General features: G+C 50.3%; 3 protein-coding genes and 1 pseudogene across 10 annotated transcripts; 3 read left to right on the top strand and 1 right to left on the bottom strand.

Moving 5' to 3' along the window:
* Window positions 1–70,228: 70,228 nt before the first annotated feature.
* LOC123929077 (myosin phosphatase Rho interacting protein) lies at window positions 70,229–224,445 on the top strand. 7 transcript variants are annotated; one of them, XM_045984311.1, is made up of 25 exons: window positions 70,229–70,871; window positions 100,741–100,818; window positions 102,810–102,875; window positions 152,124–152,275; window positions 157,212–157,296; window positions 163,379–163,598; window positions 164,727–165,240; window positions 175,698–175,839; window positions 176,710–176,823; window positions 178,368–178,424; window positions 179,677–179,745; window positions 182,480–182,569; window positions 185,346–185,455; window positions 188,465–189,029; window positions 190,787–190,903; window positions 193,518–197,387; window positions 200,523–200,670; window positions 201,422–201,539; window positions 208,895–209,054; window positions 210,084–210,203; window positions 210,965–211,051; window positions 211,925–212,087; window positions 213,058–213,143; window positions 213,694–213,755; window positions 217,656–224,445. In XM_045984311.1, exons 1-24 carry the CDS (start codon window positions 70,749–70,751, stop codon window positions 213,724–213,726), a joined length of 7,287 nt encoding a protein of 2,428 aa, XP_045840267.1. In that variant the 5' UTR covers window positions 70,229–70,748; the 3' UTR covers window positions 213,727–213,755; window positions 217,656–224,445. The 7 variants fall into 7 exon arrangements, with proteins under 7 accessions (XP_045840267.1, XP_045840266.1, XP_045840268.1 ...); XM_045984310.1 differs by having other exon boundaries at window positions 213,694–213,759; XM_045984313.1 differs by lacking the exon at window positions 213,694–213,755 and having other exon boundaries at window positions 70,230–70,871; window positions 164,727–164,886.
* A 2,891-nt stretch (window positions 224,446–227,336) lies between these two features.
* On the top strand, window positions 227,337–228,461 carry LOC123928855 (annotated as a pseudogene).
* Window positions 228,462–230,420: 1,959 nt separating this feature from the next.
* PLD6 (phospholipase D family member 6) lies at window positions 230,421–243,704 on the bottom strand. 2 transcript variants are annotated; one of them, XM_045983889.1, is made up of 2 exons: window positions 235,351–235,829; window positions 230,421–232,711 (listed from the first exon to the last, which is right to left on the bottom strand). In XM_045983889.1, the coding sequence occupies exons 1-2, from the start codon at window positions 235,790–235,792 to the stop codon at window positions 232,464–232,466; spliced, it is 690 nt and encodes a 229-aa protein (XP_045839845.1). In that variant the 5' UTR covers window positions 235,793–235,829; the 3' UTR covers window positions 230,421–232,463. The 2 variants fall into 2 exon arrangements, 1 of the variants encoding a protein (XP_045839845.1); XR_006815831.1 differs by lacking the exon at window positions 235,351–235,829 and adding an exon at window positions 243,136–243,704 and having other exon boundaries at window positions 232,596–232,711.
* Window positions 243,705–258,766: 15,062 nt separating this feature from the next.
* Window positions 258,767–263,694, top strand: LOC123929998 (cilia- and flagella-associated protein 251-like). The gene is made up of 4 exons (XM_045986228.1): window positions 258,767–258,812; window positions 261,571–261,682; window positions 261,919–261,999; window positions 263,590–263,694. The coding sequence occupies exons 1-4, from the start codon at window positions 258,781–258,783 to the stop codon at window positions 263,692–263,694; spliced, it is 330 nt and encodes a 109-aa protein (XP_045842184.1). The 5' UTR covers window positions 258,767–258,780.
* Window positions 263,695–284,061: the final 20,367 nt, after the last annotated feature.

The following is a 284,061-nucleotide window of genomic DNA, read 5'->3' as shown; positions in this document are numbered from 1 at the left end:
TCTCTGACTTCTTCCCATTCTGTTTTCCCTCCCTTCCCCTATGATCCTCTGTGCAATTTCCTATATTTCACATATGAGTGAAGCCATACGATAATTGTCTTCCTCTGATTGACTTATTTCACTTAGCATAATCCCCTTGAAGTCCACCCACGTCAATGCAAATGGTAGGTATTCATTTTTCTCTTTTCTTTTCTCTTCTTTTCCTTTCTTTGGTTTGTTGGACATGGACTCAGCCTCAGTCTTACAGAATGTCCCACGTCGGCATCTCTGATGGTTTCCTCCCCTGTGCTTAATGTTCTTCTATCCCTCTGTGAGGCCCTGGGAGCGGGATGGAGGGTCTGCACACTCGCTTGGCTTTGGGTTCCCCATCTTGGGGGTGAAGACATCCCAGGTGATGGGCTATATTCCCTATTGATTCTGCTCAAGTGTGCCTGGCACCCCCTGTCCTCCACATGGTGATGCCCAGCTGGGTCGCCTGTTCAGGAGGTGACACCAGATGTCTCCATGTAAAGGCGCCCTGACCCCTCACGAGTGTCAGCCACAGGTGCCACTTGGCACCTTGGATACCCTGCTCCCCGACCACCGTTCACTGATGGTCCTTGGCTGAAACAACTATAACACGAGGAAAACGGTGATTCTCCAACCCTATTGTTCCTTCTGATTTCTTAGCCAGTGTTTTCTCTAATGGTTTGTCTTTTTATTTCCCTTGTCAAAAAAAAGATACAGACCATAGCCATGCACAAGATAACAAAACCCGCATGTTCACCACCTAGAGTTACGTGTTAACTGGATGGCATATTCACCTCCAAATTTTTCTTTTAAGAGAGAAAACATTACAGCTCTGAAATGCCCCATCCCCTCGCCCTACTTCTCCCCTCGCCGGATGGACGGCGATCATGAGTATCACCGTCATGAGTGTGGCTCTATCTTCCAGGCTTATCTTTTTTTTTTTTTTTTAAGACTTTATTTATTTATTTGACAGACAGAGATTGCAAGTAGGCAGAGAGGCAGGCAGAGAAAGAGAGAGGAGGAAGAAGGCTCCCTGCTAAGCAGAGAGCCCAATGTAGGGCTCGATCCCAGGACCCTGGGATCATGACCTGAGCCGAAGGCAGAGGCTTAACCCACTGAGCCACCCAGGCGCCCCCAAGCTTATCTTTATACCTTTGGACAGATGCGTTCATCTCTGAACAATGCAGTGTATACCACTATTTGGCATGAGGGGTTTAAAACTGTTTCATATACGTGGTGTTCTGTCTCTATCGTGATATATTTTCCTATTTCACCCAACATGGTTGAGATCGACTCCTGTTATCGTACGAAGCTAGCTCATCCCTTTCGACGGCTCTCTGGTTTTGCACATTCCACTTCCGTCCCTCCTGTGTTGAGGGACAGTTACTAACCCCTGGGAGAAGGAGCTGCAACCTACCTGAAGGCTTGTGGTCCCTCACCAGGAAGGAGGGAATGCAGCGTGCACTGCTCTGAGCATCTGAGCGACTAGCGAACACCAGCCTCTGAGAGACGTCTCGTGCCCCTGAAGCCCACCCTAAGCCAGGGAGGTGCTGTATTAGCTAATACTCAGGGGGATATCATGGAAGGAATGTAATTATTATCAATTCATAATGTCCCTATATTTGTATTAATTATCTTTGTCACATTACTGGCACGTGCGAGTCACGCTAGAGATGTTATTTAATCCTCTCAGAAATATATATTTATTATTATTATTATTATTATTCCTATTTTACTGAAGAGGAGCCTGAGGGTCAGAGAGGTAAGTGATTTGTCTAAGGTCATGGAGCTGGTGAGTGATTTGCTTGAAGTGCCCAAACCCTTCCTGCCCCACCCTGCACTCTTCCCACACGTCCAGATTGCTCCCAGAGAAAATAAAAGATAACTTGTTACTGAAAGAAGAAAGGTTCTGGTTGTCCTGCCCTTCCCCTTGGCTACGAGCAGAGAAATTTTTTTGTTAACCAAAAGGGCAGCCTTGCAAATAGCTCCCGGCTCACCAACCCAGGTTCTGGATCAGCGGACAGAGAAGGCGGCTTAAAGCACTTCTTTGTCACTGCAGCTCAGGAAGGAGAGGTGAGTCCATGATCTCTTAATCTTTCATCGTTTTTGGATCAGTTGGAATTGGGGGGCTGGGGGCTAGGGTGGGGAATGGAGCTCCGTGACTCAACAATGGGGGAACTTTAATATCTTAAGTTTGGGAGCAAAAAGAATCTCTCTGTCTCTCTCTCCAAGCCCTCTGTTGTGCATGTGATGTTGGGCAGAGATGTTTACGGTCTTCTCTGTTGTCATCTGGACTCTAGAAGAGAAGAATCTTACGGGCATCGGTTCCAGCCTGCCCACTTTATAGATGGGAAAGCTGAGGCATCGAAATCTCTAGGCTCTGGGCTGCTTGAGGGCACCAAGGTATGTGACTTGTCCTCAGAGCCCGGCAAAGTACTCAGCATACAATACACCTTTCACAAATATTTGTTGCATGAATACGTGAATGAACGAGAAGGTTGGAAATTCAAAGCAAACAAGATTTGGGTTCCTTTGGGTTCTGCTGGGTGGTGACCAATTTAAGGAAGGAAAATCGGTGAACCAGGTCCTTCGTGAGAAGGCCGTGGTGACTCAGCTTAGCAGTCATGTTCACAGCCCACTGATTCACAGACCTGGGCTGAGGCTCCGAGTTCAAGGCCAGGAAGAGAATCTGCACGTGGCCCCACACTACCTTGCTCCGCTGCCTCCCTGCTCTCCTTGCCCACCCCTCTCCCCCGCTCCCCCTAAGGGCCCCGCCAGACCCATTCCCATCTCTGGGTCCTTTGCCCCTGCCCTGAAATGCTCAGCCACAGCTCCTCGTGGGGACTGTCTCAGTTCTCAGGGAGGCCCTCCTGAGCACCCTAGCCAGTGCTCTCACCTCTTGGATCTGACTGACTTCCTTCTGGCGTTGACATCCACTCAGAATGGGCTAGCTTGTTCGTGGCCTTGCTGGCAGCTCGTCTGCTCCCCCTCCAGAAAGTAAGCACCAGCAGGCAGAGCTTTGTCCTGACATGAGCCGGTCCCTAGAGCTGTGCCCGGCATGGGAAAGGCACCCAACAGGCAGTTGCTACATGAATGAGAAAGAGAAGGGGGCGAGCTGCTGACTTCTGGGAGGAGGTCTCCGGCATCCCTTATCTGTAAACAGTAGGAAACAAGCTGGAAAAGGGGCTTGGGTCCCACAGTGAAGGTGAAGGTGATGGTGTGTGTGGCAGGGGGTAGGGGTGGGGTGGGGGAGTAGGAGAATGATAAGTGACCGCAGTTAGTTGAACTACTACTACTAATGTCAGGCACAAGATTTATTTTAAATTGCTTCATCCTCGGAATAAGGCAGATGCCACCAAGCCCCCCCATTTTACAGGTAAGGGAGTTGAGGCCAAGCATTTTACCACAGACAAGGATGTGGTAGAGCGGATTTTCTCCCACTGGTATCTGGCCCCGGGGCCCACGATCTTTCCAGCAGGTGCTGGGATGGCTGGGGTCCTCAAGCTCCAGATAGGGGCCTGAGCTCCTGCCTTACCCTGATGTTCTTCTGCCCTGGGGCCCCTGACCCTCTCAGAGAGGACAGGTGGGAGCAGAAGCAGAGTGGTTCATGGCACTCAGTCCCCAAGCATTAATTGAACACCTACTGTGTGTAGGTGTGTACGTCAAAACTCCCATGGTCATGGAGCTCAGGTGACGGAGGCAGATGGATGCCCACATAAGGAGACGACAGGAAGTCAGACTCTAATCTGTGCTAGAGTCAAGTGGGGTGGCAGGTTGTGGAGCACAAAGGGTGTGTGTGTGTTGGCGTTGGGGAGTTGGTGACAGGACAGTGCTACCCAGAACAGTGGCTAGGCAGCTTGTAAAGGTCTAGGTGAGGGGCAGTTCAGACAATTGGTACAGTTACAAGTGAGTGAACTTGGCATATGAAAGTAATAGAGACAAAGGCCCATGGGGTCGGGTGTCAGAAGGAAGAGAAATGTTTACCAAATGACGGAAAGATTGAAATAATGTGTTGAGCTCCCACAGCACCTAGCACAGAGAAGTTCCTCCAGAAATATCTGACTTGAGTTGAATTGAATTGAACTGAATCGAATCAATGCTTGGAAAAAGAACAAGAAACCACAACTTCTGGTGCAGCTTGCCTCCCAGGAAAATTCCCTCCAGAAAGAATGAGGGTGAGTGTTAATCTCCCAGTCACTAGCAAACCAAAACAATATACCCCAAATGTAGAAGGCAGATTAGCAAGCATCAGGTTGCAGAAGCAGAATTGAAAAGTTTTGGGTAAAGGAGGAAGAAAACACCTTAACGTCTTTTGTCTTGCAGGATTCAAGTTTAATCTCCCGCTACAGCTGAAGACTAATGGATTTTCTCCTTTTTTCCTGAGCAGCTGGCTCTGGTACTCTGCTACACCAGCTCCGGAGCCTCTAAGCCACACGGCTGGACTGGCTGGTTGTTGCAGCTCTGGGGCTAAAGTGGCTAAGGACACAGGGAGCCCAGGGTAAAAATGGTGAGACCTGGCTTCCAGCTGCGTGACTTGAACTGTCACCCTGACATTTCAACTTGGACGTCTGTCATAATAGGAGCTAATAATGCTTTGAATGCTTCTCCACATTGGAGAAAAGGATAATTAAGTTCGAAGACAGCAAATCGCCCACTAAACATAACATATCCAAAGCACTGTCTCCAGCACTCTTGCCCATTTCAGTAAATGATACCACTGTGTACTGAAGACGCAAGCCAGAGATCTGGGGATGACCCTTAATCCGTTCCTTTCCTCACTCCCACGTGTTACCCCATCACCAAGTGGTCTATTCCATCTCCACAACACAGAGCACCCTCAACGCGGTCATCACACTCTTATCCCCACCACCACCACTTTCGTTGTACCCACATGGCCTTTCTGCTGAGCCACTAACTGATCTTCTACCACCCATTCACCTCCAGCAACTGCAGATGAACTTCTCAAAACAGAAATCAGGGACTCCTGGCTGAGTCAGTAGAGCACACAATTCTTGCTTACAGGATTGTGAGTTCAAGCTCCACCTGGGGCATAGAGCTTACTAGATGAACAAACAAAATAAACCCAATAGCATATCAGTCCCTCACTGAAAACTCTCTAATTTTTTTCTTCTGTCTTCTTGTAAGATTTTTCTTCTTGTCTTAGATTCCTGGTAACTTTATGTGCTATACTTAAGTGTGGTTTTCTTTGTATTTATCCTCCTGAGTGTTCATAGTCCTTCTCAAATCCATGGCTCAATGTCTTTTCATTCATCTAAAAATATTCTTGTCATTATCTCTTAAACTACTACCACTGTCCTGTACTTTCTCTCTCCTCTTTTTATTATTTTCTTACTTACTTATTTATTATTGATTGATTGGTTTAGAGCACGAGCAGGGTGGAGGGGTAGAGGGAGAGGGGGAGAGAGAATCCCAGGCAGACTCCATGCTGAGTGCAGAGCCCAAAACAGGACTGAATCTCACGACCTTGAGACCATAACCTGAGCAGAAATCAAGAGTTGGACACTTAACCAACTGAGCCACCCAGGCACCCCTCTCTCCTCTCATTCTAGAACACCAGTCACACGTATGTTAGGTCTTTTTTACCATTTCCCGTATTTCTCTTAGGCTCTTTTGTCTCTTCAATCTGGATATTTTCCTGTGACTTATGTTCCAGTTCATTACATTTCTCTTCAGCTGTATCTAATCAACTATTAGAGTTATCTTTTGAGTTCTTAATTTCAGTGACATTTTTTCAGGTCCACAATTTCCTTTTGATTCTCCTTCCTTCTTTCTTTCCTTCCTTCCTTTCCTCCTTCCCCTTTGGTTGATTTTCTTCCAGTCTTTTGAAAATAATACATTTTTATGTTTTAGAGCCACGTTTAGGTTCACAACAAAATTGAACAGAAAGCACAGAAAGTTCACATAAGCCTTATTCCACCTCATATGCACACATAGTCTCCCCCACCATCAACTTCCCACATCGAAGTGGGGAATTTGTTATAATCATGAACTTACATTGAACCATCATCATCACCCAAAGTCCATAGTTTACATTAGGCTTCATTCTTGATGAGTATATTCTATAAGATTTGAAAAATGTATAATGGCATGTATCTACTATAGTATCCTACAGAATAATTTCACTGCCCTGAAAATCTTCTGTGCTCTGCCTGTTCATGTCTCCCCTCACCCAAGCTCCTGGCAGCCACTGATCTTTTTACTATCTCCATAGGTTTGCCTTTCCCGGAATGCTGGAATGTCATACAGTTGTATTATACAATACATAGCCTTTTCAGATTGGCTTCCTCCAGTTATAAACATGCATTTAACATTCCTCCATATCTTTTTATGCCAAAATAATTCATTTCTTTTTAGTGCAGAGTAGTATTCCATCATCTGGATGTACTACAGTTTGTTTATCCATTCCCCTCTGAGGGTTGCTTCCAAGTTTTTGGCAATTATGAATAAGGTTGCCGTAAATATCCACATGGAGGTTTTTAATGTTTATACAAGTTTTCAGTTCATTTGAGTAAGTACCAAGGATTACAATGGCTGGATCATATGATAAGAGTTTTATTTTATCATATCATATGATATGTTTTATTTTATCATCCCTTTTTATAGAGTCCCCTTCATTGCCTAATTCTCATCTTGTCTTGTAATTCACTGAGCACCGAATCATAGTTATTTTTTTTTAAAGATTTTATTTATTTATTTGACAGAGAGAGATCACAAGTAGGCAGAGAGGCAAGCAGAGAGAGTGAGAGGGAAGCAGGCTCCCTGCCGAGCAGAGAGCCCGATGCGGGACTCGATCCCAGGACCCTGAGATCATGACCTGAGCCGAAGGCAGTGGCCTAAACCACTGAGCCACCCAGGCGCCCCGAATCATAGTTATTTCAAAGTCTATGTTGTAACTCCAGTATCTGTCTCATCTTGGGTCTCTTTTTAGTGTGTGGTGTGTGTGTGTGTGTTTTCCTCTATCTGGGGGCAAACTTGTATTCTTATCAGCCTGGACATCGAGTATTAAAAAATATAGAAATCATTTGATGTGGGGCACCTGGGTGGCTCAGTGGGTTAAGGCCTCTGCCTTCAGCTCGGGTCCTGATCCCAGGGTCCTGAGATCGAGCCCCATATCGGGCTCTCTGCTTGGCAGGGAGCCTGCTTCCTCCTCTCTCTCTCTGCCTGCCTCTATGCCTACTTGTGATCTCTATCTGTCAAATAAATAAATAAAATATTAAAAAAAAGAAAAGAAATCATTTGATGTAATCTTCCTCCTTACTTGAACTTTGGGCAGGAAGCTAAGCTGGGATCACCTTAGCTGGGGAGTCCCAGATTACCTTAGTTGAAGAGGATTAAAGCTGGGATTCAATTCCTGTGAGGGCTTGTCTATTTTTTTTTTACCTTTATTCTTTTTTTTTTTTTTAAGATTTCATTTATTTATTTGACAGACAGAGATCACAGGTAGGCAGAGAGGCAGCCAGAGAGAGAGGAAGGGAAGCAGGCTCCCTGCTGAGCAGAGACCCTGATGTGGGGCTCGATCCCAGGACTCTGGGACCATGATCTGAGCCTAAGGCAGAGGCTTTAACTTACTCAGCCACCCAGGCACCCCCTACCTTTATTCTTAACATGAAGCCCTTAAGGATCCCAACCCAAAGCTTTGGATGTTTAAGAAATGCTGCCACCTCAACAAGTTCTAAACTCCAAACCCTATGGGTCTGAAACAAAGTCTTCTCAGCTTCTCAGCCTCTCAGATGTTGCTTTCAAGTCAATAATCCCCTTGAGGGAAAAGTGATATCTACTTCCAGCCTCAATTTCTGGGCATCCATCTTGTTCCAGATCTTGGCTCTGCAATTCCCATGATTTCTCACCACCTTGATAGTTATCGGGTACCTTCAAGTAGATGTGTTTTCCTTTTTAATTGTGTCCAGCTTTTCTACTATTCTCAGCAGGGGGAATCGTCTGAAATAATTTAGTTTACCATTGACGGAAGCTCCTCCATTATCTTGAGAGAAAAGTAAAAACTTCTTGCTCTATCTATGAGGCAATCCATGATTTAGATGGCCTAGCCCTCCAGTTTCCTCTCTACCACTCTCTCCCTTGCTCACTATACTTAGTGAGATTTGGATTTTTTTCCTGTAAGCCAACTATGCCAACCTCCTTTGTGCCCCAGGAGCTTTGCACATGCTCTCTTCTGTCTAGAATGCTATTTCCTTGACCTCATCTTCCAGGTCTCTATTTAAACATCACTTCTTCTGAGAGGGCTTTCCTGACCTTTCATTCTAACACACCCAAGGTGTACCTTCACACTCCTCAAAACCTAGCCTATCATTCATATCCTGTTTTTCCCTTCACACCCCTTATCATAATTTTTGATCATATATTGATTTGTTATTACTTGTTTATTATCCATCTTCCCACCAGCTGGAAGTCCTGTGAGGGTTGGAGCTGTCTTAGTTTACATTCCTCATGAGCAGACCCTGAGAAGAAAATTAAGTACAAGTTGTTCAAGAAGCTGTACAAGGAAGGAAAAGCAGCCAAAAAAGGGTGTTATGATGCCAGCTACCATGGCAGGCATCTACCTGGAGCTCAATACCACAAGGCGACTCTGGGAAATGGTGTAAGACTTATGTCTGGGGTATAGGGGTGGGGAAGGGTATCGATACACCAGTTCCTACCAGTCGTATTGGTTGAGGGCTGCCCCTGGGGTCTATTAATAGCTCCTCCACCCTGCTTGGCAACAAGCATAGCGGCCTCCTGGAATTAGAGCTGTGGACCCTGGCTGTTGGAAGGCAGGCACAGTGAAGCATCCTGAGGGGGATTCACCAGGGCCCGGTTAAGATCCTGTTTGTTTGGGGCACCATTTTATTCCCAGCCCCTATCATGGGGCAAGATACATAGTAGGAAATAATAAACAATTATTTAAGAAGTGTTTTTCAGAACTCCCTGCCAGGATTAGAACATTGCTCTTTGAATGGGTTCACTATGTTATTAAAGACAATTTTTGAGAGTCTGCTGTTGGCCAGGCCTCAAGGAGGGTGGGAAGGATCTTTCCAGAACAGGAATATAATCAGAGGAGGGCACCCAGCAGCCTGGAACCTGTCGCCTATGGGGAGCAAGATTGAGCACCCCGTGAAGGCAAGGCTCGCTGACAGTCCTTACACAGCCTGGGGGTCATCCTGTGTAGACTCCATGGGCAGAGATGGACCTGGGAAGACAGTGCTCAGTGCAACTTTGAAGGGAACTTCTTCCATCAGCACTATTCAAAGGCTGCTTCCGCTGAGTGGTGAGCTCCCTGTCCTTGATACTTCAGAGGAAATCATAGTCTCTGTCCTCAAAGTGTCCACTGTCTGGTGGAGAGGACAAGACATCACTCTGCAGAGAGTTGTATAAAGGCTTAAATATAACAACTCAAGGGCAAAGGACTAAACTCAGCTGCCAGTTGGAGGAACTCACACTGGGGCAGGAGGGCATAATCCCGTTTGATTTTTATGTGTAAATCTTACAGTGCTGTGTTTTCAAGGGTCCTGCTTGATTCTCTGTTTGGTACCTTGTTTTATGAGAGGCCCTTGTTCACTTTCTGTGCACCTGAACCACCTATCAAGATCCTGACAAGCCCAGGAAGAAACCAAAAGGAAGATGGGGCTGTTCCTAAGAACCGTACCTGCATCTCTGACATCCTGGGCCCGCCATCTCCCCATTGTGATAGTCAATTTTGTGTCAGTGCAGCTGAGCCACAGTACCTGGATATTTGGTTAAGTACTAGATATCGCTGTGAAGGTATTTCCTGATGAGACTGCAATGAAATCTGTAGACTTTGAGTAAAGCCAATGACCTACCACAACATGGGTGGGCCTTATCCAATCAGTTGAAGGCCTTAATAGCAAAAGACCAAGTTTCTGTGAAGAAAGAATTCTGCCTCAGGGCTGCCTTCACACTTGAAACTGCAACACCTAGCTTCACTACATCTCCAGCCTGCCAGCCTGTCCTGCAGATCTGAGACTTGCCAGCCCCCACAACTGCATGAGCTAATTCCTTAAAATCAATCTATGCATCGGGCTCTTGCTGGTTCCCCTTTCCTGGGGAACCCTGACTAATACACTGGGCCTGTGCTAGGTGTGATAGTAGTGACAGCGCACAAATCCATGTCTGCAGCCAGGCTTCTCTTCCTGACTCCAGACTCAGGTCCCGCTGGCCTCCTCCTGGCTTCTGAATAGGCATCTCAGACTTATGGCAGCCCCAGTGGGCTCTGACCCCACCTCCACGGCCTGTCCCACCTTGTCATCCCCATCCTGGTAGCTGGTAGTTCCAACCTTCTTTCTTTCTCTTCCTCTGTGTCTCACTCCCTGCGACCAACCCAGTGACAGACCCTATTGGCTATGCCTTCAAAATGTGACCAGAATCATCTGACCTCATCTCGCCAGCTCATGCCTTCCTCAAGCCATGCATCTCTCCCCTAGATCGTGCCAATTGAATTCTTACCTGTGTCCTGGTTTTCCCCACTCGCTGCTCCCTACCCACACCACATAGCTGTTCCCAGCCTGGAAGCTGGGAGGGAGGCGTCCTGTGAACACTGTCAGATTATATCCCTCCACTGCTGGGACTCCCAGGAGAGGCACAGGCAGCTCCAGGCCCAGGATCACAGCCGGACCAAGGTCTGAGTCCCCAGAGCCCAACCAAACTCCTGCTGCCCTAGAGTTGCTATTATTTAAAATTTTGGAAACCCAATGTGGTGTGATACAGACATTGCAAATGGGCAGCCTGAAAGACTTCCATAGACCCCAGCCCCAGATCAAGTAACAGACAGTGCCCAGCCCCTCCCAGGCTCCCCTAGCATAACCAAACCTTAGGTCTGCCTGGTGCTGGACTGGACATCAATGGAAAAGGCAGTGCCTCCGTTTTGGAATGATTTTAGAGTTACAGAAAAATTGAAAACACACTACAGTGTTCCCGAATACTCTCCATCCAGCCTTCCCTAATAATAACCCTTCACAGAGCCTTGCCCACTGATCAGGACTAAGACATCAGTACTGGGGTAGTGCTTTTAGCTGAATAATCCAGTTGGCTGTGAACTAGAGTTATTCACAGAACACTAACAGTCACACACTCTGCTGCCGTGATTGGATTTCTCCCGTTGATCTCTCCCATCCCGTATGTGCTCCAGGGGGCCCGTCGGGCTCCCCATACCCAGCTCACTGCCTCCTCCATCTCCTCCAGCCTGTGACACCTTGTCTTCCCTTGTTTTTCACGGCCCGTACAGCTTTGAGGAGACCACGGGTGGTACCGACAGGAAGGGTCTCAGAGCCTGGCTGGGCACACACCGACAAAGGGTATGGCTACACGGCCCCACGCCTGGTCCCTGGAGCTGGGTGCCCCCCCAGCCAGCTTCCCAGCACCTGCAGCATTCCTGGGGACCCCCACCTGGTCCCGATCACAGCAGAGGAGCCCAGAGAGCTGCTGTTTGTGGGCACACCTCTCAGTAGTGACTGCTCTGAAAATCAAAACTGGGAAGTTAAGGTCTTATCTACTGATTAGTTTTTTTTAAATTTTTTTAAATTTAAGTTTTAAATTCCAATACAGTGTTATATTAGTTTCAGGTGTCCAATAGAGTGACTCGACACCTCCATACATGACCCGGGGCTCCTCACAAGTACACGCCTTAGCCCCATCCCCCACATCCCCCAGCCCTCCCAGCCCCCATCCTCCCCCCTCCCGACTCTGGTCACCATCAGATTGTTCTCTGTAATGAACAGTCTGTTTCTTGGGTTTCCCTCTCTCTGTATTTTTCCCCCTTTGCTTGTTTGTTGTTTTTCTTAGATTGTACCTACGAGTGAAATCGTATGGTATTTGTCTCTGTCTGACTTATTTCACTTAGGATGACACCCTCTAGCTCCGTCCGTGACCTGTTAAGATAGATGGCATAGGGTTACAAGAAAGTTAGCGGCAGAAAGCCGGAAGAAAATTAGCGACAAGAGCAGCACGGTTGTACGTTTTCTCGAATCTCTTTAAAGTCCGGCTGAGACGAGCAGCCGGGCTCTGACACCTGCCGGCAGCCGGTCTGTGGCCAGGAGCAGCGGAGGACATCCGCCCCGTGTGGGTCTGCGACCTGGCGGGTCTCCCGGAAAGGCCCTGGGGTACCTCTGGGGTCTCCAAAGCACAAGTCCTGGTTTTCCCCTCTGTAAAATGGGATCCCGAGAGCCCCGACAGGCACGCACGTGCTGTGCGCCCCCAATGGTGCAGGTCTTCCCGCCACGCACCCCCCCCCCCGTGTGCAGGCTCTGTGAGGACACCCGTGTCACCGGCACCCAGAGGCCAGTGCGCAGCTCCTGCCCCACGGAAGGCCGCCGCCCTGCTCTCCCACAGGGTAACCTGTCACGAGAGATTAGCTCAGCCTGAGCTTCAGCTTCACGTACACGGAGTCACATCGGGCCCATTCTTGGGGGGCAGGGAGGCGGCCCTTTCTCTCCACGGGGCCTGAGACTCGTTCGTGTCCTGTGAGGCCGTGGTTCACCCGCTCCATTGCCATGTGGCATTCCTCCATCCAGTCTGAGTCTTTCCCCACGGTTCCTCCCCACTGTCCCGCTGACGGCGCTTGGGAAGCTTCTAGTTTGTGGTGATCACCCGCAGCGCGGCTGTGACGCTCTCTCAGGCATCTCTCGGCAGAAGGACTGACACGCCCGCTTTGGGCGCGTCCCCTGGGAGAGCTGGCTGGCTCATGGAGGCGGCCCTGTTGCTCCAGCGAATTCTGCCAGGTCGTGTGGCCACTTTCCGAAGTGCTGCTGCCCTTGGCCTCCCAGCAGCTGTGTGTGAGGGCTCCAGCAGCCGCTCAGGCTGCGTCACAGACCCGGGTCAAGTCCCCCTCTGCCAGCCAGTAGCTGTGACCCTCTGGGCAAACCACAGACCTTCTCCAAGCCTCAGGGGTCTCATCTGTGCGAGGGAGCGATGGCGGTCGAGGGAGCGATGGCGGACCTTGCGGAGCGGGCCTGTGGTGAGGGCTGTGTGGGATGAAGCGTGTTAGGCTCTTCACCCAGTGCGCGTGACCGTGAGGGGCCCAACTGTCCCATCCTCAGAAGGAAGACGCCTTCATGGTCCAATGGAAAGGCCTTGAGGGAGACACGAGGTGCCAGTTCTTATCGTCCCTGCAGGATAAGCCTGCCTCTTTGCTTCCAGAAACAGCCCACCTCCGGGATCAGGATGGCTCTGAATTCCCCAGAGCTCAAGCTCCTCCCCCAACACTAGAGCTTCCCCAGAAGCAGGGACAACTGTGTCACCTGTGTCCCCACCACCTCCCACAACTGTGTCCCCACCACACCTGTGTCACACTACCATACTACTGTCCCCACCACCACCACACCTCCCACATCTGTGTCACCATCTCCCACACCGGTATCACAATCACCCCCACACCTGTGTCCCCACCACCTCCCACACCTGGGTCACAACTACCTCCCCCACCTGTGTTACCACCACCACTTACAACTGTGTCCTACCACCACTCACACCTCCCCCACCTGTATCACAATCACCCCCACACCTGTGTCCCCACCACCACTCACACCTGTGTCCCCACCACCACTTACAACTGTGTCCCTACTACAACTCACACCTCTACCACACCTGTTTCACCACCATCTCCCCCACCTGTGTCACCATCAGCACACCCGTGTCCCACTCCCACATCCGTGTCACAGCCACCACACCTGTGCCACACCTGCCGGGCCCACCCAGGCAGCACCCCTCTGCCTACACCTTCGGGTGCCTTCATCCAACAGCAACCAACACCCTTCTTACAGTTCCTCGCACATGCCATACCTTATGCCGCCTCAGAGTCCTTGCACATGCTGTTCTTTCTGCTGGAAAGACTCTTCCCTCCCATCCTCCACCTGCCTGACACTCACCCGGCCTTTGTGCCTCGTTCTAACATCCCCGTGGGCGGAGGTCTCTCTGCACCCCCACCAGTGAAGTGGGGCTCACTCAGCCCCCAGGCCCAGACCTTGCTCGTCTCCTCGCAGCTTATGATGACTTCACGCGTCAGCCACTGAGGAGCATCTGTCCGCCTGGTCAGGCGAATGCAGCCCGAGGGCTGGGACATGTTCAGTTCAGTGACGCGTCCCAGGTAGAGAGGGGAAGGAGCACCATCGGTATTCGTCCTGTGGCCTCATGCCCTTCACAAAGACGACAGGTGGGAGAGGAGGGGAGATGTGGGTGAGGTCGCCATGCGTGGCTCCTCCTGGGACCGTCATCATCAGAGCGGCCACTTCCTGACAACCTCAGCATGCCGGCAGCTGAGTGGACGCTGACACGGGTGGTCTGGAGCCCAGGGGATGCAGACGGCGGGGGCGGAAATCAAGGTGGGAGGCCCGACCAGGGCAGTCCCACAGCCAGCTGCTAGCAGAGGCCGCACCGAAGCCTGCTCAGTCTGGCCCCCTGCACTGCACAGGGTCACTGCCCCGAGCCCTCCACACCCCATTCCCACCCAGTGCAGCAGCACGTCATGCAGGCGCCGCCTTCAGAGTGATCCTCAGAACACCCCTTCTCACCACCTCCCTGCTCCCTACCTAGTTTGAGCCACCGTAGTCACTCACCTGGACTTGCCAGGTGGCCTCTTCACTGGCCTCTGTCCTTCTGCCCATGTCCCTCCTCAACTCAATCCCCATCCAGGACCCATGGGACCTGTTAAGCCCAAGAGGAGCTTAGCACTGCTGTCTCAGAGCCCTCTGCTGGCTGCTGGCTTACTCTGAGTGACAGTCGGAATCTTTACAACAGACTCAGACCACTAAACCTGGGCCTTTCTTTCTCTCTGAGCTATCTGCTGCTCTCTCCATACTATACCACCTCATACAGGGAACCTCTCCTCTGGGCTTCAAGCATGTCAATCACTTCCCTGCCTCAGGGCCTTGGCACTTGCTGTTCCCTCTGCCTGGAACACTCTTTGCCCAGACCGCTGCTTAGCCCATCACTTCCTACTAATCTATGCTCCAATCTTGCCTTATCAATGAGGAGAGCCCTGAGCATGCCAGGAAGTGTATCCAGGGCATAGTATATGCTCAACAAGTATAAGAAAGAAGAGAAGGGAGCGGGGAGCAGGAAAGAAAGGGAGGGAGGAAGGATGAGGGAAGGAATACCATGTAGCCATGTCATCCCAGTGAAACTGAGTTATAGTGAACGCCAAAGAGCAACCTAATGGTGCAGAAATAAAGATTCTCAAAGGCTGATGACGTGAATCACGAACGGGGACAGGAGAGGGAGGAATGCAGGTTTGGAGACTCGAGGTGCGTAGAGGATTCTCTCTGCCATCCGTCCCTCACCTCTCAGCCTCACCCAGCCACCCTGGACTCTGGACAATACCAGGAGGCCCAGGACCCGGGGAGGGGTGGGGGTGGGGGGAAGACGCTCCATGACCCTCAAATCTGATCTCTTTTTTGCTCTAAGTAGGGAACCCAGCTGCTGCCTGAGGAGGGAGTCCAGACGCAGGACTCTTGTCCTGCTGATGTCTCAAGCCCAGTGGGTGACCTCAGACTTGGCACTCGATGTGCTGGGCCTCAGTTTCCCCTCTGTCAAAAGCAGGGAGAGTGGATGCCACCCTCCGGCAAGCCGCCCACTCTACTCTGTTTCTATAAATACAGTGGGCCTCGTGCTTATCTGCTAGGACAACTGCCACGCCAGACCCAGCCTGACCTCCTGGGGTAGGTTTCACTCGAGACTCTAACCACCACACCTGGGCCCACTGCACCGCAGACCAAGGGCAAGGTCACCTGGCACCCCCCTCCTTCCTCCACTCTTTCCTCTCGGGAGGGCCTGGGGTTTCACACAGAGCAGCCAAAGGCCATAAATAGCAGCCGTCCGCTCACAAGCCGACCCTCCCAGACCCCAAAAAGGAAGTGAGAGAAAGGCGGGCACTTTGGTTCTTTGTGCAGAAAAGAACTGCCAGCCACTCCCCAGGGCCCGGGGCCGACGCGGCCCCCACCACCCACCATTTCTCTCCATGGGCTCGGCAAAGTGGGGCTCCAAAATAGCGGGGCTTCGTCCGCCAGCTGTTGCTGACCCTGACGGACGAAGAGACAAGGGCAAAGTCATAGCAGACCAGCAAGGGGGCTGAGCCGGACCCGGGATTCCTTGCCCTACATCATGCTGTGGATGGCAGTTTGTTCAACAGGGACACACAGACAAAACCCTAGGGAACATCGCTGTGTAAAGAAAGCCCACAGGAAGTCCTCTGGGGCAACTCTAGGAGTGGGCGGCTCAGGGGGCAAATTCCTCTGCGAGGTGTACACACTCACAGATCAAAAAGGCCATCCCTTGCCTTCTTCCGTGACACTAGCTTCCAGGGGGCTGAGTGTCTGAGAACAGCCCGGCCTTGCCAGGCCCTGCCCAGGGGACTTGGAAGGAACTCTGGCAGGTGGGCACGAGGGCAAAGCCTTCCGCGGTGGCACCACTGGAAACAGCAGACAGAGGCAAAGATGGCCAAGTGAGCTGCCTTCCAGCGCTGCTGGAAGACCTTTCTAAAGAGCCTCTTCACTGAGTTCCTTCTTGTTTTGAGCGGTTCATCTGTTTCCTGCCCAGACTCTGCCTGAAACGTCAGCAGGGAAATGGATTAATAAAAGGCCATGTGTTCCTACCGTGGCACCTGCTACAGCAGGAAAACAGAGGAAGCCAGTCGCCAGGCCCTCCAGCAGAAGACTTCCTTCTAGGAAGCCAGTGGGTCTCCACTAGCTCACGGGAATGCTTCCTTCCGGGGGAGGGGACCCCCCTGGTGGCCCAGGTCAAAGGGCCTGTGACCATACACGCGGGGCTTCAGTATCTTAAGAAAGAGAAACATGGCGCAGACCTGACCGGTTGTCAACAAGACCCACGTGGCGCCACTGAGTCATTCCTTGTGATGTTCCAAATTGTGAAATCTCGGGTGTACCTGTTCACCTGCTGGATTTCCACACAGAGTTTGCTGAGCCCTCCTCCATGCCAGTGCAGACAGGTGAAATATCCGTGCCTTCTTGGCGTTGATGCCCACTTGGGAGACACACACAATGCACACACACAATGCACAAGGTAGATGAGCAAAGCATACAGCCTGTCAGGTGCTGGTAAGGGCCACCGCGGGGAGGAAGCAGGGTGGGCGTTGTGGGCACAGGGGCTGCTGTGGTCAGCAAGCCACCATGAACTTGGTGACTTAACCAATTCACATTTATTCCCTCATTTATCCATAACCCCTTCCTCCATTTGGAATTCGGAATTTCAGAAGTGCCACGTCAGTCTCACTGGGCTGACGTCAAGGCGTGGGCAGGCTGGCTCCTTCTGAAACCTCCAGGGGAGAATCCATGGCGGCCTCTCTCAGCTTCCAGAGCCGATCCCCTGGCATCCCGTGGCTCGTGGCACCTTCCTCCCTCTTCGAAGCCAGGAGTCTACTCCTTTGGGGATATCCTCCTTTGGATATATCTGCTCACCAGGGATGGACACCTCCGTTGTTTTTGGCGATTTGCTGACAAAGCTGGCAGAAAGCGTAAACATTCTGCGGGCACGTTTGTATGGACATGTGTCATTCCCTTTGGGTCCACATCTAGGAGTCGAATGGCTGAATCGTACTGTAGGTATATGTTTAAATTTTCTAAAACCTACCAAATTAATATCAAAAATAGTCCTACAGACTACATTCTGACCAGCAGGGATGAGAGTTTCTGTAGCTCCGTATCCTCATCAACACTTGGGATGGGTCAATCTTTCTAATTTTAACTGTTCTGGAGGCGCCTGGGTGGCTATCAGTTAAGCATCTGTTTTCAGCTCAGGTCATGATCCCAGGGTCCTGGGATCGAGCCCTGCATCGGGTTCACTGCTCAGTGGGGAGTCTGCCTCTCCTTCTCCCTCTCCCCCTGCTTGTGTTCCCTCTCTTGCTGTGTCTCTCTGTATCAAATAAATAAAAAATATTTTAAAAAATTTTTAACCATTCTAACAGTTGTGCAGCAGTATCTCGTTATGTTTTTAATTTTTATTTCTCTAACGACTAATGAATGATGTTCAGCATCTTCCTGTAGGCTTACTTCCATCCATATACCTTCCTTGATGAAGTATCTGTTCACATCTTTTGCCCATTTTTATTTCTTGTCTTTATTATTTATTTATTTATTTTGGAGAGAGAGTATGTGCAAGCAGGTAGGGGGCAGAGGGAGAGAGAGAGAGAGAGAATCCCACTGCCGAGCCTGATGCAGGGCTCGATCCCAGGACCCTGAGATCATGACCCGAGCTGAAATCAAGAGCCAGACCATCAACTGAGCCACCCAGCTGCCCTTGCCTGTTTTTAAAAATTGAGTTGTTTGTTTTCTCACTGTCGGGTTTTTGAGAGTTCTTCATATGTTCTGATACTAGTCGTTTGTCACTAAATGACTTACAAAGATTTTCTCCCAGTCTGTGGCTTGTATTTTCATTCTCTTAACTACCATCTGTGGAAGAGCAGAAGAGTTTAATTTGAATGAAGCCAACTGATCTGCTTTGTCTTTTGTGGACTGTGCTTTTCCTACTGCATCTAATAAATCTTTGCCTAGGCAAGGTTTTCTGGTACATTTTCTTCTAGAACTGTTATACTTTCAGATTTTACACTTTGGTCTATGATCCATTCGGGATTAATTTTATACATGGTGAATGAACTCTCTATCCTGTTCCTCTAATCTCTATTCTGTGGTCAGCCTCTGCAATAATCCCATGTAGCTATGGATGGTTTTAGTGTCCTACGCTCCCTAGCCTTACCACACTTGGGTCAGCTCCCCAAGTTCGTTCTTTTTCAAAGTTGCTTTGGATATTCTAGGTTCCTTGTATTTCTCTACATATCATATAAGTCTACAGACTTCTCTGGAGAAAGAGAAGCAGAACTATATAACCATATACATATCTATGTGTATATCTCTTTAACTATATATCGATATACAGAAATACAAATATATCTATATACTAAAGTTATATATATACAAAATTGTTTCAGGCCAGAGCCAGCAAAGGCTAAGTGCTAAGATCAGCTGAAGGACTCGAGTGGAGAGACTCAAAACGAAAGGCAGAAGGAATTGCAAATATTGTATGATCAACAGAATTTGGAAACATAGTATGGTATTCCATACGGTCTATATAAAAATATATGTATTTTTCCTTTTATACAAGTCTGTATAAATCTGTTTCTCTGGAGTAACTCGTCTAATACACCAAGTGCCTAGAACAATGCCTGGCCCATTGCAGGCATAAATATTTGTTGACTGAATTAATAAGTCTGTCTGTTAATTCATTACCACATCTCCAGCACATGACACTCAGAAGCAACGAATGAAGAAGCTGGCATGAGTATCTCACAGAACGTACCCTTCCTGTTCATGGCTTAGAAACCCACAGGTAATGCTGTCTGATGAAATGCTCACATGCTGGGAGGCCAGAGTCTTCACGCTTTCCTCCCCAAGGAGGAGGGGGTGACTCTGGAGTCTTAAACATCCCTCTTCTCATTCAGGTATTATCTGCCCCCATGGTTCTCAACCCAGGCAGCTCTGCCTCCCAGAGGACATGGGGCAATGTTGGGAGACCTTTCGTCATCCCAATGGTGGCATGGGGGGCACGGCGGCTATGCACCGGCGTCCAGTGGGTAGAGGCCCAGGATGTTGCAAGACATCCTACAGTGCACATAACAGCCCCACAACAGAGAGTTACCTGGCCCAAAATGTTGGTAGTGCTGATAGGGGGAAGCCCTGCTTTGTACGGGTCATTGATCAAAAATGCTCCACATTGGGGCACCTGGGTGGCTCAGTGGGTTAAAGCCTCTGCCTTCGGCTCAGGTCATGATCTCAGGGTCCTAGGATTGAGGCCCGTGTCGGGCTCTCTGCTCAGCAGGAGCCTGCTTCCCTTCCTCTCTCTGCCTGCCTCTCTGCCTACTTGTGATCTGTCTGTCAAATAAATAAATAAAATCTTTTAAAAAAAATGCTCCATATCTGATCCCCTTCCCGTTCAGCTTCGCTCCACCCTTCCTTCCAAACAGCATGTCTCCTACAAGGGATGATTAGGAAACTCTAAAACCACAAGCAAGATGCTTTTTTTTTTTTTTTTTTTAAACAAGGAACATACTAGAGACCACAACCGTTCTAAGAATTTTGCATATGGAAGGGTTTTGTTTTTGAAAACTGAAATTACAGAATAAGAACCCAGAAAGGAGAGAGGGAGAGAACTTCACTGTTTGGGTCCAAATTAGCAACCTGCATATTCTTGGCTCCCAGTAGAAAAGGTGCGCGCCAGACGTGGCCACCTGCTGCGGCCCCGCGGTTTTGTTCTGACCGGCTCCTTCCCGCGCCTGTTACAAGACGCGCAGATGTTTGGGAGACTAGATGATGAACTGTGCAGCCAGAGAAAGAGGTTTACATGCAAACAGAAAACAGTGTTCTGAGTCGAATGGAAAGATCTGCCGCTCCTAACTCAGAATGAGATGCGGTGATGAGTTGATCTTAACCAGTGTGGTCCAGACCAAACAGCTGGCCAGGACAGGGGGAGGAGGGCAGCAAGGCAGGACCTGGCCGCAGTAGCACCCACGTGAGTTCTATTCCATTAAGGCAGGGGAGCGGGCGGGTGGGGGACAGGCATCAGCTGGAATCCGTTTCTGCAGTGCATGTAGACGCACCCGGAGTCTGGACTTGACCCCAGTTTCAAGTGCTCAATAGCTACAGTGGCTAGTGCTTAGCATGCTGGGCAGTGAGGACATAGACCAACCGTAGACGTCCCAGGAAGGTCTATCGGAAGGCACGGATCTGTGTCTCATCTCCCTGATGCAGGGCTGCCAAGGACAGGGCAGGTCTTCAGGGAACGCCTGTGCTAACAGGGAGCCCCTTCTCGGGGGCTGGGGGGAGGCCGTGCCTGTGCCCCTCCAAACGCTGTCTTCCCTCCTCCTGGCTCATCCACACTCTTTCTAGAATCTCCTGCTCCTCTCAGCCCCACCCAAACCAAAGGCGATCTTTCCTTCCCCCAAACTCCCATAATCCCTCATGGGTACTTATGAATTTATTACTTTGAATTGCATACACATTACTCAGAACAAAAGCTAACGTTCCCACGTTGGCCTCAACGCCTGCGTCATCTCTGCACACATCTCCTACCTCCCTGTTTGCCCTCTCCGCAGCTCCAGGCAACAACTTAACTTCCCCAGGCACCTTCTGGCTTAGCCTTTCCCCAAATTCTGATGCATGGCGCCCCCCTGTGGGCGGCTTCCCCTAGCACTCTGGAGGGTGGATTTTCAGCAAGCCCTGCAGACACCCCATTTCTCCTGCCATGCAGGGGACCACATCCGTACCCCATCCAATGATGACGGGGCTCAGCCCTGGCTCTGGGAGGGACCGCGGGGGGCTCTCCCTCGGGTGCTCCATCTCTGCTCCGGGTGTAGGGGCTGCTCCGTATTCTGCTCTCTATGTGGTTCGGAATTACCTTTACTTTTGAGACTGAATCCTTTTTTACACCAAGCCTTTGCTAGTAGTCCTTTGTATTAAACATTCTCTATTCCAGTGATGGTGTGTCTTCTTTAAGATTTAATGTATTTATTTGACATATGGAGAAGGAGACAGAGAGGGTACACAAGCAGGGGGAGTGGGAGAGGGAGAAGCAGACTCTCCGCTGAGTGGGGAGCCCGGTGCAGGGCCTGATCCCAGGACACTGGGACCATGACCTGAGCCAAAGGCAGACGTTCAGCAACCGAGCCACCCAGGAGCCCCTGACTTCTGTCTCTTCACTGGACTCTCATAAATGCACAGCGACATTCTTCCAGCCCTTACCCGCCCACAGAGCCTAGTACGTACCGCATATTTGATGAATGTTGGGTGAACACATGAACAAATGACAGTTCTCTTTTGGGTTCGCCCCACATGCTGGCTACTGGTTGTTATCCCTCCATGGGGGCGGGGGGAGACAATGAGAAGATCTAAATCATGGAAATGAACACAACCATATTGGGCGGCTATAGTGCAAGGCATTTCCTAGAGGCTGTGGAAGATACAAAGATATTTATTTGCAAAGAGAAGAGATAAGCCGTTTGCACTTACTCAGACTGAGGAAAATGCTATTGGCAAAACCCATTGTAATTTTTCTATGCACAAGCCCCATGGTGGGTCCTACTGCATGGAGTGTTGGAGGAAGGTGGCCCCACGGTGAAACTGACACTAGCTTACAGAGGCCTGAGCAGTGCGGTCTCTCCCCTGGCTGAGAGTTCACAGGGAGCTACCCTCAGCACTGGCCAGGTCCAGAATATTTCCATCACCTCAAAAGAAAACCCTATGCCCGTTAGCAGTCACTCCCCATTCCATCCTCCCTTCTGGTCCCGGCAACCCCTAATCGGCTTTCTGTCTCTATCATGTATTCTGGAAACTTCATTCAAATGGACTCATACAACATGTGATCTTTTGTGTCTGGCTTTTTTCCCTAAGAGAACGTTTGTTAAGACTTATACTTGGGGTAGCCTGTATCAGCAGCTCATTCCCTTTTAGGACAACATTTTGTATATTCCTTTGTCAATTGATGGACATACACGTTTCCTCCTTTCGGCCGTTGCGAATAATGCTGAAAATTTGCGTATAATTGTTTGTTTTGGGTTCTTCTGGGGTTATACCTAAGAATGGGAACATAGGGTCATAGGGTAAATTTATGTTTACATTTTTAGGAAACAGTTCAGCTGTTTTCCATGGCAGCTGTACCATCTACATTCCCACCAGCAATATAGGAGTGTTCAAAGTTCTTCATATCCATGCCAAGCTTTGTTTTTTGTTTTTTTGTTTTTGTTTGTTTGTTTTTTTCATTGTTCCCCTAGTGGGTTTGAAGTGGTAGCTCACTGTGGTTTTAATTTACATTAAAAAAAAATATTTTAGGGGCGCCTGGGTGGCTCAGTGGGTTAAGCCGCTGCCTTCGGCTCAGGTCATGATCTCAGGGTCCTGGGATCGAGTCCCGCATCGGGCTCTCTGCTCGGCAGGGGGCCTGCTTCCCTCTCTCTCTCTCTGCCTGCCTCTCTATCTACTTGTGATCTCTCTGTCAAATAAATAAATAAAATATTAAAAAAATATTTTATTTATTAATTATTTGACAGACAGAGATCACAAGTAGGCAGAGAGGCAGGCAGAGAGAGAAGAAGGGAAGCAGGTTCCCTGCTGAGCAGAAAGCCCGACATGGGGCTCGATCCCAGGATCCTGGGATCATGACCTCAGCCAAAGGCAGAGGCTTTAACCCACCAAGCCACCCAGGCACCCCAATTTACATTTTCTTAATGACATTACCCATCTTCTTCTGGGCTTGTTAGCCAAGTGCATGTCTTCTTTGAGACTGGTCTATTCAAGTCCTTTGCCCATTAAAAATTGGATTATTTGCCTTTTTTGTTGTTGAGTGGTAAGAGTTCTTTGTTTATTCTAGACCTGTGTTAGCTAGATTCTTTTAAATATTTTCTCCCATTCCACGGGCAGCCTGTCTCTTGACAGTGTCTTTGGTTGCCCATTTTTAATTCTAATGAAGTCCAAGTTATCTACATATTCTTTTGTTGCCTGCGCTTTTGGTGTCACATCCAAAAAATCTTTACTTTCTCGGAAGACACTATTCCCCCTCTGGTCTTCTTCAAAGAGCTTTATAATTTTTACTCTTACATTTAGGTCCTTGATCCATTTTAAACTGGTTTTCACACATGGTGTGAGGTAGGGGCCCAACTTCATTCTTCTGTGTGAAAATCCCGTTGTCTCAGCGCCATCTGTTGAAGAGATTTTTTTTTCCACATTAAATGGTCAGGCCACCCCTGCCAAAAAATCAGCTGACCATGTATATACGGATTTACTAGTGGACGCTCAAGCTATTTCACTTATTTTTATGTCAAACCATATGACAGTACCTTACTGTTTGGATTACTGTAGCTCTGAAGTAAGTTTTTTTTTTAATTTTTATTTATTTATTTATTAAAGATTTTATTTATTTATTTGACAGACAGAGATCACAAGTAGGCAGAGAGGTAGGCAGAGAGAGAGGAAGGGAAACAGGCTCCCTGCTGAGCAGAAAGCCCGACTCGGGGCTCGATCCCAAGACCCTGAGATCATGACCTGAGCCGAGGGCAGAGGCTTTAACCCACTGAGCCACCCAGGCGCCCCAACTTTTTTTTTTTTTTAAGATTTTTATTTATTTATTTGAGAGAGAGCATGAGTGGGAGGGGCAGAGGTAGACAGAGAATTCCCAAGCAGACTGCGCTGAGTGTGGAGCCCAAAGCAAGGCTTGATCCCATGACCCTGAGATCACCTGAGCTGAAATCAAGAGTCAGACGCTTAGCCAGTGGAGACACACAGGAATTCCTGTAGTAAGTTTTAAAACCAAGAAGTGTGATTCTTCTATGTTTTTCTTTCTTAAGATTTTTTAGTCTATGGAGGGTCCCTTGCAGTTCCATATAAATTTTAGGATGAGCTTTTCCATTTCTAAAAAAAAAAACAAAAAAAAAACCATCGGGATTTTGGTGGGGATTGCCTTGAATCTGTAGATTGCTTTGGGGGTAGGATTGCATCTTACCAATACTAAGCCTTCCAGTCCATACACGTGGGCTGTCTTTCCACACATTTAGACCTTCTTTAATTTCTCATAGCAATATTTTGTAATTCTCCGTATACAAACCTTTAACCTCTCTGCTTAAATTTATTCCTAAGTATTGTATTCTTTCAGATGCCATTATGAGTGGAATTGTTTTCTTAGTTTCCTTTTGGGGTTGTTCATTGCTAGTCTAGGAAAACAACGAACTTTTGTGTGTAGTTCCTCCACCTGGCAACCTTGCTGGATTCACTTATTAGCACTATTCAGTGGATTCTCTGAATTTTCTACATATAAGATCATGTCATCTGTGCATGCAGATAGTTATTTCTTCCTTTCCAATCTGGATGTCTTTTGTTTCTTTTTCTTGCCTAATTGCTCTGGCTAGAATTCCAGCATTCTGTTGAGTAGCAGTGGTGAAAGCAGGCATCCTTGTCCTGGTTCTGTCTTAGGGGGAAAGCTCTCATCTTTCACCACAGAGTATGATGTCAGCCGTGGGCTTTTCACAATGTCCTTTATCACTCTGAAGTTTCCTCTGTTCCCAGTTTGGTGTTTTATCATACGAGATGTTGGCTTTTGTCAAATCCCTGTTCTGTATTAATTGGGATGATCATGTGGCTTTTTCCCTTTATTCTATTGCTGTGGAGCCTTACATTGATTGATTAGGCAGCTCTGATTTTCCAAGATTAGTGGAAATCTGAATTCTCATGGGAAATAGTCTTACTTTGAAACGTTGACATACATTAAAAAAAATTTGCATGGGCCAAGTCCAACTCAGGTCTTGGCCAAGAGTTTGAAATCTCTGATAAAGAAACTTAAGAATCATTCTTCTCTTTGTTGACTTAGGAATTCCACTTCCAGGGATCCATCCAAAAGAAATAATATACTTAAGTTTTTAAAGCCCGAAGCTGGGAAGCTCCTGAGTATCCAACAATAGAGGCAGATTAAGGGCCAAAAAAAGAAACGTAGCGCGGCCACTTACAATGGATTTATTGAAAACCGTAGGATGCATCAACAGATACAGGGGATAGAATACTACTTCTTGTCACTCAATATAATCATAATTGTTATTTACTATGAAAATATGCTTTTTTTCCTTATGAAAAGAAGCAGACAGGATCCCCAAGGCCTCCCCACCAGCTGGGTTAGGTCGTCTCAACAACAGATCATCTACCCATCTCGCCCCAACACGCATCCCCCCTCTTTCGTCTGGTTTCCAAATTTGGCATAATGTGCTTATGTGACTTCCTTTTTCCTTTTTGGCATTCTTCACATTTGATTCACATTTTCAAACATTTCAATCTCAAAGGCGCCTTTCCATATACCAATTTCCCTTTTGCTGCATCCATGGGCCATGCTGGTTTGTCCCATCTGTCATGGTAGGAACTGCTTTGGGCAGAAAGCCACTCACCTACCCGAAGCATCCCTATTCTTCATAAGCACTTGAGTCAAAACTATCTTGAACATGGTTTTTGGCACTGCTGGCTGGCAGGGCCCCACACCCCTTCCAGAATTAATCACCATGGACAACAGTATTCACTGTGCTGCTGCTTTAAGCCATGCCAACCGTGGCCCTTTCACTAAACAACTTTGACAGAAGCAGGCTTTCTGGAGACTCATTTTATGAAGCAGATGCTCCTCCATGGAAATCTAAGAGCTCTTTCCAGGGTTCGTCTTATAAAAGCTGACTTCCATTCTGAGGACTCCGAGGCTAGATGTCAACGACGGTGACTTAAGGAGAGGAAAACAAGAATCCTGCTGCAGTGTGAGCACCGACCTGACGACTGTCCACTCATACCACCTAAGCCCAGGACAGGAGAGGGGCTGGGGGCACAAACCAGGCTTCCCAGAGAAGACGATGCCTCAGCTGGGTACTGAGAGACAGATGTAGGGGAGAAACAGCTACACAACTCACATGTCCAGTGCAATGTGGTGTAGACCCTATCCAGAGGTCCCACATGCCTTGCTGAGGCTCAGGACAGGAGGTGGTCCCGGTGGATTGGGAAGGGCTGCCTGGAGGAGGCAGCATTTAAGTCAGGTCTCTCTGGTAAGCTCGATAGTGTGCCCCTGAGATTCATACCCACCTGGATCTGGGAATGTAGCAATATTTGGAAAGAGGGTCTTTGCAGATGTGATCAAGTAAAGATAAGGTCATACTGATCCAGTCCTTATAGGAAGAGGAAAATCTGGATGAGGATACCCAGGAAGGGAGGGCACCTGAACATGAAGGCAGAGATTGGAGGGCAGTGTTTGCAACGGAGGAATGGCAAGATACACTGCCCACCACCAAAAGTTGGAGAAGAGGCAAGGAAGGACCCTTCCGTAGAGCTATAGGGTAGTGTGCCCCTAGTGGCCTGGCAAGTGGCCTGGTTGACACCATGATTTCGGAGGCTGGCCTCCAGAATCAATAGCATCAAATTCTGTTGCTTTAAGCCCCCATTTGGGGTACTTGCTTACAGCAGTCCCAACAAGTTACTGAAGCCTTGAAGGACACCTTTTCCCTGCCTTGCTGATGGGCCCCTCCCGGAAGGGGCGCATGTTCTCCCACTTGTCACCAGTAGGGGGCACACCTGGCTTACACTCCAGCGCTTCTCCCTGGTCCTGAGTCAGGCTGAGAGGGGGTCTGGTGGCCTGCCCTGGGCTTGCTGCCGCCAGGTGAGAGGCAGGGACAGCAGGTGGCCGAATGGCACTGCGCCCAACTCCTTTGCCTCCCTCGCAAGGCCTCACGCCGGGCCTGGGCTGCCCTCCCACTGCAGGGCACTGGTCCCCACAGCCAGAGAGGGATGAGCTTTTTCCCTTCCAAGGGTGTGTGTGGGCTCCAAAGAGTTCATGCTGTTCCTGTAATGATGTAATGAATGTAACGAGTGGCAGCGAAGGACACTTCCCAGGAACGCAGGCCTCTTAGCCAAGGCACAGGAGGGCAACGGGTTCCCCCATGGTCCCCATCAGTGTCCTTGCTTAGAAATGCCCGGTGTGCATCGGGATGTGTGACCTCATGGGAAATGTCCACAGGGACGTCGGGGATCCTAAATAATTGGGATGGCCTGGATGCAGCAGTTTGGAGGCTCAGCTCGGTCCACGGAGCCAATCCCCCATTTCTGAAGCCTGCTTTGGGGGTACACCCCACCCCCAACTCCACCTGATCCACAAACACTGAGAATGAGGAAGGGGGTCTGCCCCCAGGGAGGTCAGGAGGGCAGAGGCTGGGCAGACAAAGCAGCCCCCTCCTCCCACTGAATCACCGGGCAGTGGTCTTCCTCTTCCTCTTCCTTCTGGGCAGGCCCCAGAGACATGGGAAATGCTGGTTCCCCGAAGGCCTCATCCTGTTCTTTATGGGGGCGGTGGGTGGCCTGAGGGGCTGGGAAAGGCAAACGTTTTGCAGTAGAAAGAGCCCAGAATCTGGAGTCAGATCCGAAACCCGTCCCAGCTGCACCGCTCACCAGCGACGGCGATCAAACTTCTCACCTGATCTTCGGTTTCTTGCTTGCAAAATGGGCCCCAAATCATGCACCTGTCTTTCACGGAGACTGTGTAAACCTTTCAGGACATCACACAGAAAGGCTCTGACCGCAGGGTGAAACTCGGAGCCCAGAAACTTCTCCAGGTGTCTCGGAGGTTTTCTGGTGGTGGCAGTGGCCGCTTGTGGTGAAACAGACACAAAACAAAATGCACCACTGTAATGAAAAGAACTCCTTTCAACATGTAAAACGAAACTGTCCCCATTCAACACGAATTCCCCACTCCCTTTCCCCCGGCCACTGGCAACCACCATCCTACTTTCCTTCTCCGTGGACCTGACGACTCTAGGAGCTGCATTTAACAGAATCGGACAAGATGTGCCTTTGCGGACTGGCTTCTTTCACTTGGTGTCGTGTCCTCAGGCTGGTCTGTGTTGGAGCCCGTGATGGGACTTCCTTGTTTAGTAAGGATGAATAGTATTTCATTCTGTGCACAGATCATGCTTCGTTTCTCCAGTCGCCTGTGGACAGATGCTTGGGCGGCGTCCGCCTCTTGGCTACCGTGAATTACGCCGCGATGCGCCGGGTGGTGTGAGTACCTCCTCGAGAACGTGCTCTCGATTCTGTAGATAGATCCCCAGAAGTGGGATTGCTGGATCCTACGGTGATTCTATTTTTAATTTTTGAGGAGCTGCCAACTGCTTTCCACAGCAGCTGCTCCATTTTCCGTTCCCACCAGCCCTGAACAAGGCTTCCAATGCCTCCAAGTCCTTGCCGACATTTCTTACCTTCTGGCTTTGTGACCGTGGCCAAGCCGGTGGGGGTGAGTTGATAGCTCCAGCTGTTTGGAGCACACCGGACTTGACATAGGGATGGGTACTTCCGAAATCACTGAGCAGGCTGGGCCTCTGGGGGCGCCTCCCAAATCCCTACAGAACCTGCCTACAGGGTGGAGGGTGGGGGGGCGCTGCCCCTCCCCCAAGGCCAGGGGGACAGTCAGGGTCCTCACTCAGGCACATCTCCCCTGGGTGCAGGGAGCTGTCCCATAGCTCAGCAGCCCAGGATCAGAGGCTGGGATGCTGCTGCAGAAAATCCCATGACCCAGTGACCCTGTGGGCCAGCACAGAACCGCCAAAACAGCAAGCAGAGGGCCCCTCCTCCCTCTGCCTCCTTCACCACACTCTGCACATTTGATGGGCCCTTGCTCACAGCTGGAGCCGAGCTGTAAGGGAACCTGGCAAATGCAGTCTTTCTGCGTCCCAGCCTCTGCAGGCCGGGAAGGTACCCGAAGAGCGGGAACAGACGCCGAGGGCCCCACACCATGCAGGCTCAGCAGTTGCTCCGGGCCCGTCGCTATCGTTAGTATCTCCCTCAAATGTGAATCCGGGGAGTGGCTCCCCATCATCCACACCTACCTGCAGGGTCCCTCTTGCTGACAGACTTCGCAGGGGCCATTCCCTCCTTCTCAAATATTCCTCCCTACCCCCTCTACTTCCACATATCTCGTTAACTTCTACTTAGTAGGTAAAAACTGGAACAACCCGAATATCCATCAACAGGAGAACGTATCAACGGTGTCCTCATGCGATGGGGTGTTCTACCACCACAAAAAAGCATGGCTCACTACCATGTGTCGCGACAAGCCTGCATCTCGCAGACATCATGGTCGAGGGAAGAAGCCAGACATGGGAGAGCTCATTCCACGTGCTTCCATTCATACAGAGCTCAGAAAGAAGCAGGCGTCTTCTTGGCAAAACAACTAGAGGAATGGTTCCTCTTGTGTGTGTGTTGGGGGGGGAAGTAGGGGGCAGGAGGGGGGCACAGGGAGCCTTTGAGGGGCTGGAAATGTTCTATCTTGGTCACTATGCTGGTTGCATGGCGATACACACTGGTAACAGGTTCCCCAAGCTGTCTGACTAAAGGTGCATCGTCTGTGGAATAGCAAAAAATAAAATTAAAACCAGTTCTTTCCTCAGAACCCTCTGCCCCGACTAGAACAAACGTCCCCGTTATGAGCCGTCAGAGTCCCGTGCAGCTCTCCCTCGGGGCTCTGGCCACTGCTGTGGCAGGTGATGCCAGCAGCCGGCTTCCCTGCTGGACCAGAAGCGTCAGAAGCGTCGCGTGGGAGGTCTCTCTGTCTTGCCTGCGCCTGTTTCTTAACGACCCTCTCTGAGCGTGGGTACTCATCATCGTAGCATAAGCCCACTCTCTGACATCAGGAATGTGGGCTTGTGCCTGCAACGTGAGCTCTACACCCAGAGCAGGGAGAGAATAATCAGATTTGCAACCAAGTAATCCTACAGCCGTCCAGCTGAGCCGAGAAGCCAGGGAAGGCAGGATTCCGAAACAGAACCACCTACGCCTGTCACTCTTCTGAAAATGTCCCACGTTCAAATCTCTTTTCCAAAAAAAAAAAAGAGAGATAGAGAGAGACAAAGAATCTTTTCACCTTGAACGCTCCGTACTTACGATTCTTAAGATCATGCACACGTAATATTTATATAACTGTGTTCATGTGACAGGTGAATACTTGAATGCTGCCTAGTGCATTTAGGGGCAAAGAATGTGCTCGTGTTGAGGAGGAAGAGGAATATGTGAAGACTCGCCGGGCTTGGTCTGTCTGCAGCTCAACAGTCTGAGAAGAGCTGAGGGAAGGATGGTGACAGCTCACACTGCCCGGACCCCGGTCCTCCATGCCAACAGGGTTTTCATTGCCATCCAGGTGGCAAAGCCAGGCCAGTGGAGAGGCAGGCTCGGGAGAGAGACAAGTTTTCAAATGATTAAAGAAGTGACATTGCTAGGTGGTGAGCCCCCTGTCCCCAAGGTATGCAAGTAGAGACTAAAAGTGTCTCATCAGGGAAGGAGACTATGAGACAGGCAGAGGGTGAGGAGCTAGAAGGAAGGCCTTTCTGGGGATCTTGGGGGCTCAGGAATCTTTTTTTTTTTAAGATTTTATTTATTTATTTGACAGACAGAGATCACAAGTAGGCGGAGAGGCAGGCAGAGAGAGAGGAGGAAGCAGGCTCCCCGCTGAGAAGAGAGCCCCATGTAGGTCTCTATCCCAGGACCCTGGGATCATGACCTGAGCTGAAGGCAGAGGCTTTAACCCACTGAGCCACCCAGGCACCCGAGACTCAGGAATCTTGTACCTATAACCTCTTGAAACATTTCGTTCTCATTGAGGGAATGCCACTCTCCAGGCTGCCCACAGCTATGAGTCTTGGAAGGCAGGAGCCAGGAGGGACCTCCCAAAGTATTGTTTCTGAGCCCCAGACGACAACACACAGGGAATCTGAGATTCTGCCCGGTGTTAGGCTGTTTCCGGGGGCTCGGCTCATGGGTAGGCCAGATAGGTCACACCCTCTCAACGGGAAATATCACAGTTGTGCTGAAGAACGTGGGTTGTGCAGCCTGACCATGGGGCCCCACCTCCTGACCTGGGGGGCGAGAATCTCAGAGTCACATCCTGGAACAAGGAGTCAAGGGCAAGGACTTGACTTAGGAGGCGCTGTCGGGGGAGTGGACGCACGGGGCAGGGCAGGGAGGAACCAGTGAAGGGTGTGTTATCAAGGCTTTCACCACCCAGTCCCTGGTGCTCGGTCCTGCTGTGGAGCCCTGGGAGAGAGCGTGGAGGATGTCTCCAAAGGGAAGGCCAGAGCCAGGGGAGCTCTCCACCGACCCCACACCCGTGTGGGCTAAGAACTGTTTCCCGAGCAGTGAATCTGTAACCACCGCCCCCCCGCCCCCGCCCAGCTGTTTTAACCCACCTGCTCAGGGCAGCAGCTGGAGAAAGCCCTGAGGAGCAGTCCCAGGTGTCCCCAGCCTGTGGCATGAAGAGATGGGTCCTACGGGAGGGCTGGGGCAGGGCACCAACAGTGTGCCCCGCTGCCACCTAGTAACTGTGTGACCTCAGGCTGTTACTCTCTCTCGGTGCGCCTGCCGCCATGCCCGTCAGGAAACCTCCCTGAGCTCAGTGAATCGGGAGGGCTGAGAAGTGGCCGGCACAGATCAGGCTTGCAGGAATCTGAGGGGTCCACGAAGGAGTCCAGCTACCTCTCATCTCACAGAGGAGGAAACCAAGGTCGGAGCGGCCAGGCCTCCGGGGCACCACCACACTGCAGGGGAAGAAGCGGGCCCGTCTGACCGGGAGTCCGTGCTCACAGGACTCCCATCCGGGGCTGACCCGGTGGTGGGATCAAGGCAGCAGCTGGCTTCCGAGAGCACCTCCCTCCTGCTCTCCACTGCCTGCCCCCCACCCCATATCCAGCAGGGTCCCTCATCCCTGACTGCAGCACCAACCTGCATCCTTGACCCTCCCCGGGCCTTCCAGAAGCCCTTCAAGCTTCCTACTGTGGCATCAGTGCTGGGCTGGGCTCCCCTCAACAACCCACGGGGTGCTGCCAGCTGTGGGCAGGAAGAGGAAGAGACCTGCACTGAGAGCCTGAGGAGCGCCCCTCCCACCTATTCCATCCCCCCATCCCAGAGTCCGGGCTACAGACCCCTCATGCCCCTGTCCCCTCCCATGCCAGCTGGGCTACCATGAGTCTCCTCCCCGGCTGGACATCGCTCAGAACACTTGGAAGCGAACCTCCAAGAACAGAGTGTCTCTGGTCACGGAGTGGGCCGAGCACTCGCGCAGAAGGAGTATTACCTCGCGCGTCTGTTCTTTCCTGCTTTCCCTTGATCAACCATCGTGCTCTGCCCGTACTGTGTGCTGGGCCCGCGGCTTGGCACCACGCCTCTCCCATGCCCCCCACCAGCACACAGCCCAGGGCACGCGGGCAGGACAGACAGCAGGGCCCGAGAGCCCTCTAGACCACTGGCCCAGGGCGGGGTGGATGAGCCACGTGGCTGGGGTGGGAGATGAGTTGAGAAAATCTGTAGAAGACGCTTGTCCGGCGTGGCAGAGAACCGCGAACTACCCGTGTTACTATCCTTAGTAATGTGCAAGGAGGCCCAAGCTGTCTGCCACGGAGGCAGCCGCGTGGGTGCTTGTGGCCACTGGCGAGGCAGGAGAGCGGGGCGTGGTGGGAGCAGGACCCACAGGGGGAAGTCTCCAGGGAGGCGTCTGTGAACTCTCTCCCAGGCCAGGAAGGAAGGGCCGTCCACCTCCAGACCGCCCCGTCAATGCTGGCACAGTAACCACCCCCCATCCACCCTGTGGAGCATTTCCTATGTGCCAGGACCTGCTTGAACAACTCAAGGTGCCCCCCACCCCTTCCATGACGCCTTCTTGCATTTTACAGAAAGGAAGCAGAGGCCGGAGAGGATCGTTACCTTGGCAAAGGTTGCACAGGCAGCAAGCGGCACAACCCCAGTTAAGCTGGACTGCGTGAGGGCTCAGAGCCCCTGGGACCTGTGCACCAGCCAGCCACCCCCCGAGCTCCCACCTTGCTGTGACGGAGCCCCCCCCCCCCAGAGGCCTGTGCCAGAGCCCCCTTCTTGAGCTGCAGGCTGTGTCAGTCGATGAGTCACCTACTTCCCTCCAAGGAGAAGCAGCTCCCGCCTGGCGAATGCCGGGGTCAAACCACAGACCTCCTCCGCACATCTTTGCCTGGACCTCCCTGGGCGGGACCTCCCTGGGCGGGACTTCAACCATCAGCCTTTCCAGGAGCCCACTCCTCAGGAGGCCCCAAGTTTACACACCCAGCCACCTTGATTACCTTGTAGATGGCCTGCTTCCTGGTGACATCACAGAGGAAAATGACCAGAGGAGTCCAAGGCTCAGCCTGGGAAGAAGGTGATATGCAGGAGCCCTGAGAGTAGGCAGCCTCCCATCCAGAGGCCCAGGCCGCAGGCCTTGCCCGAACAAGCCACTCACCCAATGCCTGCCGACTGAGTAAAGAACCAAGGGAGGAATGTAAGTTTTAGCAGCAACCTGAGTCTTTGGTGGCACTCAGGTCTGGGTAAGAGCCCCACCTCTGGCTCTTGAGCAGGTCACTTTCCTTCCCTGAGCCTCGGGCTCCCCACCTGACCTCTCAGGGGTTGTGCATGTAAATAAGGGCAGCTGTTTCCCCCACCCCCGCCCAGCTTCCCCGAGGCCACCGACTTCTACACCCTTCCCCAGAGGACACCCTGGGGCTCCAGGAGCCATTTCTCCATACAGGCACAGCCAGGCGTGCCTGGGAGCTACCTTGCCTACATCCTTTGCCCCAGTGTCCTCAACTAATGACCGATTAGTGCAGAAGTCTGAAAGCCCAGCTCCCCTGCTCTGAGGGGACTTTCTCTCAGGCTGGAGCTTCTGAACAAACCACTTACACACAAATATTTGTCTCTGGGCTTCACTTCCAGAATCAGCCTAAGATCCTAAGATTCATGCACCTCCTCTCCCCTCCACCCCGCTCCACCCCACAGAGTGTGGGACCACCTGACCTTACCATGAAATAGAACCTTTCCTTATCTTGGCAAGCACCTGCAGTTAATAGGCTCTCATGTTCCTAAGGAAAGGTCTGTGCCCGCTTCCCAATACTACACTGCACGTCTGTGAGGAAGGAGAACCAGAAACATTAGCAAAGCCCTGTTTTTAAAGCATTTTGTTTCAGAAATCAAGCTGACTTGCTTTTACCGATTGCAAGCATCAGAGAGGTCCTTATCCCTCAGTATCCCAAATAAGGAAAAAGAAAACTGGGATTGGATGTTGAGCAAGAGCCTGCTTGAAGTGACCAGGTGAGCAGCAAGAGACTTCATTTCCCATTTCCAAGCAAATAAAGGCGGCTGATGAGATATAAGCAGAAGTTCCTGGGCAGGTCTTCTAGGAAAACACCCGAAAAGCCAGTGTGTGCTCTTTTTGTTTTCTTCCTTCTTCTTCCTTCTTCTGCCTGGAATATACACGTGATGGCTGGCACTCCTGTGCCCATTTTTTGACCTTGAGGATGGAGTCAAGCTCTAAATATAATAGAGCAGGAAGACAGAAGGGCTGTGGGTTCCTTGATACTCTAGAACTACGCTACCTGTGAGGGAGTTCCTGACTTCTGTGACCTGTGAAAATAAACCTCTATTTCAGCTAAGCTGCTATTTTCCAGGTCTCTGTCAGTTGCAGTCGGTACCATTTTTAACTAACATAGGTGTAACCCAGGTCTACAAGTTTTTGGTTGTAAGTGTAACAACAGGATTCTCTCTTCCCAGCCTCTCCCTCAATGGGACCATCTGGTCCTGCTCACAGATACTTGACTGCAAGGAGCAAGTAACCCTCTCACATTACCGAGAAAACCACACTAGCTCTGGGGCCCAGATCTACTTAGGACAATTGGAGAGTTTCCAGATTCTGGCATAGGACCAGAGTGGGGACAGGTAACACCTGGGTACTTCCTGGTATTGCAGAGAATAAGGACTCTTGGATCAAAGGGAAAGTCACGTATGACAATTCCATAACCTGATAGATATTGCCAAACTGCCCACCGAAAACACTGCACCAATTTATACTCTCGCCCATAGGGCTCTTTCCGCACATCCGTGGTGATACGGGATATTCACTTTTAAAAGGGCCAAGTGGTACCTCTCCATTTTGCTTCCCACCTCTTTGATGGAGGATTGCATGTTTGACATTATGTGGATGGCTGCTGGCGCTTCTGCACGTGGCCTTTTTGTCCTTTTCCAAATTGCTGTGTGTTTGCTTTCTTCTTGCTGATTTGGAAGGTCTTTTTACATAATGGATTTTAACCCTTCATCATGGGTGATAGGTTGTAAATACTTTCTCAGCTGATCATTTTACTTTCAGGCCTGTGGAGGGGTATTTGGGTGTTTATTTTGCTTGGTGTTGGTATTTGGAAGGTTTTCGTGTTCATGTAATCAGATCTGTCATTCTTTTCCTTTGTTGTTTCTGGTTTCTATGTCAGGAATTCCCCCTCTTAGGCTCCACAGCTTGGCCTCCCTCTTCAGACTGACCTGCCATTCTCTCTAGATTTGACTCTCTTTCTGTCCTGCTCTTTCTGGTCCTTCATGTAAACCCAAGTGGCCACCCACCTACCACTGACTCCTTAAGAGCAAACTCCAAGTACCCCTTTGCCTTGTTCATGACCCCATCCAGAACCCCCACCTCCACTGTCCCCATCCACTTCCCCGACCCGCCTTGAGGTCCCCCTCTCACTTTCCTCCTTTCTGAAACCTCAGGAATGTGGCCCGGTGGTACCTCTTTGATCTGACAGCAATACCTTTCTTAAGTCCAATCAACACAGCTGCTTTTCACCATCCCTTGCCAAGTGGGGCACACTCCCAGCTCAGCCCCCGCCCCCATCCCGGGTCAGCATACAAGGTCATCATTTCTACCAGGAGGGAATCAGCCAGTCATCCTGATGATTCTGGAATCACCCAGGTGATTCTGGAATGATCTAGAATAATCTGTGGCTTCCCCCAGCTCTGCTTCTGCTTGGGCCTCTTTCTTGTCCTCTCACACCAAACTCCCTCATGTCTATCCCTGTGGCCTAAACCACTCGCAGCTCCTCACTGGCCTGTCCACTGCCCACCAGTGGGCATAACACCTACAGACTGGGCTAGCACAGCCCTCAGAGACCAGGAGTCCAGAGAAGGACACAACACAACCTTGTACAGCAGACTCTGTCATTCTGGTATAAACAAACACGCCATTAAGAGGCCACTGTCCTTGCCTCCTGGCCAGCAGCAGGAAGAGTAGGGCACATGAATGGCTTTGAAAATATCTCCACAGAGGGAGCTGCTGTAGGAGAAAAAAGTCACTGTCAACAAACCCCATCCTGCCCAGCGGGCTTCGAGCGGGCCACACTCTGCCCCGGGCCCACATCCTGGGTCTCCAGCCCTCGCAGCCTCCTTGTTATTCCTGGCTCCCCCGCCTGGGACTGGCAGGATGTCCGTGCCAGGGAGGCTGGGAGCAGATGTTTCCCTCTGTGCCCTCCATGGGCTCAGGAAGACCCCACCCTGCAGGTGGCAGGAAGGAGGCCCCCCGTGGCTGGGGCAGGTCTGGTTCTAACTTTCCATTCCTGTTTTCATTGGCAAAGGTCTCCAGCTCCGGGGGAACTCCGCTCTCAGGTGACCTGGCCAGCAGCTGGTTCCTAGCCTCTTTGCAGTCTGCTCAGGTCAGCACACACGTACTGAATGCCTACTGTATGGTCGTGTCCGCCTGCGACAGTTCGCTGGGTGCCTCCCATGTGTGAGGCTCTCTTCTGTGTGCTGGGGACGCAGCCTGGAGCAAAGGTGTCATTTTGGGTCCTCTGAGAAGCCAGCAGCAAGAGTTAGAAATGCAAGAAACGTGTCGGGGTGGGGGGTGGGGGGGTTGGGGGATGCCTGTAATGAGTGGAGAGGGAGCATGCGCAAGAAGGAGAGGCTCCAGTGCGCAAAGGAGGCAGGGGAGGAAATCAGCAGGGAACCTTGGTCAGGGTGCCAGGTGTTCCAGATCAAGGCCTGCAGGGGTGGAGGTTCCTAAAAATGCCCGGGCTGGAGGCTGTCAGCTTCTGTCCGGAGGGGCGATTGCAGCGGTGTGCCCCGACGGTGGCCACAGCAAGGTGGGATGCTGCTGACACCCTGTTGAGCGATGCAGGGGACCGCCGATCGGCCGAGCAGCAATCGCACACCATTTCCCGGAGACAGGCCGAGAGACAGTGTCTTAAAGGAAGGAAATGTGCCTCTTCTTCTCTGCTCTCTTCCCCCTATGGCCAAGGACATGGACATGGTGGTAAGCCATCCTGAGCCAAGGGCAGGAGGAGCACCCCAGGGATGGCCGAAGAGGAGCCTGGGATCCTGAAGGACGGCCCAGAGCAGAGTCACCACGCCAGCCCCGCACAGTCTGCCTCCAGACTGGATGTGGGAGACGCGGGGTCCCGTCTGTCCAAGTCCCTGCTGTCACATGCAGCTCAGAGTACACCCTCAATGCCAGGTTCCATTCTTTCTGTTCACAGTAAGGCTGACTAATAGTGCAGGGGAAAAAGATTTCATCAGCTCGCGAGCCCCAGCCCTCAGCACAGTGCTTAGCTGGGGCCACGTGGGGTAGGAAACGGGGGAGGACCTCCTTGAGGGCACACAGCAACTTTTCCCCTGGTAAAATACACACAGCACAAAATTTACCATATAAACCATTTTAAGTGTATAGCTCAAGTGGCATTCAGGATCGTCTCCACCATCCATCCCAGAACGTTTTCATCTTCCAAAACGGAAACTTTGTATCTATTCAACATTAACTGCCCCTCCCCCTCAGTTCTAGTCCAACTTTCTGTCTCTAGGAGTCTGATGACTCCGGGTACCTCATGTCAATGGAATCATACAGTATTTCTTCTTCTGCGCCTGGCTTATTTCACTTGGCAGAAAGTCCTCAAGGTTCGCCCATGTTGTAACATGCATCACAATTTCCTTCCTTAAAAAAAAAACAAAAAACTTTTTAAAGATTTTATTTTTAAGTAACCTCCGCACCCAACATGGGGCTTGAACCTATAATCCCGAGATCAAGAGTCACAGGCTCCACAGACCGGGCTGGCCAGGCATCCCAGAATTTCCGTCCTTTTTAAGGCTAAATATATTTCATTGCATGGACAGACCACATTTTGTCTACCCATTCATCTGTCCAGGACACATGGTGGTGTCTATCTTTGGCTAGGGTGGATAATGCTGCTATGAACTTGGGAATACGGATACCCATTCGAGTCCCTGCTTTTAATTCTTTTTCAGTATTTATGTACCTGGAAGTGGAATTACTGGAGAGCAGGTTAGTTGCACACGTGACTTCTTCACAATTTTTTGACATAACATCCCAGCATGATAGCTCTAAGACTAAACTGAAAAGATGGGGCGCCTGGGTGGCCCGGTCAATTGAACATCTGACCCTTGATCTCACCTCAGGTCATGATGTCCTGGTTGTGAGTTTGAGCCCTGCCTTAGGCTGTGCACTGGGTGTGGATCCTACTTAATAATAATAATAATAGGGGCACCTGGGTGGCTCAGTGGGTTAAAGCTTCTGCCCTCGGCTCAGGTCATGATCCCAGGGTCCTGGGATCAAGCCCCACATCTGACTCCCTGCTCAGCAGGAAGCCTGCTTCTCCCTCTCCTGCTCGCCCTGCTTGTGTTCTTTCTCTCTCTGTGTCTCTCTCTGTCAAATAAATAAATAAAATCTTTTAAAAAAATAATAAAAATAATAAAAAATTGGAAAAATAACAGTACTAGGGAAATGCTGGGAGCAAGGCCGTTAGACCTGTACAGAAGATAGTCAAGGGCAGCTCCTTTACAATGCGCTCACTTTCATCTACCAATAGGGACAGACCCTTCCCCCAGCCCCGCATGTCCCCCACCCGCCCACACCCCCCTCCCCCAACCCCCACAGGTTATAGGACAGCACTGGGTCCTCTCCGCCCAGTTTGTCAGGCAGTGTGCCCACCCCGCACAGCGGCTGATGTCATCTGGGGCCCAACAGTGAAACGACACCTGTTATTACAGAGCCGGGCTCCACTCTGCCCCCCCCCCCACGGGGCACTTACAGGGTTGTCACAGGTGAATGACCACAGGTGACTTGCTTCACCCTCTGACTTTGGAACATAAACCCACAGTGGGAGTCCCTGTGTGGGGGGTGTTTTCCAGAAGAGTAGTGCCCTTCCTCCTAATTTCAACCCTTATCACTCAGAAACAAAACAAAACAAAACGAAACATAAACAGAAGCTAAATGTCCCTGCCACCCAGCCTGCACCCCCGGGGAAGGGAATGCTGCCTTCCTCCTTGCTGTGCTCCCACTGAGTTCCGCAGCTCCTGCTTGGTCAGCTTTTGCAGATCTTCTGTATCCTCCAAGGGGACCTCCTCCTGAATGTGCCTGGAAACTTCTCAGCTTGGGGGGGCTCCTGCAGCAGTCGCCAAAGCATCTTGTGTTCTCACACAATGACCCACTGTTGTTCAGGAGCCTGTGGATGGACAGACGAAAGTGTCTGAAATGCAAATTCCCGGGCCTCACCCCGGACCTGCTGACACAGAAACCCTGGGATGGAGCCAGCAATCTGTTGCACTGGCCTCGATAGTTCCAGCTCTGACCTCACCGGGCTACTGGAAGGTTGCAGGGGACTGGCGCTCAAGGCTGGGCAGCCCCGGGCTCTGATGGGTCCCACGTTCTAACTCTCTCTTCTTGTTGAAATTGAGGGGCAACTTAGAGCAAAGTGCACCAATGTAGCTGGACCACTCCTCAGCCACACCCTCGGTGGAGATACAGACAGTTTCCAGCCGGGTTAGGAAGGCTCCCTTGTGCCTCCTCCGGGCAATAATGCCCCCTCCTCCAGGGAGACCACCGCCCTGAGCCCCTCACCACTGATGAGTTTTGCCTGCCTGGGGGAACTTCATGTAAGGGGAACCATGCGGTTTGCGCTCCTTCTGGGTCTGGATTCTCTAGTCCTACTTAGAGTGATTTGTCTAAAGAGTGGCGTGCAAGAAGAGTTTGCTCATTTTCTTCCCTTCACACATCTGCCATGGTATGAACCCACCACACTTTATCAAGTTAGCTGTTGGAGAACATTCCTTTCCAGTGTTTAGAGAATGCAGTAGCTCCTGGGGTGGACTTAAGCACTTGCTTCTCCTGAGTGCCGGACCCCTTCCAGAGCTTTCTGACTCCTGCTAAGCTAAGGGTGAGGCATTTTCCTCTGTCCATCTCTGGGCCCTGCTGTGTAGCCCTTACTTGGAGCCCAAGTCCCAGCAGGGCTGGGGTCCGCCCAGCGGAGGGAGCTGTTCTACCAGCTCAGCTGGGAGTTGGTTAGTCCTGTCCGCTGGGGCCAAGCCAGGCCAGAGCTCTGGGTGCTGTGACCCAGAAGGCCTCAGGCATGTGGCTTTAGTGGGCTGGGTACTGAGGCTGATGGCATTCTGTTGTCATCATCTCCTGGGGGCTGGGGGCCCTGGCGTGGGGACCCCCTGTTCTGCTCACAGTGGAGTAAAGAATGCTTTCTCCCATGACAGTGTAGGACCCCCCCCCGCCAGATGGTTTTCAAACGTGGGGAAAGTTTCTAAAACATTGCATAGCCGGCTGATTTTCAAGCAGGGGTAAGCAGAGGTTTGTGTGAAACAGTGAGTGGGGTTGTCTTTGTGCCAACAGGAGGGTCATCCTGGAGCTCAGGTGATGGAGGACAGAGGTAGGGCCAAGATACAACTTCAAGTTCCAGGCCACGTTCCAGAGGCCGGGAGGTGAACAGCTCCAACCAGGCCGTCAGAGTGGGTGTGGCTTCTTCAAGCCACCCCAACTTGGAATTCTGTTTCTGGCTCAAGCTTCCCCGGCTCCTCCACAGCAACCAGAGAGGTCCCCAGGAATCCAGGAAGGAGAGGCAGGTTGAGAAGAGGGGATGAGTGGCACCAGGGCCCCACCCCCACTGACTCACCGGAAGGGAATGGAAACAGGGCGTGGGCTGAAGCTGACAGGGCCCAGTCTCACCCTCTTAGCGCCTCACCTGGCTCAGAGGTGAGTCCCACCTGCCAAACCCTGGGACGGCTCTCTCTTTGGGGGTAAAAGTCCCTGCTGCCTCCACCCAGGGAGGGTGGAGGGGAGCTGGGAGAGCGGGAAGAAATAGGGTTAGCTATCAAGCAGGGCTCTCTGGCCCAAGCCTGGGGTGCTGGGAGGCATCTCTCAAAGGAAGTTGCGAAATCTTCCTTGGGACTAATTTGGGTTTTGGTTTGGGGCCAACCAGCCTATCTTTATGGCTCTGAGAATGTTTTCAAGTAGTAGACATTCCTTCCAAGACATTGCTCAGCAAACACGAAACTCCTCAGCCCCTCACCGCTCCCCCCCCCCTTCCCTGGGGCAGCCGGCTCAGCCACACAGACAAGGTTTCGAATTTGAAGAGGAAGTGATTGGCAGCAAAGAGGACAAAGGGCTGATTTCCTTCATATACAAATAATGGGGGCATCTGTTGAGTGCTCCATAGAGGAGGGAAGCGGTTCCAAACACTTTGTGTGCAAATAACCCCTTTCGCAGAGTATGACGCTGAGGCACACCGAGGGTTAAGTGGCCCAGCTATCCAGCAGCAGAACCAGAACTTGACCCAGGCAGGACAAGGACAGAGAAAGAGCAAAGGATACAAACAGAGGATGCACAGAAGGGAAAAAAACAAAAACAAAAACAAACTATATTCACAATCAAAGAAATCAACGCTATCCACTGGGGATGTCTTCAATTGGTAAACGTTGTAATGATTTATAATACTTCCGAGCTTGCCAGAATGGTGTTGAGCAGGTGCCCCGCTGCTGGTGGGTGTGTCCTTTTGTACAACCTTTCTGGAATGCTGGAAGGCTGCTTGGCAGGACCTACCAAATGCCTTTAAAAGCCAGCAGTTCCCCTCCCCCCAACCCTTTACCCCTCTGCCCGGCCATTCTTCCTCCCACGAATCTTCCTGAAGAGACTGATCAGAGGCACAGCAGAGAGGAACATATAAAGCTGTCCAGGGGCGCCTGGCCGGCTCAGTTACAAGAGCATGTAACTCTTGATTTCAGGGTCCTGAGTTCGAGCCCCATGTGGGGTGTAGAGATTACTTAAATAAATTAAAACTTAAAGCGGTTCAGGGTACTATTATCCACACTGGTGAAAAGAAAAAAAATATGTGGGAATTCCAGAAAAAAATATGCGAACTCCAACAAAGGAGAATAACTAAAGAGATTATGGACAGATTTACTAGGGAGTGATATTTTTAAATGTGTTGTAATAATACACAAAAATGGCAGGATTTAAGACTATTTTTTTTAAAGATTGTATTCATTTATTTGACAGAGAGACACAGCGAGAGAGGGAACACAAGCAGGGGGAGTGGGAGAAGGAGAAGCAGGTTCCCCACTGAGCAAGGAGCCTGATGCAGGGATCCATCCCAGGACCCCGGGATCATGACCTTGAGCTGAAGGCAGAGTCTAACTGAGCTACCCAGGCACCCTTATAAACTGTATTTTGAAAGAAGGTGACATGCTTGCCAGTGAGCTGGTTGAGGAGTCTTGAACAACAGCTGACCCTCAAACAAAACGGATTTAAACTGCGCAGGTCCACTTATTTTCAGGTTTTTAAGAAATAAATCCAGCACAGTGCTGAAAATGTATTTTCTCCTGAAGGGTTTCAGGAGACCACACTGTTGTCTTCAGTTGAATGTGAAATGCATCCCAAACTCAGAGAAATAGCTGTATAAATAGAAGGCAGGGGAGAGACGTTGCTGAGAGCACAGGAACGGAGGAGACGAGATGGGAGCTGCAGCGTCTAGATGGTAGTGTGTGTGGGACTTCTCGGCATAATTCTCATAGCCGCTCTGGGTGTTTGTAAGGGGCCATCATAGAATGTTGGGGGAGAATGGCAAGTTATTTCATCTTTCTGTTGTCTGTGTCTGTGTCTTTAAAACCAAGAACCAAGACAAAGAACACAAGTTACTTTGTTTTTTATGTTTATATTCAATGCTCAGGAATTCTGAATGCTAAGAGGTGGCGGCCCAGGGGACCTGCCCCCAAGCAAGGGATGAACAGGCTGTCCTTGCGGAAGGGTGCAGGGCTCTGGCAAGCTTAGGTCTGGCCTCCGCAGGCAGAAACACTGAGGGTTCCTCGGGAGGAGCCCCTTTGAGGAGGAATGGCTCCTGCCTTCGTCCCTCAGTCCCTTTTCCAGATGCCCACGTCACTTCTTAGCGAGCTGACACTCAACTTGCAAGGCACCCCTTTGGGGTCCTTTGTGCTCCCCATTCCTTCTTCTACTTCCTGCCCTGCACTCCCAGAAGAAAGTCTGGTCAGGGAGAGTGGGACTTGTGGAGAAGAAAGGAACAGAAAGGGAGAGGAGGATCGTGTGGACATATCTGTGCAGCAGAGGAGGGAGACGCAGCTCCTGGCCAGCGCTCTGGCCCTCTTGGCTGCCTGGTTCCTGAGACTGGGGTCAGGCCCCTCCCTCTTCCTGTCTTACAGCAAGGCAGTACCAGTACGGAGTCCGACAGGTGAATGCAAATCCCAGTCTCACCACTCCCTTGTGAACCTGGACAAGCATTTTCTCCTTTCTGAGCTTTTATGGACTCATCTGGAAAATGGGGCTGTCCTGAGCCATGAAGGAGATAACCCACAACATAGGTGTGACATGGCTTCTGCAGAGCGCTCCATAGTCAATCACTTGCCCTTTACTCATCCGAAGTCTCCTATGTGGCAGCTACGCTTCTAGACAGAGAAACAGCGGGGAAAAGCACTCTTTTGCAATTTACAATCCGGTGATATTTATTATCTGTCCATGTGGTCAAAAGCCCTTGACTTACTCAGAGGTTCTGGAGTTGAATATAAGACCCTGGATGTAGAAAAGCAGTGAAATCAGTAGAAAGGGCAAGGAGCATCTGTTCAGATTGTGTCAGTGCCAGAGCCTGGGTGCCTTCTTGCAGGGATGCTCAGGGAAAAAGGAACCCAGATTCCTTCTAGGAGCCACACAACAGGGCCTCCAAGAGAATGAGAGGGTCAAGTGCAGGACAACTCTAGCCTCTTGTCCCCTTGGGAGCTAGTGTCCCTTTAGGGCCCCTGCCAAAACACAACGACATATTTCTGGGTTTCTCTGCCTCTCCCTGGGGTCCTCCACTTCCTCTGAGGTGGCCTTGGTTCTTCCAGCCTGGCAGACAGAAGGGCAGAGAGTGCTCCTTCATCTAATGGGGAGGATTCCCTCAGGCAGAACTCTCAGGCCAGAGTGTCTAGAGGTTGCTGGTGGCCTCTGGCTGCTCTGTCTACGGACCCCACCCTTGGCCTGGGCATGTGCTATGTGAAACTTTGCACAAGAAAGATCTTTAACCACAGTGTGTTAAGACCACTGTCTCCAGGCCATCTGTCTTCTCTTTCACTCTTGCCCTGGCACAGGGTGGTGTTAGTTCTCCAGGCATCGGAGAACTAGGGACACCACAGAGAGACAAGCTGGAGCTAGGGTTTCTTTGGGCCAAGTGGATTATACTGACACGGTCCACAGGTGCTTCCTTGTATAGGTAAGTTGTTTCTAGCCATCTCAGTGTGGGTGGGATCGGTTTCCAGGAATCCTCCTTCCTCCCAGGGCAGACTCATCTGCCAGGCGTCTGTACAAGGAGGCTAAGGACCAAGGATGGAATCCTGTGGTTCCAGGTGGCACGTGGGTCAGGGATGAAAAGCAGGCTTGAAATGCAAGGAGTCTCACTCGTAAAGTATGCAAACTGTACCGCAGTCTGTCTGCTCTGTCCCACACCCTGCCATGGTCCCTGGGAAATCGGAAGGCCTGAGCTCGCTGCAGTGGGACTGGGGGCACCTTTCCCAGTGGGGGGCTCCCTTCCCACCTCTGCCAACATGGCTGATCCCAGAGGCTCTGCCTACCTTGAATGTCCTATTTCTCATCCTCGGATGGGATGTGCGTGTGTGTGTGTGTGTGTGTGTGTGTGTGTGTTTAAGATTTTATTTATTTATTTGACAGAAAGGAATCACAAGTAGGCAGAGAGGCAGGCAGAGAGAGAGAGGGGAAAGAAGGCTCCCTGCTGAGCAGAGAGCCCGATGCAGGGCTCGATCCCAGGACCCTGAGATCATGATCTGAGCTGAAGGCAGGGGCTTAATCCCCTGAGCCACCCAGGTGCCCGGGATGTGTGTTTTTGAAGCAAAGACTGCAAAGCAGAGACTCCTTTGGAAAAGTGATTCCCTATTTGCCTGTTTTGAAAAAGCAGATTTCCCTTGTACGTGGAACTTTCATACTCACCACATCCCGCTGATTTTAATTTAATAGGGGATATGAGTTTGACAGTGGAGACAGACTTCAAAACAAAGACTTCGAAGCCACTTGCACTTCCCACACAGGACCTGGGACAAGTTGCTGAGCTCTGGGAGCCTCAGTTCCTCCAGCCTGTAAAATGGGAATAATCACGATACCTCTGTCATAAGGCTTATTGTGGGGACTGGATGGGGTAATACGTGCGCGGTGCTCAAATCCAGGCACTGTTCAATACATGTTAGCTGATTTTTGCTAATATTACTTTTTAGTAATTTTTTTTATATTATTCCCAACACCACTGTAAGGAGAGAGCTAGCACATTATAAGCCCTCTGCACGTGAGGGAAGGCAGCGAAAAAATAAGAACACGTGAAGAGAGGAGTGTCTTAATCACAGTTCCCAGAAGCAGGTCCTGATTTAAGTGGCAACACTGTATGAAGGAGGCGAATCCCGGGAGACTGGTAAAGGAAGGGGGGAATGCAGACAGAGGACACAAGAAACCAGGTAAGGCTGCGAGCCCCGGGAGAGATTTCCCCAGGGCAGCCCCCCATGACCCCGCAGGGGACTGAGCCACGCATTCCAACGTTTCCTCGACCTGAGCTAAGATGTTAGGCTTTCAGGCTCCCCAATGTGTTAGTCACCAGCGAAGGGCCATCCCGGGAAGGGGACACTTCCAGCTCTCCGCAAGAAGGGACAAATACCTCCAAGTCCTTTTGAAAACAGGTCCCTCTGAAGAATCTCAGGCATGGACAGTTAGAAGCCAAAGCATACTCAGCCCATGGCAGAGGTGCATGGAAATAGCACCTATTTTGAGATGGGACCGGAGCAGAGCACAGAAACAGGAGCTGCTCCAGGACAGAAGTGTGGATCCGGAATTCAGAGTCAGTGAACAGACTTCAACAGACGTGTGCGTGTGCATACACAATACTCTGTCCTTGAATCCTGTTCTTCTCACTGAATAGCTTGTCCAGGAGTTCAACCCAGAGTGTAGACCACTGACCTGTTCTCTTTTTAACAGCTGCAGTGTTGACAGAGTGGATATATTGTCATGGAGCTCACGGTCTTCTATTGACGGGTATGTAAGTTGTTTGCAATCTCCTGCTACTACCAAAACAAAACCAAACAAAAATACTACGGTAAATATGCTTGTGGTAGGATCATCTGTACATATGCAAATGTTCTTGCAGGGTAAGTTCCTAGGAGGGAGTTTTCAGGGCAAAAGGCACGTGCATTTTAAAATTTTTGATAGTGGCTGTACCAGTTTACATTCCCACCAGTAATGTGCGAGAGAACTTGTCTCCCACACCCACGCCAACACAGTATTATTGAGGCTTCTGGTCATTGCCAATCTGATACGTGAAAAATGGCATTGGGCCGTAGTTTCAATTTGCACTTCTATTTTGAATAAGACTAAACATCTAGGGGCGCCTGGGTGGCTCAGTGGGTTGAGCCGCTGCCTTCAGCTCGGGTCATGATCTAAGGGTCCTGGGATCAAGTCCCGCATCGGGCTCTCTGCTCAGCAGCGAGCCTGCTTCCCTCTCTCTCTCTCTCTGCCTGCCTCTCTGTCTACTTGTGATCTCTCTCCGTCAAATAAATAAATAAAATCTTAAAAAAAAAAAAAAAGACTAAACATCTTTTCATAAGTTGAAGAGTCATTTGTGTCTCCTGTTCCATGGACTGTCTGTTCATATCCTTGTTCATTTCCCTATTGCAGTTTTGTCTTATTGACTTACTGGAACTCTTTACATATTCAGGAAATTTGAGTCTTGAGAAACATGACTCAAAGGTGGAAGCATCCCAAAGGCTGCCTGTGAATTCTGTTACCTAAATCTCATGGCCTTTCCAAAGCTCTTTCCAATGTCTGGTTCTACATTTACTTTTTCGCTTCTATGAGCTAGTTCGTATTCTCTCAATGCATTCCTTGCTTGTTTTGCTTTGGCTTAACTTACCAGAGTGAATTTCAATGGTTTAAGGAAAACTGATGTATATTCCCTCCCTTACCAGACCAGGGTTCCAGGGGGAAGAGTGTGAGTTGTGGTCTCCTTCCTCTACCCAGGACTGTCTGCCTTCTATGCAGCATGTCTCAATACCAGGTCCAAGGTCACTAGGGACCCCAGCAAGCATTTGCAGGCTTCTCTACCCTGTCCTTACGTCTAGGTCACAGGTCCCGCTCTCTTCATTTGGAAGCTGATAGCACTGATAGATCTAAAGAGAGCTGGCCCGAGCTTCCCGTCCTGGGAATATGAACAGATCTCCCTTGATAATTATGTCTCGGGACTGTCACCTCTGTGGACAGAGACATGGCTCAGAGCAGACGGTCGCCAGGTTGTGCTCTGAGTTAGGGGCACCCACCGGCCCGGAATATTCATTCTGGATTGCTGTTGAGTGTTTGTTCATCCTGTCGGCAAACATTCCTGAACGGCTGGGTACCGTGGCACGCAGACAGGGCCATTCAACCAGCAAACACCAAACCCCATCTGAAGTACAGGGGACAGAGAGGCCACAGGGAGAGCATCCTAGTGTAAAGGGTGTTGGTCAGGAGACTGTTTCCTGAGCCAGACCAGGGAAGAAGTGAAACCACAGGGCAAAGTGGATGCTAGGCAGTGGGGATGAATGGCGTGCAAAAGCCTTGAAGTTGGAGGAGGCTGCCAAGGTGAAGGAAACTGCTGGAAGGCAGCCTGGCTGGAAGCGAGAGCCTGAGGGGAGTCAAGCTGGTGAGGCTGAACTCGGGTGGGATCCAAGTCTCCTAATGCTTGGGTCATGGCTGGCTGCGCGGACCATGGAGACGAGCTTTAATTCTGAGTATTCCCGGGGATACCTGGGCGTCCGTTCAAGTTTTACCTGTGTGTGTTGTCACGATGAGGGATGACGGGAAGAGGGGGGACTTGTAGGAAATTCCACTCCTCAGATGGCTTCAGAAAGGCTCTTAAAAAAATTGTAGCAGAAGCTGTCATTGAACCCCATCCCAGGCTGCACCCAGGAAGTGCGTTCTCAGTGACATGCTGCACCCCCGGGGAGCCTCAGAATGGAGCTTATCATCCCCAACCCCGGAGCAGCCGGTGGCTCAGCACCCCAGCTGGCTGGCCATGGGACTGGGCTGACCCTGGGGAGTTCTGCAGGTCAGGGAGTCCCGGGTGCCCACAGGGGAGGCCTGTCCACCAAGGCGCCCATCTCGGCTCTCCTCCCCCCACCCCCCGTCTCACCTCACCACGCACCTATGGGGGTTTTCTGGATCACCTCCACACAGGACACCTGCACTCAGAATCTCGTCTTGGGGTGGGGGACCTAAGGCAGAGCTCTTGCAAGAGATCTAATGCTGTCCTATTCCCACACCCCACTGGGTGTGACTTGGGATTCCCACCCTGTAAATTCCACAAGTGGCTGGGGTCCCATCCTTACCACTGAACTCATTGCTGAGTGCAAGCAGAGCGCCTGGGCCAGGGAGCCAGAGGGACTGAGGCCAGGAAAAGACTGGGTGAGCTCTCCTGGGCCCAGAGTCCTAAACTTTTTACCAGGGAACTGGGCCAAAGGTGTCAGTATGGGCCGTTTTGCAGGGCTCTGTGCTGTCCACAGCAATCCTGCCAAACTGGCTGGGGAACCTGTCTGGCTGGGACCCTGGTCCACCCATTCAGGGGCAGGTGGCTCAGACAGGGCCATGGAGGCATTCTCGGTTCCAGGCCCCTCCCTGGACAGGGTCCACTCCAGTGCCCTAGTGCCACACCCTGCTTCAGTCGTTAGCTCTTCTCAAAACCAGGAAGGGACTCCAGAATCTGATTTTCCTCCCTGAACACTTCCAGCGTTCCGTGTCCAGCCAGGCCAGAGCTGATGATACAGCGACAGGCAGTGTGGATCTCCTGCCTAATTGCATAGGACTTTGGCTTAGTCTGGGGGCCAGGTGTGAAGCCCATGTTCCCATTTTCAAAGCCTTGAGTTCTGGGCAAGGAACAAGAGGGCAGCTCTGAGGGTCAAGGGCAGAGAGGCAGGTTTAGGGGGTAGATGGGGAAGGTGGCTCAGAGAGGGTGGCCTGCCAACACTAGTTCCAGCAGGGGATACAAGTGCAAAGGTCCTGAGGCAGGAAAGAGCAGACACTTTGAAACTCCAAAAGGGAGGCTGGCGGGAGAGAAAAACAGAGCAGGAAAAGGAAGCGGGGCCACATTGTAGGGCCAGGAAGCCACGGGTGACCAAGTGACTTCTGGGTGTGGGGCCAGAACTATATTTCTGTTTCTAATAGACTCCTATGCCGGCAGGACTTGGGAGCTGAACAAGACGAAGGTGGCCTGGTTGCCGGGCTGTACCCCTTTTCACCCCCCACTGCTGCCCTATTTACACTTGAGAAAGGGGTCTCAGAGAGGGGGAGGGGATGGCCCGGGACTCCCCAAACAGCTGACCCCACAGTGTGCTTCTCACCATCCCACACACCTCAAGGTGGCTGCTGGGGTACCCTTCCTGTCAATGAGAATGTTTGGTCCCTCTGAGAAGGAAGATTGGAAGAGAAGGTGGGAGGAAAAGGGAGGAAGGGAAAGGACTTACCCCCACGTGCCTGGTGGTCCCGGTTCAGGGGCACAAGGCCTTATGGCCTTGTCTCACCCTGCTGTGTTCTCACGGGTTTGGATTTGTTTAACGTGCAGGTCTCCCTGGCCAGGAAGCAAGGACCGTGAACCGTGCACCAGAATTAAGAGGGAAGTGAAGGAATAAAGTCAGATCTCACCTTCCTCCGCTTATCGGCTCCCAAGGCCCCATCTCCACGAGGCCCAGTGTGATCTGACCTTGGATCTGACACCCACTGCGCTGACCTCACCTCCTCCTGCTTAACCCCTCTGGTCTTCAGGCTCCTAAACTGGAAGGAGAAGTTCCTCTGAGATCCCTCCAGCAAGGAAGAGTAAGCCCAGCCTGCTGGCTCCTCGCCCAGTGCTCAGTTGACTCCAGCTGGTGCTTCCCAACGAAACCCCATCACCAGCAGACTCCGATGCTAAGACTGGGGCCTCTGAGCGGCCATGCTCCCTGACATGAGCCCCAAGTGCTGTGGTTCTCGTTCTTCTCTAGGGAGAAGGTTGAGAAACCAAGGTCCCTTGTGCTAAAAAAAAATCTCTCATGACCTCAAGCAAGCCCCTGTCCCTTGCGGGCCTCAGTTTCCCCTTCAGTGAGGAGAGAGATGAGGGTCCTGTGTTGCTTTGAAAGCCGGCAATCTGGGGAGGCAAAGACACATTCCCAGAATCCCCTGGAGTCCTGAGAACGCCCACGCCCCTTGTCCCAGCAATCCTGAGAAAGGCCAGGCTGATAAGGCTGTGGGTGGCCAGATGACAACATTCTTGGGACTCAGATGAAGTGGGCGGGGCCCACCCATTCAGCTGCACATAATTCGGGGCAATGGGGGCAGCAGCCATGTGGGCCACAGGCAGCCAGTCTGCCTGCCCTTCCCGGCATCCTGGCATTTCAGGGATGCCACGGAATCCAGCAGGGAGCCATGCAGTCATCTTGTAAGGTTTCGAGGAAAGAATGCCAGTCCTGTGGGAGGGGACACTAGGTCTGGCCTCCCTCCCACCCCTATCTTGACTCCCTTCGAGGCTCATTCCCCGGAAACACTCTTGTACCTTCTCCTAGTCGGCGGGTGGGATGAGGCTGGGATGGGGGGGCAGGGGAGTCGGGGCAGGGTGGCAGCATGGCCCTTTCTTTAGTCTGGGATGACCAAGACCACTGCCCTCCTGACCACCTCCAGCCCACAGGAGAATCTGAAACAGCTTCTCCTCTGGCCCAGCGCCGCATTTTAGCCACCACGCCTAAAGTTCCACCATCACAGCCCAATCCTTGACAATTACGGCATCACCTTGGGTGAAAAATGTCAGTTTCTCTGCTGCAAATTATAAGCGGGAGGAAGCACAGATGGTTTTGTTTTCATGCATGGTCACAAATGCCCAGAGAAAGCGTCTGTAAACAAGAGGATCTGCGGGCTGCCCCTGTGGATTAGGGGAGGGAGGACCCCAGCATCAGCTAGGCTGGAGAGTCCGGGCTTTGGTCTGCTGCTGGTGCTGTGAGTTAACAAGAAGGGTACGGGGCACAGGATAAACCTGAGCCGTGAAAGGGCCCCTCACCAGCCGTGGGACCTTGGCCAGGGCTTTACCTCTCTGAGGGCTATTTTTCAGATAGGGGTGGTCCTAGTGCTCCTCTCTGTTGGGAGGAAGGAATGAACATAACACCCAGAGCCAGCGCCTGGCATACACTGGTCAGTAAACAGTGGTGATGCATCACATCACACGGAAAACCCCAAGCACATTTGATCTTTGATTCCCTCTACCTTACGGCCTGCCACCACCAGACTCTTCTCCAAAGGGGGGAGATCCTGGGGTGCCTGTTCCTAGTGGATGGCAGTGGGGTGAGCCTCATGAGAGAGTGAGCTCCCCATCAGTGCAGGAGGCAGGTTACCAAAGATGGCTGGAATGAGTCTTTGGATGCAGAGAGAGGAAGGCTGTAGGGACTGGGAACCTAGGCAGGGCCACGGCAGCCCAGCCCGCCCCACTCAAGGGATTGTTCACTGTTGCTCTGAGCACTGATCCTGGCCTGGGCCCTGCCGGGAAGGCAGTAGGGAAGGCAGCAGATGTGGTCCCCATCCCTGGGACACTGGGGTCAGCAGGGAAGCAGGAATTTGAGCAAGAAGGCTCAGGAACACTTTTTCTTTCTCCTTAATATTCAACCCATCTTTTCCTTTCCAATGTCAGCAACTGCTATCTCGCTTCAATGGCTGGAGACTCATTCTCTGTCCCTTCCAGTATACATTTTAAAAATATATTGATGAGCATTAAAAAATGATGAATCCTTTCAGATATCCAGAAAAGTATAAAGAAACATAAGAGGAGGTGCCTGGGTGGCTGAGTCAGTTAAGCGTCTGCCTTCGGCTCAGGTCATGATCCTGGGGTCCTGGGATGGAGCCCCACATCTGGCTCCCTGCTCAGCAGGCAGCCTGCTTCTACCTTTCCCTTTGCCCCATCCCCAGCTTGTGCTCTCTCGCTCTCTGTCAAATAAATAAAATCTTTTGCTTTTTGGTTAAGATTTTATTTATTTGACAGAGAGAGAGAGACACAGCGAGAGAGAGAGAGAGCACAAGCAGGGGGAGTGGGAGATGGAGAAGCAGACTCTCCACTGAGCAGGGAGTCCAATGCTGGGCTTGAGCTCAGGACCCTGGGATCATGACCTGAGCCGAAGGCAGATGCCCAACGACTGAGCCACCCAGGAAGCCCTCAAATAAATAAAATCTTTAAAGAAAAAGAAACACCAGATACTCATGTTTTCAACACTCGGAGTTAACAAATGTAACATTTTGCCATACTTCAAATCTTCCCTGTAAAATAAAATTAGGGGTGCCTGGTTGGCTTAGTTGGTAGAGCACATGGCTCTTGATCTCAGGGTCCTGAGTTCAAGCTCCGTGATGGGTGTAGAGTTTACTTAAATACATAAATTAAAAAAATAAAAATAAGGGGCGCTTGGGTGGCTCAGTGGGTTAAAGCCTCTGCCTTCGGCTCAGGTCATGATCCCAGAGTCCTGGGATCGAGCCCTGCGTTGGGTTCTCTGCTCTGCAGGGAGCCTGCTTCCTCCTCTCTCTCTGCCTGCCTCTCTGCCTAGTTGTGATTTCTCTCTGTCAAATAAATAAAATATTTTTTAAAAAGTTTAAAAAATAAAAATAAAATTGGATTACACATCAGCAGATGGATGGGTAAATAAAATGTGGTAGACCCATATAATGGAACATTATTCAGCCTTAAAAAGTAAGGAAGTAAAAAAAAAAAAAAAAAAAAAGTAAGGAAGTAGTGCTCCAGGCCACAGCATGGATGACTGTGGGACACGTTACACTTGGTGAAGGAAGCCCATCACAAAAGACCACACGTTGTAGGAGTCCACATGTATGAAATGTCCAGAAGAGGCAGAGAGTGGATTTAGCGGTTATCAGGGCCATAGGGAGCGGAGGGCGTGTAGAGAAGATGAGGTGTGGCTGCTTCGTGGATACCAGGTGTCCTTCTGGGGTGAAGAAAATGCTCTAAATTGAGATCATGGTGAGAATTGCACAAGTCTATGTGACAGAATAAAAAGCACTGAATCGTGCACTTTATTATCTTTTTAAGATCTTATTTATGTATTTGAGAGAGACAGAGAGAGAGCACAAGCAAGGAATGGGGAGAAAGGGAGAAGCAGGCTCCCCCTGAGCAGGGAGCCTGACATGGGCCTCGAACCCAGGACTCCTGATCACGATCTGATCCAAAGGCAGATGCTTAACCATCTAAGCAACTAAAGCACCCCTGAACTATACAATTTAAATCCATGAATTTGGGGATATGGGAATTACATCTCATTAAAGATGTATATTAGTTTGCGGGGGCTGCTCTAACAAAGCCCCACACATGGAGACCTTGATAGAAATTTCCTGTGTCACTGTCCTGGAGGCCACAAGTCCAATAACAGTGTCCCCAGGGCTGTGAGGGAAGGATCTGTCCCAGGCCCATCTCCTTAGCATGCAGATGGCTCTCTGGTCTCTGTGCATACATGTCTCTGTGTCCACATTCCTCCTTTATGTAAGCACTCCAGTGATATTAGAGTTGGCTCGCCTGAAGGACCTCATTTTGACTCGATCGCCCCTGTGAAGACCCCGTCTCCAAATAAGGAGACGTGATTATTGTTCTTGTTGCCGTGGCTATCGACGCGGAGTTTGGGAAGGTGCAGAGAAAGGATGAACTTGAGACTCCCTGACCCCAGGATCCAGGCCGCAGCATCCCCCTGGCCCTCCACAAGGCTTGGCCACCCATGCCCAGACCCTTGATTAAAAATCACTCTGTGCCCAATGGTCCCAGCACCAACTTCTAGAAGAGCCTGGCTGGCCCTGCAAAGGTCCCAAAGCCCTGGAGGCCACAGGAATGGAACACAGGTGGGAAGCATGGGGCAGGGGAGAAAAATAAAAACCCAGCCTTGGAGACTGTCAGGGAAGGCCACTTGGCCTCAGAGCTTGTTAGTTGGCCGAGAGCAGAGGCCCAAGCCCCATGGGACCAGAGCTGTGTGTCGCGGGTTCTTGGGGTAGGAAAGAGCAGGAGGGGCACCCGAGCCACTGTCTTTTCCAAGAAGTACCCTAGACGAGTGATCTTGCTGAAAGCTAGCCCTGCTCCCTACATGGCTAAGGCCACCAACAAGCTCAGGACTGGGGAGGGCAGCCAGGTTCATGGCCAAGGTTAGAGCAAGCTTCTCTGCTCTCTGTAAGACTTTCCTGAAGGAGAGAAGGCTTCATGGCCAGCTGTCCTGGAGGGCATCTGGACCCAACCCTCCCAGCCAGTGGCCATCTTCCTCCCTCTGGCTCCCCACCACGTGGCTGACAGCCAGCTCTCTCAGATGGGCTTCCTGAAAAGCAGACTCTGAAACTAGGATTTGAGGACAAGTCGTTTTGTGGGGAGATGGTACCAGAAAGTACCAGGGGGAGGGGGAGGAAGTAGACTGGGGGGGGCAATACCACATGCAGTAGTGAGGAGATTGCGGCTCATCCCAGTCCCCCCGGGGCCCTGAAGAGTTGGGGTGTACCTTAGTTCTCCCACAGCAAGGTACGGAAGCTGGGGACTCACTCACTCGCTCGCTCATCCCTCATTGGTAAAAACTCCCAGAATCTCCTCCAGCCCTCTCGTGGTGACAGGCACCCAGGGCCGGGGGCTGGGCAGGGACCTGGGGAACAGCCCGAGCTGCCCAACGTGAGTCCTGGCCCAAGCGTTTATCGGCTTCGCTACGTTGAGCAAGTCATGATCCATGTGTGGTGACTGGGCGAAACAACCAGAATGTCAACTCATGACAGAAAGGGCTAAGTCTATTGTTCCCTGCTCTATCTGCACAGCCCGGCCCAGCGTCTGGCACGGGAGCGCTTGGTCAATATTTGTAGAATAAATGTCTCAGTACTTGTGGTGTAAATCCTTCATTATTGATAACAGTTACCAGGGACTGAACACTTCCTCGGGGCCAGGCACAGCGCTCAGGGCTTTATGCCCCATTTTGCCCCCCTCCCCCAAGAGCTCCACGGTAGCAGTAGTCTCCTGGTACTGGGCGAGGACGGCCCAGCCAGGCAGGAAAGGGGTCTGCCTAACCACGGCCACCCAGCTCAGAAGGAACAGCAAGATTCCGGCTAGGCTCCAAAGCCCGTGTTGCTTCTTTCATAGAAATTCACCTTTTAGAAGAATTATGTCCTATAACTTCCATGCCACCCAGTGCATAAACACACAATTGCGTGTTTCACGCAACACATACACACACTTGTTCACACTTGCGTGACGGCTGCCAGCACCACCTCCCAGAGCACGTCCCGCAGCCTGGCGGGCCCCCACCCGCACGACACCCTCATCCGCCAGCAGCAGCGGCTGGTCTTGTCACTTGCCTCTTCTGGAAGTTCTCACCGCTGGGTCCCTAGAGCATGTTGTCTTTTGTGTTGGGCTTCTTGCACTCACCACGTCTCTGAGCTCCTCGTTGTACTTATTGGTCAGCTGTTTCTTTAACGTCCAGTGTGCACGGGTGTGTGAAGATAGTACGGTGTGAATGATCCCATTCCCGTCTCCAGTTCTTGGCCACTACAAATAAAGCCGCAGTGAACATTTTTGTATGTTTCTCTTGGTGGACGTAAGTGCCGTTTCTGTTGGGTTGATGGCCGGGAGTGGAATGACTCCGTCGCTGGGCGCCCGTCTGTTTAGTTGTAGATGTTCTCCCGAAAGCTTTTCTTTTTTTTTTAAGATTTTATTTATTTATTTGACAGACAGAGATCACAAGTAGGCAGAGAGGCAGACAGAGAGAGAGGAGAGAGGAGGAAGCAGGCTCCCCGCTGAGCAGAGAGCCTGATGCAGGGCTTGATCCAAGGACCCCGAGATCATGACCTGAGCTGAAGGCAGAGGCTTTGACCCCCTGAGCCACCCAGGTGCCCCTACTGAAAGCTTTTTGAAAGTGCTTGTGCCAGTCCATCACTGCACTTCTAGCCAGGGTGGTCCTCTGTGTCCTGTGGTCATTCCGGACCAGGGCCTGTGGAAGGACAGCTGACTTTGATGTGGTCCTTTATGTGCAAGGAACTTATATTCGTCGAGAAGAGATGAGAATCCCGCACCAGTGACCACTATGCAAATTAGACTCTGAGGTTCCAAGGTGCTCTTCACCAGCCCATAATACTCTATAGTTTGCATCTAGAACTTCATTTCTCTCTCATAACAAACAGTCTGCTGGGGTTTGGGGAGTAGGTCCCCCTTCCCTTTCCTGATGAAGAAATGAGACCTGCCCAAGGTCACAGGCAAGCGTGGAAAATCTCAGGGTCTCTGAGCCCTACTGTGTGGTTCCACAGTAAGAGCTGGTGTCCCTCACACTTTTTTTTTTTTTTTAAGATTTTACTTATTTATTTGACATACAGAGATCACAAGTAGGCAGAGAGACAGAGAGAGGAGGAAGCAGGTTCCCTGCTGAGCAGAGAGCCTGATGTGGGGCTCGATCCCAGGACCCTGGGATCATGACCTGAGCCAAAGGCAGAGGCTTTAACCCAATGAGCCACCCAGGCGCCCCTCCCTCACACTTTTGAGAGTGTCTGGGATTCTGTGGAAGAGCAAGGAGGGTCTCGGGATCAGGGTTTTAGCTCAGGTCGTGATTTCAGGATCGTGAGACTGAGCCCTGCATCAGGCTCCGTGCTCAGTGTGGAATCTGCTTGAGATTCTCTCTCCTTCTTTCTCTGCCCCTTCTCCTGCTCATGCTCGTGCTCTCTCTCTCAATAAAATAAAATAAAAATCTAAAAAAAAAAAGAGAGAGAGCAAGGAAGTTCTGGGGCCACAAGGGGTGTGAGTTCTGGCTCTCCCACTCACTGTGAACTGGGGCAAGTTATTGAGATCTCAGTTTCCCCATCCACAAAATGGGATGACGATAGCTTTCTCCTCAGAGAGTTGTGTGAGGATTAAATGACGATGAAATGAGTTAGTGCTAGAACAGATCAGGCATTGGGTGTTCTAGATGTTATTTTTGTATGTATTGCTTTTTCACTCTCTCATTATAAAAGTCATACCTGTGTGCAGTTGAAAGGTCAGATAGTGACGGGGACTCTGGTCCTGATTCTTGGAGTTGTTCAGACGTCCTTTCGCCAGCCTCCCTCTCTGCGGGGACAGCCCCACCTCCAGGTGGGGCCAGTCAGGAAGGAATCCTGGTGGCTCACTCAGGGTCAGCCCCATTCCTCGGAGATGCTGTCCAAATCCATCCAGCTGCGGGAAGCCCAGGCATGGCCATGTGCACGCAGGAGGGCAGTTCTGCCTGCCCTGTGACTGTGGAGTCACATGGATGCCCAGGGCCCAGGGTCCCTTGTCTTAGCTCTGTGACTCTGCCTTGCAGGTGCAAGTGCCCTTGAGCAGTGGTCTTCTTCGCCGAGGACTTCAGGGGGCGGGGCAGGGGGTGGTGCCTGGGTGGAGCTTGACGGCTGGAGCTGTCACGTGGAAAAGGCGGCTTGTCCACAGCCTCTGCCCCTCCTGCGTCCTCACCAGGCCTCTGGAGCGCAGGACCCTGCTGCAGCCTGTGCGAGGGACCTTGCCTCTGCCAGCTTCGGGTTCTGGATCAGCCAACAGGGGTACAGATTCCAGCCTCCGAGAGCCGTTGGGGGCGCGGGGAAAGATTGCAGGGAGCTGTGTGGCCCCTGGCAAGGGCTGTAGAAACGTGGCCATCAGCAGATGCTCACCCGGGCCCCCCCATTCATTCTGAAAGCCTCTCGGGAGCCTCACCCCGTGCCAGGCACGGATTCGGACTCAGGGTCCAGAAGGAGATGAAATAAACAAGAGATCTGCCCTTACAGAGTGGATATTCTAGCATAGGAGACAAAGGAATGAAAACTCCGGAGTGACAATGCCCATTAGTGGAGACTGGGTCCTGGGGGAAGAACATTCCAGCAGAGAGGAGCACAAGTGCAAAGATCCCATGAACTTGGAGCAGACCACTCTAGGGAGTGGGGTCCCCATGCCATTCTTACCACCCTTGGGGGGTCCCTCCACTTGTAATGCACAGCTAGGCCATCAGGTTTTTGTTTGTTTTTTTTTTTTAGAAAGGAAGCTCTTCTTAACATCAAACTGAAGTCCCTCCCAGTGTACCTATAAGCCCTCTCTTTCAGGGCCCCCTGGAACCAGAACAAGCTGGTTCCTCCTGCCTCCTCCTCCTCACCAGCTCCAAGATAACCATCACGGTGGGGAAAGTTAATGAAACACCAATGACCTAAAGCGTCTTCCCACAAACCCAAGGCAGCAGATGGGCCTATCTTATCAGCTCTGGGATGCAGTGAGAGGGGCAAAATCCTGCTAAAGAGAGTGGGCCTGGGGCACTGAGTGAATCCTGGGGAACCGGTCTGAGAGCTCCATGCAGGGACTAGAGACTGTAGGGGATGGGAAACGGGTGGTACTAATGAAGATACTCAAATCAGTGCCTGGTAACCAAGAGGAGACAAGAAAAGGGAGCTTGGGAATCAAGCAAATCTTAGCTTCAGGTATGGCTTGTTCCAGCACTCTAGGTTTTGGGCAATGGCTGATGGCTTTCCTTTCTCCCCTTATCACTTATCCCCAAATTCTAGTCACCTTTCTCTCTGTGACATGATGACATTCTCCCAGGGTCTCCCCCCTGCCATTCTTGCCACCACTGCACTCATGAGTTCATTTTCTATACATTTTAAAAACCACACCACTCCCTTGCTTAAGCCCCTCCCCATGGCATCCTGATGCCCTTAAAATAAAACAGAAACTCCTTATCAAGGCCCCAAAGTCCCCTGTTAAACTCCCAACCCTATCTCTCTGTCCTCTCTCCTCACTGTTCTTCTGTCCCTTGAACACACCATGGTCATTCCTACATTGCAGACTTTGCACCTGCCGTCCTCTCCTGGCACATTGCTGTATGGCCCCCTTCTCATCAGGACAGCTCAGATGTCACCGTCCTCACGCTCCAAACCCGAAGCCCCTCTGTTCCCTCTCTAGATCAGCACTGACCGGTAGGATTGTCTTCAATGGTGAAAATGTCCTCTCTCGGTGTGGCTGAGCACCATACCCCCCAACCCTACGTGTCTGATGAGCACCTGAAATGTGGCTACTGAAGTTGATGAATTTTTTTTTTTAAAGATTTTTTATTTATCTATTTGACAGAGAGAGATCACAAGTAGACAGAGAGCCAGGCAGAGAGAGAGAGAGAGAGAAGCAGGCTCCCTGCTGAGCAGAGAGCCCGATGCGGGACTGGATCCCAGGACCCCGAGATCATGACCTGAGCCGAAGGCAGCGGCTTAACCCACTGAGCCACCCAGGTGCCCCTGAAGTTGATGAATTTTTAATTTAACTTAATAGAAACTTAAATGTGCTAGTAGCTAGAGCGACTCTAATACAAAGCATACTTTTATTTCCTCTCCTTCAGCATGAGTTTGTTTGTTGATTGTCTGTCTCCAGAGTATAAGCTCCAGGAGGGTAAGGACCAGGTCTGTCTTGTCCACTGTTGTATCTCCAGGGCTCAGGCCTGGCTATAGTAGGTGCTCAATATATGCTTGTTGAATGAATGAATGAATGAATGAATGAATGAATGAATCCTATGGACTGTAGATCCTGAAGCTACCCAGTTCTCTGAAGGCAATGCTAGTTCTGCCTGAGATTTGCTGTGTGACCTCAGGTCAGGATCTTGCCTTCTCTGGGCTCATTGTCTTCATCTATAAAACAGGGAATCAGACTAGAGGGTCTGTAAGGGCCCGTCTGGCCTTGAGGCGCTGAGGAGTCCTACTTTTTTTACTCTGCCCAAGCTGTGTCCTTGGTTCCCCACCCTTCCCCCAACCTCCCAAGCTCCATCACAGGAAGGATGGTCGGACAGACTTCCTGTACCAGGAGCCTATGTTTGGGGAGTGATCAAGTCAGGCTGGGCTGCACTCATCTCCTATAAACAAATGGCCTTCGGGCAGTACTTGTGGGAGATGATGAAGCGGTAGCAGGCTATGGGGGCTGTGTCCTGGATCAAAGACTCTGGCAGGCCAAGGGCAAGGGAGGAGCCAGGCCAAGGCAGGCTGGCAGCTGCCTAGTGTGTGCACATCAGGAGTGGACTCTGGCCTGGCCCCTGCGGCTGGTCCACACTTGCCTTTCTTACCTTGTGGTTGGGGCTCAGGGTTTGGCAGGGGGTGCTTGGGCCCCATGTGTGTCTTACGGCAAATTTTAAGAACCAGGAACAGGGAATTGAAAGCTGGTGCTGATTATGAGTGACTCAAAGCCTGACCCCCAGCTGCCAGCATCCCACACTCACATGCACTCACACATGCGCACGCATGCATATCCTCAGTCAAACACAACACACAGCCACCGATGCTGAAATGCCCTCGCTCACAGGCATGGACACAACTGAGACTCCCATGCCCACAGCACGCACGCGAGCAAACACAATTCAACTGAACAGAGCAGCCCCCCGCCCGTCGGCCCCCGGTGTAAACACAGAGGCAATCTCATAGAAACACAGACAGGTGGGCATTGGGGTTGGTGGCTGCTCAAAAACACGCAGAAACCTGGGCTTCTTCTCACACGCGTGCAACAGATGCAAAGATGGGTGCATCTGTGCAACACACGCAGGCAGCCGGGGACCCATGGATAGGCGTGCCAATACCACAGCCATGCCCTCATACACCCCCAAAGATAGTCAGCCTCCCCCGGGCATGCATGGACACGGACGTCCGAGGAGATGCCCTATCCGTGACACATGCGCACACCCGCACACCCACGGAGAGGCCACCCATATGGTGACCTGGGGAACCCGAGGGTCAGAACCCAGGCGTGCCGGCCCTGAGCAAACCCCCACCCCTTGGCCTGGCTACACGCAAGCCTGCAGGCCGGAAGAGCTGCAGCCTCTCCCCGCCTTGGCCAGCTGGCCAGCCTCCAGGCCCTGGTGCAGATGGTGAGGCCAAGGTGGGGCCCGTCCAGCCGGTGGTCTATGTTGCCTGCCTCTTCTCCTTGGCCAGGTGACCCTGGAGGACTCTTTCCCACAGCAGAGTGGGCCCTGGACATTTGTGTAACAACCTGGATGTTGGTTCCTTTGGAAAACGAGAGGATCTGTCAAGACCCATTCCAAGTCCTGTAGGATGGCAACTGGCTGGTGCCACAAAACACTGTCCGTTTTAGAAGGACCGGGAACATTGCAGCTCACCCAAATCACTGTGGTCCTTACTTGCCTGACCCTGGAGGCCGCAGCCTTAGAAGTATATGCTTCTGACTTTTGTTTTCCTGCCTGTATGCGTACGTGTCTGTATATCCCCTCATGTATGTACGTGAGCTAGCAAATTTGTTTTCAAAAAATGGGCTTGTGGGGTGCCTGGGTGGCTCAGTGGGTTAAAGCCTCTGCCTTCGGCTCAGGTTCTGGTCTCAGGGTCCTGGGATTGGGTCCGGCATCAGGCTCTCTGCTCAGCGGAGAGCCTGGTCCTCCTCTCTCTCTGCCTGCCTCTCTGCCTACTTGTGATCTCTGTCTGTCAAATAAATAAATAAATCTTTAAAAAAAATGGGCTTGTTTGGTGGAAACTGAATGAAACTGTACACAGACTTCCTCTTAACATATCATAAATACATTTCAATGCTAATAAATATTTACATTGTTTTTTAAGAAAATAATATTAAATATTTTAATGATTCTAGATTTACAGTAAAGACAGCAACAGAGTTCCCATATATTCTTCATCTAGCTTTCCCTCACGTGAACATCTTATTTATATCATCACAGCCCGAATGCCAAAACGGAGAAGTTAACACCAGTAAAATGTTATCAGTTACACGAGAGATTTTGGATTTTGCCAATTCTTCCACGAAGGTCATTTTCCTGTTTCAGGATCCCATTCAGGTCCCACATGACATTCGGTCTAAGTAATTTCCTTCAGCCCCTCTGGTCTGTGACAGTGAGTCTTGCCTTGTTTTTCATGACCTTGACAGTCCTGAAGAGCCCTGCTTGAGTATTTTGTAGAATGCACTTTAACTTGGGTTTGTCTGATGTTTTTGTTATGATGAGACTAGGGTTAGTTTTTGTGAGACAAGAGCACGGAGGGGAGGTGCCTTTGCATCAGATCGGGGAACACCTGATATCCGATGATTTATCACCGCTGATGTCAAGGACCTGGACTGTTCCAGTGTCAAGTATTAGTCTCTCCCTTCTGGGCTCCATCCTGCAGGCGTCAATCATGAACTTCTCGCCACACTCGGGGGAGGGGGACAAAGTTCCACCCATTGAAGGGGGAGCAGCTACATTCTGACAACCTGATCAACCTGATTTTATTTTTTTAAAGATTTTTATTTATTTATTTGACAGAGAGAGACACAGCAAGAGAGGGAACACAAGCAGGGGGAGTGGGAGACGGAGAAGCAGCCTTCCTGTAAGCAGGGAGCCCGATGCAGGGGCTTGATCCCAGGACGCTGGGATCATGACCTAAGCCAAAGGCAGAGGCTTAACGACTGAGCTACCCAGGCTCCCCCACGACCTGATTTTCAATGATAGGATAACATTGCATTTTATGGATCTGCCATCATTTACTTGGCCAGTACCCTAATGTCATATATTTCTGTTGCTTTCGGTTTTTCCCTCTACCAGCAAAGCTGCAAAAGACAGTACTCTGGCCCAACAGTGTTGAGAGTTCAGAAGCAACAAATACTTTTCAAGCAAGCTCTCTGTAATGGGCAGTGCATACTCAGGTGAACCGTATCTGTGTACCTCTTTCATTTTGTTTTCTTGGAAGAAATTCATGGGTTGGCAATGCTGGGTCAAAAGATAAGCACATTTTTAAGGCTTTTGATAAGTATCACTAAACAAACCTCCAGGAAAAGTTGTACCAGTCTACTGTCTGGATTGACATTTTTCCCTTTTTCAAAGTTTTTTTTTCTTCTTATTACAAAAAGAAGTCATGTTTTTATGAGATAACTGGAAATAACTTACTGGATATTTAGTGATATTAAAGAATTATTGGTTCAGGGTTTTGTTTGTTTTGTTTTTAGGTGTGGTCATGGTATTGTGGCTGCTTTTTAAAAATAATCCTTATCTTTAGAGGCACATGTTGAAGGATTTGTGGGAGAAATGATATGAGTTGGGGGACTTGCTTCAATATAACACAGAAGGGGAGGAGTGAGTGGTATTTACCTGAAATAGGACTTGTCTTGAGTTGATTTTTGAAGCTGTGTGATCGGCAGGCCAGCCTTCAACGTACAGCTCTCTCTATACTAGTAAAAAACCAAAAGTTTGTTTAAAAAGTTTTTACAGGGGCACCTGAGTGGCTCAGTGGGTTAATCGTTTGCCTTCGGCTCACATCATGATCCCAGGGTCCTATGATCAAGCCTCGCATGGGCTCCCTAAGTAGGGAGCTTGCTTCTCCCTCTCCCACTTCCTCTACTATGTTGCCTCTCTCACTGTCAAATAAATAAATTAAATCTTAAAAAAAAGTTTTTACAAATTATATAAAGCGATAGCTTTTATCTCCCGTAGTTAATGTCATTGGTTTGGTGTATGTGCCTCTGGACCTTTTCTGTGTTGATACTATGTAGACTGCAGACACACATAACCTTAAAACAAGAATGAGCTATGACCGTATACACCATTTCCCCACTAGCATTTAAACTTTGCCATATTTTATAGATGGTTGGCAACTTCAAAACCCTCTCATTCCTTAGTAGCTTGGTGGCACTCCCCTGTATCAAAGAACCATAATTTATTTATCTGATCCTTTAATGGTGGAGAGTTGGGACATCTCCAATCTACCACTCTTAAGAACAGTGATGCAGTGAACATCCTTGTACAGACCATATCTTTGTGTGTCTACATGAGTAATCCTACAAGCGGAATCATCAGGTCAAAGGGTGCGCATATTTAAAATTATAATAGAATGACTAAATTGCCCTTGTGGTGGACTTTGTAGGTCCAATGTCTGGCCATCTCTCCCAGTACGTATCTGAGGACTGTTGTCACTGGGTGCCCGCAATAGAGAAGTAACACGGAGTCGCAGCTGGAAGGGGTCTCCAAGATCTTCCGATCTCGCTTCCAAGGCCACCGCCTGAGCCTCCTCATCTGTAAACTGGGAGTAATGTGAATCCCACGTGGTAGTCAGGGAAGGGCCAGGAGGCTTTTGTCAAAGCTGCATTGTACCATTTGAATTCAAGCGTATGTTCACTTGGGGTGGCTTTGGGGAGACCGATGGAGGATGGGACAAGGATACAAAGCCCCCCACTAGGCACCATTTGGCAATGCCAGAGCTAACTTCAAATGGTGATTGTTGAGTTTAGTGAGGTGATATGCTGTATGTCCCCAGTACCCAGCACAGAGCCTAGCACGCTGTCAGAGCTCCACAGTCACAGCTGACATGATGACCGACAGGGGCTAGACCAAGACCAGGAAGACTGACCCTTTTGAAAGACTGGCCAGGACCGGGGTGCTCAAGCACCAGGACAAGAGGGGAGCCAAGAGAGATAGACAAATCTGGTCTACCATTGTGTATCGTAAATACAGTTTTCTTGGAACAGAGCTGTACTCCTTCATTTAAGTTTTGCCTCCATGTGCCAATGATAGTTGAGCAGTGTAGCCTGCAAAGCCTAAAACATTCACTGTCTGGCTCTGCACAGAAAACAATTGCCCACCCCAGCACAGAGGTTGCAGGCTGATAGTTTTTAAGAACTTACTGTGTCTCAGGCGTCATTCTGAACACGTCATTTATATTAATTTTTTCAGCCCTCATAGTAACCCTATGAAGTAGACACTATTTGTGGTAGCGAGTCTCAAAGATGGCCCCAGTGAACCACATCTCCTGGGATTCACACCCTCGTGTGGTTTCCTCCCACAAGTCTGGGGCAGTCTTGTGCTGACTAAGAGGACACAGACGTGATGGTATACCAGTGCCAGGCTGAGTCTTGAAGATAACTGAGAGCTTCTACTTCTTCCCTCTTGGAACACTTTGGGGGACCCAGGAATGGCCCTGAAGATGTGGGGAAAGGCCGTGGGGGAGAGAGGAGGCTGGGAGACTGGAAGAGACGGGAGTGGCTCAGATGGCCTGGTTTGGGGTTTACACTCACTCCTCCAGGGGACCCAGCCTGGACACCATCTGACTGCACTTACATCCCCCAGGCAAGACCAGCAGAACTGCTCGCTGAGCCCAGGGAGCCCAAGAACCCTGACAGCCAATGAAATGGTTAAGTCACTAGGCTGGGGGGTGGGTGGCAGGTGGTTAATGCAGCAACACCCACCTGGGACATGACCTCTACTGGGACTTGCCCAGGTCTGGCTGAGCTCAAAGCCTTTTCCTCTCCACTATGCCCCCGCATGGACACTGGGATGCGCCCCCCACCCCATTCTGATTAAATCAGAATATCTGGGAATAAGGCTCAGGGTAGGTATTTTTTAAATCCTGCAGGATTTGAGAAACATGGCACCATCCACCGTTTTCAAAACTTGCCTAGAGAAAAGCAAGGCCACACTTTAAAAAACAGATTCCTGAGCTCCAACAGATATACTGCTTCAGAATTTCCATGGCAGGACCCTGGTAAGCTGCAGAGTTAATGCGTTCCCCCAGGTAAATCTTATTATCAACATTAGGAGAAAAAGGGAGAGAGGAGAGCCAGCTCCCAGGTCGGAAGGGCTGTTTGGCAGTGGCCTGTTGAGTTAAACCTGAAACCAATCAACACAGCTATCTCCCTCTTGGGGGTCCCCAGCAGAAATGAGCAGTTACATCTGCTGAAAGGCACGCACGGGATGTCCCTAAAAGCTTTCTTCATAATGTCCCCCACTGGAAACCTCCCCAGGAGGTTTCCATCCAGGAGAACATGGCTTCATGGACCGTAGCAGAGCCACACAACAGACCACAGGGCAGCAGTGAGGAAGCCTGGACGGCTGACACATGCCACAACACCACAGCATGGGAGCATCACCCAGACCTCCCGCTGAGTGTGAAAAGCCAGACACAGACCGTGCAGGTTCTATCTGCGGTTCAAGGACAGACCAGACTGACCTGTGGTGATGCGTTCCAAAAGTGGGTGCTTCTGTGTTTGTGTATGTGTGTGTGAGGGAGAGTCTAGAGCTTGATGGGGGAGAAGGTTGTGTGTGTGTGTGTGTGTGTGTGTGTGTGTGTGTTCTGCTCCCTCCTAGGATGTCATGCATACAGCTGGACTAATCTGCCTTTGGGGCCCCCTCGAGAGGCCTTTCTTGCTTGATCCTTTGGTTATTGCTTCTTTGAGATGTACATTATACACTGAGATGTACACAACGAATTGAGCAAATCTTAAGTGTACAGCCCGATCGTTGTTTACACATTTACACTGAGTAATTGGCCTTGTGCAAAGTGCTCTTCTAGGCTCCTGGAAGTGGAAGCCAAGGCGATGTATGACAGATCCTGTTTGCGTGGATTTTATAACCAAGGAGGGGATATGTGACAATACAAGACGGCAGAGTATTTCATTCATTCACTCGGCATGTGCTTTGTGAGCATCGACTATGTGCCAGGCACTGAAGTCATCCCAGGAAATCCAGCAGTGGCCAAGATCCGGCCCTGCTCTCAATGTGCTCAGAGTCTAGCCGTCAAATTTTGGAGTGCAGGACAATGAATGGTTAAATATACTTATTCCAACTCTTAAGTATTTCCCAAAGTCATTCTGATTGGGCCTAGTTCAGGCCCCTACCATCTCTACTCTCTAGGCTTAAAGTAGTTTCCTGGCCTACTGTGTTTCCAGTCCTCCACTTCTTGACTTGTTCTCCAGGCCAACAGCCCCTATTTAAGTGCTCAATCTAAAATTTCAGTTAATGGTTCTCTGTATTAACAGTGTCAATCTGTGTGGGCTTGAATCCTCATTGAAAGGGTCTACATTGTGACCACAGCCACATTCTTCAAATGCCCTGAGCATCATGTGTGCTTTCTGTAAAATGGAGATAAAATAGTAATAACGAGAAACAAAACACCACCACCACCGCCTGTCTCCCTGAGGAGGCCGAGCTTTAATCTGTCACAAGAGGTATTCATAGAGCAGGTGCTAAACCTTGGCTCTCACCGTTTCTACCCCTCCTTCCCTGCACGGCCCAGTAATGTCGAGGGGCTTCTATGCATGGACACACCCTTTGATTTCAAAGGCCCTGAGCTCGTGGTGCTCTTGGGTCTGGAATGCCTTCCTTCTACCTTCGCCTGGCTGGGTCTTCTTTGGCTTGGGACACAGCCCTGGCACTGCCTCCTCTAAGTAGCCCTCCCTTAAGCTGCATTTGGAGCTGAGCGCCCTTGACCAGACCCCCGTAACACCCTGGAATGAATTTGTCTGTTTGCCTCCTGTTTCTGTTTGTCTCCACTTGCTCAAGTGTGAGCTCCTTCCGGGCAGGTCTGAATCAAAGTCTTCTTTATGCCCTCAGCCGGGGACCCTTCCTGATCAGGGCAGGTGCCGGATGTGTCCACTGACTTGAGCAGATCATGCCAAGCGTTTTCTTAAGGGAAATGGCCTTTGAGTTGGCTTTGAGGCATGGATAGGACTTTATTTTTTTATTTTTTATTTTTTTTAAAGATTTTATTTATTTATTTGACAGAGAGAGATCACAAGTAGGCAGAGAGGCAGGCAGAGAGAGAGGAGGAAGCAGGCTCCCCGCGGAGCAGAGAGCCTGATGCGGGGCTCGATCCCAGGACCCTGAGATCATGACCTGAGCCGAAGGCAGCGGCTTAATCCACTGAGCCACCCAGGCGCCCCTGGATAGGACTTTAAAAACTTATTTTAAAACAAAGTGTACATGCACACGATACCAAATCCAAGAGGAACAAAAAGGCTTACAGTGAAAATTAAAAGTAGGTCACCTCTCAACCACCCAGCACCCCTCCCCAGAGGCCATCGTTGGTATCAGTTTCTGAGTACTCTGTGCGGGCAAGACTGGTGTGTCTCCTCTGCTACACATGCACTTTTTATTTTGCAAAAACTTAAACCAACAGAAAAGTTACAAGAACAGTGTGATAAACACTCTTTGCCTGTATTCACCAATTAACATTTGGCCACATCATGCAAAATATTTCACAAGCATTATATCATGTAATGCTCACAACAACCATATAATCATGCCAATTTTGTAGATGAGGTAACTGAGGCAGCAGGCAGGTGAAGGGACTTGCCCAAGGCCACAGAGCTAGCAGGGGTGGAGCTGGGCTTCCCTCTTAGGCTGCCACAGGACTTTGATCCACCTTCTTTCAGCTTGCTTTGGAGGAAAGCATTTTCTCACACTAAGTTGAAATCTACCTCCCTGGGATATTCACCAGATGATCAGTGGAAAAGTACACAGCTCTGGAAGCATTTGCTCCTTCTCCTAAAACCTTCCCATTCCCTAAGCAACAGCTGCTATTGCTGCTGTTAACACATGCTTCAATGTCACCTCCTCTGTGAGGGCTGAGTTAGCTCACCCCACTGTTTAAAAACTCCTGTGGTCTACTCCTGGCTGCCAGCAGAATGACATTTACGCTCCGGAGCTTGGAATCCAAGGCCTTGGGAGATCTGGCTCCATGAATCCCTATGACCTCCTTCATCCTGCTCCTTCTTCCTCTAACCTCCACCTCCAGCCCCTTGCAACCTCTCATCATATGCTTAGGTTTCCCCTCCTCCTTGAAGCCACCCCTAATTTCCCCCAAGGAGTGCATTTTCCTCTCTCTGGGCTCCTGAATCTTCTGCCTGTATCTCCTTTACAGTCGTCTCCAGGAGGTTTTTTTATTTTTTATTTTTTTTATTTTTATTTTTCCAGGAGGTTTTTTGACCATGAGACTGGAGGGCAGAGGATTGGATTGACAGTTTGGCCCCTCCTGCACAAATTATTTCAGGAGTGTGAGCCTTCATTTCCTCAAACACATAATGGGGGAAAGAATGCCTAGCTCAGTACCTGGCATGAAGTCAGCCTTCACTAATCTCCCACAATAGAAGTGACACCTCTTCAAGGCTGACATCTCTTAGTCATCCCTTGGAACTCTACCTCTTATTTCTTAACTTCTCTGAGCCTCAGTTTCCTCATATGTAAAATGAGGGTGATGATGGAGAGGCTGGGAAACTTTAATGAGCTGATGAATATCAAGCTCTCGGAACAGTATCTAGTCCCTATTAATAATGCTATGACCACTACCTCGCGGGAGGTGAGGGCGGGACTGGCACACAGTAGGTGCTAAATGAATCTGCTCAGAGCTGGGCTCGGGTGTCCAGACAGGGCTAGGGAAGGCAAGGTTGGGAGCCAGAGGTTTGTAGAGCCAGCCTGGAGGTCGGCTCCGCCCCTCCCCTCACGGGCCCCCGCCCCAGCCCCTGCAGCTGTCAGGACCCAGCCAGCTTCGGCGCCAGTCCACCAAACCTGAATGTCCCATCCCGGCGCCCCCACCTTCTTTCGCCTACACAAGTTACCTTGCGCCCGGCTGCCCTTTGTCCCCGCCCCCGATTTCCATTGGCCAAAGGTTTCCTTTGTTAGCCGGAGCGCTCCCCTCCCATTGGCCTGCAGGGATGCCGATCGCACGGAGGGCGCGGCCCCGCCCTTCGCGCTGTTCCTATCGCTCCCTCCTCCCCCGCCCGCCAGCCCGCCCGCGCGCCCGCCCGCCCCGCCCCGCCCCGCCCCGCCCCGGGAGTGCGCAAGGCGCTCCGCTACCATTTGCTGCGGCCGCTGGGCGCCGAGGGCAGCGGTGGCGGCGCGGACCGACCCCGGGGACCAGCGGCGACCCGGCGCCTGAGAACCGGGCCGGAGCGCGGGGAGGCAGCGGGCCCGGGAGGCCGCGTCCATGGGCCCGCGGCGGCCGGGCGGCGGCTGTGCGGGCGGGCGGCGGGCACCGCGCGCTCTGTGAGGGCCCGGGCGCGGAGCTCGGCGCCGAGGTGCCCCGGCGCGCCGTGTAGCGCCGCTCCGTCGTGCGAGGAGAGGCCCGGCCCGCATCCCGGCGTCCGTGAGGCCGCCCTGACCGCCGGGGGCGCGCTCCGGCCGCGGCCGGGCCTGCGTCCGCGGCCCGGCTGTGAGGCGGCCGGCCGGCGGGGGCATGCCGCGGCGCCCGCGCTGAGCCCGGCTTGAGCCCGCCCCGGGCCCGCCGTGCATGGTGCCGCCGCCCGCCAGCCGCCGTCCGCCGTCCGCCGCGGAGCGCGAGCCGGGCCGGGCCGCCGGGCCTGTGCTGCTGCCGCGCCGACCATGTCGGCGGCCAAGGAGAACCCGTGCAGGAAATTCCAGGCCAACATCTTCAACAAGAGCAAGTGTCAGAACTGCTTTAAGCCTCGCGAATCGCATCTCCTCAACGACGAGGACTTGACGCAGGTGAGCGGGCGGGGGTCCTGGGGCCGACCGGGAGGTGGAGACCCGGGTCCCGGGCCGGGCGGCCCCCGACCCCCGGCGGCCCCCTCGGGCTGGAAGTTTCCCGGCGCGCAGTCGCCCGCGCTAGGTGTTTTAAGCCGTCGTCCGAGGCGGGCGAGAGTGCCTCTCCGGGGCGCTGGCCGCGTCCCCCCAGTTCTGACGCCCGTGAGACCACCGTCCTGCTGTGGAGAGGAGAGCGGACGTTATCCAGGTCCCGAGGCGGGCGGGGGTGGGGGTGCCTCTGAAGGCTCCCAGGGGAAAAAGAAACGGAGCAGAAAAAATGTGCGTGAGTCCTGGGGAGGGTAGTGAGGATGGAGATTGGGAGGGGGGAGGGAGCGGGAAGTGTATTGATAGAGCCGGGACAAAGGGAAAATCCTCAAGTATGCCGAAAAATAACATCCTTTCCCGTTCCCATAGCCCTGCCGTGTGATTCATGCTTTTTGGGTGACTCAAAAATGCCTGGTTTTTCTTAGGAGGAACAGAGCGCTTGGGGATTGCTTGCTGCTTCGCAGTACCCCCATAGAGTCCGTTTTAGGACCCGACTTAGACTTGTCCACCCAGAGTGGCCAAAGGAACAGGATTGTGGGGTGGACTGTGGGCTTCCCTCTCATCAGACCCGTTTGCCCGTTTTCTAAATCATTGTCACTGTCAATGATGGGAGAGGGGAATGGTTCTGAAGTTGGGGGAGGAGGGTCTTACTCTTGAATTTAAACTGGAGGCCTTTTTGTTAATGGGAGAGGTGGGGGCTGTTCTCCCCACCCTTTCTCCCAGCTCTCTGGTCGCTTGGCAAGGAATAAGGAGACCTGGCAGGCCTTCGGGAAAGTCCATTCACTTCTCCTGGCCTTATCTGTCATATGAGGGCTTTGGACTAGTTTAATAGCTCCCAAACCTGCCTCAGAGTCACAGGCTAAAAATACAGAGTCCTGGGGCCCCATTCCTGGAGTGATACAGAAGATAAAGGAATTTATATTGTAACAGTTCCCTAAGAAGTTGGACTGCAGTCCCCACTGGCCTTTGGGAACCCCTGTACTGGTTGCTCCCTGAGCCCCCAGTGTTCCAGAGAATCCTCAGGATCCCAAGGATTCTCTGGAACACTTGCAGGCCCTTGGGCAATGCTGATTCCTTGGATTTCCTGAACAAGCCTTGTCTACCACCACTTGGGATGTGTCTGTGGCCCCTCCTTGCCTCTCCCCCAGTCTCAGTCTTCTTTAGAGCTTCCCCCCACCCCCACCCATGAGGCCAGGGGAGCTCCCTTCACATTCCAGTCCAGTGTGACCTAGTTGTAGCCACTCCTTTTGCAGGAGAACCCCTTAGATGGAAAACATTGCTTTGGACTATAGGCCCGGCTTTTTTTAATGCTACTTAAGTACTCACAGGATTTGAATTGTTTACATGGTAGGCCAGAGTAGGTTGGCAGGGCAGGGGTTATGGCCTGAGACATGGTGTCTTCCCCTGAGATCAGAATCCCAACACCCAGGAAAAAAAAACTCCTTTCATCTAAAACCAAAAGCTTAACCAAACACTCGAGGCTACAGTCACAGATTTTTGGGATGAAGGACCAGGTCAGTTTGGGAAGAGTAGAACTCAGTTTCCTGGTAAAGTGTTCTGGGTTGGGCTTTTCAGGAACACACACTCTGTTCAACTGGATGCCTTTGGCAGGGGGGCAGTTTATGTGGTGATTAATGAGGGCCTTGGACCAGGAGTCAGGAGATCTTTTGTCTTCACTGTCACTTTCAGCTGTGTGACCTTGAGTAAGTCCCTTTGCCTTTATATAGTTGCTTTTCCTTTTCTGTAAATTGGAAGTAGGGATCCCTGGCTTACCTCTCTCACCCTTTGAAAAGCAAGGAATGGTATCTCATTAAACTTTTCTCTTACAACTTAACAAACAAACAAAATCACCCACAGAATGGTAAACTTGGATTTAGGAAGTTGATGGGCTTGGCAAGCATTGTTCTGACGGAGTTTCCTGGTTATTCCAGGCAGCTGCCAAAATTGGTAGATTGGATATTTGCACCGCATAAGAACTGTTCTCTGGGGGCGCCTGGGTGGCTCAGTGGATTAAGCCGCTGCCTTCGGCTCAGGTCATGATCTCAGGGTCCTGGGATCGAGCCCCGCATCGGGTTCTCTGCTCCGCAGGGAGCCTGCTTGCTTCCTCCTCTCTCTCTGCCTGCCTCTCTGCCTACTTGTGATCTCTCTCTCTGTCAAATAAATAAATAAAATCTTTAAAAAAAAAAAAAAAAAAGAACTGTTCTCTGATTCTTAGGCTTAGATAAACAAATGGCATCTCCATATTTGAGTCGGATCTGTTAAATTTTCTTTAAAAAAATCTGTTGATTATTAATTGGATCAAGAGAGTGTTGCAGATTTAAAGCACTTTACTCTTCAACTTTATTCACATTTGAATTGTGGATTTTCAACAGGCTTGAGTCCTTCAGGACGCAACTGGGATGGTAGTTTCTGAAATAATGAGTGGGGTTATTTGTGCCCGGAGAGATTAGGCCAGCCCCCTACCTCCTGGGATCTTTCAGGAAGAAACTGCTCTTGAAAAGAGAAGGAGGGAGACTCAGGGCTGTTGCCAACAGCTTTAGCTGCTGCTCTCTGCATCCGGCCTCCCCCAGCCTTACTCTCATCCTCTGGCTCCATTAGAAAACCTCAGCCAATTGGTTCCCATCACTCTCCCCCAAGGCCCTGCTTCCTGCTGCCCCTCCCTGTCCTGAGCTTATTTTAGCCCTTCAAGGCTGGAAGATAGATCAGCAATCATTGAGGCCACCCCCTCTTTAAGGCGTGTATCCTTCAGTCCTGTGCGTTTCTCTACATGCGTATGGACTCGAATACACAGTTAAAACCTTTACTTAACCCAGACTATATTTGTATTTGCTCTGCAGCATATTTTTTTCCTGCTTAATGGTATGTCTTACAGCTCTTTTCATGGTGCGACCTATACGTATTCCAAATAGTGCCATCGGGGATGTACCATTTAACCATTCCCTTATTGATGGACAGCAGGGTTACTTCTGGGTATTGCTGTTACAAACAGCGAATGCTTCAGCGAACAGTTTTCTAAATGCTTTGGGTGAGTGTGTGCGTGCACAAATGCAACTATTTCTCTGGGGGCAGATAGCTAAAAATAGAATGGCTGGGTTAACATCAAACACATTGAATTTTTTTTTACAGATATCACTAAATTGCCTTCCAAAAAAGGCTGTGTCATAGCATTGCCAGGATTGGATATTATCAGGTGATTTAATTCTTTAATAATTTTCCTAATTACTAATGAGGCTAAGCCTCTTTTTACAATATTTATGGTATATGTTTTGTTTCTGGTGTGGACTGCCCATTCATACTGTGTGCCTGTTTTTCTGTTGGGTTAATTTCTTGGCTGCCCCCCTCACCTGACTTCAGCTGGTCTCTAGGAGCATTCCGTCTGTACTCTAGGTCAGGTGTCCACTGACTTTCTCCCTAAAAGGCCAGATAGTAAGTATTTCAGCCATGTGGGCCATATGATCTTTGTGGCAGCTACACAACTTTGTCATTGTAGCATAAAAGCCATTGTGCAAAGCCACTTTAGACAATACGTAAACTTATGAGTATAGCTGTATTTACAGAGTTACAGAGACAGGCAGCTGGGAGGGTTCGGCCCGTACCCTCCAGTTTGCTGACCCCTGCTCTAGATCTCAATCTGAACCTGTCCTATATTGCGCATAGTTTCTCCCACAATGTCCATTCTAATGTCATGTATGGTCATTTCTTTTTCATATGGTAGTTTTAAAAAAGAATGCAGTTAAATTTCCATGTTTCTTTTTTAGTTTGTAGTTTTAATCTAATGCTTATGAAGGTGTTTTTTTTCAAGATTATAAACTATTCCCTCACATTTGTAGTTCTTGTAGTTATTCTTATGCTTAACTTTCTAATCCTTCAGAGTTTTGTCTTAGAAAAATAATTTCAGCATAAAACTAGAACTCTAAATTGTCCAGGTAAATGATAGTAAAGGTCTTCTCCAGGTCACTGTTGGCCAGGATGGAAGGGGTCATGAGATACTAAGGACAGGGTATTGGTGGTTGCTTGGAGGTAGGGATTGAGGAGACTTGGGTACCTTCAGCAAAGACTGAGAATAACAGATAAGGAGTAGGTTTTTGGAGTGGGGTGGAGACAAAGTTAATAGAGTGACTTTGATCCCGTGGAGTTGGAGGTTTAGTTTGGTCCTTAGGTGGAATCACTGGTTCAGGCAAGCAGATGGTTAGAGCTAGGTGCGGGGCGTGGGAGCGGTAGGAATTCTGAAGTCATGGGGGTCAGTGTAGTCAGTCACTCAGGAGGCCACATGGAGTGAAATGAGGGGGAGCAGATGGGGAAGGGAGGTGAATCGGGTTGGCAGTCAATGGGAGCAGAAGGTCTGGAGCCCAGGGTTTTTGGCTCCCAGGTCCTCATCCCAGCTTCAGTGTGGGTTTCTGGGGTTCGTGGTAGGAATTGTCCTCGTGATATGTCATCCTCCTGCCGACTTGTAGGACTTTAGGTATGCCTTTTGTGGAAGGAGTCACTGCATCTGAACTTAAGTTCTAGTTCCTTCTACTGCTATTCTGTTGTGGGATCTTGGCTGGATCTTGGCTGGGTTGTTCTCTCTCCTCAGGCCTTGATTTTCCCATCTGAAGAATGAGGAGTTTGGTCTTGGTTTCTGTAGGGCTCTTCTAGTCTTCCTGCATCTCCTCTCAGACCTCTTGGTCTAATTGTGCCCCTTGCTGTGCAGCACTCCACTGCTAGGGCTGCCTGGGTTCTTGGGGTGAGAGTCCCAGGCACAGAGGTGGGTGGGTCAGGACTTGGTCTCTGTGAATCATTTCAACGACTTTCCCTTTACCTTCCCTGTGACCCTCTTAGAAGTTCTAGGGCGTGGAAGTTCTTTATTTCACTTGACATTTATCCCCATAAACAGTGGGGAGATTTCATGCCCACCCCTTTGAGATTTATAATTTATGTGCACATTGGTGGATGGTTTGGCAGGGGCTATGTCAGAAATCCCAGACCTTACAAACGGCCAACAAGCACAGGAAAAGATGGTCAGTATCATTTGTCATTAGGGAAATGCAGATCAAAACTACAGTGAATTATTTACTTCTCACCCTCTAGGAGGGCTGTATTAAAAAAGGGAAGGTCGTAAGTGTTGATGTGGATGTGGAGAAATTAGAACCCTCTTGCATTGCTCATGGGAATGGAGAATGGTGCAGCCACTGTGGAAAACAATTTGGCATTTCTTCAAAAGAATTACCATATGACCCAGTAATTCCACTCCTAATGTATATCCAAAATAATTGGGAACAAGTATTCAAACAAGTATATTCATGCATGTTTGTAATAGTGCTATTCGTAATAGCCAAAAGGTAGCAGCAACCCAAATAGCCATCAGTGGACGAATGAATAAACAGACTGTGGTATATCCATATCACAGAATACTCAGAAAAAGAGGAATGAAGTACCTACCATCCTACAATATGACGGAACCTCAGACACATGTTAAGTGAAAGAATCAGGCACAAAGATGACATACTGTATGGTTCCATTTATGTGAAATGTCCAGAATAGGTAGAGCCATGGAAATGGAAGGCAGATTAGTGATTACCAGGGTTTTTGGGGGTGCAGAAGAAGTTCGTGCAAATGAGATCAGGGTTCTCTTTGAGGGGGTGATGAGATGTCTAAAAACTAGGTAGAGAAGCTGGTTGTGTAACACTGTGAATGTACTAACCGTCACTGACTTGTTCACTTTAAAATGGTTAATTTTATGCCATGGGACTCTTACCTCAATTTTTAAAAATGAGTGTGCAAGAATCACTCACACACATACGCATCCCAAACCTGCCCTCTGCTCCTGGTGCCATTAGAGTAAATATCTGATTGTTTTCAGAATCTAGACCAGGGGATTGACCAGTTCTTTCTTAAAGGGCCAGATCGTAAAAGCTTTAGGGTTTGTAGGCCAAAATCCAGGAGTTCATGAAGGTACTTACATAATCACGTGGGAACGTAAAAACTGTCCTTGCTTTGGGACCTTAAAAAAAAAAATCCAGGGGCTAGATTTGGCCTATGGGTTAGACCAGCCCTGTCCAGTAGGACTATAACGTGACCCACATATGTAATTAAAAATTTCCTACTTGCTACATTAGAAAAGTAAAAAGAAAAAGAAATAGATGAAATTAGTTTTAATTATATCTTGTTTAACCTCACATATCCAAAATACCATTTCAACATGTATAGAAGTTACTATTTTACCTTTATGGCACCTTTCGTTTCAGGCTGGCTGGCTACTCTCTGGGAACTCAGGAGCCACCGTGTGGGACAGAGCTGCTCCAGCTGCAGCAGCCTGGCCCACTGCGGGGCCCTAGAGACCCTCGTCTGGGGAGTGCTGAGTGGAAAGGCTGTGTTTGAGGGTTTTTCCTCCCTCTTGGGGGTGTTGTGCAGACAGCCTGTGTTCCGAGGATTCCCGGAATGGTTCTCTCCTGCTGTTATTCCTGTTTGTGTCCTCTGCTTGGTGTCTCTTGCCAACTTTTGGGGCTTCTTTCTTTGAACGTCACATCTTCTTGTGGACTCCTTTTAGTGGCGTTTGAGGGCTCTGAGGCGCTGATCCCCACTCCCCCTCTGGAAGCAGGAGGAAGGAGGGTGCCGGCAGGGCCTGTCCTGGAGGGAGCCAGTGAGAGCTTGGGGGGGGCAGGCTGGCGTGCCCCCTCCAGGCACGTTGCTGGCTGCGGTGACTGCATTCTGACACAGCCCTTTGTGTTTGGGAGTGTTTTGCAGCTGTATTCGAGCTGCTTTTTTTCCGTGTGTTCTAGCCTGCTACTTGACCTTTCTCTCTGAGTTCTTTTTCCTTTGCCACACAGAAGGACTGTAGTCGAAGACCTATGTTCTATTCTTGGCACAGACATGCAGGGTGACCCAGGAAGGTCACTTATGTTCTCTGAGTCTTGGTTTCCCACCTATAAAGCTGGTGCCCCCATTCTGTTTACAGGGAGTGGTCTACTAATGGAATGGGTGGAAGGTGCTGGCCTGGCCTGTGGAGGTTACTAAACCCCCTTTGTGGTAATTAATATTCCAGGAAGCGCGCTGATGGCCTGTCGTGTTGGGAATAGCCTTTGTTTGGGCTGTTTCCTGATTACTAGAACCCTGATGCTGTTTAGCCGAAATAAAGAAATTTGACTGGGAATGTTTATCTTTAAATTGTTCCCAAGCTGCCATTTAGTCTTGAAAGAAAGAAGAGAGCCTTGCAACCAGGGAAAAGAGACGAGAAAGAGGTAGCATCCTACTGCCAACATCTTTAGACTGGGGGGGAAGGAGGCACAAGAGCCAGTGACGAACGCTGGCTGCTAATTTAGAAGCATTTAACCTGAGGAAACAGGCTTTCCTTTTATTCTTGGCAACTCACACTCCAGGCCTCCCTTTCCCATCTGAAGTGCCACAGTTGGACCAGGTCAGTAGTTCTCAGACTTGAACTGAATCACTTAGTTTTCCCTTGAAGGATGTGGAAGTGCCATGTGTGAAACTGAAAAAGTGACACCGTTCTGGGCGACATGAGGTTGAAGCCTGGAACTTGGCTTCTCAGACACCTCTGCTTTCTGCCCATGGGGCCCCCAGTCATCTCTGGCGGCAGTCACCTGCCGCAGACTTTGTGGTTCCTCCAGTTTTAGCAGTGTAGAGTTCTGTGAGATGATCCGAGGATGATTTCCCAGCTGCCCTGGCATGGAAGTCCTGAGTGCCCAGCACCACCGCTCCCTTTATATCATCACTTCCTTTGGGAGCAAGAGAGCCAGTGGGTTGATTCGCTGGCATTTTGTCTCTGGAGACTGGAACTCGAATCTTCCAAACCACTTGCTGGTTTTCTCCATCAGGGTCATCCTAGTTCACATGAAACCACAGCCTGCTTTTTGCCTGGAGCCTGTAACCCTTCCAGCGCCTTTCTGCCCTCATGCTCAGCGTGGTGTCTGCACCCTGTGCTGGGTGGTGGCCTGCCTGATCTCTGGGGCAGCTGGGCGCAGCTTCCAGCAAGAGTGAGCAGCTGGGCACGTCGAATCCTCTGGAGCCTCCATTGTGCTGCGTCACGTGCTGTGTGCCGTGATCTGTCTCGTTCTGCTCTCGGCAGCTGGGGAGGGCTGGTGGCAGGATGGGCCCCTGTAGCAGGGGGTGGTGGAGGTTCAGGGAGCTGGGACTGCCTGTCCGAGGTCACTGATCTGCCCAGCAGTGGGACTGGGACTAGAACCTAGTTCCACACTGTTCCTTGCCGGCCTTTGTGAGACCGGAAGTCTGTCTTCCCTTCTCTTGGGAAGGCAGCTGGGACTTGTTCACCTAGTACTGTTTCTGTAGGAGGCTGGGCTATTGCAAACAAAATCAAAGCTGTGTAATGGACGTCTGCTTTCTTGCCCTGGGAGGAGGAGTCTGCAGGGCCAGGTGATACCCCTCCCAGTAATTAAGCAGGTGAAGGGTTGTCCCCAATTAATAGATGGAGCGCTAAGACCCAGTTCAGTGACCTGCCTCGGTCACAGGAAGGCCAGTGTGGGTTTTTCCAAAGTTCTTTTTGACCTCCCTGTGTCTGATAAATTGAAAGTGTTAACCTTTGCTATCAGAAACAGAGCCTTGCCCCGAGAATGGATTCCTTAGTAGCTGGGGTGCATGGGGTAAATGTGGGGACGGTAGGGGGGCAGGACATTTCACAGGTCATCATGTAGGCCCTAAAATCTTCTCAGCCTTAGGGTGGCCCCATGTCCCCCAAACAGACTACTGGCCTTTGGCAGTGACCACACCTTCGGCACAGCCCTGAACAGGAAGCACTGCTTTTCCCCTAAGGAATTCAGAATCAGGAAATAATTGTGTCCTTGATCTCTGTAGGTCCTAAAGCACTCCTTTTATCAGACGGACCGGGGAGGCTGTATGGCACCCCTTCTGACACAGTGTCTTACCTCTGAATGGTCCTGGCCAGTAGCTAAAGGGGCCAAAGGATGGGGGAGCAACTTCTGGGAGTCCCAGTTGAACCAGAGAATGAGTCCACATCTTTTGGGTCTCCAGGTGCCACATCCAGAGCTTCTCTGCTCTGGGGCTGGTGAGTGACCTGGGGTGTGGGGAGCCTCAGGGCTCAGTGGGATTGGGGCGTTCATTTGTCTTCTGCTTGGGGACCTGCTCTGACCTAGAAATCTGACACAGTCCTACTTTTCACTTAATGTGCTCATGTAAGGGAATGGAATGGTCGACACTGGGGGCTTTCAGCTCAGATTTGGGTTCACATCCTGGCTCTGTTTTTATGCTGATGGAGCAGGTCACTCAGAGTTTCAGCGTCTGTGTCCTTCTTCTGGAAACTGGGGACTATATAGTCCCCGTGTCGTGGGTGCCTGTGATGGTGGTGAAGATGGTGCAAGGGTGGCGGGTGCTGGATCTGTAAATGGTGGGCCACCTGGTGGGCGCTCAGGAAGTGGGGTTCGTTTTCTTCAACATAGGCCCAGAGAGGGAACCCCCTCCCTGGTTCCTTGGGACAGCTGAGCCCCTAGCTCCATTTCTCGTTTACCTCCACACCCACAGAACAAAAGCCCAGACTGCCCCCTCTCCTGCTCAGCTGCTTGGCCCCGCCCTAGCAACTTCCTCACCGTAGCCCTTTGGGATCAGAAAGGCCAGGCCATGTTCGATTTGCTTCTGTGGGTTTGACTTTCAGAACATGTTTAAGTATAAAGATTGAACTATTTTTTGTGTGCTTTGGTTTTTTTAAAAATAAGATGAAACTGGTTTTAAGAATTTGTAGAGGATCTGAAGTGAAGAGGCCAGCTGCCATTAGCCTACGACTTACCCTTAGAGGCCGTGGGCTGCTCTGGAGGGCAGTGGTCGGCACAGCAGCCACCTCCGAGCCCCTGCCAAGCTCCAAGAAGTACCTAGTGCAGGTCCCATGAATGGCAGTGGCAGATCCTGATTTCAGAAGTCATTTTTCACGGAAGTGTCTGAGTTGTCATCAGTAAGGTAGGAGAGGATTAAGAGAAGTCACTGTCCTGCTGGTGTCCCTGCAACAATTGTCTGGGAACCACAGTCCTTGTGCCCTGGGCCTGGTGAAACAGCTGGAGGGTAGAGGGCAGCACAGGTCTTGTCCCGAACTGATGGGCAGGTGGGTGGGAGATGTGGCAGGGGCACGTCCTGACCCTTTGGTCCCTGGCATTGATTCATTCACCTCAGTCAGCAGGTTCCTCCTTCCAGTCTCCCCGCTTATCGCCAGACTTTACAGGTCCCACATGCTTCCAGGGAGGGGAGCCTTTTGCCAAGGGGACCGTTGTCTAGGGTCTAAACAGGTAATAGCGGTTCCTTGCTACAGCCTGTAGACAGCTCTTGTAACAGGCAGATGCCATCTCGGCAAGCAGCCTGCTGACTCTTTGTCCCCGTTTCCTGCCTCAAAACCCACTGCCTGTGAGCTTAAGGGTCCTTTTTGGGGGACGTGGAACAGCTAGGGTGGTCATGCAGCCTCCTGTGATGTGGAGGTTTTCCTATACTTAAATCGAAGGAGCCATTGACATACGCAGGGATTGTTTATTGTGGAGGCGGTGGCATTTGTAGCTAACAGTAATTGCTGTGTGCAGGCTGCTGTTAACTCATTTACATTCACAGTGGCCTTATGAGGTGGAGAGATAAGAAACCTGAGCTGTGAAGTGGCCGTGTAGCTTGCCCAAAGGCGATACTGTAAATGGAAGAGCTGGGACGCAAACCCAGACAGTCTGATGCAGGTTCTCCTCCTCCCACTCTTTCCCGTCCTGTCCTGAGTGTGGCAGGTGGGCCTCCTGAACATTAGATTTCTGGCTGTGTGTGGCCCTCCTGTCCAGGAGCCAGGGGCTGTCCTGTGGGAAGGGTGAGTTTGTGCTGGGAAGGGTGGGGCCAGAGGACAAGGCCTGGGCTAAACTTAGGCTTCCTGTCTCTTTTTTCCTTCCCATGGCACCTTCCCATTCTACCTGTTTCTTAATGGGAAGCACTGCTTTTTGAGGGAGAGGGTGAGACTTTTTCCTACAAAGCTTTCCTGCAAAGCCCCAGAAATGTGTCCCCACGCATTCTCTAGCATTCCTCTCTTTGCCACGAATGGTGTCATGTTCCAAAAATCCCGTGGCCATGGGCTCCTTGTCAAGACCGAACAGGGAAGAGACTTTTTAAAATGTCACTTTCGGGGCGCCTGGGTGGCTCAGTGGTTTGAGACGCTGCCTTCGGCTCGGGTCATGATCTCGGGGTCCTGGGATCGAGTCCCGCATCGGGCTCTCTGCTCGGCGGGGAGCCTGCTTCCCTCTCACTCTCTGCCTGCCTCTCTGCCTACTTGTGATCTCTCTCTGTCAAATAAGTGGATGAAAATCTTTAAAAAAAAAAAAAAATGTCACTTTCGCCCTCTTCCTCCAGCTGTTGCAGCCCTGGGAGGAGCCCTGTGCATAGTTTGGGCTTGCAGGGCGTTTGTGTGTTTGTGTGTGTGCAGAGGGGTGCGCGGGCCGCTGAGCAGGGAGGTGTGGAGGGGAGGATGGAGAGTGGGCCATCAGCTGTGTGCCCTCACCCTCTCTGGGCCTGGGATCTAGGGAGCTCTGCGTGTGGGTTTGGTTTCGGGTTTTGTGGCTTTTTTTTTTTTTTTAGGTGAAATTCACAGAACATGAAATTAACCATTTTAGGGTGTACAGTTCCATTGTATTCAACACATTCATAGTGTTGTGCAAACATGACCGGTCTATAGTTTAAGACATTTCATCAGGCACCTGGGTGACTTAGTGGGTTAAAGCCTCTGCCTTCCGCTCAGGTCATGATCCCAGGGTCCTGGGATTGGGCCCTGCATCGGGTTCTCTGCTTAGCAGGGAGCCTGCTTCCTCCTTTCTTTCTCTCTCTGCCTGCCTCTCTGCCTACTTGTGATCTCTGTCTGTCAAATAAGTAAATAAAATCTTAAAAAAAAAAAAGACATTTCATCATCCTGAAGGAATACCCATAACTATTGGGCTGTGGCTCCCTACTCCCAGTCCTCAGCAACCACCAGTTTGCTTTCCTGTCCTTACAGCTTTATCTATGCTGGAAGTTTCATAAAATGGGTCTAGAATATGTAGCGTTTAGTCTGGCTTCTTTAGTGTGTTTTCAGAGTTCTTCCAGTGGTAGCATGGATCAGTATCTCGTTGTTTCAATGGCTGAATAATATTCCAGTCTATGGCATAGCACATTTACATTATCTGTTCATCTGCAGATGGATGCTATTTCCACATTTTGGCTGTTGTGAATAGTGTTGCTATGAACGTTCACATACACATTTTATTTGAACATCTACTTTGAGTTCTGGATAGAGACCTAGAAATGGAATATCCGGGTCCGGTGGTAGTTCTGTTAGTGAGTGGTGTTTCGAATCAGCACATCAAGCCAGACGCTGGTACTGCAGACTGCATATGGCGCTGCCCAGACCCAAGCTCCTCATTTGTAGGACTCCAGGGTGGAGAACTGGGCTACGGGCAACCCTCAGGCTTACAAGCACAGTGTGCAGCTTTGAGGTGGCAGTAGAGGCGCTGTGCCCGTGCACAGGGGTGGCTGAGCCACTTTGAGCTTCAGTCCCTCCTTTCTGTCTAACCGGAAGAAGAGTGGAGCTGCCAGGAAGGAGCTAAGTGGGGGCTTCCGTATTGGTGGGAGGGGGGCTGAGGGAGCATAGGAGTCGAAAGCCACACAACGTAGGGAGACGCTGGGGTGCTCCAGTGATGAGATGCATGGGGAGCTGCGGCTGTTGTACCTCCAAAAGATGTTGGGGTCACTTGGAAGGAAAAAAGATGATCCGGCCTGTTCAATACTCTGATACCAGTTTTCAAACTTTATCTTTTTAGGAGTAGAGCACAGAGCTCCTTGAAACAGAACATGGAACTCACATATGTGAGGGATGGGAAGAGAGGATGGTGCCACCTGTGAGACACCGCCCCACCCCCCCAGCTCCTCCGAGCTCCGCCCCACCCTACACTCCGAAGTGGCCCCTGAAGCACCACCTCCCTTTGTCTTCATGGGTTGAAAATCACTGATTTACCCTGACCCCCATATGAATATTTTTTAATAGAATGAAATATTTGATGTGTACCAAAGAATGGAAGTCACAATTGTGTACAGTGTATGTACAGGGTTTCTAAGGAGCACTCCAGGTGCTTGATTGTCCCTGTGTTTCAGCCTCCTTCAGTGGCCGGCCTCCAGGGACCCATAGTGGGTATTGCATGTGTGGAGCCCAGCCCCCTCTCCAGGCTTTCCCTCCTCAGCAGAGCTTTGCCTCGCCCAGAGGAAGGGTTCCCTGCCTGGTGCATGCGGGAGTCATTCCATTTCCAGATGTGCTGTATGTAGTACAGCCACTGTGGTAAGTCTGATGGGGGATAGGCAGCCTTTTAAGGTAGTGCTGTGGAGGAGAGAGGAGTCTGAGTAGAAATTTGGAGATGGACCTGAAGGCTCCTTTGTGTTTGGGCTGATGGAGAGCCAGAGTGACAGCATGAGCATAGTTCTGAGGGAAGAAGGGGTGTGGAGGCAGGACGGGCCAGTCACTGACCTGACGATTTGCAGAGGTGGGGATGGGATGATTGGCTAGGTCAGTGGTTCTCAAACGTTTTGTTTTGGGGACTCTTTTATGCTCTTGATTATTGAGGCCCTCAACGGGCTTTTGTTTATGTGGGTTACATTTGTAGTGTTTGTTGTGTTGGAAATTAAAACTGAGAAATGTTTAGAAATTTATTAATCTATTTAAAAATAAAATAAACCTATTATATGTTCACATAAATAATGGGTGGATTCTGGAAAATGACTTTCCAGAACAACAAATAAATCCGCTAAGAAGAGCCATACTATTTAGTCTTTTTGAAAATCTTCATAACATCTGTCATCATGAAAGAGAGGGATTCTCCTGTCTTCTGCACTTGCTGTGATGTTATGTCACATAGCCTCTGGCAAACCCTGCTCTACACTAGGGAGAGAATGAGAGTGAGGAACGGAAATGAAGACTGCATAGAGTAGTTTTGGCTCGTGGACCCCCAAAAGGGTCCCAAGGACTGCTGTACTTTGAAAATCACTGGTCTAGTTCAAGTTGGAACATTTGCTGGAAGGCCACGATAGGAGAGGCGGGGAGGACTCCTGTCATGATGGAGCTGATGCAGGTGCAGAATCCGGACGGGGGCCCGAGGCAACCCCTTGGAGTGAGGTGTCAGACGTGCAAAGGGCAGAAGGTGATAAGGGGACCACTGGGGACAAGTGCCTGCTCTCTGTAGCAGCAGGCACACTCCAGGACTAGCTCACCCTTACGTCCTGCCACCAAGGGCTGGGTCTCTGAAGAATAAATGAAATGCAGGTACACGGCATGTGGTTGGGACTCAAGGTGAAGAGTATGGGGTAGGTTATATTCTGAGTGCACAGACAGGAGTCTGAGGCTCGGAGAAGGAGGTCGCTTTGCCCTTACATTCCACCACTGCACTCTGCAGTGCCTGGTAGTGATGGGCCAGAGGTGCCTGGAATGTTTTAGCATGGAAACTAGATTAGCAACAGGGCTGGGTTCTGATGTGGGGAGTGAGGGGCAACCAAGGACTAACAGACAGGGCAGCAGGTCTCCTTGGCACTCTGTTACTGTTAAGCTTTGTGGCCAGAAGGCAAGATACCCCTGATCTTTTTATCTGTTCACTTAGTGGTGCTTGGTAATTTCCAGGGCCCCGTCCCAGTTCCTGACCAGGAGCTTTGGACATGTGAGTTGGAAGGAAGCATAGCAGTGCTCAGGTGACACTCCCCCCTTTCCCTGGAGATGCAGGGCTGGGGCTTAGGTCAGAAGTCAGGGTGGAGAGGGAGGTTTGGGTTCCTTGATCTCAGAGTTGATGGTCGGGCCCTGTGTCCTTAGAGGGTGGGGAGGGGATCCAAAGGAATCTTGGAGGCCGCAGAGGTCTGTGTGACACAATTGGGATTGTTCAGATTTTATTTATTTATTTATTCATTTATAAATATTTTATTATTTGAGAGAGAACATGAGTGGAATTGGGACAGAGAGAGAGGGAGAAGCAGACTCCTGCTGAGTGGGGAGCCCAATGGGGGGCTCCTCCCAGAACCCTGAGATGATGACCTGAGTCAAAGTCAGATGCTAGCCAACTGAGCCATCCAGGCACCCTTCACTACATTTTATTTTTAGCAAGAAATTTGGATCAACCCTCAGAATTTTCATCAGGAAGATTACCTCTTCTTTTTAAGACTACAGTGCTCCTCAACCAGGTCCTGCCCCTTCGGTTCAGTGACAGTACAGGGATTTTGATGTCTTTAGTGTTAAATCAGGGAGTTACCTACATGGACTCAGATCTTTTAGGTACACCACAATCTTTGTTATGACTTTATTTTTTATGGCATGTGTTAAAGAAAATATTTCGCCACTCCTTTTTTTCCTCATCCATGTGGAAAGGCTTTATGGAAAGGCCTATGTCTGTTTCCTTTGAGATGTTTTCTCCTTGAGATTTGGTCTGTGTAGCTAGTGCTGCTTACAGGGAGCCTCTCGGGAACTCCCTTACAGCACCTCCTTCAACCGGTCCCCCCCCGCCCCCCGCTTTTTTTTTTGTGGCTTTTGAAGAGTTCATTGTCCAGACTTTACATGATAAGTGGTGTTTACCTCTTTGATCTTTCCTAAAAAAGGTTGAAAAACTCACCAAATTTGTATATCAATGTTCACAGCCACCAAAAGGTAGAAATGACCCCAGTGTCCAACAGCAGATGAGTAAACAAAATGTGGTCTGTTCATAAATGGAATATTACTTGGCCATAAAAAGGAATAAAAGACACACACATACGGGCACCTGGGTGGCTCAGTGGGTTAAATCCTCTGCCTTCGGCTCAGGTCATGATCCCAGGGTCCTGGGATCTAGCCCCACATCAGGCTCCCTGCTCAGTGGGGAGCCTGCTTCCTCCTCCTCCTCCTCCTCCTCTCTCTCTCTCTGCCTACTTGTGATCTCTGTCTGTCAAATAAATAAATAATTTTTTAAAAAATCTTAAAAAAGACACATACATACTACAGTGTGGCTAAATCTTGAAAACATCATGCTAAAGAAAGAGAGCAGTCATGAAAGGTCACTCATCATCTGATTGCATTCATACGAAATGCCTAGAATAGGTGAATGTATAGATACAGAAGTAGATTAGTGGTTTCCAGGGACTGGGGTGGGAGTGGGGGTGGGGAATGGAGGGTTTAGGGAATGATAGCTAAAGATTACCGGGTTTCTTCTGGGGGGTGACAAGAGTTGGAGGGTTCTAGAATTGATTGTGGTGGTGTATGCACTACAACCCATTGAATTGTACTCACTTTAAAATGGGGGAGTTGTATGGCATGTGTTTTATATGTCAGTAAAGCTGTTACAGAAACACCCCAGACAGTCACTACCCCACCTCATTCTTCGTTTGTGCTCATAATTCACATCTTACTTATCTTTGACATGTTCATTTCCCATCTTCGTGTCTTTTTCTGCTTGACATTTGCTATCCCCGCGTGGCTGATAGCACAGATTCCACCTCCGTTCTGCCCTGTCCTGGCACCCCCAGGTCCCCCTGAGCACACTGCACGGACCTGCTGTTGGCTTCATCCTCTCATGCACCTGTCTGTGTAGTCTGGGCAAGTATGTGGCCTCAGCGTGGAAGCATTCTCTGCCGAAAGCAAGGGGCCATCCGATGACACTTTGTAGAGCTCAGGTCATTGTTTCACCAAATATTTATTTATTGTCTTTGTCTCCACCCTGTGCTGCTTCTGATTTGGCCGAAGGGTGGGATCATCTGCAGATTGTCTAGAGGTTTGGGGCCTCTGGCTAGCTCTGGAAGTGTGGGCCCCGATGATACCTTGTGGAATTCTTGGGATTTGCGCTCTCCTCCTCAAGCCCTTTCTTCCGTGACACTGCCAGATGGAGTGACACTGTGTGTGAGGCGCTGCAGTCTTACCTCTGGAAGGAAGCTTGAACCTCTGCACATGCCAGATGCTGGCTTAGTTCTGCCTGCTCTCATGTCCCTCACTTCAGTTTCCGAAGTTAGTTCTTTGCTCACTTCTCACAGGAAGTCTCTCCCAGACCTCCCGTCTGGGCCCCTGGTGCCAAGTTCCTTTCCCTTCGTTCCACTCTTTGTGCCTTTGTCTTATTGTGGGTATTTCCAGTGGCTTTCTTATCTTTGCATTGATGGTTCTGCCATGTGCCCTTTAGCACCAAAGGTTGGTAAGCTGCAGTTCTCCTGCAGGGTCACGTGTTTTGGTAATTAATAAGGTCCCAACTCTTTCCCCGAAGTATCCCTGTTTGAATGGTTAATTACAGGGTAACTCTTCTTTCTCTGGGGTGGGGAGGAGGTGGGAGCCTGTGCTCACCCTTACATTTGCACAGGTAAGAAAGACTTCCTCCTTCCAGAGAAGAGCCCCGCAATTTCCATCAGCTTCTGGAACAGCTTAAAAATCCGGGGCGCCTGGGTGGCTCAGTGGGTTAAAGCCTCTGCCTTTCGCTCAGGTCATGATCCCAGGGTCCTGGGATCGAGCCCCGCATCCGGCTCTCTGCTTGGCAGGGAGCCTGCTTCCTCCTCTCTCTCTCTCTCTCTCTGCCTGCCTCTCTGCCTACTTGTGATCTCTGTCTGTCAAATGTATAAATAAAATCTTAAAAAAAAAAAAAATCCATGGTGCCTGGCCATGCTGTGTGGGTGGCTCTGTGGAAGGTGGTTTGTGGTTGGTTCGTCCCATAGTGATGAACTCCTTACAGGTGCCATGTACACCCAGGCCCTAGACCTCGGCTGCAGGGGTGTCTGGGGAGACCCTTTGTGATGTGCGGGTCAGGATTAGGCCCACCAGGAGAACAAGCTTCCTGTTCATATGGCTCCAGCCTTTCCTTTTGGAAGCAGCTCACTGACGCAGAGCAGCATGGAATGGCTACAGGTCAGCTAGGGGGCCAGGTGGTCATGGTTCACAGCCTGCTTAGACAGGTCATTTTGGTGTCCTTGAATGTCCAGTGGAGGTGTTGATGGCATATACCTCATAGGTTTGTTGTGAAGATCAGAGAGTACATGAAGGGCGTGGAGCAGTGACCAGCCATGTAAGCTGTGGATGTTAGCTGTGAGGACAGCGGAAAGCAGGACAGATGTGACGAAGAGAAGAAACCAATGGACATTTTTACAGCAGCCTTTCTCACTCAGAAGGCCAGGTTTTCACCCTGGCCAGGGTCCAGGAATCACCGAGATAGACTGGCTGTACTCACTCACAACTGTGAGTATCTTGGTGATGGTTGATGGTTCTCTGCTGACGTTCAGAGGCAGACGCCAGGCAGTTGCTCATGCTGGCGTATGGTGGCTGTATTGAGGAATGTAGTTTGGGTCCAGAACTGAATGTAAAGCACCATCACGGTATTCTCCAGGCCTTGAGGAGTCCCAGCATGGTTTACTCCACACGGCCTTGTTGGAGAACAAGTGTGTGTGTGGCATCTCAGGGAGTCAACACTGATGGCCAACACCCTCACTGATGGTGGTTGGCCCTGGCAGGCTTGTTCTGAAAGAGATGCCCCACCTTGCCTGAGGGCATTGGCCCTCATAGGCATGGTCAGAGTTGTGTGCTAATTCCCTGAGTGTAGGTGAGGCAGGTGGGCACCTAGGACACAGTAAGGTCTTGGCAAGGTTAAGGCCTGAGACTGACTTTCACATGTGCTCACTTCTCCTTTTACTGACTTCCTCTGAATGTCTCGGAAAAGACAGGTGACCTTGAATTCTTCCATGATTTATAAGCTTATGAAGATGGTCAGATAGCTGCTGCCCAGGCATCATTTCTCCTGTTAGAACTGAAAGGTAAAAAAATATTAAACAGTCTGTTTGCTGTGAATGTGGAAGTGTTGCCACAGAAACTCTTTTAGGGGGGGAAAATGGGGGCAAGGAAGCAACCTCGAAACTGTAGGTATATTGGCTGCAATTTACACGCATTCTGCCCTTAGATCTTTTTTTTTTTTTTAAATATTTATTTATTTATTTATTTGACAGACAGAGATCACAAATAGGCAGAGAGGCAGGTAGAGAGAGAGAGGAGGAAGCAGGCTCCCCGCTGAGCAGAGAGCCTGATGTGGGGCTCGATCCCAGAACCCTGGGATCACGACCTGAGCCGAAGGCAGAGGCTTTAACCCACTGAGCCACCCAGGCGCCCCTGCCCTTAGATCTTTTAATGAATCTTCTACCAAGGGCCATTTGCCCTCCAGCTCATGCTTGAGTGTTGGTCTCTGTACCTGACCTTTGGCCCAGAGAAATCTTTCCCCCAGGAATTTCCCCAAAGCTGGGATACTGACCCCCACATGTATAGTTCCTTTAGGACTGTGGGACTTTTCTTTTTGAAGGACTTTTATGGGGATGGTCACTGTGCTTGGAATTCAGGCATTTAGTCCGGTATGAGGGATCCTGTGTGGGCTTTGCATGCTATGCCCCTATGCTGAGTTGGGAGCCCTGCGGTTCTTCTGGACTGGCCTCAAATACTCTGTAGTCCTGCCCATCACACTCTTTGGGGACCTCCACTCACTACCTCCACTGTGGGGCTCACTCCCCTGAGCACTGCTGGTCCCCATACTCTACCCTAGTTTGGTCTGAGCACCAGATGTGTGCATGGCCCTATGTGGGTGCTGAGATGTATATCCCTGACCCTGGTCCCTTGATTGTTCAGTGACCCAGTATGTGTTTATGTCTGATGTAATTATTTAAAAAATGGTATGGAAAAGTTATGTGTATTTTTCTATTATTGTAGATAATGAAACTTGAGATTCACAGAGGTAATGTCTTGCCCTGGGCAGCAACCAAGTCATGGAACTAGGACTTGAACTTCGGCCTTCTGGTTCCCAGGCCACAGTCTTTATACTAATTATCTAGAGCTGTCAGGCCATGCCATTGGTGGAGAGCAGAGTTCAGGGATTCCCTGACTTCATCTACTTCTTGTTCTGCCAGGAGCAATCAAGCCCTCACATCCCACCCCCTGCCATCTTTTGGAAGGTATTCTGTTAGTACTATATTAGAGGCATGCATAGTCAGGCAAACATCTTCCCCTCCCTTTGAAAAGTAATATCTGATAAGTATTATATGTAGCATGACTTTTCAAAAAATGGGAAAAGCAAACAAAAAACCCCAAGACTTGCTCATCCCAGCAGTCAACACGATAGCTGTTTCCTCATTGACTCCCAATATTTTTCTGTCCTTAGGATGCCTTTTATAATAGGCCCCATTTTTACATCCTACCCTGGATGTTTGTTCCCATGCCTGGTCTCCTTCCCTCAAGCAAGAACTCCTTGAGGAGGGACTGTGTGCACATCACGTTTTTATCTCTGGTCCCTCAAGTGATTCCAGCTCCGCAGCAGCAACTGGGGAAATTCCACTGAACATGTCCAGATTGAATGTGCCACCTGCCTCTGTGCAGGAAGCACTGGCCTGATGGCATCCCATGGGCACACACTCTCAAGGGTTTCTTGAATTCCTCATAAGGTATTTGTAATAAATGGCTGTGTAATATTTTCCTGAATTGATCATCAAGCATTCATTTAGCCATTTGCTTGTTGGGCATTGAGTTCCTCCTTCAATCATGAGGGGAGCTTTTTGCTTCTCTGTGTTATTTCTTTTGGCTTAATTTCTGGCTCTGGGGTTCCTGGGGGTAGGAGCATGGGAATGCCATGTTTGTCCCCACATACGGCCACATTGCCGCTCTTAGAGGGTGCCAGGTTTCCCACAGCACTTGTGCCTGTGTCTTGGCCAGCGTGGCACACATGGCATGACAGGGGGTCGGATTCAGAGAAGGGAGAGGGACGCTTAAAGTCCAGCCAGTCTGCCTGCTCCTCAGCCTGCTGGTTGTCCCCCAGTGCTAGGTGCTGACCAGTACCGATTAGCAACCTGGGAGCTCTGTGTGTGGAGGCTGGAAGTATGGTCTGGGCTCACTGAGGTGCCGGCTGGGAAGGTCTTACTGGTCATACTCAGAGAACAGGTTGGGAGCAGTCTCGGCTGCGGGGTGGCGACCTGGAAACATGCCCACTGACTCCTGTGGATGTTTGTTTCAGTGACTACAGCCTGACTTTGTACAGGGCTCTGTGCTGGGTGGAGGCGAGATTCTTGTCTGCAGCAAGCTGAGGTGTTGTGAGAAGGAAGGAACATGGATGGCCTGGGTTGGGAGGTACGGAACTTTGGAGAGTGGGCAGGATGGGGCAAAGAGCCCTCTGCACAGAGAATTGCTTGTGCCTTAGCCCAGAGGCCTGGAATATTTGTCTTCCCCCTGGGAGGTGTAAGTATAACAGAGAAGTTCAGAGAAGGGGGAGGTGGCAGTGTCCTGTATTAACAGCAGCAGCCACAGTAGGTTCTCAGTTAGCAGTTGGCTCTGGGTCAGTTCCTGTCCTGGAAGGGGATGTGGGATTTTGAGGGGGCCTCTGTAGGGGTCTGGCATCCCCTTACTGCCCTTAGAGGGCCTTTAGGATGAGGAGATGTTTTCAGGGGCTAGGAAAGGTGGGGCCCACATTTTTGCATCAGTCGTTTTAGGTACCCACCCTTGAGTGCCATAGCGTGCAATGTATCTGACTGCCTTTCTCGGCGCCTTGTACACTCATGGTGGCTGAATCTGAGGATGGGAAAAGCGAGGTTAACCCCTGTTAGAAATCCGTCACTGACTTCCCTGCTCTTTGAGCCTCACACAGGCCACATGTTGCTGAGAGCCGAGCATGTAATGTTCTGGCTGCCTTGGAATTGATCGTGATCGGGCGGTGGTGTCCAGAGGCTTGTGTGTTTCCGGGAAGCATCAGTGTGGCAGCTCGGCAATGCTGTGTAAAGCTGGCCGGGACGATAGCATCTTCCCCTGCCTGTGGCCTGCCCACTTGGCCTGAGCTGAGGCAGTTGGGCTCACCGTGATGCGGCCCAGACCTGCCTGGAGGGTGGCAAGAGGGAAAGGGGCATAAGGACCTCACCATGGTCGAGTTGACAGGCCCAACAGGGTACACACATGTGGGTGTGTGTGGCCTCCAGGAGAAGCTGTTGGAAAGGCTGGTGGAGCTCATTCAGCACAGTTGAGGGCCACGGAGGACCAGCCTGGCCTGGGGAAGACCCTTGTGGACCACAGAGGTCTTCACGGCTGGAGTCCCTGTGGTCTGGGGCTATGGAGGGTCCCTTTCCAGTGCCAAATGCCTGTATGTGGGTGGACGCGGTATTCAGCAACTAATGGGTTTTTTGTTTTTTGATAATTGTAGTTTTCTGTGCAGTTGTGAGAAAATACAGAGCTATCCCATGTATACTTTACCCACGTTTCCTCTAGGGGTAACACCTTGTAAAATTTTAGTGCAGTGTCAGAAATTGACACTGATGCAGTCAAGGTGCAAGGCATTTCCATCCTTCCGGTTCCCTTCACACCGTGCCTCCTGCCCTCCAACCGCTACTGCTTCTTAAACCCTGGCAGCCATGAATCTGTTCTCCATTTCTGTAGATTGCACATTTCAAGAATTTTATGTAAATGGAACACGTAGTCTCTCTTTGGCTTTTTTTACTTATAATTCTCTGGAGATTCACCCAGATTGTGTGCATCAAGTTTATTCCTTTTTATTGCTGACTAGTATTCTGTGGGGTCATGTACCAGTTTCTTTAACCACTCACCCATGAACAACATCTGGGTTTCCAGTTTTTGGCTATTATAAATAAAGGTGCTGTAACCATTCAGAAATGTATAGTTTATGTGTGAATGCAGACTTTTGTTTTTCTAGAATAAGTACCCAGGTATGCAGTTCCTGGATATTACGGTAATTGCATGCTTAGTTTATAAAGAAACCACTAAGCTTTTTTAGAGCGGCTGTACCATTTCACGCTCTTTCCAGGACTGTGTGAGTGATAGACTTTCTTCACAGTCTTGCTAGCATTTGTTATTGTCACCGCTTTTAATTGCAGCCATTCTAATACGGTTATATTGCTCATGGTTCTAAACAGATTTTTTTTTTTAACTGTTGAGTTTCGAGAGGGCTTATTATACTGTATTGGATCCTAGTCCTTTGTTGGGTGAGTGGGATAAAAATATTTGCAAACCACATGCCCAACAAAGGACTTATCTTTTCACCCTCCAGGTAGGTAGGATCTTTGGACAGCAGAAGTTTTTAATTTCAGTGAAGTTGGATTTGTCAGTTTTTGTTTCATTTTTAGTTACTTTTGTATAAGATTGAGCTTTATTTTTTTACCTGTGGATGTCCAGTGGCTTCAGCACCATTTGTCAAAAGGCTGTCTCTCCTCCATTGAATTGCTTTAGCATCTTTTCCCACAATTAAATTAGACATATTTGTGTAGGTTTGTGTCTGGGTTCTCTATTCTCTTCTTCTTTTTTTTTTAAAGAGAGGAAGAGCGGGAAGAGGGGCAGAGGGAGAGAGAGAATCTTAAGCAGGCTTCACACCCAGCACAGTCCCTGACGTGGCGCTCCGTCTTACAACCCTGAGATCATGACCTGAGCTGAAATCAGGAGTCCAACGCTTCACCAACTGAGCCACCCAGGCGCCTCTCCATTCTATTCTGTTGATATGTATATCTCACCTTCCACTAATATCTCACGATGTTGAGTACTGTGGATATGTAATAAATCACATAATTGAGTAGGTGAATTCCTCCCTCTATTGTTTTTTAATTTTTTTAAACTATTCTAGTTCCTTTGACTTTCCATTTAGAGTAATCTTATTTATATCTACAAGTCTTATTGAGCTTTTGATTAGTAATTGCATTAATTCTATATATCGATTTCGGGAAATTTTTCATCTTATAATCTTCCAGTCTATGAACATATGTATTTCCATTTTTTCTTTTTTTTTAAAGATCTTCTTTGGTTTCTTTCATCATCTTTATTGGTTTCTTTCATCTGCAGTTTTTTGTTTGTTTTATTCTTTTTAGCATGCAAGTCTTGTACATGCCTTGTTAGATTTACAACTAAATATTCCTTCTTATTTTTAAGACTTTATTTATTTGAGAGCGAGACAGCGAGCATGGGCAGGAGAGGGGCAGAGGGAGAGGGAAAAGCATACTCCCTGCTGAACTGGGAACCTGACTTGGGGTTCAATCCCAGGACCCTAGGCTCATGACCTGAGCCGAAGGCAGATGCTCAACCAACTGCGCCACCCAGGCACACTGGTATTCATTTTCTTAAGTGATTGTGAATGGTATTATATTTTTAATTTTGGTGTCCACATATGCACTGCTGGTATGTAGAAATACAGTTGATTTTTGTATGCTGATCTTATATCCTGCATCCTTGTTGAACTCACTTACTAGTTCTAGGAGTTTTAAAAAATAGATTCCTTTTTTTTTGCATAGAAAATTATGTCATCTGTAAACATTTTATTTTTTCTTTCTGATCTACATGCCTTTTACTTCCTTTTCTGCCTTATTGCACTAACTAGAAATTCTGTCATTGTAGTTCTGAGAGTGGACATCATTGCCTAGTTCCTTATCTTAGAGGAAAACATATCGTCTTTCATCATTTCTTAAATTTCACATATGAGTGAGATCATGCGGTATTTGCGTTTCTCTGACTGACTTATATAACTTAGCTTAATACTCTTTAGCTCCATCCATGTTGCTACACATGGCAAGATTTCATTTTTTATTATGGCTGAGTAATATTCCATTATAGATATATATCGTATATCGTCTGTTAATAAACATTTGGGTTGCTTGGTAGTTTGGCTGTTGTAAAAAATGCTGCAATAAACTAGGGATTCATGTATCCCTTTGGATTAGAGGTTTTCTAATTTGGGTGTAAAATTCCTGGATTGTAGGATAGTTCTGTTTTTAATTTTTTGAGGAACTCATCTGAGATTTTGCTTTCATTTCTGAGGGATTTTTTCTCTGGATATAGGATTCCAGTTTGATGGTTTTCTTTCAGTGACTGAAAAGTATTGTACCACTTGCCTCTGGCCAACAAGTTTTCTGATGAGAAGTCCACTGTTGTCATATTTGGTTTTCTTCTGTCCATAAGCTGTTACTTCTGTTTGGCTGCTTTCAAGAGTTTGTATTTATCTTTAGTTTTCAGAAATTTAATTTTGATGTATCTTGGTATAGATTTCTTTGGATTGATCATTTGGCGTTTACTCAGCTTCTTGAATTTATAGGTTGCCTTTCTTTCCAAATTTGGGAACTTTTCAACCATTGTTTCTTCAAGTGCTTTTTCCACCTTAGTCTCCTTTTCTCCTTCTGGGAGTCTGATGACACAGATGATAGATCTTTTTTATTGTTCCACAGGTCTCTAAGATGCTATTCTTCTCATATTATTTCTTTTAATCCATTTTTTTGCTGTTGCCTGATTGGGTAGTTTGTTTGTTTTTGTTAAGATTTTATTGACTTATTTGACAGAGAGAGAGAGAGAGAGAGTGAGTGAGTGCACAAGCAGAGGGAGTGGGAGAGGGAGAAGCAGGTTCCCTGCAGAGCAGGGAGCCCCATGTGGGGCTCGATCCCAGGAGCCTGGGATCATGACCTGAGCAGACCTAAGATCATGACCTAAAGGCAGACACTTAACTGACTGAACCACCCAGGTGCCCCGATTGGGTAATTTCTGTTATTTTTCTAACAGTTCCCTGATTCTTTCCTTGTGGTTCCCATCATTCTGCTGTTGGGCCCATCCATTTAGCTTTTTATTTTATTTATTGTATTTTTCAGTTTAAAAATTACCATTTTTTAAAAAAGATTTTATTTATTCATTTGACAGAGAGAGATCACGAGTAGTCAGGGCAGCAGACAGAGAGGAGGGAAGCAGGCTCCCCGCTGAGCAGAGAGCCCGATGTAGGGCTCGATCCCAGGACCCTGAGATCATGACCGGAGCCGAAGGCAGAGGCTTAACCCACTGAGCCACCCAGGCACCCCTCCATTTGTTTTTGTTTTTGCTTTTTTTTAATCTCCTGGTTTTTGTTGTTGTTGTTGTTTGCTGGGGCTTTCTGTGTTTCTGTTTATTCCAAGCATGGTTATAATTTCTTATTGAAACATTTCAGCATTGGTGCTTTAAAATCTTCATTAGATAATCCTGACATGTCTGTCACCTTGGGTGTTGGCATCTGTTGATTGTCTTTGTTTATTCAATTTGTGACCTTTCTGTTTCTTACTATGCTGGTGATTTTTTTTTTTTTATTGAAACTTGGATATTTTTGTATTATTTTAGGTGACTGTGGATTGTGTTTGACTCTTCTCTTCTAGTCAGCTTTTTCTGACACTACTCCAGTGCGGGGTGCAGGGGGGCACCATCTCTTACTTTCAGGTGGAAGTAGAAGTCCATGCTCCCCACTTGGCCTCCACTGATGCCTGATGGGGGCAGTTTCTTGTTACAGCAGAGCTGGGGTGAGAGTTCAGCTCTCCACATTTCTTCCTCTGACTCTATCCCAGCAGGGAGAGGGAGGGGGACCTTGTTACTTCTGGGTGGGGGCAAAAATCCCAGCTGCCTGCCTGGTCTCCTGACACCTTCCTGGTAGGGATGCTGAGGCACCTCTTAGCTGACAAGGGTAAGAAGGAAGCCTTTGCTGGCATGGGTGGTCTGGGGCTGAGTCTTTCCCATCATGTATGGCAGGAATGGAGCAGTTATCATCTAAGAATATTCTGTCTTACCAGCTTGTTCTTCCCTGGTTCTTCAGGTAGAATGAGCAGTTTCTACTGGGGCTTTTATTTGTTTGTACCTGTTGGCAGTTCTGGATTGGTCATTCTTACAGTACCTGGTCTGGGACAGTGAGACAAAAAGAGAAGCCAGGGTCCATATCTCCATGTTGTTTTCAGGCCTCATCTCTGCTGTCTTCTCTCCACCTTGCAGAGTCTCCTTAGGTTTTTCTTAGATACAGTGTCCAAGGTTTGATTTGTACTTAGTAGGAGCCATAGGGAAAATTACATCTACCTATCTTCCAGGAAGCAGAAGTTTCAAGTAACCATTTTTGAAGGGACTTTGAATTGAGGAAGACACCCAGACCACCAGTAGCCTCTTCCCAGAGACCAGCCAGAAGCGCAGTCTCTGATTTATTGGGTTTGTGAGGGAAGGCTGGGTCTATTTATTTATTTATTTTACAGATTTTATTTATTTGACAGAGAGTGAGAGAGAGAGTGAGCGAGCACAAGCAGGGGGAGCTGCAGGGAGAGGGAGAAGCAGCCTGCTACTGAAAAGGGACCCCGAGGTGGGACTCAGTCCTAGGACTCTGGGACCAAGACCTGAGCTAAAGGCAGACACCTAACCGACTGAGCCATCCGGTGCTCCTAGAACACTTGTTTCTTGCCCTGTGCCCTCCATTGGCCCAGCCTTCCCACTTTCCAGGACAACCTGCCCATGTGGAAGGGTCCCTTTTGAGGTGGTATGTCCCAGAAGGACCTGGCAAAGTGAGGTGGGTGCTGGCAGCCCCCTGGTGTGCAGCACATGGGGCCAGTGCACACTAGGCCGGTGCACACTAGGCCCGAGTAGATGTTGAGTCAATAACAGTGCTGGTGATGGGTGCTAATGAGACTGTGGCCAGGTTCTGAGGGGACCTGTGGCAGTCCCTCACATCTCCAACTGCTCAGGAAAGGTCAGGTAGATGTAGCTGCTAATTTGAAGTCTCCCCAAAGCCCTGCGACCAGAGACTAGGAGAATAGCATACAATCACAGCTTGACAAAAATGGAGGAGACATGGCCTTGTTGCCTGACATCCTGATTTCACACCTCAGGGAACCGCTAACTATGAGGCGAAGTGCAGAAGTCACCTGGCCCAGGATCCCCCTCCGGCTCTGACCTTTCCATCTTGTGTATGTATGTCACTGAGTGATGTGAGAGAGACGCTGAGTGAATGTGCCTGCCTGTATGGGGAATAGCTGGGCGCCACTGGGCTGGTATTTGCTGAGAAGACAGATCTTACTCTCTTCTGTTTTCCGAGACAGAATTTCATTCCACATCCCCTGTGGCCCTCCTGTGTTATGTTCCTCTAACCCCAAGTTCCCTGCCAGCACCCACTTCCCATGTTTCATCAAAACCAGTCCCTCACTTCCTTTCCTCAGCCCTCTCTATACCCCTTCTCTGAAGCTCCTGCTACTCTGTTCCTTTTCATGGGGAAAAGCCAGAGCTTCCCCCTGGGGACCTAGAGAGCCCTGCAGAAGCCAAGAAAAAGGAGTGTTTTTGGCTTACCCCAGGATGCTGTGTGACCTCTGGCGGGTGACCTTCCCTCTCTGAGTCACTGATTCCGTAGCTGTAAAATGAGGTGGTGAGACAGGGCTCCAGTTTGGCAAATGCTGAATAAAAAGCATGTTAAGGGGACCCCTAAAGCTTTCCCGGAGATGAGTCATGTGTGTAAATAGCAGGCAGAGGGTTTGGGTTTTAATTTGTGTTTCTGCCCTCCAAAGGGTCGTGGACAAATTGACTTGCTTGTACCTTTTCCAGCTGCTTCTGACCAGCCAGGTATGGCTGAAAAGGGAGGTGGAGCCAGAGTGTCTGTCTAGTGTCTCAACTCATGTTGCGCTCCCACTGTCAGGGGCTTGGGGGATGGGGGACCTTCATAAAAAAAATAATAGCTAACATTTATTATGCACTTAGAGGCCAAACACTGTGATTAATGTTTTTTCCTCATACAATTTTGAGATATAATTTACATACTATAAAATTCAGCCTTTTAAAGTGTACAATTTAGTAGCTTTTAGCGTATTTACAAGGTCATTTAACCATCTCCACTTTCTATCTGTAACTGACTGTGAACAATCAATTGAGATGACTCACTACCTTCGGACCAGCCCTATCTCCGCTTTCTAATTCCAGAACATTTTCATCATCCCATAAACCCATACCTGTTAGCAGTCATTTCCCGTTTCCCATTCCCTCCATGCCCTGGCAACCACTCATCTGCTTTCTGTTTCTGCGGGTTTACCTATTGTAAGCCAAATCATAAGATATATGGTCTTTGGTGTCTGTGTTCTCTCACTTCTCTCACTTAGCATAATGCCTTCAGGGTCCGCCCATGTTGTAGATCATGCCAGTATTTCATACCTTTCTATGGCTGATAATATGCTGTTGTATGGATGTGCCACATTTTGCTTATCCTCTCATCTGTTGATGTACATTGGGATTGTTTCTATCTTTTGGCAGTTGTGAATAGTGCTGCTGTGAACACTCAGGTCCACGTTTTTATTTGAGCACCTGCGTTCAATCTTCTCAGGTGTACATACCAAGGAGTAGAATTCTGGGTTGCGTGGAATTCCATCTTTAACTCTTCGAGGAAATGCCAGACTTTTACACTGCACCATTTTATTTCCTGTGCTGTGTTTTACTTATATTACCTCATCAATCATCACATAAATCTCATGAGGTATGGATATGATTTCCATCATCCCAACCTTTCAGATGGGACAGTTGAAACCCTCACGGTTTTCAGCCCAGTGTCACATAGCCAGGAAGTCGATGACTCTTTAGCCCGTGCTAGCTGTGATCACTAAAGCAGTGTCTCTTCTCCCAGGCCCTGTTTTATACTATCAGAATGAGGGCTTTTGGCTGTGTTTGTGTGATATACGTAATACCCGGCACACAGTGGTGGGTATTCACATGGTGATTGAAAATGCCGTTGTTTCCTCATCTTCGTGCCTTGATCAGGAACTCGAGAGAGGCATCTGTGTCGTAGGAGTTCCTGTACTTTGATGTTTTTCAGAGCCCTGCTAGGTTTTATGTCCCTTTCTCCACACCAGATGCTGCAGAACACCCCCTCCTCCCCAGGAGCCTCTTACTCCCAAACATTTTCCTTGGGAGATTTGGCCTGTGGCTGGGAAATGAGATGCCTGGTGTATGCTAATCAGAGGAGACTTCTGTTTCCAGGGAGCAGTAATCTTTAACTTGACCATCGAACCTGTTCTGTCTCTGGTCCAAGCCACTGATAACCTGCCCTCTTTTTTTCTCTTCCAGGCAAAACCTATTTATGGTGGCTGGCTGCTTCTGGCTCCCGATGGGACTGACTTTGACAACCCAGTGCATCGGTCTCGGGTAAGGTCCTCAATGAATTCTTGAGGTGGGAGGGACTGAAGAGGTGCCCATCTAAGGGCAAGTCAACAGAGTAGAAGAGGGAGATAAAGAGTTGAACAATGGATCCTGGGATGGCAGGATCAGCAGGGAATCCCCATTTGGCAAACTCGTTGGTCCTACAGGAAATGTCTCCATGATACTAGTTGTGCCAGGTCCACTCTTCAAAAGGAGATGCTCTCAGATGGTGCCTCCTGTTTTCGTGAGTCAGCTTGATTGCAGAAACAGTTAAATGCAAAAGGCAGAAGAACAGGTCAGCAAACATTTGCATTGTGCTAATTAGGCTTCTGGTTCCTTCATTCCCTCCCTTCCTCATCCCATCTTTCTTCCCTCCAGTCCTGCCTGGCTAGCAGATGAGCACTAGTGAAGGGGTGATGCGCTGGAGGGCCAACTCAGTTTTTGCCGCATCTCTCCCGAGCACCAGCCCAGGGTGGGTCCCTCTGTGCACAGGTTGCTGGGAGCAGCCCAGGCTGAGCTGGAGCATTGAGATGATTAAACCAACATTGTCACTAACCAGTGGTTTGTTCCTCTACCAGGGAGCCCCTTTGGATGACTTCAGTTAAAATATCATCTTTCTTTTTTCCCACATGCTTTTTCCAGGTGCTGCTGCCCATACCCTGTAAATTGCTCCAGCTCCTCTCCCTTCCTATCCCGTTCCCTGAGAGCCTCTACCCTGCCTCTTGATCTCTTCTGTCCCTAGCCTGAATGCTGCAATCTAGGGTGGTGCCCCACAGATCTTGTATTATGTCTGGGACGTTTAGGATTACTTCTGGTGTGGGTTTTGACTTTAAAGATATTACTGTCTTTAAAGGAGCCTTGAAAATGTTTCTCAGGAAGATTCCAAGTAGCCTTTCCTGGACACCCAGCGTGGAGTCAGCTGTCTACAGGTCCTCTTTGCAAGGCTATCTGAGCGTCCTGTTCCTGCCATCCAGGCAGGAGGACAGCAGGGGTGACTATTCCAATGCCTGTGGTAACGAGGGAGCAGCGTCCTTTCCTATTCTATATTCGGATCATACAGAATTGCCATTTCCAGCTTCTGATGGGAAAAACATAATTATGAATGATATAATTCTGACCCAAAGCAAAGAGATATGATAGTTCTTGTGGCCTTATTGTCAGTGAAAGTATGAATTTTGTTGGGCTTTTTGAAATGTTGAAAATAGGTCATAGATACTCATGATGATCTTTGGGATTTGGGGACCAAGAGTCTCTTGTTCTGGATGTGTTTTCCCCCCACAGAAAGGAAAGCACATACTCTCATGGTCCCTTCTGTTCTGTTTTCAGTGCCTTTGGGCCCCTGCTGAACCCCAGTGGCCTGTCCTTTGGGTGGAGAGTAGAGGGGCACGCTTTGCTGGTCATTCACTCCTTGGACATCAGAATCATTCCCACAGGTCTCTCTCCTTTTCAGCTGTGATTTTTCTTAGCTTGCTTATCCTCAGTGAACACTGGAGCCTGGCTGTCTTTTTCCATGTCTCCCACTCCCTGTGGGTCTCAGAACAACCCTTTCATAGCAGTTTCCTCGGTTTTGTCAGAAGCGGGAAATCAGTGCCTGCCGTTCTCTGGTTATTCCATATTGTACCATACAATTCATCAAATAAATACGGACACATGTTATGTGATCACCTCTGGGCTGGGTACATGGAGAATGCAAAAAGGTGACCAGGATACCATCTCTGCTCTCCAGGAGCTTGCCAGTTAAAATAAAGCAGACATCTTGTGACATCTCAGTAACTCCTGTGGAAAAACACTGGGCGGTTTGGGTCTCTCCCCTCGCCCAGTGCCATCTCACAAATTACTGTTCTTTTGCCCTGGGTCCTTCCTTTTCTGCCATCTGCCCCAGAAATGGAAGCTGTGGAGCCTGTATTCCTTTGACATAGGCTTGTGAGCCCCGGGGACGCAGCGAGCAGAGATCGGGCCAGAGCCCGGCTAACCACCCACTCTGTGCTCCATTGCAGAAATGGCAGCGGCGGTTCTTCATCCTCTACGAGCACGGCCTCTTACGCTACGCCCTGGATGAGATGGTGAGTGTCCTGCTGCACCCACTCCCTGACTCGAGCCTCTTTGTGTCAGCGTGCGTGTCATCTGTGAGCACAGCCCTCTGTGCTCTCGCTTGGGCTTTGGGGAGCCTGCAGTCTGAAGAACCTGCAGCGTCTGGTAGAGACGGTCCTGAAAACCCAGACCTTTGGCTTGGGGCATCATTAGTGGTGCAGGTGAGAGTAACTAGTGAGGGAGGAAGACACTTCTGTTCTGGGCTGATAGGAGTCAGACTTGCCAGACCACTCCAAGTTAGAGAGAAGCAGAATAGGCTGTGGGCCTCTAGCGGCAGGTTGGGGGCTAGCCCAGGACATGTGTGGACGTAGAGCACATGCACGTCCCCATGCTGTAGTCCCAGGATTGCTTCTCTGTTCCATTGCTGTAGGGGGTCTCGCTTGTCCCCTTGGACCCTCACAGGCCTCCTGGCCACTAAGTCAGGGCATATGGCTCCTTCCTACCCTGCCATCCACCTGGTTTGCTCCCTGCTTCCTGGGATGGATGTGTACTGTTCTTGTCTCAGAGGTGAAGCTGAAAACCACCCAGGGGGAATGTTCTGTCTTTTCTTTTACTATTCATTTTGCCTCCTGAGTTTTTCTCTGAAGGAGATTGGTCTCTCCTAAGTAATCTAAAGTATGACCGAATTCCAGGCTTTTTAAAGGATTGAAGATGGAACATGTAAGCACTTTTTCCTGTTCCATTTGAGTTTGTGAGTGTGTGTGCGCATTTCTGTGGGCAGCATTTTTAATTGGGACTGTCCTAGAAAATCTAGACGTACTATGTAAAATGGGTTGACCTCATCCCATCTAGAGTTCATTGTTTTGCTACAGGAGCAAGAACAGGGTTCTGGAACCGTATGCAGAGATAACTATTGTCTCCGAGGACCTTGTAGAGTGTCGGGACACTTGGATTTTAGGGTGGTCATTACAGCTGTGTGAACAGGCCACAAGTGAGTGGGTTCTCACATGGGGGTCCTAATCTTAGTAATGTGATGCTTCTTCTATATCGTTTCTCAGATGAATTAATGGGTATGACATTTGGGTATGGAATTAATAGATGTGATACTTACTTCTATCTCAGCTGTCACCTCATTGGTTCCTTCTTAAAATCATTTTCTTCTCATTTTTCCTGTTGAATGTATTTATACAGTGTGCTAGGTAGGCCACAGCGGGTGTTTGCCATGGAAGCATCTGTAGTCCAGAGTAGATTGGAGGTGAGTACCAGTGAGGCGGTGGAATTCACTAGAAATAAGAGCAGGAGGAATGATTCACTAGGACACCCATTCCTTCAGGAAAAGGAAGCAGGCCTGGAGGCAGACCCAGCACCACCCTCTGTATTCTCCCGACTTGACCGCTGTACGAGCAGTCGGGCTTCTCCGAGCCTTGACGTTCCCCCTGTCCTCCCTGTGCCTGGCTGACTTTTTCTTGAGTCCTGCAGAGACGAATGGTAGAGAAGGAGCCACAGAGGTCATTGGGTTCCATCCAGGCTGGGCTGCACCGTGAGCCTTCCTGAAAAATAGAGTTCCCTGGACTTTTCCTTGGAGACCGATTATTCTGGTCAGGAAATCTTTCTTTAGGTCTCACTGGAGTCCAGTCCAGTCTTTGTTCCCTTCAGCTCAGTTGCATGAGCACAAAGAGAGGGTAGCTCGTGCACAAACGCAGAGTACATGCTGTGTCCCAAGAGCCGCTCCCACATAATGGGGGCTGTTGAGCTGCGAGTCCTGACACCTTGCAGTACATTGTGGTCTCCCAGCAACCTGATTGTTGGTGGGTATTATTTCATGGGCTGCTGGGGCAGAGGTGGGACTGTGCCAGCGATGTGGGAAAAGAAGCCCCAGGAAAAATGTAGACTACAGAGAGGGCATTGTGGGGGACGCCCAGAGTTGAGAGTTTTGGACCGTGGGCCACTTTCTAGCAGATGACCTTGGAGCTGAAGAGACTGACCCGGTGTGCGAGCTAGCGTTGAAATGCCCAGACTGCGGGCAGTGCAGATACACTGCGCCTCCAGGAAAGAGAGTGGCGTTATTTCTGACAGTGAAAAAAGACAGTGGCAGTTGCACTGAGATACGTTTAAAGCAACATTTCAGACCTGTAAGAGTTTTCCCCGCTGTGTTAGGATAGTCCTCTGGGGCAAGTTGCAAGGCAGCATCTGGGCTGCAGTTGAGGAGGGGCTCGGTGACAGGGGCAGTTCACTGCCAGCTGCTCAGGTCAGCATTGGCAGCTGCTGCCCTGGGCCTTACAGGTGGACTCTGGAGGGGCCTCTCCCACCCCACGGGTCTCTTTCGGGCCTTGTTCTTCACCACTCCCCAGATGAGCACAGTCTAAAGTCCTGGAGCTCCAGCCCAGAGGTCAGCTTTCCTGGTGCCTAGATTCCTGCCTCTCCCCGGCCAGCAGGGTCTTGAGACCTGGAGCGGGCGAGCTTTTCAGGCAGGCTCGTGTGTGACCTGGATGCAACCACACTGACAGTATTCTGTGAGAGAACCTGGACATGGAGCCATGGTCTGCAGCTGGGCACCACTATGCTTCCTGGGGCCATGTGGTAGTGTCTGGAGTCCTCTTTGACTCTCACAACTGTGCAGGGGAGAAGTCCAGGTGGAGGCCGGGAGTGCCATGATGCACAGGACAGGCCTCACGACAGGGAAAGATCTGGCCCCAAATGTCAACAGTGCCGAAGCTGTGAAACCCTTCATGATCTGGTCAGTGGCATATTTAATTTATTTTTTATTATTTTATTTTATTTATCTTTAAGATTTTATTTATTTATTTGACAGAGACAGTGAGAGGGAACACAAGCAGGGGGAGTGAGAGAGGGAGAAACATTCTTCCCACTGAGCAAGGAGCCTGACACAGGGCTCCATCCCAGGACCCTGGGATCATGACCAGAGCCGAAGGCAGATGCTTAACTGGCTGAGCCACCCAGGCACCCCTGGTTTTTTTTTTTTTTTTTTTTTTTTTTAGTAAAATATAAATTTGATTTGCTTTCTTTTCACCCAGATTCAAACGTGTGGAAGGACTCCCCTCTCTGTTTGCCTGGGTGTGACGGAGGTGGAGGGGTAGGGTTAGCCAGCTAGCTGGTGTGGTAAGTGCTAGACAGGGAATAGGGGTGAGTGTGTTCCCGGTGTGGAGGGGTTTCTGTGGGGTGTCCCTGCATATCAGGTGACCGAGGAGCTAGCAGATTGCTTATGTGTGTGGCTCTTACCTCGGGAGCACGTAGGTCCCTCTTACTGTGCTGTACTCAGAGCCGCGTGGTATATAATGGCCCCATCTCGGTGTCTGCAAGAGCAGCTGCTTTGGGCATCCTATACATACTGCTGATCCTCCCACTCCTGCTCCCTGCCTGTGATAGAGTAGCCCACTTTATGGCTGGGCTGTTCCCTTAACACTTAGCGTAAACGGTTTCAAATTGTTGCTTGACTTTTATACAATATTGCTATTTGTTTTCATTGGTTTCAATGTTATCTTACCAACTAGATTGTAACTTTTTTTTCCCATGTCTCCCCCCTGATAATTCTTGGTATCTCTGCATTGTCTGGCCTGGGGCTTGGGTGGCACAGATCTGATAAATATTTGTTGAGTTGAACTAACCAGCTTCGCAAGTGTGTTGCTGTAGAGTTTCTGCTCTCTGTGTAGGGAGAAGGTGAGACCTGGGGTGTTTCCTGGAGAGGGCTGAGGTGTGTTGTGTGTGGTAGCTCTCACTGGTTCCTGCAGAAGGTTCCAGAGAGCAGAGTGGGGAAGGTTGTCCTGGGCTGCCTCGGCTGGGACCCACATGGGCACAGCATTGTCAGGAGTGCCTGGGAGGAGGAGGGGGCTACAGAGCGTGGGTCAGTGGCTGCCTTGAGGGTGGCTTCGAGAGGCTTTTATGCTCAGAGACTTATGCTAGGTCTGGAGCCTTCAGTCCTAAGTCTGGCTCCAAGGGCTAACTGTTGGCCTTTCTCTTCCAGGCAGCTCTGAGATGGGGCTAACCTCTGGGAATCACTTTTCCTTTTTTGGGAAATTTCTTTCTTGATACACCCACATACCCTGTAACTGGTGGGTGTGGAAGAGAGGCAAATTTCCCAAAAAAGGAAAAGAAATTTACCAAACTGAGGTAAGGTGGGCTCAGGGCAGCCTCACAGACAAGTGGGGGCCTGAGCAGTTTGGCTGGGCCTCTGGTTTTTCCGGAGAGGACAGAGTAAGAATCTAGAAGTCTACCCTGCTCCCTCTCTCCTCTGCTGTTGTTCCTTCCTCTGGGATCTGCCCATTACTGGAGCACATTCTGCCACCTCTCTGAGCTTTCAGGGACTGATGCAAAGCCAAGGTACTGGTTTTATTATAGAGCCCAAAGGTCATTAGAAGGCTTTCTCAGAGAAGAGCAAGTCCAGAGGGGAAGCACGGCCAACTTGTAGGTGGAGCACGCTGGGCCGTGAGGCTTTTGGGGTTCTGCGCTGGGACTGGACCTGGTGAGCAGTCTGGTCTCTTGCTTTCATGTTCTCTTCCTTTTCCCTCTCGGAAGCCAGACAAAAAGATCGTCTCGGGTTTTTGTGTTTTGTTTTTATATTACAAGCTATATATAACAAAAGTTACTGTTTTAGCCTTTGTTAAGAGTATGGTTCTGTGGCCTCAAGCACCTGGACACTTGTGCGGCTGCCACCCTCAGCGGTCCGCAGAGCTCCCCATCTCAGCCTCTCTTCCCCCACTACCCACCGCCCTCGCTGCCAGCCCCTTTCTTTTTTCTTTTTTAATTTTTTTTTAAAAATTTCTTTTCAGTGTACCAGAATTCATTGTTTATGCACCACACCTAGTGCTCCATGCAATCTGTGCCCTCCATAATACCCACCACCAGGCTCCCCCAACCTCCCACCCCCCGCCCCTTCAAAACCCTCAGATTGTTTTTCATCATGGTTCGTCTTCCCCTCCAATTTCCCCCAACTCTCTTCTCTTCTCCATCTCCCCATGTCCTCCTTGTTATCCCTATGCTCCACAAATAAGTGAAACCATATGATAATTGACTCTCTCTACTTATTTCACTCAGCATAACCTCTTCCAGTCCTGTCCATGTTGATACAAAAGTTGGATATTCATCCTTTCTGATGGAGGCATAATACTCCATAGTGTATATGGACCATATCTTCTTTATCCATTCATCCATTGAAGGGCATCTTGGTTCTTGCCACAGTTTGGCCATTGCTGCTATGAACATTGGGGTACAGATGGCCCTTCTTTTCAATACATCTGTATCGTTGGGGTAAATACCCAGTAGTTGCCAGCCCCTTTCTGCTTTCTGTCGCCGTGATTCTGACGACTCTAGTTTCCTGATATCAGTGGACTTACCCAGTATTTGTCCTTCTGTGTCTGGCTTATTTCACTTAGTGTAATGTCCCCATGGCTGATCAGGTTGGAGATGTGTCAGATCTCCTTTTTTTTTCTTAAGATACGGTGGTCTAATGGTGTTGAACCCTGTCTGCTCTAAAACACACTGACCCTGGGTTTCTCCTGCGTGGAAACCATGGAGGGATTGTACCTCTGCTTCCAGGGCAAGTGCGTGGTATTAATGGTCACCTTTCACTGTGTGGGGCTTCTCTCCATTCTTTGCCTTGGGAGTCGGGACAGACCAGAGCTGTGTGACACTGTAGGGACTGCACAACCGAGGACCCTTCCCTTAGTTCACCTCCCCAGCCTTAATCAGGAAAACACTTTTAGTCCTTGTGTACAGGCCTTTTTCAGGGGCAGCCATGTGTTTGTCTGTCCCACAGAATGCACAGGTCCAGCTGGCGCAGTTACACTGGGGTGTCTCTACATGGAGAGTCTGTCTTTGTGTTGAGAGGTCAGCTCGGCGGGAACATTCTTCAGAGGATGCTGTGTGCTCACGGAGTAGGATTCTGGCTCCTTTGTCAGGGTTTGCTTCCTATTAGACAGGGTCCTGGAGATTGCTTGGATCTCAGGACCTTTACCCACTTCATTCTTGACAAATTCTGCTCCTCTGGGATCCTGTCAAAGCCCTGAGTAGTGCCCAGGTGGCCAGGCCCTGGAAGGGCTAGCACAGCTTGGCCCTATTCTCTTTAGGAACGGTCTCTGAGGTACTTTTGCTATGTCCCCTAGCGCGTTTGTTTGCAGACATTTCCCTAAGAACCTCCTGAAGGCAAGGCCCAACTTCCCACAGTTTAAGTCACCAATCCTGGGATTTTCAGGAAGCACTAATGTTTGAGAACCTCTTCTGTAAGCTCTGACTTTGTTTCTGCCTCACTTGGCGCTTTCCTAGGCAGAGGCAGGCTGATGTGTCTGATTCATCGGTAACCATTGTGGCTGTGGTGTCCCTGGCTCTTGTGTCCATGGGGTAGAAACACATGGCCACGAGGAGGACCCTCTCGTGGTGAAGCTCATAGTCTGTTGGGATCCACATGCACAAAACCATGATGTGCGTACTGTTCAAGGCAGTGGGTCATTTGGGGAGTCAGAAAAGTCTTCTAAAAGGAAAGAGAGAACATTGGCCACCTTCCTGCTTGTCACAGAGATTGGGGAGGAGCAGCCGGCTTGGCCCAGTGCTGTGTTGGCTCTTCAGGCACTATCTCTAATATGGTCCTCCTGATGTCACCATGAGAGAGATTGTTGTATCCATTTCATAGATGAAAACGCTGAGGCCCAGGGATCACTCAACTTCTGAGCAACACACTGAGATTTGTAAACAGGTGACACACCTGCTGGGAGAAAGATGGTGTCTTTTCCCCAGTGGCCTCGTCCTTCACAGTGTCTAGCGACGGCCGACTCAGCCAGCATCTGCTCCCCGCGTGTGGGCCGGCAACGGTGCGGGCCAAGGGCCAGGCTGGGCTCCCAGCATCCTGCCAACCCCTCGAGTTTGTAGCCACAGACTGGCAGCGAGAGTAGTTTCCCTTATGTGTTGAAGCTAGTCAGACGAAACTAACTTCAGGCCTACAGCCCGGGTGTACGAGCATGCTGGAGATGCGTGGAATCCGAATAGAATCCTGTGTCTGTGCTGAGAGGCCGAGATGCTTCCTCGGATGCAAGGGAAACTTCCTCTGCAAAGGGGAGGGGTGAGATGGTGAACCTGAGAAGATATTTTATGGATTCGTCTCAGGTTTTTAGATTTATTTTTAAGTCTGTCATGTGCTCAGCCTTGCTTTGGCCTTCATTTTTTTCCACACGGTTTCGGCTTCCAGGAAACAGGCAGGCCTGCTGTGTCAGGCGCTAAGAGCCTGAAGGGTGTAGGGAGAGTGTTGGTTTGGGAGTGCAGTAAATGTGGGTTTGAAGCCACTTCCTCTGTTCTGGCGACGCGGCCTTGAGCAGGGCCCTCCTCGCTGCCCGTTTTCCCTCCTTCCCCTCTTCTGCTCCGCTGTTCTTCGCTAGTCCAAAAAAGAACTCTGAACTTGGAAGTGTTTCCTTACCCAGCCCCTTGGGGAAGTTGAGAAGCCCTTAGGGGAAGCCAGTGCTGAGGCCCCGCAGACACACCGTGTTGTGCAGGGGTGTGTGGGTGCTATCATCCACAGTTGGGAGACCTCTGACTTTTAAGTGGAGCTCTGCACAGAACCTTCCTAGAAGGTATAAAATGGATGCAGTCTGGTGCCCCTTGAGTTCTAAGATGCCCCTTAGAGTATCTTTGGGCCAACCTTAAGTTATTTTGAAATGTTGAAGTGATTGAGCAGGGTATGACATAGATGAACCCAGGTGGCATTGGGAACTCTTCCCAGCTGACAGTGGAATTCTGTTGTCAGAAGGTTGGAGGGTCAGTGGCAAAGTTTACACGTGCTACGTGCCATTTTCCCTTAAATTTGATTCACTATGAGCACGAGACTTCACCCATTAGAAAGAAGCATGTGGGGCACCTGGGTGGCTCAGTCGTTAAGCATCTGCCTTATGCTCACGACATGGTCCCAGCGTCCTGGGATCGAGTCCCACATTGGGCTCCCTGCTTTGCGGGAAGCCTGCTTCTCTGTCTCCCACTCCCCCTGTTTGTGTTCCCTCTCTTGCTGTGTCTCTCTCTCTCTCTGTCAAATAAATAAAATCTTAAAAAAATAAAAATAAAGGAAAGAGAAAGAAGCACGTAGATACAGGGACATTTTCTTTGTGTCTCTCTGGGACCTTCAGTATAGACATTGTTCTCTGGAATTGGGACCAAACTTTAAGACCCTCCCCTCCTCTCCTTTTAAAGTAAGTCAGGGAGGAGCTTGGGGACATGGGCTGGTTCAGACATTTGAGCCTGGCATTATTACAAAGTACAGCATTCTGCCTCTGGTAGCTTTTCCTTGTCATTTCTTGTCATTTACAACTCTGTATGCCGGCCCAAGTGACACGTCTCACACATGAAACAGTTGGGGCATGGAAGCCAGCAGTGGTGAACCATGGTGTTGTTTGGATGGAGAACAGAGCAGACTGTTGTAGCACAGGGCTTTCCAGAGGTGACCTTGTCCAGACCTCCGTTTTATGGGTGGGGAAACCCAGTGCAGGGGGCTAGCAGTCTGACCGTGGGGGCTCAACCGCTAGGTGTGGGCTAAGCAGCCAGGTTCTCTGATTGCCAGGTCCTGATCTGCAGTCTGTGGGCTGCCCTTCAGGGAGTGGAGTAGGTGGGGAGGGAAGGGCCGTTTTATGTATAGGGGCCCGAGAAGGGGGTGGTGGGAATGTTTAATGCCTCCAGAGTTAGAATCTGAGCCCTGTAGAGGAAAGAATTAGAGGACCTGCAGGGATGAGTGGGGAGAGGGGGTGAGGTGGACGGGAACAAATAAATACTTGCGAGGTGTGGTAGGGCATTTCTGCAGGTAACCCTGAATCCTTCACAAGGACCAAGAAAAGATACCGGTGCCATGCCCACGTGGGCCCAGGTTAGCTGGGCCGCCCCTTCCTAGGACACTTAGGCTATGTGGGTCTCCCTCTGTAGGACAGCGAGCAGCTCAGGACAGAGGCTGCTATTTGCCTGCACACATGGGACATTAAGTAACGTGCCCAGGTGTGAGCGATGCTGACTGGGTGGTGAGTGGGTCTACTGTCCCCTTAGCTCTGGTGCTAGAATCTTTGCTGTAAACATTTTAAGAAGACCTCCTACTGAGGACCCAAGTTCTTTGCCTTTCACTCAACTGAGAAATTGGCCACCTCATGTTGCCCAGTGAGTGCCTTTCCATCTCACTGGGACTGTCTGGTGTGCTTACCTTCCTTCCTAGTTACATAAAAGGTGAGTCAGGGATGGCAAAGTAGTCATCAGCTGCCTGCCTGTATCCAGCATCCGTGAGGCATAGTGAGGTACCCACGTTCTACGTCTGCCTCCCCCGGTGTGCCTGCAGATACTGAGTGGAGAGGCTTGTGGAGGTCGTGAGGAGGAGGAGGCTAACAGAGGAAGCTGAGGACAGTTTTATGTCCTCTTGTCCACTTGGGTGCCATTTGCCCAGCCCTTTGCGACTACATGGCTCTGTAGTGGCAGGAGGAGGTGATGGGGGCGGTTGGAGCAGCTGTTCTGCTGAGCCTGGTGGAGGGATTTCTGTGGCCCTCGCTCTGCACTGGGATCGCAGCCTAGGATGGGCTGTGATTGGCACCCGTTTTGGAGATCTTCAGGCCTGGGGGTGGACTTCTCTGTAGCAGCTGCGGCCCGTCTGCTGGGGGAGTCTTTGATAGTGGGCTGGGTGGCTCCCTCCTGCAGAGACAGAAATGACTTCGGGTATTAGGAAAGCGAACAGCTTGCAGTAATTGGTTAGGAAACCAATTAAGTAGCAGCAGAGAAAAAACTGTCGGAAAAGAGTCATTTTATAGGAGTTAGCAACAGAAAATATTTGGGGTTGAAAAAACAAAGCCAAGCAAGTGGTATTAGTATGTTTACATGTGTACATGTGACGCGCAATCACACATGCGCAGGCGGGGCTGGGTAGCACACAGCCAGGCCACAGAATCCTCCAGGGGTACAGTCCCTGCATCCTGACCTCCTGGGCCCTCACACCGGCACCCCCCAGGAGCCCACTGCATAGGTGTCCGCTGTACCCGCTCTCCCGGCCTGAGTCTGTTGCTTTGGACTTCCCTGGGAAGTGGGCAACGCTAGCCATCTGATAAGCCAAGCCACTTAAGGTGTTTATTGTGGGTAGGCAGCTTAATACGGTTGCGGCTTAATCTCTCCCGCCTTCCCTTCTCTCCACAAAACACTTTTTCAGAAGCACCTTTTCTTTGGCAGGGAAGGGCAGGGCATGTTCTTTTTGGTGAGAGAACTTTGAAGCCAGGGAGTGATTCCATTGGTAAAATGGCAGGAATGATGGTAGGCAGGTGGGTTTGTTAAAGTAGGGGGATCCTTCACAAGGTCTGGTTCAGGCCATGTGCATGCGTGTCGAAGAGTCACTCACAAGTGTCTGTTGGCTGCCTGGAGTAGTCAGAAGTGAACTCCAAGGCGGCTTCGTTCTGGGGAGAGGGCACTGATAGTAATGCCCGACAGGGTCGGTGTTATTGGTTGCCTGCAGCTGCCAGCCAGTCACCACTAACCTGGTGGCTGAAAAATGACCAGAGAAATGTGTTCTCTGACTGTCCTGGAGGTCAGGAGTCCAGAGTCAGTCACTTTGGGCAGAGCTGGTTCCTTCTGGAGGTTCCAGGAAAGAACCCGTGTCCTTGCCTGTCTAGATTCCAGGGGCTGCCCCCACTCCTCGGCTTGTGACCCCTTCCTCACGTCACTGCTACTCTTTTTTGTTGTCACCTCTCCTACTTCTTTTCTTCTAAGACACTTGTGATGACTTTGATAAGTCACCAGATAAGTGATTCCTCTCCTGTCTCAAGACCCTCTCCTTAATCACACCTGTAGAGTCCCTTTTGCCCTCTGAGGTCACAGGCACAGGGTCCGGAGATTGGAACATGGATATCTTTAGGGGCCATTATTTAGCCCGCACAGAGGTTATGAAAAGGGGAGCTGAGGCAAAGTGTTCTGGAAACAGAGGAGGGTGAGCTGAGTCTACCTGGAAGGTTTCACAGAAGAAATGAGCTGGGCCAGGTCTGCACGGCTAAGTGTCATTGCCCAGCCAAGTCTGGGAGATGGTGGGGAGGGCTGCCCACTTTCTCGGCAGAAGTTGGACTTCCAAGTGACTAGGGGTGTGGCTGCCTCCCCTTCACATTGTTTTCCTGCCCATTCTCTCCCCAGCTCTGGTGTGGGGCAGGCGGAGCAGTGGTCTTGACACAGAGGCACTAGGAATGGAAGAAGACAAAGGCGGGACATGGAGGAGCGAAGCAAAAAGATGGGGCCAGCAGAGATTGTTGCTGGTGGCACGGACCCCACCTAGTGTTGCATGTCTGTGTTTTCAGAGTGAGTCAGTCATGGAATGGCCGTGTAGGGAAATGGCCCAAAAGGACCAGCCCTTATCCAGGGCAGGCTGATAAAGAAGTGGTTTTGCCCAGGTCATGGCAGCATAGAGACTGCATTGCCGATCTCTCACAGTTGCTCTGACTAAAGTCACCTCCTTGAGAAGAGCTCCTCAAAGCAGAAGGGGCTGCGGACAGCACAGCCGGCTGTCCTTTTCATCAGGCCAACCTGCAGGGAGGGGCGAGGGAGGGACGAATCTCCACTGTGTCCTAGAGGAGTCTGTCTTCCTGTGGGGGAGCCTGGTTTTGTTTACATCCCGTGAGTGTGGGGTTGCTTGCCAAGCCCATGGGACACTACGGTGCAGGAAGATGCGGGTGGAGGAGGACCGGTACTCCCCAAAGGCCGTGGAGGCTTTGAAGGACTTCGTATAGTCCCACTTGTGACCCGCTTACAGCCACATGGGAGCCCCCTGCTCTTAGAACAGATGAGAAGGGTCTTGAACATGATTCCAAGGCTGGGATGCCAGCCCAGCTTCTACTTTACCTGCTCTTTGTCTCTTGTCAGGTAACCTTCCCTTTGGACTTCCGTGTCTTTGGATGGGAGGGAGATGGATGGGCTGCCCTTCGAAGTCTAATATGAATGATTCACTTTAGATCCCTTGAACCTGCTGGTGAGGGTTGTAACCTGTTTCCTCCTCAGTCAGTGAGGATATGGTGGCCTGACCATGCTCAGCAGTGCCCAGACCCCCGCTGGAAATCAGTGTGTGCAGGTGCTTACCAGTGGCCCCAGGCTGCTGATCCAAGGCCATGGTGGCTGTCACTGTGGCAGGAGCCTGAGGCTCACTGTCTTCAGGTAGCCATGTACATTTTTTTTTTTCTCTTTTGGAACCAGCTAGCCTCTGTGATAAATGCAGAGGTGAAAAATCATATACCACAGTGCTAACTGTTCTCACTGGGTTCACACTGAATCCTTAACATGGTCCGTGGAGAGAGCAGTAACTTGCCAAAGGGTCAGCTTTTCCCCCGGCAGAGCTGGGCTGCTTGTATCCAGTCATGGGTCAAAGGCCTGGTCAGGGAGCTGCTCTGGCTCAGTTCCCATAACTAAGTTGAGGCCCAGGCACCCTTACTGACTCCGGGATTCCAGAGCTTTGCCTGGTTAATGTTTGCAGAGTTCTGGTATGGCAGATACCAGATGATAGCAGAAGCTTTACACCTTTGTGGTGTGACTGGTATTAAAGCTGTTGGATTGCTAACACCTGTTGGCACCTAGTGCTCCTACGTACCCAGCTGGCACAGGGAAGTCACAGGGGCTGTAAAGGGCTAGGCCACCTCTTTTCCTCGTTCCCCTAAGGCAGCTAATGTCTGGAGAATCCACTGAGGTGGGGTGAGGTTTACTTAGGCCTGGGTGTGGAGGGTGTGCCTGGCCCTGACTTCTATTCTAGTGTGTTCTCAGGAGACCTAACCGCATGGCCACATATTCTGGTCCCAGAGAGGCACAGGGCTGCCATGGCTGCATCTGAAGGGACCAGGGGAATGTGGATGTAGTGTGGTGTTGGGAGGGTCCTTGGAGATGTCCTGGAGTTTAGCCCTCACCTCTGACAGATGAGAATGAAAGCCAGAGGGGAGAAGGGGTCTCTGCGGTCACCCATCAGGAGGTTTCAGGGACGCATCTCTGCCTCCATGCCGTGGTACTCACTGCCTGGAGTTGGGATTGTGTGGGAGCGGGGCCGTGTCCTCAATGATCTGTGAGCTACCGAGAAACAGACACGCTTCCTTATTTTCTGTACCAGCAGAGCCCCATGTCTGTGGGAAGTGCCCAGTGATTGTGGCAGGAATTGAACTGCCTCTTCCAGGGTCATGCAGGTGTTTGGCACAGCACCATGCTGGACAGCCAACCTTGTCCAGGGCCTTCTTCACTGCGCCATGGTGCTCACAGTCCTTCCCCCTGCACCACCTGGCCTCGGAAGGCGGCAGCCCCTGAGACTTCCACCTTTGGGAAGTTGAGGATATGAAGATGGGGCATTGAGAGGCTGGCGGTGTGATGGACCTGGGCTTTGCATAGAAGAGTGGCAGCTTGTGTGAGAGAACATACCAGGTTTCTTCTATTTCAGGGACCTCCATTCCAAGACAGAGGAGAGAACACAATCCATGCTCCAGTGAGGAAAGGTTAGGAAAATAGTCAGCCCAGCCCAAGTATGCCCGGGCCTGGTTTCTACATCAACACTGACACTGGGGAGAGCCAAGTACAATCAGAGTATCATTGTAAGTGGAGTTTGACTATCGTTTGGGGGCGTATGGTAGCCTGTGCTGGGAGACAACAGCCGGGCTGGGCTTCCAAACACAGCCCTTAGCCAGAATAACACGAACATCTCTTCCGCTCCCGCCTGGTGTACACCTCTCTTGCTCTCTCTTGGTCTCCCTCCCTCGCTCTCTCACACTCTCTCAGGTTGCCCATAATAATATCTCATTGCTTTCTCCCAAAATGTCCTCCAAGGCGTCCTCTGTCCTTCTTCTGAGGGTAGGCAGTGTCACAGTGCAGGGTGTGGCACACGTGCACAGACACCGTATCCAGCTAAACCTGTGTTGTCTGTGTAGCCAGACTTGACTTCCTCTGCTTCATATGCTGAGGCTTGTTACAGTCATGTGGAAAGCTCATGGTACATGATCAGGAAAAGGGTAAGTGCTAAGAATCCAGGTCAGATACACAACAGCTGTCACCTGCTTGACACGAACTGCAGCTTGGTCTCAAACACTGGCTTCAGAAAGGAGCATGTTTCTAACCCCATGTCGTCTCTCTGTGCTTGCCAGAGAGTTGGGGATGGAGGGGCCAGAACGTGGCTGGTGGGAATTCTCAAAGGTTCCCTACATGTTCCTGTCTTTTTCTTCGTTTGCTTGCCTTGGCCCACTGGATCAGATCACTGTGCCCAGCTTCCTAACTGCCTTTCTGTTGCTGAAATGAACTCAAGTCCTGCCTTTCTGAGGTAGGAAAAGAGGAGTGAGCATTTCCTCATAGGGCCACTCAGCCCTATCTTTCTTTCTTCATAGGCCCTGCAGGGAAAGACAAAACTCACATAGGTGGTGTTGATGGACATCAGGAGGTCCTCTTTGGATGGAACTCCTCGTCCTACCGCTTTGGGCCTCTGCGGAGGCAAGGGGAGCAATGCCTGCCAGGCCAGTCGCGGGGAGGGTATGGTGGCAGCTGCTACGACTGCCCAGAGGAACAGGAATGCCCAGTTATCTGTGGAAAGGAGTGGACATGGAAGCACGTATCTCTTCCATTTGTTCACTCGTCCATTCACTCACCACTGCAGAGGTCACAGGTGTTTGTTCGGAAGGGACGCTGTAAGGGTGGCCGGTGCAGCGATTTGACGGATGGAAGAGGGGAGAGGTCTTCTGTACTGAACTTTAGTTTTTTAACTTAACAGCATATGTGAACTTCTGATAGCTTGGTACTGATTTTGGCCATGCTGTTTTCCCCTGTGTATTGTTAGCCTTTTCCCATCTGGGAGAAAAGCATTAGCCTAGAACATATCCCGTTATTTGCCTTAAACTTTATATGAAACCCCAAATCAAGCATCGAAACTGTTAACAGCCTGAGAAATGACCTTTCCATAACTCCTGTGGGCAGCACATGGGCTCCGCGCCAGCTGATGCCTTATTTGAGGTCTTCACCTCAGGAGGAGTGGTCTTTTATTTCCGATGGCCTTGCCCAATGACAAAATAATATATGAACACACCCTAAAGAGAAGCTGCAGCCAGAGCTGACTGTGTGCGCCGAGTGACCTGGGGGTCAGTCTTCCAGACCCAAGGAGGTTGTCTTCTTGTGGGTGTGAGAACAAGGCCGTGTATCGGAGGGTTCTGTATTCGTTTCCTATAGTTCAGTGTTTACCTTGGGATTTTACTGTGTTCTCTGATAGACCTGGAAGCTGGAAATTGGCCAGACAGGAGTTTTGAAGGCATCATGGGACCTTTAATTTTTTTTTCAAAATAATATAAGTACGTAGTTTAAAAAGTCAGATACATAACCAGAATATAGGAGCACACTGCTCTGTTCCATTCCTCCTTACCCTTGGGCCTTTTTGAAGAGGAGGCCGTTTCTCATTCTTAGAACTAGAGAATTCTAGTGCTTCCCTCTCTGTTTGTAATATGTTTATACTGCTGTTTCTTGAGTTCTTTAAGGTAGTATCTCTTACCTGTGTATGCCATAAGATAGGATTTAGTTGTCTCACCTGCATGGCCTTGCCCCCCCCCCCACACACACGTACATGTGTGCAGGCACATGTACACTTTCCTGCCTTCTCTCATCCTTCCTGCGTCCTACTGCAGAGTTATATTAAATTAAATATTAGGGTTACATTAGCAGTGTAAAATATGACAGTGTGAAAAGCATGCACACACTCAAGCCATGTAGTAAACTATGATTATTTTCTTACATTTGGGTTCTCTTGCTGTTAATAATTGCCTTCTCCCCCCTTCATTTCATTGTCTATGTAACCTTGGTTGAACCCTAAACATTCTGACAGAAGTGTAAAATTCCTCTTGATGTGGGCAAGTACCTGATGCAATGATTCTTTTCTTTTTCTCTTTCTTCCCTGGTAGCATCCCACATGGAGCTGTCTATCCTCTTGTTCCAATTTGGACTGGCTCTTCTCCAGGCCTACTACGTAGCTCTTGACCAGCGACTTGTTTCCATCATCCCGGGAATTCCCTTCTTCCTCCTCCTGAGTTTCTTAGTTCCATCTCTTTTGTTTAATTCTCTGTTTTGGTTGAAGCCTTTTGAGTTTGGAGATCCATGCCTTTCCGACCCACACTGTTTGTTGATTGATAGCTGGCCTGGCTGTAGGTTGTTAGGCGGGAAGTAATCTTCCCTTGGAATTTTGAAGGCGCTGTTCTCCGTCTGTGACTTCCAGCGTTGCTCTTGAGAAGCTCGTGCTCTTGAGAAGCTCGTGTACAAAGGATCGGATTCCTGATCTTTTGTAAACAGAAGAATTTTCTCCTTGAAAACCTCGAGGAGTTTGTTATCCCTTGAGTTCTAAAATTTCATGAAGATATACCTTAGTGTGGATCTTCTCTCTTTCATTGAGCCAGAAGTCTGTGTACCTTTCAACACAGAAAGTTCTGTCTTTCTGGTCCAGAAAGTTGTTTTGTATTTTTTTTTTTTCTGGTGATTTCGTTTGTTTCATTTTCCTTGGTCTTTGCCTCTAGAACTTCTAATACGTAGCTGTTGGTTCTTTTGGACAGAGTCTCCGGTCTTGCTGTTTTCTTGCGTTGGTTTATCATGCCCGAGATTGCACTCACCTTGCCTTATACCCTTTTATTTCTTATTCCAGCTATCCCATTTTCTTATTTTCATTCTGATTCTTGTCCCAGCTATCATATTTTTGGTTTCTTAGGGCTCGTTTTTTTGTTCTCTGTGCCTTTTTATAGCACCTTATTCATGTTGCATGGAGGCAGTGCTTTCTTTTATAACTTGTTATTTTGAAGTGCCATTCTGTATATGGTCTGACTCCCTTTCTGCCCCTGTTTTGGTTTTGGGCACTCTCAAATGAGTAGTCACCCCTGGCTGTACATTTGTATTTAAGAATAAGAGTGTGCCTGTGTGAATGTATGCGGGGGTGACTGGCCGGCTTCACCCTATAGGGACAGTCAGGCAGGAAACTGACAACTTCAGGGGGATCCTCAAATGTCCCCACATATAAATTCTCTCATCTCAGTCGATGTCAGCTTTAGGAGGTCTTTCTCTTGGCCTTGTCAGATTCCCCAGGTACAGTCCTCATCTCCAGTGTAGGGAGACCTGTGGGTTGCAGAAGGACTTTCACACCCTTTCCTTCCCCGCAGTGGTGCCTCCTACAGGGTCCAGAGCCCTTCCAGAGAGTACCCTCTGGTTACTGCTGGTGGGAGATGGCCCTTGGCCTGGCCACTTCTTGCACAGGCACTGACCAGTCCTCTTCTCAGCCTCACCTCCTTGGTCACAGATGTCTGTGGCCTCTAGGCCCTGAACTTGCTGGTGTTAAGGGCAGTGTGGGCCAGAAGCTTCCTCTGCTCGACCTAGTCACTCTCCGTGTACGCAGCCACTTCCTATGTTCCAGCGTTTAAATGATAGCCCACATCTGCTGCTGTCTCTTTTCTAGTGTTTCGTCCTTGAGAGTTTATACCTTTTACAGATTCTTTTGTGGTCATTTTTATTAGGGTTTTAGCAGGACCTTGAACACACTGGTGTGTTCAGTTAGCTATCTTTAACTGGAAGCCCCCCTCATGCATTTCAGGAAGACCGAGGGCGTGTGCTGGTTTCCCCTGTTGGCAAGTCATTCCTGCCTTCCACACCCCTCTGTTTCTGTGCTACTGTTCCCTGGTGTTCTCTGTCCTTGTTTTGTCCTGTGTGGGTCATATTGTTGCCCTGGGTCTGTATGGCTGTTTCTGTGTACTGGGCGGGTGGTGGTGGGGTTCTGTGCTTGTGTTTGAGAGCAAATGCACACATGCCTGCCAGGGGGTATAGTGTATGTGCCTTTGTCCCCTGAATTGAATATGCTGTCTGTGATTTGCCTCAACACCTTGTATAAGGAAGAAATACTTTCATAAATAGTTGAAATTCCAGATTCTTTTGGTTGGAAAACCAAGGGTTAATGATGACTGCTAGTGCAGAGGAGTTGAAGGGAGACGTTTATCTAATCTTCCCTCTGCTGAATAAGGCCCTTTACTGATCAGGACCGTCACCTACTTACACCAACAATAAGACCCTTGTCACAGAGGAGGCAGGTTCTGCAACTGATACTCTGCCTGCCTTGAGAAATGCCATCAGGGAGACCTGGGGCTCGGGCCCATCCTTACCCCAAGATCACATAGCATTGTTGAATTTTCCTTTTCCCTACACCAAATGTTTTCCCAGTGACTCTCTCCCTGGGACCTTTGGAAACCAGGAGAGAGGTTGAATTCATTCATTGACTTATTGCTTCTTTGTTGCATGCCATGGACAGGCTGGGAGTTGTGAAAATAAAGGTGAAGAAGGCCTGCCCTCCAGGGTCGCATAGTCTCTGGTTAGGAAAAGAGAAGCATCGGCCTTCATGGGGAGCATCAGGGCAGATAGAGATGCGCACATCCTGGCCAGGCACGGGAGCCAGTCTGATGAGCTGTGGGACTCCTTGGAAAAGAACACTTCGGGAATAATCTGGAGGTAGAGGTGGGAAGGTGCTTCTAGGGAGAGGGAGTGATCAGTACAGAAGGTAGGATTGGTCAAAGCACACAGACAGTGGTAGGAGATGGGGCTAAAAAAACCCAGTGACAAAAAACAAACAAACAAAACCCAGTGACGTCCCCCCTGCCCCTGCCAGAAACGAAATATGTTCATGGTGAAAAATGTGGGAGACACAAAAAAGGCATGCGAAAAGCAAATTGCCCATTAAATCTTATTACCCAGAGATAAAAATCTGTTAATCATGGTTTGTGTATCTTCTTAGTGTAGTTTTATATGTAAACTTTGAAGCAAAGTCTTTAATACATACTGTTCCATCAGCTGGCTGTATTGGCTTCATTCTATACTTTTGGACATTCATGTTGTTTTCAGAGTTTTTTCTTTTTCTTTATTTAATATGATGCTTCAGGAAACATTCCCAGAGGAATAGGCTGGATCACACTCCAGAAAGCCTGGATTTCCTCAGCACCAGGAGGATGTCCTCATTGCTCACCTTCTTCACATTTCTCTTTTCAACGTGTCTTACACCCAGATTTTGTTTGGGTTCCAGAGGTTGTAGGGTGATGCTGAGTGAGGCACCCCACAGTTAAGACCAAATTTGTGGTCTTAGTTCTGAGTTAGCCTGACTCACTAGAAGCCTGCAGATCATTGAAAAATGTTATTCTAGATCCCATTTTATTCTTCCACTGTCAAACCAGAACTAATAGCAAAGGGAGCTGGGGACTGACCTCTCAAAATGCCCGTCCCCCCGGCCCTGCCCCGTACTTCTGAGAACTAGGGGGCTGGGAGCAGGCAGGTGAGGGGTGGCCCTGCTTGGGGCCTGGCACCCCCCACTCTCCCTCAGTGCTACCAGCACTGCTGTGAAGTGTCCACAGTGGCCCAGATGTTAGTAGCGCAGAGAGTGAAGTGGCTTCCAGGGGTCTTAGCCCTGCTGATTTCTCCTTTTTCCTGGAGTCCGATGTTGCCCCTGCCATGCTCTGCCTCCTCCAGGCCCCTTCCTCTCCACTACCCATTTGCCTTTCAGAACTGGGATCAGAACAAAATTGTTTCCGGCCCCAGAAAGGGCTTGCTTAATTCCCATGTCTCTAAAAATATCTGTGAGACTCTGCCCGCCCAGTCTCCGCCCTATAGAATCTCCTCCTTTCTCTCCCCACCCCTCAACTTGGGGGAAGAAATAAGATCTCCCTCTCATTGCTCTTTCCAGGCTCAGAATGGAATAAATAAGAAACGCTGTTTCTACAGTTAAAAGGGGAAAACTGCCTTTGTTTGGTCTGGAGAGCTGCCACCGTGCCTGGGTCCAGGTCCACATTCGGAGGGTCCTGCCTCCTGCTTGGGGAAGGGAGTCAAGGAGGAAGAGAGAACGGGACCTGAGTGAGGAGCCTCACTCCCTTCTGTGTGTGGGGTGGCAGAAGGAGGCCAGGCCCTCCTCTGGTAGGCAGGCAGTAAGAAGTGAGTCTCGGTGTGGGAATGAAGCCGGGCTCCCAGGCCCCTGGCTCCGCCTGGTCAGCACAGACCCAAAAGGAGTCTGTGGGAAGCCTCCAACCTCAGAAGCTGCCTGAGGCTCCCGGAGCTTTCTCAGGCATTCCTGGATTGGGACAGAGCCTCAGACCCCTCCCCCGCCCCACCCCCCAAACCTTGGATGCCTGCCTAATTGAGGCTTTATTTATTTCCACATTTTCCCAGCTCTGTATGAAGAGACAAGCAAGTGGGTGAGGCCTACAGAAACTCTAAGAGCATGGGGCAGGGGGTAAGAGGGTGGCTAGGGGCAGAGGAATACTCAAGGGTCCGCTTCCTTCATCCTGGAGGGACTGTGGAGGGGGAAGGCACAGGGAGGGGGAACTAGGACAGAGGAGCTGCCAAGTGAGGCTGTTGTGGGAAGAATTTCTTTTTCCCCCCACTCAGACCCAAAAATAGCCATGTCAAAGGCACAAGTCTTGTAAACGGGGAGCCAGCTGAAAACCATTTGCTTCTCAGCCCTCCTCCCTCTTCCTCAGCTCTTCCTCGCCGGGCCCCTTCATTCTAAGCTCTCACCCAGTTGTGGAAGAACTGGGCCACCCAGTACGGCACCCTCACTGGTTCCATCAGGGAACTCCCAAGTGTAACCGACTCACACCTAGGCACACTCACAGGTGGTCATATCCTAATGTCATTTACCTTTTTTAATAATTGAATTTTCCGGGGCGCCTGGGTGGCTCAGTGGGTTAAAGCCTCTGCCTTCGGCTCAGGTCATGATCCCAGGGTCCTGGGATCGAGCCCCATATCGGGCTCTCTGCTCAGTAGGGAGCCTGCTTCCCTCCTCTCTCTCTCTGCCTGCTCTCTGCCTACTTGTGATCTCTCTCTGTCAAATAAATCTCTGTCAAATCTCTGTCAAAAAATAAAAAAAAAATAAAAAATAATTGAATTTTCCCATTCGGATTTCTTTTTTTTTTTTTTTTTAAAGATTTTATTTATTTATTTGACAGATAGAGATCACAAGCCGGGAGAGAGGCAGGCAGAGAGAGAGAGAGAAGGAAGCAGGCTCCCCGCCAAGCAGAGAGCCCGATGCGGGGCTCGATCCCAGGACCCTGGGATCACGACCTGAGCAAAAGGCAGAGGCTTTAACCCACTGAGCCACCCAGGCGCCCCTCCCATTCGGATTTCTTAAAGGGAAGCAGATCTATGGCTAAAATGTCCACAATAAAAAATAACATGAAGACGGTATTCGCATCTTGAAACAGGAGGGATGGGTCAATGCAAGAGAGCAAATGCCGCGAAAACCATGTACCGTTACAACTGTTTTTCCCAGTTATGAAATTAACATGTCCATTGAGCAAAGTTTGGAAAAACAGGAAAGCACAAAGATGAAAAGATAAACCAAATGTCCAGAAAAATCATCCACTGTGAACATTTTGGGGTTTAAATGATGAGAGGCCCTTTTTGGTTTCCTTGCTTAGAGCTATTCCCAGAGGAGAGATCCTTCCAGGCATCACCTCGCTGCTGTCAGCTTGTCACACAGGGCAGGCAGCAGAGGGGGGCGGGGCCCATCCTTCTTCGGTGGGGGGCACCCCTCCTCAGGGGTGCAGGGCCAGGTGCTGACCCTGGGAGCCTGGCTTAGTCTGTTCAAGCTGTTGTAACAAGCGCTACACACTGGATGGCTCCTAAAACAGTGCCCTTGATTTCTCGAAGTTCCAGGGGCTGGAAGTTTGAGAGGGGGAGCCAGCGTGAGCAGGTTCTGCTGAGGGCCTCTGTCAGGCTGCAGACCTCTGACTTCTGGTCGTGTCCTCACATGGTGGAGAGCAGAGAGCAGACACGGACGCGGGCTCTCTTGTGACTCTTAGAAGCCACTAATCCCATTCCTAAGGGCTCCACCCTCATGACCTCATCTAATCCTAATCACTTTCCAAAGGCTCCACCTCCTAATAACATCCTACTGGGCAGTTGGGTTTCAGCCTACGAATTTAGAGGGGGCATGGGGCAGATTCAGACATTCCGGCCCAGGGGCGCAGACATTTCTGCCAGTGCAGAAGCCCTCCAGCTATGCCGGCTGGGCTCTACCTCGGCACTGTAGCCATCCTGGGCAGAGGGTCAGATGGACACAGGTTTAGGTGCTGATAAGTAAACCTGAAGCATAGAGTGCTCCATCCCAAAGGGACTCTGATTTGAGGTACAGGTTGCTGGCCCTCCTGAACGCCCCGGGAAAGTCTGGATTGGGGGGAGCCCGGCGTGTACAACATACAGGGGAAAACAACACTGCCAGCCCGCGCGGTCTAGGCTCACTGGTTGTTTCAAGCAGGGCTTTTTCACCCGCTGTGGAACCCATTCAAACAAAACTAAATTGAATTAATCTGTCCTCCAGCAGTTTGCCAGAAAATAATAGGGTTTGATGTGTGTGGGTTTCAGTTCCAGCTCTACTGCCTGCTAGCTGACCGGGAACACTTTTTGTAACCTTGCTAAATCAAGATTTTCTCATCTGTGCAATGGGGAGAATAATAACAGCTTCTTGGGCTTGTGGACATTAAACAAGAACTCGGGGGAGCTGCCTTTCCTTGTCTTCCCTGCCCCACTTCTGCGGCCTGGGGAATTCATCTCCGGTGCTAAGGGGAGGGAAGGGAGGTAGGTGGCCATGTCCCGTTCTACTCACCACAGGCGTGCTTCCCCCTGAATGCAGGCTCTTTCTGCTCTCACATCCAGCAGAGCCTGCCAGCAGCTTATAAAGCTGAGTTTAACACTTTGGTAATATTATGCCCAGGTTTTTAGATACATATTTTTTCCCTGTTCTTTTAGAAAAAGAATCAAAACTTCAGAAACATTTTGAGAAGAGCAGTGACAGCAGTGAGGACTTGATGCATATTATTTCCTATTTTTTTGGAGTTCCCTTGTGCCCTGGCGATAGCCCCCAGCCTAGAGCATTGAGGAGTCAACAAGATGAGTGTCGAGTGGCTGTCCTGCCGAGCGTGCGCACCTCTGTGGCCGAGGCGGCATTCGCTGCCAGCACCACCACCCTCCCGAGCTTCTCTCCGGTTACTTAGAGCCTGCTGGGCAGCAGAAAGGCAGATGTCCACGCCCTTTGTTCTGGGTTTACCTCTGGAAAAACAGTTGGCTGCTCCTGTTCTTCCTGCCTTTATCCAGCCGAACCCAGTGCAGTTCTGTGGCTTGACCTCATTTATTTATTCCTTCTGTAGCCACTCTGTCTGCCATGTGCCCCTGGAGTTGAGAGTACGTGTGGAACTCATGCACTTGAAGCGGCGTGTGTCCATATCGTGTACACAGTTGTCCACGGGTTGGAAAACCCACGTGTGCCTGACTCTAGGTGCAGTCTGTCCTGTTGAGTCGTTCCTGTGAGTTCCTCTCCTCTGCCTACCCATAGGTGTGCATTCTGTCCCCTCTGCCCCCTGAGGTCTTGTCTCCCTCTAGGCAGGGTGAGGTGGTAAAGTGCATATTGGACCAGGCGTCAAAGGCTTGGTGACTCCACGCAGCTGCAGACTAAGTTACTTCCAGGCTTGGGTCAGATATGCATAGTGAAAGTCTAGAGTAAAGACATATTGGTAAAGTATAGAGCTACAGAGGCCTCGCTTGTCCCGTCAGCTTCCTGTACAGAGGAACCGGTCACCGTCCCTAACCTACCCTGTCCCCCGCCCCGCTGGCTCTGGAGCCCTGTGTTCACTGTCCACAGTGCTAGGGGGAAGCTCGGGGTGTCCGTTTGTCTGACCCCAGGACAGCAGAGGCTTCCCTGGGATCCAGCTGCCTGGGCTGTTCTGGAAGCAGTAGCTTCTATTTTTAGTAAGCTGCCTGATCGGAGGCCTTGTGGAACTTAACCCGCTCACCTTGTGCTTTGATCCTTCTGTCTGGCCTTCTCTCTTTACATGGAAAAAGTTGAAGTTCATGCCCTGACCAGAGCAAATCTGTTTTTGCTGGAGACAGAGGCTCTCACTGTGAAAACCCTGCCCCTCCCACGGCCCCTGTTGTCTCTTAAGTAATTTCCAGTAGGCTGTTAGCATTGATGCTGGTTCCTTCCTGATAGGGTCCTTCATGGTGAACGAGTGTCTCCCACTCTTATCTGCTGTATCAGGACATCACGGGAGTGAAAAAGAGCATTGAAAATGATGGAAGCATAATTCCCTGCAAGAAAACAGATTGGTTTCAAATATGCTGTCCGTACATCCTGCCTCAGACAATGGCCCTTTGCACATGATTTCCCTGACTTCTGATGCCCTCGTTTTATTTTAAGCTGGAATAATCAAATCTTTGAGTAAAGCTTCTTTGTTCCTTTTTAGCAACAGGACATCTCATAGAACATGAGGTAGGGTGTTGTCTTGGTAACAATCATCATTTAACTTTTCCCCAAACAGAGGGAACATTTTATGACTTTAACAGCTTCGGGGCTAGCGTGTAGAGTACATTCACAACCTGAGGGAGGGGTCTCATCCTGCTGCCCGCAACGCCGTCTGCAGTTGGGGGCCGACATTTCAGAGACAATTGAGGTCATATAGTCAGTGACCCTGGCATCTCAGTTCACCCCAAATTTAGAAATCCTAGGACTAAAATTAACTCAAGGCATTTAATTAGCTTCACAGGGGAGGTACGTCCAGTTCGTGCGGTGCTGGGAGGGAAAATGGACCTGTGGGGTTCAGAGGACCTTTTAGGGCAAGGAGGACTTCACTGGCAGTGCGATGGCAGCCCTCTGCACACTTTTGGCCATGTGTGATCCGTCCTGATTGCTCACCAGACACCTTATTGGCTGGTCAGCGCTGTGTGGGTGCAGAGTTCTGAAGCAAGACCAGGGCCCCACGCCTGCTTCGACTCCTTCCTAACTTGCACAGCTCTCTCAGCTTCGCAGGGAGTCTGACCCACCGCCTCTTCACACTGATGCTGAGGTCCTACTGACCTTGTATGGTTTTTGTGAAGAATAAATTTGAATTGTGTGACTCAAGCACAGCTTCCTTCCTGGGGCATGCTGGGGTGCCTGCTTCGTCGTGGAGACAGGGACCTGCTACTTCTTGTGCCAACCTTCTGGAAGAAGAAACGTCAGCTGATGCCTGTGGGCAAGTAGACCTTGTTCCCTGAGTGGGGTGTCTTTGTTCTCTGACTCTGTTCTAAGGGGCACTTTCTAGAAAGTGACTCTCTCAGCCATTCCGTTTGGTACCTTATTTTTTCCATGATGACCTTGACCAGCACCCTGTAATTAGACCCATGAGCTGGACACTCAGGACTTTAACTTTTCTGGCAGAAAAGGCACCTTGCTGTTTCCTCACTTGTTCTTTCATTTGGTAATCTCTAAGCATCTACTCTGTTTCTGCTGGGGAGCTAGGAAATTGGACGAGCCCTTCCTCCCGACAAGGGAGCTCTAGGCCTTGCTGAGGGATTGACACATGGACACCTAAGGAGGGCAATACAGAGCCTCCACGCAGGTACCACCAGGTGAGGGGTGGGGAGGAAGGAGAGCTGGAGGCAGCTGGTAGGGTTCCCATCAGGGGCAGTGTGTGACTTGGACCTGGAAAGAGGTGTATGTGGGAGCACGACCGGCCCACCAAAGAGCTAGGAGCTTTCAGATCCGTGGAGAGCGGCAAACACACTGGCCTGCCAGGGAGAGCCTCGGGATCACACAGTCCATGTGGGGGGAGGACAAGGTGGAAACTCCTTATTGCCCCTGCGGTCTACATTCTGGACGTTATGGGTTCAGCCAGTTGGGGAGTTTGTGAGTGCGTGTATGGACACGTGGTTCTCACACCTCCTCTTCTCCAGACCACCTTGTTCTGGAAGAGAACCTGCTTATGCTTTTGCAGAGAGGACACTGTCCAGAGCCCCAAGCCTGGGGAGTGGTCTTCTGAAACCCTCAGGAATAAAAATGAGGTTAGACACATGAATTGAGATCAAGATAGCAGGTTTGGTTGTTACAAAATCTCCCTGTGGCAAACATAACATTTTTTTACTTTCTCTTTGGCCCAAGCTGCATGCATTCTCATAGATTCTGATACTTGGAGATATCAGCGTAGTGGAGGCCAGTATGCCCAGACACCCAGGAATGAGGCCTGTGAGAGGCCACAGAGGGCTGGGTGAGCAGAAACTTTCACTTCCAGGCCCTGGCGCAACAACCTGCCAGTTGTGTAACTTCAAGTATAAACAGTTCTTTTGGGTAACTGTTTTATTGAGATAGAATTCATGTACCATATGATGCCTGCATTGAAAGCAACCAGTTCAGTGGTGTTCAGTGTATTTGACAGAGTTGTGCAACCATCAGCGCAGCCGATTCTAGAACAGTGGGTCATCGTTCAGAGAGAAACCCTGTACCCATAGCCATCATTCCCCACTTGCCTCCCATGCCCCCTCGCTCTGGACAACTTTCTGCTCTCTGGAGTTGCCTGTTTGGACATGTCCTATAGATGGAATCCTACGATATATGTCCCTTGGTATCTGCTGCTTTCTCTCAGCAGGAGGTTTTCAAGGCTCACCTGTGTTGCAGCAGGGGTCAGGCAGCCATTCCCTTTTAAGGCTGAATAATATTCTGTTGTGGATCTACCACATTTTGTGTGTCCATTCATCTGTTGGTGCACATCGGGGCTTCCGCTTTGTGGCTGTTAAGAATCATGCTGCTGTCAACAGCCGTGTACAGTTTTAAAAGCTGAGGTTACAGTTTTCTTGGTTGGTGTACCTGGGACTGGAATTGTTGGGTCAGATGGCAACTCCATGTGTAAGTTTGAGGAACCGCCAGGCTGTTTTCCACAGGAAGCGCCGCTTCGCATCCTGACCAGCAACATAGGAAGGGTCTGATTTCTCCATGCCTTCCTCACACATTGTCTGTCTTCTCATCATACCCATCCCAGTCGGGGGAAGCGGTATCTCTTTGTGGTTTTGATTTGCATTTCCTCGATGGTTGAGCCAATTTTTTACCTCTCTGCACGTGTCTTCTTGTGAGTAAATGTAGGACGATGATGAAGGATGTGTATTTTACTTGTTAGATACTCTTATAAGCACATCGCTTCTTGGCCTTTTGGCTAAGATCAAATGTAGATATTCTTATAAGCGCATACTGTGTGGTCTGTGTTGTTCTTAAGTGCTCTGTACGTGTTAGCTCGTCTAATCCTCGTGACAGCCTTTACGAATTATGAATGTTTTACCTCTCGTGTTGTAGACGAGAAAAACTAAGAGCTTGAATCACCTGCCTAAGGTCACACTACTATGCAGCTATGTGAATACTGTTGTCACCCGTGCCCAGCATTTCTTGGCATGCTAGCAGTGGTTTCCTGGGTGCACGTGCTAGGGTATGCCTGGTTGATCCTGTGGGGGCCAGACATCCATAGGGTTTGTGGCACTGAGCCTCTGGCTGTGTGAGCTAGTTGATGGTGAATTACCAGAACTTATTTTTCCTTTCCTGATAGTTGCTTCTGCATCCCCAGTAGAGGAGATGTGCCATGAAGAATGGGCACAAGTTCTCTGCCCGTTGGGCAGCTGTGTCTTTCGTCCTTCCTTCCTGCTGAACAGTCCAAAGCTGCAGTCAGGTCTGGGTGGGAAGCCTCAAAGCAGAACTACTTCTCCATCCTTTCTTTGTCCCCGTCACCTTCCTCCCCTGGCTGCTAGCAGAGCATCACAGGGACAGAGGCCCAGTTGTTTTCTTTCCGCTGTGTCTTCTCTGAGCCTCTCCCCAAAGGTCACCCCCTAGGGCTCAGTGAGCAGGCCCTTGCAGGCCCAGGCAGCCGCCCCCTCCATTCGGAGCTGGGGCCGACCCGTCCAGTCTTGCTTTCCATCTGTCCCCCAAAAGAGAACTTGATGCCCAGCGGCCTGGGCCATGAGCTCTGTTCTTAAGATGCTGTTCTGTTATTTCCCCGAGACAGTCTGTTCTAGGACACTTGGTAAGGTTTTCTGTCTTGGTAGAGGTTTGCTCTCTTGGCGTTCTTATTGATTTGGGGAGTGGTTGGCAGATGCTCGAGCCGAGAGGGGCCTTGTTACTTTCACGTCCATCTGTGGAACAGTCCCACATGCCCACCGTGTGTGCTTGTTTTTTTCCTGTATTTCCTCTTGTATCAGGGTTCCCTACTTGAGGGTTACATAAGCCTCACACAAAAGCCTAGAAATAGACTTTTGTTGTTTATCCTCAAGTGGACACTAATCTCGTTCAGCGCAACCTGAGATGGGCCTCACTTTCCCCCAGGACCGGGGAGCGCTGTCTTCTGCCCACAGTGTGGGTTTGCCTGCCCTTATGGTCGGAGGGAGCAGAGCGAGGGCTGGATGGCGCTCTTAGACCGCTTCACCTGCAGGCTCCGGGCCAGCTCTGCAGAGGCCTCTGCCACCATCCCTCAATGGTGGGGCCAGCCGTGCCTCGAGTCCCCGGGGTGCCAGTCACTGTCTATGGCCCATTTTTGTGGCAGGTTGCTCTTAAAACTGTGTGGGAAGCCCCCATTCCAGTGCTGCTCTTCCTGGGGCCGGACTGCTCTGGCCTTGTGAGGCCCTCGGGATGAGAAAACATGCATCTCCAGGGCCGGATTGGCAGATTTTGCCTCCAAGTCACATCCCGTGAGGCAGAAGGGGAGGGTCGGTTGCTTGGTGGTGGCAGTTCTGTTGGAGGCCCTGGCACAAAAGAGGCTGTTTTGGACCATCTGAAGTCCAGTAAGGAGGAGATGCTTTCAAGTCAGGCCTTGTTCCTCTGGAAACCATGCAGTTCTCCAGAAGGGGCCATGCTCGGTGACCTGGGCAGGACCTTTTTAATACACTGTAGGTTTTCTGTTTTTGGTTTTGGTCTTTGTTTTTTTTACACTTTAATTTTTTAAATGACAGTATATGACATAAGACATCTTTCCCCCAAAGGGAGGTCTGTAATAAACCTTTTACTGAAGTAAACCATACATACAGAAAAGCCTACATATCTGTCACAAGGTACAGCTGGATGAGTTCTCAAAAAGCAAGCAGACCTGTGTAGCCAGCACCTGAGTCAGGATGTGCGGCGTCTCCAGATGGGTTGGGGGAGCTCCTCCAGGGTAAGTGTCTATGGGGTGCTGTTCTGGGCCGTCGTGTCCCTTCAACCCTGCTGACACAGCAGAGGTACTCAGTAGTTACTAGTCCACTGAATGGTTGATGAGTGAAAGGAAATTTGATTCCCGTTCTGTGGGTCCTTCCCAGCAAGCCTGTGGTCGTTTCTGGGCATTTCTGCCTCTTGGCCCTTTGTGGTCAGCTTGCAGAAGTGCCTCTGCTGGAGGACAGCAGACAGCAGTGGGAAGCACGGAGGGCCTGCTGTGAGAAAGCCTGTGGTGTCCAGAGAGTTGAGATGGGGCTGTTCTTCCAGGAATGCTTCTGGAGACCACCCTCACAAATCGCCATCCCCCTGCCCACCCACACGCCTCACAGGGCCCAAACAGGGCCCACGACAGGATTGCTGTTGGTCCAGGACTTGGCCGCCTGAGTTTCCCAGTGCCTCTGACCAGTTGAAGGCTCTGCCAGGCCCGCTGGACAGACCCAGGGGGAGAGCTCTTCATGGGGAGACGTGTCAGCCCCTGTCATGAGCATGTCTCAGCGGCTGGGTGTTCATTATGGTTGATGAGTGTCATGAAAAAAAAGCCCCCACTTGTGCATGAGAATTGCGGCTAAGCCTCTGTAACTGAGCAGTACGTAAGTCTGCTCAGCCTGGGAAGAACAGGCTGGGAATGGCACATTTTGAAGATGGGTCTTAAAACATGACTGTTGTCACTGCAGAGCCCCAGGAAGTGGGGGTTTCTGAGATTGCTTGGCAGTTGTCAGTAAGAAAGAGACCAGAGAGAACTTCCAGAGTGAGGACGTCCTTGTCGATGCGAGCCTTCGGCGGGCGCTTGCAGAGGATCTCCTCCTCCCAAGTCCCTTCACTGCGGTGCTGCCATCTTTGAAAGTGGAGGATACGCTGAGGAGAGACTTGACGTCAAGCCCTCTCCTCTCGGAAGGCGTTCTATCTTCCCCCCATTTACTTATTTCTTTGCTCCTGCTTCTGTGATTTGGAAGTCTAACCAGAAGGCTGTCAGGTTTTGATGTCCTCCAGGCTCCCTACCCCAAGAGGGAGGGTGTTGGTGCTGGTGTGGTTTTTCTGTAGACTGAGGAGAAGCATGTGGGTCTGGGAAGTAGAGGGTGCTTCTTCCAGGTGGCCCCCCCTCCTCCTGGTGACAGGGGAACCCTGGCGGGACTGGGCCCTGTTCAGGTTGCTCCTTTGTGGCATTTGGGCACAGAGTCTGTCCTTAGAGGGATTTCTGGGCCCTGGGTCTGAGGCCGGTTCCCTTCTCCAGCTGCAGCACGTGCGCCCTGAGTCCCGGGCTACTGCCGCCGGTGGACACTTGGCAGGTTCCTCAGCAGTTTGTCCCGGGTGCCCTGCGGGAAGCCTGGAGACCGGTGCTTGGCAGGAAGGGGAGGCACAGAGGTCCGTGGCTCTGGCCTGGTCTGTATTCTCGTGGACTCGGAGCATAATGCTCCAGAGCACAAGGGTGTCCTGCCAGACGCCTCTTGTGACCCCCATACCCGTTTCTCACCTGGTCTTCCAGAACCTGGACAGCCAGGGAGCCCCAGTGATTCTTGATACATGACAAGCTTGTGTTTCTCTGTCTCTGGCACGTTTGGATTCTTGAAGTAAATGTGAGAGCTTCTCCCCAAAGGGCAATTTAAAATCTGAGCTTTCAGTTTGACTTGGTCTTGTTAAGCTGAGCCCTGTGGTGGGCCCAGGCCTGTTTGCTGCATGGGCTCGGCAGCATGCTTGGTGGAAGGGGTGTGTATTTGGGGGGGAGTGCACTGCTTATGGGTGCCCTGCGGTTCAGCATATCGCTGATGTGGGCAGTGAGCTCCCCTGCATGTGCTGGGCTCCCGCCGACGCTTGCACACAGCAGAGGCCAAGGAGCTGGGCCCAGAGCTCAGGGCAGGGGCTGTGGAGGCAGGAGTCTGCTTCCCGAACTGCCGTCTTCACGGCACCTCCTCCCATGGCCAGGGCTCTTCGGGGCTTTGCCCCTGTCATCACACAGAAATGCTGTGGCCCTGGTTGCCTTCCCCACCCCCCACATCCTCACAGGCGGCATCATTGCCTGGCATGACCTCCATTTTCTCAGGGGTCTCACTGGGTCACTGGAAGGGAAACTGCCATTCTCCCCTGCCTGCCCTATTCCCTCCGGGTGTCTGAGGGTTGCATTTTCTTGCCTCATTGCAGCCGGTAGGGTTTTGCGGGGTACTGTCCCGAGCACTGGGTGCTGGGCACCTTATAAAATCACATCTCTGGTGGGATCTGCTCTTCGTCTCTACCCTCTCTGTCCCCACCTCCCTCCTCTACCAGCAAGCTCTGCCCAGCTGTGTTTTGTCTCTGCTCCCCCTCTCTGTCTTTGCTTTCATCGGGTCCTCTTGGGCCTGGCCAAAAGCTGTGTGAGTGACTTCATCCAGCTGGATGGCCGCCCCGGGCCAGCCAGCCAGCCAGCTGCAGAGCAAGCCTGCTGCGGCACCACGCGGATCCGGGTCCCCCCTTGGGGCAGTTGTTCCCCACTCTGCATGGACGTTAGGAGCACCAGGGGACTTTTTAAATAACTCTGACGCCCCCAGAAAATTTAAATCTGTGTCTCTGGATATGGAACGTCTACTTAAAAATCTTCCCGGGTGATTCCATGATTCAGCAGAAGTGGAGAACCACTGCTTTAAGCTCTAAGACCTTGCGCTTTAAGACTACTTGCCTTCTTTCTAGCCTTTCTGATGAGGCTGTGGTCCCGGAGAGCCTCTCCTCCCTGCTCTGCCCCGCAGCACCAGGGGTGAGTGGGAAGCTGCTGCGGAAGGGCTCTGGGGGCTGTCACGGCTCCTGGCAGCAGAGTGCCTTACAGGGGTGCTGCAATGAACAGCAGCTTGTTTACCTGGGATCTACCTGGCAGGCCTGTAGGTAGGAACTCAACTGCGTGGGACAGCAGCACCCCCTTCCTCCCAAGCTAAGGCAGAGTGGAAGGCTAGGAGCTGGGATGTGGGAATCTCCATATAAGGCCACCGAGGCTCTAGTCCGCCTGCCTGCCTGCTTGTGTGCCAGCCTCCGCCTCCTTCGTGGCTCCTGCCCACCTGCCCCTGGAAGGCTCCAGAGACAGCTCCCACAGGCCTGACGGGCCGCTTCCGCCAGGGGAGCCTTGAGTCCCCCCTCATTCCCTTTTGTCTTTGGTCTTCTCCTTTCCCGCCTAATCTAACATGTCCTGGGAGAGAGGGCTCAAGAACTCATACAGCAGGCATAACATGCTCACCTAGTGTCTTTTCTCCTCCCTGCTGAGCTCTTGGGTGTGCGGGGAACTCGGACAGGCTCTCTCTCCCTGGCACTTCACGGGGATAGATTGCAGGCAGTGGTGAAGAAAGGAGGTGTGCGCCCCTGGGAATGAGCGGAATGTACAAGACTAAAGGCAGAAGGGAGTGCCCATGAGCACTGTGCTCCTGTGGATGACATTCTTTCCTGTAGGGGACTGGCTAGCAGTTCTGGAACTACTGGGCACATGCACCGCGACCGGACATTTAGGAATTGGACGGTGGACAGTGGGGCCAGTGTTGGAGTGGGTGCTTCCAGGCAAAAAAAAGGGGGGGGGAAGCTAGCACGATCCATGTGGTGCTGGATTAGAGGCAGAGCTAGCAGCATGCTGAGTTTAATAGCGTTGTATAAGGAGAGACAGAGAGAGAAAGGGAGAGGGAAGGGTGGATGTAAGTGGGTGGACACAGACGGATTCTGTGCGTCTCCATTTCCGTGCTGTTGGCTCAGAAGGCCTGGAGGCCACAACGCCTCAGCAGCAGCGAGCATCCCTAGCACCCGGGTCTTGGTTCTAAGTACCTTCTCTAAGCTCCTAAGCGGGCTGCTCGGAGAAGTGGCTGGCTCTGGGTCCTGGCCGGAAATACACAGGCTGGGCCTGGAGCACCTTCTAGTGCCAGGCGTCAGGGGAGCACTTGGAGAATGTGCTTGTGTGCACACTGACATGATCTGTCAGAGATACAGGAGCCGACCGAGGAGGCCCTCCTCACTGACTGAAGCTACAACAGAAGACATAATTGGAGCAACAAAATACATAATGCAGAGTTGGAATATAATCCAGAATATAAAATAAATACCCACAAGTCCATGTAAGTAAATGATTGAAGAAATAAACAAAGGAGAAGAAACAAAATCTCCTTGCAGAAGAATTCCAGATAACTTGGGTGGCGACTCCCCGCTCAGGGAGCTGGAGCTAACTCCCCACTGCTTATGGGCCGGCTGTGCACAGAGACTTCTCTCCTATCCCAGGGGAAGCAGCAACTCTAGAGTGCAGAGCGCAGCCAGTGATCACAACCTCAGCCAGGTGTGCCCAGTCGCCATCAACAGTGAGTAGTCCTGTGCCCTGGATTGGACGGAAGTCGAGCGGGCTTCACCTCCGTGGTCTTCCTCCCCCAAGCCCCGAGCCCCAGTAGAACCAGGAGAAAAATGCCAAATTCCAATGTAGAGATACTCCACAAAATATCTGACCAGTGATATCATGAATAAGGCAAGTCTGAGAAAGTGTGACAGCCAAGAGGAGCCTAAGGTGATTGATGACTAAATGTAATGTGGGGTCCTGGCACAGAAGAAGTATGTTACGAGGAGACTAAAGGAAATTGGAATAAAGTAGGGACTTCAGTTAATATCCTAGAGCACTGGGAGCGTCTGGGTGGCTCTGTGGGTTAAGGCCTCTGACTTCAGCTCAGGTCATGATCCCAGGGTCCTGGGATTGAGCCCCACATCGGGCTCTCTGCTCCGCAGGGAGCCTGCTTCCTCCTCTCTCTCTGCCTGCCTCTCTGCCTCCTTGTGATCTCTCTCTCTGTCAAATAAATAAATAAAATAAAATAAAAATCCTAGAGCACTGTTGATTCATTAATGATAAATGTACCACATTGGTGTGAGGCGTTAATTACAGGGTAAAATGGGTGAAGGATATGTGGGAACCCTTTGTACTAACTTCTCAACTTTTCTGTAAATCTAAGTCTATCCTGAAATAAAAGTTTATTTTAAAAAATTTTGTTAAATGAAGTACCGTAGAGGGGCGCCTGGGTGGCTCAGCCAGTTAAGCATCTGACTCTTGATTTTGTTTCTGGTTGTGATTTCAGGGTCATCAGATCAAGCCCCACATTAGGCTCTGTGCTCAGCAGGGAGTCTGCTTGGGATTCTCTTTCCCTCTCCCTCTCTCAAATACATACATACAAACATACATACATACATACATACATACAAGAAGTACCATAGAAACTTGGAGAAAGAGGAAATATCTCTAGACTGGGAAGCCAGGGAAGGCTGCGAAATGAGAGGCCAGTGGGTTGCTCTTGAAGGAAAGGAAGACCCGCCCCTGGCCAGGAAGCCCAGGCAGGTGTGCAGCACAGAACAAGTGGGGCTGGGGTGGTGGGAGCGAAATTAGACAGTGGGTGGGCTCGGGTCACAATTGCAGCGTTACCAAGGGCTTCCCTCCATCTCCCTGTGGGCCTGGGCACCTTGCCATGTGTTGAGCCAGGAACCTCTGTTCCCTGCCTCTGCAGTGGGAGGCCTGGTGGTGGTGGCGACGGATGACGGTGGGGAGCGAATGACCATGGAGGCCTGGCATCCTTCTCAGGCTTAGCTGTGTTTTAGTGATAAGACTCTTTTAGACTCTTCTGTCTGATTAAACCAAGGCATCAGACCAAAATAGGGGAACTGAGGCCAGACTCCTCTGTCATCAGGTCCCTCAGCACTTGGAGGGAGGACTTGCAGCTTTCTCACCTTCCTGCTTCCCCACTGTGCCCCAGTCTTGCTGTGAGATCAGATCCGTGCTCCAGCTCCTTGCTGCCAGGCTCCCCCTGATCCCTTCCCTGTGCTTCACTCCTTATCTCCTGCTTTCCTGCCCCGGGGAGGTGATGCCAGTGGAGATGATGCCAGCCTCAGATTTACAGGGACAAAATGTTCATGTATTGAAGGAGCCTTAGCAAATGCCCTTCCTCATCTCCAGCTGAACTCCGTGTCCGCAGCTCCTGTTGCCTGAGCCTGGCTCTTCCCATAACGAGCTTGCCAGACAGTTCTGATCTTGGTGCCACAAGAAGCCTTCAAGACATTAAACTTCCTTGTCCTGGCCTCCTCATGCCATGCTTCCTCCAGGCTGTTTTAATGCCTCCATTTTGCGCTGCCCTCTCTGTGGTGGGTGCCATGTCTGCCCCCGGGGCCTGGTGTCCAGTGCATGTTTGTTGAACTAATGATTTTTGGAGACGGTGGCCCTATTAGCCCCATCCCCTCCTCAGTCATCCCTCATTCTCTAGATTACACAGCCCTGGGTCTTTCAGTTGGCTTCTGTAGGCCTCTATTTAGGGCCCTTCTCTCCACTGCTTGTCACTCCTATGAACCAAGTTCTGTTTATTTCTGGCCTTTGTTAAGTTCTGACTTGTGTGAGCCCCATCCTCAAGCCACCTTCTCTGCTCCTTCTTCTGGAGGAAGATGGCCTCCTTGGACTGTGGCTGGGGCTGCCTTGAGAGGCATTTCAGAGCAGGTGGGGATTGAGAGGGGTCATGGGAGGACCGAGTAGCCTGCTGGGGCTCTGTGTCAGCTGCCAAATCCTGGGCCGCCCTGACCCACAAGGGAGGATCTGGGATCCCTTGGCTCCAGTAGGCCGCCTGGTGGCCCTGGGCATCATGGGGCTGAGGTCAGCTCTGCCCAGCTGCCTGAGTGCCCTTGGGCCGTCTGATCCCTCAGGGCCTTGCTTTGTCACCTGCTGGATACCCAATGTCTCAGGCCTTCCACTCTGATGGACATGATCCTTTCCCAGAAGGAAGCTCTTTCTGTTGGGAAGTGACATGACTGTTGACAGGGACTGTCACTGTTCCTGTCTTCATTGAACCTGAGAGGAGGAAAGCTGAGTTCAAGTTCTTTTCTTGATTGCCACCTTCCTTCATCCTCCCTCATTCCTCAGACTCTGCCCCCCGCCAGTGTTCCTGCTCCATCCTTCACCCCTTTGAGGTGAAGAGGGTGCATCCTCTTCCCTTTCCTGCCACACCCCTGCTCCAGCCAGGCTGTCCTCTCGGCCACCCTTAGTGGTCTCCCAGAGAACTTTCCAGCTCCCGCAGTCTAAACAGGCTGCTGTCTCTCTGCCTCTACACCTCCACTTGCCTTCTCATCCTGGCTGCCTGAGTCTCATTACTTGTGGCATTAGCTTATTAGGAGGGTCTGTTTTCTGTGAAGGCAGGGAAATAGAAAAAAGGTAGTTGGAATATAGGCCAAGCACAAAAGGAAGGAAGGAAGGAGAAAAGGAAAAGGAAAGGATGAATGAAGTTTTAGAATATAAATGAGGTTTGGTGGGGTGAGGTCCTGAGCCGAAGACCAAGAATGAATTCTTAAGGCATCTTTGGTGCAAAATGGTGGTTTATTAGAGCATGGGGACAGGACCTGTGGACAGAAAGAGCTGCTGCCCTGGGGTTGTGAGGAGTGGTCTGTTATAAGATGGGAGGCGATCAGGGATGGCATAGGTTTCTAAGGAATTTTGGAAGCAAGGTTTCCAGGACCTTGAGGGGCTAGCAGTTGTTGGGAAAAGGTCATTTATTACCGTCAAATAAAACCTTAGTCATGAAACTCTTCAAATATATATCGGTGGGCCATATGCTTGGGGATGATCCCCAGCATGTATCTTGGAGGGTTTGGAGATAAAGGAAGTTTCCAAAGGAATTTTTATATGTTAAAGCAGACCCACAGGATCCTGCTTGGGTGGGGGGCGTGCGGTCAGGCTAGGATTGCCTTTTGCCCTTAGCAGAGTATTCAGGTGGAGGCAGTTGAGTCTCTAGAGGAACGTCACTCTGCCTGTTTCAAGGACTTGTCAGAGGTTAAGGAAATTTAATAACTTTTCTTCTGCCTCTGTTTCCCACATCAGAAAGAAGGAAGGAAGGAAGGAAAAAAATCTAGTTCTGTAGTACCTGTTCTAGCCCTGAGTCATCCCTGGCGGCTCTTTGTTCTCAGCCTCATAGACCTTGAGTCCTTCTGGCTCTGTCTTTCCCGCATATCCCAGTCAGTCACTCTTCACCCCATACACCATCAGCATTCCAGTCCGGGCCATCGTTTCTTCTGCCTGCCTCACTTGTCTGGGGTCAGAGGATTCTTGGGAGGTGCACCCCCCTAGCACAGTGCCTGCCATGCAGTAGGTGCTCAGTAAATACCTGTCCTCTGTACCTAAACATCTGTCCCACAAGTTTATAAGGTGATTACATGGACTCGTAGGCAGGGCCTTGAAGACTTCCTTCACTCTCAGTAGATGGGATTGTAAGTGTAAAGTTGAAGTAGGTTCTGGTTCCCGAGAACTTAGGCAGGGTCCACAGTCCCAGGTGTGAGTCAGACAGGAGTCTTCTAGGTCGGCCCCCAAAGACTGTATGACCTACCGGGAGAAGGGGCCTAGACAAGGGACATTTGCGCAGGCAGGCAGGCAGACTGGCCGAGAACTGGGGAGGAAGAGGGGGCACAGGTGCCAGGTGGACACCAAGAAGGCAAAACTATGAAGGCAGGGTTTAGTGGCTCTGTTGCTGGGGGAAGGAGATCGATTGACTTCCAGGGCCGTAGCTCAGGAAGTCAGCTTGCTGGCTCTGCACCAAACTTGGCCAGTGTACAAAACCAGACTAGTCCTGTTCAAGTCAGAAGGCTCATACCTGTAACAGGTGCTCATTTGTTCATAGTTTGTACCTGAGGTCACCATACCTTCCAGGAAAATAGTTCTTACATTGTCCAGGTCCAGTTGTGGTGTGAAGTATTGATACCCTATAGGAGAAAAGATTCTGGGGGCCCATGCTTTGCGGGGAGAGGGGTCCCTCCTGCCCTTGAGCTGAGGATTGGAAATGGGGAGAGGTAGGAATAGGAAGCTGGTGGGGGGTGGTTGAGATCTGTGCCCACTAAGGCCTCTTTTCTCTGCTGGGGAGGACCTCACGCACGGCCGCTGTAAGCTGGGCTAGCCTTGGCCAGGCTCCATCGCTCATGTGATCACTTCCACACAGGAGCATGTCAGCCCACAGGAGGCATTTCCCTGTGCCTGCTGCCCTGTTTCTACTGTGCAGGTTGCCTAGAAAGGCAACTCCCCGACATGGGAGTCCAAGTTGGCCTGGACAGTTGGTTCTTTGTGAGTGTGAATGCGTGTGTGTGTGTGTGTGTGCAGGTATATATAACACGACACTATCCTGTCAGTGTCCAGTTCGGTGACATTCAGTGCATTCACATGCTTGTGCAACCCTCACCATCACCACCACCCATCTCCAAAACTCTTTCATCTTCCCGAACCGAAACTCCATACCAGGTAAACACTAATGTTTGTCCTTTTGTGTCCTTAACAAAGTGTTTTTAAGTTCAGCTATGATACCCGGTGTATCCAAACTTCATCCCTTTCTATGGCTGAATAATAGTCTCTCGTATGTGTATGCCACATTTTGTTTATCTGTTCATGCATCAGTGGACACTTGGGCTATTTCTGCCTTTTTGCTATTGTGAATAATGCTAAAATGAGCATGCGTGTACGAACATCTCCTCGAATCCCCTGCTTTAGTTCTTCTGGGTATACATTTAGATGTGGGATTGCTGTGTGATATGGTAGTTCTGCGCTTAATTTTTCAAGGACCTGCCAAACTGTTTCTCGCAGTGGCTATACTGTTTCTCGCAGTGGCTCTACCGTTTTATCTTCCCACTAGCAGTGCACAGCATCTCAGTTTCTCCTCTTCTTGCCAACATTTGTTATTTTCACTTTTTTTTTTTAAATTAAAGCCATCCTTACAGGTGTGAAATGGTATCTCATTGTGGATTTAGTTTGCATTTCCTTAATAACTAATGATGCGTCAAACATTTCTTCATGTGCTTATTGGACATTTGCTTATCTTCTTTGGAGAAATGTCTGTCTAAGTCTTTAGGCCGTTTATTGGTTTTTTTGCCTTTGAGTTTTAGGAGTTCTTTATCTATTCTGCACATTAATTCTTTATCAGATCGTGATTTGCAACTGTTTTCTCCCATTCTGTGGGTTGCCTTTTCACTCTTGTGATAGTGTCCTTCGACACACAGAAGTTGTGGGTTGTTTTTTTTTAAAGATTTTATTTATTTATTTGAGAGAGAGAGCACATAAGCAAGGGAGAGGGAAAGGGAGAAGCAGGCTCCCCGCTGAGCGGGGAGCTGGATACAGGGCTGGATACGGGGAGGGATACAGCTCGATCCCAGGACCCCAGAATCATGACCTGAGCCGAAGGCAGACACTTAACCAACTGAGCCACCGAGGCGTTCCTCAACACACAGAAGTTTGTTGCCTGTGCTTTTGGTGTCATATCCCAGAAATGATATCAAATCCAATGTTAGAAAGCTGTTGGCCCTGTCTTCTAAGAATTGTGTATTTTTTTTCTCTTACATTTAGGTCTTTGACACTTTAATTGTCATGTATGACATAGTGGGCCCTTGATTCTTATGGAATCCTGCAGCTGTGTGGGTTGGTGGGGTGAGGAGAAAAGGGGTTCTTTCCTGTGTTCCCTTGCCCCCAGTCTTTGGAGTAAGGTGAGCCCTGGTCGAGTGGTGATGTCTTCCCAAGGAGAGCTGAGGGCCCTTGACTGCTTGGAGGGAGCCTGTGCTTCTTTGCTGAACAGTCAGAGGCCCAAGCCAGCAGGCCCGTCTGGCACAGCAGGTATGAGAAGGAACTTCCTGGCATTGGCAGCAAGTGAAAAAGGTCCTTGTTGTATTCTTTTCTCCCTCAAAAAAAAAAAAAAAGAAGCTTAGCCAACCCTAACAAGGCCCCACAAAGGCAGGGAGGTTGGCTGCTTGACAAAGCCTCGAGTGGGTCATTTCCACAGCACCCCTGCACATACTGCGTTGGGCTCAGCAACTCCTCTCCTCTTCTGCAGCTCCTGGGCTACAGCCCTATTGTGGCCATGGCCCTGAGCATAGCAGTTCCCGGTACTGCTTGGGATTAGCAGACGTTCCCTTGTCTGTGGGCCCCTTTCTGCTGAATGCCTCAGAAAGCCCACCCCACTCCTGGATGGGGCCAGAGCTAAATTTTGAGAAGGGGACCTCCTAGGGATGGGACTACCTGCTCATTGAGTATCACCGCTGGCAGGAGGTACCTCCCAACAGAGTAAGTGCTCAGCCCTGTCCTCTGTGCCGATGACACATGTTGTCAGAGCCTGGTAGATGGAACTTTAGCTCTTTGGGGCTGGTTGGCTCTAGCCGCTGCAGTCAAGGTCATGTGCTGAGGTAGGTTAGGATTTGGAAAGCTGGGCTCCAGTCCTTGTGCCTGTCTGGGCCTTGGCTTCCATGTCTGAAATGCGGGGCAGAGGGACAGGCCTCAAACACCCTTCGGGCCTGGGCTGGAGGCAGTGGGCTGTGCGTGTTCTTCCTACAGGAGTCCGAGTGGATTGAAGCGCCTCCCCTGCCAGCCGCACATCATGATTATTTCTCTACCTGGGCCATGTTTTGTTTTGTTTTGTTTTGTTTGTAAGTATACAAGTAGCTTTCTTTTAGTGTAGTTACAGGACTATACAGCCATCGCCACGGTCTAATTTTAAGAACATTCCCCTTACCCCACACCAGCCAAAGGAACCCTGTACCCCTTACCCATCCACCCCTAATCTTCCCCCAGTCCCCGGCAACCACTAATCTGTCTCTATCCATGTACTTGTTCTGGCCATTACCTATAAACAGACTTATGCAGGATGGCTGCACCCACCTCTTGCCTTTCAACTTGATCACCTGCCGGTTCCGACAGTCCTGGCCCCAGGAGTCGTACTTACAGACTGTGGGCCCCTGGAGGTCAGGTTCCCTTTCTGGGCCCTGCCTCTCCTTCAGGCCAGCTCCTCCCCCTCATGCCCTTCAGACAGTGGAGGATTTGTTACCGTCTCACCTCTGCACCAGGAGCGTCCTGCTATCCACTTATAAGGTTGGGTATTCCAACTTATAAGTGAAACATTTATGATATTTATTATGTTACGTAGAGCTTTAAAATATTTATAAACAAAGCATAATGTTTTTTTTTTTTTAAGATTTTATTCATTTATTTGACAGAGAGAGAGAGAGATCACAAGTAGGCAGAGAGGCAGACAGAGAGAGAGGAGGAAGCAGGCTCCCTGCAGAGCAGAGAGCCCGATGCGGGGCTCGATCCCAGGACCCTGAGATCATGACCCGAGTCGAAGGCAGTGGCCTAATCCACTGAGCCACCCAGGTGCCCCCAAAGCATAATGTTTATACAGTGAATCTGCAGTATACATTTAGAGTGGTTGGTTTGTTTCATATATTGTTCAAAAATACGTGCTAAAGCCGGGCCAGCGTAGACATATAGAGGAAAATCAAATTCATTTTATTGAGGACCTCACCAGTTAGCATGGAGAACAGATGGGCAGACCCATACGTGGACTCAGGGCTACATGTAGGGCTCTTCTCTTCAGAGAGGACAGGGTGAGCATCCAGGAGGTAAAGGATGTGAGGCAGACATTTCTGGCAGGAGATGACTCTGAAGGAAGCTGGCCTGTTTCTCCATGGGTCACCTAGGCCCGTAGGAAGGGGCTCTTGAGAGCCTCAAACACAGGGCAGGGAGCTTGGGCTTGAGCCTGGGGGAGCAGCTAAGGCATGGCCATGTTCATTCTCATGAAAGGTTCTGGAGCCAGTACTGGCAACCACAGGGGGCCCACCTTGCCCCGGGTTCTAACTGCTGAACAGTGCTGAGGAACTGAGTGCCATGCCTGGGAGAGGAGAAGCCACAGACCTTACCACTGGATGCCAGATGCTCCTTCCATACCTACTCCAGAGCACATCGCAGGTCTGAGACTCCCATCTCCCTGACTTGATTTGGACCAGTGGGCAGTGGGCTGACTGTACAGTGGGCAGTAGGAAAGATGTGGTTACGACACTCAGACATGGGCCTGCCCGTGCCTGGGAGTGGATGGGGAGGAAGGCTGCCCGCAGTACAGGTGAAGTGTCTGGTGCTCCAGAGAAGGGCGAGCACCCCAGGACATTGAGATAGGGACCGGGACACACAGAGAATAAATATGAGCTGTCTTGCTGCCCTCGGTTAGGCCTGTCATTTTCAAGAGCCTCCTGGTGGCCATCTTGGGCCAGCTGCTGGCCTCCAGTGTGGGCATTTGCCTCATTTCTCAGGGAGAGGATGGCCCATGGTACCTAGAGCTCCCTCCAGTCCAGCCAGGCCAGTTCTGTGTCTTCACCCTGCTGGCCTCTTCTCTGTCTCCATGTAGGAGACAGATGTGCCTAATGCCTTCTTCCCTTTTCCTTGTGGAACGCATTCAGAGAAAATGTATTGAATAAATTGTCTTCTTACCACCACCCCCTTGCTTGTTGGGGAGTGTGTGTGTGTGTGTGTGTGTGTGTGTGTGTGTGTGCACTGAGAAACAGCAGGGGAAGCAGCCTGGGTTTTGTGCCAACCCGGAGCCCTCACTTCATCTGAACAGTATCCTCTCTAGTCTCGTGGAAGCTCTGTGAGGTGAGGGATTTCTTTTATTGTGGTAAAATGCACATAACAAAAAAACTACTGTATTAACCACTTTAAAGCATACAGTTCAGTGGCATTTAGTACGTTTGTAATGTTTTGCAGCCATTACCACTTTCTAGTTCCAGAACTTTCTCATCATTCCGAACAGAAATCTCATACCCATTAAGCAGTCACTCCTCATTCCCCACTCCCCCACTCATCCCCTAGCAACCATTAATCTGCTTTCTGTCTCTGTGAATTTGCCTATTTTGGATATTTCATCAAAACTAAATCATACAATGTTTGTCCTTTTGTCTCTGGCTTCTTTCACTTAGCGTATGTTTTCATCTACATTGGAGTGCCGGTGTTTCTTCTTATGGCTGAATACCATTCTATTGTATGGCTAGACATTTTGTTCTTTTGTTTTTGTTTTTGACATTTTTTTTTTAAATTTATTTTAGAGAGCTCGAGAGTGTGAGTGCAGAGAGAGGGGGAGGTGGAGGCAATTTGAAGCAAGCTCCCCGCTGAGTGATGGAGCCCAACGCTGAGCTCAGTCCCATGACCCTGAGATCACAACCTGAGCCAAAACCAAGAGTTGCATGCTCTGCCGCCTGAGCCACCAAGGTGCCCCATCCGTGCATCCACTGATAGTCATTTAGGCTGTTTCTACCTTTTGGCTGTTGTGAATAGTGCTGCTATGAACATTTGTGTATGTTTTGTTCAGAAACCTGTTTTCAGTTCTTTGGGGCGTAAACTTAGGAGCAGAACTGCTGAGTCATATGGTAAGTCCATGTTTAACTTGTTGAGAATCTCGACTGCTGTCCAGAGCAGCTGCTCCATTTTGCATTTGAAATAAAGGATATTGTTAATCCCATTTTACACTTGTGGAAGCTGAAGCTTAAACTTTGCAGCTTGCCCAAAGTGACTTTCATGGTGATTGGCAGAGCTAGGATTCTGTTCTGAGGGTGGTGCTCTTCTTGGCTCCTAGGCACTGGAAACGTAAAGCCCAGAGGCTACATTAGATTCTTGAGCCTTTGTGGGGAAGAAGGGCCTGGGAGCACGGTCATGTTTGGTTCCCCAGTCCCAGGGTGATGGGTCCACAGCTGATAAGTTCTCCACGCCCTAGCCCCCAGCATGGCTGGCCCAGCCTCCTCCTGCGGGCAGAGTTGCAGCAGTTAGGGTTCATGCTAGAGTCTTGAAGGGCAGGAAGAGGTGCAGAGTCACTGCTTCCTGCAGAGGCAGCCGTGTGAGATCCCAGGCACAGACAGACCTGGTATCCGAGGCCGGGCAGCGAGGCTGCATGTGCACCCCGGCCTCGGGGCTGCTGTGTGTGGCTGGCAGCTCCAGTGTGGGGGATGGCCGGTAAGCCACGAGGACTGCAGGATCCAGGGGAGGCTGGCCACACGCCTGGCCAGGGAACTTCACTGGCTTCTGGCCATGCAGGCAACGGGAGGAAAGCAGTTCGGCCTGGTGGGCACCAGCAGCTCCTCGTCCGTCCCCGCTGCCCTGAGGCCTCTGGCTGAGATTGGGGGAAGCCTTCTCTGAGCTGCCAGAGGGGCCAGTGGGGGCTTTTGCTCTCTGATTCAGGGTGGTTTCGTGGCTATGTCTCAAGACTCCTTTTCCATGAGTCTTTCCAGTTTTCTCTGAGAACTTGGACTTTGAGGCTATCCATCTAAAGAGAGCTGCGTGCTAGGGAGAACTGTGGCCTTGGAAGGTGGAGCATCAGGTGGCCTATTCTACACCTGGATGGCATTTGGTGTCCACCTCTTGCGAGAGGGACTCATGATTCGTTCGAGTCAGGACTCTGAGCAATTTGGTAGTAGCAGGAAGAGCCAGAGACAGTCTCTGTGGTCCTGACCAGCACATGTTCCTCTCAGGGCATGGGGTTCCAGGGGCGCCTGAGATGGGGTGCAGTACTCAGCGAAGCTCCCCATGGGACATCTTCCTTCCACAGAAAATTCCAGTCTGACCTCCTTTAATCCCCAAGAAAGGATATATGTGGGCTTTCCCTGGACCTGGCTCAGGTGGCCTAACCAAGCCTCTGGTGTGGCTCCCCGGCCAGCCTCTGTGCAGGAGCTTATGGGAGCTGCTTTCCCCCCTCTCTGGGGAGGGCAGGGGAACTCATGTTCCTGTCTAGGCCATGTCTGATCCTGCCAGCCGACAGGTTCTGCAGTAACCCTGGGCCACACTTGTCCTGGGTGACCCAGTGGGTTCCAGGGCCCTTTATCCCTCTGGGCCCCACTTACAAGCCATCACAGTGCCTTCCTCCTGAAGCCGTCATCAGGATGAACCTGTACGTTCTTATCCAGGACCCTGGCTGACCCTAGAAGATAGTTGGGTTTACTCTTGCTGCAGTGGCTCCTCCTGCAAGGAGAGTCTTTTTGTCCTACGGGGAGAGTATTCACGCCTACTTCCGGCAGTGTGCAGAGGTGCTGGCTGACCGCTGTCACCAAGTAGCACTGCTTGTCCTGTTCCTTAAGTGGGTCGTGGGGAGTGTGATGGAGCAATAATACAGAGTACAGGACAGGTGGGAAAAGTCTTGATCCCTGATTTTTCATTCTGTGTGTGTGCATGCCCACACCTGTTCTTCCCAGCGTGAAATGTGTGGTTCTCAGTCAGTCGTGGACAGATAGGTTTGAAATACATGAACTGTTACAGGACCTGCAGTGTGCTGGGTTGGCCTTCACCTTCAAAGGCACTTTTGACCTTGAAATTCTGTGAGCACTTCCTCGCCCTGGGCAAAAGCCTTTGTTTCTGTGGGTCTCTGTTTTCCTTTCTGAATGGAGAAGTGGGCCATTCTATCCAAGTTTTACCTGACCTCTGGTTGTATAAGCACAGCTTCCTGGAGGAAAGGGTCCCCACCTGTAGTTCTAAATGGTCCCTCTTTGTACTTCTGTCCTACTCTCCTCTTCTTTCTCTCTGACAGAAGCTTACCTTCCAAACTTCTAGGATCCAACAAGAAGTGGAGGCTACCTGTTCTCCCCAAAGTGCACCTGCTTGGGCCAGGGATGGGGGTGGAGGGTCTCCAGGGGTTAAGGCTGCTGTGGGAGGATCTTTCAAAGCAAGCCTCTGACAAATGCCCAACTGCAGTGGGCAGAGGTTCCCTTGGCCTTTTGTGGGCCATTGGGCAGAGAACCCAGGAGGGCTGGGTTCTCAGCAGGATGTCGTTACATCCCCGGAGAGAGGCCCTTGTCTTAGTCCTCTGGCTTGGTCACTTCATGCTTACGTGGTCTCCGGCCTGGGGATTCGTTGACACTGCCACAGCTCTGCCATCTTAGCTGGTGTTGTGTGGAGACCAGAAGAGGACTGGAAACCCTCAGATGGCTAGAGGGCCATCTGGTGACATTGCTGGCTAAAGAGTTAACCTATAACTTGGCAACACAGCTGAGCTCAGTGGCCTGCAGCCATCCCTTTTTTGAAATCGAGCAAAACTGGGTGCCGCTCAGCCTAGAAGGAGGCCTGGATTCCTCACAGCCGGAGGTGCGGAATGAGAGCAGGGAGCTTGTCGGATGGAGCTGGGTCTCTGCGGATGGCATGGGGGCGAGGGGGGCCCTCTGGCTGGATTTGGGTTGCAGCCTAGATATCTGCCCTTGCTCTTCAAGCAGAGGGGTTGGCCAGCTCGGAGATGGGTTGTCAAGGATCTTTTCTCTCCTCCGTGCTGAGAATGTGGACGGGTATGACCTGCCCTTGCCCTGAGATGGGGAGCTCTCTGGAGGCCCTTGGTTGAAGCACCTGAGCTCTGGGTGCAGGAGCTTTGGTTGAGAGCAGACTAGTGAAGGGGCAGATGGGGGTGGCGGTACAGACAGCGTCAGAGGGGCGTGGAAGTCGTCTGTGAGAGGACGCACTGGCCCGGGGCCTGGCCTTCGGTACCCACCTGGGACAGTGAGCCGCTTCACGGCAGGTGGCACCATTGAGACTCAGGAGGAACTATTTCCACAGCGCCTGCCAAGGGCCAGCCAGGGTCAGTTTTTCGGTTCTCCCTTCTTTTCTGATGACTGTTGACTCTCCTCCCTCTTCCCTGTATGCGACAGGATTAGATATTGCCCACCTCGTGAGTAGTGTTTAAGGAAGCATGAGAGAGGTTGTAATCACGAGACACATAGGTAGTAAATAAATTTTCCTGCATTTCCTGCAGCTGTAGCTTGTTATGTCTTTGCCTTTGATTGACACCTCTGAAGGCTCTTCTGGAAGGAGGTAGAGAACTCATTTTGTATATGTAAACAACTGAGGCTCAGAGAGGTTGTCGGAAGTCTAAGGGCACGGTTCGTAACTAGGTCCCATGACCGCCTTCCACTGCAGGGCTAACTGGGAAATCTCATCACTAGCTTATGGCCACGTGTCCAGCAAACCCAGTGACTGTCCACAAGGGGATGGCGAGCAGTTTCATGACCACCGAGCCCTGGAACGGTAGTTTCTAAAGATGAGTACGTGCCTTCAGATGGCCCACTAGAGAGTGGAAAGGGAGAAGAAAGTATTAGAATTTCTGTTGGCATGTTTTATTGTCCCTGTTTAGCTTACCTGTGTGTATGCGATAGTTTATAAAGTACTGGCACAGATAACTTATCGCATCCATGCATCCCTGTGTCACAGGTGGGTATACACTGGCACCTGTGACACCCATGAATCCAAGCATTGGGTGGGCCATCAAGGACAAAGGAGGAAAAGTCACCTTGGAAAAGCTCCCCTGCCCTCCCCTCTCCCGCTCTGGGCTCTGTGCTCCTGCTCATGGCCCTAATCCTCACAGCGACCCGCAGCATCAGTGTCCCTGTTTCATGTACGAGAGGACCCACCCCAGAGAATCCGTGAGCCTTGTCGGTACCAACAGGGAGCGTGTGCTTCTGCGTGGGGAGGCTGAGCTGAGAGAGCAGAGGCCACGGCCCCTAGTTCGCCCAAAGAGGGTTCAGATGGGGCAGTGGCATGATGCAGAGAAGGCCTGGGATTAGAAATTCTGAAGAGTGGAAGGACTGGAACTGGAAACAAGGAGGTGGGGAAGCCTAGGAGGACTGTGCAGGCCCTGCCCTGGGTTGGAGGGGTGCGCTCTTGAAGCTGTGGGAGCAGCACTCATCTGGGGAGAGGGGCTCAGCTTCTCTTCTACATGCTCATGGGTCTCCCCAGCCAGAAGACCAGTGGGTGGGTCCCAGGCCTACCCCCTTGTTCACTGCTCCTGACGAACCGCCTTGGTTGGTTGCAGGATAACCCAACAAACCCCCTTTCCCAGCTTAAGGACTCTTCAGGAGAGACCCTCCAAGGCTGCTTTCCTGAGGAAGAGCATCCTAGCATGCGTGTGGCCTACCCTCAGAAGTGGGACTCAGGTCTCTCCCCTGGCCCCAGCTGAAGTCAGAGGCCTCCCTGTTCTCTGGTGGCTGGCTCGCCTGCCCTGCTACCTCCATTCTGAGCTGCGCCCAGAGGGTCCATAAGGAAAGGGTTTTGGGAGCTGGGAACCTTACTTCTTCCCCTTCCTGCAGACCAGAAAGCCGGCAGCCATGCTGGGTGAGGGCTCTGGCACTCAGTGCTCCTCTGGTCCAGCTTCTGTAGTTGGGCACCAGGGCTTGAGGAGGGAGGCAGCAGTGCATCAGAGATGCTGGTGGGCTGGCCTGGAAAGTACCAGGAAGCTCATATGCACTCCAGCTGGAGGGGTCCGGGAGCTTCCTGCTTCCTTTCGTTTGGCAGATGAAGAAGGGTTTCTGGTAGCGGTTTGAGTTGGCCTGAGCTTGGCATTCACACTCATGGTGAGTGTGGTGAACCCAGCATCCTGACCTGTAGAGCAGGCCTCTTCCCCATGTCCTGCCAACAGGGAGCTTGCAGCGGGGCAGGGCTAGGACCTACCTCAGAGCCTTAGGAGGGAGGCACCTGATTAAGCAGCCACCAGCTGGCCACCATGGCTATTTCTTCCCCTGCCGCCTTGTCAGGGACCCAGCTCAGGAAGTGCCGAGTCCTTGGGGGCTGCTCAGTAGAGAAGCTGGCAGCTGCCTGGGAAGTGGGGGCAGCCTCCCCTCCTCATCGACCACACCACCAGGGGTCCTGGCCAAGGCTTCCCCTGCTGTGAGAGCCACCAGAACGGGGCATTAAGGTAGTGCCGTGCCTGACTCCAGGCCAGGAGCTCTTTGCCCTTGGGATGGTGACAGCCCTGGTGCCTCACTTCCCTCCCACAAGTGCCTCCCTGTTTGCGGGGAAGGTGAGAGGCCAGAGGGCGCAGGGCTAACAGATCCTCCAGGAACGTCCTCCTTGCTGACCCCACCCCAGCAGGAACCTTTAAATGCCTTCTTTGCTTGTTCTTGGTGTCCTTTTCCTCATTTCAGTGTCTAACAGTGTCAGAAAAAGAAAAAGTTTTTATTCGCTGTTCCGGCATTGGCCGGGCAGTCCCGCCAGGTGGCAGGGGGTTACCTGCCCTGAGTGGGCTCGGCCTGCCTCTACAGCATCTCTGATAACTGTGGCTCCAGCCTGCCAGCCCCGCAGCCCGCCTTCCAGGATGTGGCTTCTCTCCGGCTCCCTCTCTGCCTCTAAAAATAACCTTGCTATTTTGGAACCACCTCCTCTGGATCTTTTTCTCACTGCTCTTTCGGAGCTGTAACCCCTGGGAGACCAGACTCTTGGCTGCCTCTGTCCTTCCAGCTGTCGTTATGGAGCTGTCCCCTTCCTGCCTCTCTCCCTTCCCCCGCTGCTAGCTGGGGTCTTGTTCTCCCGCTAGGAGGGAATGTCCAGCTGGATGTCCTCTGAGAAGAGCAGGCCTGTCACCTCTCCTCTCTGGGACGGCTAGGACAGAAGTGGGGCCATGAGGGTGGGGACGAGGCACAGCACCACCCTGTGCCCCTGTCGTAACTGGGGATCCACACAGCTGCCAGAGGGCCGGGAGGGCCTGGGGGTGTAGGGACAGCCCATGCTGCCCTACTCTGACCCATGAGTGCTGGTCTCTGCATGACCCCCTGCCCCATCTTCTTCTTGCAGCCTACAACCCTGCCTCAGGGCACCATCAACATGAACCAGTGCACAGACGTGGTGGATGGGGAGAGCCGGACAGGCCAGAAGTTCTCCCTGTGCATTCTGACCCCTGAGAAGGAACATTTCATCCGGGCGGAAACCAAGGAGATCATCAGCGGGTGAGTCTGCCCCGGTACCTCTGCGTACCAGCAGGTTCTCGGGCCAGTTCGCTCTGGCACAAATTTGGCAAGATTGCCATCACTTTCTTCCCCACGAGTGTCCCCTCTTCTGAGTCCCCTCTGTCTTCACACCGCCACCATGTACCCGGTCACCACACCAGAAACTGGCCTCACCCTGCACGTGTCTTTGCGTCATCCCAGTGTGCTCATACTCTCCTCATGTCCCACTTCCCCGGGGGCCTCCTGCTGGCGCTGCCCCACCTCCAGGGCTGCGGCAGCTTCCTTCAGCCTCTCATTGGTCTCACCACCAACATTCTCAACCCTCCACCCATATGTCACTCGACCACGAGGGTTTCAGTCCCCAGAGCACACCTGACCTTGCCTCTCTCCTGCCTGAAGCCCCATCACGTGGGAGTGAAGTGCAAGTTCCTTGGTTGGCCCCAGGAGGCCCCTTCCCAGCCCTCCAGCCTCACCCCCACCAGCTCTGTGCCTTCCCTCCCACCCTGCCTTCAGTTGGGCATGATTCCTCCATCCTTCAGCCTGAGCATCTGCTCTTGCAGGAAACCTGCCCCCGTGAGGCACTTGACACCATCAGCTGGCTTTATGAAAGATGCAGATTGTCTGGGTGCATATCTGGCCTCCTTTAGCAGGCAGTAGGTCCTTGAGGGTGGAGGGCTGTGTCTCATTGCTCGGCCTCGGGGTCTACACACAGCAGTCACTCCAGTGCCGCTATAGACCCTGGCTTCTTTGTCCAGGTGGAAAGAATAGACAGTCCCTGAGTCACACCACTGCCCTGGCCTTGCCCTGGTCAGAAGCTTAGGGGGAGCCATGGAAGGTGGAAGTGGACCCGGGTTTTCAGGTAGCTGACAGTCCAGGTGAGCAGAGCTCATTGCTTCTGAGCTCATACAGTATGTGCCTTCCAGGAGTCTGTACCCCTGGGGTGCATGTTACCAGGTCTGTGCAACCTAACCCCACAGTACATGCACAGTGAGCAGGCTCAGCATGCCTGGCCAGGAGCTTGGGCGTTGGATCTTGGAGAATCCCATTGGTCCTTTAAGGCTGAGAAAGCTTTGAGAGAAAGTGAATTGGGGTGTGGTCGGGGTGGGCAGTTAGGGATCCTGTGCTGATTATTGTAGTGCAGAGTGGAGGGAACTAGAAGCTGATGCCTTTTGGTTTCAACAAGTAAAAAAACTCTGAGCACTGGCTGAGCTTCAGGATCTCAGGCCAAGGCTGCTGTATGAGGAAGTGAGAACAGTGGTCAGAAGGTCCCCAGGTTTTGCTGAGTTCAGAAGTTTAAATCCACACTGTGCGGGGCTGGAGCCGAGGGCCAGAGTTGCACTGCAGAGTGACCAGTGGACCCTCTGCTGGGCCTGCCAGCTGAGCCTGAGTCCTTCGTGCTTGGAGAGATGGTTTGCATTTCTAACTCCTAGGGGCAAACGACAGGTCCACTTGGCCTCTCCCTCTCCCTGTTCTTAATTCTAGAACCATATGGTTTAGGAGTGTAGAGGATCAGGGAGCCTGGCCAGCTGAATCAGAAAAGCATAGGACTCTTGATTTCGGGCACGTGGGCTTGAGCCCCATACTGGATGTGGAGATTAGTTTAAAAATTTTTTTAAAAAAAATATACAGAGAGAGGACTTTTACAGAGCCCTCATTTTATAGTTGGGAGCCTGAAGCTCTGGAAATGCAAGAACCCTGACCAAGGGCAGTCTAGAGGCACAGGGGACAGCGGAGAACCACTCGCTCTTCCTGGCTCACACCTGCTGCTGTAGCCCTGTCTGGCAGACAGACAGCCTTCACTGAGGTGCCACTGCCCCGCGGGATTCCTCGGGGGATACCTAGCCCTCCCCTGCGGAGCTAGGTCCAGTGGAGGATCCTGATTAGTATGAGGTATGAGAAGGGGTGTCCTGGGTCCCCAGGACAGGCTGGGGCATGTGTGAGCCAGGGGACCCAGGTCATTGATGTCGTGTGCTACATGGCATGAGGAAATTGACAGCTGATGCAGCCTCTGCCAGGTGGCCCAAATCCTACCATCAGGCACCTACCACAAGCCAGGGGACTGCCTGTCCTGATCCCCTCTCCTAAGGACACTGCAAATACAGGGACGGGGGACTGCCATTCCCATGCAGCTTGAGTAGACAAGGTCATTGAGTAGACAAGATCATTGGTCATTGGCCAGATGTGTGTGTTCTCTGGGTCCCGCATGTTGGCTGGGCCATCCAGGTTTATGCAGTGGCTCAGAGGCATACGCAGAGCTTTCCCCTGTCCTCATCCTGGGGATGGGCCTAGCTCATCCCTCCCCACCAGGCAGGGTTTGCCCCATGGCAACCTGTCCCTGGCCCCCAGCAGCGCTTCTTGGTCCTCACCACCCACTGGTACACTAGGCCTCCTTTACGGAGTCATGTCGGGTAGTGTGCTCCGGGGACAGACTTCTGCCTCCATCTCCTCTCCTTCCTCTGCCTCTCACCTTTGGACGCATGCCTCCCTTGGCGTCCTCACCACCTGGCACAGTTCCTTTGCCAGATAATCTCACCTGTGGGCCCTTAGACCCTGAGACCCAGCTCCCTAATGAGGTACGGATTTCCTCTGGGCTGACTTAGAGCAGAGGTAGTTAGAGACAGTCCATCCAGATTTCCTTCTGGGGTCTTCTCTGAACAGAGGCTTCTGAGCCGCCTGAGGCATCTCTTCCAGAGCTGGATGGAGAGAGTTGGTGATTCTCTTTCCCACTCTCTTGTGCCAGGACGGGCCTTCAGGATGTTTGGGGCACAACTTAGCACAGGTCTTTCAGAGGAGGTGGGATGTAAGCAGGAGTGGGTGGGGTGGGGTGGGGACTCCAGCTGAGCTGGGCCTGATCTTCCCCCCTTCTCTGTGTTCCTGCCTCGCAGTTCTGCCCCCCTGTTTCACTCATCCTGCCTCTGCCCTCAGAGTTGGGGAACCCAGCCTACTGTGCCCCGGCACTCACTTCTACCACCGGTCCCGTGTCCATATTCGCCCCTCGCCTCTCTTCCCTTGGTGTCTTTTACATGGCGACACATCTGAAGGACATTACATGCTTCTTGCTGAGCTTCTGTAAGAAACCCCAGTGCAGGGGACACATTCCATCATCTGTCGGGGCCAGCCTCAGCCCGCCCCGAGTCTGCGGCCCTCTTCAGGCTGGCGCAGGAGCTCACCGAGCTTTGGTCAGTCAACAGTGCCACCGTGGCACGAACCTCTTCCCTTGAGGCCCCATCCTGTGGGCTCGCCAGTTTGCCTGCTTGCTCGTGTCGCCCGTTGACAGCAGCTGGGCCGCCTGCACCTGTCTGTCATGCCCCTGTGCTCCTGGGGCCCTGGAGGGTGAGGGGACTTTGTGCAGCAGTCTTTCTTCATCTCCTAAGTAAAGCTCTAAGAGGGGTCTTCGGCAGACACAGCTTCCCGGGGTGCCCAAGGAATGTCAGCCCCTGTGGCAGGCTGGAAAGCACGTCTTTTAAGCCCACACGTGTGTGAGTTCCTCAGATTATGTGAGTGAGGCGCTGAGAGTCTGCTCATCTGCTGGCCTTGTAGACACAGTCATGCCTCTTCTCTTGCCTCGGGGCCAGCCTGCAGAGGAGTGACCCACAGGGCTTGTGCCTCGGGTCTCCGTGTGCCCGCAGTTATTCAAGCTCTCAGCAAATATAGAACGACTTGCTCGAAGCTGAGCTGCGCTCACCCCAGATGCTGTGATTCCCCACGCCCAAGCCCACTTCCCCAGTTCCCAGCTCTCAACAGCAAAACCAGCATACCCTCCTGAGGCTGCTCTAGAAGGTCACCGACCGTGACCAACTTCCCTCCCTCTGCCCCCGATTAAAGAAGCACCTCGGAGTGCTAAAGACGGGACCTCTCCTTCCTGACTCCGGCTCGAGGGCTGGTTCTGGTGGGGCAGGCTCTCTCTCACACAGCGGCTCTGCCACCGCTCTGGGCCCGGGGTGGCAGCAGGCCCAGTACAGACCCTCAGGGTCAGGGAAGAGTGGGGCCAGAGTCTCCTGCGGTACCTTTCCCTCTGGAGAGAGCACCCTTCACCACCAGCCCCTCCTGTCCCCCTCGTCCAACCCTTGCAGATGTTAAGGAAGCTCCAGTGAGGCAAGCAGTGGACGTGTTATGGCCTAATCTGCCCACTGCATTCAGAGAGGAGGAGACTGAAGCCCAGAGGCACGGGGAGCCCCAAAGGTCGTGGTTAGAAAGTATCCCCCAAGGTCATGGTTAGAAAGTAGCAGAGCCAGATCTGTATCAAGCCTCCTGCCTTCAGCCGCTGCTCTTACCATCCTTGCCCACTGCCTTCCCTGCTCCTGGTCCAGAGGGGACTTTCCAACTTGTGGGCCTTGGAGTGGGTCCCTGGGCAGCTCTGCTGGGCCTTCCCCAAAGCCAAGGTGCCCAGAGCCCTCAGGGTGCAGGTCGGGCCCAGAGGTGAGTGAATGATTCCAGGAGGTCAGCTGCTCAGCCCCTGTAGGTGACCTGTCGCAGAGAACTTTGGTAGCACAGCCGCTGGTTTCCTGCCTCTAGAGCTCTAAATGCTGCTCAGTAGCAGCCCATCTGTGCCTCAGCCAAATCTGCCATGGGAGGACAGTTTTAAAGCCAAGTCTAAACCCAACGATAGGGTCAGTGATGGAAACCGTGATGTGCTCTGCTCATCTAGGGCCGGTCACAGGGCCGTCTCCACCTACACTGTGGTCATTGTGGGGTCAGCATCTGGGCCTGGTCCCAGCACAGCCTGTGCTTGTCCTGGGCTGCACTGTCGGCACGTCCCCAGCAGTGGCAGGCTCCAGTCTGGGTCACGCTCATGCTCTGCCCTGCTCCGCTGCCCAGAGGCCTGGCCACTGGATGGGCACCCTCAAGTAGAAAACATTGGCCTGGTGCCTAGACCACGCAGTACGGTTCCCAAGTCCTGAGCGCCGGGATCTGATCTCTCCTCTTCTCTCCCCAGATGGCTAGAGATGCTCATGGTCTATCCCAGGACCAATAAGCAGAACCAAAAGAAGAAGCGGAAGGTGGAGCCTCCCACACCACAGGTGGGTAGAGTGGTGTCCATCAGTGGGGCTAGGAGGAAGTGAGAGCTCCCCAGGAGGTTAAAAGACTTCAGAACCCAGCCTAAAATTAGGGGTGAGAAAAAGGATCCAGATGAGAGTGCAGCTGAAGTGGTTATGAGCCCTGCATGGGCTCTCCTTCCCTTTAGCTGTCTGTGGGCTGAGACCTGCATGCTCTTCTCCAGGCCGCAGGGCAGGACCCCCCCAGCCACACCCCCCCCGCAGGATAGGGTGGCCTCACTCATGTGTTCTGGGCCACCCCAGGAGCTTTGCAGTGAGGGAGCCTGTGCGCAGCGGTGGTATGATAGCACGTCCATTCCTTGGCTGTCCTGCCAGCTGCTAGTGAACAGAGGGCGTGCTCAGAGGGGCTGTTTGCTGTACGTGGGTATCCTCGTGTGGGCAGGGAGGGTCCTAGAGCATCCTGGCTGAGTGAGCAGCTCTCAGGGGACCCTGTTCCTGCTCCGGGCTTTGACCAAAACACTGGTAAGACCTTGACTTTTGTGCCCCTGCCCTAACTCCCATTTGACCAAAGTGGGGGGTGGCTTGGGTGGGTCCCATCCGGTCTAATCCTTCCCTACAGACCACTCTGCTTGTCTACAGGGACACAGGGCACCCAGAAGGGCTCTCCGTCTTCCTGCCATGCTCCTCAAGCTCCTGGGGCCTTGGTGGAGCGAATTAACTTTTCTGAGCCTCATTGAACTGCTTTACAGAATGGGCCTTTGGACACCTAGTTACAGGATTGTTGTGGGCATGGAAGGAAGCGATGAGCCCGTGATGGGTGTTCCCATCAATGCTCCTCCCTGCTCCAAACTTCAGTGTTACCGAGTGCTTTGCCTTGCCTGATCGAGCCTCACAGCAACCCCCCAGGAGTGAGCAGGATGGGGATGAGGGTCCCTTTGGCATCTCGCAAGGCCCAGAGTCTGACAGGGAGCCAGCCCGTGACAGAAACTGAGCCACCCCCCGGGACTCAGCAGTCCTTAGTGGCCACTCTGCTTCACCGAGTGGTAGAGGTCCGCCCAGACAGGACCAGGGGTGTGTATTGGACTGTGTACCACCACCACCAGCCCACATCCGCCTCCCCTGGCCCCGCCATGCACCGGCCCTGCCATGCACCGGCCTTGAGGGAGTGCAGCCCTGGGCCCTGCTCTCAGCTGATGGTCATTGTTTGCCCTCTGTCCACGCTCTCCAATGAGCCTCAGGCCAGCATCCCCTGGAGGGTAGCATACCTGACGAGAAGTCAGCACAATGCAGTCAGAGACCTTCCTGGAGACTGAAAGTGGGGCGTCCTGCTGGGGAACAGCGGATACGCACACAAATGCCCCAGTTTGAGAGAATAACCCCAGGCAGAGTAATGGCGTGTAGACTCGCTCTGCATTTCTATAGTGATGCTGTGGAAGCAGTGCTGGAGTGGAGCTCTGGCCTCCAGGTCAGGTGACTGTGTGCAGGAGACGTGTTTGGCCCAGACCAGGGCTCTTGGTTGTGTCCCTCCTGCTCGCCTGTCCCTCCCCCCAAGATAGTGCTGGTCAGCCACAGCTGCGCTTCACTTCTGCAGTCGGTGGTGGGAGCCCCGTGATCACACGGTGGGGAGATGACCCACTTCTCTGAGGTGTCTTAGAGCCCGGGTGTCCCTGCCTGCTCTGCTTATTCCCGTCGGAGCCCGGCAGACCCAGCCTGGCAGGGCTCTCTTCCTTCTGCCCCTTGCTCCCAGGAACATCACATATGATTCCACTGGTTTCTGGAAGCTGTGAACTTTCATCTGGGGCTCATCTCCCTGTGACTTTGTGTCAGAAGGTCAGTGGGGTCTCTCCAGAGAAGAGTTGGGGATCTCTTGGCAGGCTTCTGCTCCACAGCCCGATGCTGAAGGTGTTTGGATGCCCCAAAGGGAGCAGGGAGGGAAGCCTAAAGCTTTCAGGGCCCCTGTAGAGGCCGGAACGTAAGACCCCATATCTGGCCTCATTTCTCTGTGGCCTGAGGGAGTTTTGGATAAAATCAGTGGGGTGAGGAAGCATTGCTGTGCCGTGCCCTGCCCTGGGAACTCAGGCAGGAGCATCCATAGGGTCCCACGTGAACAAGGATGTCTTGAACAGTTGGGAGTTCCAGTCATAGACAGTCCGCGAGTTCTTTTCTAAGAGCAGGCCCTGTGGGAGGATGAGAGTTAGGCTGCAGGGGGAGCAGATAGCCTCTAGACTGGGGGCAGGGGCGCCAGCAGAGCCAGGACACCAAGGAGACAGTCTAGCCCTGGCCAGGGCCTCTGAGGCCTGAGAGGTGTGGTTTCCAGAGCTGCTGCTTAGCCGCTGTTTACTCTAAGAGGGAAGACTTTCCCTGATACTGAGATGTCTAAAGAGGAGGAGGAGATTTACTCGGGGTGTGACTAAGACAGGAAGGATGGAGATTTTACACCCTCTCCCCAAATACCAGATCTGGGACTCTGACAAGGTCAGGGGCCGCCTGTCTCCCCTGCCAGGTGTGTGGGTTGGGAGGCTTGGTTCATTAGGTGGAGTTCAGGAATGCTGGTTCCTCCCGTCTCCCCAGCCTCCCAGGCTGGGCCCTTACTTCTCGGCCTTTCTTCAGAGACCTGTAAAACAACAGACAGCTCAGTGTGAGCAGAGGCAGGCCAGGAGGAACGTCCCTCCTGGTCCAGTACCCTGCTGCTTCTCAGGCTCCCCCATGTGTTCTGATTGCTTCCTATTCTCCAGCGTCGTGTTTTCTACCTGGGCGCCTGCTGCTTTACCAGGGCACGGCACAGCCCACTCCGGGCTGTCTCCCTCCTTCGGGTTGGGCCTCTGCTCAGTTTCTGTGTCCAGAAAGTAGAAAGGAAGGCTTTCTATAAAACCCCTTCTAGAGAGAGCGTCTGCTTAGCTCACAGGCAGGGGCTACAGAGGCCACTTCACCTGGGCCTGCCTTCTGTCCTGTGTCCTCTTTCCCTCCCTGCTTTGAAAACCCTTTCTCAGTAGCCAAATAAAGAACACAGACCTCACTGCAGCATCGATCGCCCTGAGCTGTGCAGGTGTCCCAACCATGCAGGACTAGCATGTAGGGGACCTGGCACTTCTCCCTCCTTCCTCTGTAGTGGGCACCTGGGGGTCTCTGTCGTTGTGAATCCCGGCACCGCCCCATCACAGTGGTGACCGTGTGGGGAGCAGAAACAGTGCCGCATAGCTCCAACCTGGCCTGTGCCAAGTCTTAACTCACCATACATCTGCTTTGGAGAAGAGAAGCAACTTTACCCAGAGATCAGGCTTCCCTGTGTCACCCACCCACCCCCTCTCCTGGAAGCTGGTGTGGCTTTGTTCCTGCTGCCAGACTGTTCTTCTGTCTCCACTCATGCGGCAAGGCTTGGCATAGAGGCGGTAGAAGGCAGAGGCTCTGACGGAGGGAAAGAGAACTGCCTATGGACCTTGGCTACCATTCAGGGCCATCATTCTCTGGGACAAGTTCTCCAGAAGTGGGGAGCACAGAGAGGGATCTGCGGGTGCAGCCAGCCCCGCACAGGTTGGGAGGCCCCAGGGCCAGAAGTGGGTGTGTAGCCATGTGGTGCTGAGAAATGTATTTGTTTCCCAAGTTCCCTGTCATGGCTCATTGGATCTCAGGCCTAGAATTTCCTCTGCCTCTTGGGGATCCCTGCCAGCCCACCCCCTCACTGTGGGGGTCACCCAGGCTCCAGAAAGGGGTATGCATATGCCGTGGGCACTTGACCCACAGCATGGGGCTAAGGGCTCTGGCAGCCTAGGCCACCCCTCTCTGAAGCACAGCCACCTGGCTCTTCCTCTTTAGTCCTTTCTGGCAACCTCTGCCTACCCTGGCGCAGCCTGTCTTCCACAGAGGGGACGGATTCACCAAGACCAGTCTTCATGTCACCCCACGCAGCTCTGTAGGAGGAATCCCAGCTCTGTCCCGAGCCTACCAGAGCATGCCCAGCCTCTGGCTTCTGGCCTTTGAACAGAAGACTCCTTTTTGTTGGAAGGGGCCATGGCAGGGGGACCTGGAGTGACTTCTGCTTGAGGGAAGCATTGCTGGGACATGGATTGAGGGCAGTATGCTGACTGGAGGTCCAGGTGGCCCTAGGGTAGCTCTCCTGAGATCATGAGTGCCTGGTTGTGTTGGAGCCCTCAGGAAACTGTCCAAAACCATTGCTATTTCAAGAAGTCCATTTCTTGCAAAGTGGGTCAGAGCTATAGGGACTCTCCTGGGAGCCAGGTCTGTTGGTGGCTCTGACCAAATGGGCAGTCGGGCATTTCCTGGGTCTGTGGGAAGAGGGTTCTTTTTCTTTACCTCATCTAATGAGGCCTAGAATCCTTGCAAGGCCATGGAAAATTTTGGACCTGATAACATGCCTGTTTTTTCCCATTTTGATACCTGGTGCCATGGCTTCTCAGTGGGTCCTTTAGAGTGCCCATCCAAAGCACCCCGGCCACCCTGTGCCACTCCTGGGGGTGTCAGGTGGTAGAACGGGCTTGAAGCCTCAGTCTGGTGGATACGTCCTTGTGAGCCTGGGTGGGCTGTTCTCTCAACCCAGGCAGCCTCCCTTGTGGGGTGTGTTGGGGAGGACCTGGATGGTGCAGTGATGCCCCAGAGCCCAGCACACAGTCCGTGCTCAGTAGCTGTCAGACAGCCTGCTGGTTGATACCGGGTCTGTGCAGGTGATTCATGGACACAGAACCCGTGTCAGCCTTGCCAACGGCCCCTACTCAGAATTGGGTGAAGGTCGGTTTCTAAAACTGAGGTTTGGCCACCAGGATGCAGTGGAAGGTGAGGATTTGTATATTATCCCCCATGTTTAGTGGAAGACAGCTCTAGGACAGGTCTTCTTCTTCTTCTTCTTCTTCTTTTGTTTTTTATGACAGCGAGAGATAGCAAGAAAGGGAACACAAGCACAGGGAAGCTGGAGAGGGAGAAGCCAGTGCCCTGCCGAGCAGGGAACCTGATGTGGGGCTCAATCCCAGGACGCTGGGATCATGACCTGAGCCAAAGGCAGAGGCTTAATGACTGAGCCACCCAGGCGCCCAATTTTTGAGAGGCCTCCAAGCCCTCTTGCTGGCAGTGCCCTCTGCAGCTGGCATCCCGGACCCTGGGCCAAGCAGGGGGGTGTGCCCAGGGTGTGAGGTAGTACTGTGGGGCAGCTGGGATCCCCCATGGCTCACTGTGCTGGGATCCCAGTTCTGCCCGAGTCTGGACTCTTGGTTTGGGCTGTTGAGTTAAGGTTCTCTGCATGCTCTGGAAATGGACTCTTGTATCTGGTCAAGTACCTCCGCATGAATGCTTCTCCGACAGAGCAGCACCGGCTCGGATCTGGGGAGAGATGGGATGGACACTGTTCCCATCTGGACTATAAGCTGCCATCTAGTTTGTGCGACTGAGCAGGTGGGAGGGCGTGAGTATAGGTTGGATGTTTGGGTTATATCTGATGACTCTTTCTTTCACATAGTGTCCCAGGTGTCGCATTTCAGCTTCTAAGACCAGAACGGGGAGGTGGGGAAGGCCAAGGGCTGACTCCGGCCTGGGGTCTATATGAACACCTGCTTTGCATTCACCCAGCAGGCCATCTCAATGGTGCGTTCTTTCTTTACCCCGTCCCATCTTTCCTGACTCATGTCTTAATTACCTATAAGTCTGGAAATGACGAACTCTGAGCCAGTCACTTGTTATTTCACCTTTAATGCCTGGTCAGCTGCTCTGGGCTCTGTGGTTTTGTTGGCAGGGAGAGCTTGCATGTGTCTGGCATCAGAGGTCCAAGCAGAAACCCTGTACATTCGCTCCATGTATGTGCTGAATTTGGCCTGAGGCTGGTGGGACCCAGCACTTCAGGCGTAGGGACTGGGGCTGTGGAAGACAAAAGGCCACAGGGCCATCCAGGTGGAGCTTTTGCCCTCACCAAGATATCTCTGAGTCTCCTCTTCTGGGGATTCCAGGCCACTGACATGGTGTAGTTGACCTTGGCGTCCCCCGCAGCCAGGCGCCTAGGCAGCCAGGACCTGTGTACCAGCCCAGACTGTGTGCCCCGGGACTGCACGCGCACGCGCACACACACACACATACACACACACCCCTCTCTACCTATCTCCCTTAGGAACCAGGGCCAGCCAAGGTGGCTGTCACCAGCAGCAGCAGTAGCAGCAGCATTCCCAGTGCTGAGAAGGTCCCCACCACCAAGTCTACACTCTGGCAGGAAGAAATGAGGGCCAAGGACCAGCCCGATGGGAGCAGTCTCAGTCCCGCTCAGAGTCCCAGCCCGAGCCAGCCTCCTGCTGCCAGCACCCTGAGGGAACCTGGGCTGGAGAGCAAAGATGGTAAGTGGGAGCCGGAATGGCTTGTGTGCACGCCTGTTCTGGTGGCCAGCCTCACAGCGCTGGAGCAGGCCGCCGTCCCAATGCAGCTGGCACTGAGAACTCAGGGACACTGAGCCCCGGGCCTCAGGCTCCTTCACCTGTATCCATCAGCACTTGGCAGGGCCTGGCCTGGGTGGGGCTGGGATTCCTGGGCTCCAGCCTTGGCCTTGCCCCTCTGGCTCTTAAGTCCCATCTGTAAAGGAGGAAGGTAGTACCTGCTGTCTCAGCCCCAGGTGGGTGTTGTGAGAATCAAACCCTCTGGAATGAGGCTTGTGGAGGGAGGCCTCTGGTTCCTGCCCCCACGGCTGCCCTGTGTTCCCGGCCTGGAACCTGGAAGCTCAGTGTGTCCTGAGCGCAGCCTCATCCTTCTCCTCACTGTGCCATCCTGCCAGGCCCCCAGGTGCTTAGGAGGCTTTGCTCTGCTCTCTCCACTTAGCACTTTGGAATCGCCCGAGCAGAAGCAGGGCAGCAGTCTCCGCCTCCCTGCTCTGGGCCCCAGAGGGCTCTGCATGACATAGGCTGGCTTTTCCTATTTGCATTTTGTCCAGCTCATTAAAGACAAGGGGGCAGTTGGGACTGACCCAGTTCATTCAGGCCAAAATGCATTTAGCAGCAGCTGGGGGTGAAGCAGCCCGAGTCCTTCGTGGGTAGTCCCCTGCACCCCTTTAGTTCCCGCGGAAGTCCTCTGCCTCTGCCCTCCCCAAATGCCCTAACAGGCTGAACAGCCAGTTAGTTAGCCCTTGATTTCCTCCTTGATGTGTGGTAAGAAGTGGTTGTTAGTGGGCATCTCTCCTGGTCGGGGATCCTGCTCTCCCAAACTGGCCCTCAGACTAGAAGCTTGCTGACCCCCTGACAGTGTAGCAGATGCAGCCAGCTTAGAGTGAGATGGATGAGGCGCATGTGTGGGAAGGACATTTCGTTTCTGTCCCATGATTCTGCCCTTGGGTGAGCCCTGTATGGATGGCTGCAGAGATGGGAGGTAGAGAGATGGCCCCTGTTTGGATCTACATGGGCTCTTTAAAAAGTCCCCAGAAACCAAAGGTGGCGACAGGCTAAGTACATCTCCTGACTCCCCCTTCTCTCTTCCAGAGGAGAGCACCATGAGCAGTGACCGCATGGATTGTGGCCGCAAAGTCCGGGTAGAGAGCGGCTACTTCTCCCTGGAGAAAACCAAGCAGGACTTGAAGGCCGAGGAGCAGCAGCTGCCCCCGCCGCTCTCCCCTCCCAGCCCCAGCACCCCCAACAACAGGTATAGTGGCCCCGGACCGCCCTCCCAGGAGCTTGGTCATCCCCTTCCTTCCCCAGGTTCTCGAACCCCCAGCCGAATGGTCTACAGCAGCTCTCTTGGCTCCCTGGATGTGGCCAGCCGGCCCCCCACCCACATGGACTCCGGCAGCGCTGGGGGGCGGGGAACAGAGAGACCGGGGTGCACCTTTGCCTTTAAAGCCAGCAGGCAGTATGCCGCCCTGGCCGACGTCCCTAAGGCCGTCAGGATCAGCCACCGAGAAGCCTTCCAGGTGGAGAGAAGGCGGCTGGAGAATAGGACTCGGGCCCGGAGCCCTGGCAGGGAAGAGGTGGCCCGTCTGTTTGGCAACGAGAGGAGGTAAGGAGTGGGTTATGGGGCCACACGTGCCATGGACACACTCCCCTACCTGTGCGCAGTCTCTCGTGTATACTCACATTCTCCCTTACACTACCCGCTCCCTCTCTCCTCTGTCCTGATAACATGCTTTTTACACTTCACACACACAAACACTTTGACATACACACTTCCATGTTCCCTAAGCCTTCCTTGCAGGAGGGCACTTGTCCTCCCTTTCCATTCAGAGCATGTGGGGAAGCTTTCCCTTTTGACCCTAGATTCTAGTCACGGAACTCTCAGGCCCCGTTAGCCAGAAACATAGCATCTCTGGGCACCCAGACCCCTGGGCCAGAGGCTGTCTGCTTCCTGTGAGTGCCTCTTGGCACTGAGACCTTAAGGGCCCCCCGGTGTGTTCTCAGCCACTTGGGCCTTATGTAGCTGGATCTTTTCCTTCTTGGCCCTTGTCTGTCCTCTGAGATGACCATGGAGGCAGGAAGAGCCTGGAGAGGCAGATGGTGGCAGAAGCGCCCCTTGCCCCTCCAGTCTTGGGCACGGGTGAAGGGCATGAAAGGCGTTGGGGTGGGCAGCACAGGGAAGCTGGGCAGCCCTTGACATTCCCAGGTGCCCTGGAGCATCACTGCATCCAGGTTTGGCTGGAATGTGAAACGGGGAGGCTGGCAGAACGCAGCTTCCTGGAGAGGCACAAGCCTTAGGGAGGGGACTTAGGGCAGGAACTGGGATAAGGGATGGTCTGAAGAGAGGAGTGCTCTGTCCTCCCTTCTTGTTCCACTGGCCCTGTGCTTCCCAGAGAGCTGGGGAGAGTGCTTGGTTCCATGTCTGAGGCCCTGTCCTGGACCAGAGTGCTGGAGTGCCCCCCTTCTGATAGGAGCCGAAGGCAGCGGCTTAATCCACTGAGCCACCCAGGCGCCCCCAGGGTGCCTTTCCTTAATACACACCTGCTCTCCCAAAGCCCCAGTGGCCCCCTCCAGAGTAAGGAGGAGATGCGCAGATTTGTTCGGTCTTTGAGAAGAAAACAGATGTGCCTAATTCTTAGGCAGAGGGAGAGGGAAGCTGACCTATTGCCTGGGAGGTGACCTCCAAGCACTTGGCTGTCTTCTTGTTTGGTTCGTAACTGAGAGGTCCTGTGTCACATCCCAGTGTGTGGACATAGAGATGGGAGCTCCGAAGTGGGGAGACTCCTTAAGTCAACAGCCTGTACAGCAGAGCCAGGACATACCTGCACTCTGGGCCTTTACCTGGGAAGAGCCCTCTCCCTGATGTGACCAGGAGAGGGCCAAGAACTGTCCTTCAAGCACCTGAGCAAATATATCAGTGGAGGGGCTTGCCGACACTGAGGAGGCCCGTGGGCCAGGGCAGGGGAGACTTCACGCTGGCCAGCGGGCAGACCGCAGGTCCTGGAGGCTCCTGAGTGGGCAGCTAGGCCCTGGGGTAGCAGCAGACCAAGGAATTAACATTCAGCACACCTGCTTGGCTTTGAACTTGTTCTTGTCTAGCCTCCCGGGGTAGACGTCATCTCCGGGACTTTACTTTCTGCATGCTCCTCACAACCACGACGTGGGTTTTCACTGGGTACTGGCACCCCTGGAGCCCAGCAGCTCTGCATCCTAACACTGTAATGTCACTTTCTTACCCTGATGACATCTGACTGGCTGCTGTCACTTTGCGAGGCCTGTGCTACTTGGGAGTAGCCCTCCCTGTGCTTGATTGGATCCCTGGGTCCTGGTTGAATAGAGCAGAACCACATATTGGCAGGACGTCTGCCGCAGCTATCCAGAGTGGCCGCTGGGCCCGGCTGCCCGGGAGCCCGGCTGGGGAGACAGTGGGGGCTGGTTTCCTGACAAGCCGTGGCCCCGAAGGGAGCCTTTACGGGCCGATATTCTCTGCTCTTCGCATTTGCTCCAGAGCTTTTAGAATGTTTCCTGGATGGGGAGTCACTGCTGAACCAGCCTGGGGAGGCCGTAGCCCTTGTTGAGTTCTTGGTGACTGACACCAGCCCTGGCTCTTGTGCGGTCCTTACGTCCCCTCGGCTGGGAACCTGGGGAGGGGAAGCAGAGCGGAGGTGCAGGTGCCGCCTTTCTGTGCCATCCGCCAGCCCAGGGAGACCTCTGCGGCCACGCCTGCAGTACCTCGGGAGCCAGTATACAGGCAGCTCACTTGCTTTGTCAGATAAGCCAAAATAAGCCATGGCCCACCGGCCCAGAAACCCCTGCTGTGTGCGGAGGCTGCACTAAGCGCCACTTTCCTTTCCTCGGCTGACTCCTCTCTAGCCAGCCCTGCAGGCCTGCAGCATGTGAGCCCCGTGGGCCTCTTTCTGGGTCGGGTGGAGGGGCTCTCATTCTGCGAGTGATGGTACCTAGCTCTGTGCGTGGACCTGGAACCTTCCCCAAAGCCCTCTAGGATGGCGGGGCACGTGACACCCTCTGCCTGACCAGGCCGAGCACTGACAAGAGCTTCCTGTGGTTCCCAGGCGCTGCCACTGCCGCCTGAACTTCCCGCGCTTGCTTGCCCTCTGCTCTGCTCCCTCAGCTGCGGCCCCTGCCAGCCTGGGAACAAGCTCTGTGCCTGGAAGAGATTCCCCAGAAGCTCAGGGCACCAGAGCTCAGAGAGGAGCAGAGGGCCCAGGAGCCCCGGGTCTTCTACACTTGGGCTTCAGCCTTCTTTGATGCAGAAATCCTCAGAGATCCATTTTTAATGGTAGCCCTCCCTGAGTAAAAGCTGGTCTCCTGGCAGGGTCTCAGAATTTGAGCCCTTTTTCTCTTTTTCCTTATAGAGTTAGACGTTAGTCTTCCGTTAGATTTTAATCTTTTGGGCTCAGAGGCCCTTGCTTCCCCTTGACTCTCTGCCTTGAGCCCAGAATGCAAGTAAAACCCTTCCTGTGAGGTGACCTTGGGACATTTGCCTGGTGTTCCTGGGAGGACAGGCCTCTGGTTTGGTGACATGTTAATATTGTGTAAAAGGAAGGAAGGAAGGGGAAAGAAGAAAAATTCAGCTGAGTAAATTCTAAAGATCTTCTTGGCTTTAGTCAACAATTCATGAATCAGGCAGCATCCCATCTGTCAAACAGAAAGGAGCTCCAAAGAGCTATACAAAATAAAGGACTTTTATAGGCAAGAGAGGCCAGAACAAGTTAACAGTAGCAAAGAGTGCATTGTTTCGGACAAGGTCACCTTCCTTTGATGGCCAGCAGAGGTCTCTCAGGTAGATTACCCCACTGGTGCTGACTAGTAATTCCAATTTGATTAGTTTAAGATTCTACTCCTGGGAGAAGTTGAAACCGTGAGTTTAACCACCATTTGGTGACTTGGGCATATAGCACAATTGACTCTATTCTGGGCCTGTTACCTTTTTAAAAATTATTTTATTTATTTATTTATTTATTTATTTTAAGCAATTGTCCCAACACCCCCTTTCTTAAATTTTATTTATTTACCTATTTACTTAAGTAATCTCTACCCAGTATGCAGCTCAAACTCATGACCCTGAGGTCGGGAGTGGCCCTTTCCTCTAACTGAGCCAGCCAGCTACCCCACAATCCCCCCACTTTTGTTCAGATTCTCAGCTTAACTGAGTGGCGTGATCAAAATTTAAAACCTTAGCACCACTCCCAGCTACTGCTCAAATTCTTGGAGTTTTTGCTGTTTCTCTGGTAGTCACAGGTTATGACGTTTTTTGCTGAATCTCTATGGTACTCACAAGTCACAATTTCACGTTCACATTTTTTTAAGTCAGTTATCCTCTTCATTGCATTCTGATGGTCTAGTCTTAAGGAGATCATTCGCTTTGTGGTTAGCGGCTGCAAACATGCGTTTAAGAGACTGTAGTGCATGAGGGAGACTACTATGGTTATCTTAAGCAGGATACTTCCTAGTGTCTGGAGTGTGTTTTGGATCCATGGTCCCCAAGACCCAAACCGACCGAAATCAAGTAATTCAGAGAAAGCCCTCCACTGAAGGAATCATTTTTTTTTTTTTTAAAGATTTTATTTATTTATTTGACAGATAGAGATCACAAGTAGGGAGAGAGGCAGGCATAGAGAGAGAGAGAGAGAGAGGAGGAAACAGGCTCCCCGCCACGCAGAGAGCCTGATGCGGGGCTCGATCCCAGGACGCTGGGATCATGACCTGAGCGAAAGGCAGAGGCTTAACCCACTGAGCCACCCAGGTGCCCCAGGAATCATTTTTTTTTTAAGTGCAGTGTCTTTTTCAATGATTTTCACGTAGCTGGGTTTCAAATTTCCCAGAAGTATCCGTCTAGGTGCGGTAAGTGGCACTGACCACAGCACGGACAGTTCCTTGTTGAGCTGCAGGCTTATCAGGGTAGAAAGGTAAAAACAAGGCACTAGATGTTGTGCCTGTAAAAGTCGGATTGTGTGAGTGACTCCTAAGATCAGGGAGTCCATTGGGAATAGAAGGGAAATTGGTCACAGGGAGGGCCAGGGCGTCTCTAGTATCATGGACTGGTAAAGAGCTCTTTTAATTATTAAATCCAGCAATCTGAGAGATTGTCCAGCCCCCTGCTCTCCCTTAGTAATGGCCTGAGAGATACGGGTGGTGGCTTTCTTTCCAGACCCGTGCCAGAGTAGAGTAAAGGAAGAGGAAAGAATTTCATTTCATGTTTAAAGAATGAAGTCTTGATCCAGCATCTTGGGTGGCAGCAGTCCACTTTGATGTCAGCTACTTCCTCGTCAGTTTGGTGTTGAGGTCTCCAGCTGCTCTATAGCTCCTAGATTCTGAAGGGGCCCTTTTAAATTGGGAGATGGGGACCCAAGGTTCAGGTGCCTGCAGTTTGGTTGCCATCTGGGGAGTGAGGAGGACTTGGAATAGCCTTTGAGAACTGTCTTTGTTCTTAGTGATTCCAAATCAGAAGGATGGCAGAAACTAGGAAACATTAGTTTGGAGAGTCCTAGCCAGATATTTGCAAAAACTAGAAATCAGGAGCCAGTCCAGGTTATTTATAAGCAGGTATGGAGCAAAACCTCAAAGGCATTTACAGCTTAGAATCTAATATCTACAAAGATGCAGACACAGTTTTTCTCTCTATAGTTATTCCTATTATTTTAAACATCATCACAATAAAATTACTTTGTTTGCTTTAAACTTATCCTGATTTTATAAGTGCGGCAAGAATAGCGATTGACCATATAAGCCCTTTTAAAGACTGCTTTGGTGGAACTTTGCATAAGGAATCTCAGATTGAATTCTTATCTGAAACCAGGAAGCCAAGCCAAGGACTCCCCGTTAGATTTTACCTACAGTACCTTTAGTTTGGGTGACTTTCTCTCTTCTCAAAGTTTCCCCGAAATGTTCTGAGACTCAGAGGCCTGCCAGGAATTGACCTTCTTTACTCACCTGGAAGGCTCCAGGAACCCCGTAAGCAAGGTACCAGCCCGATTTGTCAAGCAGTTCTTTAAAGCTCTTTGGCCATATCTGAGTCCATGCGTATTTCTAAAATAGGAAATTCCAGTCAAAGCCTTGGTAATATAGCCAGTGTTTCCATCTGTGTCCTGTTACAAGGAGAACAGATTTTTATTGAACTTACAGAAATAACCAAGTATATTACCATGAAAAGAATACCATAGAGTTTACAAATTCTGGAGGGATCAGTAGGGAGAAAAAGTAAATGTTTCATTTTTGTTTACAAAAGTATGCCCTACCAAATTGCTGTAGGTCATAGATGACTTAAGTGAAAATGTTTCCCTAAATCTTTGAAAGTAAAACACTGAGGAACTAGCAGTGTTTCACACAAAAGGTCATGTAAAATTTTAATCATCCTCAGTTCATTCAGCCCTATGTAATTAATACTTATTCTGCTTGAATCCAGTGTTTCCATTAGTTCTGGAAATTCTTCCTCAATTCAGTTTTATGGCCTTGAAGTTAATGAGAAATCTTTACTTGTTGGTGTACCTGGGGGTCTCAGCCAGTTAATCGACTGATTCCTGATTACAGTTCAGCTAATGATCCTGCTTAAGAGTCTCTCTCCCTCTCCCCCTCCCCCATTCTCTTTAAAGAAAAAAGGGGGGGGGAAGAAATCTTTACTTGTCATAGTCCTTTCCACGAACACGTCTGTGAAGGCATCAGAATAAAATAACTCTTTGTAAGTGACAGAAGACTTAAAATTGTCCAGAGTTAAAGATTAGATGAGAGTTCGTTGTAATGGAAATAACCGGAGATGTGGTTATTTTGTGATATTCACCATTTAAGATAACAGCTGGAATTATGACTGATAATTTTGCATTGGGACATATTAGAACCTAAGAAGGTTTAGTATCACTGAATTGATAATGCTGCCCATGATGATGTAACACAACAAATAAGCCTAAATTGGGAACATCTCTCTCATTTTTAGGATTCTCAACGATCCTCTGAGAAATCCTAAAGTTACTTCTAGGTAAAGAAGACTTCATTTGGGGGTACCTGGGTGGCTCAGTGGGTTAAGCCTCTGCCTTTGGCTGAGGTCTGAGAAGGCCTAGATTAGAGGTATAGAGAAGACCAGGTAGACCGTTTTACATCACAGAGGCACAGGGAAAGCAAGTAGAGGCCTCCCAGAAAGACTTTTGTTTCCCAAGGCCAAAGTTTTCATTATACTTAGAAGGCTTTAAAGAGATATGAGGGTGGGTTTGATGTTGGTTTAAAAAAAAAAAGAAAAGAAGAAAAAATGGACTTCAGATTGCTTCTGGAGCCGAATCTCTTGTTTTGTGAAGATTTATAAGATGTGAACAGTTGCTTTAATTCCTCAAAGAATTGGGTTGCAACTTAAATGATATCCTAAGTTGGTTGACCTATCCAACTGCATTATCCTCAGTTTGCTTCTTTATATCAGGGAGGAGCTTTCCAACTGAGATGGAAATCAAAATATTCCTGTTTTCTGGATTTGGAACTGTTCTTCTGTGGAATGTTTTAATAAATCCTTTCACAGAGGCTTCAGATGCTGTTTTATCTGGGTACATGTTTTCATTTAGCTTAGGGAAGAAGGCCTAAGAAAACTTCGTATCAGGCTCTGATTATCAGCTTCCAGTTTGGCCAACTTCTGACCACAGAGTTATTTAAAAACTTCTTCTAAATATCTTGTCACTTTTCAACCAGGACATCAGTAGATGTTTCTGGTAGTAGTGAATAGCCCCCCTTCTTTGTAAGAGGGGACCCCATGGTGGTATAAAAGGATACTTACTATCTTCCCAAGATCCAGAGTTACTCTAAGATAGTCAAAGGAAAGAACCAGCAACCTGCATGTCCTATTCAGACAGAAAAGCAAGCCAGATTCTTAAGTCACAAGACAAGCAAGAAGGCAGTAGCTGTCCCTGAGAAAGAAAGGATCAAGAACCAGTGTGTTTGGGTTTGGAAAGAAAAGGACAGCATGACATTTTATTTTTGCTTTTGGGCTAATGGGGCATTGCAGCCGGCGATTCAGGAGAGGTGTGCATTCTCACTTGTCTCTGGCTTCTACCAGTTTTCCCAGAATCCCCTCTGTAGTCTTTGGTATCTACGAGAATTTGGCAAGATTTTTTGTTAATTTTAATTTTAGTTTTTCTTGGCTGTTTAAGGGAATAACATAGCACTTTATCAGAAAATCCCTCAGAATCCCACCAACTCTGGGAGGAGCCCATATGGTGGGGAGGAATCTCCTTCAAAGGCAGATATGGGGGTATTCAAGTTGATATTGAAGGATTTAACTAGAACCTTTGAGGACAAATTTTTTTTATAATGGCCCAATTGCTTACAAATGATACGCTGATGTCTGGGCAAGTGTTTTGATGTTGTACTCCTAGAAGAGTGTGAGGGGGAGGCCTACATATTGTTTTAGGTATCTTTTGTGTCTTTAATCTTTCATTAGCCTTTGCAAAAAAAACTTCAGTGAAACTGTTTTGGAATCTTGAAGCCTTTGGAAGCTTTTGCATACCAATTAAAATAGTTACTCCATTCTGTTTGCTTGATTTAGAACCCTTGCTTTTCAGTGTACTTCTTAAATAAATGATCTTTTCTAATTGGAATATTCCCATATTGGCCATTGTAAATCTAGATTATCTTTAGCAAGATTTTGCATTTTTGTAGATATCTATAGCTTCTGGGACTATAGTTCTTAGCCATAAAATAACTAGATATGCTAAAAGTTGGTGTGCTGAACTCCGGAATTTTTTTTTTTTAAGATTTTTTTTTTTTTATTTGAGAGAGAGAGAGAGAGAGAGAGAGCATGCCTGCCAACATGAGCCAGTCGGGGAGGGGCAGAAGGAGATGCACACTCCCCACTGAGCAGGGAACCCCCTCAGTCCCAGAACCCTGAGATCAGGAACTGACCCGAAGGCAGACGCTTACCAACTGAGAACCACCCAGACGCCCCTCAACTCTAGAATTTAAAGATCCTATTTCTTCTAGCTAAGCCTGTGAGTCTCCCAGAGTCAAATGAATACCTAAAGGGCTATGCTGCTGCGTTAGGAATTCTGTGGTGTTTTACAGTGTACCATACTTATTGCATGGAAATTTTCTGAGGTTGGCAGGTAACCCAGTGTCACTGCAATACCGTTGTATGACCAGGTTACGCTAACACAGCAGTCTTAGGGCTAGCTGGCAAACGCTCTAATAGGTTTTTAATGCTCGGCCTGTGCCCATCAGTTTTGTAGGTTTTGGCTTCTGAGCGTCTCATCCGCAATAGCCTTTACCTTGTGTGCACCTTAACCAGCAGGAACTGCTATGTGACTAACCAGAGAAAGGCTTTGCGCCACCAGCAGTTCTCACTGTGGAGCTGGGCACTCAGGGAAGTATTGAACCAGCAGACCCCAGAGAATGGGAGCCGTGGTCCGGGATTCCCATCAAATGGGGAACTGCGGACTGAAGTAGCTACAGTTCCCAGCATGGTCTAGTCAAGTGGGGACCATAGAAAGCCAGTTAAATCAGGAGCGCAACGCCAAGAGAGCAGAGCTCAGAACCAGGAGGAACTTCCTGTGGCCCTCAGAAATGGTGAGAAAGACAGAGACCTCAGAGGGTTTGCGCATACCACAGCTAGCTGTTTCTCATTGCCCTCGAAGCTGTCTGAAGTTTCCTGTAGGTCCCACCACTGCCACCAACCCTGAAAAAAGAAAATTCAACTGAGGAAGTTTTAAAGATCTTATTGGCTTTATTCAGTGATTCAGCATCCCCCCATGTAGCAGAGAGAAAGGAGCTCTGAGGAGCTGTGCGAAGTTAAAGACTTATAGGCAGAAGAGAGTGGGACAAGGAAGTTCTTGGCAAAGTGCATTATTTCAGGCAAGGTCACCTTCCTTTGGGGGACAGCAGGGGTCTGTCAGGCAGGTTACCTCACCAGTGCTGATCGGGTGGCTTCAGGTTGATGCGAGTTTAAGATTCCACTCCTGGGAGAGGTTGCAACTATAATTCTGTAATTTAGATGTCAAGTGTGAGTTTATTGAGTGGACTTAGCATGAGTGACTCCCATTTGCGCCTTATCTCTTTTTAAAACAATGTCTAAGTCTCAACCCCCCCCCCCCCCCCCCCCCCCCCCCCCCCCCGTGGGCGGTCCCAGAGGTGAGGACTCAGCCTCAGGCCACATGCCCCACCTGGCCTCCCTGCCTTTGGCTGACTTGGCCATTCCTTGTGACTCAGGGACAAGGATGGCTTCCCCTTCTCACCGATCACCTCGGGGTTTTGTTTCTTTGATTCTTTGGATAATTTTGATTTACCATTATTTGATTTAAAAAGCCGTCCCTTTCCGTGTATTCATTTTCCAGCCTTCTTTTCTTTCAGGTCTTGCCCCTCTCCACCTTCTCCTGCTGTGTGGCTGTGTGACGTTACTCGCCCTTCCTTCGCCTGCTTCGCTCCCATCTCCGCTCGGTCTCCAGCCGTAGATGGCCTGATGACGCGCCGGCCTTTTCACACGAAATCAACTTGCTTTATTTTTGTTTTAATTTGGTTTTGATTCTTTTTACTGTTGGCAGAACCGATGTTAATTCATGGGCCTTTTTCTTGCTAAATTTTGGATGCCCTGGGGTAGGGTTGCATCATGATCTGCTGAGGAATGAATGCCAGGAGCACGGAGGCTGTCGCCCTCCGAGGTGGTGGTTGCCTTCCGATCACGTCTGTGGCTCAGGAGAGGGTGCCAGGCAACGGGCTGTGTGATTGCCAAGCGTGTCAACAGATCGCGCAGGGGCTTCCAGTGTGGGGGGCAGAGGTCAAGGATAGGCCTGGGGAAAGGGAAGGCCCCGGCCCCTGAGCTGCTGCCAGCCCCTGCATGGCTTCCCCCTCCACGGTGGTGGGACAGGGAGTTTGGGGAGGGGAGTCAGGTGGACTGGGCCATCGTGCTGTGCGCACAGCCTATGCGCCGTGTGGGAGGGGAGGCCCAGGGAAGGCTGGGATGGGCCAGGCATGGCAGTGTGGGCTGAAGGGGCTCCGCTGCAACTCAACACCAAGCCCGCCTCAGGCTGGGAGGGGGGCCCTGTCTCCCCCTCAGCAGCCTCGTGTCCTCTATTGCAGGAGGTCCCAAGTCATTGAGAAGTTTGAGGCCTTGGACATTGAGAAGGCAGAGCACATGGAGACGAACTTGTCAGCTGGGCCCTCACCATCAAGTGACACTCGCCAGGGTCGCAGTGAGAAGAGGGCGTTTCCCCGGAAACGGGTGAGCGCCTGGGGTCCGGGGCTGACGCTGAGGCCCAGGCAGTGCCATGTGCGGCCGTGGGGCACGGTCAGCACGTGGCCCCACACCTTCTCACAGGCCCCCCAAACACACACCTGGACGCACTGCTGCTGGGCTTCCCGCTCTCGTTGCGTAGTCATTGGCTCATGTCTCCTCTCCTCCAGTGAGTGACTTTCTTGAGGGCAAGGCCTGTCTTCTGCATCTTCCTGTCAGAACTTCATCCATTTCTGCTCAATGCTAGTCTGACGAGCCTTAGATCCCAGGTCTTAGCTAGAGCTGCTCTCTTCCTCTCTGAGGCAGCCCAGCCATGAGGCTGAGCACCTTCCTTCCTCTTTCTTTCGAGTGGCAGCCATAGCACTTGCTTCTCTACTTAGTCCCTGGGCAGCTCCCTCTTCTGAACCCTCCTCCTCCTCCCGGGCAGCCCACCCGCCTCTTGTGGCCCTGCTGTGTCCGGGTTCATCTTCCTCTCCACCTTCTCTTTGGGTTTATGAGGTGTTTTGCTGCTGGCTGCCACAGAGTCTGGGGCTCTTTCTTCTGTGACCCCCAAGCAGCCAGGGAACGGAGGTGCCACCAGGAGAGTGATGGTGGCAAGTGCATCTGAAAGAAAAGGCTGCTTCAACAGCTAGCACGTCTTTGAACCCACCGTGTGAAGCGGGAGGTGCTGGAAAAGGAGTCCCAGGACGCTGGCTCCGGTCCCCATGCTGGCCCAGACTTGCCATGGGACCCCAGACACAGTGCTCTCGTCCTTGCCTGGGAACAGTCTTGACCCTCCCGCAGATCTGGCTGCTGGTGTCCCTGTGCCCCGCTGGAGTGTACTGACTTGTACTGACTGGCGGCTGCTCTCTGCCACAGGACCTCCCCAGCGAAGCCCCCACAGCGCCTCTCCCGGACACCTCGGCCTCCCCCCTGTCTCCACACCGAAGAGCCAAGTCACTGGACAGGAGGTCCACGGAGTCCTCCCTGACGGTGAGCCCAGGCGCCCGCGCACCGAGGCCTGGAGACGCTGCTCCTGCTACTTCTGTCACTTGGGGTCACTGTCTGCTTATGTCCGTGCGTCCATGCTGGCTGTCCCCTCTGCACTGGCCTTTGTGTCTGTGCATGGGAAGCAGATGCTGTGTTTCTTTCCCCTTTCTGGACTCCACGGGCATCCTGAGCTCTGAAGTCCCTGGTGGAGGAGGCCACTTGGTCAAGACAGCAAGATCTGACTTCGGGAAACCAGGGCCACAGCAGGGAACCTCGGTTCTTGTTTTGGGTGCTTGTTTCAGCCACGTTTTGCAGGCAGGAGCCCCCTCTTGCTGGGAGCCCTTGCCTTGTTTGTGGTGTTTTCACCACAGGAGGAGAAAGGCCTTGGCCCTAGGTCCTTTGAGCTACAGCAGTAGGGGTGCGGGTGGGGCGTGGTCAGATAGGAGCATCGCTCCCTCGGAGAGCTGAGAGCAGCCGGCCAGAGGCCCTGGGAGTGGAGGACAGCTGCTCACAGGGTGACCTGGGGTCCATGGTGGGTGCCACTTCTACCCCTAGGGAGTGGAGCCACCACCCACACAGTGACATGAGCCTGAGCAGGGGCAGGAGGGCTTCTTACCCGGAGGAGGTTTGTTTTTTTCTTGAGTCTGGGTGTGGCTCAGAGATTTGGAACAGAGACTCCCAGAACATGGGTTGCTCATTGTGGTCCTGCCACTGTACACCTGTTCTCATAATAACCCCTGAGTCCTTCAGGTGCAGAAAGACGTCCCAGCCTGTTTCTGGCTGAGACAGCGGTAGGGATAGTGGAGGGCAAGCACACGGGGCGAGGGGAAGGGTGCTCCACATCTCTTCAGGCGCTGGCTTTGCAGGTGTCCAGGCGTGAAACACAGGCCAGGCCCTGATGTGCTGCAGGTCATCCGCGGGCGCCTCCTCCTGCGGCTCAGCAGGCCCAGGGACGTGGGTGCAGGAGACCCCAGCAGGACAGCGTCCTCTGCTTTCCCGTCCGCTGTCCGGGCCTTGCATCTTGCCAGGAAATGGAGCCTAAAGCCCATCCTGTTGGATATGTAGCCTCCAGGCCTCCGCAGGCTTGCTGCTACTCCCTTGCTCAGCACTGTACGTGGACTCTGTTCTTCAGGCTTCCTTTCTCAGTCTTTCCGTGGCTTCTGTGAGAACTTCTGATTTCTTCTTTTAGGGTTCACTGCAGATTTTCCCCTTCGTGGGAAACACTCACTGACCCTCCCTCTGGGCCATTCTGTGCTGCCAGGCAGCCGCCACGGATGTCACCAGGGCTTCCCCCAGAGCGTCCGGGCCGCCCAGCTGCTCCCAGGGCTCTGGGGCCGTGCCCTTCCCCTTCCCTCTTCGTCAGCCCGCCAAGCCCGGCATCTCGTCCTGTGATGACACGTGGGTCTGCAGAGTGTTTGCGGTCAGGCGGAGAAAGCCCTCTCCCTGCTGCCCACCATCTGGACAGAAATGTCTGTGCCTCAGCCACCCTTTCCACATGACGGGGTATCAGTGTGCTTTCTTCTGAACTCTTCTTCTCCCTTTCCTAGCCCGACCTGCTGAATTTCAAGAAAGGCTGGCTGACCAAGCAGTATGAAGACGGCCAGGTGAGCACTCGGGGCTGCCGGGCCTCTGACGCGCTTCAGAGCTGGTTCGAGGGCTTCCCGGCCTTGCCCCTGCCAGGTGTAGGAACACCGGCTCCATCCGCCAGAGCCAGCGCGGCCTCTTGTCTGCTGGGCCAGGACGGCGGTATGGCCGAGACCCCCATCTCCTCAGGGAAGTGGAGGTGCAGAGCCTCCCCAGCCTCAGTTCTGCAGTCGGGGGCAGGGGTCCCTGGAGAAGGCTGCCCTCCTGAACCCCACAAGGGCCCCAGCCTCAGGCCAGGGGAGCGTCCTCCAACTCTAGCTCCCTACCTGCTACTCCTTTCTCAAAGTTCCCCGGGAGCCCAGGCTTCCCAGGAAGCCTCTGGTTGTGTGGTTGGCTTGGGGTTGCTTACAAGGCAGGACGAGTGGACAGCAGCCAAGGGCTTCTAGACTCTACCAAAGCCTCCAGCTCTGATGCCGTCCTGGGAGGAGCCGGTGCGGTGCGTGCTGGCCTTCAGACTCAAGCAGAAAGACCCCTCTGCAGCCGGACCTGCCAGCTCCACAGCGACCCTGCTTGGGGCTGGAAGGCCAGGCCTCCAAGAAGGCATGAAGGGGAGCCTGCCAGCCCATACCGAGAGAGGCCCCGAAAGCCTGCCCTCCCGAGCTCCCTTCTGTGCTTCCTGAGTTTCTGTGCCGAAACATCCTCTTTTTCTCTCTCCTCCATATCAATCCCCCTGGCCTTGTCTGAAGACTCAAGTCTCCCTCCTTGCTACTCACAGCGAAGACTTGGGAAGCTAGCTGGCTGGTTTGCTCCTGCTGGCTGCAGGTGGGCACACCCCTCTGGTTAGCCACCAGTGGTTGTGGCTCACAGGCAGCCACCTGAGGATGGAGATGCTGTTTCCGCAGCCACTTTTCAGCTCTGAGGGCCCATCCCCCTGTCTGCAGCCTCTGGAGTTGAGATTAAGGACTGCGAAGCACTTTTCACCAGCCACACCGCTGTGGGTTACAGAGAGTCATAGCCTGCGGCCCACCCAGCTCTCCATGCTGCCTCGTCACGGGAGCCGCAGCTTAGCAAGAGCCCTGGGGTCCTGAGTGCATGGCTGCCTGCGGCCGGGGCAGAGTCCTGCGTGTGTCTGCCACTCGTGGGAGGGGCCGCCTGCCCTCTGCTTTTCCTGCGCTCTGGGAGGTTCCGCCAGGACTCTGGCTGTGGATCACTGTGGAGCAGTAAGTGTGCTGCTCTGCTCTAGTTGAGTCTGCTTTTTCCCTTCCCTTTTAGTGGAAGAAACACTGGTTTGTCCTCGCTGATCAAAGTCTGAGATACTACAGGGACTCGGCGGCTGAGGAGGTGAGTGTCTTGATTTCCTTCCTGGTTGTGGAGACAGCTAAAGCGGTCCAGGTGGCACCCGGCAGCTCTGGCTCCCGGCCACTGCTTCTCCGGGCTCCAGGCCCCTTCTGTCTGTCGACTGGTGTCTAAGTTGCCGTCATGGGTTTCCTGGTCTAGATTTGGGGGGAAGGCTGAGCATGGTGTGACCAGCTTTTGATGCTGTCGTGACTGATTCTTCCTGAGACACTGGCTGTGTAGAGGCCCTGCTTTCGGCACGTGGGTGGTGTGTTTGAGTGGCTTCTCTTTTCTCTGCTCTTTGAAAAACACTGAAAGATGTCTTATTTTAAAACCGAGGATGAGCAGTTTTGTTTTTTCTACAAAAGATTTCATGGAGAATGGAGTCTCTTGAAGAAACAGAACTAAATCTTTTTTTTTTTTTTTAGATTTTTTAATTTATTTATTTGACAGAGAGAGACCACAAGTAGACAGAGAGGCAGGTAGAGAGAGAGAGAGAGGGAAGCAGGCTCGCCGCCGAGCAGAGAGACGGATGCGGGACTCGATCCCAGGACCCTGAGATCATGACCCGAGCCGAAGGCAGCGGCTTAACCCACTGAGCCACCCAGGCGCCCCGAAAGAGAACTAAATCTTGTCTCTTATCTTTTGGACAAAGATGGGATGTGACAAGTGAATTTGATTGGCCCTGTAGACGGCCTTGATTCCTTGCTTGAAGACCAACCAGAAGGGGCTCTTTTTTCTTCACCTACAAAAAAAAAATCATCTCTTTTGAGCAATTTGGCAAGTCTGTGTTCCTACCTTTCCCCTTGCATTCCACTCCAGAAATCCTTCAGATGCATTTCCATGAATAGGAAAAGATCTGTGCGCAGGATTAGCCATCCCGGCACTTTTGTCAGAGTAGCAGAATGGCGAGGATCTAATAATCTGTCATTAGGGTCTGGTTATATTTATTTATATACCGTGAACCTTAGGAAAAGAAGTTCTTTATGGACTTCAGTGGAAAGATGTTGGGGATACGGGGGAGCTGAGGGTGGTGTGAGCAGCAGGCCCCTAGTGCTGCCTGACATCAGGAAACGCAGAAGCATGTGTGGTTGGTAGTGTGTGCATAGACCGGCAGTCTGAGTGTGGCCTGTGGACCCCTGGAGACCCTTCTGGGGGGCTGGTCTACCCAAAACCATTGTTACAAAATTAAGATGCCATTTAAAGCCTCAGTTCTTGAAAACTCTTCTATATCCCATGATTCAAAATCGACCGTGAGTGTAAGTTACTTTTGCTGCATACTGGAGTCTGGGGTACCTCGTGGGAAAGCACGTACACCCCGTCCGCGTTGCTGGCCGAGCCGGTGGCGTCTCCTCGTGCAGTACTTGCTGCACCAGAGAGAGCTGCTGAGACACACATTGCTCGCTTCAGGCGTTCGGCACTTTCTTAAAAGTGAACCAAGTGAATCTATCCCTTCAAAGAAAACAGCTGACGATTTGTTGCCAGTTTGAGCCTTCAAGTGAAATTGGAACTTCGGAAAATGTGTTTTCCCCATCACAAACTTGACCGTTTCCCTTTCCTTACAGACTGTCCTGACCACATGGGTGCTGATACTAACTTGTTTTGAGCTCTTGTAATGAAATGTATCCACTTGTGAAAGATACCCATAACTTGATGTCTTCCAAAAGACCAATATGCAAAAGTTACAAAATCACTTCAGGAGTAAAGGTCCATTCAGAGGCAGCAAAAAACCATGGATTTTAATACAGTAGTATGGAAAGTCCCTTGATGGGATTTCAGATTTCGTTTTGCAGTTAACCTTTAAGAGAGTACAACTTTTCACAGTGCAAGTCAATCAAACCATTGTGCCGCTCACCTTCAACAGTGATGTGTCTGTTATTCCTCAACAAAACCGGAAAAAAAGAAATGTGTCTTAAAATACATCTCTCTTTTCCAGTCTGTATCTATGTAAGGTTGGACTGTCTGCATATACAGTTGACCCTTGAATAGACACAGGGATTGAGGGTGCCGTCCCCTTCTACAGTCGAAAACCTGCATATAACTTTTGACTCCCTCCAGATGCAACTAAGAGCCTACTGTTGATCACAAGCCTTAACGTTTGCATGTTATGTGTATCGTGTACTGTATTCTTAGAATAAAGTAAGCTAGAGAAAAGGGCATTAAGAAAATCATAAGGAAGAGAAAATACATTTACAGTACTGTACTACATCAAAAAAAAATCCATGTGTAACCTGGACCCACGCAATTCAAACCCATATTGTTCAAGGGTCAACCGTGCTTCACTCAAAATGGTATATTGTATAGGATGAGCGTAGCCGTAGATGTGAGAATCCAGCGGTCCTTGGAAGCCAAGCATTTAAAGAAAGATTTGCAAAAATCCCTTGCTGATTTTTTAGAATATTTTTTGTGAAAAAATAAAATGGATCATTGTATTCTTAAATGAGCAAATACATTTTACCTTTTTCTACCTTATTTCTAATATGCTGAATATCATCAATAGATAAAAGCCACATAATAAAAACTCTTTGGGGTCCTCAATTTTTAAGAATAAAAGAGAGTCCAAGCATCGGGTTGCAGAACCACTGGCATGGGCCATGTCTGGCAGGATGGGGACGTGGCATGGATGCTTCCATGCAGCAAGGATAGGCGGAATCCTCACTCATCAGCGTATACGGCTATGAGCATAAAGCTAATGTGGAAATCGCTTGTCCGGGTGTTGACTTTTCCTTTCTCTTTGTAGGCGGCTGACTTGGATGGGGAAATTGACTTGTCTACATGTTACGACGTCACCGAGTATCCAGTCCAGAGAAACTATGGCTTCCAGATACATGTGAGCCCGGGGTGGAGTTGGGGGACCGGCTGGGCGTGGAGTTGGGGGACACAGGCTCCTGCAGAAACATTTCTCCAAGAACCTGATGTCCTGGTCCGGGGACACTTGTGCACAAGCCTGACCTCCTAACTTGTATTGGCCAAACCCAGGGGAGACGAGGGTTCAGACCCAAAGGTCGATGATTTTATCACAAGGAGAAGTCCAGGCGGCAGCCCACTGGGCTACTGGTTGTGGCAGTCCCTCCGTGCAGGGAAGTGTGCAGACACCAAGGCCCGGTTGGAGATGGCACTGCTGGCCCGGCACCAGGGTCAGGACATGAGCTTGGTGGCCCATGCTGCCCCGCTGTGATGCTCTTCTGCCCTTGTCCCTACAGGAGGAACAGACATGCTTGGTAAGCCAATGTGTCAGACAGTGGTGGAGTCTGGCTTTCCAGGCCTGTGCAGACACCCCCTTCCCCCCTACCTCTCCATTTTAAAGAGCAGGTCTCTCTGGGTAGGGCATCCCAGGAGTAAGAAGTGTTTTCTCATTAAGTCAGCACCCATCACTGGGCTTGTTACAGCTCCATTGTTCTAGGGATTTCTACTGTATGATGAGTCTATGGCCCGAACCACAGAGGTGCCAATCTGTCTCTGCGACTCACCTGCTCTCCCCGTCACAGACGACATTTCCGAGTCACCTGTGTTCCCTAGCTGATCTCGGCTGTCATTCGGACACCTCTTCACTTTACTCTGGGCCGGGCAGCATGAGCTTACTTTTCCATGAGCCCCACGGACTCAGAGATCTAAACTAGGAGAGATTGCTGTCAGTGCAGGAGAGTGGGTCTCAGGAGGGGCTCAGCCTGGCCCACTAAGGAGCTTTAGGATCTTGCAAGGTAAAGCTGGAGTCTGAGTTTGCCGTGTTCTTGCCTGGCCACCAGACTTGGTGGCACCTGCAAGGTGGCTGAGTGCAGAAGCCAGGTGAGGGAGGCACCATGAGAGCCCTGCGGGCCGGGTCACGAGTCAGTCCCATCCTGAGGTTGGGGGAAGCCCTGGAATGTGGTGGAAGACACGAGGCAGTTGTGCCTTAGTAAGACACAACCAGCAGGACATGGAGCGCACTTAGAAAGGAAAGGAAGGTACAGGCAGAAGGCCAGGTGGTGAGGGGTAAAGGCAGTGGCGAGAAGGGCCGTGGCAGAAGAGCAGCTGGGCGCGGCTGTGGCTGGCGGAGGAGGAGGCAGCTTGAGGTCTGCGCCCCAAAGCGTGGTGAGCCTTGTGCTGCAGTCCTGCGGCAGAGGCGGCTTTGCAGGAGGGGAGCCTCTGGACTTCGGGGCCATGCTCTGTTGGAGGCCTCCCTAAGAATAGCAGGCAGCCACAGGCATTGACATGGTCGGGAAGGTGCTCTCTGCAGGTGAGAGATGAGCTCATGGGAGAGAATGTACAGAATGCTGAGGTCAGACTGCAGATACCCACACTCGAGTGTGAGGAAGCAGAGGATGCACGGATGCGGGGGGGGGGGGGGGTGCTGGTTCCAGTGGCATGGGGAGGGCCGGTGCTTCAGAGAGCCCTGAGGCAGCAGCCCTGCCCTTGGCTTGCACAGAGGGGAAAGCGGTGAGGGAGAGATGGGCAGGGACGTGGGCTGTGGGACTTCTCGACTGGGGGTGCCGGTGGGGGCCTCCGTGCAGGATGAGGTCAGGTCCAATCTGTGCTTTGTAGCATGCTGGGCTGGCACGTGGTCTCTCGTATTCTAGCCCTTGGCTCTGCCTTTGTCCATCCCAAAACCACCTTGGTGATTTCCTCTTACCATAGGCTGAGCAGTTGACGTGTCTCACAGGCTCATTGGTCAGTAGCCTGAAAAGCCTAGAGAACAGTATTCACGCCCTGTCTTCTGTGACATGGGAGCCCAAGGTGCAGAAGCTGGGAGGTGGCCTCCAGGAGGCCACCACTTGCATGTCGTGCCCCTCCTGTCTTAGGAGGTGCCTGGCAGTGTGGCTCAGTGATGCAAGGGTTGCAGCCCAGAGGCATCTCCCCTCACTGGCCCTTCTGCCTGGCTCCCCTGTCCTCCTGTCCGCCTTCTGCCCCACATAGTGCAACTCCTCCCCCCCCAGCCGCCACCAGCGTACTCCTCCGTCTTGACTCCTGTTCCACCAGGTCACCCAGGTCATGGGCTGGCGGTCCAGGGATTGTCCTAGAAGCACCCCCTCTGCTCCCATGGCCTATCAGTGAGGGACTTCGTACCACCTCCTTTGCTGCCTCAGAACCTCCCTCTTCTGTCACTAGCACTCTGTGCTAAATCTAACTAAGACTGCCCAGGCAGTGGCCCAGCAGGGCTCCCTGCCTCTTCTCAGCCTGACAGATGCGGCTTCTGTCAGGCCCGAACCACCCGCTGAGTCCTGTGCCTGCCACTCTCCAGGCTATCACCCTGCGCACCTTGTGTGCATGGCTGTGTGGCACTGGGCCTGGGATGGAGCTTTCCCTGGCCTGGGGGCCCCTTCCCATGGTTCCCCACACACTGGCTTCGTTGTTGGATCATACTTCTTCCCCCAGTCTGTGAGCCCCTGAGAGAGCAGGGCAAGCCATCCCAGGGCCGGGGACATTGCAGGCACACAGGAAACTGGGGATGATGGCAGAGGCGGCCACGGAAGCACATTTGCTCTTTCCTTTGCTCTCCGGCCCTTCTTCGAGGGGGACACACACAGTACTCCTACCATAGCCCCCTCCCTGGCTGCAGTTCTCCCTACAGGACGTCCTTTGGGGTTAGGGAGGGGACAGTCCCTGATGACAGCTTGTCTTTTGTGTAGACGAAGGAGGGCGAATTCACTCTCTCTGCCATGACATCTGGAATTCGGCGGAATTGGATCCAGACCATCATGAAGCATGTCCATCCGACCTCTGCCCCAGACGTGACGAGGTAAGACAGCCGGGTGCCTGAGGGAGCCCCCTTCCCTGCCAGCCACCAGCTCGCTCCTTCATGGGTCTGTGGTTCTTCTGGCCCAGCACAGCCTTCTTTCTTCCTCCTTCGTCCCACTGCCAGCTAGCCCGGCTCAGTCTCCCTCTGGCTTCCTGGTTTTCCTGCCTTTTGGTGACCTTTTCCTCCTTTAAACCTGGCCAGTGGAGCTGTCTGTGCAAGGAACATTTGTGCCCCTGTTGGGACTGAACTTAGTGGGAGAAGCCCCTCCAGCTCAGGCGCCGGGCCTCTCTGATGGTGGGGCAAAGGCAGCCCTGGAGGCTGCCTTCACAGACCACCAGAATGTTCCTTTTTCTTGGTCTTTTTGCTCCACACCTCCCATCTTTTGGATTTCTGTACAACCAGGAAAAACTTTGAGACTCAGTGCTAGAACTGGTTGGACCTCTTGTTCTTCCCTCCTGCTGAGTCTCTGTGGCTCGCACACCTCATGACGTGCCACATGCCTTCCTCCTCCTGCCCTGAAGTTAGAAACCTGCTGTTTCTAGTTTAAGAGAAAGAGAAGATTCCAGTGGGTGGGGCTGGTTCCACAATGCCCAGAACTCTGTCATTCTCAGCTGAAGGCTTCAGAGCCTTTGCCTCTTCTGAGAACGTCCCCTTTAAGCTTTTCAGGTCATGTACTTTGCGTGATTCTTCAAGTGTCTTTCTTTTTTTTTAAAGATTTTATTTATTTATTTGACAGAGAGAGATCACAAGTAGGCAGAGAGGCAGGCAGAGAGAGTGAGAGGGAAGCAGGCTCCCTGCCGAGCAGAGAGCCTGATGTGGGACTCGATCCCAGGACCCCGAGATCATGACCTGAGCCGAAGGCAGCGGCTTAAACCACTGAGCCACCCAGGCGCCCCTTCAAGTGTCTTTCTTGTGTTGTTGGTCACACATGGGGTGGCGTCCCAGGGCCCACTGTGTGCCCCTCAGTGGCCTGGGGCAGCTGTGGCCATGCCAAATCTTTGTCAAGGGCTTGCCTATTTCCTAGTGACGCTGCAGCTCTTTGAGCAAGAAGGCAGGAACAGAATCTCCTCTCCCTATTGGCATTGTTTGTTCATTCCCTCATTTGTTAAGTGAACAGAATATTTGGTTGGTTGTTCCTGTCAGTAAGTCAAAGTGTCGGTGGCTGGGACAAGTTCTCAAGTGTCCTGTTATGAGAGCTTGCCGTGTCCCAGCCAGCCCAGGCTGCTCCACAAGGGCCTGGCCCTGTGCAGATTGAGGGGCCCAGCTGAGGAAGTCAGCTTGGGACATTGCCGGGCCGGCACATGGCACTGGCCTCAGAACAGGTGAGGAGGACACACTGGCTCATGTGCACGTGCACATAGGTCCCAGGCTGGCATTCATGGTTCCCTGCCACACTCAGACGCTGGGTCCATGCAGGGACCACAGGCCCACAGGGACCAGGTCTTTCGTTTGTGTGGGAAGGTAGACTTAGTGCTTGCCTTCCTGACTGGAATTTACTTCAGAATTGGTATATGTCACACTTAGGGGGTCCTCACCCTCCCCTAGTTTGTCTTTAGCTTTTCCGCTGGTTTTCTGTGGGCTTTCATAGTTTGAGGAAAATTTGGACTTTTTTCAGTGCTTACGGGGCCAAGTCCCGAGGAGGTAATTGGAAGCAAATACAAAGGTCAGAGGTTCGGGTGTGAGTGATGCCCCATAATCCCCCTGCTTCGGTGGTGGGGTTGCAGGGCCTTCCTGCCTGGGGCTGGAGGGGTTTTCTCCCATGGAGCCATGGCTGCTGCTGCCAGCTCTCCAGGTGGCCCTAACGCCCCACTCAGTTGGGAGCCTGGGTCAGCTCTCAGTTGGGTGGTGTTGGAAGAACTCTCCTGGAGAACTTTTATTCAAATGCACAGGTGGTCTTAAATTGGCACCTTGCAGGTCCTACTGCCCTAAAGCACTGAGACAAATGACCCAAAGCGTGATGATGACCATGTTTTTTTCCCTTGGGTGCCTCTTTCCCAGGCTCCCTTCTCTTTGATTCCCATTTGAAAACTGGCACTCCCTAGAGCTCCTGGGTGGTTCAGCCAGTTAGGCGTCTGGCACTTGATTTCAACTCAGGTTTTAATCTCAGGGTTGTGAGTTCAAACGCGTGTCAGGCTCCACGCTAGGCATGGAGCCTATTTAAAAAAAAAAAAAAAAAATTAAACACAGGTGCCCCCGGCACCACTCTTGCTGGCCCTCAAGACCCTGGGTGGCTTCCAACTCTGTTCTGCTGCCTTGGCCAGGGCCAGAGGCCACTCTGCTCCCAGGGACCTCAAACCACAACTGATGTTCCTGTCTCACCCCTGCTTAGGGGCATCCTCTGTAGGAATCTTTGCTTTGGGGCAAATTGGACAAAGGCATGGACTTCCTACTGGGCAAGGAGGGGTGCCCTTGAATCCGCTCCCTACTCACCTGTGTGGTGCGGGCACGTAGGTGCCACCTGGGCCATCTCTCTCACCATGGCACAGTGGGCTCTGGCCTTTCGTGCTGTGATCTGTCCCACCAGCCACCAGACTGTTTTTTTAAAAATGCAGACCTGACTGGTTTATTTACCACTTGTTAAAGAACCCTTGAGCCTTTGGGGAGAAGTGGTTGGTCTCACTCATTCTGTCAGCACTGCCTGGAGCACACACACCACAGGCGTGGCCTCCACATGACCTCATTTAAATGGTGGCCATGCCTGGTGCAGCCTGATGGAGCCTCCACTCTGACACATGGCGACAGCACCTCCTCGGTCCAGGTTTCCTCTGAGGTCTGAGACTGGAAACTCTGAGCCATCTATGGTGGCTCTTCCTTTCTTGTCCCCACTCAGAACCGGTTTAGGTTCCCCCTGTGGAAGGGACACAGGTAAAGGCAAAGTGTCCTTTCCTCCCCTCTCCTGTGGGAGCCGTAGCAGCATAGAAGGAGGAAGTGGTGGAGCTAGGCACCCCCCCAGGCACGTGGCTGTCACCAGGAGCTGCACCTGACAGGCTCTCTGCCCCTCGCCCCCAGCTCACTGCCAGAGGAAAAGAACCGGAGCAGCTCCTCCTTTGAGACCTGCCTGAGGCCGAGTGAGAAGCCTGAGGGGGAGCGTGGAGAGCCAGACCCTGACCAGAAGAGGAGCCGGGCTAGGGAGCGGAGGCGGGAGGGCCGCTCTAAGACCTTTGACTGGGCCGAGTTCCGCCCCATCCAGCAGGCCCTGGCTCAGGAGAGGGCCAGCGCCACTGGGGCTTCTGATGCCCACCCCGAGGCGGAGGCCGGCGAGCTGGAGCGGGAGCGAGCGCGGCGGCGGGAAGAGCGCCGTAAGCGCTTCGGGATGCTCGATGCTACAGACGGGCCGGCCGCAGATGACACAGCTCTGCGGATGGAGGTTGACCGCAGCCCGGGGCTGCCTGTGACCGCTGACCTCAAGACACAGAACGTCCACGTGGAGATTGAACAGCGGTGGCATCAGGTGGAGACCACTCCTCTGCGGGAAGAAAAGCAGGTGCCCATTGCCCCCCTGCACCTGTCCTCCTCAGAGGACGGAAGTGACCGGCTTTCCACTCACGAGCTGACCTCTCTGCTGGAGAAGGAGGTAATGGACAGACAGGTGGTGGGGTTCTGTGTAGCAGCCTTTCCCAGCACCTGCTGTACCTGGTGGTGGCCTGAGCTATTCAGCCACATAATACTGAGGGACATGTGGTCTAGACTGCTCAGAGAGACAGACACATGGACAGACAGGTCCTTAGAGTACAGTGCAGGCACGAGGTACAGGAGGGTGCCATGTCATGGAGGGTGGCAGGGAGGGGGCGCCACGCTTCTCCAGAAGGAAAAGGTGTTTGCTGTGCGGGGATACTGCCATATAGAGCCGGGAATGGCCAGAGACTAGGCCGATGGGATGCAGGACCCAGGAGCAGACTTTGTCCTACCCTGTTACAGGCACGAACTAGAGATTTGAGGCAGGAGAGGGGCATGAGCAGAGTTAGGTTTCTGTATGCAGTGGGTGGCCCTGGATCAGAGGGGCCAAAGCTTGGAGGCAGAGACCAGCCCCGAGGCTTTCGCAGCAGCCCAGTAACCATTGATGGGATCTGGGGAGCGGGGTGCTGGTCACGCAGCAGGAGGCAGAGGCTGGATTCTGGATGTTAAGGAATATTCAAAATGTGAAACAGAGGCCGTGAGGGAGAAGGGGGTATGAGCCTGGCAGGCTGGGCAGACAAATGCCATCATGGCACCAACTTGACTAGTTCATTGGGCACCAGAGCAGGCCCTGGGATGTAGCGTATACAGAGATCAGATCTGGGAAACGTAGTGGATTTGTAAATCTGAACAGTGAATTTCCTGGACAAGGAGGTTCAGCATTGTACTGGCCTCTTAGGAACACTCAGCAGTATGTTTCAAATGTGTTCTTTTACAGAAGGAGCTAATGAAAGCGAAGAGGGGCCACGTGGCCCTGCCCTCGCTTGTCCTTTTCCTGTTAAATTTATGAAGCTAATATGGATCATTAACACCAGCGCTCTAATTTTTTCCCATTTCTAGACATGGTAAAGGCAAGGTGCAACAGAACTTCACACTCCTATTGCTCTAAACTGTCAAAGCGGGCCTGCTGGCGTGCAGGTCACACACTGGACCGTGAAGCTGTCACAGACAGCAGAGTCTGGGAGCCAGGCATCTCGGTGCCGCCCACAGCAGTGCCCAGCTGCGCTCTGCGCCTCCACCGCCCCCCCCCCCCCCACCTCCGCAAGCCAACATCCAGTAGGCACCTGAGGGAGGGTTCAGGGAAGAGGTGGATGGACGGATGTCTCAATTCAGAGCCACTGAAAGCAGGAAGAGTGGGAGGTAGCTTGCTCCCTTCACACATCTCATGGAACCCTTCTCGCAAACAGCTGGCATGGAATCTGTCACGTCAGAGGGGTCAACAGCAGCCGTTTGAGCGGAAGCCTTGGCAGGGCCTGGAGTGAGGGCTCCCAGGGGCAGCTCCGGCCTGTTTGACCACACTGAGAAAACCGCAGGACCCAGCGGGGTGGTCTTCTTCTGACACAGGCACAAAGCCTCCATCTCCTGGTGGGGTCTGCTCCCCACATCCTTACGGGCACGTGGGAATTCGTGGGTGCCCCTGGTAACAGGTTTGGTGCTGTCATATACGGCTTGAGCTGGAACCCTCAGTTCCAGATGCCGCCGATAAAGACCAGATCAGCACGTGCCCTGAAATGTGGCCACAGAGAAGGCCAGCCCAGGTGTCCTGTGTGCTCCAGCCTGAAGAGAGCCAGAAACGCCACTGCCAGCCCATGCTGAGTTGCTGCCTCTAGTCCTTGCCATCACTGTGCTCAAAACCGCATGTCTCTTTCCCAACAGTTGGAGCAGAGCCAGAAGGAGGCCTCGGACCTTCTGGAGCAGAACCGGCTCCTGCAGGACCAGCTGAGGGTGGCTCTGGGCCGGGAGCAGAGCGCCCGGGAGGGCTATGTGCTGCAGGTAGGGCTGAGGGGCTGCTGCGGCCCTTGTTCGTTTGGGCTTCAGCATGAGGGCCCAGGCAGGCTAGGAATGTGCAAAACCTGGCTGAGCAGGGCCAGCCTGTCCCCAGGGCCGCCCCCGCCGGGCTCTGCCACAGCGCCACGGCCCACACCGTCATAGGACGTTGTGGAGAATCTGCCTGAAACCTCTGTTTCCAAGGGTTTTTCTTTGTTTCCTAATGAAATCATCCTGATCATCTTTCCTCTTGGCTCTCAGAGTACCCAGTATCTACTTACTATTAATATCCCACGTCTGCGTGTCGTTTCCACGTGCTTTCACGAACAGCCGTACTAGGTCCATTGTGCCCACTGAAGAACCTGAGTAGTAGCCGCCTAGTGCCTCCTTACCACCAAGGTGGCAGCAGACTTAGAACCAGTTCCCCATCCTTGACCTTGTGTGTACCAAACCTACAGGGCAATCTGGGGCCGTTAGCGCTGGCCTAGTGGCTCCCTTATTTTCTGCCTCGGCTGAGGTACCGGGGGAAAGTGTGGCCTCCTGGCCATCGGCCAAATTCAGCCTAATGGAGTCTAATGAGAAGGGCAGCAGCCTGAGTCCTGAGCTGAGACTCAAACCCATGCTCCGGCAGGGAATTCCACGCCCACATGCCAGCTAGCAAGCAGTGGGCGCTGCCCTGGCCTCTAGGCAGTACGATTCCAGCCCTGTCTGAGTTCTGGGGTACAAAACAACACACTCGTGCCCCGTTGTGCTGATATGCTGGTGGGGAGAGGTGGTGGATGGAGCAGCGCTGCAGAAGTGCACAGTGGGTTGAGGGAATAGGGAACTCGAGCTCCCAGCCAAGGCTGAGGACCAGCACTCCAGTCAGGGTCCTGCCACCGACCAGTAGAAGCCGGTGCCATCCCCTGCAACCTCAGCCTCCTTGCCTGTGTAGACTTAGAACTTGACCCCAAGGGCCTTTCCAGCTCTCAGTGACCCCCAGTCTCTCTGATAAGTGTCTGTAGTGACATTTCCAGACCACAACACCCTGGCCACCTTGGGCCAAGTCATCTCAGGCAGCACATGAGCCTCTGCCAGGCAGAGTTTACCTTCCCTCCTGTCTCTGTGCCGTTTTTTGTTGCGTGTTCCCTCTGCCTCCTCTTTCTCCCCTGGCTTTGACCCTGGGTGCCCCTTGTGCCCTGATTCTCCCCAGCCCCTTCAGCCAAGGAATGGCCATGCCCAGGTCCAATTCTCGGGCACCAGGGACTGGTGGTGGTGGGCATCCCCCTTTCCTATGTATGTCCTGGGTCGTTTTGTGCAGATTTTCCAGGTTTTGGGAGCATCATTTTAAACCTGCATGAATTCACTTCACATCTGGTGGTAAAGATACTAGCAGCAGATTTTGCACATTGCTAACCTAAGAACCTGTCTCTGTGTCTAACCTGGATGATTGCATGAGCCTGCAGCAGAGCCCCAGGCAGAGGGCCCCAGGGCCATCCCCTGCAGCCTTAGCTGGGCAGAGCTGGTGTCTTCAAACCTCCCCACTAGGTCTAACAACGGGTGACTTGTAACCTCCCTTTGTGCTTTGAAAATGCTTATCCCCAAGTCATTCAGAATGAGCAAGGGGCCTTTGGGGTTCAGGGTCAGGAGGAGAGCCATTCAGGGTGGGCAGTGCACTAACGGTGCTGGGAGGAGGAACTTGCTTGGTTTGGATGTGGAGCGTGGAGTGTATGTAACTTTACTATAACTGAGTGTCACATCTGTGGCTTCCCTTGCCAGCAGACCAGACCTAGAGCGAGCCACAGGCAGGCCAAATTCTTAGGCTGGGCTCTTCTCACTCTCGTTGATGTTGGTTTTGCCCCGGCATTAATTAGTTCTGTCTCTTCTGCATGCCTCTCAGTTTGGGGAGTTTTGTTTCCTTTGTGTTTTGTTTCTTGCATGCTTCACTCTCTTCCTTTGAATTCCACCAAGGTTTGCTTGTTTTGTTGATTATCATGTTTTACTCCGTGGTTTCCGTTTTCCCCTCATTTTGTCTTCTTGCAGGTAGAGATTAGTTCTTCCTGTCACTGTCGAGGACGGGCTCCACTTCCCAAAGGAGATGCTTCAGATGTCACCTCACTGGCATCCCGGACGGTGGCCTCCCTTCCTTCTCTCCCCGTCCTAGAAGGAAGTGGCACCGCCACCTGCAACCCCCCCCCCCCCCACGCCCTGCGTCCCGGCTTTGTTAGGGTTTGTTGCCTAGAGTCTTCGACCTTTTGTTTTTGCAAAACAAACAGATCCCGAAGCTCTGCTCTTCCCCCTGTCCTCCTTCCCAGCGTTCTCCTGTCCTTCCGTCTTCCTTTGCTCATCAGTGTGCTCCATTATTCAGTTCTGTTTGATTTCGTTGTCCTAGAAGCTGCTTGGTTAGAGCTGTTCGATGTGACTGTCCATGTGTTTCGTTTACTTAAAAGCAGCTACTTGCCAAAACAAGTTAAGATGATATGTTGGATTTGTTTTTTAATTGAAAAAAAAAAAATTATGCCAAGGATAAAAGGCAAACCCACCAAGAAGCTTTTCTGTGGTTGACCCCTGGCCAGAGGTGTGACACTCAGAACTGGGAGACCCAAGTGGTACTAACCAGTATTTAATCGGTTTTTTTAAGACTGAAGTGGCCACCTCCCCATCCGGTGCCTGGCAGAGGCTCCATAGAGTCAACCAGGATCTGCAAAGCGAGCTGGAGGCCCAGTGCCAGCGCCAGGAGCTGGTCACGCAGCAGATCCAGTCCCTGAAACGCAGCTACGGGGAGGCCAAAGACGCGATCCGGCACCATGAGGCCGAGATCCGGAGCCTCCAGGCGAGGCTCAGCAATGCCGCCGCCGAGCTCGCCATCAAGGAGCAGGCGCTGGCCAAGCTCAAGGGTGACCTGAAGCTGGAGAAGGACAAGGTCCGGGAGCAGCTGGAGGAATGGCAGCACAGCGAGGCCGCACTGAGCGGGCAGCTGCAGGCCAGCGAGCAGAAGCTCAAGAGCGCCGAGGCCCTGCTGCTGGAGAAGACCCAGGAGCTGCGGGACCTGGAGACGCAGCAGGCTCTACAGAGGGACCGGCAGAAGGAGGTGCAGAGGCTGCAGGAGCGCATCGCTGACCTTAGCCAGCAGCTCGGCGCCAGTGAGCAGGCCCAGAGGCTGATGGAGGAGAAGCTGCAGAGGAACTACGAGCTACTGCTGGAGAGCTGTGAGAAGGAGAAGCAGGTGCTGCTGCAGAACCTGAAGGAGGTGGAGGACAAGGCCAGCGCCTATGAGGACCAGCTCCAGGACCACGAGCAGCAGATGGAGGTCCTCCAGAAGGAGAAGCTGAGCGCCAAGTGCGAGGGCAGCGAGGTGGTCCACCAGCTGGAGGAGCAGCTGGAGATGAAGGAGGCCAACATCCAGAAGCTGACCAAGCACGTCCAGAGCCTCAGAGATGAACGGGACCTGATCAGGCAGCGGTTCCAAGAGCTGATGGATCGTTTCGCCCTGTCTGATGGGGACGTGGCCGAGCTTCAGGAGAAGCTGAGGGGAAGGGAGGCTGACTACCAGAGCCTGGAGCACTCCTATAGGAGGGTGGCCGGCCAGCTCCAGAGCATGCACACGCTGCTGAAGGAAAAGGAGGAAGAGCTAAAGTCCATCAAGGAGATGCACGAGAAGGTTCTGGAAAAGAAAGATCAGGACCTCAATGAGGCTTTGGTTAAAATGGTTGCCTTGGGGAGCAGCTTAGAGGAAACAGAAATGAAGCTCCAGGCAAAGGAAGAAATTTTAAGGAGATTTGTAAAGGAGTCTTTAGAGGACGTGGAGGAGCCACGGAGCTGCCCAGAAGAGGCAGAGGGCGGCACCGTGCTGTCGGGCCCGCAGCTCCAAGCTGCCGGTACACCCCTGGCCTTTCCACATCCCAGGCTCGAGGATGAGGCCCCAGGGGTGGCCCTAGGGGAGGAGCGAGGCAGCGGCAGCCCCCAGAGAGAAGAGAGCATGGGCTCTCTGAAATCGGAGGTGCTGGACAGGGAGGGACATCCTCCGAGCACAGCAAAACCTGACCAGGGAGTTCCTGGTGTCAAAAGGCAAAGGATCCGGTTCTCCACGATTCAGTGCCAAAAATACACGCACCCCGATGGGTCCGAGAAGACCTGGACCAGCAGCACGTCCTCTGACACCAGCCAGGACCGCTCGCCCTCAGAGGAGAGCATGTCGTCAGAGGCCACGCCCAGCTCTCTCCCTGTGACCAGCGACTCCGACACGTATCTCTCCATAATACACTCCCTGGAGACCAAGCTCTACATCACGGAGGAGAAGCTCAAGGATGTGACAGTGAAGCTGGAGAGCCAACAGGGCCAGAGCCAGGAGGCCCTGCTTGCGCTGCACCAGCAGTGGGCCGGCACCGAGGCGCGGCTCCGTGAGCAGCTCCGCGCCAGCCTGCTGCAGGTCGGAGTGCTGGCCTCCCAGCTGGAGCAGGAGAGACAGCTGAGGGCCCAGCTTGTCGACAGTCACGTCGGGGAGCTCGGGGACTTCCAGGTGAAAAACAGCCAGGCTTTGGCTTGCTTAGAAAACTGCCGAGAACAGCTGCGATCCCTGCCAGCGGCCAGCCCAGAGGATGCGCATGATGTGGGTGTGGGCCCCCTGGCCAGCGTGGAGGGCGTGCTCGTCAGCGCTATTCAGGGCCCGAGCCCCTGGCCAACTCCTGTGGACAGTGCGGCCCAGGCCCAGCCAGAGGAAGCTCATTTCGTGGAGCTAGGGAAGGCGCTCTCGCAGCCACTGCTCCGTCCCGAACTGACCGAGCAGGAGCAGCTGAAGCTACTTTCCCATCAGATAGCTCTGGAAGCCTCACTGATAAACCAAATAGCGGACTCCTTAAAAAACACAACATCGGATATCTCACGTGTTCTCCACGAGATTTCTCAGTCGGGAAAGTGGCCTGTGGAACCTGAAAGTGCTGCTCTCTGCCCTGGGGCCCCAGCGGACACCTGGGCTAAGAAGGTGCTGGTGGATGGTGAATTCTGGAGCCAGGTCGAGTCCCTGAGTAAGCACCTGGGAACGCTGGGCGGAGAGCCCGCCGGCGCCACGGGAGGCGGGCAGCAGAGCATCCCACCAGCCCTGGTCCCCGCCCTGGCCGACGCCACGTGGGTCAGGGCGGAGCTCAGCTTCGCGCTGCAGTCGGTGAGGGAGTCCTTCCACCGACGGTTACAGAGCATCCAGGAGACCCTCCAGGGCACCCAGGTGGCCCTGCAGCAGCACAAGCGCGTGCTAGGGGACATCCTGGGAGCCTACCGGACCCCTGACTTTGAGAGAGTGATGCAGCAGGTCTCGGAAGCCCTCAAGCTTCCCACGGGCATTGGAGGAGGCATACAGGCATCCTGGGACCGGAGCCCATTAGGAGAAGTACTGACTCCTCAGGAAGCTGCCAGCTCCCGGGAGCCCTTCTACATGTCTGACCAGAGCTCTGGGGCCCTTGTTGCTATTCAGGAAGAACTCGCCCTGCAGCTCAAAGATAAAGCCAGCCTCTTGGGGGAGATATCTGCCGCTTTAACCTCACTTCCCCCTGTGGAGTCGGTCAGAGATTGTCAGAAGCTTCTCCAGGCGTCCCAGAATCTCTCCTATAACACTTACCTGGGAGGCCTCGGTCAGTATTCTTCATTATTAGTTCAGGATGCAATTATTCAGGCGCAGGTGTGTTACGCAGCCTGCAAAATCCGGCTGGAGTATGAAAAGGAGCTCCGGTGCTACAAGGAGTCTTGGCAGGGCACGGGGGCCTCCTGTCGGGAGCACGAGCAGGCAGTTGGGGCCCTGAGGGAGGAGTACGAGGACCTTCTCCGGAAGCAGAAGAGCGAGTACCTGGAAGTGATTGCCATTGTTGAGAGGGAAAATGCCGAGCTCAAGGCTAAAGTCACCCAGCTGGGCCATCAGCAGAGGCGTCTGGAAGAAGTGGAAAGCAAGCACAGTGAGAACATGTTCGCCCTGCAGGGGAGGTACGAGGAAGAGATCAGGTGTGTGGTGGAGCAGCTGAACCGAGCCGGAGACACGCTGCAGGCCGAGCACAGCAGGGTCCTGAGCCAGCTGAATGCCTCGGTCAGAGACCGGCAGGACATGGAGCGGCACCACGTGGAGCAGATGCAGAGCCTGGAGGACAAGTTCCAGCTCAAGATCAAAGAGCTGCAGACCATCCACGAGGAGGAGCTGCGGACCTTGCAGGATCACTACGCACAAAGCTTGCGGGGCCTGCAGGAGGCCCTGCGCCACTACCAGCACCAGCTGCCCGAAGCCCCGCCGGCCCCCGAGCCCCCGAGCAGCCCCCACCAGTGCTCCTCCTCCAGCTGGCCCGCCAGCCAGCCCCAGGGGGCCCCGCAGGCCACCAAGGGAGAGGCCGACTCCATGACGGGGCTGAAGGAGCGCATCCAGGAGCTGGAGGCCCAGATGGACATCATGCGGGAGGAGCTGGAGCACAAGGACCTAGAGGGCGATGCGGCCACACTAAGGGAGAAGTACCAGAAGGACTTTGAGAACCTTAAGGTTCTGCAGCATCATTTGATTTTCAAGGCAGTGGAGGGGCAAGCATTGCTCTGCTGTAGGGGGGTGGCAGGGTCTGGCAGACAGGGCTCTCGGGTAGAGCCGAGACACGGTTCTCGGCTCTAAGTTACTGTGCAAGCAGAGTCAGGTTGATACTGTCCCTCCCCTGACTCCTCGCTGGCGTGGTGTGGTCTCAGAGCAGGGTCCAGGCAAGGTCTAGCCTCCTGTTCAACAGCTACCCCACCCCCAAGGACGACTGCTGGAAGGAGAACAGGAGCACCGTGAGAGAGGGAGCATGGTCACCCCCCATCACCCCTCTGCCTGGTCCCTCCCAGTGCCTTCAGCAGAGGAAGCCTTTGCTGTTCTGTCCCAGCCTCGCCCTCTCTTCTACCCCCACAGAACTCACTCCAGCCCAGTATAGATGCAGACCTGGGAAGAACCCAGGAGAGACAGGCCAGAGGCTCCCTTAGAGAGCTATCTCCTGACTGCCCTAAAAGGGAAGAGTTGGGGCTCCCAAAAGATGGGGGTATTTGCAAGACAGTGTCAAGGGTTACTCTCCTGTCCAACTTCCTGTGGGGAACTGGCATTTAATGGGCACTCCGTGGAGGAAGGGCTTTCCTCTTGAGCATGCCTCTCGGCCGCTGGTACTCCTTCCCTGGAGGCGGTGAGAAATGCCCTGTCCCCAGTAACTATCCCCTGCACTCCTTCCCCATTTCACACTCCACCTCATTAGGTGGAATACCCAGGCCCTAGTATGTACCCAGGCTCCTGGGGGTCATGGGCTGTGTGGGCCAGTCCAGGTTCTCGTCCAGCCCCTTCAGAGCTAGAGAGGCCTGCCTGTGTGCATGCTGCCTGGCTGCCCAGAACTTCCCCGCAGCTTCTCGACATTCGCCTCTTGAACTCAGCACCGTCCCTTGCTGCGGCACAGTAAATGGCCAGGCCCTCGAAAGCTCTCCATCCCCAGTCAGGCCCTGCTCCAGTGGTGCCTCAGTCTGCCCTTGCACAGAGCAGGCCCCAGGGTTTGGGCAGCTGCTCGGCTACTCCTGCCAGACGTGGCGCTAATGCTGCTCTCCAGCAGGACGCCCACGCTGCTGTTTTCTGTCGCTCTGAAAGCAGAGGGCGGACATGCTGGGAGTCAGCAGCGGTGTCTTTACCTCTGGGCGATGACGCGGCCCACTGGCCAGAGCCGAGCACATGTGGTCATCAGCAAGCTCTCGGACGGCCAAGAGCCCATTCCCACTGTTCTTTTCCCAAGTCAGAACCTTTTGAAAATGTTAGGAATTGTGAGACAGCTTCAAGAGCTGTTTTCCAGAACTGCACGAATGGTGCCCCGACGGTGGCCTGTGCACGTGACCGCAGCACTCAGATGGGCCAGGCCCACCTTGAAAAGGAACTCACACACACACCGGCCCCCAGTGCCCTCCCAACAGAGCATCCCACTGCTTCCTGTGACACCGCACAGGTCTGTGTGGCCAGGGACCCGGGCACAGACACACCTTGGGCTCCCTGCCCTCCAGTGAACGGCTTCATCTATGCTCCACAGAGCCCCTGGGTGGTGAGGCAGTCTCCGCCCCCGTGTCAGTCAGCGGGGCAGAGATAAGGCCCACACTGGTGGCCTGGTGTGATTAGTTAGCAAGAAACTGGGTTGGGGGCTTCTGATCGCCTGTCTCTGGAGGCTGCGCTGCTGCTGCGCTCTGTGCCGCCACTGTCGTGTGCCTGTGAGTGTCCGGCCTGAAAGACCGACTAGCTATGTGCCACCTATGAACAAAAGCATGCAAGAGGGAAGATGAGGGGCTCGGACGGGCCGAGGGCTAGGAGCCACAGCCCCAGGACTCCTCCAGCTGTCCTGTGCGGCAGTGAGAGGAGGCCGGCGGCTTCCAGGTGGGAGCTGCCCAGGAGAAGGAATGCCTGGTTAGCGGTGGACAACAGTTAAGACCATTGGCCCAGTCGCAGCCAGTCTGTTTGAGTGAAGGCCAGACTGTTCGAAAACCTTGAATGGGGTATCTCAGACAGGCCCATCAGTTACCGTGGGGGCTCAGGACACCCACGTGTGGTGATTTGATTTCTTACCCTTTCTTGAATCCAGGTGCAAGAAGACTGAGCAAGTAGCATAGGTCGGGAGGGAGGAGCTCCCCACCCCACTTTGCATTTGGAATGTAACCTGGCCATTCTCCATACTCTTCTGGTTTTTCAAAAATCACTGAAAGGCCTGATCCCTACTTTGGAAGAGATGTGGCAAGGGATTTATATACAATTGTGCCTCTGTGCACAGAACAGCTACACGTACGCCTTCACCGCTATGACACAGTCCCCTGCCCCTTTGGTCAGAGAACTCTGCTAAGCCATGCCTGGGTTTCTCAGTCAACCTGTGGGTTGGTTGGAACCATCTCCCCTAAACCAATGTGTAGGTAATAATCCAGCCTGCATTGTAACACGGCACGGATGAGTGTGGAGAGCGGTTCTGCTGTGTATCTCTTTTCAGTTAGTTAATTAGCGCCCTTGTTTGTATTCCTTGAAAAAGGAAGAAGGAAGGTTCAGGCTGGAAGAGAAGAGATCATGTAGCCTAATCTGATTCCCTCAGTGGATGCCAGGTGAAGGTGGCCAGCTGGTTAGTGGCAGGGCCTGACCACCGGGATATCTATCATTCACAGGATGGTGTTGGCTCCCTCTGAGAGTCAAGAAAGATGCATTTATGAAATGCCCGATTTGGTGCTGAAAGCTTCTTGCTGTATAACTCAAACCAGACCCAACCAGCCTCTGTATGTTTACTCTCTTCTCGCTCCCTCTGGTTAGTCCCGCCTAGCCGTAATTCTGTAAAGGCCCGGGATCGGCTATTTTAAATTCCAGTGCAGCCGCTTCCCACCCACAGTTCGGACTTTCCATGGATTCAGAACAGTCACCCCAATAAGGTGTAAACTGTCTTTCCCAAATGCTCCAGTAGCATTAAAATGCCCAGTAGCGTCAGTGAGCGTCTGCAGACGGCCATCGGATAGCCTCGCTGGCTCCGTGCTCAGTGTCAGGGAGGGAGCTGTCTGACCAGGGAGCTTCGAGGGGCCGGGCTGCTGGCTTCGTGATAAACAGAACACCCATCGCAGGAGTAAAGAAAAAAATCCATGGAGTCCCTTTTGCATCTTACAGGCCACGTGCGAGCGAGGGTTTGCAGCCATGGAAGAAACGCACCAGAAGAAGATTGAGGACCTGCAGAGGCAGCACCAGCGGGAGCTGGAGAAGCTTCGAGAGGAGAAGGATCGCCTCCTAGCCGAGGAGACGGCGGCCACTATCTCAGGTGGGAGTCAGTCTGGGCGATGGCAGGCTTCCCGAGCTGACCGCACAGTTGGGCTGCGAGTCACCTTGGCGCTGCCTCTTGGCTGAGGTTGCAGCTTGGTTATCCAACACTAGCCTGTGACGGTTCCTTCCAAGGGAGAGGCTGCTTTTAGGAGCCCTCTGAGAGCTTGCAAGCCCGGGCCCGGCACCCCCAGCTACCCCTGAAGGGCCGTCCCCAGCCGCACTAGTCCTGTAGGTGCCATTGCCCTCGGACCACATAAGACCACCTCCGCCTGCGGTGCCGAGGACGTCAACACAGCGTTGCTGCCGCTTCTGCCTGGTGACAGACTTGGCCGCTGAGCCGACGCGCTCTGCCCCAAGCAAGCCTGGTGCCTTTGGTTGTGTGTTACCCTCCCGTTCTGTGATGGTGTTTTATGGTGCTGGCATTTTGGGGTGAAGAACAAAACCTACCAGCCTGAAAGCTTGCTTGTTTTATAAACTTGTGCGTGATTTTAACGTTGACATTTATTTCATCAGTTTGGCTTGCTTCTAACATTTAAAAAAAAAAAAGTACCTGCATCTCTTTTGTGGTGGGAGTTCCCCAGGAATTCCTTGGCTGGTGTCTGGTGAAATTCGGTTTGGGAGAGGCCAGCCTGACCACTCGTGGACTTCGCATTAACAATGGGCAGACATGCTCTCCTGCCCATCTTGCCTTCCCACCCCTCCGCCCCGCCTCGAGCCTCTTGTGCTGATGGCCATGTCCTTGCCTACAGCCATTGAAGCCATGAAGAATGCCCACCGGGAGGAGATGGAGCGCGAGTTGGAGAAGAGCCAGAGGTCCCAGATCAGCAGCATCAACTCTGACATCGAGGCCCTACGACGACAGTACCTGTGAGTCAGCTTCCTACCCACAGGAGGTGGCCCTTGCGGGCCAGACTGGAGGGAAGTTCTACGGGTGGGAAGCGGCGCCTTTCCTGTGTCTTCCTAAGAGCCACAAAGACATGGGTCTCGAGGGTGGGCATTGGTGGAGGCCTGAGGGTTCTGAGGGCAGCTCCACGCTGCCCTTCCCGAGGGGCTGAACACCATCCCAGAGTCGTCCTTGGTTCAGCAAGTGGAAGTTTTCCAAGGGGTCCGGGGTGACCGAGAACAACGTCACGAGGCTTTGATTTTCTGAGAATGGATAGAGCCTGGACCTGGCTTATCAGACACAGGGCACCTCAGAAGTTAGTGTTGAAAACAGATCACAAGTGTGACTTCTCTCCTGGAATCATGGGCGTTCTGTGTGTGGGACCGTTAAGCTCCTTGAAAGAGGTGCAAGTTGGGGCGCCTGGGTGGCTCAGTGGGTTAAGCCCCTGCCTTCGGCTCAGGTTCTGATCTCAGGGTCCTGGGATCAAGCCCTGCATTGGCCTCTCTGCTCAGCAGGAAGCGTGCTTCCCCCTCTGCGTCTGCCTTCTGTTCTGCCCACTGGTGATCTCTCTCTCTGTCAAATAAATAAATAAAATCTTAAAAAAAAAAAAAGATGAGGGAGGAGTCAAGATGGCGGAGAAGTAGCAGCCTGAGACTACATCAGGTAGCAGGAGATCAGCTCGATAGCTTATCTAAACATTGCAAACACCTACAAATCCAACGGGAGAGCGAAGAGAAAAAGAACAGCAACTCTAGAAACAGAAAATCAACCACTTTCTGAAAGGTAGGACTGGCGGAGAAGTGAATCTAAAACGACGGGAAGATAGACCGCGGGGGGAGGGGCCGGCTCCCGGCAAGCGGCGGAGGAACGGAGCACAAAATCAGGACTTTTAAAAGTCTGTTCCACTGAGGGACATTGCTCCAGGGGCTAAACCGGGGTGAAGCCCACGCGGGGCCAGTGTGGTCCCAGGCCCCGCAGGGTCACAGAAGGATCAGGGGTGTCGGAGTGTCGGAGAGCTCGCAGGTATTAGAACGGAGAAGCCGGCTGCAGAGACAGAGCCGAGGACTGAAATCTCAGCTCGGGGTTACCTTGAACTGGTCGCGGGCTGGGTGAGCTCGGAGCGCGGCTAGAGGCTGGGGATACGGGAGTGATTGGGTGCTGTCCTCTGGGGGCGCACTGAGGAGTGGGGCCCCAGGCTCTCGGCTCCTCCGGGCCGGAGACTGGGAGGCCGCCATTTTCATTCCCGTCCTCCGGAACTCTACGGAAAGCGTTCAGGGAACAGAAGCTCCCCAAAGCGAACCCGAGCCGATTACTTAGTCCGGCCGCCGGTACGGGCGGTGCAATCCCGCCTCGGGCAAAGACACTTGAGAGTCACTACAACAGGCCCCTCCCCCAGAAGATCAACAAAATATCCAGCCAGGACGAAGTTCATCTATCAAGGAGAAAGCAGATTCAATTCCTAAGACAGCAGAGCAATTCCAGAGGAGGAGAAAGCAAAGCACGGAACTCATGGCTTTCTCCCCATGATTCTTTAGTCTTGCGGCTACTTCAATTTGTTTTTCTTTTTTCAATTTGTTTTTCTTTTTTCTTTTTTCTTCTTCTGCTAAATTTTTTAAAACTTTTACCCTTTTCTTTTTTAACATTTTTTGACTAGTTCATCTAAATATATATATTTTTTCTTTCTTTTTTATATTTTTTTATTTGTTTTATTTTTTAAATTTTTTTCTTTCTTTTTTTTTTTTTTTTCTTTTTTTTTCAGAACCTGTTTTTATCCCCTTTCTCCCCCCCACAATTTGGGGTCTCTTCTGATTTGGTTACAGCGCATTTTTCCCGGGGTCTTTGCCACCCTTTTAGTAGTTTATTTGCTCCTTCATATCCTCTTATCTGGACAAAATGACAAGGCGGAAAAAATCACCACAAAAAAAAGAACAAGAGAAAGTACCGAAGGCTAGGGACCTAATCAACACAGACATGGGTAATATGTCAGATCAAGAGTTCAGAATGACAATTCTGAACATTCTAGCCGGGCTCGAAAAAGGCATGGAAGATATTAGAGAAACCCTCTCTGGAGATATTAAAGTCCTTTCTGGAGAAATTAAAGAACGAAAATCTAACGAAGTTGAAATCAAAAAAGCTATTAATGAGGTGCAATCAAAAATGGAGGCTCTCACTGCTAGGATCAATGAGGCAGAAGAAAGAATTAGTGATATAGAAGACCAAATGACAGAGAATAAGGAAGCCGAGCAAAAGAGGGACAAACAGCTACTGGACCATGAGGGGAGAATTCGAGAGATAAGTGACACCATAAGACGAAACAACATTAGAATAATTGGGATTCCAGAAGAAGAAGAAACAGAGAGGGGAGCAGAAGGTCTATTGGAGAGAATCATTGGAGAGAATTTCCCTAATATGGCAAAGGGAACAAGCATCAAAATCCAGGAGATGCAGAGAACCCCCCTCAAAGTCAACAAGAATAGGTCCACACCCCGTCACCTAATAGTAAAATTTACAAGTCTTAGTGACAAAGAGAAAATCCTGAAAGCAGCCCGAGAAAAGAAGTCTGTAACATACAATGGTAAAAATATTAGATTGGCGGCAGACTTATCCACAGAGACCTGGCAGGCCAGGAAGAGCTGGCATGATATATTCAGAGCACTCAATGAGAAAAACATGCAGCCAAGAATACTCTATCCAGCTAGGCTATCATTGAAAATAGAAGGAGAGATCAAAAGCTTCCAGGACAAACAAAAACTGAAAGAATTTGCAAACACCAAACCAGCTCTACAGGAAATATTGAAAGGGGTCCTCTAAGCAAAGAGAGAGCCTAAAAGTAGTAGATCAGAAAGGTACAGAGACAATATACAGTAACAGTCACCTTACAGGCTACTAATGGCACTAAATTCATATCTCTCAATAGTTACCCTGAATGTTAATGGGCTAAATGCCCCAATCAAAAGACACAGGGTATCAGAATGGATAAAAAAACAAAACCCATCAGTATGTTGCCTACAAGAAACTCATTTTAGACGCGAAGACACCTCCAGATTTAAAGTGAGGGGGTGGAAAACAATTTACCATGCTAATGGGCATCAGAAGAAAGCTGGGGTGGCAATCCCTATATCAGATCAATTAGATTTCAAGCCAAAGACTGTAATAAGAGATGAGGAAGGACACTATATCCTACTCAAAGGGTCTGTCCAACAAGAAGATCTAACAATTTTAAATATCTATGCCCCTAACGTGGGAGCAGCCAACTATATCAACCAATTAATAACAAAATCAAAGAAACACATCAATAATAATACAATAATAGTAGGGGACTTTAACACTCCCCTCACTGAAATGGACAGATCATCCAAGCAAAAGATCAACAAGGAAATAAAGGCCTTAAATGACACACTGGACCAGATGGACATCACAGATATATTCAGAACATTTCATCCCAAAGCAACAGAATACACATTCTTCTCTAGTGCACATGGAACCTTCTCCAGAATAGATCACATCCTGGGTCACAAATCAGGTCTCAACCGGTATCAAAAGATTAGGATTATTCCCTGCATATTTTCAGACCACAATGCTCTGAAGCTAGAACTCAATCACAAGAGGAAAGCTGGAAAGAACCCAAATACATGGAGACTAAACAGCATCCTTCTAAAGAATGAATGGGTTAACCAGGAAATTAAAGAAGAATTGAAAAAATTCATGGAAACAAATGATAATGAAAACACAACAGTTCAAAATCTGTGGGACACAGCAAAGGCAGTCCTGAGAGGAAAATATATAGCGGTACAAGCCTTTCTCAAGAAACAAGAAAGGTCTCAAGTACACAACCTAACCCTACACGTAAAGGAGCTGGAGAAAGAACAAGAAAGAAACCCTAAACCCAGCAGGAGAAGAGAAATCACAAAGATCAGAGCAGAAATCAATGAAATAGAAACCAAAAAAACAATAGAAAAAATCAATGAAACTAGGAGCTGGTTCTTTGAAAGAATCAATAAGATTGATAAACCCCTGGCCAGACTCATCAAAAAGGAAAGAGAAAGGACCCAAATAAATAAAATCATGAATGAAAGAGGAGAGATCACAACTAACACCAAAGAAATACAGACAATTATAAGAACATACTATGAGCAACTCTACGCCAACAAATTGGACAATCTGGAAGAAATGGATGCATTCCTAGAGACATATAAACTACCAAAACTGAACCAGGAAGAAATAGAAAACCTGAACAGGCCCATAACCAGTAAGGAGATTGAAACAGTCATCAAAAATCTCCAAACAAACAAAAGCCCAGGGCCAGACGGCTTCCCAGGGGAATTCTACCAAACATTTAAAGAAGAACTCATTCCTATTCTCCTGAAACTGTTCCAAAAAATAGAAACGGAAGGAAAACTTCCAAACTCATTTTATGAGGCCAGCATCACCTTGATCCCAAAACCAGACAAGGATCCCACCAAAAAAGAGAACTACAGACCAATATCCTTGATGAACACAGATGCAAAAATTCTCGCCAAAATACTAGCCAATAGGATTCAACAGTACATTAAAAGGATTATTCACCACGATCAAGTGGGATTTATTCCATGGCTGCAGGGTTGGTTCAACATCCGCAAATCAATCAATGTGATAGAACACATTAATAAAAGAAAGAACAAGAACCATATGATACTCTCAATAGATGCTGAAAAAGCATTTGACAAAGTACAGCATCCCTTCCTGATCAAAACTCTTCAAAGTGTGGGGATAGAGGGCACATACCTCAATATTATCAAAGCCATCTATGAAAAACCCACCGCAAATATCATTCTCAATGGAGAAAAACTGAAAGCTTTTCCGTTAAGGTCAGGAACACGGCAGGGATGTCCATTATCACCACTGCTATTCAACATAGTACTAGAAGTCCTAGCCTCAGCAATCAGAGAACAAAAAGAAATTAAAGGCCTCCAAATTGGTAAAGAAGAAGTCAAACTATCACTCTTCGCAGATGATATGACACTATATGTGGAAAACCCAAAAGACTCCACTCCAAAACTGCTAGAACTTGTACAGGAATTCAGTAAAGTGTCAGGATATAAAATCAATGCACAGAAATCAGTTGCATTTCTGTACACCAACAACAAGACAGAAGAAAGAGAAATTAAGGAGTCAATCCCATTTACAATTGTACCCAAAACTATAAGATACCTAGGAATAAACCTAACCAAAGAGACTAAGAATCTATACACAGAAAATTATAAAGTACTCATGAAAGAAATTGAGGAAGACACAAAAAAATGGAAAAATGTTCCATGCTCCTGGATTGGAAGAATAAATATTGTGAAAATGTCTATGCTACCTAAAGCAATCTACACATTTAATGCAATCCCTATCAAAATACCATCCATTTTTTTCAAAGAAATGGAACAAATAATACTAAAATTTATATGGAACCAGAAAAGACCTCGAATAGCCAAAGGAATATTGAAGAACAAAGCCAAAGTTGGTGGCATCACAATTCCGGACTTCAAGCTCTATTACAAAGCTGTCATCATCAAGACAGCATGGTACTGGCACAAAAACAGACACATAGATCAGTGGAACAGAATAGAGAGCCCAGAAATCGACCCTCAACTCTATGGTCAACTAATCTTCGACAAAGCAGGAAAGAATGTCCAATGGAAAAAAGACAGCCTCTTCAATAAATGGTGCTGGGAAAATTGGACAGCCACATGCAGAAAAATGAAATTGGACCACATCCTTACACCACACACGAAAATAGACTCCAAATGGATGAAGGACCTCAATGTGAGAAAGGAATCCATCAAAATCCTTGAGGAGAATGCAGGCAGCAACCTCTTCGACCTCAGCCACAGCAACATCTTCCTAGGAACAACGGCAAAGGCAAGGGAAGCAAGGGCAAAAATGAACTATTGGGATTTCATCAAGATCAAAAGCTTTTGCACAGCAAAGGAAACCGTTAACAAAACCAAAAGACAACTGACAGAATGGGAGAAGATATTTGCAAACGACATATCAGATAAAGGGCTAGTATCCAAAATCTATAAGGAACTTAGCAAACTCAACACCCAAAGAACAAACAATCCAATCAAGAAATGGGCAGAGGACATGAACAGACATTTCTGCAAAGAAGACATCCAGATGGCCAACAGACACATGAAAAAGTGCTCCACGTCACTCGGCATCAGGGAAATACAAATCAAAACCACAATGAGATATCACCTCACACCAGTCAGAATGGCTAAAATTAACAAGTCAGGAAATGACAGATGCTGGCGAGGATGTGGAGAAAGGGAACCCTCCTCCACTGTTGGTGGGAATGCAAGCTGGTGCAACCACTCTGGAAAACAGCATGGAGGTTCCTCAAAATGTTGAAAATAGAACTACCCTATGACCCAGCAATTGCACTACTGGGTATTTACCCTAAAGATACAAACATAGTGATCCGAAGGGGCACGTGTACCCGAATGTTTATAGCAGCAATGTCTACAATAGCCAGACTATGGAAAGAACCTAGATGTCCATCAACAGATGAATGGATCAAGAAGATGTGGTATATATACACAATGGAATACTATGCAGCCATCAAAAGAAATGAAATCTTGCCATTTGCGACGACGTGGATGGAACTAGAGCGTATCATGCTTAGTGAAATAAGTCAATCGGAGAAAGACAACTATCATATGATCTCCCTGATATGAGGACATGGAGAAGCAACATGGGGGGGTAGGGGGATAGGAGAAGAATAAATGAAACAAGATGGGATTGGGAGGGAGACAAACCATAAATGACTCTTAATCTCACAAAACAAACTGGGGGTTGCTGGGGGGAGGTGGGATTGGGAGAGGGGGAGCGGGCTATGGACATTGGGGAGGGGAGGCGAACCATAAGAGACTATGGACTCTGAAAAACAACCTGAGGGTTTTGAAGGGTCAGAGGTGGGAGGTTGGGGCAACCTGAGGGTTTTGAAGGGTCAGGGGTGGGAGGTTGGGGGAACAGGTGGTGGGTAATGGGGAGGGCACGTTTTGCATGGAGCACTGGGTGTTGTGCAAAAAGAATGAATACTGTTACGCTGAAAAAATAAATAAAATGGAAAAAAAAATATGCAAGGAAGGATGCAGGAGAGAGTCTGTAAGCTCTGCAGTACTTCCAGGCTGTCCCTTTTTTAGGTGGGTCCAAATTCGCTGAGACCACGGAATGCAGGGGACCTGCCCTCTGCTCAGCTCTTTGTGTTGTGTCTCGTCGTTCCTCAAGTTTCGTGATGGCGACTCGCAGGGCGTTTTAGAGGCCTGGCCCAGGGGTGCGGGCAGAGGGGTGAGCCGTGCCTTCTCCCCAGGGAGGAGTTGCAGTCAGTGCAGCGGGAGCTGGAGGTCCTCTCGGAGCAGTACTCCCAGAAGTGCCTGGAGAATGCCCACCTGGCCCAGGCGCTGGAGGCCGAGCGCCAGGCCCTGCGGCAGTGCCAGCGTGAGAACCAGGAGCTCAACGCCCACAATCAGGTGAGCCTGTGCCCAGGGGCGCTGCTAGAGTGGGGGGCTGGGCCTCACCTGAGGCGACTCTGGGTCGGAGTGGCCACCCCATCTGCAGGCATCTCCCTGATCTCTGACATTGCCCAGAACGGTGACAGAAACTCACTGCAGATGGGGGAGCTCGTGAACGAGCTGTTTAAATTTGGATTCCTTTGGGCTGTAGCCCTTCTGGGGTGCTGAGATGTCTCCTGAGCATTTCTGGATTTCTGCTTCGTCACTGCAAGGCAGGGCCTGAGAGGGAGGGTCATTACACCTGGTCCAGACCTCGTGTCCCCAAGGCTGGGACCATGTTAAATGTCCCCCAATCAAAGCCATACACTCTTCACATTTTTTTGGGTCAGATCATTCTCTTAAAATTTGCCTGTTCTTCAGAGAATTGGGGCGCATTTAAAATCCTGGCGAGGGAAAAGACTCGAGGTAGGTTTAGTTTGATAAAAGCTTCTCTGGCTTACCACTTGGACCACTCTGTGCATGACTACCAGCTCGTCCTCCCCTGGCACTGAGTACACGGCCGTGTTGGCCAGCTGCAGTCTCAAGGCCTCTGGGCCCACATTCCCCCAGTATGAGGGCGATCTGGCAGGACTGGTTCCCGGTAGTGACTGCAGTGGCCTAATGACCACCTATCAATTGGAAACAAGGTACAGAAAGGGAGCGGGGAAGGCGCCAAGAGAGCCCAACCCTACAGAAACTCAAGTTGGACAAGCCGTGACACGCATGGATACTAGTTAAGGTCACAAAAAGGTAGTGAGGATTATGGAGCTTGGTGTACACTATTCCACAAACACAGAGCGCACGTGAACGGCTGTCGCAGGGTCGTCCGTCACATGCAGTGGCTGCCTTGCCCGTGACCTCAGTGTGCAGCAGCCCTGCCTGTGGCCCCTCTACTCACACCCGTCCACCTCCTCCTTGAGAAACTGGCCTCTCCTGCTTGTGTGGTGTCCGTGCTGCCCCCAGGCGGCTCTGTGAAGCCTCCATCCTTGCTGTGTTGCTGTCCCGCAGGAGCTGAACAACCGCCTGGCTGCAGAGATAGCACGGTTACGGACATTGCTGACTGGGGACGCGGGCGGAGAGGCCGCTGGCTCCCCGCTCACACAGGGCAAGGATGCCTATGAGTTAGAGGTACTGCTCGGAGCCCCTTCACCCCGCTCTGAACCGCACACGTCCCGAGTGGGGACCAAGAGGTGCCCTCAGCTTATGGGGTCATGGCAGTGATGAGCGCTGGAGACAGCAAGAAGGATGTGGAAGGATGCAAATCCCCCAGGCAGCAAAAGAGAATAGCTGCCAGGCTGTGTGGGTGCATGGCAGGAGTGGCGTCCCCTCGGGAGGAGGCCGCAGGGTGCTCTAACCCCATACCCACAGTTCTGCCTCACCACAGATGCCGCCCCCACGAAGCGAAACATTTACTAGCCCTGCGAGCACCACAGCTCCTCACGGTCCCGAGCGCCGTGTTAGTCAGGGGCAGCAAGGTTTATTTTAAGTCAGAATGATTGATTCTTATGTCTTTCTATAAAAGCACTTAGATATTTCCCTGTTCAGTTCACATTTTATCGTGAACATCTGCTCACTGATGTGAAAGAGGCTGAGTGAGCCCGCAGTTTGAGCAGGGTGCTTTCCTGGGCCCCAGCCCGGGCACTCACTGTGGACCCATGGGCTGAAGAACAGGGTGCTCAGGTCCAGGAGGAATCACAGTGGTTTCTTCCTGTTTCTGTATGTGATGGGCCCCCTGTTAGCAACGGTCAGTGTGTTTGCTGGCATTGGTGGTTGCATGTCCCTGGGGAGGGAGCAGGTTCCCTGCTCGGCCCTCATGCCCTCATCTTTGCTTTCAAGACTCTGGAAGTCCCTTTGCTCCTAATGTCAGCCCCTAATTCCTGTTATTCTAGGTCTTACTGCGGGTCAAGGAGTCAGAAATACAGTACCTGAAGCAGGAGATCAGCTCTCTCAAGGATGAGCTACAGACGGCGTTGCGGGTAATGGTGCCTCCCGGTGGGAGACAGGTCTGAGGATGGGCTCGGGGCCGAGGGGGACGCCGGTCTCCAGAGCTCACAGAGGCCCTTGTGTGCTCAAACTGTAGGCTCTTCTGGAGCAGATTTCATTCTTATGAGGAATGTGATTTCAAAATTCAGCTCAAATTAAAATCCCAGCCTGTCAGCAGGTGTAGTAAAACTGAGGTCTCACCATGTTCCTGTCCTCCGTGCCTCCTCTGGGCTTTGGCAGGGACCGAGAGACCAGAGACAAATGTCGTCCTGGAAGGTGAGAGCTTGGCGACCCCACCTACCTCCACCAGGGCATTCTTGGAGGCAGGGAGGAGATGATGGGAGCCCTGGTGGCCATTCAGTCTCTTAGGAAGTCCAAGACAGGGGCTGTCTGGCTGGCTTAGTCAGTAAAGCATCTGCCTTCAGCTCAGGTCATGATACCAGAGTCCTGGCATCGAGCCCCTCGTTAGGCTCCCTGCTCAGTGGAGAGTCTGCCTCTCCCTCTCTGTCTGCCTCTACCCCTAGCTCATGCTCGCATGTTCTCTATCTCAAATAAGTAAATAAAACCTTTAAAAAAAAAAAAAAATGGAAATCTGAGACAGAGGGTGTTTTCCAAGAGGTCTGCGGTGGGTCAGGGCCATGCCTGTGTTTGCCAGAGCTCCTGGGGATGCTCTCCTTGCATCCGACAGAGACTCCGGGCTGTGCCTATTTCTTCACTTCATACTGAGTGTCGCCTCTGGAAGACAGGCGTCTGCCTGCCTCCCGGCGGGAGGTGGCAGCCCCCAGTCATTCTGCGGCGCGTTCCTGCCCCGGGGAGACGGACTGCCCAGCCTGTAACCTCCGCTTGCTTCTGCCCTTATCCCCAAGGACAAGAAGTATGCTAGTGACAAGTACAAGGACATCTACACAGAGCTCAGTATTGTGAGGGCAAAGGCCGACTGCGACATCAGCAGGTTGAAAGAGCAGCTGAAAGCAGCGACGGAAGCACTGGGTGAAAAATCCCCGGAAAACACCCCCATGTCAGGATACGGTGAGTTCCAGACTGTTTCCGCTCAGCCAGCCAGGTGTTAGTGACCGTGGTGGTGCTGGCGGGTAGGTAGGGACAAGGTCACTTGAGTAGCCATTGGAGGACTAGTCAGCTATCGTTCTGGAATCAGGCAATACCCGAGCACCACTCAGAATCAAACTATAGACTAACTCTGGAAGCTGGGTCACCAGGTGACAACAGGGGCTGCTCCTGAGGGGGACCCCAGGGTGGCCTGGGCCACTGAGAGAGGAAGGCTTAGAATTTTCGGGGGGAGTGCTTAGGTCCTGTGCGCTGCCAGTTGACCTTCTGAAGAACGAGTGCAAGGAAATGTGCGAACAAGGAAACTTGCCACAGATGGAGGCCCGTGGCTTCACAACACGGTGAAATACCAGCCGTTCTTAAGAGAAACCAGGTAAAGGTTTCTGTTTCGATGTGGAAAGAGATCGGTAGCTATACCAAGTAGAAGCCCCACTCCAGCAGGACACATGGCATGGGGGGACCCAGTGTACATTGAGTTAGAAGCCGTTTTTAAAAAGTCCGAAGCACTTTACCCCAAAGGGAGTGGTGGTTGTCTCAGTGCGAGTGGATCGCGACTCTCGCTCTTCTGCTTTATGACACTGCTGGGTCGCCGGGGGAGGGTGGGGGCATTAAATAAGTAATGGAGCAGTGGGTCCATGCAGCAGCCCCGGACAGAAGGTCCTAACCCACGCCCGCCTGCCCCGCGCCGTGCAGACACAGGTGGCAGGAGCCTGGTGCGGGGCCACATGCGTGCCTTCTGGCCAATCTGGTGCTTTGCGTGCTCCCAGAAGGAGCTAGCGTGTTTTATGGTCATTGGCTTTGTTTTCTCTTAAAGTTGTTTAGGAAATGCCATAGGTGTGTGGTGGTAACAGTAAGCCTGAGAGATGTTTAAACATTTTGTCTGGTTCCACAAGGTTTTATAAAATGAAAGTAATGGATCTATTTGCTCCTTCAGATATAATGAAATCTAAAAGCAACCCTGACTTCTTAAAGAAAGACAGATCCTGTGTCAGCCGGCAACTCCGAAACATCAGGTCCAAGGTGAGGCTGGGGTGCAGCCCCAGGGTGTGTGGGGCTCTCGGACGTTAGAGAGGAGCCAGAGTCAGAGCCCACCACGGGCTGCACAGGGCGTCCTCGGTCCCAGAACTCGTCTAGCTCCACATGCCTACCTTCTGGGCCAGTTCTGGTGGGCCAGTTCTGGTGGCTTCGAGCGCTGTGTCTCCTTCATGCCAAAGTGGAACCGACTTCTGACAGTGATGGTTGAGGGGCCAGGCCTACAAGAAAGAAGCAGGGCTTGAAGTGAATTCGACTTTGGACTTCCGAGGCCAGATTTTTCCCCCAGACCCTCCCTGGGCCCTTCCCACTCCGTCTATACTTCACGTGGCTCTCGTTTAATCCTGATGCCGCCTACCTTCCAGAGAAGCAGCAGCCTACACCTCCTCTCCCAGCCACAGCGTAGCTCCCCCCAGCATGTCCCCTGCCCGCTGCCCACCTCTCTGCGGGAAGGATGGGCGGAGGGTGGGAGTGATGAGCATGTTGCATTTAGGATTTATTGTGTGTGTGTCTTATTTTTTGCTCTTTCCTCTGACAGTCCGTAATTGAGCAGGTCTCATGGGATAACTGAAACGAGCCCGCTTCCAGGTCCCCAGTCGTGTAGGTAAACCACCTCTCACCACCCACCCACCTGCCACCCTCGAGGGGGCGGCTGCCTGCATGCACGGCTCACACCTCCACAGCAAGCTCCTGTGTCACTGTTCCTTTATCTGCTCCAGCAAGCACATACACCGTCCTGGTCGGTCTCTGTAACCTGTTCTGGGGACTTCACTGGCCCTTTAACCTCTTCCCAGAGTTGACCCTTTGCTGAGGAGTGCTGTCCCCAGCTTGACAGGTGGCCCGTAGTGGCAGCATCTTGGGTAGGCGTGGGCCTGTGAGTGGCCCCTGGCACTGGTCAGCGTGTGTGACGATTGATCTGTGCATTCCACGTTCTCTGGGAAACCCATCTTGCCCTCTGTCAGGAGCGGTGCTGACAGAGACCCAGCAGCCACTGACAAGCAGAGTGTCCCATCGCTCAGAACCCCCACCGACTCGGTTCACAGGCCAAGGCAGGACAGAACCTGGGTTTCAGGGAGCCAGTGCCTTGTGGGCATAGCCGGGAAAGCAGCTCAGCGGAGTGAGAGGACTCGGGGGGACTGGGGCTGAAGGCTTACCGGCACTTTTTTGGTTTTTGTTGGAACAAAACAAAAGCTTCTCTCTGGGTGCCACGGATGGCAGAAGTATAAAGAAAGGAGGCAGGGGCACCAAGTTGCTGGCTGAGAAATGAGAAACATTAGCCTGTTGGCAAACATGCAGGAGGACGGTGGTCCCGGCCCGGAGAGCCCCAGTCCCCACACCAGGCCGTGTGCCCAGGTGCACAGCCGCTCCCTCCAGAGCGTGCTTCCGGCCGAGCTGACTTCATCTCATGCTCTGACGAGAAGGTTAAGGGCTGCAGGAAGAACCCCGGGACTGGGCCGTACTCCTGGAACAGGGGACACTGACATGAGCTCAGGGCCTCACAGCACGGCTAATCTTGTTTACGTGCCTACGGCTCACTCAGGCAGGAGCCACAGGCCAACATCCTCTGGCTAAGGGGCGCGAGCGCAGTGGCTTGGGCGACATGGGTTTGCTTTAGGAAGACTTCTAAGAAAATCTCAAGTATCTTGAATCTAGTCGGTTTGGTTTATATTTGTTATAGCCACAAATCATTATAACCAAATGTGGCTTAGGCTTGATTGTAAACTTGGTTTGGGCTTTTTCTGTAAACATGAAAAACATTCTGTTTAGCAAAAGTAGAACTTGTACTTTGCCTTACGGTTTTCTTATCAAAGATTCTATTTTCTATTTGAGGTTGAACTGTAGCTGTTGTAAGTTCACTGTTCGTGATTTAGGCCTCGTGCCCATGCCTCTAAATGACGGTCAGTGAAAAACTTCTGCCCTCTCCCTTCTGGAATCCCTTGCAGCAGTGCGGCTGCCCTGGCAAGACAGGGGTGTGTGTGTGTGTGTGTGTGATTAAAAATACACAAGATTCTGGACAAAGGGGCAGAAAATCAGTGAAAAGACCTTTATCAATAAGGGCCTTCTCAGGGCCTGTGCTGGGAAACCTTTTATGCCAGCTAGGGAAGAGCTAATGCCAACGTAGAAAGTGGGAAAACTGTCAGGCACACCCACAGAGGTCTGACTGGGCCTCCGGGGCAGCCTCAGACTCTCAGAGGTGCCAGGCCCAGACAGGAGTGGGAAGAAGCCCAGGAGTGGGGTTTTCCAGATGTCTCTGAGTGCATGTTGATCTTGCCGAGTTTCCGGTGTGTTAGTGTTCAGGCACAGTCCCGCTGATGCGTGTAGAAAGACAGGACATTGCAGTGTCCTTAGGGACTTGTGTTGTGATGCCAAGCGAGGCTGGACCTGTTCGCAATGTCAGCAGGCGCTCACACTCACACATGGCTGTCCTTTCCCTGGAGTTCCCTGCCGCCGCTGCCACAGGAAGACTGGGGAATGAAGTTGCCCAGAAACTGAACCTGTCCTTGGTGCTGTTTGATATGGGATCTTACGCATACCGTCTTCTGTCCTTTATCGACGTCCTATTTTTATATCCTGCCTCACTCAGAAAGATAGAAAGTCTCAGTGCCCGTTAAGGCAGGCTCTGTTTAAGAGCTTCATGGCTTTTCTGGTATTGAGACCAGAGGGAACCTTTCCCCATAGGTTCTCATGAAGGCCCCTGTCTGGTAGTGTGAGTATGGGGTCACAGAGGCACTTGGTGGGGAAACCGGCCGTGTGGGAGGAACGAGTCCGGGAGCCACGGTATACCCCAAGGACCCTTGTCTGGATGCACAGGGCCATTGTGTGGCTCCGTTCTTCCCACCGTTACAGCTCTAGTGTACAGTGGTATGTGGCACTGGGCACACAGCCTTTGGCTGCCCCTCGTCGCCCTGCTCCCCAGCTACAGTCGTGAGCACAGCAGGGACTCTGACAGGGCATGGTGGGGAGCACACCCCCGGCAGGACATTCGCTATCCTTTGAATGGCTAGAACAAAGTGGTGTGCACGGGACACACCTGCCTGTGTGCCCGGCACTTAGGTGTGGGGCCTCCCGCATCGTGGCCATGCGTGCCCAGCACGTGTCTGAGATGACCTGCTGTGTACAAGGCAGCTTGGTCTGAAGCACTTGGGAGAAGACCCGAGAGCATCTGAGGCAATTACGTGCATTAAGGGAATTTCAGGTTCAGAATGGGACATGGATTTGCCCCTACCCCCCAGCCGACCAAGTAGCAAGCTTCAACAGTGACCCTAACCATTTGCTTACGTTGAGGTCCATCTGGACCAGTGGGTTTCGGAAAGGTTAGCCGTAGAACCCTTTATTTAAAAAAAAAAAAAAAAAAAGTTGGCTTTATTCATTTACACACATAACAGCTCCACGGTATAGAAAGTAAGCAGAGCTGTTCTGTGTGATGTGGGGGAAGCCCCTTGTAGGCAGCCGGGTCCCACAGGCCACACTCGCGGGCTTTGACGCATCAGGCCAAGCCACATCGGGAGCCCCAGGAGCTTGTCACAGCTGGAAACGGCAGGCTGGGCTCTCTAGGCCCATGGGAGCAGCCTGTGCTCTGATTAAGGGGCAAAGCTCATGTGATCATCGGGGGCCTGTACCCAGGTCAGCTCTAGCCCGTGCCAGCCAGCCCCGGGAACTGGCCCTCTGAGGCTGGAGTTGAGATTTGCCACAGAGATCCCGTGGCCGCTGAGGCACCAGTCCTATCCGAATCAATGCCAGAGTCTCCTCAGTCATGCTCCGAGGAGATCATCCTGCCCTCACCGAGAGAGCAGATCTTTGGCAAAAGCCTCTAAGAGTAAAGCGGGACATATTTTGTCCCCTGGTAGCAAAGTGTCACTCATTCGGAACCCACAGATTTAAACTTTGCCGAGGTCACACATGAAGAGAGTATTGGCTTCACATTCTGAAAATCGTAGTAAATACGTTGACGTGTTCCCAGGTCCCCAGTAACAGCGAATCCCGCCGGGCTGTTGCTCGGGGAGTGCCAGGAGCGGGCCTGAGGTGGCAGGCGCAGCCGGGGTGGGGGTAGCCCAGGGAGGAGAGCTCTGCAGCCACACACCACCAGCCACGCCTGGGAGGTCTGTAGGCCGCCTCCCAACGCTCAGCGTCACAGTCACGGAAGAAGTAGAGGTGGACAGACGCCCCTGGGAGAAGGATGTGGACGGGTGGATTTCTAGCTCTTGGCACAGCTTTTGCCCCTGGCTGAACTGATCTAGTCGCTGCTTGTCTGAAGAGCCCTAAGCTCAGAACTCAGCTGCTTACACATGTGGTCTGTTTCTCTGGGTTTTTCCTTTCTCATCCGGATAACACCATCTCACAGGGGACGGCTCTCTCCTTAGCATGCCCCACTAATCTCTCGAGGAGCCCTTCCTGCCCCACCTGCACCCCGGCACCTGCACCTCTGCCTGACTGCAGCCGCGCCCATGGCGCTGGCCGGGCGGTTAACGGTCTCTCTCTCTTGCTCTCGTCTCCACCCAGAGTCTGAAGGAAGGCCTGACGGTGCAAGAACGCTTGAAGCTCTTTGAATCCAGGGACTTGAAGAAAGACTAGCCGTGTCTCGTTCCACTTGAACACGCACCCCTCCCAGCCTGCAGCAGCACTACCCGAGCGCTGCTTTTTGTCTGTACCTTTATTTTTTATTATTATTATTATTGTTATGTTGTCATCATTAACTGTGGGTATGGATGCATGAGAGACTGGTCTATGGGTTGTTCACACCGTTCCCTGCTGTGTTGATTCCAGCTTCCTATGTCTTTGTCAAAGCTTTTTTTCCATGGTATTCTCAAATTAGCGAAGCAGCGGGGGCCAGGAGGGCCGTCCGCTCCCGGCCAGGGTCTGCTCAGAGCCCCCGCCCGCCGCTGTCCACCGCACTCACTGTCAGTATTAAGGCCCAACAGCCTGTTGATAAGCTAGCTCGTCCCGCTGGATGCAGGGTGCAGAGTCAGCCCGGGCGGCTCTTGCTGGGCTGCATGTGGGCCCTGTGGGGAGAGAGCAGGGCATCAGCTGAGTGCGCTGGCAACCTGTGCGCCTGCTGGAGGAGCTGGAGGAGCAGGTAGGGGGCGTGGCCCAGAGCCTGCATTCACTGCCTCTGGCTCTGGAGGACAGCACTTTGTACTCGTCCCACTACTTCAGCTTAGAGCCACACCCCAGATCATCGTGGGGAACCTTTCACAACCTGGAAAATGTCGAAAGCAGCCATTCCTATTTTTGTTTGTTTTTTATTAAATCTTGCACAAAACCCCGGCCCCTCTCATTCCTTCCTACGCTCGTTGCTTTCTTGGTCACTGGCAGCCCTGCTCTCTCTGTAAAGACTTATGAGTGTTGCCCTGCGGCCCCAGGGTTTCAGACTGAGCTTGCAAACGGTGATGAATTCAGTCCTTGAGGGGGAAGCCTGCTCAGGTGCTGAGCCTTTCTGAAAGAAACCTCCACGTTGCTTTTGAGAAGGTTGAGTGAAGACCCCTATGTTAAGTCAAGAAGAAAGTAGAGAGGATGTTGGAGTCAGATGAAAACTGCCCTTATTACATGTTTTTAACTCTAACCTGAGCTCTGAAAAGTTCTCTTGCAGCGTTCAGAGAGCCCAAAGTAAACCTATACCAAGAGAGTTGCTTTTTCTACCAGTTGGAGTGAGACCTTGGAACTGTCAGGAAACGCCGCAGTGGTTCTCGGGAGTCTCCTGCCCTGGGGTTTCCGTCGTGGCGCTGGGAAGACCAGCAGTCGTTTTAAGATGAGCAGCCCAGACGAACGGCAGCGGTGCCGAGGTCTTCAGGGCGGGCAGGAAGCATCGGCAGAGAGTGAGCGGGGTCCTGTTCTGGTCTCGCTGTGTCAGTGCTTCTGTTAGGTCTGCGGCCCCTGGAAAAGGCACCACGCCATGTCTCTAGATTCAGTAAAGGCCAGGGTCAGCCGGGAAAGCCCTGGCAGGGCCTGGGGCATGCCCTCTTCTCACTGGAGTAATCTCTGAGCTCCCCCTGGCACTGAGCCTTTCCCTTAACAGCTTCCAGACTCTTAATCCATACCTGTCACTCCTTGGCTGCTTTTCTCCCATGTTTTCAAAAGCAAGAGACTATTAGGTCTGTTTTTTTCACTCTGCTGCTCAGACACTGCTCCCTGCACCACCCCCCTGTAGACTGGTGGTATTTTTAGAAAGGACCATGATTTTGTGCATGGGCCTCTCAGAATAGGAGCGTAAAGAAGGGATGCTCAGCCCCCGGGGCCCATTCCCCAAAACGCTGTCTAATATGTGTGTTCTCGCAGCAGAGGTGTGCTGTCCCGAAGGATCTGATGGGACGGGGCCGCGTCGCCTGGCCTCTCTGCGGGCTCCTGCTGCCCTGGGTACTCTGGCTCTCCTCCAAGCAGCCCCCTCCCTGCCTCCAGCCCTCCCACCTTCCTGGCAGGGTCACTGTGCCAAGTCAGCTCGTGGCTGCAGTGCTCTGACCAGGTCAAAGAGCACCATATGCGCTTGTCTTCATCCTTTCCCCTCGGGGTTCACCCTCCGAATTCTGGGAACATGAGTTGAGAGCAGCATGTGGAGGTCAAAGGCAGAGACAGGGAAACCCCTCCTGTCACCGCAGCCTCTTGAAGGCTCCTCCTCCTCACCCCAGAGACAAGAAGTCATGGTCCTGGGGCTGCTATCCTCTGGAGGTTACCAGGAAGCGAGCTAGAAATGGGGGCACTCTGGTTCCTTTCCAGCAAGAGGCTGCTCCCACCGCAGCCTCCAGAAGAAGCGCCGAACCGAGCCTGGTCTTGCCGAACGTCGCACAGTGACCATGGCTGTCGGACTAAGACCTGGGACAAGCTGCCTGCTGAGGGGCCCGTCCTCTGGCTGGAGGGAGCAGGCAGAACAGAACAAAGAGGGGTTTCAATGAGCACCTGTGTGTCTCACCCCAGTGCCCACTCCGCCCTGCAGGCCCCCGAGCCCCCCGGGAAGAATTCAGCCACCAGGTGCCCGAGAGAAGAGAGTACAGTTGAGGAGGTGGAGTTGGTTTCTGTGCTGGTGGTGGAGGAGGGTCCTTTGGGGGCTGCGGATGGGGTCATGTGGATGATTGTCAGGGGCGCTCCCACCACCCCTGGGGTGGACTGCACAGCAGGAGTGTCCCCACTGCCCTGGGGGCAGGGGCATGACATGAGAACAGGGATCTAGTCTGCGCAGTCATGTTTTCTTTCCTGGTCACCGGTCATCTGTAACCCGCCGGTCCCTGCAAGTCAGCCCCACCAGACACATGCAGGGGGAGACCGCTCCGCTGGACGGCTCTCGGGAAGGCAGACAGATGTTACGGTGAACACACGGCTGCACACGGGGCCGCGCCCTGCTGCTTGGACTCCTTCAGCGGTGCCTGTCCGGGGGTGAGAGCCAGCCTTCCGGGCCCAGTGGCTGTCTGTGGCCCCCTTCGGCACCGTGGCAGGTACAGGAGGTGGCAGACGGAGCACTCCGTCATTGGAAATGGAGGCTTGTGCCATCAGGCATCAAAATGGGTCTGAATTTGAGGGAGGAAGCCGCGGCTGTCCTCGAGCGACAGGTGGAGGCCACGGTGGGGATGTGTGGTTTGTCAGGAGCCCAGAGCAGAGGCCTCTCCCCAGGAATCCACAAGTAGAGAGGCAGAGGACAAGGGAAGTCTGTCACCCGCTCCCTGGCTAACAGTGAGCCAGCAGGGGTCTCACAAGGGAACAGGGAAAGAGGGGGAATCGCAGTGTTTAACAGAACTGTGACCCTCGGAGTCTGCCTGAAGGGGATGTGGACAGATGAGGCCAGGAGACGAAACCAACGGCATGAGAAATAGCTTTTTAGAGATCTCGTGAATACTCTGGAACACTGACTGCTGGCCTGAGGATGGAACGTGACCCCTTTTGTCACTGCTGCCTGGTGCTCCCCTTGGCAAGTCTGTTTTTCAGCTCATCCTGGGCCTGAGGCAGCGTATGAGGCCGCCCCCTCTGGGCCTGCAGCTCAGGGCCTACCCCAGGACCCCCTCTCTGTGGCCATAAAATGACAGCTGTGCCGGGCCCCATGCGCTCGCTGGCTAACCCCCGGGGGCTGGTCCCCACTCCCCTGAGCCAGCCGGCAGGGAACTTCTCCAGAAGGTTCCTCCCTCCCACCCATGCTGGTAACTTCCCCGGCTCCAGAAGGCCCCTTGCTCCTTAGGCTGCCTCGGGCTCCGGGCAAGGACAGCTCTCCTCTCCCCTCCTTGGTGCCCGCTGGCCAGCTTCATGGCTGACCTCATGCCTGAGTTTGGAGGCGGTTCTCCAGGGACTCAAAGCTGTTTTCAGTTAGAGTAGAAGGCCTGTAACCCATCAGCCGGTCCTCTTAATGTAAGAGGATTCCTGAAAGGAATTTTCCTCCTCATTGTTCTAAAGAAGCTTGGAATTTTTAACACTTTCCATTCTAGACACAATTTTACAAAGCCAGAAAACTAAAACCCAATTCAGTGACCCCCACCCTTTTATCACCGAGAAAGCCTGGATTGGGGGAGGGTATTTTCAGAGGTTCACAAAGGACAGGAAAGTATGTATAGAATTCCACTTAGCAGGAATTAGATACTGAAAGGGAAACAGCTTGGCATGCTCACCGGAAGCTTCAGTTCTCCAGAAGCTTCAGTCATGTGGAATCCCTCCCGCCCTGAACACACCGAAACTGCGCCATGGCTGTGTTTTCTGTTAGGCGTCTGCTGGGTCACTGGGTCTGAACTTCTGTCCCGGCGCCCGGCCCCACAGTCCCACCCTTCCCACCGGCTCGGGAACCGGCTGGTGCAAAGGCTTCTGAAAGTTCCAGTGTTGGCACGCTGCTCTCTTCCTCTTCTGTCTTGGGCCCCTCTGCCTCGGGTCCCTGTTGAGAGAGGAGGCCCTCGGCCCCCAGCCAGCCCACCGGCGACTGGGAAGGAGCACAGGTGGGTCTGCCATGCGCTTCCCACCTGGGACTTTCTCCGGCCTTTCCCTGCCAAAATATCCCTAAAAGGTGTGTGCTCAGACGTTGCACGTCTAATCCTAGGAAAGGTCTTTTTACCCACCTGAGATTGGGCCAAAAGCTAAAGTCCATGACTGTTCTCAGCACTGAGTAGGACACTGTGGACACGTCTCCTTCCATGGCCACATCCGCCCGGTCCTCTGAGTGCTCTTAGGACGTGGGGCCTGTTGTAGCTGGGAACGGTGCACTCTGGTCGCACACCCGGACGCACGCTTAGCCAGCTCATGCTTTCCTCAGTTGAAGACTGAAGTTAAGAATCCCCCTGCAGTGAGTCTGGTGAAACCACTGGTTTGGGATCCTTTGCTAGGAAGCCATGACCCACACGCAGTGGAAACGAACAGTATCGCCGTCTCCCAAGGGCTCTCTGCTGGAGAGACCCTGCCTCATTCTTGTGCCCTTTGGAGAACAAGTTGCAAGTGTTCTTGTTTCTTTGTAAAGGGAAGAGGGTTCCCATCTCCAAGTGTTTCAGCAGAGTAGGAGGAATCCGTCAGCCCCCCGCCTCCGGTGTAGGGAGCCAGGACGGCCGCTCAGATGCAGCCCAGGCCCTTGTCCTCTCCGCATCTACATGGGCTTTGGGAAGAGAAGCCGCTGTGCGCTCCGTGTGGATGCCAGCCTCTCTGTATTGACAAGCAGTTGTGTTTATTTTGTTTAAAATAACCTGTATATTATCCAGAGTGAGCAGTGTTACTATTACTCGGAAGTTACCGCAGGGATTTTTTTGTGTGTGACAAAGTTTGTGTGGGTTTAAAAAAATAAAATCCCATGCAGACCTCCCTTTGTAAGCTAGGGCCGATGGCTTTGAGTACAATCTTGAACTCTACCCAACATATAAGGAAATGTTTTCATGACTGATGTATCTTTTTAAAAGCTGTGGCCACTTCACGGGGTGGGGGGGCTGTAAAGAGCATATGACAGTCTCTGAGATGACAGCAGGCCTGCCTCCGTGCCCGCTGCCCGTGCAAGAACACGGCGGTGCTCCCCGCCAGAGCACTCCGAGCCCTGCAGGGAGAGCAGCAGGGAGAGAACCTGGGCCGGGCTCGTGGACGACCTGGAGGGAGATGTCATTTCGAGCACAGTTGTGGCGGGACTGGCCTGAATGGGTGACCTGGGAGCTCTTGCCGGGCTGAGCGTCTGCATCTCCTCAACTCCTGGGTTCTATGGCGGGACGGCATCAAGGCACCAACCTGGCCACGCTGTCACTTTACTGCAGGTGTCCGCGGCCATGTGCGGTCACAGCATCTCAGAACTGGATCGTCTGGTACTCAGGCTGAACCAGGAGGGCGTGCGGGGGGAGGCACAAGTCCATGGCGGCCGGTCAGGGGGCGACTTCCCAGGACACAGTTGGAACACCGCGAAGGAGCGGAGTTCTGGAAAGGTGGTGGTCACCGGCACAGTGCACCTGCCCCGTCACTTGTCCCAGGCCTCTGTCTTTGCCCTTTGCACTAGTAACACACATTTCAGTTTTGTTTCATAGGAAGCTAGGAATAGGTCATATAAAGAACACTAAAGTCATTATTGTGTCACGTTTCTATCACAAAACCAATGAAAGTGGATTTTAGGATTTACCTTTAGTATTAACGACTTATCTACTGATTGATTGTTAGGACTTAAAACCAGTTAAGTGATAAGAATTCTTGTGGTTTTCCTAAGTAATATTTATAAAATGTAAAGTTTCTAAGTGACTCCTTAACAACTGTAATTCTTTAACTTTTCTCACTACTAGACTCTTCTATTGGCGTGAATGTCTCAGGTCAGCTGTTAGGGACATGACGCGGAGCTGCGGGAGGAGCTCACGTGGGGACAGTGGAGTGTGTGCGTGCAGTTTTCTGCTGTGATGAGTCGGACATAATCCACAGCATTCGTTTCTGCCACAGCGAATTCTTTCATCCATCAGGTGATATTCCAGCCACAAGCGTGTATGATTCTAACGGGTGTTTAATTTCTGTACTAATGCTAAACGATAATGTTCACCAAACCCAAAGTGCCGTTCAGAGGTGCGCAGAGGCCCGGGGAGTGCTGGGCTGCGGGGCAACCTTTGGTCTGCGCCTTCCTCCCCAACAGACAAGCCTGGCCAGCCGAGCCGCCCTCCCTCTGGGACAATTCAAGATGGTGATGGTGTTGTTTTGGCTTTTTTTTTTTTTAATTAACAGAGTTTCTGAAGGACTGTTCACTACAATTTGAAGTGTTACTTTGTCAGAATATTTATTCCTTTGTGTGACATGCTAGATTCCCACGGATGTCGCTGATCATTTCTACTTTGTAAATATTACCTAACTTTACATAAACTATATCATAATAAACTATTTTTGCATCACCTTTTGCATGCTGTGAATGAGGTTTTGTGTAGCGCAGAGACATGCAAACTATGCATTGAGGTCGACATCGTCAACATTCAGAAACTTGTCCATAGCCTGGGGACTTCTACTGGAGTTTTGCTTTTACTTTTTATCATCTGATTATTTTTTTTAAGATTTTATTTATTTATTTGACAGAGATCACAAGTAGGCAGAGAGGCAGACAGAGAGAGAGGAGGAAGCAGGCTCCCCACTGAGCAGAGAGCCTGACGTGGGGCTTGATCCCAGGACGCTGAGATCATGACCTGAGCCGAAGGCAAACGCTTAACCCACTGAACCACCCAGGCACCCTTTATCTGCTTATTTTTAAACAGTGTTTGCAGGATTAGTTGTCAGCATTTTAAAATCAGGAGACTTTACATCATGAATCTACTGAGGGGACATTGGCTCTGTAACAGAAACCTCCAGGGGAGGCCAGAAGCACCATGCGAAGTCCTGAGGAGAACAAGGAGCTACATAACTAGCAACCAAGAGCTCGAGTTCTCTCATCTCTGCCCCTTTATAATTACATTCATCTATACAGTAAAGTGTTACTCTTGGTTTTAAAAGAGAGAATACATCATACCTCATGATCAAATACACACACACACACACACACACACACACACACACACCCCAGGAACAACCCTACATTTCCCAAAACAACACACCCTTACTAGAATATGCTATAATGCCTACATTCTATTTAATTTTTTTAAAATTCTGGTTGTGACCTACTGAATGAATTTAAAATAAGAAACGAGTTTTCCAATATTGCCACTATGTTTGGAATGAATTATGTGGAAATATGTGGGAATCCAAAGTGTGATTCAAATACACATACACAAAAATTAAAATCGGACTCTACCTATTAGAAATCAACTTAACAGAATTCACAAAACTTAGAAGAAATAGAGTACAGACATATAAAGTATACATACTTCCAGTGTGCTATTCCAATTATTTAAGGATGTTTCAATAATTTTTATCCGTTAAATTCTAGGCACTGGTCTGATGTAATGGTATTCTAATAGATCTAATGCACTTTTGTTTTTTAAGCTCTGTAAGCACAGTTGTGAACATTAGTTGGCATTTGGAAAATCCAGCACCCTTCCATGATGAAAATACTCAGCAAACCAGGAATAGAAGGGAGCTTATTCAATATGATAACAGCTATTTAAAAAAAAAAGAAAGACAACTAACTTCATAGTTAATGGTAGAAAACGGGACGCCTGGGTGGCTCAGTGGGTTAAGCCTCTGCCTTCAGCTTGGGTCATGATCTCAGGTCCTGGGATTGAGCCCTGCCTTGGGCTCTCTGCTTAGCAGGGAGCCTGTTTTCCCCTCTCTCTCTGCCTACTCGTGATCTCTCTCTGGCAAATAAATAAAATCTTTTAAAAATCTAACAGTAGCAAACTGAAAGATTTCTCCCTAAGGTTGGCAACAAAACAGGGATATCTGTTCTCACCATGTCTATTCTGGAGATTCTAGCCACGCAAGAAAAAGGAAAGACATCCATATTGGAAAGGAAGAAGTAAAACTGTATTTGTAGATGTCATGATCTTGTATATGGGAAACCCTAAGGAATCCATCCCCCCGCAAAATACCAATTAAAACTGATACCAGTTTTGCAATTTTGCAGGATACAAGATTCATATACAAAAATGAATTGTATTTACTAACAACCTGAGACACATTAAGAAAATTCCAATTGCAGTAAAATCAAAAAATAAAATACTTGGGAATCAATTTTTTTTAAAGATTTTAAAAATTTATTTATTCGACAAAGATTACAAGTAGGCAGAGAGGCAGGCAGAGAGAGGAGGAAGCAGGCTCCCCACGGAACTGAGAGCCCGATGTGGGGCTCGATCCCAGGACACCGGGACCATGACCCGAGCCGAAAGCAGAGGCTTTAACCCACTGAGCCACCCAGGCGCCCTGGGAGTCAATTTTTTTTTTTTTAAAGTAAGACATAGACACTGAAACTGTGAAAGACTATTTAAAGACGACGAATCCGGGGCGCCTGGGTGGCTCAGTGGGTTGGGCCGCTGCCTTCGGCTCGGGTCATGATCTCGGGGTCTTGAGATCGAGTCCCGCATCGGGCTCTCTGCTCAGCGGCGAGCCTGTTTCCCTCTCTCTCTCTCTGCCTGCCTGTCTACTTACTTGTGATCTCTCTGTCAAATAAAAAAATTAATTAAAAAATACTTAAAAAAAAAAAAAAGACAACGAATCCTATGTTCATGGATTGGAAAATGTGCTATTGTTAGAATGGTAATACTTCCCAACCTTGACCTACAGATTCAGCGCTATCCCTACCATATTCCCAGCTGCTTTTGCAAGATTCATATAGAAATGTAGCGACCCAGAACAGCCAAAACAATGTTGGAAAGGCTGAAGTTAAAGGACCTGCTTACTGGGTTTCAAAACTTGCCACACATGTTCGGTAGTCAAGATAGTGTGGTACTGGCATAGGAACTGACCTGCAGGTCAATGAACCATAATTAAGAATCCAGAAATAAGTGATTACATTTATGTAATCAATCGATTTTTGACAAGGGTGCCAAAACCATTCAACGAGGAAAGAATAGTCTTTTCAACAAATGGTGCGGAGACGACTAACTATTCACATGCAAAAGAATGCCGCCGAACCCCCTTCCTCACACCGTACACAAAAAGTAACTCGAAATAATTCACAGACCTAGCCCGGAAGTGGGCAGGCCCAGTGAGGGACAGGGATGAGAATGAGCATCAGGAGGACGTGGCACAGACAGCCATGTTGAGGCCTCGCCTTTCCATTATGCTGCCTTTCCCGCCACCACTGACCCCCAAGGATCATCTGCCCTTCAGTGCAGATAAAGAGCAAGTAGCAATTGGGCAGACAAGAATGGCATTGAAACATGTCCAGCAACGAGTGCTTTGGAGGATTTCAGAAAGTTTTTTTTTTAACATGACAGTGTTGAACGGAACTGCAAAATGAAATTTGCTGTCCACTTACCACCAAAGGCAGAAACTGGGAAATGCCTTAGTTCAGCTCAAGCAGAACCAAATTTTATATGAAAGTCTGTTTGTCATCAAGTGGCGGCAGAATGTGGCCTTGTCGGCACTGGCCCAGATACCAGCCCTCGTGGCTGCAATGCCCGGCCTGGGGCTCTGGCACTGGAGCTGGGCTCTGGGGGGTTGCCGCTGAGGAGCCTTGGAAAACCAGGGGCAGGATGCACTCTTCTGCAACCGAGGGGCTTCCCCGGCTCATAAATGCTAATTTTCCAGCGGACCCCCGAAGGAGGTCTATTTTTGGCTCCCCATCAGAGGCCATGGAGCTCTGATTTGTGCCTGGAGGAATCCTGGAAAGCAAATCTGTGTCAGCATTTGCTCCGGTTTGCACCACTGTGCTCTGACTTGAGGGAAGAAAAAGAGCCTCTAGTGGGTATTTGTGGACAAAGTGAACGGCTGGATGTACCACCTGATCAAGGAGAAGACTGGTTCCTTTCAGCCGGGCATTCACCGCCTGATAACCTCCTCGCCGTCTGTTGTTTCTGATTACAAGAGGGTTACGATCATAGGTGCTATTTCACTGCACATCACACATCCTGCATGATTACAAGAATGCGTGAAAAACTCCAGGTAAGAGAATTTCTTCAGAATTACAAAATTGTTATGAACAGAACTGCGGGGGGAAAGGATTTGAAAGCACTGGATTGCAGTGCTAAAAGTGCATAGTTGAATCATAATTGGGTCACTTTCTGAATCTCTAAAATCTGAGAAAAAAAAGTTTCATAGGCTGACACATAAGAGCTAAGAGTTTAAGACTCAGAAAGAAACACAGAAGCCAATCTTTGTTACTTTGGGCTATGCAAGTGTTCCTTAGATATGACACCAAAATACAAGCAGCAGAAATTTAAAAAAAACTGTCAAATTAAACTGTATAGAATTACTAACACATAGCTGCACACAATACCTAAGAAAGTGAAAAGACTACCTAAAGAATGGGAGAAAATCTTTGCAAATCATATGTCTGGGGGCGCCTGGGTGGCTCAGTTGGTTAAGCGTCTGCCTTCAGCTCGGGTCATGATCCCAGGATCATGGATCAAGCCCGCATCAGGCTTTCTGCTCAGTGGGGAGCCTGCTTGTGTCTCTCGCTATGTCAAATAAATAAAATCTTTAAAAAAAAATCATATGTCTGATAAGGGACTCGAGTCCAAAATACGAAAAGAGTTCTTATAATTCTTATAATTCATAAGTCAAAAGTTGTAACTTCTAATTCAACAATAAAAAAGCAACCCAATTTTTTAAAAAGTGGGCAAAGGACTTGAATAGACATTTCTCCAAAGACAACATATAAGTGACAAGTACATGAGGAGACACTCGACATCCTTAGTCATCAGGAAAACGCAAGTCAAAACCACAAGACACTACCTCACACAGGTCGGCTCTTATTTAAAAACTCAGTGGTAGGGGCACCTGGGTGGCTCGGTGGGTTAAAGCCCAGGGTCCTGGGATCAAGCCCCGCAACAGGCTCTCTGCTCAGTGGGGAGCCTGCTTCCTCCTCTCTCTCTGCCTGCCTCTCTGCCTACTTGTGATCTCTGTCAAATAAATAAATAAAATCTTAAAAAAAAAAGTCATTGGTAGTTTTTTGTTGGCAGGGATGCAGAGAAGGAACCCCCAGACTTTGCTGGTTGGAATGTAAAATGGTGCAGTCACTTTGGAAAAGTCTGGCAGGTTCTCAGTAGAGTCCTGGGACCCTAAACTTCTACTCCAAGGCATACACTCAAGAGAAATGAAAACGTGCTTCCACATGAACGCTTACATGTGAATGTTTCCTTTACGTGTAACAGTGGAAACCACTGAAATGTCCATCAGTTGATGAATGGGTTCCAAACACGTGGTCTATCCACACGACAGTCTTATTCAGCTACAAGAAGTGAATACTGACACGTGTTGCAACAGGGACAGCCCTCAAAAACACGCTGGGGCGCCTGGATGGCTTGGTCAGTTAAGCATCTGCCTTTGGCTCAGGTCATGATCCCAGGGTCCTGGGGTCGGCTCCCTGCTCAGCACGGGGGAGGCTGCTTCTCCCTCTGCCTGCTGCTGCTCCTGCTTGTGCTCTGTCATATAATTTTTTTTTTTTTTTTTTTTTTTGCCTACTAAATGAAACAAGGCAGGTGCAAAATGCCACAAACTGTAGGATTCTAGGTATATGAAATGTCCACAGGAGGAAAATCCAGAGAGACAGGAAGTAAGGCAGTGGTTGCCAGGGTCTGGGAGTGGGAGAGAATGAAGTACTGCTCTTGGGACATGATTTCTTTCTGGGGTGATGAAAATGCTCTCAAATCAGAGTGGTGCATACTTTACATGGGTGCATCATAGGATATATGAATCCCAATGAAGTCTTTTCAAAAATGCAATCAGTTGCTTTAAAAAAAAAAAAGAACCAATATGTGCTTTATTTTTTTTTTTTAGATGTATTTATTTATTTATTTGACAGACAGAGATCACAAGTAAGCAGAGAGGCAGGCAGAGAGAGAGGAGGAAGCAGGCTCCCTGCTGAGCAGAGAGCCCGACGGGGCTCAATCCCAGGACTCTGGGATCACGACCTGAGCTGAAGGCAGAGGCTTTAACCCACTGAGCCACCCAGGTGCCCCCAATATGTGCTTTAAATTACAATACAGATGCATGGGTTCACTCAAACCCTCCCAGGGGGTTTGACACTTGGGGGCAGGAGGTCACGACCACACACTACTCCCACGACAGTGGTTTTCAATCACAAGCGTTGCAAGAAGTTTTATCTTAACTCCAATTCTTTTCCAACCAATTAACTACCACCTGAAACTTGCGAGATTTAATATCCCGCTGCTAAAATAATGAAGATAGCAATATAAATGAAACTATTAAAAAATATTACGAGATGAGATCATTTTGGAATTCTGAAAACGTTTCATCCAGGTGGCTCAGCTAGGTCACCTCTGCACCCAGTACTAACGTGTGTCCGCCTGGCCTGGCCAGAAAGGGCTGCAGTCACAGCAGACGCAGACTCAGCAGGGACAGCGGGTTGCCTGTGTGCCCACCGTCACAGGGTGGAGGGGAAAACGCTAGAAAGCCCGCCACCAGCAGCAGGGACATGTTGGAAAATGCTTCCTGTTTTCTTGTTGGCTGGCTGGCTGGATCAGGAGAAAGCGTGCACACAGTGCCACACTACCACACAAATGATGCAGTCGCATTTCCCACACGGGGGACATCGCAGGGGCGAGCAGGCCCGCAGTGCAGTGGCTACGCCCCACCCTGGGAAAAGTACCTGCCTTACCTGTGGAAAAGACAAGTTCCCCCCAGTAGCACGTTCGGGTCTGGCTCCTGTTGGCGGCTCCCATCATGACCGACAGCTCGGAAACAGCTCCATGTCATCCACCCCCCCCCAAAATGTTACTTAATAAAAAGCACCCACTATCTGAGCAAAGGCAAAGCAACACCCAGAACTACCATTCCAGAACAAGAACATATTTATTTAAGTGTGCCAGAAGTCCAGGACAACCCGGCTTCATCATTCTGAACACAGGCTACAACTTCTGCTCTCCCTTCAGAACACACAGTGCAGGAAAAGACAGGTGAAAAAGCATGTTCAGTGTACAAGCATTTCTCATTTCCGACCTATGTATTTTATAGCTTCAATGACATCAGAAAAATTAACTTGAGGTTTACTTGCCCAACACAGCACGTCACAGATCGCTTTAGACGGGCAACCACACGCAGCGTGACCGCTCTGTGTGGGCGGCTCGGTGGGCGGGCAGGCCTGAGCATACCAGGAGTTGTCAGGACAAGTCATGCAGCGTATCACTGACACAAACGTTAAGATGGCAAAACCATCAGGGGCCACTTGAGCTACCTATAAATAAAGGTACATGTTACAAAAAAAAAAAAAAAAAATCTAACTTTTCACAAATGTCCATAAGGTAGCTATTCTCCTAATTACCAGCGAGAGCGAATCCCAGAGCCGACAGTAAGAATACATCTGTGGGGCGCCGCAGCCCAACAATGGCCTCCCTCCTAGTTAACTCCTCCAGATGGTCAGGTAACTCATAATTACGCTGAGCCAAAACTGCCAATGAGCCAAGTTCATGGGTATTACACTGAAGGTAACTTCTAAGCACACAAAATCAACTTGAATATGAGAATGTTAACAATTAAAGGCATAAGGAAAGGAAAGAGAAGCAGCTTCTGGTCACTCGCAGTCTTCGCTGGCAGACCTTGCGCTTGACCGCAAAGAGCAGAGAGGGGAAGCAGCGGAGCATGAACATCTTCACGTGTTATTTGTTGTAAAAGGTCATCATGCAAGGAGACCCGGGTAAGAGCACCACCTGCCTTCCGCGGGGGGCCAGCGATGCTCACGAGGGGGCCTGGAAGGCAGCTCCCCGATCCTGCCCCACACCTCTCTCTCCTCCTGCCGTTTTTCCTCCCTGACCTCTCCCCTTTCCCTCTGCAGACTCAAAACCGCCGAGAAGCCCGGAGGAGCTGGTGAGCTGACACGAGGAGCCTGCAACCTCTGGCCAACGCCAGGGCCCATGGGTGCCTATGGGAGCGGGCGGGCACCAAGAGAAGCAGAAAGCATTCCGGAGCCACTGGCAGGGGTGCTGCCAGGGTTGGCCAAAGCACGAGAGTCTCTAGAATCAGGCTGGGGGTCAGCTTGCATGCTGGGTGGGAGCCGGCAAGGTGCAGCTGCAGGGCCCCGGGGCAGGAAACAAGGGGGCCCGTGACAACCCATTGGTGTTGCAGGGATGTCCCTGTGCTTTGTCACCCCAAACCTCGAGATCGCTTTAGTGCCGTGCGGACGAGAACGGAGGGTGCGCGGCGGCTTCCTGAGATGTCGCTCAGGGGCTGTAGCTCTGGGCACAACCCAGGCCAGTCTGGAGCTCCAATCTCCGCAGCTTTGGTCTGCTTTCCACTCCGGGGACCAAAAGTTTTGATACTGGACAGCTCTCGTCCCCCAACTCCGCAGACAGAGGAGAGAGCACAGCTTCAGTGACTCTGCTTCTTTTGTGGGAAAAAGGTGTACTTGGTCGGATTAAACTCTTCCCAAATACGCTCGAATTCTTCCAGGAAAAGCCTCACGTACTCCTCATCCTCCATAATCAGGACGTTCTCTCTGTTGTTCTGAATGGCTTGTGTGGTCCAGTTGAGAGAGCCGGTGATCAGCACCTTCTTGTCCACGATGGCGAACTTGTGATGCATGTAGCCCAGGTCCTGGTCGTGTCGCACCTGGATGCCTGCAGAAAGGGCCAGTCAGCCTTTGCCACTGCCCCCCCTACCCCCGCGCCCACCCTCGCTTGCGGCTACAATTCTGCCTGTTTGCTTCTCATCTGGCAGGAAACGGGAAGCTGGTCCCCCTCTGGCAGGTGGTGGGGGCAGCGCCAGATGGGACCAGCAGAGGAGGGAGCGCCTAGGGGACAGGAGGAGGGGACACACACAGACACGCACATACTGATTTCACACAACCCGCCTTCCTGTGCAGGCGACCCTGCCCGCACCCAGCTCTGCAATCTGGGGGAGGTCTGCCCACCCACACTGCTCCAGTATGAAGCAGCCAGCACAGTCCTGTTGGTTTCAGGGACGAGCCGGCTCTGAATCCTGCCAGGGCAACCAGAACAACCACCGGGGTGGGGGGGGCTTTCCTGCCTTCGAGCTCCCATCCTGCCCACCCCAGGGACCAGAACACGCCAGGAAACACCATGCACGCCAGGACTGCACCCCGCTGCGGACTGCACCCCCCTGGGGAGGGGGTGAGCCTGAAGCAGGAGGACCGCAGGAGAAGCCAGGCCCTGGGTGCTTCAGGTGAGGAAGTTCAGCGGCACCGGGCCTACCTGCCAAGAAAACAGGTTCTCCCTGGCTTTGCCTCTGTGGCTCATTGAAAAGCCAGTAATGGCTGCCTTTTGTTTTCCCATTTGTCTCTCCCCTATGTTTTCAGCCTCCCCTAGGGCAGGACCTGTCTGTCCATCCCTCTCTGCATGGACCCTGGCTTTGCCTCTGTGGCTCACTGAAAAGCCAGTAATGGCTGCCTTTCGTTTTCCCATTTGTCTCTCCCCTATGTTTTCAGCCTCCCCTAGGGCAGGACCTGTCTGTCCATCCCTCTCTGCATGGACCCTGGAGTCATGCCATTCTCACTGACAAGCTACCGGCTCAGTGAATGAGACCATTAGAAACGGGACTTAAAAGAACAGTTTAAAAAAGGCTGCTTTGCAGCGGGGTCACCAGACTTCACAAATAAAATAAATAAAAATAAAATAAACAAAAATACAAGATGTCCAAATTAGGATGGGATATCAGATGAACGAATAATTTTTTGAAAATAACTATGTCCCATGCAATATTTGGGACGTACACTAAAAATTATTCATGGGCGCCTGGGTGGCTCAGTGGGTTAAGCCGCTGCCTTCGGCTCGGGTCATGATCTCAGGGTCCTGGGATCAAGTCCCACATCGGGCTCTCTGCTCCGCGGGGAGCCTGCTTCCCTCTCTCTCTCTCTGCCTGCCTCTCTGTCTACTTGTGATCTCTCTCTGTCAAATAAATAAATAAAATCTTTAAAAAAAATTATTCATGGCTTATCTGAACTTGAAATTTACCCAGCAGCCCTGCCTTGAAACCCTCCTATCCCAGAGGACCCGGACACCATTTCTCACAGCCTCTAACTGACCCACCACCAAATCCTATCAGCTCTACCTTCAAAACGGATCTTAATCTGACCATTTTTGGGGCGCCTGGGTGGTTCAGTCGCTCAAGTGCCCGACTCTTGATTTTGGCTCAGGTCACGATCTCAGGGTTGTGGGATCAAGCCTGTGTCAGGCTCCAGACTGGGCTTAGAGCTTACTAAGCTCTTTCCTTCTGCCCGCCCCCCCCCCCACATCTGACCATTTCTGCCCCCCTGCAAATTACCATAGGCTCTCCCATCCAGTGGGACACCCAGAACACAATGTTACACTGAAGCTGAGGAGGCAATACAGAACTCACGGGTAGGCCCCGGGTCTGAATTTAGACCCTCTTCAAAATCATTCCTGGTTCGCACTTCATCTGCCCCCACCCCAGAGGGAAAGAAAGGCCAGTCAGAGGTGTATGTCACCCCCGTTTTTTGCAGCTCGAGGAACAAGTTAACTGTTCACCAGCTAAACATTTTAACTGCATATTATTATTTAATTATAATTTAATTTAATTATTTAACTTTTTAGCATTTTATTTTTATTCACTTCAAAAGCTTAGCATGAAATTCACTAGTGCACTTAAAATGAAATGCCTTTTTCCTCCTGTAGCTCCTCATTGTATTAGCTCAATCATTGCCGTCTTGGGGCACCTGTTCCCAAGCACACAGTCACTGAGAATGGGCTAATGGGCAGGCTTGACCCTTCATCTCCCCAGGACCGTTGTGCTAGGCCACTGTCATTTCAGTCTGCAACATTCAGAAACAGCTGGCCGGCTGCATGCCCAGCTCTGGCCGACATTGGCTTTCCCCAGTGTTCCAAGGCCAACATGGATCATGAGAATGTGGCGAATCAAAGGAGCGTCGTGGCTTCCCCAGTGTCACTGGGCAGGCCCCCAGCCTCTGAGAACGCCCCAGCTCTTCCTCCACTTGCTGGGGAACAACACACTCAGATATCCGCAGCACAGAAGCACAACCACGGGGCTAGGGCAGGTGCTCTCTCCGGATGGCCCTGGAGTCCCTCCAGGGTAGAACCAGCCCTACCTCACAAGGCCACCATGGGACATGAAAGGGTCTCACCCATCCTCAGACCCCTGTAGTATCCGCCTTTGACACTGCCCCCTGGGTCAGGTCACGTGCCAGGTGGGGTGTGCTCCCCAGAGGGCTCCGCGAACCTGAGCTCCAAGCTTGGGTCTCAGCCTCTACGTCCTGGCCTACCTGCCTTTCGGAGCAGGCCGATCTGCGAGCCGTTGAGAGCCATGTAGTCACAGTCGGTGATGACCCGGATGCGCACCCCGCGCTGGTGCAGCAGCTGCACCGCACGACCCAACTGCGGGCTGGAGAAGGCAAAGAGGCAGAGCTCCAGGCTGGCGCGGGCAGCCAACAGGGCGCGCAGCAGGCGGCTGAGCGAGCTCTCGCCATGGGGCAGGCTGCAGGGGCAGCCTGCTGGAGGCCCCGACCGCCCCTCACCGGGCGCCTGCAGCAGGGCCTCGGTGCAGGTCACCTGCGATGGGAAGAAGAGCACCTCGCGCCGAAGCGGCCTTCGCCGCTCTTGCCGGCGCCCGGCCCGCAGCCAGTGCAGCACGGAGGGCAGCGCCTCCAGGGCCAGCGCCAGACCCAAGGTCGCCACGGCCACCACCTGCCAACGTAACCGCTCCATTCCGCCTCGGCCCGTGGCCCACCGTGCCTGCACTTCCCCGACCACGGGCACCCGCCGCCCCCCACCAACCGCTGCCCCACACGCCGACTTCCCCGCCAGCCACGTACGTGCGACGCCTTCCAACGCATGCCACCCACCACGCATGCGTGTCCGGAGCGCTGTACATCCACCTCCCTGCCCACCGCGCCTGCGCAGGCCCCAGGCACGTGGGCCCGCTGTCCAAGCACCGCCCACTGGGCCTGCGCACTAGCCAGTCACGTGCACCCGATCTTCCCCTCTCTCCCCCCAGCATACACCACCCACCGGGCCTGCGCATGCCTCCCGTTTGCGCCTGCGTGCTCTGGGCCTACAGTCAACGACCCCCCCCCCCCCCCCCCCCACTGCATCAGCGTGCGTGCTGGTCACGTACACCAGGCCCTGCCCTCCCAGCCCCGCTGAGATCTGTGCACCTCGCCATCGCCTTGACACCGCCCGCGGGGCCTGCGACAACCCACACCCTCTTCCCTTTGTGGGGTCGTAGTGCAGGGCTGACCTCACAGTTCACACTTCCCGTTGCTTTGGGCACACCGAGGCAAGGCTGACAGAAAAGCCAGGAAACACACTGAGAATGTCAAATAAAGAACACTTAGCCTGTGGCAGGGTTTGAACCCAAAGTGTCACAGGCCGTGGTGTGATGGGGACGGCCTAAGTCCCGCGTTAGGCCCCTTGTATTTCTACTGCCTCTCCCAGTACCAACTTGTTAAGTGAAGATGCCCGTTCTGCTTGAGGCATAAACATAGTGAAACCTGGGAAGTCCTTGGTCCTGTCTTAGCAAGCACCAGGCCCACGGTGTGTCACTTGAGAGGGACTATGCCTTTTCACAGAGAGAGAAAAGAGAGTAGAAAGAGTAAGATTTTTTTTTCTTTCCTGGATCTTGGTTAGGAATTTCCGTGGTTCATTTGAAGACTATTTGTGGTCTTTGAAAGGAAATGATTATCAGAGAAGCAATTATCATACGCTCTCTCTGATATGAGGAATTTGAGAGGCAGGGCTAGGGTTCATGGGGAGAGGGGAGGGAAAAAACAAGATGGGGCTGGAGAGGGAGACAAATATAAGAGACTCTTAATCCCACAAAACAAACTGAGGGCTGCTGGGGGCAGGAGGCAGGGAGGGAGAGGGTGGCTGGGTGATGGACATGGGGGAGGGTATGTGCTATGGTGAGTGCTGTGAACTGTTTAAGACTGATGATCCACAGACCTATACTCCTGAAACAAATAATATATTATATGTTAATAAAAAAGAAAAAGAATTGTGAAGTGATATTAGATATCCTACCACTTGAAATGTGCTAATGATATCTTTCACAAGAAGATGATGGTAGTTGAAGTCCATTTAGCAGCCAGACAGCTGTCTGATTAGTTTTACCCCCCTCCTTCATTTACCCTCCCTCCTAAGTTTGATAGAATCTTATTAACATGGTATCAGGGAATTTGGAGAATTTTTGTTTATCTCATCTCCTAGAATTCGAACGAAATGTTTGGCAGAGTTCAATTTTTATTGGAAATGAAACTGACGCTACTTCAATTTTCTGAGGATTTTTATTTCATGGACAGTGAATTACTGAGTGTCCTGGACTGGCATGATTGTCAAAAGAAGCTCAGCTGCTGCACTCCCATGAGGTGTGCTCTCATGCTTCCTTGTTTCAGTTTATTTTTTGAAGGAAAGAATATATCCACTATCAATATCTACATTATTTATATATTGTTAGTTAAATAAAGAGGCCTGACTGAAGTGGCTCTAATACCTTGGTGGCCTATATAAGCAGCCCAAAATCTAACCCAGAACCCAAGCAACCCAGAATCCAAGTCAAACTGGAAACACAGAAGCCAGAGGCAATGCCCTTGAATCCAAGAAAATGAAATTTAATAGCAACTGATCACAAACCACCAACTAGACTTTCCTGAACAAGGCAACCACCAAATCAAATAGTCCTAAAATCATCCTTATTAAACTATACGAGTTCATTTTCTCTTTCATACAATAGTCTTCAAAAATAAAAATGCTCCTTCAGGATCCCCACTCTGTAGAAAGCCTGCTTCTCCCTTTCCCCTGCCGTGTTCCCTCTCTCTGTCTCTCTCTGTCAAATAAATAAATAAATAAATAAAACCTTAAAGAAAAAAAAAAAAAAGAAAGGAAATGATAACTCCTCTGCCATCTCCTCCTTATAACTGGTTCTCCATGACTTCCCTCTGTTAAATACAGACCCTCAGATTGTGGGAGAAAGAGTGACTTTGGAAAATCATGTTTTGACTGGAAACTATAAGGCTAAACACAAAGGGGACTGGACATAAACACTCTACTCTACTTGGTACATTTCTTTCCCAAGGAGGGAACTGCTTACATGCCCACTGGGGATGACTGGGTGAGTAAATGCTTGTCCAATAGTAGGAGCCAGGGTTTGCTCTGTTGGATGGGGTAAGAAGAAGTCAGATCCCTGTGGTACTGGACTGGAGTCAGAGATACCACAGTGAGGTCATGGGCAGCTTAGGATGTATATTACTATACATCATATGTCAGTTTTGACATACATATATCACATACCTCAGTCTCCCAAGAGGCCTGGATGCAATGAGACCCCCGGAGCAGTGAGCATCCATTGTCCCCAGACCTCAGTTTCTAAACACTGTTGTTCAATAAAAGGAACCTGGACTCGTTGAAGACATAACTGATTCTAGGATTGGGCAGGGAACTCGTAAGCCATATTTTAGGCATCTTGTATTACCAGAAAGTAAGGATGTGGACATGGCAGCATGGCCAAAGGACACAGGAGGAAACCTGAAAGAACCCTCAGTGGCCAAAACTGGAGCAGTTTGAGAAACAAAGTAAATGATGCAGTGTTGGATTATAACCCAAGTATCAGATGAATATTCATGATTCCATACTGAAATTTAGAAATGACCGAAGAAAGAAACAAAAGAGAAGATACAAGTCTTCACAGAAGAATTCTGAATAGTATATGTAGATATTCCCTGCCACGGGAGGGAGAACGAAATCTCCCTGCCCCTTTGAAGGTGGCCTAGACTTAGTGACTACAGTAGGGGAAGGAGAAAAATAAAGTTTACATGGAGAAACCTAGTAAACACCAACTTAACCAAGTGATCATTGACATCACCAGAGATGTGTAAATGTTATGTACCCCTGATATGATATTTGTTAAAAGATTTTATATATTTACTTGACAGAGATCACAAGGAGGCAGAGAGGCAGGCAGAGAAAGAGAGGGAGAAGCAGGCTCCCCACTGAGCAGAGAGCCCAGTGTGGGGCTCAATCCCAGGACTCCCAGACCATGACCTGAGCCGAAGGCAGAGGCTATAACCCACGGAGCCACCCAGGAACCCCTGATATGATATTTTTAAAAGATGTATTTATTTTATTTTTTTAAGGGAGAGAGCATGGCGAAGGGCAGAAGGAAAGAATGTCAAGCAGACTCCCTGCTGAGCACACAGCCTGATGTGGGGCTCAATCCCATGCCCCCAGGATCATGACCTGAGCCAAAATCAAGAGTCAGTCACTCAACAGACTGAGCCACCCAGGCACATGATATGACTGATGAGAAGGACACTTCATCTCTGTTGGTGGCCTTTCCCAAAGCTCCTAAACCCAGTTCAAACCTGAGCAAAAAACATCAGAAATCCAGACTGAAGGGCATGCTGTCACACGCCACAGGATATCTGGCTGAGGACATGGAAAAAAGCAAGAACTTAGAAACTGTAAAACAGACCAGCAGAGACTGGTGTGCCCTGGACTGGATCCTGAAACAGAAAGTGGAGGTTACTGGGAAAAATGGTGAAATCGAAATAAAGTCTGGAGTTTAATTGATAGTAATACACCAGGGTCTGCTTCTTCACCTCGACAAACGTATGACAGCAGTGTAAGACTAACAGGGAAACTGGAGAAGAGTAGACGGGAACTCTCTGTGCTGCCTTTGAAACTTTTCAGCAAATCTGAAATCATTCCAAATTAAAAGTTCATTAAAAATATCAAACTTACGGGGCGCCTGAGTGGCTCAGTGGGTTAAAGCCTCTGCCTTCGGCTCGGGTCATGATCCCAGGGCCCTGGGATCGAGCCCCATATTGGGCTCTCTGCTCAGCAGGGAGCCTGCTTCCTCCTCTCTCTCTCTCTGCCTGCCTCTCTGCCTACTTGTGATCTCTTATCTGTCAAATAAAAAAAAATATCAAACTTACGCCTTCCATCTGATCCAGCTATCCCACTCCTAAATCTCACTCAAGAGAAATGAAAGCATGTGTCTATGTATCTACACAAAGACTTGAACTCACATGTTCCCAGCAGGTTTGTGAGTAATAGCCCAAGCCTAGACACAACACCAGCGTCCATCACCAGATAAACAACCAAACCTTCACCCATCTATACATTGGAAGACTATTTATCAGTAAGAATAAATATAAACCAATATAAATGACCACATGGGTGAATTCCAATAAGGTTGAGTGAAAAAAGACACAAAAGCGTATGTACCGTATGGTTCCACGACAAGCAATTCTAGGAAAGGCCAATTAGACAGTAAGTAAATCTGTGGTTGCCTGGAGATGGTGGGAAGGGAAGGGGGTTGCCAAAGACACACACCATGATATGTTCGTTATCTTAGCGGTGATGTGCAGCTGCGTATGTCAAAACTTGTCAGACTGGATGGTTTCAATGCGTATAAATTACTGTATGCCAATTACACTTCAATAACACTGTTTTTTTTTGTTTTTTGCTTTTCTTTAAAATAGAGCTCCTGAGTTTAATTCTGGCTCCCCTACTTCCTAGCTGTATGACCAAGAGCAAACTGCTTTATCTCTTTGAGCCTCACTTTCTTCACCTGAAATGATAATACAGAATGAGAAGAGGGACTCCAGTTATGGCAGCATACAGAGGTAGTGAAGTCCTCTGGGTACACACAAAAAAATAAAAATAAAAAACAAACAAAAAAAAAATCCCAACACACACACACACACACACACACACACACACACACACACACACACACCCCACTGCTTCAGGGCACCAGAAATCCACCAAATGCAGACAACCAAATGAGAAGCATCATTTTTTAAAAACTGCTGCAGCTGAGGATAGGAGCAGCGGGAGTCCCTGGCCTTGTCGACTGAGGCTGCTCCCATCTCTTCACCCTCCCAGTTTGTCCGGCAAAAATGGTAGTCTTATCAATGTGGGACTGGCTCCAAAAACCTTTCATGTTTTTAGTTTTTCTGGCAAAAAGTGGTGGTTCAGTTGGGAATAAATGAACAAACAAATCTGCAGCCTTGCCAGCTTGACACTCCAGACCAGCTAGGAATAGGACAGCAAGATCCCAAAATGGAGAAAATCATAGAAAAGCTGACCTACATGCTCCACCCCTCCGTGGCTAACTGGGGAGCTGTGCAGGAATGGGAGAGGCCAGGGAAAAATGAGAGCCAATGGAGGCTTGAAAGGATTCCCAACCCACAAACAGGTTGGTCAGCAAAGGATGGGGAGTTTTATAGGCTCAAAGTATTTGGGTTCAACTTCTGCATAAATCACTGGCTGACTACCACATTAGGAAGACCCAGTGGTGACCTCTAAGAGTGAATAAAACTAAGACTTAAAAACAAAAACAAAAACAAAAAACAACTAAGCAGACATGCCCAATGCCACACTACAGAGGGAGAGACTCTACACGTTAAGTCCAGGCAAGTTTTCAAAGAAAAACAACCTTACAAAAATAAAATAGAATCCAGAATTGTTCTGCTATATTATCTAAGATGTTCAGTTTGCAACCAAAACTTAATAGACATGCAAAGCAACAGGAAAGTGTGATCAACATGCGGGGAACACAGCAGCCAATGCAAACTGACTCTGAGTGGACACAGGTGTTGGAAATAGTAGAAAAAACACTTCAAAGCATGTCTTATAAATAAGTTCAAAGAATCAAAGGAAAATATAACGATAATGAATCAATAGATACTCATTAGAGAAATAGAATCATTTTTAAAGTCTATGCAAACTGCCAGTTTCCTCAATTGTAACCAACAACTCTGGTGGGAAATGCTATAATGGGGAGGCAGGGACACCTGGTCAAGCATTGGACTCTTGGTTTCAGCTCAGGTCATGACCATGGGGTCATGGGATCGAAGCCTACACTGGGTTCCACACTGGGCATGGAGTCTGCTTAAGATTCTCTCCCTCCCTCTCCCTCTGGCCCTCTACTCGTGCACACAAGCTCTCTCTCTCTAAAAAAATTGAGAAAAAAATAATGGGGGAGGCTGTGCCTGTATGGGGACAGAGGGTGTATGGGAAATCTCTGTACCTTCCCCTCACTTTTGCAGTAAACCTAAGACTGTTCTTAAGAAATAAGTCTTGGGGCACCTGGGTGGCTCAGTCAGTTAAGTGTCTGACCTCAGCTCAGGTCCTGATCTTGAGGTCCTGGGATCACGTCCCACATCAGACTCTGTGCTCAGCATGGAGTCTGCTTGTCCCTCTTCCTCTTCCCTCCTTCTGCTCATGCTCTGTCTCTCAAATCAATAAATAAAATGTTAAAAATAATAAAGAAATTGTCTTTTACACCACGCACAAAATAAACTCAAAATGTATTAAAGACCTAAATGTGAGACCTGAAATGATAAAACTCCTAGAAGAGAATATAGGCAGTAATCTCTCTGACATCAGCTGTAACAACTTTTTTTCTAGATATGTATCCTCAGGCAAGGGAAACAAAAGCAAAAATTAACTATTGGAACTACACTTAAATAAAAAGCTTTTGCACAGGAAAGGAAGCCATGAACAAAATTAAAAGGCAATTTATTGAGTGGAAGAAGATATTTGCAAATAATATATCCAATAAGGAGTTATACCCAAATTCTACACCAAAAAAAAAAAAATAATAAATAAATAAAAATCTGTTTTGGGGCTCCTGGGTGGCTCAGTGGGTTAAAGCCTCTGCCTTCAGCTCAGATCATGATCCCAGGGTCCTAGGATTGAGCCCCGCATCAGGCTCTCTGCTCAGGAGGGAGCCTGCTTCTCTCTCTCTCTCTGCCTGCCTCTCTGCCTACTTGTGATCTCTGTCAAATAAATAAAATCTTTAAAAAAAAATCTGTTTTAAAAAATGGGCAGAGGACCTGTACAGACATTTTCCCAAAGGAGACATCCAGATGACCAACAGACACACGAAAGGATGCTCAACATCACTCAGCATCAGGGAAACGCAAAACAAAACCACAGTGAGATACCACCTCGCATCTATCGTAGTGGTTAAAACAAAAAAGACAAGAAATAACAAGTGTTGGTGAGGATGTGGGGAAAAAGGAGCCCTTGATCACTGTTAGTACCGAGAGGTCGGCCTGAAGGCCGGCGTCGCCGTCCTGTCGCCTCCGCGAGCCGGGTGTGCAGCGCGGTGCTTCCCAACGCATGCTCCCATGGGGCCAACGGACGCAGGCGTCAGGCTCTGGGGAGCGGGGCTGCTGTCCGAAGTCCTCCCGCGCCCTCAGAGCTAGACTGTGTGCTCTGCTGCGGGTCCCGCGTCACGGTCGGGGCAGGAGCCGCGTTGATGCCCTTGTGCAGGGCTTCCATGAGGCTGAGGGAAGCGGCCGCCTTCTCCGAAGGCCCCGGACGGAGGCCCGGCAGGCAGCCGGCCTTAGGCTTCCGCCCCCACCCGCCGGGGCGCCTCTCCCTCTCCCTCCGCCAAAGAGGCCTGCATGCGAGAGGCAGCTCGGCTTCAGCCTTGTTTCCTGGAGGTAAGGCTGTGGGGCTCACTAGAGGTTTCCAGGCGAAGCTTCGAGAAGGCTGCCTTCTCCGTGCCCCGACGTGAGTGGGGACGGTGTTGGCATTCCCCCCTGACTTGTTTGTCCCAGGGAGGTCGAGGGCCTGGACCTCGGGCGTTCCCACACACTCCGAGTCAGCCAACCGCTTCCCTGCCCCGGGAGAGGCGCTGCCCGGGAGAGGCGGTCCCCACAGGCCGGGCGCTCCCGCCTCAGTTCCACTTCCTCTCTCATCCACGTTTCTCTCGTCGCGGACGCCGTTCAGGGGAGGATTGATCTTCCGGGAGAGCACCTTTGCTCTGAATTCAGGGCCCCTCTGGCTCCTTCGGCTTCCAAGCCAGCTGCGGACGCCAGGGCGTTCAAGGAACTGGCAAGAAACCTATTCACAGGGGCGCCTGGGTGGCTCAGCGGTTGAAGCCTCCTGCCCTCTGCTCAGGTCATGATCCCGGGGTCCTGGGACCCAGCCCTGCTTCTGGCTCTCTGCTCACCGGGGAGCCTGTTTCCCCTCTCTCTCTGCTGCCTCTCTGCCTACTTCTCTGTCAAAGAAAGAAAATCTTTAAAAAAAATCTTTAAAAAAAAAATACAAAAACAACTCTAAATATTCTTGTTGTTCATTAGTCTCCATTTTATTTTTACTTATTTATTTACTTACTTATTTATTTTACTTATTTAATTTAAATTAAAAATTTAATTTAATTTAATTAAAAATGAATTTAAATTTAATTTAATTTAATTAAAAGAATTGGTTGATTGAGTGACCGATTTGACAGAAAGAGAGAGACAGTGAGAGAGGGAGCACAAGCAGGGGAAGTGGGAGAGGGAGAAGCAGGCTTCCTGCTGAGCGGGGAGCCCCAGGCAGGGCTTGGTCCCAGGACCCTGGCCTCAGGACCCCAGCAGAAAGCAGATGCTTAACAATGGAGCCACCCAGGTGCCCCACTCCATTACCTATTAAATAAGCTCTATTAAGCAACACTTTTTTGGGGTCTGCCTTATGTGTGTTAACACTAACACATTGTGTTTTCCTTTGCTCTTTTGTGATCACTGAGGATGTTATGAATCTTTTCATGTATTTATTGGCTGATGTTTTTCTCCTTGGGATATTTCTGTTCAAGTATTTTCATTGTTTTTAAGTTACCTACCTTTCTTTGTTGATTCATAGTTATCCTATCTATTTTTGTATACAGTTACTTAGCTGGTATATCGATAGAGCCTTTCATAGTTTCAGTCTTGTCATTTGTTGGGCAATTTTTTTTTTTTTTTTTTTAATCTTTGAATGAGTAGAGTGCAACTTGCCAACCTTTCTTATGCTTCATGTTTTTGGTGTCCTGTTCCACTAATCTCTGCCACCTCCCCCAGATCCTCAAAATGTTTTCCTATTTTATCTTCCAGAAAACTTGTGATGTCGTCTTTCATATTTAGGCTAGATCAGTCTGGAATAGAGTTTAGGCTATTATGTTCCATGTGGATATTCAACTGGTTTAACACTGCTTTGTCAAAGTCTGCCCTTTTTTGTTTGTCTGTTTTCTCTGGTCATTTCAATAGTATTTTTGTAATGAATCCAATCCCCTCAGATTCTCCTCTCACTCTCTTTCTCCCTCTTGCTCACGCTTCATTCTTCAGATTTCCTGGGTAATTACTAGTCCCTTTCATTTCCATGGAAATAGAAGAATTGGCTTATCCATGTACACAGCCACTTGCTAGATATGAAACTGGGATTGCATTGAATCTCTCAGTCAAGGTGGGGTAAGTTGAAACTTTACAATACCGATGATCAAATCTATGAACCTGTTCTACGAACATATGTAACATATTAACATATTTGACATCCCACTTATTTAGATCATAAATTCCCCTTAGTAATATTTTATGGTTTCCTGGGTGGAGACTTGCTGTGTAGAGACTGTATAAAGTCTTTGGATAGATTAAGTCCTAGTTTTGGTGCTCTCATCAATATGATTTTCAACCTTTGTTCATATTTCACAGAACTCCCATGAATTTTTCTTAATTTTTAACTTATATCTGATGACCTTGATTAATTTACTTCCTGATTTCTAGTACTTTGTACATTCTCTTAGAATATCTTTCTATAAAAATTTCACTCATTTTATCCAGTTGTTATAGCTTTAATGTTTCCTCCATAACTTATTATACTGGCTAGGACGTCCCCTTCTAGGTTTGTAGATTAGTTGTTCAATTTTAGGTGTTCAATAGTACAAAATTTTATGTCTGCCTTGGTGAGCTTATTATGTATCTCCTAGAAGCAGCACATCATTTTGTGTGTATGTGGGTATTGATGCAATCTAACAAATTTAATCTTTTCATTAGAGTATAGAACCCATTGACTTTTCATGAAATTATTGAGCCCCTAAATTTTTGTCCATTGTCTTGCAATTTGTTTGCTTCATCACTTTTTTTAAAAAAATATTTTATTTATTTGACAGAGAGAAATCACAACTAGGCAGAGAGGCAGGCAGAGAGAGAGGGGGAAGCAGGCTCCCCGCGGAGCAGAGAGCCTGATGTAGGGCTTGATCCCAGGACCCTGAGATCATGACTTAGCCGAAGGCAGAGGCTTTAACCCACTGAGCCACCAGACACCCCGCTTCATCACTTTTTATATCCCTTTTTTAAAATACATTTTTTCCTTTATGTCTTTTAAATGCTGGTAAATGCTGTCAGCCTCCAAATCTCTGGTCACTTAAAGTACATACAAAATGAGAACAAGGAATGTAGACTTACAAAGAATAACCATTTAGCTGTTATAGTTCCTTCTTTTAAAACACTAGAGAATTTACTTTCCCAAAAAGAAACAAATTCAGAAGGAAAGAGTAGGATGAAAGTCACCTTCATCAGCACATAAACAGATATTCAATACCAAAAAAAAAAAAAAAAAAAAAACCAACTGTAAACTCCAAAAAGATGCGAACTGTTTTTTAAAAAGATGGCAGACGACTTTAGGTAACCATAACTTTGCTGGAGATTGATGAGGTAGAGGTGGTCGAATCGTTCAGTAGGCACCAAAAGCATGCGGATAACCTTGTAATGAAAGGAAGGAAGACTGGGATTCTTAACAAAAATGTTTTATTAGCAAAAAAAATTAAAAAATAAAAAATAGAATATATACATGTACATATATATAATATATGTGTGTGTGTGTATGCATATAAACTACTCCAGTCCTAAATCCCAGCACCTGGGAGCGTGAACTTATTTGGAAATAGGGTCCCTGGAGATGTAACTAGCTAGGATAAGGTCATATTTGAGTAGAGTTGGCCCCTAATTCAGTAGGACTTGTGTCCTGATAAGAAGGGAAACTTGGGATACACAGATATGCACTGAGGGAGAATGCCATGTGAAGAAGCCCAAAGCCAGGGCAATACTTCAAGCTGGGAGAGAGGCCTGGAACAGATCCTTCCTTAATACCTACAAAAGGAGCATGGCCTACCAACATCGTAGCCTTTAGAACTGTGAGACTGTCCATTTCTGTTGTTTAAGCCACTAGGTTTATGGTATCTTGTTATAGCGGCCCTAGAAAACGAATACAAACCTTGCTAGAGGAAAAGAAACCAACCATAAGCACATGGGGAATTGGAAAAAAAAAATATATATATATATCTAACTCTAAAACATTGAAAAGGAACACACATTTGTGAACCCTGTGAAAAGGAAAACAAGCAAACAAACAAACTGAGCCCCAGGATGCATTCAGCTTTTCACCTGGAGGAGTTCTGGATGGTGGATATGGAGGAGATTCCAAGGAAAAGATGGGAGTCTCACTGGTGTGAGGAAAGAGAGATTGGAATTCAGGAAGGCTGGAGTGATGAAAAGGTCATGGATTTCAGAAAAAAGGAAGTCAAGTAGAAAACAAGCTCCGGAAATACTCACTGGACTCCTCTTATGTCCTTGCTCAATAGGAAGCAGTGTGTGTATAAGAAAATGCCCCAGGTTCTAACAAAGAGTAAAGGGAACTGAACCAGATGGTTCACAAGACTCATTCAAGGTTAGAGGTCATTGGAGTTCCAACCAGCCAGAGTGAAGAGTTCTTTTGGATAAGTCAGAATATTCAGTAGAGACCCAGTAAGGATCATGAGTTTGTAGGGGAACTCCATGATCCCTCAAATAAAGGTGACTCTACAGATTCCCTAAACAAGTTGAAGAACAATTTTAGAAAGAGTCAGAATGACCTACTCATATCTCACTGCCCATGTGACAGCCAATAATCGAAGGGAGATAGCATCCTACAAAGGACTCAGTTCATCTAAAGGAAGGCAGTTCAAAAGGGAAGAAGGAACAGACGGGAAAAAGAAAACACGAGTAGCAATGTAGTAGACTTCAACTTAAACATTTCAACAATTACCTTAAGAATTCTCTATTAATATTCTATTTAAATAAAAGATCTAAATATGTCAGTGAAAAATAAACTTTAAATAGAAGGATGCAGAGGATAATATAGATTTTGTGAAAAGAAAAACTGTGAAAAGGGCTATACCGTACTAATATATATACTAATCCTAAAAGGCTGAATTTAATAGGTCTTGATAATAGACAATAGAAAGACAAATATAATGAACAGAGAAAGAAGACAATTCAGAACAACAAAGGATCCATTTAGAAAGACAGGGCCATCATAACGGTGTCTGCATCTGATTAGAAAGCTTCAAAATCCATGAAGCAAAAACATCCTGAAAAAAAGAAATGGACAAATCCACAATTCAAATGGGAGAATTCAACACTCCTCTGTCAATAATTCATAGAACAAGCAGATAGAAGAAACGGGAAGTCAATAGACCTAAAAATCCATTCAACCTACTTGACCTGTTTGGCGCTGGAACACAATGCCCAACAAATGCAGAATACCCAAGGACACAGGAAATACTCATTGAGACCAACCACATTCAAGCCCATAAAACAAGTCTCAAGAAATTTTTTTAAAAAAGATTTTATTTATTTGAGAGGAATGAGTGAGAGAGAGCATGAGAGAGGAGAAGGTCAGAGGGAGATGCGGACTCCCCAAGGAGTTGGGAGCCAGATGCGGGATGAGATCCTGGAAGGCCGGGGTCATGAGTTGAGCCCAAGGCAGTCGTTCAACCAATTGAACCATGCAGGGGCCCGTCTCAATAAATTTTTAAACAACAGCTTAGGGGCACCTGGGCGGCACCCTCAGTGAAGTGCCCAACTCTTGGTTCTGGCTCAGGTCATGATCTCAGGGTCTTGCGCTTGAGCCCTGAGTCAAGCTCTGGGCTCAGGGCAGAGTCCACTAGGACTCTCTCTTTGTCCTGCCCTTCCCGCCTCCCCCACTCACGTGTGCTCTTTCCCTAAAACAAACAAACAAACAAACAAACAAACAAACAAATCCTTAACAAAAATGAACAATGGTTGAGAGTGGGAGAGGTGGGGAGAGAACCTTCTTTGGGCCAGCTGGAGGAGCAGGAGGAGCAGGAGATGCTACCTGCCCTTCTGGGGCAGCGCTAGCTCAGCTGCGCCGCTGCACGGAGCCCCGGCTGGAGCCAGCTGGGCCCCAGGGGCCCAGAGCACCGCAATAGCAGCCACTAGCGCCTCCAGCGCCTTCTGAGCGTGTTCGCTTGGTGGCCAGGAGGCCGCAAGCCTGTCCAGGGAGGCGTTGAGGGCGGCGAGGGCGGCGCCCAGGCGCCCGCGGCGCGGCAGGCAGGATGTGCATGGAGATCCCCGCGGGACTGACGGAGCTGCTACAGGGCTTCACGGTGGAGGTGGAGAGGCACCAGCCCGCGCACCTGCTGGAGTTCGCGCGGCTGCACTTCACGCGCCTGCAGCAGCAAAAGGAGGGCAAAGGCGCGTGTCCTTTGGCCTTGAGGGCGGGACCTGGGGGGGGGCGGCGCGGGCACCGCCCGCCGGGGGCAGCACCCCCAATAAGGGGGTCCACTTCTCGGAGGAGCCTGGAGGCCGGGAAATTTAGTTTGCTTTTGACAAGTTGGATTTACCAAACAGCTCATGCCTAGTCTTCAGATAGTCAGAACTGCAAGTAGCCACCAATGCCGCTTCTATGGCCTTGGCGCCTAGGGAAAAAGTTGGGGGAGGGAGCTGAAGACTGGTTGAGAAGGAGAAAGTCTCATTTCAGGACAAGGGCCCCAGCGGCGCCTCTCCCCCGCTGACCGCCAGGGGCGTGCCAGCCCTCGCGCTGCAGAGCCTTGGACCCGGGACCACCCGCAGCGCCCTCCCGCTTTAAGGCCGCTCGTCCTGGGGGCGGTTAACTTGGGGCAGGGGTGACAACCCTAGGTTGGGAGCACCGAGTGGAGAAAGCGGTGCCCGCTGGAGGCTGGGGTGGTGACAGAGGGGTCCAGGTGGTGGAAGGGCCCGGCCTTTGAGGCCCTCCGGAGGGCGCACTCTGTGAGTCCTGGGCGGGGGTCCTGGTGTGGGAGGACCTGATGTCCCGCGGGGGTTGGGGGCGAGCGCCTCACCCAGGAAGGGGCCCAGGGCGACCTCAGAGAGACCTAAACTGGAGGAAGGAGCTGCGCCTGGGCTTTGTGGCCCTCCCCCCTTCCCCACAGACCCCCCCCCCCCCCCCCCCCACTTTCCTCCCCTCCTTGGGCCCCTGCATCAAGATGCACTGGCAAAGTTTGCAGTCAGAGCAGGCCCCGCAATCAAGGCCCTGGGCTTGAAATCTTAGCAATGCTTTTTCCACCTGGAGGAACCCAGCATTAGAGATCAATGCCTCTTTCGAGCAATGTGAGCCCATTATATCATTTCAACTCCCAGAGCCTCAAACTCCAGTTTGCTGGAAAAAAATGAATGAGAGACTATGTTAGAAGGCTGTTAAAAACTTTGTAAACGATCGCTGCCTTTCTCAAGCCCTCTGTGGCAGCTGCACTGAACATTTTACATAGGTCATCTCAACCCCAGAATTTGGGGTTCTCACTTTTATCCTGCCTCTGAGGGTACAGCGACTTGCCCAAGGCCTCAGAGCAAGTGAGTGGTGGAACCAGGACTGGGTGTTAGGAGAGGTGGACTGCAAAGCCCACACTTTTAACCACTAAGCTGTTGCTTCTGTCTTTATTTACACTATGAGAATTGTTGTTAATGCCTGGGTTATCATTTTGCTTGCCTGTGGGAATATGGATATATACAAAGTGAGTTACAGGGCTCTAAAATTACTCCTGGAAAGAAGAGAGGTCCTGGCATCAATATGCTTCCGATTTGGTACAGGCTTTCCCAGAAGTATGAAATTCTTTTTATTCCTGTGGAAAGGAACCAGAGCTGGTATTGCACAGTTCATTGATAGGTTCATGCACTAGGAAATTAAAATGGGAAACAGAAGGAACTACTGATGGTTATGGTCAATATTTCTCTAGAGGAAACTCCACAAAGAAGAATGTCAGGTGCAGGGGAGTACCCACTAGAAGAAGCAGAAAAAGATGAAGAAAGAAACAGAAGTGGAAGAAGAATATAATCAATATGAGAGAGAGGTGGAAAGTATGCAACAGGAATTAAAAGAAGATGACATGTTAGTACAGAGAAAGCCTCAGCAGGAGGGGGAGCAGGAGAAGGAAGAGGAAGGAGAAGAGAAGGAAGGAGTGGAGGAGAGAGGGGAGGAGGGGGAGGAAGGGGAAAAGGAGGTGGCCGATGCAGAAAGGGAGGAGAGGGAGGAGGAAGAAGGGGAAGAGGAGGAGGAAGGGGAGGAGGGGGAAGAAGAAGAGGGGGGGGAAGAAGAAGGGGAGGAGGGGGAGGGGGGAAGAGGAAGAAGGAGAGGAGAAAGAAGAAGAGGAAGAGGAAGAAGTGGAGGAGGAGGGAGGAGTAGAGGAGGAAGGACAAGAAGGGGAGGAAGAGGAGGAATGGCAGAAAGAGGAAAGAGTGGAAGAGAAAGAGGAGGAGGAGGAAGAGGGGGAAGAATATGGCGAAGAGGGGCTGTCAGAGAAGAAACAGAGGAAAAGGCTGGAGAAGCACAGGGGGAGGAGGCTGCCATTCAAGAAGAAACCACAGCGAAGCCTCAAGAAATCACCAAGTCCGTGACCAGTTTGGAGATACTTATAGTGACTGATTCCCGGTCAGTCATGTCAGGAACTTCCCTAGTAAGTAGTAATTTTAAGTCATTCATCTATTCTTTCATTCATTCATTCATCCATTCATTCATTCATTCAGAATCATGGAATGCTCACCATTTGCCAGGCTATGGGGATAATACAAATAAGATACAGTCCATTCTCTTAAGGAGCTTTAGGGTGTGTAGGGAGGTAGACTGATACCTGAACACCATAAAATAATATCCTAAGTGCAGTGATTGAGTGATGCATGGGAGATATTTAAAAAACAAAAATCAAGGACGCTTAGCCCAGGTAGGAGGATGGTCAGGGAAGGCCTCCTGGAGGAGGTGTGCAGAGGAGCTGACAGAAAGAGGTTCCTAGGGGTTAGTTGGAATGCACTTGTCTTAGAACAGAGTCAGCGTGATCATAGTAATGTAGGCTCTCCCCCTGAAGGAGAACTCAGCTGTGGTCCCAGGAGAAGTGACTGTGACTCGCCCATCCTTGGAGATGACCAGTGCCACTTAGAAGAAGGGTTTTGCTGTGTGGTTCTGCTCGGAGGCCAAGAATAAACTTGGCACATGCATGATTCATGTTATTTAAGTACAAAATGTCCCACGCTCCTTTTTATTTTTTAAATTATTACTATTTTTAAGATTTTACTTTTTTATTTGACAGAGAGAGTGAGAGAGAGCACAAGCAGGGGGAGAGCAGGAGAGGGAGAAGCAGACGCCCCACTGAGGAGGCAGCCCAATGTGGGGCTCCATCCTAGACCCCAGGATCATGACCTGAGCCAAAGGCAAACACTTAACCAACTGAGCCCCCCAGGCACCCCCCAGGTAACTTTTTGAAACAGATCAGAGTTCCAGTGTGAGGCGAGCACTAAGGTTGGCTGAGTAGGAACAGAAAGTAAAGGAGGGAATGAAGCAGCTCTATACTGTCTTTGGAATCACAATCTTCTTTTATTTCTTTTTTAAGAGAACACTTGGAGAGTCAAAGGATGCGTTAGAATCAGAGCATTTGGAAACAAATGAGCATTTAAGAGACTTGAGCTCAAAAGGAAAATTTCTTGATTTGGATCAAACTGGTTCCGAGGAAGCAGAGATTAGTTTCCCTGAAACACAGCCCTCAAGTGAGCTTGGGGAGAAAATTGACCAGATGCCCCAGGATGAGCTGGGATGGGAAAGGAGAGAGGAAAAAAGATGATCAGACTTAAGTGAGCGATGAGAGGAAGAATTCCAGTCCAAAGCAGAGATCCCCAAGAAATCACTGGTGTCTACCAGTGAGGACATGTTGTTTGAAAGGATGACCGCGCCAACGTGTATCCTTTGGTAAGGGAGTGTAACATGGTTTTTCATATCCTCTAGTGCTTTAAAAGCATTGTGAAATATGGGGATTTTATGCATATGAAAGAAAAAATACCACCAGAAATATCCTTTTGAACTAATAATAGACTCGTATGTTTTGAAGTTCAGTTCAGCCCTCTGGTGGGACATGTGTCAGAGGAATGCTGCGTCTGGGCCTGACATCTGGGTCTACAGTGTTGCTTCCCAGGCAGGAAATTCCAGACGTGGTTTGTCTGTTACATAGGGTGCCCTTTCTTGTGGGAGACTCAAGGTCAATCTCTCCCTCTCCTCCCCATTCCCCTTCTTTCTCACTTCCTCCTCCACTCCTCCATGCCTTTCCCCTTTCCCTCCTCTCCTCACCTCTTCTGCCTTAGATGGCTTGATACCTCTTCACAAGCTCCTAAAACTCTTATGGGCTCCTAAAACTGTGCATTCGGAGATGGACCAGAAAGCAAAAGGTATGAAAAAGGGAAAGGCACTGAGAAAGGCCCCAGGGGCTCGACTGGCATCTGCCTTTGCCGCACAAATATTACCATTTACCAAGAGAAGGAAGAGGAGGAGAGTTTTTCCCTTCCTCCTCCACGTGGCACTGAAAATTGCTTCCTAGGATTCACCTCCCTTTTTTCCTGTAGACTCTGCCTTTGGAAGATTTGTAAGTGATCGGATGCACGTAAAGTGTTTAATGTAGTTCCTGACACATAGCGAGCACTGGACGGGTGTTCACATCTAGACGATGACGGTGGTGGTGGCAAGGATGGTAGTGATGAGGAGGAGGATGGGAAACTCCTAGTGGGAGATGCAGACAACTGCCAGCCTCGTTTCTGTAAACGGGGTTTACTTTGAGCAGTGGATTTCAAGGTCAAAACTTGGGCTTGCCCAGGATGAAAGATAGAACAAGTTTTAGAGCCTGTGAAGACTTTTGGCTTGTTTAGCCAGTTAGCACGACATCCGGGGATATCGCTAATGAGAGCAAGTGTCCTGCGTGCCAGGGGTTTGGGCCCCTGTTAGCCTTGGGCTCACTGTAGAACTCAACTCTTCTAGACCACCTCCCTCCGCAAATTTGTTTAGCACCTTTACGACACCTCCTTTCTGTTCCTTTCTCTTCCCGTTCCTGTATTGGTTTTCTCTCTCTTTTATTTTTAAAAATTTTATTTATTTGACACAGAGAGAGAGATCACCAGTAAGCAAAGAGGCAGGCAGGGAGAGAGGGGGAAGCAGGCTCCCTGCTGAGTGGAGAGCCCGATGTGGGGCTCAATCCTAGGACCCTGACATCATGACGTGAGTCAAAGGCAGAGGCTTAACCCACTGAGCCACCCAGGTCCCCCCCCCCCCTTTTTCTTCCTGTTAAAAATAATAGGTGCTCTTTAAAAAAAAAGAAAGCAGGGACATCTGGGTGGCTCAGTTGGTTAAGTGTCTGAGTCTTGATTTCAGCTGTGGTTGTGATTGTGATCTCAGGGTTGTGAGCTTGAGCCCCTCATGGGGCTCTGCACTGGGCATGAAGCCTGCTTGGGATTCTCTCTGCCTCTCTCCCTTGGGCCCTCCCCCCTCTATAAATAAATAAGTTAAAATAAAAAAAAAAAACTTTCAGGCAGATTCCTCTTCTCGCACAGACCACGCCAAATCCATTTCCTGGAAGTGACTACCATTTCATTTTGGTATAACTGTATATCTTTCCAGACCTTTTCCTGGGCATCTGTGGACACGTCTGTGTGCACCCACACACCACACATGCTAGGTTTTGTTTTCTTTACCGGTCAGATCTTCTGCATGACCACTTAGTATGTCTCAGAGGGTTTTCTGTATCAGGGCGTGTAGAACCACTTCCTCATTTTATTTTTATTTTTTTAAAAGATTTTATTTATTTTAATTGATAGAGAGAGATCACAAGTAGGCAGAGAGGCAGACAGAGAGAGGGGAAGGGAAGCAGGCTCCCTGCTGAGCAGAGAGCCCGATGCGGGACTCGATCCCAGGACCCTGAGATCATGACCTGAGCCGAAGGCAGCGGCTTAACCCACTGAGCCACCCAGGCGCCCCCACTTCCTCATTTGAAATTCAACCAGTGCCCTGTTATGGATGGCGCTTTTTGTTACTTCTGATTTGTTCTCACCAAAGGGGCTTGAACAAGTGTGTTCCTGCCTCTCTCTCTGCCTGCAGCCTCCTCCTTTTCCTTTGGGGTCCCTGCCTTACCCCAGAGTCCTGGAATAATTCAGAGTGCTCCTGGTAAGTAGGCATAACCCTGGATACCGACTTCCACCAAGAAAACAAGGTGTCATGCATTTATGAGAAGGAATCTTTGATGATTGTCGAACGCAGTGAAATCTGCTTTGGACCATAGCATTTTGTGTTCGCGTTTGGAAGGTTGCTGTAAGAGCCGGCTAGCTCCATGACCGTTCACCACGAACGGTAACACTAGGGCCCAGCATCAGCGGATACCGTGTGCTTTCAATGAGTGTGAGCGCTGCTGGAGCAAGGAGGTCCTGTCAATCCTGAGTGAGTCAGTTGCTAAAAGTCTCTGATCACTTAGCCATCACTTTAGATGCTACCACATTCGATTAATTGGCCTTGGTTAATTTTTTTTTAAGATTTTTTTATTTATTTGACAGATAGAGATTACAAGTAGGCAGAGAGGCAGGCAGAGAGAGAGAGAGGAGGAAGCAGGTTCTGCGCTAAGCAGAGAGCCTGATGTGGGGCTCGATCCCAGGACCCTGGGATCATGACCTGAGCTGAAGGCAGAGGCTTTAACCCGCTGAGCCACCCAGGTGCCCCCTTGGTTAATTTTTTAAATGGAATGTTTTTATTTTAAGTAATCTCTACACCCAACATGGGGCTGGAACACTCCGAGATCAAGAGGCATAGGCTTTACTGACTGAGCCAGCCACACGCCCCTAAGGACTATTTATTGGAGCAGTTTAGATTGATAGCCAACGAAATGAAAAGTACAGAGTTCCCATATACTCCCTTGTGCGCCCCACCAGGTTCCCCTTTTGTTAACATCTTCATTAGTGGGGGACATTTGTTAGAGGTGATGAGCCCATGTTGACTGTTATTAACTAACATCCATATTTTACTTGAGGGTTCACGCCTGGTGGTGTGACATTCTCTGGGCTTTGACTAAGGTATGATGAGGTATATCCACCATTGCAGTGTCCTACAGACTTGTGTCACTGCCTTCAAATCCCTCGTGCCCCACTCTCCATCCCTGCCTTCACCCCCTCGCTCCCCGGCCACCACTTTTCCCCCCTGTCTTCATAGTTTTGCTTTTCCAGAATATCATGTAGTTGGAATCATACAATGTGAAGTCCTTTTTTTTTTTTTTAAGATTTATTTATTTATTTGTCAGAGAGAGAGAGAGAGAAAAAAAAAAACACCTGTTGGGGGAGGGGTAGAGAGAGAGAGGGAAAGAGAAGCAGACTCCTGGCTGAGCAGGGGGCCCAATGCAAGGCTCAATCCTAGGACTCTGGGATCATGACCTGAGCCAAAGGGAGACACTTAACCAACTGAGCCACACAGGTGTCCCCACTGTGAAGTCTCCTTAGGTTGGCTCCTTTCACTTAGCAAAATGCATTTAAGATTTCTCCATGTCTCTTCCTGGCTTGCTAGTTCATTACTTTTTATTTCTGAGTAGCACTATTTTTGTATGTATCCACAGTTTTTATAAAGTGTTTTCATCACATCCATGATTTTTTATAAAAGACTTTGCACACAAAAAATATGCAGAAGTAAGCTACTATTGAATTAAAAGTAATAGTCAGATTTATAATACCTCTAATTTTTCATTTCAGAAAATTTTTATCTTGGATTTATTCCTGGGAATATGGATTTTTAAAAAGATTTTATTTATTTATTTGACAGATGGAGATCACCAATAGGCAGAGAGGCAGACAGAGAGGAAGGGAAGCAGGCTGAGCAGAGAGCCCGATGTGGGGCTCGATCCCAGGACCCTGAGATCATGACTTGAACCAAGGCAGAGGCTTTAACCCACTGAGCCACCCATGCACCCTGAATATGGAATTTTTAATCATGCTTAGGTAATTTTGTCCCTTTGTGCTTCATTCTTCCAGGGGAATTGGTATATGAGGAACAAATACAAATATTCTCAGCTGAATAATTATCTTTCTTATGAAGTTCCTTAGTAACTATACTGTAACTTCCCCCTTCCATATATTTTCATAAAGTAAATTGAATTTCACAATATTAAGTGCTCACTGTGTGTCAGGTACTGAGCAGTCTAGGTTCTGGGGATTAGGAGGATAGGACGTTCTTTCTGTTTACTGTTGACTTTCTTTTCTTTTTTAAGCAAGGTATAATTCACATACCATTAAATTTACCTTAAAATTTAAAATTGTGGTAAAATACACATAAAGTAAAATTTACCATCTTTAAAAAAAAAAAGACTTTATGTATTTATTTGACAGAGAAAGACTCAGCGAGAGAAGGAACACCAGCAAGGGGAGTAGGAGAGGGAGAAGCAGGCTTCCTGAGGAGCAGGGAGCCTGACAGGGGCTCGATCCCAGGATCCTGGGATCATGACCTGAGCTGAAGGCAGACACTCAATGACTGAGCCACCCAGGTGCCCCTCATATTTCTTTTAAATCTTTATTTATTTATTTGAAAGGGAGGGTAGGGAAGGGCAGAGGAGAGTCTTAAGCAGACTATTCCTGGAGGCCAATGTCGGGCTGGATGCCACAACCCTGAGATCACGACCTGAGCCAAAGCCAAGAGTCAGTTGCTGATCCAACTGTGCCACCAGGCATCCCTAAAATTTACCATCTTCACCATTTTGAAGTGTACAGCATCGTAGTAGGTACAGTCACACTGTGGTGCAACCAACACCTGGAACTCATCTCGTGAGATGGAAACTCCCTACCCATTGAACAACTCCCCGTTCCCCAGCCCTGCCCCTGGCAACCACCATTCCACTTTCTGTCTCTATGGATCTGACTCCTCTTGGGACCATGTCCGTGGAATCCTACCATATTTGTCTTTTTGTGACTGGTGGATTTCGCTTACATGATGTCCCCAAGGTCCATCCACGTTGTAGAGCGTTGGTTGCCTTCCTGTGGAAGCCTGAACAGCACTCACATGTTGTTCATCCCTTCATCCGTCATGGGACACTTGGCGTCCTTTTACCTTCTGGTTTCTGTGAAGTATGCTGCTCTAAACATGGGCGTGTGACTGTCTCTTTGAGACCCTGCTTCCAGTTCTTTGAGCTAGGTACCCAGAAGTGTCATTGCTGCATGATACGCTAATTCTGCTTTCAGTGTTTGGAGAGCTCTCCCTGGGGTTTTCCACAGCAGCTGCACGATTTCACATTCCCACCAAGAGTGCCAGTGGTTCCAATTTCTCCACATCCTCATAAAAGTGACCCCTTTAAAGCGCACCATCCATTGCTTTTTAGCATGTTCACAAGGTCGTGCGGCTGTCACCACTGTCTGATTCCAGAACATTTTCATCCCCCACAGAAGAAATCCATATCCTCTCGCCGTCACTCCCCGACCACCTTCCCCAGGCCCCCAGCAGCCACTGGGCTCCTTTCCATCTCTATGGATTGGACTGACCCTGCACTGTGTGTGGCCCCTTTCACTCAGCGTCATGGATTCGAGAGCCCTCCAGGCCCTAGCATGTGCTTGAGGATGTTCTTGAAGTGATTTCCCTCACTTTGGACTGATGATGTGAAATCCTTCCCCTCCAGAGACTGCGCCAGGGGTGCCTGGCTTCACAGTTCTGGGTTCGGCACACTCAGTGTCTTGCTGGTCTTGCCTTTGTCTTCCAGACCATGACTTGGTCTTTCAGATGGACCAGTTCTCTTATCGTTTACTACATTTGAGGTGAACACTAGCGAGTCCTTCTGTACGTCTGTGCTCACACTGCGGTCATCGACGATGTCTTCAAGAATACTCAGCAGCACCTTCAGGTATGCAAGTTCTCGTTGTTGCTTTTTAAGATTTTATTTATTTATTTATTTGGAGAGAGCAAGCAAGAGAGAGCAGTAGGGAGAAGCAGACTCCCCTGCTCAGCGGGAAGCCTGATGTGGGTCTGGATCCCAGGACCCTGAGATCAAAGCCTTAGCTGAAGGCCGACGCTTAACCGACCGAGCTGCCCAATATATGGGCATTTATTTGGTCATTTGACACATATTTTAATAAGGACCTTCCTTAAGTCAATGCATAGGTCAAAAACATCACAGAGGGTTTCCCAAAAGCCTAGTCATACTCAGGGATCCATGCCACGTAGGTGCAGAATTTGCTCTCTAGATGTCCAGAAACATACACAGGCCCAGCAAGCAGCCCTTCTTGGAGCTTAGTTGAATGTGCAGCACTGAGCACAGTGCTGATGGGAGGGAGAGGGGGTAGTTTGTATCTGCAGAGTGAGGAAGGAGCAGCAGGCAGACAGGCTGAGATATAGGGACCATGCCAGGCAGCTGTCCAGCCTCCTGCAGAGTCAGGTGGCTGGGAGTGGCTTTGATGATCCATCCATCCACCCATTCGTTCCTCCATTCATTTATTCCATAGGTATTTACCAGAAACTCTTTGTTTCAGATTCTGGGCATGTTGTCATGAACAAAACAGATCTAGCTCCCCCCCCCCCCCCCCCATGGAGCTTATAGTCTCATAAATACACAATTATGAATTACAACAAGCACTCCAAAGGAAATGTGGGCTGCTGCAGGAGAGAGATCAGGAGTGAGAGATGGCTCATCAGTGGGTTGCGCTGGCAAACATGCCCTTTGTGCCGAGATCTGACTGACTGAGGAGAATGAACCAACCAGGGGCAGTTTGGGGAGGAGCAGTCCAGACCCAGGGAGCTCCAGGTTTGCAGGCCTGCCCATGGGGCCGAGAAAGAAGGCTGGTATGACTGACATGGAGTGAGCAAGGGGAGAGGAAGGAGGGAAGAAATGAACTATTTCCTGGCAGGGAGCACTAGCATCTTATTTGTTTCCAGAAGGTTCCTGAGTTGCTGAGAAAGGATTGTGGGGGGATGGGAATGAAAGCAGGGAGACCAGTGAAGAGGCTTTTGCTCCAGATCTGCTCAGTGGCCTGAGTGGACACTGTTTAAGGGAGATGAGGCCAGCAGGGCTTCAAGGGGGCTGGAGGTGGGGCAGAACCCCAACATTTATTCCCCACCTGGGTTCAGAGTTGGGCACATGCCTACATCTGTAGGGAGCACTGTCCTTGTGGGGAGTGTGGCTTACACTTTAGGGGTTTGAGGGAGAGAAAATCAGAAAACCACTGGCTATGAAGAAATGCCAGGGGAAGGCCATAGGAGTGGAACTTTCAGCCCGATGAACCTGGAAGAGGAGCTTAGTTTTCTCTGTGGGGCTCCAGCCTCTCTGGCCATCCTGAATCTCTCAGAGCACTTTCTCTGCATTTCTGCAGGGCCACACTAACGTGATCTCCTGCCTCTGCATCAGTGAAGACAGGCGGTGGATTGCCGCGGCCGACAAAGGGCCCTAGTGCCTGATAATCATATGGGACTCCTTCAAGGGTAGGCGTGGCGCAAGCTCCCTTTTCCCTACTCAGTGTAGCGTATCCGCAACAAATGAGAAATACCGGTCTGGGCATGCAGAAGCCAGCGGTGGGATGCCGGGAGAGGGTGAAGCAGCCTGGGGAGGCTGGCCGTCCTGTTGCCTTGAGGCCCGGTCGAGTGATATTACCTTCGTGAATTTCCCCATTTACAATTCTTGGCTCTTCAGGCTGAGAAACTTGGTTTGGCGATGTCCCAGAGTAGATGAGGGAGGTTAACACTAACGCAGCTTGGAGGCCCAAGGAAGTGAAGTGATTTTCCCCATCTACAAAAAAAGAGGCTGATCATACCCACTGTTTTAGTTTCCTTGGGCTGCTCTGAGAAATTACCATATGCTGGGGCGCCTGAGTGACTGAGCAGGTTAAGCCTCTGCCTTCAGCTCAGGTCATGACCTCAGAGTCTTGGGATCCAGCTTAGGTGGGAGGGCGCTCGTTTTCCTGAGAGCTGGGGTATTGTCCTAGGCATCTTTTTTTTTTTTTCCTGTCCTTCGTGCCTGACACGGAATCAGCGCTCAATAGTGGGTGACAGTCGACTTCATGAAGAGAAAAAACAGCATGCTTGCATAATGCTGAGTTAGTTCTATTATTTATTAAAATGAGATAAAATTCACATAAGGTACAATTCGCCACTGTGAAGCCTGCGAGTCAGTGGCATTGAGTGTGTTTACAATGCTGTGCCATCGCTGCTTGATTCTAGTTCCAACTGCTGTTTTAAAGTCATCTCTCTGCCCAACGTGGGGCTGGAACCTACAAACCCGAGGTCAGGAGTCACATGGTCCACCAGCTGAGCCTGCTGGATGCCCCGAGTTCCAAAACCCCAAAAGAAAACCCCAAAGCCATCAGTCATCCCTACCATTCCCTCTGACAGCCACTGACATGCCGGTCCGTCCCTGTGGATTTTCTAATTCTGGACGCTTCATAGCAATGAGCTCGAACAACGTGTGGTCTTTGTGTCAGGCTTCTCTACTTCACGTGATGTATGAGGGTCCACCCCTGATACAGCAGGGGTCCGTGCTTCCTTCCTCTGTATGGCTGCATTGCAGTCTGTTGTATGGATGGAGCACATTTGTTTCCTCCATAGCTTTTGAAACGAGTCCCTCCGGGGAGCAAGGCAGACCTCAAATCGGGTTCCCTGGTCCTGTTTTGCAGCATTCCTGTGCACACAATATTTGACAGCTGCCCAGAAGGCAACAGCATCGGGGCCACAGCCATCACCGGGGATGCCAAATATCTGGCAACCATCTCCGATGCTGAAATCCAGGTATGGGGCACGTGGAGGCGGCCTCAGTGGGCTGGCTCGGCTTGGGCCACGTGGTGATGTGATGCTCTCAGGGAAGGACCGGACCCCATGGCCCCCCGTTGAGGGTTCTCTTCCTGAGGTATAGCTCTCGGTGCCATGTTCCCGAGCCACAGTTACATGGCTACCACGAGAGGTGTCGGGTTTGTCAACAGCCTTCAGGAACCTTCTCATTCTCCTCCATCTGCTGTCACTCGCAGGAAGTTTGCATCTGGAGGTGGACCTCAGCCGTGGAAACCCCAGCATGTACCCTCAACCTCCTCAAAGAGTATGGTGTTCAGGTGAGCTCAGTTTGAGTGTGTAAAGCTATATCTACAGTCACACCGAGTCCAGGTCCAAACCTACTTTCGGTTTTGCTGGCGTTCAGTTATGGTACACTAGTGCTTGTAAAAAAACACTGCCGTGTCCTTGACCTCGCTTTAATCTTCCTGATAGTGAGTAATATTGTTTTGAGCATGTATTATGTGCCAGGTTCTGCTAAGTTTGTTACAGCAAGTATCTCCTGCAGTCCATGCAAACGTGCTGGGAAGGAGTTCTTTAGAAACACAATGGACTGCTACTGTTAAGTACTAGATAATTTGTCTGAAGTCACAGGCCAGCGGCCTTTCCTGTTCTAGACATGCTCTTAACTGCTCCTGAGACCCAGAAATTATTAGTCTCAGTTTGCTTGAAGCGACGTGTCAAGGACACCCACCAAGTCTACTCTTCCGTTCTGTGTCGTCGTACTCATCCTTGCACCCTTCGCTCACCACACGGCTGCTCGGTCCCTACGATGCACCAGACGCTGTGCAAAGTGCTCACCTGGATGCAGGACCCAGAACCCAGTCAGAGGGCCTGGGTGACTGGGCTCAGCCGGGCACATGTCACGCTGCAGCTTCATGTCCGTGTCTCTCCTTCTGGCCCCCCACCGTCCCTCTAGGTCTCCGCAAAAAATTTCCTCACAGCTTTTATAAGCTGAGCGGATACGGTAGCCACCGGCCATAGTGAGTTTTTCTGTTGCGGCCAGAAACCGCTCTGGGACATTTTAGAGCTTGCATTGAATCTGGGGATTGCTTTGGGCAGTTGTCCTCTTAACAATCCATGAGCACAGCGGCGCCTGTGTGGCTCAGTGGGTTAAAGCCTCTGAGCTTCTGCTCAGGTCATGATCCCAGGGTCCTGGGATCGAGCTCTGCATCGGGCTCTCTGGTCAGTGGGGAACCTGCTTCCCCCTCTCTTTCTGCCTGCCTCTCTGCCTACTTGTGATCTCTGTCAAATAAATAAAGAAAATCTTTAAAACAAACAAACAAAAAGCAAAACAATCCACGGGCACAGGCTGTCTTTCCATTCTCTTACATCTTCTTGAGTTTCCTTCAGCAGTGTCCTTTGCAGCAAACAAACCCTCCACCGAAGGTTTATTCCTGGGTCTTTTTATACTATCATAAGTGGATTGGTGTTCTTCATCCCCTTCGTGGGTTTTCATTGCTAGTCTTTAGAAACACAACTGATATTTGTAGGATTTTGTGTCACGAAACTTTGCTGAATGCATGTGGCTGCTTGGATTTAAGTCGATTAGAGTGAGATACAACTACAGATTCAGGTGTCTCTGTGGGGTAAGCTACTGCCTTTGGCTCAGGTCATGATGACAGGGTCCTGGGATCTGGCCCCACATCAGGCTCTCTGCTCAGCGGGGAGCCTGCTTCCCCGCTCTCTCTGCCTGCCTCTCTGCCTACTATGTGATCTCTGTCAATTAAATAAAATCTTTAAAACAAAACAAACAAACAAAACTGCAGATTCATTTCCTTGGCGTCACCACATTTCAAGTACTCCCCAGCCACCTGTGGCCAGTAGCTGCCATGTTTGACAGAACAGATGAGCCAATGTCTCGGTCACAGAGGAATGTGCTGTGGGCAGCGCTGCAAGGCCCCAAGTCTGGAAGGATTCTTCCTGCTCTGCATTCCTGCCGCCCAGCTGGACCGAACCCTTCAATCTGGGCTTGAGTCACAAAGGGTGAGCGAGCTCTCAGCACAGCCCAGCTTTCTAGTAGGCTGGCTGTTTCGTTTCTAGAGCAAACGGTCTCACACCTTCTCTTCTTCATCTCTCCCAGCCCTTCCTCTTCCTCTTGGCTGATGACCTCTCTCATTTTGCATTGAGAGAATGGGGGCCATCGGATACAAACCCCGGCCTGTTCTCACTCCCAGCCTACAACCTGCTTCATCCTCACCACCGTCTCCTGCCCTTCTGCGTGTAAGAGCAGCCACTGCCTGAGATGCCACTCCTCTCGGGCGCTCGAGGTCCTCTCCTGCAGCGATCCGCACCCCCTCTGCTGGGTGATTATACCCTGAGCAGACACACATGCATTCCTTTCCCCCGTCTCTGGGACACCACTGATGGTGCGTCTCCTTCCGACTCTGGCCCTCTGCGCCTCTTCACAGTTACATGTCTCTGAGGTGCTGTCTGTGCCTGCTTTCTGACTTCATCATATCTCATTTACTCTTTTGTGCACAAAATATTTGATCTCTTTATATTTTCATTGCTAAAGGAGGCATACATCCAAAATGTGTACATTTTAAGGCATGAAACAAAAGGTACAGGTGTGTTTACTGCCTGATCAAGAAAGAACACCACCCAAACCCTAGAAATCCCTTTGTCCTCCTTCCACAATCCCATCTCCAAGTTAACTAGGGTTAACTAGTTAACTAGTGTCCCAGATTTTGTGTGACACATTCCCATGCTTTCCTGTATACTTTTGTCTATCAAGTATCTCTCGGTACTTTCCTTTTTTTTTGTTTTTTTCTGAGCGAGTGAGAGAGAGAGAGAGAGAGAGAGAGAGAGAGAGAATGTGAGCCGGGAGGGGCAGACATAGAGGGAGAGGGAGAGACTCTCAAGCAGACTCCATGCTTAGTGCAGAGGCTGATGTGGAGCTTGAACTCAGGATTCTGAGCTTCTGACCTGAGTCAAAATCAAGAGTCGGATGCTTGACCAACTGAGACCCCCGGGTCCCCTCCCCACCACCACATTTTTTTAAATTCCCATGCTGGAACTCAGGACCCTGAGATCAGGAGCTGTGGGCTCTACTGGCTGAGCCAGCTGGCGCCCCTCCCCCAGTACTATCCTATTTTGTTTTACCTGGGTTTTTTGGGTGCATATGGGGAATCATAATTGCTTCATTTTGTCTGCCTTGTTTCTGAGATTCATTCATTTTGATTACTGAGTTATAATTCACTATTTTCACGCCTATCTAGTCTCTTCTTGTCTTGAGTATAATGTAGCTCATTTATCTATCCTACTGATGATGAACATTTGGTTCTTCTGATCTGTCTTCCACCTACCCACAGCTCTACCAAATCTATGCTTATCACAGTCACTGGCATTTCCAAGTGAAGCGAGCACTATTACATCGGCATGAGCACCATTCCCAGTGGGTGCTGAAGACACCTTCCCTGGGCTCACAGCCTTCCCTGGGCTCCTCTGTGGGCTTGTCCCCTTTCACTGCACACCTTCTAAATGCTGGCCGTCCTCAGGGTTGAGTTGTGGGAGCTCCTCTTATGGCAACACCTTCTTCCTGGGTGTCCTCATCCATTCCCATGACTTTTAAGTCCTGTGCACTCCCAAGATGCACCCAAAATCCTTCCTCCCCTCTCCATTTCCACTGCCACCACAGCTCCCTGCATGACTACAACATCCTTCAGGCTGAGCTGTGTTCATTCTTGTCCCAGTCCTTCCCGCCTTCCTGCAGCAGCCAGAGTGACAGTTCTTAAGTGAGCCGGACAGATCATAACACTCTCTTACTTAAAGTCTTTGAGTGGCTTCCCTTTGTGATGGGGATAACCCTAAGCTTCCCCTTCACCCATCTCCCAGCATCTACCCTCCTGTTTATTAATGTCTGTTCCTTTGTATGCCCTGGAGTTTTACAGAAATGGACTCTTTTTGTGGAGTGCGCTGACTTCTTTTATTCAATTTAATTTTTTTATTTGATTTAAATTTTGAGATTCATCTATGTATGCAAAAATGGTTTATTCCTCTTTATTCCTCTCTATGTGTCCTTTAAAATGTGAATGCTGAGTAGTCATCGAATGGATATGTCACAGTTTGCTGATTCACCTGTTAAAAGACATCTGCCCTGTTTCCTGTTTGTGGCTGTTGAAAACAAAGGTGCATGAACTTTCATGTACAAGTCTTTGTAGGATATATGCTTTCGTTTTTCTTGGTAATTATCTTTGTTTCTGAAGGCTATTTGCCCTAACTATAGGACTGTAGGGGGGTAGTTATTTCCATACTTTGAAGATATTATTGTCTTCATACTTAACACCATTTCCGTTGAGAAGTCAACTATCAATCTTATTTTTCCCTCTTCTGAAAGTTATGTATGTCTTTCCCCTCCTGCCCCATTCTGGCTGCTTTAAGGTTTTCTGGAAATTGTTAGCAGTTTTTAAGGATGTGTCTGTATGCATATGGATATGTTGTTGATTTTTTAAAAAATCCAAAACTGGTGCCTGGCTGGCTCAGTCAGTGGAGTATGTGACTCTTGATCTTGGCTTGTGAGTTCGAGCCCCATGTTGGACAAAGAGATTACTCCCAAAAAAAGGATAAATAAATAAAAATAAAATCTAAAAAACAAACAAAAAAAACCATATCCTCTGGAGTTCTTTGAACTTGCAACATCATATCTTTCTTCAGTTTTGCAAAATTCTCTGCCACTACTTCTTTTAAAATCACTTTTACCACCTTTTTTTCTTTCCTCTCCTTTTGGTACTCCAATTATACAGACATTAGACCCGTCCTGTGCTATATGTGTCTTATTGTCTATATTGTCTGTTGTTTTGTGTCTTTGTCCTTCAGTCTGGACATATAATTTATCTTCCCATTGTACTGACTGATTATTTCTTTGGCTATATTTTATTTGCTGTTTAATCCTCTGTTGAAGTTTTTTAAATCAGTTTTTTTTTTCAGATCTAGATTTTCTGTTTGATTCTTTTTAAAAATAGAGTTACTGTGGAGATTGCCCATGTGGCCCTCTACTCTCTGGCACCTCGTGACCACAGTTCTTGTCAAGTCTGCGTGTGTCGATGTTATGCCTGCATCTCCTGGGGTCCTTGCTGATGATTGCTTCCCTCTTGGTTGTCAGTCGTTTGGAAATGTCTCCTTCATGTGCCTGGTTGTGTTTCATTGGGTGCCCAGTGTCATGCTTTAAGAAGTTTAGGAATAATTTGAGGCTCAGGATGGTCCCTTCCTCCAAGGAAAACTCATTTTTGCTTCTTGCTGGCATCTGGCAGAGTTAACGAGATTAACTGATTAATCGCATCAAAATCACAGTGATTTGACGCTGATTTCCAGCCTTTGTGAGGACTTGTCCATGCATTTGCTTCCAACAGTTCTGCCCACCCCCTCCCCCCACCACCCCATCCCCTGCCCCTGCTGAGGCCATTGAGTTGTCCTGAAATTACTTCTCAAACATTGGCACTGGTCCTTCACTTTCCTGGAGCAGGCAAGGAGTAGGTGATGGTGTGGAGGTGGCAGGAAGGGAACTTAAGTCATGTTTCTAGAAGCTGTCTCCCAGGGCTGCCCCTTCACCTCAGGCCACAGCCACCCCCTCCCACACACATACCCCCACAGGACACGTGCCTCAGTCTCCCCAGGGAGCTCCATGGTGGTGTGGCTGTTGTTCAGCTTCTGCACTTTGTGGTTTCCTCACTTGTGTAGTTACCACAGGGTTGATTTATGGGAAGGGAGCCAGGCAGTCCAGGCTATTCACCGTGTTGGCAGGAATCAGAAACTCTTTCCAGTATCTGGCATTCACTCCAAGTTACCTTTTGGCCTTGTCAAATATAGATATGTGTATGCAGCAGTTTTTGTCCAAAAGGACACAGGGTAAAGGTTATGAGTGAATATTGTGCTACTTTTGCTCGTTCCAATTTACAGATGATGAATTATAATAAATAAGACTAAAAATGGGGACACATTTGAGACCATTAATTTTAACACTTACGGTTTCAATTCTATTCCTATTGCTTACAAAATGCTGTTGTCTTTTCTGTTTTATATTCCTACTCAGCTATTTAATATAATATAAATATTATTTATTTTTAATGCTTAGCTTAGCCAGGGAGAAACAGAAAATTTGTCATAATGTAATATATTTCCATACTTTATATATCAGAACTATCTTACTTTTAATCCAACAAATAATAAAGAATTGGTGAGCAACAGTAAAACACAGGCAATATATTATGTGTGGGTAAGTAGAAATATTTTGATTTGTCTTAAATGTAGGGACAAGTAGATGTTCATTCCCCGAGTAGAGATGTTTTGGTAATGTAACAGTACAGTATCTACTTAGGAAGCAATAAATATGTATTAAAATATTTCAATTTAATTATAGCATTTACTTTAATCTCATTGGAAACTAGTGTATTAAATCAGAGGCAGAAATTTAAATTTCATTTAATTTTTTTAAAGTAACGAGGCAAATATTTATTTGAATGTATTTAACATGTTTAAAAAATACAGGGTTTTTCAAGACCTTGGTTTTTACCCCCTTTTAGAAAGGAATTAGAAAGGAGATCAGCATATATGTGCTGACACAGGGCAGAATTGTGAGATTAAAAAAACATCAAACTTAAACATAAAATTACCACATGCCTCAGCAATTCCTAAATCCAAAAGAATTTAAAAATTTAAAACATGCATTCAGACAAATACAGACATACAAACGTTCGTAGCAGCAGAATGATCGTCAGTAACCAAAGGTAGAAGCAAACCACATGTCCCTCAGCTACTAAATGCAGAAACAAAATGTGGCCCATCGTGCAATGGACTATGATTCGGCCATACAGAGGAATGAGGCACTGATGCCCACTGCGACATGGATGAACCTCGTACACATCATGGTAAAGGAAAGAAGCCGTACACAACAAACCATGTGCTGTATGAGTCCATCGATGTGAAATGTCTGGAAGAGGAGAACCCATTGAGACAAAGTACAGAATGGTGGTTGCTGGGCCTGGGGAAGGGCATGTATGATAACTTAATGGAGGGGGACTTCCTTTTGGGGTGATGAAAATGTCCTGAACTAGACAGAGGGGATGGTGCCCAGCATTGTTAGTGCACTAAGTGTCCCCCGAATTGTACACTTTAAAATGACTAATGGTTGGAATGCCTGGCTGGCTCAGTCAGTGGAGCACGTGGCTCTTGATCTTGGAGTTGTTTGGGGTAGAGATTACTTCAAAATAAAATCGCTATTTATTTATTTATTTATTTATTTATTTTTCAAGATTTTATTTATTTATTTGACATAGATCACAAGTAATCACAAGAGGCAGAGGGAGAAGCAGGCTCCTTGCTGAGCACGGAGCCCGATGTGGGGCTTGAACCCAGGACACTGGGATCAATACCTGAGCCAAAGGCAGAGGCTTAACCCACTGAGCTTCCCAGGCACCTCTCAAAATGAAATCTTTATCATTAATTGAATTTAAATTTTAAAAATATTTAAGCATAAAATCTTTAAAAAATAATAAAATGATTAATGGTTAATTTTATGTTAGGTGAACCTTACCTCAATTGAAAATGGAAATTTTCAATGCAAAACAAAAACCAAGATTCAATCACCAATTTTCAGTGCTAGTTGTTACTTCTGGTACATGTTGTAGCTTTAATGCCTTAGAAATGTAGCATTCAGATTTTCATTTATTATCATTTAAACTCACAATCATTTGTGGCATTTTTTTTTTTTACATATATGCTTTTCTTTCAGAATGCTTTCAGATGTTCCTTAAGGCAGGTTCTCTTATCTGAGGAGGTTGCAAAGCTCTGACCCTGTTTAGATGCATTCCTTTTGATTTTGTGGTTATAGTAGTTCTTTCTTTTAGAAACCAGGTCTTTTTGTAGTGGTGATTATTTTTTCTGTACCCCTCAGTATGAAGAGGGAGGTATACTTGCTCACAGTGCCCCACGTTGAACAGAAAAAGTGAGTATGCTTCCTGCATTTTTATATGCCAGATGCTGTGGAGAGTAAATATGTGTAAGCTTAGTCACTTCGGGCTACTCTTTGTTTGTCTTGATAGTACACCGTGGTCAAATCATTGGACATTTTTACTTGGGTCCTTTACTATATTGAATTGTCAATACAGTAATGGAACCATTGTTCAAAATAAAATATTATGGAAGAGAAATTTGACTACCCTGAGAAAATACCCCCCCAAAAGTGATGGCTTTACTAATATGTGTGTGCATACGACAAGGAGTGAAAAGTTATTTCGGAGTGATATAATAAAGAGTTGAACATGAGTGGCTCATTTTTAGGCTAGCCGGTTTTCAGAATAATAAAACATGATCTTAGATATTGAGATGTTTCAGAGCCAGTACAAAGGTGGTGCGTCAGGTGTTGGAGGAAACAGGTTATCTTTCCTGCCTGCTCACCTGGAGCCATTGTCGCATCTGAGGTGGACCTCGGGTCTCGTCTCCTGCCACAATTTCTGCATTTGACACCCATGTAATCTGCCCTCAGTGAGCACCTTATGGTGTTTCTTCTGCTTCCTTTCTTCACTCTTGGTAGGATTTATAGAAATTTATTTTTAAGAGGACATGCAAAAAAAAAAAATTTGAGATGGATGAATACAAAGATGATTCTGTCCAAACCTCTTTTTCATAAATCAAAGTTATCAAACAATAAAGTCAATTCTCATTATGTGTGGCAGTTAAGTTTCACAAAATCTCTTCAGACCTCAGCGAGTACAAAATCATTGCTCCTAGGAGAAGTACAGGATTAGGTTCCTGCCAGCCTCGGGTCATAAGTTTCCCCAACAGATAGATACATAACCTTGTCTTCTGTGTGTTTTCTTTTGAAGACATCGCATTTAATACATAATGTTGATGCATCAGCGCTGCCTCACAGCCAGCAGCTCTGAAACACGTGCCTGAATGACATTTATCTAACTCAGGTATATTCTCTGGAAGGTACATCACTAGACTGCCTTTCAGTACCGTGTTTGCATTAGCTTAAATACTGCCCTCACCAACAAAAGCACCTCAAAAACGTGACCCATGTGGCACTAAGCAGACCCTGGAAAGACACTTGTTTACAGTTTGAAAGCTGGAATAAGAAGGCAGAGCATGTCCTCACTGGACTCAGCTAGGAATGTGTGCACAGGGAGAATCAGATTTTTGCCACTCCGTATTTGCACATGTCTGCAGACCATCATGAAAGGGCCACAAGGGTTGATGTTGGGGTTATAAATTGTAGCAAGTAGGTGAGTTTGCAAATACACAACCCACAAGCCATGACAATGTCTTGTATGGAAGTAGAGCAGCTCTTGGGAAGAACTTGATGCCCTCCCTCGACCAGTTATTGTTTTTCTGACCCTCCTGTGCTCAGGGCAGAAGAGGTGAGCCTAGGGTCTTCTCTGTGTCTTTAGAGAAGGGGGCAGCAAACTTGCTGTATCACGTGACAAATGAAGGCATTTCTTTGTTTGATTCATTCGCTGTACATTCATCGTGGGGCTCCACTCACCACTCTGGGTTCTTTCTACAATTCGTCTCCAAGACACTGCCTAAGAAAGATGGCTCTCGGGCGCCTGGGTGGCTCAGTGGGTTAAGCCGCTGCCTTCAGCTCAGGTCATGATCTTGGGGTCCTGGGATCGAGTCCCGCATCAGGCTCTCTGCTCAGCAGGGAGCCTGCTTCCCTCTCTCTCTCTCTCTGGCTGCCTCTCTATCTACTTGTGGATCTCTCTCTGTCAAATAAATAAATAAAAAAAATCTTTAAAAAAACAAAAAATAAAAAAAAAGAAAGATGGCTCTCGTGCTTTTTTTTTTTATGTAGCACAGATTTCATGAGGTGTCAGGGGCATGTCTGTGTATAGTACTTAATTTCTTCTGATGGGAAAATAGTTTATGGGAAAGTTTATTGTTATAAGACTGGGATAATTATTTTGTGATATCTTACAACTGGAGCATGCTTTTGCACAAGACAGACATTAGTTTCTTTTATCAATCTCTGAAACCTCGGTAAGAGAAGTCGAATAGGTATAAACAAGTGGTTAAACACTTTTTCATTTGCTTAAAGCAAACAGTTTCATGAACCCCGTACACAGTCCTTCACTTGCTCCTAGCAAACCTTCAGAGGTTCAGAACAGCCTGCACCATGGCAATTCACGGGGATGAGATTTCTTAGTGATTGGTTTTTTGATTTTGTCTTTTTTCCTACTGTAAATCAGTGTAATATTATAAAATATGCCATACTGACAAATGCTTGTTTTATATTTATCACCAACGTAATGTGTAATCTGTCTTCTGAAATGCAGACCTTCAACAAGCTCGTGGGAAAATTTAGCCAGTCAGTCTTTCATTTGAATTTAACACAAATACTTTCCACGACAATGGAAGGGAAGCTGGTTGTCTGGGACATCCACCGCCCACCATAGCCTACCTCTGCCTCTGTGGGCTTTCCTCAAATCAAACCTTGTAAATTGGTTCATTTTCAGAAAGAGGGGATCACTGTGTTCACTACAGTTGATCTGTAATTAACTTAATAAAAAGGCAGCTATCAGTGATTATCAAAGTATATTACAACCCTTTTGGATGTATACACATATTTTGTATATGCAGTGAATATTTCTGGAGAAATTCCTTAATAACTGGGAATGTTTGGTGGCTCTGAGGAAAAGAACAGAGAAGCGGGATCAAGGGTGGGGGTGGCTTCACCTCTTCTTATGATCTCATTTGTACTAATTGGTTTGCTTTTTAAAAAAATTTTTATTTTATAAACATATAATGCATTATTAGCCCCAGGGGTACAGGTCTGTGAATCGCCAGGTTTACACACTTCACAGGACTCACCGTAGCACATCCCCTCCCCAATGTCCAAAACCCCACCACCCTCTCCCTACCCCCCTCCCCCCAGCAACTCTCAGTTTGTTTTGTGAGAATAAGAGTCTCTTATGGTTTGTCTGCCTCCCGATCCCATCTTGTTTCATTTATTCCTTTCCTACCCCCCAAACCCCCAACGTTGCATCTCCACTTCTTCATATCAGGGAGATCATATGAGAGTTGTCTTTCTCCAGTGGATTTATTTCACTAAGCATAATACCCTCTAGTTCTATCCATGTCGTTGCAAATTGCAAGAATTCATTTCTTTTGATGGCTGCATAGTATCCCATTGTATATATATACCACCTCTTCTTTATCCATTCATCTGTTGATGGACATCTAGGTTCTTTCCATAGTTTGGCTATTGTGGACATTGTTGCTATAAACATTTGGGTGCACGTGCCCCTTCAGATCACTACATATGTATCTTTAGGGTAAATACCCAGTAGTGCAATTGCTGGATCACGGGGTAGCTCTATTTTCAACTTTTTGAGGAACTCCATGCTGTTTTCCAGAGTGGTTGCACCAGCATGCATTCCCACCAACAGTGGAGGAGGGTTCCCCTTTCTCTGCATCCTCGCCAGCATCTGTCATTTCCTGACTTGTTAATTTTAGCCATCCTGACTGGTGTGAGGTGCCATCTCATTGTGGTTTTGATTTGTATTTCCCTGATGCCAAATGATGTGGAGCACTTTTTCATGGGTCTCTTGGCCACCTGGATGTCTTCTTTGCGAAAATGTCTGTTCATGTCCTCTGCCCATTTCTTGATTGGATTATTTGTTCTTTGGGTGTTGAGTTTGCTAAGCTCTTTATAGATTTTGGAGACTAGCCCTTTATCTGATATGTCGCTTGCAAATATCTTCTCCCATTCTGTCAGTTGTCTTTTGGTTTTGTTAACTGTTTCCTTTGCTGTGGAAAAGTTTTGATCTTGATGAAATCCCAATAGTTCATTTTTGCCCTTGCTTCCCTTGCCTTTGGCGATGTTCCTAGGAAGAAGTTGCTGCAGCTGAGGTCGGAGAGGTTGCTGCCTGTGTTCTCCTCAAGGATTTTGATGGATCCCTTTCTCACATTGAGGTCCTTCATTCATTTTTCATCTATTTTCATGTGTGGTGTAAGGAAATGGTCCAGTTTCATTTTTCTGCACGTGGCTGTCCAATTTTTCCAGCACCATTTATTGAAGAGGATATCTTTCTTCCATTGGACATTCTTTCCTGCTTTGTTAAAGATTAGTTGACCATAGAGTTGAGGATCTATTTCTGGGCTCTCTATTCTGTTCCATTGATCTATGTGTCTGTTTTTGTGCCAGTACCATACTGTCTTGATGATGACAGTTTGTAACAGAGCTTGAAGTCTGGAATTGTAATGCCCCCAACTTTGGCTTTCTCTTTCAATATTCCTCTGGCTATTTGAGGTCTTTTCTGGTTCCATATAAATTTGAGGATTATTTGTTCCATTTCTTTGAAAAAAAAAAAAAAAGAATGGGATTTTTATAGGGATTGCATTAAATGTGTAGATTGCTTTAGGTAGCATAGACATTTTCACAATATTTGTTCCTCCAATCCATGAGCATGGAACATTTTTCCATTTCCTTGTGTCTTCCTCAATTTCTTTCCAGAGTGCTTTATAGTTTTCTTAGTATAGATTCTTGCCTCTTTGGTGCGATTTATTCCTAGGTATCCTATGGTTTTGGGTGCAATTGTAAATGGGATTGACTCCTTAATTTCTCTTTCTTCTGTCTTCTTGTTGGTGTACAGAAATGTAACTAATTTCTGTGCATTGATTTTATATCCTGACACTTTACTGAATTCCTGTATAAGTTCTAGCAGATTTGGAGTGGAGTCTTTTGGGTTTTCCACATATCGTATCATATCATCTACAAAGAGTGATAGTTTGACTTCTTCTTTGCTCATTTGAATTCCTTTAATTTCTTTTTGTTGTCTGATGGCTGAGGCTAGGTCTTCTAGTACTATGTTGAATAGCAGTGGTGATAATAGACATCCTTGCTGTTGTCCTGAGCTTAGAAGAAAAGCTTTCAGTTTTTCTCCATTGAGAATGATATTTGCAGTGGGTTTTTCGTAGATGGCTTTGATGATATTGAGGTATGTGCCCTCTATCCCTACACTTTGAAGAGTTTTGATCAGGAAGGGATGCTGTACTTTGTCAAATGCTTTTTCAGCATCTATTGAGAGTATCATATGGTTCTTGTTCTTTCTTTTATTAATGTATTGTATCACATTGGTTGATTTGCAGATGTTGAACCGACCTTGCAGCCCCAGAATAAATCCCACCTGGCCGTGGAGAACAATCCTTTTAATGTGCTGTTGGATCCTATTGGCTAGTATTTTGGTGAGAATTTTTGCATCTGTGTTCATCAAGGATATTGTTCTGTAACTCTCTTTTTTGATGGAATCCTTGTCTGGTTTTGGGATCAAGGTGATGCTGGCCTCCTAAACTGAGTTTGGAAGTTTTCCTTCCTTTATTATTATTATTATTTGGAACAGTGTCAGGAGAATAGGAATTAATTCTTCTTTACATGTTTGGTAGAATTCCCCTGGGAAGGTGTCTGGCCCTGGGCTCTTGTTTCTTTGGAGATTTTTTTGACTGTTTCAATCTCCTTACTGGTTATGGGTTTGTTCAAGTTTACTATTTCTTCCTGGTTCAGTTGTGGTAGTTTATATGTCTCTAGGAATGCATCCATTTCTTCCAGATTGTCAAATTTGCTGGCTTAGAGTTGCTCATAATACGTTCTTATTATTTTTTGTATATCTATGGTGTTAGTTGTGATCTATCCTCTTTCATTCATGATTTCACTTAATTTGGGTCCTTTCTCTTTTCTTTTTCATAAGTCTGGCCAGGGTTTTATCAATCTTATTATTCTTTCAAAGAACCAGCTCCTAGTTTCTTTGACTTGTTCCATTGTTTTTCTGGTTTCTATTTCATTGATTTCTGCTCTGTCTTTGTGATTTTTCTTCTCCGGATGGGTTTAGGCTTCCTTTGCTGTTCTTTCTCCAGCTCCTTAAGGTGTAGGGTTAGGTTGTTCATTGGAGATCTTTCTTGTTTCTTGAGAAGGGCTTGTATTGCTATATATTTTCCTCTCAGGACTGCCTTTGCTGTGTCCCACATATTTTGAATCATTGTGTTTTCATTATCATTTGTTTCCATAATTTTTTTTTCATTTTATTTATTTTTTTCTGTGTAACAGTATTCATTCTTTTTGCACAACACCCAGTGCTCCATGCAAAACGTGCCCTCCCCATTACCCACCACCTGTTCCCCCAACCTCCCACCCCTGACCCTTCAAAACCCTCAGGTTGCCCCAACCTCCCACCCCTGACCCTTCAAAACCCTCAGGTTGTTTTTCAGAGTACATAGTCTCCTATGGTTCGCCTCCCCTCCCCAATGTCCATAGCCTGCTCCCCCTCTCCCAATCCCACCTCCCCCCCATAATTTTTTTCAATTCTTCTTTAATTTCCTGGTTGACTCAGTCATTCTTTAGAAGGATGCTCTTTAGTCTCCATGTATTCGGGTTCTTCCCAAATTTCCTCTTATGAATGAATTCTAGCATCAGAGGATTGTGGTCTGAAAATATGCAGGGAATGATCCCAATCTTTTGATGCCAGTTGAGACCTGATTTATGGCCCAGTATGTGATCTATTCTGGAGAATGTTCCATGTGCACTAGAGAAGAATGTGTATTCTGTTGCTTTGGGATGGAATGTTCTGAGTATATCTGTGATGTCTCTCTGGTCCAGTGTGTCATTAAGGCCTTTATTTCCTTGTTGATCTTTTTCTTGGATCATCTGCCCATTTCAGTGATGGAGTGTTAAAGTCCCCTACTATTTTTGTATTATTGTCGATGTCTTTCTTTGATTTTGTTCTTAATTGGTTTATATAGTTGGCTGCTCCCATGATAGGGGCATAGATATTTGAAATTGTTAGATCTCCTTCCTGGACAGACACTTTGAGGATGATATAGTCTCCTTCCTCATCTCTTACTATAGTCTTTGGATTAAAATCTAATTGATATGATATAAGGATTGCCACCCCAGCTTTCTTTTTTGAACATTAGCATGGTAAATTGTTTTCCACCCCTCACTTTCAATCTGGAGGTGACTTTGGGTCTAAAATGATTTTCTCATAGACAACGTATTGATGGTTTTGGTGTTTTTTTTTAATCCATTCTGATACGCTGCGCTGTGTCTTTTGATTGGGCATTTAGCCCGTTATATTCTGGGTAACTATTGAGAGATATGAATTTAGTGCCATTGTATTGCCTCTGCAGTGAATATTACTATATATTGTCTCTGTTCCTTTCTGGTCTACTATTTTTAGGCTCTCTCATTGCTTAGAGGACCCCTTTCAATATTTTCTGTAGAGCTGGTTTAGTGTTTACAAATTCTTTGTTTGTCCTGGAAAGTTTTTATCTCTCCTTTTATTTTCAATGATAGCCTAGCTGGATATAGGATTCTTGGCTGCATGTTTTTGTCGTTTAGTACTCTGAATATATCATGCCAGCTCTTTCTGGGCTGCCAGGTCTTTGTGGATAAGTATGCTGCCAATCTAATATTTTTACCATTGTATGTTACAGACTTCGTGTCCTGTGATGCTTTAAGGATTTTCTCTTTGTCGCTAAGACTTGTAAATTTTACTATTAGATGACAGGGTGTGGACCTATTCTTACTGATTTTGAGGGGGTTCTCTGCACCTCCTGGATTTTGATGCTTTTTCCCTTTGCCATATTAGGGAAATTCTCTCCAATAATTCTCTGCAATATACCTTCTGCTCCCCTCTCTCTTTCTTCTTCTGGAATCCCAATTATTCTGACGTTGTTTCATCTTACGGTATCTCTTATCTCTCAGTTTCTCCCCTTGTGGTCCAGTAGTTGTTTCTCTCTCTTTTGCTCAGCTTCTTTGTTCTCTGTCATTTGGTCTTCTATATCACTAATTCTCTCTTTGGCCTCATTTATCCTAGCAGTGAGAGCCTCCATTTTTTTATTGTACGTCATTAACAGCTTTTTTAAATTTCAACTTGGTTAGATTTTAGTTCTTTTTTATTTCTCCAGAAAGGGCTTTTATTTCTCCAGACCGGGCTTCTCTAATATCTTCCATGCCTTTTTCAAGCCTGGCTAGCACCTTGAGAATCATCATTCTGAACTCTAGATCTGACATATTACCAATGTCCGTATTGATTAGGTCCCTAGACTTCGGTACTGCCTCTTGTTCTTTTTTTTGTGGTGAGTTTTTCTGCCTTGTCATTGTATCCAGATAAGAATATATGAAGGAGTGAATAAAAATACTCAAAGGGTGGCCAAGACCCCAGGAAAATGTGCTTTAACCAAATCAGAAGAGACTCCAAATCATGGGGGGAAGAAAGTGGGTAAAAAGAAGTTCAGAAAAAAATTTTTTAAGTAAACAAATAAAGAAAATATATATAGATATATTAGACTGTTGAATAGAACAGGGTCTCCCACTTAATTTTGGGAGTATTTTGGTCTCTTAGAAGAAACTAAAGAAAGTATCTCCCAAAATTTTAAAGAATGAAAAATATATATAATGGTAAACACAATGAAGTGATGGAATATGATTATAAAGATGAAAATTTTTTAATTTCTATAAAAGGAATTGATAAGGATAAATTGGTTGGGAGAATAAAGAAAAAGAAATTGGAGACAATTTGCTGAAGCTGGAGATTATAACAAAGCCCTGTGCTAGTTATAGGGTGTATTTTGATCTATTAGAAGAAGTTGTAACCCAAAATTTTTTTTAGAAGAAAAAACCCTATGTGTAAACAAAAAATAAAGTTAGATGCAATGAAGGATAAAATATGACTTTAATAATGAAGGCTCCAAAAAAATGTGTTTTTTTGTTTGTTTGTTTGTTTGTTTGTTTTTTACGAAAGGTATTGTTAAGAGAAACTAGTTAAAAATGTTAAAAGAGGAAAGGGTAAAATTAAAAAAAATTTAGCGGAAAAAAAATAAAATTTAACAAATTTATTAACTGTGCAAGACTAAAGAATCATGGGGAGAAAGCCATGAATTCCATGCTTTGCTTTCTCCTCCTCTGAATTCCGCTGTTCTCTTGGTACGTGAACTTGGTCTTGGCTGGATTTCTTGTTGACCTATTTGGGGAGGGGCATATTATAGTGATTCTCAAGTGTCTTTGCCATAGGCGGAAATGCATCGCCCTTACCAGGGGCCAGGCTAAGTAATCCGCTCGGGTTCACTATCCCTGAATGCTTTCCGTAGAGTTCCAGAGCTCAGGAATGAAAATGGCGGCCTCCCAATCTCTGGCCCAGAGAACAGAGTGCTTGGGGCCCCACTCCTCTGTGCACCCTCGGAGAAAAGCGCTCAGTCACTCCCATCTCCCTGGCCTCCAAACTGTGACCAAGCTTCTCTGTCTCTGGCACACAACCCTGCCTGGAGTCTCTGAACCCGTCCGATCCCTGAGTTCTTCCAGGGGGGTCTCCCCGGATCTTATGGGGTCCCTGCTCACAGAGAAATGGCCTGTGCCAAGGATCACAATAAGGTAATCCCAAGTTGAGAGCTCGCTCCCCGACTCCGTCTCTGTAGCTGGCTTCCCCACTCTAATACCTATGAGCTCTGCAACACTCAGACAGCCCCAATCCTTCTGTGAGCCTGAGCGACCTGAGGCCATGCTCTCCTCGCATGGGCTTCATCCCGGTTTAGCCTCTGGAGGGATGTCCCTCAGTGGAGCAGACTTTTAAAAGTTCTGATTTTGTGCTCCATTGCCCTGCTTCTTGCTGGGAGCGCCCCCCCGCCCCCGCCATGGTCTATCTTCCCATCACTTTGATTTCACTTCTCCGCTGGTCCTACCTTTCAGAAAGTGGTTGATTTTCTGTTTCTAGAATTGTTGCTCTTCTTCTATTCGGTCTCCTGTTGGACTTGTAGGTGTTCGGGATGGTTTGATAAGCTATCTTGCTGATCTCCTACTATCTGATGTTGTCTCAGTGGGCTACTTTTCTCCGCCATCCTGACTTCTCCTTGGTTTGCCTTTTTTTTTTTCTTTTAAATCATGGCCATGTATTACTTTTAAAGAACCCCTTTGTGTTGGTGAAACAAAAACTTGTTTTTTTCCTTCCACACTAATTAGAGTCATTTTCACCCTAAATAGTATGTACTTTAATTTTAAGGAAATGGCATAAATAACTATATTGTTTCTTCTGATTACAAAACAACACTTACCCAGTATGAAAAGATGAAATACAACAGAACTTTATAAAGTTTGCTGACTGAAGAGGCTGTGGGGACTCATACAGTGTCATTAAAGGCTTTAGTCTCAGACAGAAAGGGGTTCACATTCCAGACATATCCCTTTCTTGCTGAAGGACTCAGGGCAAGGGACGTAACTTGGCTGAGCCTCCATTTTTCCACATGCAAAATGGGCATGATGACACTCTCCCTCAGAGTGATTTTATGAGAATTTTTGTGAGACAAGCCACATAAAACTCTAGCACCTTGTCTGGCACAGGGGAGCTCTAGACGAAATTGTTGTTATCTGTATGCTTGAGAAGTTCCCGAAAGGGACGGAGGACTCTGCCTCATGACAGGGACCATGCACATGTGTTTGGAGTCACTGTGCCAACTGCTTTCCAAAAGCCCCGCTTTTTTTTTTTTTTTCATTTCTTTTAATACAGAGAGCGGTGAGGTCCTGGCATGTCTTTATAAAGAGAAATGCAAATTGTCCTCACTCAGGGGTGTGGAAAATACAGTAGAAGAATTGCAACTGATGGTGAATCAGCCTTTAATTAGTTGGGGGGCTAGGGCCCAGTAAAGACCAGTCCTGTGCTCCCCTCTCTCCATGGTAAATAAAACCCAGCCAGGACCAGGGAGCCCACCAAGGATCTTGAAAACACGTGGCCTGTTTTCCCATTTATTTCCAGCAGAGGGCAGTGAAAGATGTTCTCATCAATTACTCTGCCCACCTGCCTTGCTGATCAATCAGAAACTGCATTTAATCACTTTGCATCTATAAGAGGAAATTCATCCCCCATTCTGCCCCCCCCCCCCGTGATTAGACTTATGCCAGAAGCTTAAAAAAAAAAAAAAAACCATTTGGGATGGATCTGAGAACTGGAAATAAAAGCCATTTTGTCACAGGACACTGCCTTTGGCTGTGACCATTGAACAAGGTTTTATATGGCTCTGAGGGCAGTGGATTGTGTGGTTTTGCCAAGTGTGATTTCAGAGGGCTGGTGGACAGACTCTTGTGTCCTCTGTGGTCTCGTGGCAGAGAGTGTCAATCAATGCCCACCGTCACTGCACGTGGCTGATGGGAGATGCCGGGGAGAGGAGAGCGAGACAGAGCGTGTGCTTTGCATTAGGTACTCCTGGGTCCCTGCACAGTCTAGCCACGGGGCCTGATGGAGCTGCCGTGTGTAAGTCGGTCCCCAGCGGTATTTGGGACATACTTCTACTGAAAGATTACTGCTTGTTTCACTGAAATTCAAATTTCATTGGGCATGCTGCGTTTTTTATTTGCTAAATCTGGCAACCCCAGGCTTTGTCAAATTTCTCAACTTCTCTGAGCCTTAGTTTCCTAGATGTAAAGTGGAAAAACTGTAAAATCAGCCTCGTAGGACAGTATTAAAGTGAAATTTGTACAACACCTGGAGTCCAGAGCTGGACCCAAAATGAGCTGTTCAGGAGATGGTACTTACTACGGTTAGTTCCCAAACCGTTTTTCTCCATTTCAGCTATATTGTCACAGGTGATAATAGAGGTAACATTAAGTTCTACGATCGGATCCTGTCCATTGTTAACTGGTACAGCAACTTCAGACTGAGCTCCTTAAGGACACTGTCATTTTCCAAGACCCCAACAGCTCCCCCACCGAAAAATCAAACTGTCCTCCAGACTGTACTCTAAAAGGTGACCTTTTATTATAAGGTAACTTGTTAATGAATCCAGGGCACCTGGGTGGCTCAGGGGGTTAATCCTCTGCCGTCGCTCTCTGCCTGCCTCTTTGCCTACTTGTGACCTCTCTCTCTCTGTGTGTCAAATAAATTTCAAAAATCTTAAATAAATAAATGATAAAATAAATTTAAAAATAAAATTAATAAAATAAAAGAAAAAATATAATTTTCAAATAAAATATTAAAAATTAATAATCATCTTCATAATAAAACTACTAATAAAATAAATAAATTGATAATTGCCCAGGTTACATTTCAAAGCAGAATTTTCAGGACACCCGACTGGTTCAGTGTGTTAAGCATCTGCCTTCTCAGGTCATGAGGCCGGCGTCCTGGAATGGAGTCCCGCATTGTGCTTGCTGCTTAAAGGGGAGTCTGCTCCTCCCTCTGCCTCGGTCCCTCCGCCCTGCTTGTGCTCTCCATCTCTCTCTGACAAATAAGTATATAAAATCTTTAAAAAATTTTAAGGCAGAATTTTAGAAATAACTTCTAAAATGATGAGCTGCCCAGATGGCTCATTAGGTGGAGTGTGTGATGCTTGGTCTCAGGGTTGTGAGTTTGAGTCCCACCCTGGGTGTAGAGATGAATTCAGGTATGAGAGAGTACCTCCAAAAACAAAGGATTTCATAATTTTTCTCTATGGATAGATAAAAATCTATACCCACATATAAAAATATGTGAGCCGTGTTATGTTGGGACTCCCATTACTGAACAATTGGAAAGCATGTTCAAATACAGAGGATCTTTGGTCAAAGCAAACTGTTGGACTATTACCGATGGGATTACAGTTCAGGATTTCAGAAACCCACCTCCCAGGCTTCCCACATGGGGTAGGGGGTCGTCTTGCTGCTCCATGGCCACAGACTATCCAAGAAAACAGCTGGCTCCTGGCCTGGGGGGAATCGTTTTCAGCAGAAAACCCCCAGGGAAAGAAATTCTCTTCCCAGGCCAAGTTTTCAGCCTCCTGAGCCCCCAGCAGCATGTCTGTGGCCTCGGGAGCAGTCATTGCTTAAAGTTTCTCTGTGTGCCCGTGGTGTGGGTTGGGCCCTGAGCAGATGAAAGCTCTGGTACTAGGCCAGCCCTGGACATGGGACAGTAGATGCCACCCACTCGTGCAAGCAGGAACAGGGTCCCACCAAACTGCTATGCAGATGAGGAAGAGACTGACTAGGACACAGCGGGGGTGAGCTGCCCACTAGGGACCTGACGTGCAGCCAGGAGGAAGGGCAGGATCTAGATGGCCTCACTGTATCCCTGGGTCACTGCTCCTCCCCTCTTTCCTACCTGCCCTGTGTCTGTGTGTGTGCATGTGCATGTGAGTGTATGTGTGTGTGCGTGCGTGTGTGTGTTGTCAGTCCCCTCTGTTCCTCTCCCCTCCCACCTCCTCCTGCAGTGCTGTCCCTTCTCTGCTTCTCTGTCTGCTTGCTGCCCCATCTTTCCCAACCACCTGCCACTGCGTCCAGGACAGTCAGCGTCGTCTCTCAGCCCCCAGGCCACCTTTCTTGCATGCTCAGGCCAGCATCCTTAAAGCTCAAGCTGTACTTCCTGGGAGAGTGGCAAAAGGCGTCCCTGTGGGGGACGGGGGTCCACCTGGCCTATGGGCCACACTGCAAATGTAGCTGTTGGGGTCAGGGCCAGGGTACAGGGAACGGGCCCCGCTCAGGCCCCAGTCCCAGTGTGGGGACTGCTCAGCACCTTCTCCTCCTTACCACCCTTCTCCAGCAAGCTCTCAGACCTATACGGATGAGGGAAGGTCAGGGCCTGAGTTCTAGCTAGGCCTGCAAGCCTCTAGGACCCAGTTCTCAGCATGGACTCAGGCTGGCAGCAGCCTACCAGCTGGGTGACCCGGGACAGGCGGTGAATCCTCTGTGTGTCTCAGCGTCCCCAACTACGGAACAGGGAAGACTCCCTCCTTCTTAATGTGCCTCTGAGTGGGATAGGGATGGACAGACATCAAGAACTTGGCAGTTCTTGCAGTTGCCACAGGCAGTGGTGAGAATTCGGTTCTGAGTGGCAGCAGCAGCAAGAGAGAAAAGCGCAGAGACCACCAGGATCGCAGCTGTAGCTGACCCGGGGGCTTACCACCGGTTGCCGTGTGGACCCACATGCGCCAGGGGACCGACCCTGGGGTCTCTGTGAGAGGGTGTTACCAGAAACAATTGCCCTTTGGATTTCAGTTTGTGCTTGTGGGGATTGTCCAAGGAGACTCCACAGTGGGTGCTGGTGCTGTCAGAAAGTAAGGAAAGTTCTGTGAATGGAAAACAGTCCATGGGATCTTAGGGAGAGTAGAGGAGAGACTCAGCTGTAGCTGTAACCGCAGACGTGGGTGTGTAAAGTGTATATGAAGAGCATGGCAAGGGCAGGCCATGGGCACTGGAACAAGAATGGTGGACAAAAGGCAAGATGGAAAGCCCACTTGGACCTTCACTCTGTTGCTTGATTAATCAAAATGGGGAAAGAACCCTAAAGGTCTTCAGAGCGTCTCCTAGAGGCCAGAGTCGCACAACACTGTGAGTCCACTGTCCGGGATGTCACCCAGAACCAAAGGGGCTGACACCCAGAGAAGAAGACAAT

Source organism: Meles meles, chromosome 18 (genome assembly GCF_922984935.1).
Source record: "Meles meles chromosome 18, mMelMel3.1 paternal haplotype, whole genome shotgun sequence".
Classification (NCBI taxonomy): domain Eukaryota; kingdom Metazoa; phylum Chordata; class Mammalia; order Carnivora; family Mustelidae; genus Meles; species Meles meles.
Note: the sequence above shows the minus strand (reverse complement) of the source record. Positions and strands in the feature narration are given on the sequence as shown.

What these genes read in the sequence shown, in the direction of transcription:
- LOC123929077 (XM_045984309.1), top strand. Translation starts at nt 70,749, where the DNA reads ATGTCGGCGGCCAAGGAGAACCCGTGCAGGAAATTCCAGGCCAACATC. An exon ending in GGGCGTTTCCCCGGAAACGG is followed by an intron (nt 175,840 to 176,709) that starts GTGAGCGCCTGG and finishes TCTCTGCCACAG; the next exon opens with GACCTCCCCAGCGAAGCCCC. An exon ending in CCACGGAGTCCTCCCTGACG is followed by an intron (nt 176,824 to 178,367) that starts GTGAGCCCAGGC and finishes TCCCTTTCCTAG; the next exon opens with CCCGACCTGCTGAATTTCAA.
- PLD6 (XM_045983889.1), bottom strand. Translation starts at nt 235,792, where the DNA reads ATGGAGCGGTTACGTTGGCAGGTGGTGGCCGTGGCGACCTTGGGTCTG. An exon ending in CGGCCTGCTCCGAAAGGCAG is followed by an intron (nt 232,712 to 235,350) that starts GTAGGCCAGGAC and finishes CCCTTTCTGCAG; the next exon opens with GCATCCAGGTGCGACACGAC.
- LOC123929998 (XM_045986228.1), top strand. Translation starts at nt 258,781, where the DNA reads ATGTCTTCAAGAATACTCAGCAGCACCTTCAG. An exon ending in TCTCCGATGCTGAAATCCAG is followed by an intron (nt 261,683 to 261,918) that starts GTATGGGGCACG and finishes TGTCACTCGCAG; the next exon opens with GAAGTTTGCATCTGGAGGTG. An exon ending in TCAAAGAGTATGGTGTTCAG is followed by an intron (nt 262,000 to 263,589) that starts GTGAGCTCAGTT and finishes TCTCGGTCACAG; the next exon opens with AGGAATGTGCTGTGGGCAGC.